General features: G+C 41.6%; 3 protein-coding genes across 5 annotated transcripts; all 3 read left to right on the forward strand.

Annotated features, from left to right (window-relative positions):
* Positions 1 to 2,694: 2,694 nt before the first annotated feature.
* On the forward strand, positions 2,695 to 127,804 carry ZNF148 (zinc finger protein 148). Of its 2 annotated transcripts, none has more exons than XM_044252143.1 (8): positions 2,695 to 2,897; positions 42,877 to 43,012; positions 52,649 to 52,997; positions 80,676 to 80,801; positions 89,801 to 89,924; positions 91,330 to 91,413; positions 120,230 to 120,348; positions 120,705 to 127,804. In XM_044252143.1, the coding sequence occupies exons 3-8, from the start codon at positions 52,665 to 52,667 to the stop codon at positions 122,301 to 122,303; spliced, it is 2,385 nt and encodes a 794-aa protein (XP_044108078.1). In that variant the 5' UTR covers positions 2,695 to 2,897; positions 42,877 to 43,012; positions 52,649 to 52,664; the 3' UTR covers positions 122,304 to 127,804. The 2 variants fall into 2 exon arrangements, with proteins under 2 accessions (XP_044108078.1, XP_044108079.1); XM_044252144.1 differs by lacking the exon at positions 2,695 to 2,897 and adding an exon at positions 3,752 to 3,771.
* A 10,520-nt stretch (positions 127,805 to 138,324) lies between these two features.
* LOC122910123 (solute carrier family 12 member 8-like) lies at positions 138,325 to 173,135 on the forward strand. The gene is made up of 5 exons (XM_044254826.1): positions 138,325 to 138,354; positions 139,605 to 139,699; positions 162,834 to 162,980; positions 167,546 to 167,737; positions 172,842 to 173,135. The coding sequence occupies exons 2-5, from the start codon at positions 139,649 to 139,651 to the stop codon at positions 173,133 to 173,135; spliced, it is 684 nt and encodes a 227-aa protein (XP_044110761.1). The 5' UTR covers positions 138,325 to 138,354; positions 139,605 to 139,648.
* A 42,225-nt stretch (positions 173,136 to 215,360) lies between these two features.
* On the forward strand, positions 215,361 to 276,514 carry SLC12A8 (solute carrier family 12 member 8). 2 transcript variants are annotated; one of them, XM_044252145.1, is made up of 9 exons: positions 215,361 to 215,460; positions 229,670 to 229,757; positions 231,239 to 231,326; positions 244,584 to 244,730; positions 251,239 to 251,884; positions 264,895 to 264,983; positions 265,555 to 265,672; positions 272,430 to 272,490; positions 276,057 to 276,514. In XM_044252145.1, the coding sequence occupies exons 2-9, from the start codon at positions 229,675 to 229,677 to the stop codon at positions 276,217 to 276,219; spliced, it is 1,395 nt and encodes a 464-aa protein (XP_044108080.1). In that variant the 5' UTR covers positions 215,361 to 215,460; positions 229,670 to 229,674; the 3' UTR covers positions 276,220 to 276,514. The 2 variants fall into 2 exon arrangements, with proteins under 2 accessions (XP_044108080.1, XP_044108081.1); XM_044252146.1 differs by lacking the exon at positions 244,584 to 244,730.
* The last annotated feature ends 11,844 nt before the right edge of the window (positions 276,515 to 288,358 follow it).

Genomic DNA, 288,358 nt, shown 5'->3' on the forward strand with positions numbered 1-288,358 from the left:
CTCATACACTGTTAGTGGGAATGTAAAATGACACAGCTACTCTGGGAACGTTTAGCAGTTTCTTAAAAAATTAAATACACACTTACCACACGAGCCATCAGTCATACTCTCAGGGCATTTATGCTGGGGAAATGAAAACTTAAGTTCACACAAAAACCTGCACACAAATGTTCATATCATTTTATTTATGATGGCAAAAAAAAAAAAATGGAAACAATCCAACTGTACCTCACCCGGGGCACAAATGAACAAACTCTGGTACATACAACAGAGTACTAGTCAGCAATTAGAAAGCAATGAAAGCTTGATACCTGCAACAATCTGGCTGGTCCTCAAGGGTATTATGTTTAGGTAAAAACATCATTTTCAAAGGTTATATGCTGTATGATTCCATTCATACAACATCCTTGAAATGACAAAACTATTGAGATGAAAAATAGATTAGTGGTCACTAGGGGACGGGGCTGAAATAGGGGAGATGGATTTGTGAACACTGGAAGATAGCATGAGGGAGTTCTTTTGCGGTGATGGAACAATTCTAGATCTTGGTTGTAGTGGTGGTTACACAAATCTATACATGGAATAAGACTGCACACACACACACACACAAACACACAAAGCTGGCTTAAAGAAATGTTAAAAACTAAGTTCTGTAATCTAGTTAAAGGTAATATACCATTGTCGATTTCCTGGTTTTAACCTGGGTGTTAGAACTTTGGAAGATATCAGTATTGGGGGAGGCTGGGTGAAAGGTAAATGTGACTCAACTATTTTTGCAACCTCTTGTGAATCTACAATTATTTCAAAACGAAATTTAAAAAAAAAAAAAGGAAAGGAAGGTATGCTGAATGCCTAGGGCTGGCATTTGGGGAGGTGAGCAAGAGGAGCACTGAGAAGCAAACTGGGACTGAGAAATATTTCCAGAAGTTTAACCTACAAAAGCCTTAACTTGGGTCTCCATCATGACTCCTGAAGTGATTACCTCTATGGTGCTGTTTAGTCAGCCATTGTTAGGCAGTGGTTTCTCTATTGTTTCTGTCATGGTACTGAGCAGAGAACTAGATCTATTCCTAATGGCAAACCCATCAATTTTAACCCACTGAGTGGGATTGCCAGGCCTTCAATTCTTTTCAGTTATTAGTTTTCCTATTACCTGACATTCAGAGACTGTTTCTTTGCTGCCAGAGGTGTTTTATATTTTAACATTTGAATTCGACATCATTGCAGATGCTAGAAGTTGCCAGAAGGCTGTCCTCCAGATAACTGTCTCTTGCTCTACCTTGTATCACGGTTTTGTTGCAATTAGCATTCAGATTATGCACTGTCATCTTATTAAAATGTATATTTTCTATTGGAGAAGGCACATGGCGAGTTGATTGTGGAACTGTGGCTTATCCATGCTCTTCTTAGTTACCTGTGTCTAAATTAAGCTAAACCTCTGGGCCTTAGCTATTTCTAAACATGCATAACGATTTACTAAGGTTAATGCCTGGGGGAACATTAACCTTGCAGACACTAATCTAATTCAGTGCCATCACAAGTGCATAATGCCAGAGTTTGGAGTTTTGCCAAAAAGCACTATTCAAATGAACATTCAGTTGGCAAAGGGTGGGAAGGTGGGCGTGGACAAGGGAAGGAGAACTCCAGAAATGGTTACACAGACACTAACGTCTTTCCTTTCCCTCTCCCCTTTCCCCTCGACGTTATGCTTAAGTATTGCAGAGAGATGCTAAATAAATCTTCAGACTATTAGGAAATCGTGATGGTGTTTCATCCCATGGTAAGTTTCTGATGCTCATCACTCAACATTCACTGAGCATCTTTTACGTTACATGGCTGACCTTGTGCTAGAATGGGGACACGAAGATGAGTAATTCTAAACCATCACCTTATGGACACCCCAAGGCACCTTATAAATGTCAGTTGACTGAAGGCACCCTTAAAAAGAGGTCACAATTTGGCTAAGGTCACTTAAAGGGCCTCCATGGTGATTCTAGCTCTGATGTATATAGATCATTCCTAAGTCTTTACCAGAAAGAGGTAGGTTTGGGCCCTAGGTGAAGCAAGAGGGAGGTATCTGTAAGACCCTGAGCAACAGGGTCCAGGACAGAGTCTTTCTTTAGACTCACATCCTGCTTCTCAGTTTGCAGACACTAACAAGGTTTGCTGGCTTCAAAAGCCCAGGAGGGCTGCTTCCGGAAGAGATGGCATTTGGGGTAATAGAGGTCAACGACTGGAGGTGATGGGGGAGAGGGCAGATAAGAGACGAGAAACGAAAAAGCCAGGAGATTCTGGTAGACAGGTCCTTCACCTAGGTCCCCGCCCCTTCCTTTTCCCCGGGCCTGAAAAGCACCCGACCCCCGAGACCTCCACTTCTCAGGGCGGGTTACTGCTGAAGGACTGACCCCCTGTCGAAGAGATTTCCTCAGGGCCCGTATTTCCCGAATTGCTTTCCCCCATGCCTACCCCGGGGGGACCCGTGGCTCGGGACCAGCTTCCCCGGCCACGCTGAGCCAGTGACACGCAAGCGCCGGAATCGAAGCCACGCTGGGTCTTCCTAGCCGGGTCTCGGGGCCAGGGAGGGCGGGCGCCGCGGAGCGCTTCCCGTGAGCGAGGCTTCCCACAATGCACCGCGCCGGCAGTGGCGGCGACCGCGGCGGCGCTCTAGCCGCGGCATGTCTGCGTCTCGACTGCTCTGGGAGGAGGAAGAGAAGGAGGAAGAGGAGGAGGAGGAGGGGGAGGAAGAGGAGAAAGGCGCAGGGGTGGGAGCTGTTGCCGAAGCCGCCACAGCAAAAGTTCTCTCCCCTCCCCCCCTTCCCCTCCTCTCAAGGCCCCTAGAAAGGTTGGAGCTGCCGCCGCTTGCAGTCAGTGACCGCGCGACTCGGCGCCCGCCCGCGGTAAAGCGCTGGGCCTGGCAGGCCCGGGCCCGGGGGAGGGCGGAGGAGGGGGTGCGGCGCGCGGGGGGAGCGCGCGGCGGTAACGGCCTGACCCCGGGGGGAGTGAGCCGTAGCGAGGCTGGGGGTAGCCCGGGGAGCGGCCGAGGCCGAGGGAAGCGCAGGAGCTGGCTGAGGGGACGGGAGGAAGCAGGGCGCGGATGGTGGGTTGGGGGTTGAGAAAGGATAATGACGGGGGTGGCGGAGGCGAGAAGGCGGCCTCCGAGGCCTGAGGCGGGTGTCAGAGGTAGGGAAGGAGGTGGGAGGTTTGCAGGGGGAGACCGGAGGGTGCTGGGTGTGGGTGTGAAAAGGCTAGGGAGACACCAGTTCTCTGTCCGTCGTGCCTGGTGCAGTGCTTTATGCACCGCAGGCCTCAGTCACTGTTGCTACCGGAGTGTGTTCTTTGGGATAAGGGAAGGGCAGGGGTTGGAGAAAAGGGAATCCTTGCGGGGAACGTAGTGGGAGTGTGTGCGGGGAGAGAGAGGCCGGAGGGAAAGATGCCGGGTAGGTGGAGGAATGCAGAGGGTGGCGGTGGAGGAGCCTTGAGGAGTCCGGGGGGCGTTCATTGTGCAGATACATTAGGTATTTCGTTATGGAAAGAACTGAAGCGTTTCTAAGGAAAGGAAAGAAGGGATACAAGCAGTTTCCGCGAATAGAAAGGATCGCGTTTGAAGCCAGAGGAAGTGCTAAATTCTAGAGACTATGAAGAGAATGCATGATAGAATAGACAGATGTAGTAGAATTAATAAATGTTGGCCCAAGGACTAAAGAGTTATTCCAGATGGGCCAGGATGGCCTAGTTCTGAACCTGTTTGGGCTCTTCTGTAGATGACATCTGGTAAGTGCGGTCCCGCAGTGGTTGGGGTCACTGAGAATTAGACCTTAGTCCGTAGTTTGTGTCTGAGACGTTTTAGACCTGCACTATTGAAGATGAGAATTTCTGAAACAGACGGTAAGAAAACGCCTGACCTACAGGGATCCCCTAAGCCATGAGTTTAGGTTTTAGCAAATTTGAAGTATTGTCATTTAGTAGAGGCCAGGTGAACACTAATGCTGGAATGGAAATTACTTGACTTGGTGCGGTTTTCTTCTCCACTGCCCAGCCTATCTGGTCCAGGAGAACTGATGCCATATTATTAACCCTGGGTTGCAGTACACAGGGTTATAAGTAATGGTGGGGGGAGTCGGTGCACGGTGGCCTTTCTTTGGAGGCTCCTTTTGGAGCCCAAATTAGTCTGATGGGATTGGTTCCTAACTCGGGAGCTGGTGGGAGATCTTTTGCTATTCATGGTTCCTGAATGTATACTCTCACTGAGGCATTGTGGTATTGAAGAAAATGCATCAGCCTGCAAAATGTGGGCCTGCAGAATGGAGGATTGAGAATATCTGTTTTGGTCTTAGGTTGGAAGGAGGTCAGGACTGGTTGGTTGTCTTGAGGTCTAGGGGAACCTGAAGAGACTGGATGATTCTAGAGCCAGATTAGAGGGAATATTAGCATTTCCATATCAGGAAATGAACCAAGGCTTGTTGGATTTGCTCAGCTCCCACCGGACAAGATTTTCAAGAGGGAAATGCAGGCTAGAACCCTACTCTTAAGATACCTGAAAATTACTCATTTTTTATTATTAAGAAAGAATATTACAGTGTACACATTACATTGTAATATAATTGAACTGAGGAGAGGATAGTATAAACAATCTTTTTATGGAAGTAGAGGGTGGAAGGATTAATGGAGAAGATGGAAAGAAATTTGGGAGAGGGATGGGAAAATTCAGTCATTCATTTGTTTAGCAAGTATATCTAAAGAAGGATGAGAATTTGGCATTAGATACGAGAGGGACTTTCATTAAAATTTTTTAATGGAAATAATCCAGGATTTTTTTTTTTAAATTTGGAAAACTCTTATGTCAGTGCACTTAGGTTTACTCTTTATTTTCTGCGGCTTCAGTATATTACATAGTAGGGTGTACCCATTTTTATTGTTATCACAGAATAAGAGAGTCTGTTTTCTTTACTCTCACCTGCACTGTATATTATCACTCAATTTCTGTAGGTTTAATGGACTTAAATATAAATATTAAATATTTATACTTAAATATTACTTAAATACATACTTAAATATAGTATGTCATTATTTTTCTTCCCTTTAAAATTGTATGAAATAACATGTGCATAATTAAAAGTAAAATTGTGGGATGCCTGGGTGGCTCAGTTGGTTAAGCAGCTGCCTTCAGCTCAGGTCATGATCCCAACGTCCTGGGATCGAGTCCCACATTAGGCTCCTTGCTCTGCAGGGAGCCTGCTTCTCCCTCTTCTTCTCCCTGCCATGCTGTCTGCCTGTGCTCACTCTCTCTCCCTCTTCTCTCTGACAAATAAATAAAATCTTTAAAAAAAAAAAAAAAAAAAAAAAAGTAAAATTGTCCTGAGGGAGCATCTAGTGAAAAGCAGTAGCCCCTGTTTCACCTGTCCATTGCAGTCCCACTTTCCAGAGGCTACTACTGTAAGCATTAAGTTTTGTAGTTCTTATCATGCTTTTCATCAGGTCTTCCAGTAATATACATGTACTGTTATTTCTTGATTGATTAAAATGACATTATGAAGGACTCAGAAGACTTCTATGAATGGGAAGGATTTGTGTCCCTGGCATTATCCCCGTTCTCCTCCTTTCAAACCTTTGGTAGTTACTATTTTAGCTTTTTTATTAGCTGTCTTTATATCTTTAATACTCCTTTTTTTTTTTTTTAATTTATTTATTTGACAGAGAGAAATCACAAGTAGATGGAGAGGCAGGCAGAGAGAGAGAGGGAAGCAGGCTGCCTGCTGAGCAGAGAGCCAGATGCGGGACTCGATCCCAGGACCCTGAGATCATGACCTGAGCCGAAGGCAGCGGCTCAACCCACTGAGCCACCCAGGCACCCTCCTTTTTTTTTTTTTTTAAGTATTTTATTTATTTATTTGATTGAGAGAGAGAGATCACAAGTAGGCAGAGAGGCTGGCAGGCAGAGAGGGAAGAAGCAGGCTCCCTGCTGAGCAGAGAGCCCTATGCGGGGCTTGATCCCAGGACCCTGAGGTCACGACCTGTGGCGAAGGCAGAGGCTTTAACCCACTGAGCCACCCAGGCGCCCTATATCTTTAATATTCTTAAAGAGAAAGCATTTAGAATTAGGCTGAATTAGACTGGGTGAGAAGGTAGAGGGAAGTTTAATGGATGGACCTGTGAGAAACACTAAGTTGTGGAAAACAACTTCTTTGCAGCATAAAGGTTGCTAGTTAGAGAGGAGTTGGTTGGCAATAATAGTTGTTCATCTTGGAATTAGTTACCAGGTCCATTGTGCAGTGTTCTTTGACAGTCTTCTGGAGAGTTTTAGAGTGGGGAATCTGGGAATGGAGTAAAAAGGACCGTTGACTCTTCTTTCCAGGCTTCTGTAGCAATTCTTAAAAGAGTTAGGAAGGAATGAATTGTTGTGGATAATATGTTTCTTTTTTGTAGAGGGAAGGACTGATAGGGAATTGTGATAAAAGGGGGAAGAAGATGAAGGTGAGGGTGTGATGGAGATGGTGGTAAATTTGTAGGAGGCTGAAGAGAGGGTAAAGAATTCTGAGGACATTTGGGTATAGTTGATGTGAAGGAGATTTAAATTTACAGTGGTGAGACAGATTTGTGGCAGTTACAAGGAAATTTGCATATTTAAGTCACTAATATCCTGGGAATGTGGTAGAAAAAAGTATGCTGCCCATATATTAGGATTGATTTGTAAAATACTGGTTTTTGAAATTGGTGTAGGAGATTTAACATCGCTAAGTCAGTAGACTGATGGGGAGAATAGAAAGAACTTGCTCCCTTTTTCAGAAGTCTTGTTTAAGTAACCTCACCTCTTGAGAATCTTTACTTTGAATAAGAAAAGCATTCACATGCAGATTATATACTGCTAAATCTTGTATTTGCTTATGGGAATTATTCTCTCTCTGTTCTGCAAAGGATGGCTTGACTGGAGCCTACTCTGGATCCAAGACTTTTCCTTAATCTCCGGGGACCTCTAAACAGTTTGATTTTTAAGTGTTTAATAAGTACCTGTTGAATGAATGATAGCAAGTAGTGTTCAATGTCAGTGATAATAGTGGGACTGTGTCAAATTGCTGAGTACCGTGGGAGTCTGTAGAAAAAAATTGTGTGTGTGTGTGTGTGTGTGTTTGAGAGAGAGTGATGGACAAAAGGGATATCGGACTGTTGAAGCCTTTGGATTTAAGGGAAGAAGACAGAATGGATTAGAATGGGATTGGAACAGTCTTGCTAAAGCATTGAAGCGGTGGGACCAAAGATTCTGTTCTAATCTGAGGCTAGTTTAAGATAAGTATATTATTGGGCACCTGGGTGGCTCAGTTGGTTGAGCAACTGCCTTCGTCTCAGGTCACAGTCCCGGAGTCCCAGGATGGAGTCCCACAACGGGCTCCCAGCTCCATGGGGAGTCTGCTTCTCCCTCTGACCTTCTCACCTCTCATGCTCTCTCTCACTGTCTCTCTCTCAAATAAATAAATAAAATCTTAAAAAAAAAAGATGAGTATATTATTATTATTGTTATTGTTATTATTACTATTTTAGAGCATGAGCATGGAAGGGATTGTGGGGGAGGAGGGACAGAGGGAAAGGGAGAGAGATAATCTTAAGCAGGCCTCATATGGGGCTTGATCTCATAACCCTGAGATCATGACTGGAGCCGAAATTAAGAGTAGGACACTTAACAGACTGAGCCATCTAGGTGCCCAAATCTGAGTAAATTTTAAGTCTGGATTTGGAGTTGGTGGCTGGTTTAATTTGCATTTTCTTACCTAAATGACTGCTTAGACATTTTTAGCTGTTTTTAAGAATCTGATTTAATTCATTTTTGGCATGATAGTAAAGTGTTAGGTGAAATTTATTTTCTCAAGGAATTTATAGTATTTATATTTTTTTAGGAGGAGAAGGACATTTATGAAGTAATTTAGTAACAGTGTAGGATTTCAGAAAGTTGATTTTGTAAAACAGGTATCAAAAATATACCTCCAAATGAGAATTTTTGTATTTTGGTAGTCATTTTCAGTAGTAGCATTCAGAACTTTTTTGGATCACCTTTTCTGAATTTCCTTCTGAGCCTCCAGCACATTCTATACAATTTTTCTATTTACTAAGTACCTATTGTGTGCTTTGGGGGGACTGGGTTGTAAACTGGTTTAAACGTGGTCACCATTCTCAGAGCTCATAGTCCCTTCAGTATGGCAGTTACGAATAGTACAAGGCATAATGTTATTCTGACTAGTCTCATTGGTGACAAAGCTTCTTAGTTTGAAAGATTTGATTTTTAGAAATGCTGAAGATCCATCAGATCCGACAAGAGCAAATAGAGTGAATAAAGAATAGTTTTGGTTTAAATTCACTTAGTCACAGAAATAGGAATGGCTTTCTTGGTTGACTTACTGACTTTGGAAAACACTCCCTGTGATGAAGTTGGAAATATGCTGAATAATGATGATAGCTTCACTTGCATGTAGTCGAACACTAAGTAAGTGCTGGTTAAGTGCATCAGATGGATGGATGGATGCAGTGAATAAATGGGTGAGTGGTAGCCTCCCAAGGTAACTATTTTAAAGAGGGCCTCGCTGATTTTAATCAACTGAGTCACGGAGGTGCCCCTAGGACCTCACAGATTTTAATATGTAAATAAATTCTAGGTATATTTGTTAACAAACACTTTAATTACTGTGAACAAGACCGTTTATGATTAAGATCGCAAATGAGTTCTATGGATAGTAAATGCTGTAGGAGTTCAGGGAGTAGAGAAATGAGTATTGGCTAAGGTGAGGGGAAAAGATTTAAGTGTACCATACTTTAGCTAGATATTTGAAAGGATTCCTTAGGGATCTCAGGAGAGGAACTAAAGTGCTCCAAATTTCTCTTGCAGCCCTAGAATGAACCTAGAGTCTGGATCTATTTTTGTCTGAATGCTTTCTGCCTATTTCATTTTAGCTACTCCTACTGGTTTGTTCTTCTTCAAATTCTCCTTTGCTGGGTAGATTCTGAGCTCCCTGGAACAAGGAAGGGGGGGTCTGTTTCCATCTATGTCTAGTGTAACTTTTAGTTTTTCCTTTTATGAGCCTGTACCCCACAAATTACTTGGTCTCTGTGAGTGAAGACCATGAGTCAACTTGGCTCTGCTATCCTGGCATTTTCCTGCATGCTTTTCTCAAAGCTGCTTTCTGAATTACAGAAGAGAATAGTCAGAGAATTGAGGGCATATGTCTAGTAGACACATGCTTGTTGAATAAATGAATGAATGAAAGTATCAGATAATTTAGAAGTTCTAAATGGTTTATATGTTTCTGATTGTTTCAGTTTATTCATAACCTGCCTTGTTTTCTGGAAAGGATTTATTGGGCTGACAAATACGTATACTGTAATATGAATTGAAATATTTGAGGAAGTCTAGTTAAAGAGAAAATGAAAGAAAATCTGTTTAAAGAATATAAAATCTATTATTATGAATGCTAGAGAACTAGGAGTAAAGTGGAAGATAACCAGATGGAGAAGGAAAGGTGTTATCCCACAGAAAGTATGATTCTGAAAGAAGAAAAAGATTATTGATACATGATAGGTTATGTTTAGCAGAAAGCAAGAAAAGATTGAAAGTTTAAAGGATTATTTGAAATGGTTATTTTGGGGAGGAAGATAGTAAGACAATTTGAAGGATAATAGTAAATCAAAGTTTAGAATGTATTAGAAATTATTTATGATGTGGATTTAAAGCAGTTTTCAGAAAATGATGGGGTGAGTTTAGGCAACAGATAATGAACATTTGTTGTATGTAAAACATTGTTAGATGTAGTTAGGAATAAATCCTTTGGGATTTATATTCTAGTAGTGAAGCTGGACTTGTGCACAAATAACTACACTATATTCAGCGTATTTTAAGAAGTACGAAATGTTACGGAAGTTAAAAGTTAGGGAAAGACATTTGACTAGAGGGAAACCTGGGACTACATTTTTAATGGCATACAAATGGCTTTTTAGCTAGTCTTTGAAGGTATGGATAGGATTCTTACTGGTAGGAATTATGGGAAAGAGAGCCTTCCAATCTGAGGGATTAGCAAAAGCAAAGACTTGAAGGTGAGAAGCCAAAGACATGTGGGGAATAGTGAGTTAGTGTTTAAATTTTTTTTTTTTTTTTTTACTGTGATCCACAGTAAGAAATATATGTCATGTCTTCAGCTACTATAGGGTTTGAATGTTTGTGTGTAAGTATAAAACAAAGTGCTTCAGTAGCCATATCCCTTACTATGTTGGATGTACTCAAAAGTTTTCCATTCTCTTCTATTTGGCCAAAAAAAGATGACTGTCACTCACAAACTGATTTCATGACTAACTAAATAATTGATCACAGCTTGTAGTTTGGTACACAGAGAGTTCATGAATAGGGCATAATGATAAAGGGTAGGAAGAGTCAGTGGGGTTGGGTGGAAAATGGATGGCCTTGAAAGCTAAGCTAAGTAGATGTAGTGTGCTTAGTAAGCAAATAGAAGCTGGGTTTTAGTCTTGGCCCTTCCGTTTTACATGTGCTGTGATTCTGGAGAGAATTGCTTCCTTTCTGAGACTCTTATATTCTCTTCAAAAAATTGATAATTATTGGGGCGCCTGGGTGGCTCAGTTTGTTAAGTGTCTGCCTTCGGCTCAGGGCATGATCCCAGGGTCCTGGGATTGAGCCCTGCATCAGGCTCCCTGCTGGGCGGGAAGCCTGCTTCTCCTCCTCTCATCTCTCTCAGCCCTCACAACATGTGTGTTCCCTCTCTCGGGCTGTCTTTCTCTGTCAAATATATAAACTCTTAAAAAAAAAAGAGATTGATAATTTATTGGGATACATGGGCGTCTCAGCCAGTTAAACCTCTGCCTTAAGCTCAGGTCATGATCCTGGGGTCCTGGGATCAAGCCCTGAATCGGGGTCTGTGCTCAACCAGGGAGCCTGCTTCTCCCTGCTTCTCTCTCTGACAAGTAAATAAAATCTTTAAAAAAAGAAGAAATTGGTAATTATTATACCTTCTGGTAAGGGCTGAAGCGAGGATTTGAGGATTAAAGTATGTTAACATAGGATTAAAGTATGTTCACACATCATAATATGTAGTTACTCAACTTTTTTGAGTAGAGAATGGAATAAAGGCCTGTATATTAAATATCTTAATCTGATGATAGCTAGCTATACTGTACAGAGTAGATTGGCACCAGTGTGGTGGTAGTTACTCTGCCACTATTGGGAGGTGACAGACCCAGTTAGGACGCTACTGGAGAAACTTAAGAACTTGAATTGGCTTGATAGCAGGATTAGAAATGAGGGGGGAGAATGCGATTGGATGGCAACAGGAGGGGAGGATGACTGGAAATTTAGAGCTGGGGTAAAATTCAAAAGGCAGCAACTGAAACTGGAATACATGTTGGGGTAGTTTAGTGGGGTACATTAGGGTAAGTAGTTGTAGTTTCTTGCAGATAGTAGGTCCTCAGTTTATTGAATGATTAAATATGTAAATTGAATGAATTGCAAGTAGAGACAGTAATGGATAGGTTTGAGAAGGAAGGGTGGGATTGAAGGGTCCTTTTGAGGGACTGCAAGCGTTTCTTCGGGGAGTATTTTTGTATACTTACTGTGTAATGTTTCATGGTAGGCAGTGTGAAGGATACATGTTTATGTATGACATAGTTCATTTTTTTTTTTAGGAGTTTATCAAGGGACAAAAATGTGTATGCATCTGTCTATGACAGAAGTACTATGGCAGATTCAACTTTGTAGAGAAGTTGGTGTGTAGCTTAGGCCTTGAAGGATGAATAGGATTATAGTAGGCAAATGGTGAGGGTTAGTATTCCAAAAAGAGGGAGTATGATATGAATGACAGAAAAATTGTGGATGTGTTTAGGGGTTGGTAGTCTAGATTAGCTGGAATTTAGGGTTCATATTTTGAATGGGGGGAAATAAGGCTGTGAAGTAGGGAAAACATCTAAAAATCTAGACTAAATGGGTTTTTACATATTGATTGATTCAACTTTACCTACATAAAGTGCTCAAATCTTAAGGTCACAGATCAGTGAATTTTTGAAGATAGACATTTTATGTAACCACCATCGAGTTCAACATTTCCAACACGCCAGGAGACTCCCTAATTGGTCACCTAATTGGTCAGTTGATGTCCCGTTCACTGAAAAGTAATTACAGTGACTCTTGAACAACATGGGTGTGAATTGCACAGAACTACTTACAAGTATAATTCTTTTTGATAATTATAGTATAGTACTATGTTTTCTTTATGATTTTCTTAATAACATTTTCCTTTCTCTAGCCTACTTTATTGTAAGAATGCAGTATATATGACATATGACATACAAAATACATGTTAATCTATAGTTTGTAATTGGTAAGCCTTCTGGTCAACAGTAGGCTATTGGTAAAGTTTCTGGGAGTCAAAAGTCATACCTCGATTTTCGACCGCTGTGGGGAGAGGTTGACTCTGCAACCTCTGCATTGTTCAAGGGTCAGCTGTACTATTCTGATCTCTGTTATGGCAGAGTAGTTTTATGTTTTTGAGTTTCTTATTAGTGGAATCATACATCTGTGTCTGGCTTCTTAAGCTCACCATGTCTGTGAGATTCATCCGTGATGCATATAGCAGTAGTTCATTCTTTTTCACTTCTCTGTGGGATTCCATTATGAATATATCACAGTGTATTTGTTCATTTCACAATTGTTGGGCTATTGGCTAGTTTCTGTTTTTTGGAAGTCTAAAGACTTTTTTTTTTTTTTTTAAGATTTTATTTTATTTATTTGAGAGAGAGAGACAGTGAGAGAGAGCATGAGCGAGGAGAAGGTCAGAGGGAGAAGCAGACTCCCCATGGAGCTGGGAGCCTGATGTGGGACTCGGTCCCGGGACTCCAGGATCACGCCCTGAGCCGGAGGCAGTCGTTTAACCAACTGTGCCACCCAGGCGTCCCAGTCTAAAGACTTTTAACTTGACTCAGTGTGTAGTGGGGAAGCCACTGATGAGTTTTGAGTGGGGAAATGAGGTGATTTAAGAATACATATGTGGTGACCTGTTTTTGTTTTGTTTTTGCAATGAAGAGAACCTAGTGACTAGGAGACAAGTCAGAAAACTATAACAAAAGTGTGAAGTACTGAGAACCCAAGTTGCTGTGGTGGTAACGGGAATAAAAGAAAGCAGATCTATAGTGGCGCCTGGGTGGCTCAGTGGGTTAGGGCCTCTGCCTTCGGCTCCGGTCATGATCCCGGAGTCCTGGGATCGAGCCCCACATGGGGCTCTCTGCTCAGCGGAGAGCCTGCTTCCTCCTGTCTCTCTGCCTGCCTCTCTGCCTACTTGTGATCTCTATCTGTCAAATAAATAAACAAAATCTTTAAAAAAAAAAAAAAGAAAGCAGATATATAGAAGAAAGAATTGAGGGATTTGATGGCAAATGGCTTTTGGGAAACTGGAGGAAAAGAGAAAAAAGGGAAACTGGGGCTTTTCTTGGGTAACTTGAGAATGGTAGTACCATTAATAAAAATTATTGGATCAGTTAGCAGAACTATTTTGGTGGGGAAGAATACTTACTTCGGTTTTAAGACACATGACCAGTGTGTGGGGCACCAGTGGAAGTAGGCAAGGGGAATTGTTTAGAGTTAGAAATACTGAATTCAGCTGAGGAAGGAGGTCTAACAGAGATTTGGGAATATGTACCTAGAGTTAATAATTGAAGCTACTAATTCTGGATTTGGTAGGGTGCTAATGGCAATGAAATTATTTGGACTGATAATTGAGGTATTAATTGAAGCAATAATTGAAGAATATAGGTGAAAATAAATCATATATTCTAGTTCCTAAGGAATAAATTAGATTGTAGCAGTGGGGGATGGTTTAAAGATTGTTTTGGGGAGCTGAGGGTAGCTGAGGAATGAAAATAACAGAAGCAGTGTTAAGGGATGAAATGCCAAAGGGGAGAGAATTAGAGAAAGACTGAACTTGGGAAAATACCCACTATTTGGGCTAAGATGAGAACCAGTACTTGTTGGAGATAGAAGCAGCAGCGAGAGAGACCACAGTAGAATCCTGTGGTAGGTACAGTGACATAAATTCTCAGTGGTAGTCAAGTGTCATTGCCAAAGAGGGGATAAGGACTTGGATGGTAGGTCATAGGATTTGGTATATAGAATTTTTTTTTGGTCTTCAGGAGAGCAGATCAGAGAGCACAGTGCATGGGAGTAAAGGACTGAGTGGGCTGGGAGAATATGGAAACATTGAATGTAGGAATTGTATTAAGTTTATTTTAAGAAGGAGGAACAGCTCTTTTTCCAAAACTGGAGGCCAGAAGTAACAGATGGATGAAAATACAGCATTCTGGAAGCTGTAAAGAGGATTTGATTACAGGTAGAGAAGGTGTGATTTGAAGGAATTTTATGGGAAAGATTGATTTTTGATGGGATTAAAGATTTAAATATGAAAATGACTAGGGTTAGTCAATGAGACAGAAAATTGTATTTAGAATAAATCAGTTGTGGCAGACTTCATAGCTTTCTGGTGGTACTTAACATCCAGTGTGTGGGTGTGAAGAAAACAGATGGTGAAGATTGTCTGTCATTGGGGAGGTGCATGGTAAATATAATGGAAGGTCATGATATTCTGGAGAGGGCAATATTAAATGGCTGATGGACAGATTTAAATTTTGCGGGGAGACTAGGGAAGCCAAAAGGAGGTAAAGAGCAGGCATAGAACAATAAAGTAGTTGTGGTTAAAAAAAAAGAAAAGAAAAAAGGAGGTCTCTGAAGTTAGAATCCTAATGGTACAGCACTTCCAATTGGTGACCTATTTTCATTATATATGTGTGGGTGGCTGAAGTGCAGCTGAAGGCTTTAGGAGTTGAGGAAGGTCAGGGTGTAGAAGGTACTTCAGCATCATTGTTGAAGTTACCGAGAATAATGGCTGACTGTGGTACAAAGTAGAATTGAAGTCTTTGGGAAGGAAGAGGGGAGGGTATTTTGGAATTTGGTGGATGTTGTAGATGGAATGGTTTAAGTGAGTAATGTAAATTGCAAAGAGATTTTTTAGTAATAGGAGTCGCCCTTTGGAGCAAGAAGCAATTGGTCCTTTTTAGCAAGCTGAAGGAGTAGGAGAATGGATAGCTAAGTCACGAGAGAATTAGGTTGTCTGAAAAGAGCCAAGCTTGAGAAAAGATGAAGGGGCAGTCACAACAATCCAGGCAAGAGATGATAGTGTCTGATTTATGGTGTGCGATGGAGATAAACAATTTTGTTACGTTTACCTGTTCTTTAAAGTTCTTTATAAGTTATACTTGCAAAATCCTAGCCATTCATATGCAAGGACAAAAAAGGTAGAGGTATACTAATATGAAAGGCAAAGGACACAGGGTATTTTGTTGACAGAAGAACGTTAATAAGCTGATAGAAGCTAGTAAAAGCGTAGAACAGAAATGAATGAAGAGGTTGGGGTTGACCTGAATAGGAATGCAAGTAAGGAGAAGAGGAGAGTCAAGGAACTTGTAGCAGAGAAAATACTGGGAAAACATAATGCTATCTAGGAAATAACTAATGCCAGGAGCCTGTTCCTTCTCTGTGCACATAAGGACAGTCCTCTCCACCCATGATGTTTATAAAAATGGTGCATCATGCAATAAGTATTGAAAAAAAATAGCATAATAGAGATACTGACATCTTCTGACCTCTACATGAGTTCCTCAAAACCACATCAGTGTGTAGTGGTAATTTATATACATTAAACAAACAAACAAACTAGCAACATACATATACATAAAGAGGTTCAAGTAAAAAGTGGGAAGAATGGGCTGGATGATAGGAGATGTCCTGAGGAATCTAAAATGGCCTCTGTAGTTTTTTCTTTTTTCTCTATAATGGCTTTTATCTCATATATTTCTTAGTGTTCTTAGGAAGCTGGTCGGTGTGTTTTCTCATTTCACTTACTACCTGTATAGAGGTAAGTCCCAGATGCACAGTTCTAAATATGCTTTCTTGTCTTGTTTTAGTTATTTATTGAATGTGTCCAAAGGAGCTGTATTGCCAGTTTCAAAAACTAAATATAGTTAAACTATTTTGTTTTGATTTTTAAAAAAATCTCAGTGCTTGAAACTATCATTGTCTTCCATTGATGATATTTAAGATCTAGACCAGGCCCTTTATTTTTTGGCTTTGTCTTTGCTCTTAAACTTTTGTTTTTCCAGTTTTGCAGTAGTAGTCTATTTTGTCAGTCTTTGTTGTCTATCAGCTTTTCCTTTGTACTATCAAAGGTTTGACTGTCAGTGCTTACCTGACTAGTTTTTGAGAGTCTCCATCAGTGCCTTGCTGTGGTCTCTGCCAAGTACAGCTTTACTTACAGAATCTAACCCCAGGCTATTCGTTACTTTCCCCTACCCCCTTCTGCATTAAGTCAGTCTTGAAATTTAATAATGAGGGACCTTTGGAGTCCCAGAGCTTTGAAAAGCCTAAGAGGGTCCAGGGAGGTCACTTTGCCAATCTCACATCTTTGCTGTAGCCTGCCTGATTTGGTCTAGAGTTGTTTCCAGGACCCGCCGGCATGCCTTATTTGAGTGGGTTGTGTGCGGTAGATGAACAGTGGATCTTATGGAAGCTGTTGGGTCTGATTGTAGTGGAAATGGAGAGAGAATGTTTTAATGATAATTATATTAATTTAAAAGATAAGTGACTTCACAAGATAGGGGTTGGATGCCTGAAAATCTTGGTTGGCATCAAGGAGTTTTCCTTTTAAATTTGATAAGAGCCAGTATCTGGGGGATTAGAATGAAATACACAACCTGATGTTTTGTAGGGTCCTGTATATGTACATTTGTCAACACATGCGCACCTGCATGTGTAGATACATTAATGATAGACATACTGTGTTAATTCCATTAAGTTCTATAATTAGAGTCTTTGGGGAAATGGGCATGGTAGTCTTAAGAGTGAGTCCAGTGAATTGGTAGAGAATGTTTTGGAAAGATCATTGTCAAGTTACTGGGGGTGTGCTTGGGAAATGGATATTTTTAGTGACTGTGATGGCCTCTCTGGAATTGGTTCACAAAATTTGAGGGCACTTTGGGGCAAATCTTTGTGTTAAGTTGGAGAGTGTTCTTTTGGAGGGAATGAGGAAACATAAAATGCAGTTTCAAAGAAAGTTGTGAGTTGATTTGGTGGGAGCTGATAGACATTCTAAAAGTTAGTTTGTGGAGAGGTTTTGAGTAGGTAAGCAGGAGATGTAATGGAAGGAAGTTATAAGGATGCATATTTGTACTAGAAAAGTAAGTTTCAAGATTGGAGAGATGGTTTAGAAAGATTATTTTGGGGGGTAAATACAGCTCTTAGGGAAGAAGCGGGAAGGTAAAGGAAGACTAAAACGAGTAAGTTAAGGTGTGGAGAATTAGTAAGCCGAAGGGTTAAGGAGAAGGTTACAGAAAAATTTTTTTACCGTGCGGAGTGCTGTGTTGGGTACTACTTTTGATGAGTGGTCAGTAAGGGAGGGGGCTTAAACGTCCCTTGGTTTGTGGGGGTGGGGATATCAGCGTAAGAGGTTTCTTGAGAAGCCAGGCAGTCGCGAGCTCCCGGCCCGCTGAGACGGCCGCACGGGCGGGCTTTCGCCGGCGCTCGGCCGGGCGGTGGGCGGAGCAGCGGCGCGGGGCTGCGCCGTGGTGGGCCCCGAGCCGCCGCCGTCGCCGCCCCCCGCGAACGCGGCGGAGCACAGCCCGGCGGGCGGTAGGCGCGGCGCTCCGCGCACGCGGGCCTCTCCGAGGGCGCTCCAGTAAGTGAGCAGGCCGCGCGGGCCGTGCGGTGGGGACCGGGAGGAGGGGCTTTTCCGAGCGCCCCCAGTGGACCTCCGCACGCGGCTCGCACGGCTTCCTTTTGTTGTGTGTGTACGTGTGTGAGAGTGCGCGCGCGTGCGTGAGTGCGCCCTTGTGCAGGGAGGCGGCGGAGGAGCGCCGAGAAGCCGGGGCTTTGCTTGCCGGGGTGCCTCGGCCCGTGGCGGGGCCTCCAGCACCCGTCTTCCGGGTCGAGGCCCGCGGCGCAGGCAGGGCCCCTGCTCGCGGCGAGATGGCAAACTTTGTGAGTGGCTTGTCCGTGGCCAACAAGTGTCTGCCTGTCAGCGGGGACCGGCGAATGTTAATTGACAGTCCCCGTCCCGTTCTTTACTAATCCTGCTTTTTTCAAATGTCCTGTTGGACCGGGTTCTGTTTACCGTCTTATGGTGTGCCGTAAGGTCAGATGGGTAATTTGGTCTACCAGACAAATAAGAGCAAAAAATGAACGCCAGGATCGTATATTGGTTGCACTAGTAAAGCCTGCATGTTTAATGGTAAGAACTGTCCTAAGGCCTCTCTGTAATTAGGCTATGGGGTAAACTTTTGCTTTGCAGACGTTCTGGAGCACATTTTACGTTGTCAGGAAAGAACTCTTGTGTACTAGACTAAAAGCTAGAGTTACTAGGAAATGCAAAAGTTAAAGCCCTTCCCACGAACTTGAATTAAAAAGAGCTTTTTTGTTTTACATAATTATCATTATATAGTTTGTATATAGTTTTGCAAAACTGGGCATGAAGTGATTTTAAAAAAGCATTTCATTACATTTATAGGGGGCAATGGTAAAGGCACCACGCAGTTTTGAAATTTCAACTATGTTAAATGTTGCTATAAATAAAATCCTATTCAGATTTTTAGATTTAATATATCTAAAAATATGTTTGCAGTTGTCCTTTGGGTGCAGGAGGAAGTCCTGGGTTTGTCGTGCTTGTTTCTGGGCAGATTTTCAGTATTGTCAGCATGATACGGGTGCAGAACCTTAACCTGAGTGAATAATTTGCTTGAGATTACCAGTCTGTTTTGCAACTGGGAATAGACTCTGGGTCTCTTATTCCCAGTCTGGTGACCTATCCAAGAATAGACTAAGGAAACTGGGTATTTTTCTGTTTGGTGGAAAATATGGCTGAGTTGATTTTGTAGTGAGTATTAAAGAGCCAAAAAGTGAATGTGTGAACGTTTAATTTTCTGTTGCAACATTTAAATGTTTCTTCTCATGGTCTTTGGCCTTTCTTTGAAAACAAAAGGGACTTTAGGATATTACTCAGTGTTAACTTTTCGTGGCATTTGTAGCACATTTATACTTGATTCAATAGATGCTGTTTTCATGTGGATATTCTCCATGGCTGGAGAATAGCAGGTAACTTGAGACTGTTTAGCCTTCTCACAAATGCAAGGGAGAAGAGGAATTATGTTAACTTCATTATCCTCTGATTTAAAAACCTTGGGCACTTTTTATTGAAAATGCTTAGAAAAGTACAGATGGAGTACATGTGGGCTTTCCTCAGCTCTCTGTACTGTTATACATATCATTACTATTACTGCATTAGCTACATACAACAATGTTTGGTTAGCCTTTAAGAAAAGATTACTTTTTCTTTTCATAGTATGTGAGTTGCAATTGAACTTTTTTGTTTTGTTCGTTCCTTAACATCTCTTATGCCTTTCCTCCTATCTGACAAAAGCAAAAATAGTCTTTTCTTTTTCCTCCTTCCCATCTCCACAAAGAACCTGGACATTTTTAATTTAATACAATAGTTCACCACTAGGGGTGATTTTTGGCAATGTCTGGAGACTTTTTTGGTTGCCACGCTGGGGGATTCTATTGGTATTTAGTGGGTAGATGCTTTTGAACCTCCTATGGTGCACATGCTAGCCCTACAACAAAGAATTATCCAGTGCAAAATGTCAGTAATGTGATGTTGAGAAACCCCAACCTCATATTATCAAGAATAACATTCTCCCAAATAATTTAAATCTATAAAAGTTATTTATAATGTGATTGAAATCTCTGTCACATTGTTATGAATCTTTTTCCAAGTTGTCATTAGAATGATCATGGGTCAAAAGTTATGAAGTGTATTTTAGATCACCACTACATGGGATTTTGGAGCTGTAGGATTAAAGGTTTAACTCTTAGTATGTAGATGGGGAAATGGAGTTTCAGAGAGATGGTGACTTACTCAAGTTCTCACAGATAATGCAGAGCTCAGGTCTCCTGTTTCTACTATAATTTACTGAATTAAAATTAATTTCAGTACTGAGGGAAACAGTATTGGTCATTTTTCCTTGGTATACAGATACATTTAAATAATTAAAAAATAATTGCATTGTGAAAATCTCAGTATTTAGTGAATTATTGTTACTTTTTCAGATGCCCATGTGTTTGTTGAATTCACCAACGTGGTTTTGTAACTTGTGTAAATTTGGCAGCATCTGCTTTTTAAAAAAGTGTTTGAAAATTTTAAAAAGACTACATTCGATTTTAAAACAAAACAATTCAAAGTTAATTATGATACATTAGGCTACATTGCAAATGCAAACCCAACTGGAACTGTTAAAACATCTTTTGGTGTTTTGAATTGTGTGATGACTGATCACTATAATGATGAGTTACTGTGCTAATAGTAAATCTGTTCTAGCAAGATCTTTTCGGTTTAACTGTAGAAAAAGATATTGTAACTTTCAGGTGAAATTAATTGGATGAAATACAAGTTGGGTATTTAGATGAAATATTTTCAAATTAAGCAGTGTATTTTCAGGAAGAAGTATCAGTAGGGTTCTTCTTTAAAATTTTTTTTCGATAGTGTTACTTTTTTTTTTTCAGTTGAGAATTATTCATTTTTATTTATTTGACACAGAGAGAGGGAGAGAGATCACAAGTAGACAGAGGCAGGCAGAGAGAGAGGGGGAGGCAGGCTCTCTGCCCAGCTGAGAGCCCATGCGGGACTCCATCCCAGGACCCTGAGATCATGACCTGAGCTGAAGGTGGAGGCTTAAACCACTGTGCCACCCAGGTGCCCATAGTGTTACATTTTTTAAGTGAGTAAAACAAAAGGGGATAGAGGATTATATGAGCAAATATTTTTTTAAAAACTTTTAAATAAAAAATTTATAGAAAATAATTTGAAATCCATATTAACAAAGAAAAAATCAACTGGAGAAGCTGCAGTTAATATGACAATATATGGCCTAACATTTTCATTAGCTTTTTTATTTTTTAAGATTTTATTTATTAATTTGACAGAACGAGATTACAAGCAGGGGCAGCTGCAGGCAGAGGGAGAGGGAGAAGCAGGCTCCCCTCCGCACATGGAGCCCTATGTGATGCGGGGCTCAATCCCAGGACCCTTGGGTCATGACCTGAGCTGAAGGCAGATGCTTATCTGACTGAGCCCACCCAGCCGCCCCTTATTAACTTTTAATTATGGGGAAAAATAATTAAATAGTATTATGACTCTCCATAAAGCTATGATTTATCTTCAATGATTAGCAATTAATGGCCATTCTTGTTTCATCTATACCTCTACCCTGTTTTTCCCCTCTCATATATTTGTTAACAAATTTTATTTTGAAATATAGATTCACAAGAAGCTGCAAAATTAGTACAGTCTTGTGTATCCTTTACCCAGCTTCCCAAATGGTGACACATTTTATAAAGCCAGGAAATTGACATTGGTACATTACTCTTGGTACATTACTCTTACTGACATTGAATTGACATTGGTACATTACTCTTAACTAAACTGCCACATTTATTCACTTTGCACCATTTGTTTAACATGAATTCATTTGTGTTTATGGTTCTTTGCAGTTTTCTCCCCTATATTAGTTCATATAACTACCACCACAATGAAGGTACTGCATTGTTCCCTCACCACAAAGAAAACCCCTCTTGCTGCTCCTTTATATTTGCATCCCACCCCAAAAGTCCTCCCTGCCTTATCGCAGTCTTATTTTCCATCTCTGTAGATTTGTCATTTCAAGAATGATATATTAATACATATTTCAGTGAATCAAAACTCATGTGTTGAAGGACTTTGGGTATATTCACTGTTGCTATTAAGAAACAAGTTGATTATGAACATTCACATACAGGATTTTGTATACAGTTGTGTATTGAGATGGATGCCCAAGAGTGAGCCTTTTAGGTTGTATGGCAAGGGCAAGTTTAGTTTTATAAGAACATTCCAAACTGTTTTTCCAGGGTGGCTATTTTGTTTTATATTCTCATCAGCTGTGTGTGAGAGATCTACTTGTTCTTCATGCTTGCCAATGTTTGTTATTGTTATTTTTTATTTTAGCTATTCTAATAGGTATGCAGTGATACTTTATTGTAGCTTTAACTTGCATTTCCCTAATGGCTAATGATATTGAACATCTTCATATGTACTTTTTTGCTTTCTATTTGTGCCTTTTTCTCATTTTCTGATCAGAATATATGTATTTTTTTAACTGTAAAGTTTTGCGAGTTCTTTATATATTCCAGATATAAGACTTTGTCAAATACATGGTTTGCAAACATTTTCTCAGTCTGCAGCTTATCTTTTCATCTTCTTCACAAGTTCTTGCACAGGGGAAATGTTTTTAATTTTGATGAAGTCTGATTACTTTTTTTTTTAAGTTTTATTTATTTATTTGACAGAGAGGGCAGGTTCACGTGCATGCACACACAAGCAGGGGGAGCGGGGAGTGGGGATCCTCAGGCAGAGGGAGAAGCAGGCTTCCTGCTGAGCAAGGAGTCACATGTGGGGCTCAGTCCCCAGACAGTGGGATCATGACCTGCGCTGAAGGCAGATGCTTAACCGACTGAGCTATCTAGGCATCCTGAAGTCTGATTTCTTTTATTGATCATGTTTTTGGTTCCAAGTCTAGGAACCCTTTTCTTTAGGTCTTGAAGGATGTCACCTGTGTTTTCACCTAAAGTTCTATAGTTTTATGTTTACATTAAATTCATGATCCACTTTGAGTTAATTGCTATATGAAGTTGTGAGGTTTAGGTCAAGACTTTTTTTTGCCTTTGGATGTCCAGGTATTCCAGCACTATTTGTTGAAAAGACAGTCTATCTCTCACTAAATTATATTTTCTCTTGGGCATATTTATGTTGGTTAGTTTTGTGTTCTCTCTTGCATTGATCTGTGTGTCTGTCCCTCTGTCACTACCCCACTGTCTTGATTAATGTAACTGTAGTTTTTTTAGTATATTCTTTTTAAAAAACATACAATGTTTATTATTTAAACATATAATGTATTATTTGCCCCAGGGGTACTGGTCTGTGAATCATCATGCTTACACATTTCACAGCACTCACCATAGCACATACCCACCCCGATGTCCATAACCCAGCCACCCTGTCCCTCCCCCCACACCCCAGCAACCCTCAGTTTGTTTCTTGAGATTAAGAGTCTATTATGGTTTGTCTGTCTCCCTGGTCCCATCTTTTTTTTTTTTTAGTATATTCTCTAGTTTTAGTATATATGATCCTGTCATCTGTAAGTAGAGGTTCAGTTTATTGCTTCCTTTCCATTGTGAATGCTTTTTATTTAAATTTCTCATCATTTTCCTTGTTAGACTGTCTAGTACAGTGTTTGAATAAAAGAAGTGCTGGTAGGGTGCCTGGGTGGCTCAGTCGGTTAAGCTTCTGCCTTTGGCTGAGGTCATGATCTCAGCACCCTGGGATGGAGTCTCACATCAGGCTCCTTGTGCAATGAGGAGTCTGGTTCTCCCTCTGCCCGCTCTGCTTGCTGCCTACCCCCGCTTGTGCTCTCTCTCTCTGTCAAATAAATAAAGTCTTAAAAAAAAAAAAGGCAAGAGTAGACAGCTTTGTTTTGTTTCTGGTTGTAGGGAGAAAGCATTCAGTATTTTACCATTCAGTATAATGTTAGATTTTTTTTGTAGATGGCCTTTTTCAGATTGAGGAAATTTTCTTATATTCCTTCTATTGCTAAGGGGTTGGATTTTGTCATGTTTTTTTTTTTTTCATCTGCTGAGATGATCTAGGAAAAAAACAGATTTTGTCCTCTACTGTGTTGATAGGGTATATTATTTATATTACTTGATTTTTGAATGTTAAACCAATTTTCCATTTATTTTTTTAAAAGAGAGTGAAAAAGTGTGAAAAAACGCACGTGTGTGGGAATTGGGGGTGTGGGAAGGCTCCTGGGAAGGGCCAGAGAGAGAAAGGGAAGGAGAGAATCTTAAGCCGGCTCTGCACCCAGCTTGGGGCCCATCCCAGTTCCCATGACCTGAGGTCATGACCTGAGCTGAAATCATATCAAAAATTGGATGTTCATCTGACTAAGCCCTCCAAGTGGTCCAGTGATAACCTTTTTAAAATCCTTATCTTGGTGATTTGTGTCTGTCTCTATTGGTTAGTCATATTAGAAACTTAGAAAAATTTGCTTTATTGATTTTCTCCATTTTCCTGTTTTTTTTTTTTTTTTAAAGATTTTATTTATTTATTTGACAGATAGAGATCACAAGCAGGCAGAGAGAGAGAGGAGGAAGCAGGCTCCCTGCCGAGCAGAGAGCCCGATGCGGGGCTCTATCCCAGGACCCTGGGATCATGACCTGAGCCGAAGGCAGAGGCTTTAACCCACTGAGCCACCCAGGCGCCCCTCCATTTTCCTGTTTCCATTCATTTCTGTTCTTTATTATTTCCTACCTACTGCTTGCTTTGAGTTTATGTTTTTCTTTTTTTAAGTTTCTTGTGGTGGTAGTTAGGTTATTGATTTGAGATCTACATTTCTTTTTTTTTAAATTAAATTATATTTATTAACATACAATGTATTATTTGCCCCAGGGGTACGGGTCTGTGAATCATCAGGTTTACACATTTCACAGCACTCACCATAGCACATACTCTCCCCAATGTCCATAACCCAACCACCCTCTCCCTAATCCCCCCCACCTCCCCACTTCCCAGCAATCCTCAGTTTGTTTTGTGAGATCAGGAGTCTCCTATGGTTGGTCTCCATCCCGATTCCATCTTGTTTCATTTTTTCCTTCCCTACCCCCCACAATCCCCCACCGTCTTTCTTCATTTCTAATGTAAGCATTTAGTGTTATAAATTTCCTTCTAACTACTGCTTCAGTGCATCTCACAGATTTTGACATGTTTTTATTTTCATTCATTCTTACGTATTTGTGTACGTTAAATTTTTCTTTGAGATTTCCTCTTTGACCCATGATCTTTTTAGAAGTGTTTTTTCCCCCCTTCCTGTGTGTTCCCTGTTGTCATTCTGTTACTGATTACTAGTTTAGGTAACCATTATGGTCACAGACTGCACTCTGTATTATTTTAATTCTTTTAAATTTGTTGAGGTTTGTTTTGTGGCTCAGGATATGGTGTATCTTGGTGAATATTCCATGGGTGCTTGAAAAGTTCTGTGGGTATATTCTGCTGTCATTGGGTGGAGTATTCTATGTACAGTTGACATTTGAACTATGCGGGTTTGAATTGCGCTTGTCCACACTTATATGTGGATTTTTTTTTTACAGTTTTACAGGAAAACTGTGTTTTCCTTATGATTTTCTCTAACATTTTCTTCTAATTTTATATAAGAATGCAGTATATAATGTAGTATATTAGAATGTGTGTTGATGGATTGTTTATATTATTGGTAAGGCTTCTGGTCAACAACTAGGCTTTAGTAGTGAAGTTTGGGGGGAGTCAAAAGTTATACACGGACTTTTTTTAAAGATTTTATTTATTTATTTGACAGACAGAGATCACAAGTAGACAGAGAGGCAGGCAGAGAGAGAGGAGGAAGCAGACTCCTTGCTGGGCAGAGAGCCGGATGCGGGGCTCCATCTGACCTGAGCCGAAGGCAGAGGCTTTAATCCACTGAGCCTCCCAAGTGCCCCTATACATGGACTTTTGACTATATGAGGGAGTTGTTCAAGGATCAGCTATGTATCAGTTAGATTCTGTTGGTTGATTGTGTTATTAATATAGCCACTTTGCTTTTCTAAAAAAAGGTATTGTTACAGCTTTTTCATTCCTTTATTTTCAACATATGTTATCAGATTTCTTGCTAGGAACATACAGTTGGGCCATTTAAAAGAATCTGCTCTGCTAGTCTTCCGATTAGTTTATTTCGGCTATTTGCATTTAAGGTAATTATTGATTGGTCACCATTCATGTCTGCTGGTTTTTGTTTTTGTTTTTGCTTTTCTCTAATTCTTGGATTTTGCTTCTCTTTTCTTGCCTTCCTGCAGATTACTGGAACATTCTTTGGCTTCCCATCTTTTATAATGTGCAGAAGATATATTTATAATGTTCTTGAGTCTCTTGGTGTAGATTTTACAGTGGTTGTTGTGGTTATTTTACAGTATGCATATACGATTTATAATGATCTGCTGGTATCAACATTTTACAACTTCAACCGAAGTGTGTTAACTTCACCTCTATTTTACCCTGTAGACCTTAACTTTTATTTTTTATTTAATATTTTAAAAAGATTTTATTTATTTATTTGAGAGAGAGAGAAGCAGAGAGAGGAGAGAATCAGTCTCCTCACTGAGCAGGGAGCCTGACGTGGGGCTTGGTCCCACGATCGCAGGAACCTGACCTGAGCTGAAGGCAGGTAACTTAACTGGCTGATCCACCCAGGAGCCCCACCTTCTCAACTTTTAAGCATAATTGTCTTGGGTATGAAATAGTGTTGTCATTTTTGTTTCAGTCATCAAGTATGATTTATAAAACTAATGGAAAGGATAATCTGTTGTGTATACCTATATTTCTTTTCTTCCTGTTTGGAATGTTTTCTTCATCCAGTCTGTGTTTTAAGTATGGCTGCTGGTGACACATTATTTTAGTTTTTCTTTTTTGGGGAATGCTTTTTAAAAATGGCCCCTTTGTTTTTTCTGTGGTCTGAATGTATTTCCCTAAAATTCATTTCTGAAATCCTGCTGGGAGTTGGGGCCTTTGGGGGGTGATGAGGTCATGAGGGAGGAGCCCTCATGAATGGAATTGGTGCTGTTACAAAAGAAGCCAGAGAGGAGCTCTCTTGCCCTTTTCTGTCCTGTGAGGATACAAAGACAAGTCTGTTACCTGGAACAGAGCCCTCACCCAACCATACCGACATCCTGATCTTGGACTTCTGGCCTCCAGAACTGTGAGAAATAAGTTTTTGTTGTGCATAAGCCACCCATTCTGTAGTATTTTGTTGTCACAGTTTAAATGCATTGTTAAATGGATGTTTAATAATTCCTGAAGAATAGTTTCATTGGATATAGAATTCTTGGTTGGCAGTATTCAGAAAGTACTGTTGCCACTTTTCTTGGCCTCTTTGATTTCAGAAATCTGGTGTCATTTGAATTGTTGTTCCATTATAAGTAGTATGTTGTTTCTGTGTGTTGCCTTCTCAGTTTTTTCTTTGTTTTAATTTTGAACATTTAATTATAGTGTATCTTGGTGTAAATTTCTTTGTGTTTATCCTGTCTTGGGTTTGCTCAGTTTTTTTTTTTTTTTGGACCTGTAAGTTTGTATTTGCCGCATTTGATCAGTTTTAAGCCATCATTGTTTCAAATACTCTTTTCAGCACCTCCCCTTTCTTTCTGTGACTCCAGTGAGATAAATGTTGGATCTTTTGTTATTGGTCTACAGTTGCCCCAGACTTAATTTGTTTGTATTGAGTTTATCTGGTGAGTTCAAATTTTTGTTACTGTATTTTTTTAGCTCTATAATTTTCTTTTGCTTTTTTTTTTTTTAAATAAATTCTGTGTCTTTGCTGAGATTTTCCATTTTCTCACTTGTTTTGGGAATATTTATAATTGATTGCTGATACAATTTTATTATGGTTTTTAAAAATCCTTGTCAGATAATTCCAGTGTCTGATTCATCTCTGCATTGGCCTTAGTTGATGATCTTTCCTCACTCATGTTGTTACTTCTTGAGTCTTTTCTGTTTTATCTCTAAGAGTCTCTGGACTCTATTTACATTTTTATTTAGTAGACCCTATTTAGATTTAGCATACAGATTTGGGCCCACTTTTGTAAGCTGTGTTTCCACTGGCAATTTAATTTTCAGAGTCTTTGTGGTCACCTTAATTTATCTGATGCTGTTGGGCTCCCATTCAGCCCTTGTTGATGCTGCCTGGGGGAGCAAAAGGGTTTTCCCCATGCTGGGCTTCTGGGTATTACAAGATGGAAGGAGTGAATTGTGGTAAGATCCTCCTACTGTTCATCCCATACCTCCCCATTTTTCTCTCCCTCCTCCAGTCTCTGGGTGAGAGAGGAGAGGCTTGGCCCAAACTGAGTTGCTTGCTCTGGTTGGGTTCCTCAGTTTTGCCTACTTGTCTCTATCTCTGGGCAGAAAACAGTCTCAGGCCAAGTGGGTAAGGAAGAATTTCTTCCCCTGGTCATTGTTATTGGCTGGACTTCCAGTTGGATTTCCCCCTTATATTGTAGAGGTACTCCAGTATAATTTGGGGGAAGAGTGTGACTTTCTGGTCTGCCTTCTGTTGTTAAGTTGGTGCTCGGGAAATGCCAATCTGGATTGCCTTTTTCTCTTGGGTATGGGGACTCAAAACACCCTGCAGTTCTTTTGTTTCTTGTCTTCTGGTCCCAGACTGGTTCACTGCCTTCTTACCATTTTCTCAGTTTCCCTCTGGTTGTCTCTTGTATTATTTCCATGGTTTATAATTGTGCTTAGTGAGGAGGACCAGAGGAAAACAGATCTGTGCCATCTTGTCTAGATAGGGAGTTCAGATTCCTTAATTTTTGTGAACCTACATAATCTCCAGTCAGGTTATATATATTAGCTTTGAAAATAATAGTATATGGATATATGCTTTGTGTAGTTTTAAGCACTATATAAATGCTTGCTTTGGTTATAAATCAGAATAACAGACACTTAAGTTTTTGGGAAATCAGCCCTAACCAGTTCAAGAAGGTGCCAGAGAATAGATACATGCTATTTTACTAGGCATCTCTCACATAAACAGAATTTTGTTATGTAGTTAATTAAAATGAGGTTATAAATTCTGAGTATTTTTTCAAAGATCTGTTTGTTTAATAAATTATTTGCACTAAGATGTTTAATAATTCCCGTAGTACATTGTAGCATTTTAATATTAATATTTTCAGAACAAAATGAAAATCTTGTAATATGCAGGCAATTTAATCTGTTTCTAATTCATGGATTGAAAAGAGCAGATAAAATGTCCTGTTCTGCCTTTACAGTTCCTGATTTTCTAATTGAGAATAAATTGGCCCAAATAAGAAAACATCATTCTACGTTAGTAGAAGCTTGTGTTTCTGAATGAGTTGACTTGCTAAATCGACTTCTCCTATTTAGAAGAACAGTCTCACAAACATACTTCATAAATTGTTTAAACTTAATATAGTTACTGCAGTTATGTTCACTAGGCTCCTTTGCAGCCACTTTTTGAGGTATTCTCTGAATGACTCTGATAGCAAATCTCAGTTTGCTAATCAGATTAAAAACCATTTGTTTTATGTGTGGGCAAACTCTACATTGTACTGGTGTCTGGTGTAACTCTGGGCATGCATGCTTTCTAGATAGGAGATAAGAATGATTGACCGTGTGATTGAATAAGATGGAAATTTCAAAAGATGAACTGGCTTTTTGTGGACCATTTGTATTGTTTTTAAATGAGAGTTAATTATATTCCATATGAGAAGTAATAATTCCAGTTTCATCTTATCTTGGTTTTTAAAATATTTTAACATTATGTTTTTGTTCACAAAGAATTGACCCTTTAAAAAATCAATGTAAATAAATGAATTTTTAAATGAGTATTATAATTTTTTAGGGTTTCCTTGGTTATTATTGGGATAATTTTTGTGTTACAAAAATTACGGTTATTTAATTTTCTTTACTTACATGATAACTGTCATAGATAGCATTTTAATTTAAAATTTTATGCTCATTGATATTATTATATTCCAAATATATAAATATATATACATATATAAATTTTTTTTTTACTCCCAGGGCATTGTTAAGAGTAGCATTAAATATATTTTTAACTTGGGAAGGACTTGTGTACTTAACCCCTTGAACCTCAGAGATAAACAATAATACCTGCCTACGTAATTGTAGGGGGTCAGGTGAAATGTGACAAGTGAAAGCAGTTTGTATACCACGAAGTACTTTATCAGAGTATGCTTGTATCATCTTTGAGGACATCATTTGAAAATTTGCTTGTGTGATCTTGATCATCATCAATTTACAAATTATTGTGTATTCAGTAAAAAGTTATGTACAATAGTAAAAGTAAAGCAGCTTTCCTTTTGAGTTTATTGGTTTACTAATCTTTTTTTTTTTTTTTAAAGATCTTATTTATTTATTTGACAGACAGAGATCACCAGCAGGCAGAGAGGCAGTCAGAGAGAGGAGGAAGCAGGCTCCCCGCTGAGCAGAGAGCCCTATGCGGGGCTTGATCCCAGGACCCTGAGATCACGACCTGAGCCAAAGGCAGAGGCTTTAACCCACTGAGCCACCCAGGCGCCCCTACTAATCCTTTTTTTAAGAGAGAGAAAGAGAATGTACATGCACATGCAGGAGGCGGAGGGGTAGAGTTGGGGAGAGAGAGAATCCCAAGCAGGCTCCACGCCCAGCATGGAACCTGACACAGTGCTGGATCTCATGATCCTGAGATCACAACCAAAGCCAAAACTGAGTTGGATGCTTAACCAGCTGAGTGTGGTTTACCAATGTTAAAAATGAATTTCTATTAGTAAATTGGGGAAGGTTTAAATAGTTGCTTGATAGTTTGTCATGGTTTTTGGGAGGTGTCTCTCCTTAACAGGTAACTTAGATTGCGAGGTTAGTCCTACCTCTTTAGTGGCTTAGAGTCTAAGGAGTTTATAAAAATGCTTGTGGTGGACAATTGGTTTCTTGTTTGACAAACGTTTGTTTTTTAGGTGATTTGAAAAGGTCAAGGGCAAATGGAAATTTTCAGTTGGTGGTTTTATTTCACTCATTTTGGTCAGTTTTCTTTTAAGAATTTGATTATTCCTTTGTAGTATTTTCATTTTCAGCTGAGTGGATTAGCTACATTAATTGAAAAGGTTGTAAGATTTTGGCCTGATTTTTGTTGAGAGTAGAAATGGCAGATAGTTCTAGAAAGACCTGGGCAGGGTAATTTCTGGGGTGGTTGGTTTGAAATTTTTGGGCTCTCATTCCTGTTTGGGAAAGATCTGGTCATGAAAAATACACTGTTGGACTGTCATTCATATAGAATTCTAATAACTTTAATTTTTACTGCAGCTAGTGTAAATTAAAGAAACAGGTATCTGTGCTTTGTTACTGTTTAGAAGTTCCAACCATATTTATAAAAATATTTTGCCTGGAACAAGCCCCCACCCCCTTTTAAACATTGAGAAAACATCATTAAATCACAAAAATAAGAACTAATGTAATCCTAGAACTTGACTCACCTTAAAATGCTATGTAGTTAAAAGATGCTAAAGGACTTTAAAAGATACTAAAGTATTTTTTTTGTTTCAGATTCTTATACCATATGTGCTATTACATATTCTTTTATTGCTTTGTGCTTTTCTTGATTACATTTAAAGAGCAAGAGGTAGTAGCCTTTTTATTTGGTAGTACTTAGGGAAGCATCAGTAGTTGAAATTTTGTAAGCATTACACATTTCAGTGAAATTAAAAATGAGGGTTTAAAAAAAATTTTTTTTAAATAAAGATTTTATTTATGTTATGAAAAAGAAAGATCACAGGTAGGCAAGGAGGCAGGCAAAAGGGGAGGGGGAAGCAGGCTCCCTGCTGAGCAGAGGGCCCAATGTGGGGCTCGATCCCAGGAGCCTGAGATCATGACCTGGGCTGAAGGTAGAGGCTTAACCCACTGAGCCACCCAGGTGCCCCTAAAAATGAGGTTTTTAAAAGAGATAATTAACCAAGAACTATGGTTTTCTTCAATTAGCTTGTCTAGAATGGTTGTATTCAGAAGTAACATTAAGCTGCGTAATATATAATAAAATACTTATGAAACAGCTAAGTTTTGATTAGATTGTCTCAGAAATTAATATAGACAGTTCTTGTGGGGGTTTCCTCTCATCTGGATTTTGATCATAAATTCATAAAACCTCATCTATTGCAATGTTACTTTTCTAGGCAGAGATGACAGTTGAAACAGTATGCTAGGCTGAAATACACCAAGCAAACAACATACAGATACACTTTGAAAATATTTAATGAGATAGAAGTTCTTAGGTTTGTAGAATTAAAGATTGAGCATGTGAAATATTTGAAAAAAACTAAAGTTTCTTCTGATCTGTTATAAAGTACATGCAGTTTTTGTAGCTTTTCTAAAGTACTTTTGAAATTCTTTATTAGCACTCTTAAAACAAAGGAAATTAGGTAGGATTAAATGGTTCTTTACATTGCTAAGAATGATTTTCTGTTTGATACAATGTTTCATAAAGCTTATAGTAAACTCAGTAGATTGAATCTATTTTTAAGACTTCTAAGACTTTTTAATAATTTTTTTAAGGTTTTATTTATTCATTTAACACAGAGGGGAGAGTACAAGCAGGGAGAGAGCAGGCAGAGTGGGAGGGAGAAGCAAGCTCTCTGGTGAGCCGGGATCCTGGGATCACGGCCTGAGCCGAAGGCAGCTGCTTAATGAACTGAGCCGCCCAGGTGTCCCCAGATCTCTAAAACTTTTTAGGGGAATTTACCAATCTGAAGGGTAATGTTGCCAAAACCTCACTAGTCTGGTTTTGGTATCAGGTTTTGCTGTTTCATTAGGTTAATGTGACTTTTCTAGATGCTTTAGTTTTGTTATCTGCGATTCCATAGTTGAGATAGTGTCGTGTGGTGTTTAAGCTTCTGAAGTTTTATTTCTCTGTTGGAGTTAAGCTTTATATAATCATTTAAAAACTATTAAATATCTACTATGGGCAAGGCACTGTTTTAGGCACTTAAGGTGTATCATTGAGCAAAATAAAATTCCTGCCCTTGTGGAGCTTATAGTTGGGAGTAGAGAAATGATAAAAGATGATGAACAGATTACATAGTATGTTGAGAGGTGGTAACTACTATGCAAAATGTGTAACAGATTAAAGTGGGATTGGGTGAGTGTATGTGGGGGCAGGTTACAATTTTAAATTGTATGGCAGGAAAATGCCCCTTAAATAAGATGATTGAGCAAAGATTTGAAGTAGGTAAAGGATTTACTTAGGAGTATCTTTGGGAGGAAGTGTACCAGGCCTAGAACAGCCAGTACAATATGCCTGGAGACAGTAGCATACTAGAAGATCTAGGGAGTTAAGGAGGTCTGGCTAGTGAGGCTCAAGTGGAGTGAGCAGGGGGAGAATATGGAAGATGAGGTCTGAAAGGTGGTGGTGCTGGTGCATGCTGGTGGTCGTGGTGGGGAGAGCATAGCACAACAGATTGTAGGGGGCCTTGCAGACCATTATAAGGACTTTGGTTTTGCCATTTACTAGTTTTATAATCTTTGGTAAGTTACTTAACCCACTCTCGGAAACTGAGTAATCATGGTTCCAATCTCCTAAATTGGTTGTTTGGATTAAGTGAGTTAATAACTACAAAGACCTAGGAAGTACATATTCATTGCAATTTTTTTTTAAAAGATTTTGTTTATTTATTTGACAGAGAAATCACAAGTAGGCAGAGAGACAGGCAGAGAGGGGGGGAAGCAGGCTACCCGCTGAGCAGAGAGTCCAATAAGGGCCTCGATCCCAGGACCCTGAGATCATGACCTGAGCTGAAGGCAGAGGCTTAGCCACTGAGCCACCCAGGCGCCCCGTTCATTGCATTTTTAAATGTGGAATCAACATTAAAAGATTACTTCTTTTTTATTTAGTAGCAAAGGGAGGATTGATTGTTCTGCTTTTTTTTTTTAAAGATTTTTAATATTTATTTATTTACTTACTTATTTAGAGAACTTGAGTGAGGAGGGGCAGAGTGAGATGGAGAGAGATTCAAGGAGACTCCATGATGAGTGTGGAGCCCAGTGCAGGGCTCGATCCCACCACCCTGAGATTATGACCTGAGCCAAAATCAAGAATTGAATGCTTAACTGACTGAGCCAACCAGCAGCCTGTGATTGTTCTATAATAAATTGCTTCAACTTCAGTTATAGCCCTTACCACATTATGTTATTATTACAGACCTTATTTGTTATGTGTGTACTTGCCATCTTTGCTAAATTATTAACCCCTATGGGCAGAGGCCATGGTATTTTATGCATGTTTTAGGAATCTTAGGTAGCATGTTGTATATGCATATCACGTGGTCAGAATGTTGACTTGTTAATGACAAAAATGTTGGCTTAATGAATCAGCCCATCTGCACACATGCGTGTGTCTATGTGTGTGTCAATATTGCCAGTCTTTCAAAACTGAATAATGAAGGACAATAGCTAATGGTCCCTGTAAAATATTTCATTTATTTTTTTTCTGTACCATAGTTATTAAAATTGGTAATGGTAGAAAATCACCTTAATTATTAAATAAGTGTGAGGGTTCATGCTATGTAAAATTACAAGTCCATATTTACATCATAGTATGGATCTAGTAACATCCGGCTATCTTTGGTTAAAGACAAATATCTTGATTTGACAGCAAAGTATAATACTCCTGCCTTAAAACACATTTTTTAGTCTTAATTTCACTGTTTACATCTGCACAAGTGGTATTATGAGGAAATATTTAGCCAGCAAAATCTTAAATCAGAGGAATTGCTAAGAAGGAGTATTCACTAACTCCTGATGTGAGGGAGTGAAGCAGGAAAAGAGGAAGATCATAACTGACCTTTAGGTGGTTGTCCAAGTAACTTGATACCTCTTTTTATACTTACAGGGTCTTAGTTTCCAACTTGGTAGGTTCTTTTCTTCTCATTTTTGGGGGAGAGAAGTGGGAGAGGAGGAGGAAAAATAGAGACTTGGAAGGAAAAGTGAAATTGGTAGATCATGTTCCATGAATTGAGGGTTCCAGAGACAGAGTCTTTGTGACAGGTGAGTTAGAGGAAATTATATGTTTCCATGGTAGAGGAAAGGTTGTGATGGAAATGATATTCCAAAATTTCTGTTTACAGATTTAGACCTTGAGGTTATATTATTCTGTGCATGCGAGTGTGCCTGTGTGTGTGCGGGGGGGGGGTGGTGGTGGTGCATGTTTCCTTTTCCTTCTTGCGTTACTGTTTTATTTTTTGTTTCATTCTTTTTAAACATGTCTAGTTATATTCTTTGATGTGTGAGAGCCTTAATTTAGAGCTTTCAATAAAAAGTGATGCAAGAAGATGAGTAGGCTTTTTGTGAAAATGTTTTCAACAGAATATTAACATTTCGAAAACATTTGTCCAGCCTGTAGATTTTACCATATTCTGTGATGGCATATGTAATAATGTCTTGATTGTGAAGTAAATATACCCAATCAACTTTGAAAAAGACTCATAATGTAATACTAAAATATATAATTTAAAGGCATTTTTATTTCCTGTATATAGACTTTGCTGTGCTTTTTCTGTTCAGTTTCCAGTATTCCTATAGCTTTAGAAATTCTAAAAGTTGAACACAGCTATGTGTTCTTCACATAGACTAGTGAATAGCAGTGTAGTGTAAGTACAGTGTTGGCTCTATTTGTTTATAATAGTTTCTAACACAGTAGTATAGTTTTATGGCAAATACATATTATTAAAAAATTGTCTACATAATTGAGAAAGTAGCATATATGCTCTTCTGAATTCTTTGAAACAAAACTCTGAGGCAGGCAATCAAGAGCTTAGCAGTTTAAAATAGAGTTTTTAGTTTGTAACTATTTTAGCAACAAAGCTACTGACTGGCTGAGGGACTAGAAAGTGCTGTAGTGTTTGTGATGCCTTGATAAAATTATATAAACAGAACTTTGAATTAATATATTGGTTATTTTCTAAAGATTTAAAGTTACTTGTTTCGTTTTTCATTTATAGCTATTTATGATATTTATTGAGCCCTAAAAATGTGTGAGGGCAGCTATATAAATGCTTTATTATTTCTGAATAAAAAATTATATTTGGCTTATTCTTTGTTCCTAATAAAATTTCAGCTTTCATTCTTCATTACCTCCATTTCATATGCCAGGAAAAAAAAATACTACAGTTACATAAATTGTATGTTTCTAATATCAATGCAGTATCAACACAGGGTATTAACTTTCCGTATTAGTCTCTGTTAAAAGGTTTAGTATAGCATAACATTTAAAAATATGTATAGTCTATTTTAGTATTATTAAATACCTTTGCCTTGAGAATTTTAAATAAATAATGTTTTTGTATTTTTAAAAAGTATATTAATGTAGTTGGACTTTGGAGTGGAGGGAAATGTTACTTTGAGGTTTCATCAGGAAATGATATTCTTTGAATGATGGAGAGAATCAACATAAGATTTTAATGAAACACATTTTGTGTTTATTTTTTATTTTTTAAAAGATTTTATTTTAGAGAGAGAAAGAGCATGCATAAGTGGGGAGGAGGGGCAAAGGAAGAGGAGAGAGGGAATCTCAGGCAGAGTTCCTGCTGAGTGCAGAGCCTGCTGCAAGTCTCAGTCCACAACCCCGAGGTCATGACCTCAGTCAAAATCAAGATTCAGACGCTTAAACCATTGAGCCACCAAGCTGCCCCTACTTTCTTTGTTTAAGTTATTTAAGATAATTCTGGGTTATTGCCAAGATTTTAAAGAAATCTTAATCCTCGACTAGAAATTAAATTAGAAGAAATCCATTTCGGGTCTCCTCATTTCCTTGGGATAGCATTTACTACTAATTTTATTTAATCCAACAGTTTCTACCATGAAGAGAATGTTGTTAGATTTGGCATATTTAGATACCACTATTTTACTTGACTTTTAAGAACATGTCTAATCCTGGTTCTTCTGAGGGATAAGCTGTATTTTTATACTCTTATAAGGTAGAGGGGAGGAATTGGGAGCTTGGAAATTGAGCCAAGAGTCTGGTGGGATGGACATTTGTTTGACAGATTTTATAGGTAATCTAGCATTGTTTTACTCAGTCTTTAATTTTTACCTGTGATAGATGTCCGTGCGCTTGGTATGAACTGCACTGATAAACTAATCACAACTGTTGGATTGTACTTTGTATCTACTGGATGATCCCTTTTCCTTTTATACCCACTTAAATATAAGCATGAATTATGTATGTATATATGGTATTGCTATATAGAGATAATGAATATCTACATTGAAAGAGTTCAAGTTATTAGTTTTATAGGATGTGGATCATTATCTTTTCTCACTTAGCTGTATTACTTGTATGTCTCTTTTAGGCCCCAGTTCCCTTATTTTAGGAAGATAGATGATTTTCTCCTTTCTTTTTGGCTTAAGTTAGTACTTATGTTAGGCCTATGCTTTTATCCTTCAAACTAGTGAAAGAAAATTAAATATTTAACAGTTTTCAGGGTATTTACATATCTGTCAATGGCACATAGTCTGGTGTCAATTGTTAATGATCATAGAAATTCTAAAGTTTTTCATAAATTTTGTTTTGAAAATTCTTTAAAAATGAAGATGTGAAAATAATATAGTGGCCATATTTTAAGATTTCCTTCTTTTTCCATATTTTCTGATAATTGTCATGTTCAGCATTTCTTATTCCTTATCCAGGTTTATTACAAGAGTATATACACTTAGGCAGTAGAGAATGTTATAAGGTTTAAAAAAAAGAAAAGGTTCTCTCCATTCCTATTTGTGGTTAACATTTGTGTGTATGTGTGTATTCTGTCAGACATTTTCTATGTATATGCAGACTTTTATAAGTAGACCTGTATTTACATATTTTTTACACAAATGAGATCACACCATACATATTATTCAGCAACATGTCTTTTTGTTGTTAACTTCTTTATTTTTGCATATCATTCCTTATTTCATTCTGTTTAGTATTCCAATATTTGGATATACCATAATTATATTAACTACTAACTTATTTATGTATATTTACATTTTTAGTTTTTTTGCTATAATAAGTGGTAATATGGTGAATAATCTTGGGCATATCTTTGCATGTATTTTAACATATTTCTGCAGTATGAGGGGCTCTTGGGTGGGTCAGTCGGGTAAGTGTCTGACTGGTTGATTCTGGCTCGGGTCATGATCTCAGGGTCATGAGATCAAACCCAGTATCAGGCTCCACATGTGGAGTCTGCTCAAGAGTCTCTCTCTCTCACTCTGCCCTTCCCCCGCCACTTCCTGTGTGTGCATGAGATCTCTCTCAAAAACAAAACAAATCTGCAGTATAAATTCCTAAGGGGAAAATTGCTTGGCCTGAGTGTGTACATTTGATAATTAAGTAGATGAATTGCCTAACTGAAAGATATCCCGGTATCGGTAGTCTAGGATAATGGGAGTCCCTATCTCTGTGACAACACTAGCGAGTGTCAAAATTTTAATATTTGTCAGTATTTTGTTGTTTAGTATTGCTTTCCAAAATTTCATTATGAGCGAGCCTGAGCATTTTCCCATCATTATTGGCCATATATATTTTTTCAGTGATCTCTTTGGTCATACGCTGAGCCCGTACCCATTATTTTCACGGAATTTTTTTTTTCTTATCCTTAGATTTTGTTTTTGCCTTTATAGAAGTTTTAATTTTTTAGGATTGAATTTGGTGATCTTTTCTTTTATGGCTGGTGGTGGAGGGTTTCTTTCTTTCTTTTTTTTTTTTTAATTTTACTTATTTATTTGACAGACAGAAATCACAAGTAGGCAGGCAGAGAGAGAGAGGAGGAAGCAGGCTCCCACCGAGCAAAGAGCCCGATGTGGGGCTCGATCCCAGAACCCTGGGATCATGACCCGAGCCGAAGGCAGAGGCTTTAATCCACTGAGCCACCCAGGTGCCCTAAGGGTTTCTGTGTAAAGTTTAAAAGCTCTTCATCCTTGGTTATAGGACTCACTTTTTTCTCTCTGTTGTCATGTCTCTGAATGACATGAATCCCTGGTTTGTCATAGTTTGACATTATTATTTTCTTCCTTAGTAACCCATAAAATAGCTGTGTATCTTAAGATTGGTAGTTTTAGATTTGGTGAACTATGGTACTTGAGAAAGAATTATACAGGTTTTCTATTACTTTTTTTGGTTTAAATTGCTGAAAATCTTGATGTATGTTGAATATATTTGGTATAAACAAGAGATATAGAGCTCTAGGTTTAGTTTTTTTTCCAGCTGGCTTGCTGGTTGTCCCCATTCCAGTTATTGAATGGTGCATTTCTTTTTTTATGTATTTGAAATGCCACATTTATCATTTACTGAATTTCCGTGTTTTTGAAGGGCATCTGTCTGAAATAATTTCTGTTCAGTTCGTCTACTTGCCTCTTTGTATACTGAGAGTGTTAAGAGAATTCAGTAATGGAACTGGTTATATAATTAATATACAAAAACAATTTTTTATACAAACAATGGCCTTAGAACTAATATTATAGAAGAAAAAGTATACATTGACAATAACAATTAAAAATATAAAATCCCTGGGAGCGAACTACTTGAAGAAAATTTTGAAACTCTACTGAGGGATAAAGAAAATTTGAATCAATTCAGATTTTTGGTAGGAAGCTGTGATACAAAGCTGTCATTTCACTATAAAAATCAAAATTGATTTTTATTGATTTAATATTTTATGATATTGCTGAACGTATTTCTTGTGACCTTGCTGAACATGCTTTATTAGTTTTCTTCCCGTCTTAGTTTGATGAGAGTTTTTATTATGAATAGGTGTTGAATTTTGTCAGATGCTTTTTTTCTGTGTCTCTTGAGACAAACATGTGGTTTTTGTCATGTATTCTCATAATATAGTGTATTACCTTATTTGATTTTCAGATGTTAGACCACCTTTGCGTTCATGGGCTATATCCTACTTGGTCATGGTGTATAGGCCTTTTTATATGTTGCTAGATTCAGTTGGCTGATATTTTGTAAGGATTTTTGTATCTCATTTTATAATTGTAGACACTGCTGAGTAGTTTTATGTGATGTCTTTGAATTTGGTTTCAGGATAACTCTGGCTTCATGGATTAAGTTGCAGAATGTACCGTCGTCTTCTGTTTTGTGAAGGAGATTGTGAAGGATTGGTATTTCTTCTTCTTTAAATATTTGATGAAATTCATTAGTGAAGCCATTTAGGCCTGTTCTTTACTTTGTGAGAAATTTAAAAATACTAATTCAGTTTCTTTATTTGTTATATTCAGATTTTTCTGTTTCTGCTATAGTCTTTTAAGGAATTTGTCCATTTTATAAAAGTTGTTAAAATATTCCTTCCTTTATAATTCTTCAAACTTTTTTGAGGTATAATTAACATAATTTTTATTAGTTTCAATTGCAGAACTCTTCATTTTTGTGGGGTCTGTGTTACTATCCCCTCACTCATTCCTGGTTTTTGGTAATTTCTCTTTTTTCTCTCTGTTCTTAGTTTGCCTAGAAGTTTGTTAATTTTGTTGATCTTTTTAAAAGAATCAAGTTTTCTCTAATTTTGTTTTGTATTTCATTAATTTCTGCTCTGATCTTATTCCCTTTTGTCTGCTTACTTTAGGGTTTGGTTTGTTCTTTTTCTATTTTGTTAAGTGGAGGCTTTTGTTATTGATTTGAGAACCATTTTCCCCCCAAATATATAAAGATATAAGCTTCCTTCTAAGTACTGTTTTAGCTGTATTTATGTTCTTTCTTTATTATTTTTTTTCAAATATTTTATTTATTTGACAGAGAGACAGCAAGAGAGGGAAAGCAGGCAGGGGCAGTGGGAGAGGGAGAAGCAGGATTCCCACTAAGCAGGGAGCCCATTGTGGGACTTGATCCCCAGGACCTTGGGATCATGACCTGAGCCAAAGGCAGGTGCCTAATGGCCAAGCCCCCCATATGCCCCCATGCTTATGTTCTTTAAAGATCTTAAGAGAAGAAATGAGAAAAATATATTTATAGAGTCCTTTAGTTTAACCCACATATTTTCTATTTCTGGTGCTCTTTTTTTTTCTTGTGTATTTGAATCTGTTGTCTTTTCCTGAAAGCTGAAAGCCTGATGGACTTCCTTTAGTATTTCTTGTTAGGCAGGTTTGCTAGCAAAAAAATTTCTAAGCCTTTTTTTTTTTTCTGAGATAACTCTTTATTATGCCTTCATTCTTGGAGGATAATTCTTTTGCCTTCTTGATTGACAAGTCCTATCTTTCAGCACTTTGAATATGTCATTCCACTGTCTTCTGGCCTCTGTTGTTTCTGATTGAAAGTCAGCTGTTAATCCTGTTGGTTCCCTGCACATGCTGAGTGATTTTTATCTTTGTGCTTGCATTATTTTCTCTTTGTGTTGCTTTCACAAGTTTGACTGTTAATGTGTCTAAGTGTGGGCCTTTTTGTATTTATTCTACTTGAGAGTCGTTGAACTCCTTAAACTGTAGATTTGATTTCTTTTTAACTAAAATAAAATATGGGAAGTTTTGGCAAGTATTTTATTAAAATTTTTTTCCCCTTGCCCTTTCTGTCCTATCCTTCTGGGACTCCAGAAGTGTTAATAAGTTTGCCTCCAAGGCTCTGTTCAATTTTCAACTTATTTTCTCTCTGTTCTTTAGATTGGATAATTTCGGTGGATAGTCCTTAAGGTCATAAGTTTTTCTGCCATTTTAAATCTGTCATTGAGACCTTCTAGTAAATATTTTGTTTTAGTTACTGTGCTCTTCAATTGCAGAGTTTCCACTGTGATTCTTTTATGTAATTTCTGTATACATTTATTGAGAATCTCGTATTGATTATTTTCATAACTAAAAAATTTAAACGTGTTCTTTTCACATATTTGTAATAAACATTTTAAAATCTTGTTTGCTTAAACCAACATCTGGGGATACTCTAGAAACTGTAGTGACTGCTATTTTTTGTTATATTTCATTTTTTTGTAATCTTATAATTTATTGTTGCAAACTAGGCCTTTATTTTAGGGAAGGAGATAGGGAGAGAGAGCACAAGTAGGAGCACAAGAGGGAGAGGGACGACCAGACTCTGCCCTAAGCATAGAGCCCAATGTGGGTCTTGATCCTATGACCTTGAGATCATGACCTGAGCTGAAATCAAGAGTCAGTGCTTAACCCGCTGAGCCACCCAGAGGCCCCAGGAATCTAATATTTTTAATGACTTATGGTAGGAAATTCCATAAACTCTTGAGTCTGTTGCTATGCTCAGAAATACTGTCAGACAGTTTGATTGTCTATAGCTAGTGTTCTTCATTTTTATTTTTTGTTTTTTTTTGGGTATGGCATACTGTCTTCCTGTGATTAATGGTTTATTATACTCATCTTACTGTCAGCTTTTCCTGTCAAAGGTGACCTGGCTGATTATGTTTCAATATCTAAGTATTTAATAGGATTTTACAACTGTAATTGTTTCTATTGTGAATAAATACATATTCTCTACATGACTAGTTCTGTTATTTGTAAGGCCTGGTATTGTGTTTGCTTCCCTCTTCAGTTCATATACATGCAAAGTAGATATGAATAGTACTGTTAAGTGGTTTGTAATCTTTACTTTCTCTTTTCTAGCTTTTTAGGTCTGTAGCTCTCTGAATTTCCCTAAGCATCACATATCTCTAAAGCTGTAGACTCCAGATTAGGCAAATTATTCTTTTTAAAAATTTTTTTAAAAAGATTTATTTGTTTAATTTTGAGAGAGCGAGTAAGCATGGGTGTGTGCGTGAGTGGTGGGAGAGGTAGAGAAGCAAACTCCTCACTGAGGGTGGAGCCTGATGCAGGGCTTAATCCCAGGACCCCAAGATCATGACCTGAGCTGAAATCAAGAATTGGCCGCTTATCCGACTGAGTGACCCTGGCATCCCTAGGCAAATTATTTTTTTAAGACCAAGGTTATTTTGCAGTTACTACTTACCACTATTTTATCTTCCTAATTTCAAACTTAAGAGCAAGTCATTGTACCGGTCATTCAGGCATGGTTTCCTATTTACAAAGAATGATCACTTCATTATTCATACCAGTTTTTCCATGTTGTATTTGTACAGTATTTTTTCCCTTCATAAGTAATGTATTTTGTTGTGTTTTTTTCTATTTCTTTCTTTCTTTCTTTCTTTCTTTTTTGTAGGACTTGGATGGCATAAGTGATTAAGGTGGTGTTGAGGGTCTCTGAAGCTTATGAAAGGTAGAAACTCAACCATGATTTCTTTTTCAACTCTACAGCATTCCCTTCCTTGAAGTCTTCATTTTTACCTTAGTCTCAGGTAATGTCAATGCTTGTTTTTCATAATCATGAATAAATTAATTTTTTTCAAATATGAAACCATTTTTGGGTGATAGAATTTCATGTTGATTTTTATACCATAGATTATGTTTTGATGTTTATATCTGTTAGAAACTTGGGATTTTAATCTTTCTCTTGAGAAAATTGTTAAGAGACAATTGAGGAGTAATGATATCAGTTTAGATTTTAAGTTTAGTTTAATGCAGAAAAATATGTGTAGCTTATTATGTAACTTAAGTGAAATTTAAGTAGGAAGATGTTTTCTCTTTTAACCCTTTTTTCAGCAGGGTATTGTATTTTTCATTCATTTGCCATTAACACATACAAACCCATGTTAAATTTTTCAGAATTTTCGTGGAAACTCTGTTTTCATACATTGGAAAACTAGTTAAACCTATTATCAAACTCAGTAGTGTTTAGCATATAATTTATAAAACACGAAAAAACATACCAGTTACTGTACATTTGTACATACTGTATGTTTGCCTAATCATTTATATTAGAAATACTAGTTAAAATATAGACTTGGCCACGGTGACAGAGGCTTTAAAGGTAGAAATATATTTATTTGAGAAGTCCATGTAAACAATTTTGAGATTTTATAGAGGCTCTAGAATCATCATGACCTGGATGTTTTTGTCTTGCTCTTCTTAATACGTGGCATCTCTCTGGTGGTCCCAGATGGTTACCATTATGTCTGTCAACAGGAAGGAAGGAAGGATATTTTCCTTCCCTTTAAGAGGAGTTTTATATACCATTTCTATTAATATTCCAGTGGTTATAACAGTGTCACATGACCACAGTCAGCTGTATAAAGAAGGCTGAGAAATGAATCTTAGCCATGTGTCTCACTTTTTTATTATTAGGCAAGAAGGAGAGAAGAGATTGGTTGCAGGGAAGAAGGGGGAATTTTTTGTGTGTTATATTATGGTTTCTTTCAGATTCACTTTTCATTAACTAGTGTGGATTAACATTAAAATATAATTTTTATTATCTAAACATTAACTCTTAACCTGGGACATACTTTGGAAATTGTGTTTACTTGCATTCTGAGACAGTTGAAGTTTTGTGACTAGTCATCATGCTTTTTTTTTTTTTTTTGGACTAAACACTGCTAGTCTTGATATCAGATGAAATAAGGTATTAAAAGTTAAAATCGCCTTGAGATAATTCCTAATATTTTTTTCACTGCCATTAGGGTGAAATGATTTGTCTGTTATTTTACACTCTAAAACAAGGGCATTGGGGTCTTGGATGGAAGGATCTTTTCAGTTACACATAGAGCTAAATGATCTGTAACTAGCTCCTTCTAATTCTAAAGAGTCTGTTACTCTAAATGTTTAACTAAGATCAGAACAACTTATCCTCAAAGACCTTATACACTTCAAATAGTTCTTTTTAGATGAAAAATACGTCATCATACATTGTATTTTATGGTTCTTGTCCTGTTGTAAATATTGTATTTGGAAACAAGTACCAAATATTATATATTATAGAATTTATTAAAGTGTTGGAAACCAGTTATCAATTTTCCACGTTATTTTATGTCAACATATTTTAACCTTGGTACCCTTTTTAAAAGACTTGCGGTAACAGTTAGTTTTGATAAATTTATGTACTTACATAGAGCATTTATAGTAGTCCTGTTGACTTAAGTTTATTCCTGAATAGGGTAAGACATTATAGTAGTGTTTTTGGTAATTGAAGGTGTAAATACATCTGTAGTTCATACTTAAAAAACAGGGTTTGTATTAAAATGAGAGCGTTTATCTAAGTTTAAAAACTGTTGATATTAATAGTTAGCACCTTGCTGTTTTGAAATAAGTTTTGGTTACTATGTAGCACATTAAAAATAACTTAGGTCTTTAATGTTCCTAGTGTACAGGGAAGTTTGTTTTAAGAAGTGTTTTTGATACTCCTTTTATTATACAAAACTATAGAAAATTCATAGTTTCTTAACAGAATAAGTGTTCTTAACATCGGTGTTTGAATTGTTGATATTGGCATAAGATGTGATGGATGAAACAACTGGATCCAGCAGAATGTAGGGTTCTGTTTTGTTTGGACCTTTTTTTAATTCCCCTTCCTCATTTTCAAGATAATTTACAGCTATTTCTTAACAGTATGAGTTGCCAAAAATTTGATGTTTTAATATTTTTAAATAGCACTATTTTCTTGTTGTTACCTTATTTTAGAAGACTTCGGTGATGAGTATTTGGAATACAGAATATGCTTAGATTCTGCTTTATTTGTCAGGGGGTGCAAGCATATAGAAATGCCTGTTAATTTTGACTTATAAATATTTACAAATTATTTTTCTGTGGTTAAGAAAGGGTCAGATTTTCCTTTGCTTGTTATATTATATAAAATGACGGATCTTAGCTTATATTTTCTCTTATTTAATGTCTTTAATTGTTTCTAGCACTGATCAAAAAGACCATTTTGTCCAGTTGCCATTATTATAAATGATGCTTCTGTTAGAATGTTTTGAACTAGTAGTTATATAAAAATCATCAAGGAGTGTAGTTTATAAGATATACTTTATAGATGCAAAATGGTAGTTATACAGAGGTGTATCTGAAGGGGTTTTTGAATGTAGAATATGCCTAGACAAGAAGTAGGCTTTGTTTTTAAATTAGAGATGAAGCATTTTTTTGCATAGATAAAACTATTCTTTTGAAAGATGAAAGAGAATAGGAAACTTCTTAAGAATGACCAGTGGCAAATTGTTAATCCATATTGATCTTGGTTTGCTTTGTCTGACTGGTTGGTCTTGAGGCTGACTGATACTTGAGTTTTCAGTGCTGGTATTTTTTAAGCTGTAATTTCTCACTAACTCATACATAGGTTGGAAATGTTAATATCCAAATTAATATAACCAGCATCCTCCAGACAGCAAGGAGTTTGCTTTGGGCAGAAGTAATTTGTAAACGTAGCTTTTCTGTTTCAGAATAGGTTCCTTTGAGTACTTTTCTTCTGCCTTTAAGTGAGGTTTATAGGTTGAATGGGTTCTGGTACAAGGCAGGGTATTGTTGATTTGGGAGAATATTTTGAGTTGGAAATTATACTTTTTATAGAAAAGAATGATGTTTAATTCCCAAGCTTGCCTACTATAATCTGTTTTGACTCATAATGTTGGAAGCTCTACATTGTTCACTAAAAGTTGGTGGAAAATAATATACAACCAAACTATCAACAGAAAAGCAGTATCTTTAAATGAGAAATATTTCTTTCATGTTTGAATGCAAGATTTAATTAATGGTGATAAAGTGGCAGGTGAATATTTGTGTACGTTCTGAGGGGGAACTAGGTGCTTCCAAAAATTTTAGAGGATTATGGCAGAAGTCTTCCAAATCTGTTTTCACCTTAAAATGTACAACCCTCTTTTCTTGGAATCAGGTGTTCTTTAGAACATCTCCTATATTTATCAGCCATACTTAGGATTATTTTGTTTGATTTCCAAGTGAAAATGGTTAGGTGAAAGAGAAAGGGAGTTTCCTGAAGTAGCTTGGTAAAAGTTTGAAGCCTGCCTCCCCCCTCTCTCTGCTTGCCACTCTGCCTACTTGCGATCTCGGTGTCAAACAAATAAGTAAAAATCTTTAAAAAGAATTAAAAAATGGTAAGATTAAGATAGTATATGTAAGCCTATGCAAAAAAGAATGACAGGAGAATTTTACTAAGGTGTGAGTGGTAGTGGGAAAATAGCAAATGTAGGAAGTGTCCATTTGCCTTCCAAAGACAAAAATGAGATTTTGTGTCACAAAGTTCTCCTGTCATACCATGTGGCGGGAATAGTCAGCTAAGGAGACTTGGATTGCTTTACTAAGCCAAGCAGTGGTGACGCAGTAGCCTCAGAGTAGGTGAGTGAGAAGAGGAGTTTTGTGAGTTCTGAATGTATTCATGTCCCTTTTCAAAGGGGAAGGTTAGTATCCTAAGGCAAAAAGTGCACTAAACCTGCTAAGCCCCTTTTGAAATGTCATTGTACCTCCTGGCTATGACTTGGTGTAAACCCCAGTTTATCTGTTAAATGGGGATATACTTTTATTGTCTTGAGTGTTACTATACGTGTTAAGTGATATAACATGTATAAATATACCCAGCACAGTGTCTTACAGCTAGCAGATCCTCAGCTTACATTAGTTGTCCTTCCTCTCTAGGTAATGATAATCTCTGAACTTTATAATGCAGACCCAAACCTATTAATAAATTCAGAAAGGACTTTCCCTTTTTAATTGCATAGAGGTCCCTTAAAAAAAATCAGTAGGTACTTTTAGTGCCTTGCAGAGTTGATTAAAAATGAGTAGTAGTGGCCAGCTTGTCCATATGTTATGCTTCTGTTAACTTGTCTTCTGAAAGCAAGCCCAAACAGTCCCCTCAGCTTAGAAGTAATTATCGCAAATGCTTTTATTAAAAGCCCATGTGTTTAATTCCTTATTGAAAACCCTGACTCAAAGCTTATTTACTTCATTTCATCTTATAAATTTATAAAGCTTACTTTTTAATTGCTTGCACACAGTTGATTAGAAGCATTAAATTAGAAGGTGGTGACAAGGAGAGTCAGCTGTCCCTTCTGGAAGACAGGAGAAAGTGATGGCTAATAATTTATGTTCTCTTTGAGTAGAGCATTGCCGTTAGGCATTAATGACTAGGGGCTACCTAATTGGCCACAATTTGAATTACTTTTACACAGCTGAACCAAACATTTTTCATTAGGAGAGGATGGTAAGGAGTGTGGGGGAGACGGATCATTGAATGGAGCAGGAAACTCTATTGTGGTGCCCTAAATGTCCCTGTTGCTGTACCTGTCAGCTTTTTTGACAGTGAGAGAGAGAGAGAAAGAGAGAGAGAGAGATGGAGATGAGGGAAGAATAAAACTTGGAAGGGAGAAAGAATGTAGTTTGAAGTAATCTGCTAAAGGGAGATTTAGGAGAAATTGGCCCGAGGTAGGCTGGCCTCTTGCTCTTCTCCTCTCTTTCGCTGTGTTCTAGTTTTTAGTGATCTCTGTTCTGGGTAACCTGAACTTCAGAAGAAAGGGCTATCCCTTTAGCTGAATTAGCCCTAGGACATCATTGTCCATCTTGTCTTGGCTCTAAACAGCTGTGACGTTTTATACTGTTTGTCAGCTGCCCATGGTCCCCTACAAAAGAATTTGTCATCACAAGGAACTCAGGGTGACTGGCTGCTTATTACTCCACCTAGCCCTTCTTTTTCCCTGGTTGGACAGAGGCTCCTGGGAACACAGATTGTTTCTTTTTTTCTTCCAGAGCAGGCTTTCATGTAAGTGACTTGATTTAAAGGAAACATTATTTCTTTTTTTCTCTCTGCTGTGTAATACCCCAACACCTACATTTCCATTAATTGTATAGATCTTTGGGTCAAAAAGCATTAGTTGACTTTTTGACATTTTAGCATTTATTGTTCACTTTTTAACATGGATTGATTATATCAGTTTCCTTTCTTTACTCCTGACTGATCCTCCTTGGAAATAACTGAAGTTCGAGAAGAAAAGTAGTCTTATGTTAACTTTTGTGCATAGGACCTTTTGTTGTATTCGGGCTGTTGAATGTGCAGTGTAGCACATGAGAGCTTTGACTGAGACCATGCAGGAGTTAGAAGGGGGAAAGTTAAAGATGGTAAGTGAATGTTAAGAGAGTTTCAGAGGCAATAGAAAATAAACTTATCATTTTTCTTTTAGCTTTGTCCTTTTTTCTTTTACTCTATGCTTGGTGAAATTAACTTTATTGTTTGAGAACCTTACCTAATTTCCTGTTCAGTGTACTCTGCCCATTTACTAGTTGAGATGTATGGTAGAAGTAGGGTTCAATTTATATGTCTATGTGTCTTCTCCTTGCTTGTTTTCACCTAATAATATCTCAGAGAACTTTTCACCTGGTACATAAAGCGGCCTCATTCCTTTTAATGACTGCGTGTGTTACATTGTATGGTTGAATCATAATTAATTGAACAAGTCTTCTTTCAGTTGATGCTTAGGTTGTTTCCAGTCTTTTCCCACTGAAGGGTTGCACCAGACTTCCTTGTACATATATCTTCGGTTAATTTTGATGAATTACTTTATATGATTATGTATATTCTTAGCAGTGAGGTTGCTGGGTCAAGGGGGCATACAGTTTTCATTTTGATATTTCCAAAGCTTGCTTTAAACCCCTGTCAGAGCAGCATTCGTTGATACTGAAATCTGTATCTTAGTATTTTCTGGTGTTTCAGGGAAGTTGTCTCAAAACAGTTTCTCAGCTAGCCAGTAACTCAAAATATATGGCTTAATTTGGGGTCACAGGAATAAGAAATCATACGTAAAAAAGGAAGAGAGATTCCTTTTTCTGTGTTTGTGGCCTGATTTCAAGCAGATTTTCGAAGAGGTCATATTTGTCTTTTATTTGGTCTTTGCCACTTCCTTTTCCATTTGCGCTCTCTATATTGAGGTGTGGTATCTTCCTGTTCCAAGTTCCTCACCCTGGCGCTTAATGTAAGCCTACCTTTTTTCCCAAATAGTCTCTGTCCCCAAAGTACTTTGACTTCCTCAGTACTTATATTTTAGCCTCATGTTAGGGATAAGGTTAGTAAAAAATTATATTTTAATGTTTATTTTCATATGTACATTTTATGTTAACAGTATTTTAGGGGTATAGTTTTAAATAATTCATATATTAGGATATGCTCAATTTTTAAAAAGTGATGAGGTGCATGATCATAAAAGGTGGAGTTGGGGACCGTTGCTTTAGGGAAGTGTAGACCTTGTGTCAGGTTGACAAGTCAGCTTCAGTTTTGGCCACTTTTTCTTTAAAGTTATAAGTTCTGTCCTAGGTCAGTTTCTTTAAGTTGACCTTTTAATGACTTCTTCTTCTACATCTACCATATTCTTTAAAAGCTCCTCTGTTTTTTGTATTTTGTTTTTAATAACAATGTGACAGCAGCTGTAGCAGCAGTGAAGAATTGCAATAAAGGGTGGCTTTGTATATACATAATTCCCTTCTAAATTAGGGACTTTCCACATTCTTTAAGGAAACAGTAAATAGATTAGAACAGTGTAATTGATTTGGTATGAACCTCCAAAGGAATGGCCAGAATAAGCAAATTTTAGCCCTGTAGGACTTCAAGTTTCACCTTCTTATGGGATAGTTTATTTTCTGAGAAACGTGATAAGTAGAATATTGGAAGAGGACAGTTACTTGGAGTTTTATTTAAAATCTTTGTCCTATAGATTTTTTGAAAGGATTTTAAATATTTGAGAGTGAGGGAGCCAAGCATGACTGGGAGGAGGGACCGGGGGAGGGGCAGAGGGAGAAGCAGACTCTACTGAGCAGGGACCCAGATGTGGAGTTTCATCCAAGTTTGCTACTTAAAGATTTTGAAAAGTAAAATCAGATTCTGGGTCCTTTGTTTTTTTGTATTCTAGACTGATAATACTGGTACCAGGGAAGATAAGTTTAGTAAGTAAGAATTATATTTTTTGTGTTTTTTAACTTGGCTGTTTATGTGTGTGTGTGTTTTTTTTTTTTTTGAGCTGTTCATTTAAGTACTAGTTTTTCAGTAAATGATAACCTTAGTAAATGAAAGTATATTTAAATTTCAGTAGTGTGTTTGAATGTACCTGATCATTTTTTTTTTTTTTTTTTTACCTCTGAAAGCTATGATCAGGGTACTAACCATTATCTACCCGATTGATTTGGGAAAGAGGTAACCAAACTGAAACATAGTTAATGCATTCACTACTTGTGGACCCTTCCCTTTGGGTAGGATATGTATGTTAACTTTACACAGTCTGACAGTAGAAAGCGATTTTGAAAAACAAACTTTGTACCAGTGCTTTCAGCCTCTTTGAGATGAAATTTCTTTGGATTTCATGATTGTTATGTTAGATCCTACAGTAACACAGTTGAATTTGAATTTACAACAACCAAAGTTAGAATGGCAGATGTAATATTGCCTGTTTTTTTTTCTAAATAATGGAGTAAATAAGGTAATGTAATTATTTGATTGTGTGTAGTTCTTATGACCTATTACATTTATTCATGTGCTTTAAGATGATATTAGTAACAAGTTTCACTTTTACTTCATTTTAATGAATTTGAAGTGTAAAAAATAAAATTTTATTATAGTAAGTTTTCAAATTAGAGATAAATACAAATATAGAAAAAACTTATGACAGTTTCACCACCCAGTGATAATGTTAATATTGTTAGCATTTTAGAAATCTCTACATTCAAACACACACACATTTCCTTTAGTATATTGGGATATTCCCTTACATTTTCAAATATATTTCAAGAATATATATTTTTTAAGATTTTATTTATTTATTTGTCAGAGAGCGAGCAGAAGCACAAAGAGCTGCAGGCAGAGCAGGCAGAGGGAGAATCAGGCTCCCGCTGAGCAAGGAACCAATGTGGGACTAGATCCCAAGACTCCGGAATCGTGACCTGAGCAAAAGGCAGACGTTTAACCAGCTGAGCCCACCAAGGTGTCCCTTTCAAGAATATTTTTATTGTATACATGCTTTTCTGAGCTTCAGCAGATGTATTGAAGTATAATAACTGACAGAAGCATGCACATATTACAGATGTACAACTTGAAGATTTTACAAACGAAGTACACCTGTGCAGTCAGCATTCAACTCAAGAAAAAATATTCCTGGCACCTAGACCTCTCCCATTTCCTACCTACTATCAGCAGCAACCCTCACAGGGTAGCCATTATTCTGATTTTATTTTTAAGAATAACTGTGAGATATAATTTATATATGATAAAATCCACCCATTTTCAGTGTTCAGTTCAGGGATTTTTAATAAATTTACTGATTCGTAAGGCCATCACTATAGTTTAAAACATATATATGAATATATTTTAACCAGTTTCATTTTGTTGAATGCATAGTTATTTCCATTTTTTTTGCTAATGTAAATAATACTGTAGTGACTTTTCCTGTATAACTTTTTACGCATTTTCTTTCATCGGGATAGGTTTCTTAAAGTATAATCACCAGTTTGAAGAAGGTGTGCATTTTTATGGCTTTTGATACATAGTACTATATTACCTTTGAAAATAATTGAGCTAACTTATTTTCTTACCGTTAGGAAATGAATGTCTTTTTTTTTTTCATCTACCTCAACATTGGACTTTTTTTTTTTTAAAGAATCACACCAATTTGGTGGATGAAATCTGGTAGCTCTGTTTTAATGCTCATTTCTTTGATTACTGCTATAAGTGACTTTTATTTTATATATATAGTGATTTGCCTAATAGTGGTTTGTCTATTTATTTATTAATGAATGCACTTTTTTATTTTTTAAGACTTTAATATGTTAAATGATATGAATCCTTTGTTATAAATACTTCCCCCAGTTTGCTTTATGTCATATTAATTTTTCATAATGAAATAGATTAAGATTTTATGCTATATTGTAAAAAATGAAAATTTGTATTCTACTCTACTAGCCTTTGGAAACTTATCTTGGTAATTTTAAAATTGGAGATGATAATGAATTACATGAATAAAATTTTTCTGTTAAAGTGTGTACCTTTCATAATTGAAATTTAAAAAGTATCAAGTAGACATATAAAACTAATTTATTATGCTTTGTTGCCAAACTTATTCTAGGCAGTTATACTTAAGCATGAACATTGACGACAAACTGGAAGGATTATTTCTTAAATGTGGCGGCATAGACGAAATGCAGTCTTCCAGGGCAATGGTTGTAATGGGTGGAGTGTCTGGCCAGTCTACCGTGTCTGGGGAACTGCAGGAGTCGGTACTTCAAGACCGGAGTATGCCTCACCAGGAGATCCTTGCTGCAGATGAAGTGTTACAAGAAAGTGAAATGAGACAACAGGATATGATATCACATGATGAACTCATGGTCCATGAGGAGACAGTAAAAAATGACGAAGAGCAGATGGAAACACATGAAAGACTTCCTCAAGGACTACAGTATGCACTTAATGTCCCTGTAAGTAATTCCTTTATAAGATTAATATAACTTATAGTTAGAAACATAATTAATTTTGTGTTCAGTAGTACTTCAAGTCATTGAGGAAATTTCAGAAAATACTTAAAGGCTTAATAGCTCAAATGGATGTTCTTGAATAGGTATGCTAAATGTTGACAGAAATCACATTTGAAAAAGCAAAAATTTTTGTATTATATACATTTTAGAAACTTAATCTTTTCCCAGGATAAAGTTTCTCTGTCAAGATTACTGTGTATTAAATTTTAAGTGCTTAAATTTTAAAGATTTTGTTTTAACTTCTGGGTTCCCTTGAAGAGGAGAAAGATTGAATCTTGAGCATAACTAGGAAAAGATCAGACACTTGAGGGTTTTTTCCCTTCATATTCTGTAAGTTGACAATTCCTGGTGTCTCTATTTTTTTTCATTACCTTTTTAAAAGGTATATGAGCTTTTTAGTTTTTGAGCTTTTTTAGTTCTATGAACTTTATTAGTTTTTCCTGTTTATCTTGGATGTCAAGTATTCTTTTGTAGGCACCCATAACTTTTTTGCCTTCTTGTGTGTGTGTATGTTTTTTTTTTAACCTGATGACCAGCAAAATCATAACCATAATGTAATCTTCAGTTCTTTTTGTAATATTAAACCTGAATTTCTTTCATTATATCTAATATACTGTGCTTTTTCTTTTCCTTCAGAACCTTCATATATCCTGCTTACAGTATTCCCTTCAGGCATACCCCCTTTCTGTTTTTTATTTTTATTTTATTTATTCATGTGACAGACAGAGATCACAAGTAGGCAGAGAGGCAGTCAAGAGAGGAAGAAACAGGTTCCCTGCTGAGCAGAGAACCCAATGTGGGGCTCAATCCCAGTACCCTGAGATCATGACTTGAGCCGAAGGCAGAGGCTTCAAGCCACTGAGCCACCCAGGCACCCCTAGATTTACTATTTCAATAGCTAAAGCCCCCTTCCTGGTTTTTTTTTTTTTTTTTTTTTAAAGATTTTATTTATTTGTCAGAGAGAGAGAGGGAGAGAGAGAGAGAGCAAGCATAGGCAGGCAGAATGGCAGGCCGGGACAGAGGGAGAAGCAGGCTCCCTGCCGAGCAAGGAGCCTGATGTGGGACTCAATCCCAGGACCCTGGGATCATGACCTAAGCTGAAGGCGCTGCTCAACCAACTGAGCTACCCAGGTGTCCCCTTTCCTGTTAATCTAGATAGTGGTTCATCATTCTCAGCCTTCCCCTTCTGTTTAGTCCAGGCTGAGTTCCTGCAATAGGGACAGTGATAAGTGTCTATCTCTCTAATAAATTGTAGGCTCTATGAGAGGATGAATTTTTTTCTTATGTTCCATTGTATCCCAGGTGTTGGCACGTTGTGTGAATGAGTGAATAACAACTTATAGTTGTGTTCTAATACATGTGCTCACCAACTTTTTCCTAGCCCATTGCAGTAACCTTATCTTTCTTTAGCCTGTTCATGTGATGGATTATATTAATTGATTTTTGAGTGGGGAACCACCCTCACATACCTGTAATACATCCCACTCAGTTGTGGTATGTAATTCTCATTATATGTTGTTGGATTCAATTTGCTAAGAAGTTGTTGAGGACTTTTGTATTTATGGTCATGATACATATTGGTCTAGTTTTCTTGTAATACCTTCATATCTGATTTTGATATTAGAGTAGTCCTGGCCTCATAGAATGATCTAGGAGTATTCCTCTGCTTCTAATTTCGGGAAGAGATTATAGAGAATTGGTATAATTTCTTACATAAATGTGTGATAGGATTCACCAGTGAGTGCATATGGCCTGTTACTTTATTTTTTGGAAAGTTACTACTTACTGACTTAATTTCTTCAACAGATGTAGACCTCTTCAGATTGTTTATTTCTTTTGTGTGAGTTTTTGCAGATTGTGTCTTTTAAGGAATTAGTTCCATTTCATCTCGATTATCACATTTATGGGCCTAGAGTTGTTCATAATATTCCTTTGTTATCCTTTTAATATCCATTGTTCAGCAGGTCTCTAGAGCTGTTTCATCTTTCAAAACTAAATCTCTATACCCTTGGGGTAATAATACATTATATGTGTTTTTTTTTAATTATTTTTTTTATTTTTTTATAAACATATATTTTTATCCCCAGGGCTACAGGTCTGTGAATCACCAGATTTACACACTTCACAGCACTCACCAAAGCACATACCCTCCCAATTTCCATAACCCCACCCCCCTTCTCCCAACCCCCTCCCCCCAGCAACCCTCAGTTTGTTTTGTGAGATTAAGAGTCACTTATGGTTTGTCTTCCTCCCAGTCCCATCTTGTTTCATTTATTCTTCTCCTACCCACTTAAGCCCCCATGATGCATCACCACTTCCTCATATCAGGGAGATCATATGATAGTTGTCTTTCTCTGCTTGACTTATTTCACTAAGCATGATACACTCTAGTTTCATCCATGTTGTCGCAAAGGGCAAGATTTCATTTCTTTTGATGGCTGCATAGTATTCCATTGTGTATATATACCACATCTTCTTTATCCTTTCATCTGTTGATGGACATCTAGGTTCTTTCCATAGTTTGGCTGTTGTGGACATTGAATACATTATATGTTAATAAAAAAAACCAAACCAAATTTCTATACCTATTAGACAAGAATTCCCTATTTTTCTCCAGACCCCAATAGAAGCTTGCTGATTTTATTGCTAGTTTAAGAGGCAGCTTTTTCATTTTCTAGTTTAAGAGGCAGCTTTTTCATTTTCTTTTCTTTTCTTTTTTTTAAAAAGATTTTATTTTTGTTTATTTGAGAGAGAGACAGATAGTGATGGAGATAGTGAGCTAGAACGCAAGCAGGGAGGAGAGGGAGAAGCAGGCTCCCGCCAAGCAGGGAGCCCTACACAGAGCTCTTTCCCAGGATCCTGGGGTCACCACTGGAGCGGAAGACAGATACTTAGCCAACTGAGCCACCCAGGCTCCCCCAGCTTTCAGTTTTCTCTGTTGATTTCTAGTTTTAAATTTCACTGATTTCTGCTCTAATTTTTATGATTTCTTCTGTTACTTTGGATTTATTTGCTTTTGTTTTCTAGTTTTCTAAGGGGAAAGATTTGATGATTGATCTTAGATCTTTTCTAATAAATGCATTTGATGCTATAAATTTCCCTCTAGGCACTGCTATTACTGCATCTCATGAATTTTGATAAATTATAGTTTTATTTTCATTTAATTCAGTATATCTTTTAATTTCTCAGATTTCTTCTTTGATCCACATATTGTTTAGAAGTGTGTTGTTTAATCTCCAAGTGTTTGGGGATTTTGCAGCTATTTTTCTGTTAATTAATTTCCAGAATAATTCTGTTGTGTTCTGAAAGCATATATTGTATAACTTCTGTTCTCTCAAAATTGGTAGGGTGTGTTTTATGGCTCTGAAAGTGGTCTGTGACTGCTCCATGTGAGCTTGAGAAGATTATGTGTTTTCTTGTTGAGGATGAAGTGGTCTGTATTGCATTAGCCTTTTTAAATAGGATTGACTGTCCTGTAAATGGTAGATTGACTTGTCCAATCTGTATTTCATATAGTTTCCATAGTGATCTTTCTGAATGGGATTTATATTTCTCACTCCTCTGGGAAAACTTCAGAGGTTCCCATTGCTAAACAGCTAAAATATAGCTTATTGCAGAGGCAGAAAGAGCCCGCATAATTGTAATCACATCTTTTCTAGCAACCCTTTAGACAGTAGTTCAGCAGCTTCTCTCATCCATTTATACTTAAGCATATCAAATTACTTTAGTTGCCTGGCTCCACTATGATTTTTTCTATTATTACTTCTGTATATGTTGTATACACTTGTATTATTCTTTGGCAATCTGCTTGTTTTTACTTCTCTGCTGAAAAGATTCCTCTTGTTTGATTTTCATTTTGAAAACTAACATTTTGCATCTCTTTGCTTACAAGACTGTAAGGTCCCTTTTCCATATCCTGCCTTCTACTTTTGTGTTCTCAATTCCTGGGCTATAGTAGGCAGTCAGATATTTTTTGAGTGAAAAAAAAGTTTATGCGTGTGTATGTGTTTGTGTGTATATTTTTTTTAAATTGAAGAGACGTTTAAGGTGAATGCTCGTAGATGCCAAGTTTAAAGTTCAAACTGCATAGACTTGTATAACCTGCAGTCCATTAAGACACAGAATATTTCTGTCATCCTAGAAGGTTTCCCTGTGTTTCTTCCTGATAAGTCCCCTTGAGAACTTTATGTAGATAGAATCATATATAACTCTTGTGTCTGGCCTCTTTTGTTCAGCACAGTGTTTTTGGTTTATCTTTGTTGGCTGAGTGTATCCATAAGTAGTTCATTTCTTTTTATTGTTGATTAGTATTCTGTTGTGTTATTGTCCTAAAATCTGTTCATTCATTTCCCCTTTTACAGTCATGTTATCTCTAGTTTTCAGCTTTTATGGATAAACTTGCTATGAGCTATGAGCATTCTTGTACAAGTCTTTTTTCACTTCTTGATATAATTAAGCCATTTCTACTTTAAGCCATTTGATTGAGCTAGAGTCTATCTTTGTATCAATAATACATTGTCTTTTTTTTTTTTTTAAAGATTTTATTTATTAATTTATTAGAGACACAGCAGAGAGGGAACACAAGCAGGAGGAATGGGAGAGGGAGAAGCAGGCTTTCTGCTGAGCAGAGAGCCCAACATGGGCCTCGATCCCAGAACCATGGGATCATGACCTGAGCCAAAGGCAAACACTTAACGACTAAGCTGTCCAGGCGCTGCAGTATTTCACTGTCTTGACTGCTGAATCTTGTATAGTAAATCTTGAAGTCAGGTAGTATGGTCTTCCAATTTTGTTATTTTTCTGGCAGGACTTTTGTGACCATTAAGGTTGTTTGTATTTTCCACATAAAATATAGACTCAGCCTTTCACTTTCTATAAAACTGGGTTTTGGGGGGATTATATTGATTCTACATATTTACTTGATAAAAAGCAACTCTAAACAATAGTGGCTTCCAATCCATGAACATGGTATATTGCTATGTTTGTGAAGGTTTTCTGTAATTTATCTTAGCCTTGTTCTTTTCAGTGTAGTTATTGGAAATATTTTGTTAAATTTATCCCTAAGTGTTTCATGTTTGGATGCAATTGTAAATGATATTTTGAAAAATTTCAATGTTTAATTGTTCATGACTAGTATATAGAAATATAGTTTATTCTTTTTATATTGACAATGTATCCTGTGACTGTTATATGTATATATAAGTTCTAGTAGTTATTTTGTTGATTCCTTAAATTTATTCACAGTCATATTGTCTGATCATATTATTCATGCATTTTACATTTTCCTGCAGTGTTTATCTCCCCTTGCTCCCACACCCCCACTCCTCCCAGTGTATATCTCTTCTTTTTCTTTTCTTACTGTATTGACTGGGGCCTTCAGTACAGTGATGAATAGAGGTGGTAAGAGTAGATATCTTTCCCTTGTTCCTGATTTTTAGGGGACTGCATTTAGTTTTTCACCTTTAAGAATTATTTTAGCTGTAGAATTTTTAATGGATGATCTTTATTACATTGAAGAAATTTTCTTTCTAGTTTCCTGAAACTTTCTAAAATAAATAAATTTGTAACTCCAAATGCTTTTTTTGGTTTTCAAATGCTTTTTCTATGTCTGTTAAGTGATCATGATTTTTTTCTTATTATCTTAATACGGTGAATGATATTGATTGATTTTCAAGTATTAGACCATTCTTGTATTCCTGGGATAAATTGCTCTTGGTCATGATGTGTCATCCTTTTTATACATTGCTAGATTCAGTTTTACTAACTTTTTAAAATAATTTTTAAGTGTACATTTATGAGAGATACAAGTATTCTTGCAGTATCTTTGTTTTGGGTGTGCTGGTCTCATAGATGGGTTAGGAAGTATTTCATACTGCATTTTCTAAAAGAGTTTGTGTAAGATATGTCCATCTCTACTTTACATATTTGATAGGCTTCTCTACTAAAGCCAATCTGGGACTGAATTTTCTTTGGAGGAGTTTTAAATTCCAAGTTCAATTTTTAGGACATATTTAAGGTTTCTCAGATTTTTAAATTTTTTTCCTGAATCCATTTTGATAAGTTGTACTTTTCAAGGAATTTGTCAATTTCTTCTTGTTTAATTGAACAGAATTTTTCATAATTTTAAAATTTCTTTTATTGTCTAAAGATCTATAATGATTTTTTCCTTCTTATTCCTCATAGTGGTAGTTTGTCCTTTTCTTGATTAGTCTGGATAGGGGCTTATCAATTTTATTGTTCTCTTCAAAGAATCAGGTTTTGGTTTTATTGATTGTTACTATTGTACATTTCAGCTTTAACATTTCCTTATTTCCTTCCTTCTGCCTACTTTGCTTTTAATTTGCTCTACTTTTTTCAGCTTTTAAAGTGGGAGGCTAGATGACCGTTTTAGGCCATTCTTCATTTTTTTTTTTTTTTAAGATTTTATTTATTTATTTGACAGAGATCACAAGTGGGCAGAGAGACAGGCAGAGAGAGAGAGGGAAGCAGGCTCCCCACTGAGCAGAGAGGCCGATGCGGGGCTTGATCCCAGGACCCTGAGATCATGACCTGAGCTGAAGGCAGAGGCTTAACCCACTGAACCATCCAGGCACCCCCATTCTTCATTTTTGATATAAGCACTTGGAGCTATAAACTTCTCTTAACTTCCTTGGTGATTTCATTTTGACCCATGAGTTAATTAGAAGTTTTTTTGCTTAACTTATAATGTTTCAAAGTTTTCCAGGTATTTTTTTGTCATTGATGTTTAATTATTGTGGTCAGAGAATATTCAGTGTATGATTTCAGTCTTTTAAAATTAATTGAGGCTTGTTTTAGGGCTTGATTAGTCTGGATAGAGATCTGGATGTATGATTAGTTGGTCAAGGTTTTATACTCTTGGATGTGTATTTTGAAACTTATTGGGTAGGTTATTTTATAAATATCAATTAGTTCAAGTTAGCCTACTTATGATCTTTGACACTTTTTTTTTTTGAAAGTTTTTATTTTAATTCCAGTTAGTTAATTAACATAGTTAATCTTAGTTTTGTTATACCGTATAGTGATCCAACAATTCATACATCACCTAGTGCTCATCAAAGTGCACTCCTAAATCCCCATCATTGATTTAACCCATTCTTCCATCCCTCTGCCCTCGGGTAACCATCTGTTTTCTTGATTTGTCTCTCCCCCCCCCCCCCCCCCGCCTTTTCTCAATTGTTTTGTTTCTTTAATTCCACATATGAGTGAAATCATACGGTTTCTTTCTCTGAGTTATTTCGCTTAGCATTATACTCTTCAGAATCATCGATGTTATTGCAGATAGCAAGATTTCATTCGTTTTTGTGGCTGAATCATATTTCATCATGTATGTATCCTATATCTTCTTTATCCATTCATCAGTTGATAGACACTTGGGCCTCTTCCATATATTGGCTGTTGTAAATAATGCTGCAACAAACATGGGGGGGCGTATATCCCTTTGAATTAGTGCTTCTATATTCTTCAGTATTGTGATTGCTGGATCATAGGATAATTCTATTTTCAACTTTTTGAGGACCCTCCATATTGTTTTCCACAGTGGCTGTATCAGTTTGCATTCCCACCACTAGTTCATGAGTGTTCCCTTTTCTCCACATCCTTGCCAACACCTGTTGTTTCTTGTGTTGTTGGTTTTAGCCATTCTGATAGGTATGAGGTGATAATATACTGTAGTTTTGATTTGCATTTCCCTTGTCGTAAGTGATGCTGACTATCTTTTCTTATGTCTTTTGGACATCTGTATGTCTTTGGAGAAATGTTTGTTCATGTCTTCTGCTTATTTTTTGATTGGATTATTTGTTTTTGGTTATTGAGTTTTATGAGTTCTTTATATATTTTGGAATGGTCTTCAACATTTATATCCTGTCCTGATCTACTTATCTTCTAACAGTTAAAGTTTACTTGTAAAAAGATCCAGTTGAAAACTACATATTGCATCAATTGACACATCTCTTTAGTTTTCTTTAGTCTGCCTTAGTTCCTCACTTTAAAGTTTTATGATCCTAATAATTGAAGGTTAATAGACCTTTTTTTTTTTTTTTTTTAAGAATGTTTTCCGTTTAGGTTTATCTGATTTTCCCTCTTAATGATACTTAAGTTACTATCTTTGGGAGGGGTTATCACAAATAGTGATGTTATATCTTCTCTGCATTGCATTCTAGTAGGTGGTAAATGATTTTTATTTGCCCCATTCTGATGGTTCACTCTGATAAGATGATTAAGGTGATGGCTGGTAGATTTTGTCACTAATCTTATTCCTCATCACACTTTTTAATTTATTTGTTTATTTGTATCAGTATGGGTTTAGGAGTTTTATTAACTGGGTTAAAGTCTATTACTATGATTGTTTTAATGCTTGATTTAAGATTTGGCCAATTGGATCCTCTTCAAGCTGACTTCTCTGTTCTTTTGACATGTCCCATCAGTCTTCTTAGCACATGCTTGCCTTCTGTTACAAGATGTTTTAGGTCTGTCTTGTGTATGTTTTCTGCTGCCTCACCCCTGGAATCAGCCATTTCTCTAAGGAGTCCTTGTTCATTTTAGTGGATGGCATTTAGAAGGCAAGATCTGGGTGCCTAACGTGCTGCTCATTGCTTTTGAGGTATAGCTGCTTCCAGGACTCAATGGACAAAGCCAGAGAGTATATGTATGTATATAATTATATACATTCATATGTATACATATACACTCACTTCTATCTATAATTATCTCCATGTCTATCAGTATTATAAAACTATGAGTCACACTGATCCCTCCAATTACAGTCTGTTACCACAGAGTATATTTTAGTTTTCTCCCTTCTGTATTTTTTAACTCCCTTCTTAGACAGTGAGAAATCTGGCTTTCTTAATCATTGGTGTATTTCCTGACTTGATCAGAACCCCCTTGCCATGTGTAAACCATTCGTCACCGCATCTTCCTGTGCAGAGGGCCTCTTTCTCTAATCCTGGTCTGTGCCTGGTCTGCTTCCTCCATGTGCTTTCACAACTTGCACTGGACCTCTTTACCATATGGAGCCTTCCTTCTGCACTGTGCTGGTCCATGTCACCCTTGGTACCTTTCTCACTCCACTGAGCTTCTGACACCTTGCTCCAGGTTACCCTTCCTCTATAACGTAGACCCTTATGCTGCTTGGGTTTTGACACCTTACCCTGAGCTGTCTTCTGTGAAGAAGCTCCTTACTCTGCTTATATCCAGACATCTTTGTGCAACAGTTGCCCACTTATCTTGTCTGGGATTTCATACCCTTTTATGCTTCAGCTTCTAGCTTTAGGAATGAATAGTTCATGGAGAACAGGTGAATAGGGGCAGGAAGAGGAAGGGAAAAGACTTATTGTCCTTTTACTTTTGTTTAAACTTAATTTTGGAATTACATAGATTCGTAGAAAGTTATAAAATTAGTAGAGAGGTCCCTTGTACCCTTCAGCCAGTTTCCTCTATTGGTTAAATCCTACATAATTATAGTACAATCTCAAAATCAGGAAATTGACATTGCTATAATATGTCCAGTGCTGTATACTTTATCACACATGTAGATGTATATAATGACCATCACATCAGGAGACATACTGAATCCATCATGACAAGATCTCTGTGGTGTGACCTCTTTGTAGTCGCACCTCTTCTCCCACCATTTCTAACTGCTGGTTGTCTTACTTTTAATTGATTTTCCACCTCTGTGTCTTTGTCATTTTGAGAATGTTTTATTAGTGGACTCATAGAGTATGTCATCTTTAGACTTGATCTTTTGACTTTTTTCAGTTAATATAATGCCTTTGAGAGCCATCTGAGTTATTGTGTAATCTGTTCCTTTTTATTACAGAGTAGTATTCCATGGTGTTGATGTACCACAGTTTAACCATTCACTTCCTAAAGGACGTTTTAGTTGTTTCTACATTTTGGATATTACAGATGTGCTATGAACATTCATGCATAGGTTTTTGTGTGAGCACTAGAAAGCTTCTTAACTCAGGAACTAAATTTATTTTAGCGAATTTTTTTATTTTGCGAATACCCTGTCATACTCTCACCACCAGGTGTACACTCCTGTAACATTTTGGTATATGTACTAATGTGCTTTTTTGATATGTATACCAGACATAGAATCATGTTGCTTTTTATAGACTGTTTTCATTTATTACCAGCATATTTTGAACTTTTCTTAACTTCTTACTCTTGTAATACTTCTTAAATGTCTGTTTCATATTCCATATGTATGAGTAATTTGTAATTGAGTCCTGCTACTCTTACTAGGTAATGATAAATTTGAGACCATTTCGAGAAAGAGTTAATGAAAAGTTTTCTCATACTATATACCAGAGGGCAGAATTTAGGATTTGTGTAACATTGCTCTATAGTGGAACACAACAGACACAAGAAATCGTAATCCCTTTTTCCTACTTAGGCATTCCCACTATGGCACATATTCCCAATATGGCACAGTGGTGAAGGGTAAGTCTTGGGATCATGAATATATATTTTTGAATTAAAGAGAGGACATTGATCTAGAACAATATGATCCAGGTCCCCAGAAGAAAACTTAAGTTACCAGGCCTTTCATCCTCTTTAGATTGTGTGCTAAAGACTTCTAAAAGTAGATTTTGAGCACATTAATGATTTTCTTCTTTTATTTGCTCATTCATTTGGAAGCCACAAAGAACTTTATTTCATATTAACTTCCTTTGTTAACTAAAAACTAAAGTTAAGTTTGGGTTTTCTTAGATTGTTAATAACAGTTAAGATTCTATAGCCTATGTAAACTCTCCAGTGTTTTGTGACAGTTGAAGTAAAAGTTCTTGATTTGTGGTAACCGCTAATTTTCACTTTATCTTAATCTTACTCTAAATCAGTCACCCAAACTCAGTGGCCCTCCATTTTCAGCAGCAGTCTGCAGACCACCTTTTGAAATGTCTACAGTTTACTTATTAGAACTTTGTTTTCTAATGTGTTAGAAACTTGAATTAAAATGAAATAAAATAAGTCTTTCAGTCTCATTAGCCACATTTTAGGTGTTCAGTAGCCACATGTGGTTGGTGGCTTCTGTTTTGGACAGCAAAGATAAAGAATATTTCTAACATTGCAGAAAGTTTTTTTGGAAACACTAGAAAGCTTCTTAACTCAGGAACTAAATTTATTTTAGAACTGTGAAAAAAGTATTTGGTTTATTCTTTTAATTCTTATATTCATTCAGTAAGAATTGAGAAATCATAACTCTCTATGGTCTTAATTTTTCCAGTTGGATGGAGTAAGCATGTTCAAGAATAAAGACCTGTTTGTGTTGACAAATTGCAGCAAATTGTAATTCATAATAATACATGCTACATTGTTTTTTAGAAAACTGTTAGATTGTATCACTTGAGCAAAAGGATTTTGAATTAAGAACTATACAAATTCATGTTCTAGTCATATAATAATAAAATCAAATGTAAAATATTTCAGGTACTTATAACTCCTGAAAAAATACATGTCAGCATTTGTGTAGAATTTTATTTTAGTCGTGAATTTCTGTGCTATAAAAAAGCATGAACAAAATTATAGGAATACTTTCATGTATTTCCTATTTATAAATATTTTGTTCAGTGGCCTAGGAAACTCAAAATATATTTGGCCATTGGTGTAAGAACTATGTTTGGTTTATTAGTTTTAAGTTTTCTTAAATCCTGTTATTAATTTAAGAAAGGCTATATAGATGTTTTCCCATATGCCTCTTGTTCTAGTCAGTAAAAATGTAACATACTGATGCCAGCAATTTGAGTATATATCTTGTAATGGGTAATTTTCCCCCTCTTATTAAAAAAAGAGAAAAGAAAAAAAAATCAATCCTAACCCATTTCAGTGGTTTTAAGTTATTTTTTTATTTTTGCCACATATTTTGTACTCTGGTGTAATTCTAGAATTGGACTGGATTTATTGGTGACAAATGTTCTTTCACAAGCATCCTGGAAGGTGAGAGATCTGTTTGCTATTATATTTATTTGCTTAAATAATAATTAGTAGGATCTGTTTCTTTTTGGCTAACTCCCCAACTTATTATCCCCATTGTGTTGTATACTTTTTTTTAAACAGTTATTTATTACCTGTAGCCAATTCTTAATTACCATTACATTTCTTTCAGAGTTCATCTGAGGGATTTAGAAGTAGTTTCGTTATGTTTATTGGCTGTTGGGGTCCTGTAATTGCATTGGTTATTATTGGAGCTCTGTGTTTTAAGAAGTGTTTTTATTCTTCCCATTCAAATACTTTTTACTTCAGCATACTCTTTGGATATCTTTTTCAGAAATAGATTCATTAATTGAGCTTATTTTAAGGAGAAGAGGTGGTAATTTATATCAACTCAAGTTTTTTGTTTTGTTAAAGATTTTATTTATTTATTTGACAGAGAGAGACAAAGTGAGAGAGGGAACACAAGCAGGGGGAGTGGGAGAGGGAAGCAGTCTTCCTACTGAGCAGGGAGCCCAACATGGGGCTCAATCCCAGGACTGTGGGACCATGCCCTGAACCGAAGGCAGATGCTTAATGACTCAACCACACAGGTGCCCAAGTTTTTGTTTTGTTTTGTTTTGTTTTGTTTTCAAAGCAGATTTTATTCACATGCTATATAGATCTTAGTGCCATGTTTGGTAGGAATCAATATATGAGCAGAAAACCTGGCATAAGTAACCGTACTTCATAGTTTGTCCTGGTGTGAATCATGCTACTGCTTATTTTTTATTTCAACTTACTTGAAAAGCAGAAGACCGAAGCTGTCCTTTTTAAGAGATTGTTTTAGGGCATCTGGGTGGTTCAGTCAGTTATGTGTCTGCTCAGATCATGATCCCAGGGTCCTGGGATTGAGTCCTGCATTGGGCTCCGTGCTCTTCTGTGAGTTTGGATCTCCCTCTCCCTTTATACCCTGCCCCCCATCCCCATGCGCGCGCGTGCGCGCTCTCTCTCTCTCTCTCTCATGTTCTCTCTCTCTCAAATAAATAAATAAAATCCTAACAAAAAAATAAGAGTTGGTTTTAGGGAGCTAATCCACAATGATCTATTTTTTATATGTATTATTTTGTCAACTTTTTAAAAGATTTTATGTATTTATTTGACATAGAGAGATCACAAGGAGCCAGAGAGGCAGGCAGAGAGAGAGGGGGAAGCAGGCTCCCTGCTGAGCAGAGAGCCCGATGTGGGGCTCGATCCCAGGACCCTGAGATCATGACCTGGGCTGAAGGCAGAGGCTTAACCCACTGAGCCACCCAGGCGCCCCTGGACATAAATTATTAATAGATTTCTTTCCAGATGACTTTAATAATATAGCCAGTCTCTAAGTTTAATACAGTTCTATCTGATCTTTGATGTTTAATCTGGAATTGTGAGACAGTGGTACTGAATGAGTGTTACACTCTCTTACTTAGGACAGTAGTACACAAATTGAAAATCATTACGGACAAGGCTATAGAGTTAGCCTATCTAGATCAGTCTCAGAGAGATCTGCTTTGGTTTTCTCATAATGGTCTTGACGAGGTTATTATGAACGATCACATAGTCATTGTAAACATTAAAATAGTTCAGAATAAAGTAAAAAGTAAAAATTGTTTCCACCACTTAACTAATTTAATTCCCAAAAGATAACTACTAATATTGACAGCCTTCTGGAAAGTTTTAATTTATTAACAAACATCCAGAGTGTGTATGTGTATTTATTTCTATATAATATGGTTTTAAAATCTGTTATGAAAACCTGCATATGTTTTGTTTTAACTAGATTAGATGATAATGTTGTTTATATGCTTTTGAAATTAGCTGTGTTTATTTAAAACACATCCTATAGAAATTTTGTAATTGCCTATGGAACTTATTTTAATAGCTGATTAAATGGTGTGCCTTATTTAAGGCAATACTGATGGATATTTATGTTACTACTAGATCTGTTTGAACAAAGTAATAATGGTGAAAGGATCATACTTTTATATATAGACATGGATGCCTATATATATGAGCATGTTTCTTGTACTTATATTTGTATGTACCTACACATTTGTAATACTCTTTCTCTAGGTGTATGTCTTTTATTGAAGTATAACATTTTATACAGAAAAGTACAGAAATTGTAAGTGAGAAATTTTCTCAAAAGTGAACATAGTTGAATAACCACTGCCCAGTTCAAGGCATAGAACATTACTAGCAGCGCAGAGGGCCTCCCCATCTTCTTAGTCACAACCATTTTTTAATTTCTGAAGTTAACCACTACCATAACACTTCTAGCGTGGCCTAGTGGTTTTACCAGATTTTGTACTGATTATAAATAGACTCATACACTCTGTAGGATCTGATTTCTTTGTTTCAGATTGTGAGATGTATTCACATTTTGCAAGTACTAGTTTATTCTTATTTCTACATAAGCATCAGTTGTGTGAATATATCAAAATTTATCCATTGTAGTATAATTGACGTATAGGTTATTTCCAGATGTGGACTATTACAAAAAGTGCTGATGTGAATATTCTTGGATGTGTCTTTTGGTGCATGTACATGCTCATTTTTGTTGGTTATGTACTTAGGATTGAATTTGCTAGGTTTGCATATGTTCAGCTTTAGTAGGTACTGGCAAAAGCTTTTTTAAGTGGATTTACCAGTTTATATTAATTGTCCATATCCTTGGTACTTGGTATTGTCAGTCCTTTTAATTTTAGCCATTATGATTGGATAGTAGTCTTGCAATGTGATTTTTAGGTTATGTTTCCCTGAAAACAAACAAAATTTAGTACTGTTTCATGCTTATTGGCAATTTGGGTATTATTTTTTGGTAAGGCACATGTCTATTTTTTGTCCATTTTTCTATTGTGTTTCTTTCTCTTACAGATTTATAGTAGTTCTTTATCTGTTTGTTGGTTATCTGTTTATCTTTGTGTATATATCTCATCTTTTTCATTCTGATTTGCCATTTTACTCTTGATAAATAGAAGCTGTTGTTAATAACATTCAATTTATAAGTCTTTTCCTTTTGGTTAGTGTTTATGTATCCTGTTTAAGAATTCTTTGCCTGCCGTAAAATCACAGAGATACTTTGTTAACTTCTGGAAGCTTTATGGTTTTTCTATCCCATTTAGATTAATAATCCATTTGGAATTGATTTTTGCTGATGATGTGCAATAGGGATCAAGATTTATTCGATAGCTTTTTTTCCCCCACTCACAATAGAAGTTTTTTCAGTCTCACTTCACTGGCTTAATGTTTTAGTTCTTAGAATAACTTAGTATGTTAAGTTAATGATAAACAGGTTTTTTTCATTGATGAGTACTAGGGATTTATACTAAGACTGGACTTAATATCTTTATAAGATTATAAAGTAATACATACTTGTTGAGGAAATGTAAAAATTCTACAACTATAAAGCAGATAGCAAAAAATCGCTAATGTCACTATAGGATGATCACTACTAACATTTGGTTGTTAGCATTTTAGTGTTTGCTTTTTGTTTGTTTTTCTGTGTATGTATTTGTGTTTGTATAAAATTTGCTGCATATGTATTTGTGTGTTTGTATAATATTGTAAAACATATTTATCCACATAATTATATATTTACTCCTCACCATGAGCATTTCATTATGTCATTAATATTATCCAAAACTAAGATTTTTTTATAACTGTATAACGTCAAATAGCAGTGTTGTAATTTACCTCAGTCCTTATTACTGGATATTTAGACTGTTTGCACTTTTGTTTTTACTACCATAAAGAATGTTGTTATGTTATATGTAGACATTGTTGTGCCATGTGAGTTTATTTCTTCAGCATAGATTTCTTAGACTTTTGATATGTCCTGGTCAATTTGTAGACCATAAAAGTTGACCAGTTATTTTTCCTCTAGTAGTGTATGAGATTTCCAACTTAATATCTTTATAAATGATCTAGAGTAGGAACTAGGAAATAGAATTTCTAGATTTGTAAATGATGTTGAGGGAAATAAAAACAACTGGACTTGGTCTTGGGTTGGCAGTGGAGAAGAAAATTAAAAGTTGCTTTTAAACAGAAGATTGAGATAATATAGCATATTGCAAGGCAGGGAATTTGGAGGGAGGTTCTTAATGTGAAATACTGATTTAGATAATAGGATGTCTAGGTGGAGATATTCTGTAGAAATTGGTAACTCATCTGTAAGTCTATGTTAATTAATAGCCATAAATATTTGTTTAGAAAATGAAAGTTTTCAAGGTGTTCTTGATGTAATCTCATTAGATTTTCTGTTGTAATCCCATTTGATTTTCTGTTGTGTATATGCTGGATATTATTACTACCATGATTAAGAGATGAAGAAATGATTATGATCATTAGTGGCATCAAGAATCTGTCTGCTATCAACTGTTATGTTTTGTAGTTGATGCTTTACATATATAATATCTTTTAACTCTGCAGAAATTCTGTGAGGATTATTTCCTCCATTGTATAGGTGAGGAAGGTTCCAAATGACTAAATTTAGTTCAGCCTTACATTGGTATTAATATATTTTGGAATTAGGTTGTATTTCCTTTAACTCCCCACCTTTGCTTTTTGTGTTTTTCCATATTTTTCCAACTAGAAGCCAGGTTCAGCCAGATAGTAATTAGAGGAGGTAGGATTGAAACTCAGGTCTTCTGCTTCACCTATATATTGATGATATTTTGTCCATTTTGTTGTTTGTTTTTTTGTTTATTTATTAAATTTATTTTTTAAAAGGTATTTGTTTGTCAGAGAGAGAGGGCATAAGCAGCAGGAGTGGCAGGCAGGGGAGGCAGAGTGAGAAGCAGGCTCCCTGCTGAGCAAGGAGCCTGTTGTGGGAATCGATCCCAGGACCTTGGGATCATGGCCAGAGTTGAGGGCAGATGCTTAACCGACTGACCCACCCAGGTGACCCTCACTTTGTTATTTTTAAAATTATTTTATCTCCCTTTTATGGTAGCCATTCTAGAACCTCTAGAAATTTTTCCACATTCTGGCAGCAAGCAAACTATAGTTCCTATTTGGAAAAATAAAATTTTCACATAAAAATTATTTTAAAAGCAGTTTTAATAATTCAGATTTATTAAGAAGCTGTTATAGTAGTGGAAATAACACTGGACTAAAAGACACAAGATCTTGGTTTAAGTCCTAATGTTGAAATATAATAGTTTGGGTAAGACACTTCCCTGAAATTTTAGTTTCCTTATTGGTAACTTGAAGGTAATAATTAATTCACCAATCACAGCTGTTAAGATTTCAGTTGCTAGATTTGGAAGACTTAGATTTCAATTTTGATTTACCCTTTTAATTAATGGGATTTTTAGACAAGTGACTTAACTTTTCTGGGCCTTAGTTTTCTTATTTTTAAGATGGAATGAAAATAATTTTACTGTGAAACTGAGATGACCTGTAATAGACTATATGAGCTAGAGAGCATGTGCCACCTGCCTCCCCCTCACCCCCTGCCCACAATCCTGTAGCCTTACACCTAGGAACCCAGAACAGTGGACAGTGCCCAGTACACAGTAAATGGTAGATGAATCTTTGTTTATCAGGCTGAGGAGGAGAAACTACAAATTTATAGAAGACCACATTACTGAGGTATAATTCACAGAAGATCTGCACAAATTTATCATATACTATATGATAAATTTGGGGTGCTAAGTATTTTTGTAGTTAGAAAAATCAAAAATTTCTTAACTTTTATTTTGTAATCGATTTAGATTCATAAAAAGGTTGTAGAAATAGTTTTGAGTGCATATAAACTCATCACACAGCTTCTTCTCATATCAAAGCTTATTCAACCATAATGCAGTTATCAAAACCAGGAACTTAATGTTGGTAAAACTAAGGGCTTATTTGAATTTTATTTGTTTACCCCTAATGCCGTTTTTCTGTTTGAGGATTCAGTATAAGATCCTATACTGCATTTAGTTTTTGCATCTTCTTCTTTTTTTAAGATTTTATTTATGTATTTGACAGAGATCACAAGTTAGGCAGAGAGGCAGGCAGAGAGAGAGGAGGAAGCAGGCTTCCTGCTGAGCAGAGAGCCCAATGTGAGGCTCCATGTGGGGCTCGATCCCAGGACCCTAGGATCATGACCTGAGCCGAAGGCAGAGGCTTTAACCCATTGAGCCACCCAGGCACCCCTTGTTTTTGCATCTTCTTAAGTCTCCTGCATTATGAGACAGTTCAGTCTCTCCTCGTCTTCTATGACCTTGACGTTTGATACTTGATGAGTATTGTCAGTTGTTTTGTAGAATATCTCTCAGTTTGGGTTTGATGTTTTCTCATGACTAGGTTGAAGCTCTGCATTTTTTTAAAAACGATTTTATTTATTTATTTGACAGAGAGAGAGAGCACGCGCACAAGCAGGCAGAGAGGCAGGCAGAGAGGGAGAGGGGGAAGCAGGCTCCCAGAGAGCCCCATGCGGGGCTCGATCCCAGGACCCTGAGATCATGACCTGAGCTGAAGGCAGAGGCTTTAACCCACTGAGCCACCCAAGTGCCCCAAAGCTCTTCATTTTTGACAACCCCAAAGAAGTGATGTTGGTACAAAATTTGGTATGCCTTACTACTGGTGATACTAACCTTGATTCTTTGTTTAGGTAGTATCTGCCAGTTTTCCCCAGTATAAGGTTGCTATTTTTTCCCTTTGTAATTAAGATATCTTTGAGTCTTGGGGCGCCTGGGTGGCTCAGTGAGTTAAAGCCTCTGCCTTCGGCTCAGGTCGTGATCCTGGGGTCCTGGGATCGAGCCCCACATCGGGCTCTCTGCTCAGCAGGGAGCCTGCTTCCCTTCCTCTCTCTCTGCCTGCCTCTCTGCCTACTTACGATCTCTGTGAAATAAATAATAAATAAAATCTTAAAAAAAAAAAAAGATATCTTTGAGTCTGTTTGAATACTTGATTTCTCCTCAGATTTCTACCTACTGGTTTTAGCATTCATTAGTGGACCCTGCCAGTTGTAGTTAATGTGGTGTTTACCTAATTGTGATTTTGTATTTTTCTCCTTCTTGCTGTATTTCTGTTAATCGTAGCTGTCTCTTCTTTATTATTTTTTCCAGTTACTTTAGTTTTTCTCAGAATGGGTATTCATTTTATTCTACGAGTTCCAATCCAGTAATGTCATTACTTTGTTGCTCAAGTTGTTCAGCTATGCTGGTTAAGAGCTCCTCCAGACTGGTTCTTGTGTCCTTCGGACACGTGTTCATCCTTTTTCTGGCTCTTTAGTTTCTGGTACCACAGGATGTTGCAAGGTCATCTTATGTTTTTCCCTGGACGAGTTCTGGAATCAGTCACTTCTCCAAGGAGCCCCAGTTCCTCTTATTTGGATAATGGTGTTTAGAACCTAAGTTCTGGGTGCTAAGAGTGTTAGATATTGTTGCTCCTTTGTAATCTCAGTAGAGTGAGCCAGGAAATATATGTATGTCTGCTAACTCATACATGCACACCCATCTGTACTCATTTCTTTATGTTGGTGGAGTCCAGGTACCTATTAAAAGAGAGTGAATGGAGAAGAGGAAGGGAACACAAAATATAGTTAAGATGTATCTAGGTCAGCAGCTCTCAAAATTTCTGGTCTTACAACCCTCTTGCTCTTAAAAAATTGTGAATGCTCCTAATAACTCTTGCTTATTTTGGTTATATGGATCATTATTTACCATTTTAGAAATTGAAAATTTTATTTATTAATTGTAAATAACAAATTGCATTGCAAGTTAACAAAGAATATACCTTTAAAAAATAATATTGGGAAATTGTCCACTAACTGGTACCCACCAATTGCAGTATTTTTCTGCCTTCTAAACGAGAGGTTTTCTTTTTTCATTTTTTTTGTTGAAGCGTAGTTGGCACACAATCTCACATTGTGTACCATTGATTCAGGTGTACAGCATAGTGATTCTCGACAGCTCTGTGTATTATGCTGTGTTTACCACAAGTGTAGCTACCATGCAATGCTGTTACAATACCACTGAGTTAAAGCCTCATATAGCTGTGCTGTATCTTCTATTCCTGTTACTAATTCATTCCATAACTGAAAACCTGTACCTCCCACTCCTCTTCACCTGTTTTGCCCCTCCCCCCTCTGCCATTTCTGCTGGCAGTCACCAGCTTGTCTCTGTATTTGTGGATCTGTTTCTTCCTTTTTTTGTGTGTGTGTGTACATTTGTTTCTTAGATTCCACACAGAATTGAAATTATATGGTATTTTTCTTTCTCTGTCTGATTTATTTCACTTAGCATAATATCCCATAGGTCTGTCTATATTGCAAATGGCACGATCTCATTCTTTCTTTATGGCTGAGTAATACTCCATTATGCGTGCATGTAGCACATCTTTATCCATTTATCCAGCCTTGGACATTTTCATATGGTTGCTTCCATATGTTGGCTATTTTAATAATGCTGCAGTAAATATAGGGGTGCATATATCTTTTCGAATTAGTGTTTTTGCTTCCTTTGGGTAAATAGCCAGGAGTGGGGCGCCTGGGTGGCTCAGTGGGTTAAGCCGCTGCCTTCGGCTCAGGTCATGATCTCAGGGTCCTGGGATCGAGTGCCGCATCGGGCTCTGCTCGGCAGGGAGCCTGCTTCCCTCTCTCTCTCTCTGCCTGCCTCTCTGCCTACTTGTGATTTCTGTCAAATAAATAAATAAAATCTTTAAAAAAAAAAAAAAAGCCAGGAGTGGAATTACTGGATTGTAGGATATTTCAGTTTTTAATTTTTTGAAGAACCTCCATACTCTTTTCCACAGTGGCTGCAGCAATTCAGATTCCACTGACACTGCATGAGGGTTTCTTTTTCTCCACATCCTGACCAACACTTGTTATTTCTTTTCTTTTGCTTCTAGCCAGTTCATTAGCTATGAGGCAATATTTCTTTTTTCTTTTTTTTTATTGTAGTTTTGATCTGCATTTTTCTGATGATTAAGGAGCACTTATTTTTGTCTTTGGAGCCTCTGTATGTCTTCATTGGAAAAACATTTATTCATGTCCTTCACCACTTTTTAATTGGATCATTTGTGGGATTTTTTGGTTTGTTTTGTTTTTGGTATTGAGTCATGTAAGTTCTTTATATACTTTGGGTGTTAGTCCCTTATCAGATATATCTTGTGTAGGTGTCTTCTCCCTTCAGTAGGGTGCCTTTTCATTTTGTTGATGATTTCTTTTTTGCTGTGCAAAAGCTTTTTATTTTGATGTAATCCTTATAGTTTACTTTTGCTTTTGTCCTCGACTGTGGAGATATATCTAGAAAAATGTTTCTCCGGCCAGCTGATGGCAAAGAGGTTACTGCCTGTGTTTTTGTTTGGAGGTTTTATAGTATTAGTTTTCACATTTAGGTCTTTAATCCATTTTGAATTTATTTTTGTGTATGGTGTAAGAAAATGATCCAGTTTCATTCTTTCACATGTAGCTGCCTAGTTTTTCCAGCACTATTTATTAGACTGTCTTTTCCCCATTGCATGTTCTTGCCTCCTTTGTCATAGATCAATTAACCATATAATTGTGGCTTTATTTCTGGAGACTCTTTTCTGTTCCATTGATCTGTGTGTCTGTTTTTGTGCCAGAACCGTACTGTTTTAATTACTGTAGCTTAGTAGTGTATCTTGAAATTTGGGATTGTGATACCGCTGGGTTTGTTCTGCTTTCTCAAGATTGCTTTTGATACATGGGCTCTTTTTGGTTCCCTACACCTTTCAGTATTATATGTTCTAGTTCTGTGAAGAATAACATATAACATTTTTAAATAAACAAAACCTTGTTTTCTAAAATGAAAAATTTAGAGAAACTTTGTTTAAAATTTTATTAATATGCGTATTACCTGGCTTATTGTAACATAACTGGATTCTCATACTTGCTAATACATTCACTCTGTGGTGACATCACATGTTAGCTTCTGAAAAATGCCACTATGTATTCATGAGAGGAGAGTGGGAAAAAAAAGTGGTATGATTATGGAAGTATTTCTGATCTCACTGACAACCCAAAAGGGTGTCAGGGAACTTCAGGAGTCCCTGGACCACACTTTGAGAACCACTGATAAAGATTTACTGAAATTCTTACAAAATGAAGATATGTATAGATATATATAGACATGTATATATATATATACACACATATACATATATCTAATATATATATCTATATGTATATATTAGAAGGATAGATTCAGAAAACTTCCATGAGGACTAGGAGAGAACTTAAGTCATGATTTTATGGAAGTTGAAAGAATGGAATGCCCATGTAGAATTGGGGGAAGTCAGCACTGTCTCAGGTAAGAAAAATTGCTTTGAGCACTTCATCTACTTGTCTTAGAGTTATCTAATTTATTAAGTTGCTAGCATTGCAGCCCAAATGCACATTTATCATAAGAAATATAGAGGAACAGACTAGAACATTTGCTGTGAACTATGGTTTCCTAAACCCTTCAAAATCAAAATATGACTTGTCAAATCCTGACAACTGTAGCTCCAGTCAAAATTTTGAATGCACTCATGGGACAGGCAGAAGGGAAGGTTATAGTTCATGAATCACACAAAGGACCATCAGTGTGCTGCTTCCTCTCCTTGCCCTATTCTGTGACTTGGCGAGTTTAGAATTAGAACTATTCCTGATGACTCGTTACATTTAACTGTTCTTGCCAAAACTATCCTGTGAACACACACATACACACACACATACTCATACACACTCATACACACTCATTAACTCACTCTCTTTCTTTTGGTCTTAACTTTCTCTATTCCAGATTCTAGGAGTATTCCTCAGTGTAGCTAACATTCTTTCTTTAGGCAGTATGTTTACAGTACAGTTAATTTGTTTTATCTTTATTTTTATATTTAAGCACTTACTATATTTACAGTCACCTTGATTTTGTTACCTGGATGCAATACTTTGAAACAATTCCCTTCTAGTGATAAACAGATCCTTTTTATATGGCTGTGTATTACTTTTACTCTCAGGAATAACCATTTCTCTAAATTTGGGGGCAGTTATTTTGTTGCTATTCTTTTTTTTTTTGTTTTAAGATTTTATTTATTTATTTGACAGAGAGAGAGAGAGAGATCACAGTAGGCAGAGAGAAGGAGAGGAGGAAGCGGGCTCCTGCTAAGCAGAGAGCCCGATGTGGGGTTTGATCCCAGGAACCTGGGATCATGACCTGAGCCGAAGGCAGAGGCTTTAACCCACTGAGCCATCCAGATGCCCCGTGTCGGTATTCTTATCATAGATTACTTGTTGTAAAAGTTTGGCCATAAGAAGAAGGAAATTGTTAGAAAAATTGTGGTTCATGAGAAATGATTTTATAGAGGAAATATAAGTGTGCTTTTAGGTAGAGAAGATGTAGCTGGTAGAATAAGGAAGATTATTTTAGAAAGGCAGTGAAACAGCAGAGCCTTGGAGATAGGAATTGAGTCAGTAGCACAGAGTACAGAGGAAATTGAAAATTGAAAGGAACATATGGCTCCAGAAATAAAGAGAGGTGGTAAGGAGAACTACTCCTGCCAAGTGACCTAGGTCTTTTCTGTAAAGTCGATCATAGAGAATCTTGAAATCTGAGCTGGAGAGAGTATAAATTGATACCAGGCAACAAGCAGCTATTGTAGATTCCTCACTGGGGAGATGACAGGAAAACCAGTTTTGTCTGTTTTTTTAAGATTTTATTTGAGAGCGGGGGAGAGAGAAGTGCACGCGTGCGTGCGCAGTGCACAGGAACAATGGGGACAGGACAGAAGGAGAGGGAGAAGCAGACTCCCCGCTGAGCAGGGATTCCCAATGCAGGACTCAATCCCAGGACCCTGAGATCATGACCTGTGTTGAAGACAGACTGAAGTACCCAGGTGCCCCCCAAAATAGTTAAATATTAATTTTTTCATGGGAGAACATATAAGGGAGATGATAATGTAAGGCAGCAAGGTTGATAAAGTTAGAGTGAAGTGGATGTTGCTGGATATGAATGTAGACTACTGAGAATGAAGAAAAGGAAGAGTCTAAAATAAACCTTCTTACCTGGGAATTATGGGTAGAGTGTAGCCTAAAATGTGTAACCCAAATGAAGTATTTATCGCACACTGTGTCTGGCAAATTTATTTTAGCACATTTCACATTTGTTATATCACTTATTAACATTATTGAGTCTGGAAGAAAGAACTTGGGAAGGGTAGTAGCAGGGTTGGAAGGCAAAAAATAAAAGGGGGATATATATAATAAACCTGCAGCTCTGGTTAAGTCTCTTATTTGGTTCATGAAGCCTTTTGTGGTTACTTCCAATCTCATTAATTTTCCTTTTGATTCCTGCCCTTATTCTCTCTGCCTAATATGTACAGTCTTGAATTGCTAGGTGGTTTTGTTGTTGTTGTTACGTGTCAGAACTCCCTGTGTACATTTTTAAGGCCTTTGAAAAGGGGACCTTATATTTAGGATGAATTCTTGGATTCTAGAATTGCGCTCTGTACATATTAGAATTTCAGTGAATATAAAGCGTTTGTTAAATTATTTTAGACTGAGTTTAGCACATTGCAGACACTTAGTAGCTGTTGCATGAATAAATGAGTAAAGCTACTATGGGAAATATCAAAGAAGAATATCTTACTTGTGGATAATCAAGATAATAAGTGCACGAAATAGTTAAATGTAAAAGTAGGATATTTTGTTTTTATTTTTGGGCCAGAACTGAAGTAAGTTTTGGAAGAGTCATTCTGGATTCTGGGCTCGAGTTACCAGTGATCATGGGAATCGAGAGGGGTATTTTTCAAGATAGAGAGGCCTCTTTATATTTAGGGTCAGGAGAATGAAGTGAAAGATTTAAAAAATGAAGAAAACGTCAAGATAATTAAGAGAATTAGCAAGAAAGAACCAGCTTGGGTTGTGGCAAGGGGTGAGGAGGTATGGCATTATAGGATTCTATCTCTTCTCAAGGTGTTGGGGAAGAAGTTTGAGGAGGAGTATGGAAGGTAGATACTATATGGCAGTCATGCTTGACAGTTTTCCCTAATCTCAAAGTGAGAGACCTAGAAGGGGCTTCAGGTTTTAGATGGAGAAGAGCCTAGGTTTAGTCAGATCTTACAAAAGAAGGATAGTTAGACTGATTGACAGTTTGATGGTATTTCTGGGTTAGTAGTGAGAACAGCATTGAAATTCAGGTCTCAAATGTATAGACAGCTCCATGCTGGCCATGGAGCCCACTTTATAAAAAACTGAAAACTTTTTTTAAGAGTGCAGTTGTCTTCTTAAAACCAAAGGATACTTAAGTTTTCTCAGACTTTTTTGCAATTCATTCTTTTTAGCTGACTTATCACCATACCTGTCTATTCTTTATGGTTTAGAGTTACCTTCATCTTTTCTAAGCACCTTAGGCTGGATCTGTGTACTTTAGTGCGTGGTTATGTTATATATAGAGGAGTTTAATTTATTCCATTTATGGGTAATAAGCTTGTTCGTGCATTCTAAAAATGTAACTTCCTGTGTGCCTGACATTCACAATGTTTTGATTCTTGATACTTCTAGGTTTGAGGCTGGGCTTTCATATGTTAAAAGTGTGCCTTATATTTGAGAATGCTAGTACAAATACTTCTTTCCAGGGGCCTGGGTGGCTCAGTCGTTAATTATCTGCCTACCCCTTGGGTCATGATCCCAAGGGTCCTGGGATTGAGTCTCACATTAGGCTCCATGCTCGGCGGGGAGCCTGCTTCTCCATCTGCCTGCCGCTCCCCCGCTTGTGTGCTCTCTCTGACAAATAAATAAATAAATCTTAAAAAAAAAAAAAAAACACCACTTTCCATATATGTGGAAATAACTGAAAGGTTTAGATACACTTGTTAATCTTTTTCAGTGTTTATACATAAAGGCTCTTCCTTGGTTTGTGAATATCTGCTAATTGCAGAATTTATTTGTGAATTTGTCTTATACTCTACTTGGCACTTTTGCTAAAAATAATTTCTCTGTTTCCTACTGCTGCATGTTACATTTTCATGGTTTCTTTGCAATTTAGAAACTGATGGAAATATTGGAACTACTTTTGGTGCCCCTGCAAAATGGGACAGAGCAATTCAGCAGCTGCTTATTACGTAGTCTGTAATCATCTCTTCTGTCTCACACCCAACCCAAATTTTGTATTTCAGTACACATCACTTCAGAGGTGGCAACATATCTGTATTCCAAAGCCTTGTTGGTAGTGATTTTACCATTTTATTTTATGTCCCAAGTAATGATACCAAAAGAAGCCATGGGAAGGTTCGCTAGTATTATTCTATAACCTGATAGAATTATTAGCCCAATAATCATTTACGTCCTGTTCTTGTGCCAAGGTTCTTCTTGATTTGTGATTCTTAAAATGTTTACACTTCAGGAAGTTATGAGAGCTTCCAGTTCCTTATTTTGCCAGCCTGAAATCCCTGCCTTATGTTCCATTTTCTTCATGAACCCTTTCTACACAGCTGTCTTCCAACTTTACACTGTGAATCTGTAAGATGTTTATAATGTTTTGCACCATTTCTTTAGTTTGTGTTTTGAAAAATGTAGCCACTTGTACATGGTACTTCCTGGATTGTTTTTAAGGAGTTATTTATTTATTTTAGCTTCTATTTATTGAACAGAGATTTGTTTCTCACAGTTCTGGAGGCTGGGAGTCTAGGGTTAGGGTGCCAGCATGGTAAGGCGAGGGCCTTCCTCTAGTTGCAGACTTCGTATGTCCTTACATGGTGGAAAGGTTGAGGATGTTTAATGTGGTTCATAGCCTATTGAGTTGAAAGGTTTTTTAATTTTAAGATTCTTGTGTTTTCATTTCAAGGAGAGATGGAAAATGTAGTATGAAAGAGCGGATGACTAAGTATGATCAATTGTGATGAGAATTGGCACTACTGTTAGTGATGTAAGAACCTTCGTGCGTTTCTATTTTTTCTTTTCTTTTTTTAGGACAAGTATCTCTCTTCTTATCTGTGAAAACAGAGAACTGAAGATAGGATAACATTTTTGTAGTTTTTATTTGTTGTGTCATTAGTATCCTGCCTTGTGCATAACAGTGGCCCAGAACCATATCCAGTTCTATAAACATCTTTATTTGGTGATGATTTGATGTATAGGCCAGGAATGTACAGGTTAAGCTAAGATACTGTCAGAGTGTTGAGTTTAAATTTTCATTGTTTGTCTTACCTTTCTTCTAATGTGTTTACCTTTGAGAATTTTGTGTTGCTTCATATTTTATAAATGGCAGCAAAGCCTACTGTGAAGTCTGAATACCCTTTATTCCCTCCAATATTTGACTGATTTTTCAAATTTAAACCTCCTTTTGTGCTTTTAACTTCAGCATCAGTTTCCTTAAATGTGGGAGTGAAATTGATCTTACTTTGTCCTGACTTCTACTTTATTCTTTGGTCTTAAAAATCCTTTCCCATGATATCTTCAATCTTCTTTTCCAGATAGATTTTTGTAAAATCTTAGTCTATCTCTTAGTTTATATACTCTTGACTCTTACTACTCTATTGCCAGTTAATGAACTCTTCCAACATACTATTGCGCACACACACACACACACACACACACACTATTATTTTGGAAGCATCTATATGTAGGTTTAGCAAAGAATTAAACATGCAGTGGCTTTGTCATAATGGACTTTTTATTTATTTCTAAAATTGGCTTTTTTGTTTTAACAGATAAGTGTAAAGCAGGAAATTACTTTTACTGATGTATCTGAGCAACTGATGAGAGACAAAAAACAAATCAGAGAGCCAGTAGACTTACAGAAAAAGAAGAAACGGAAACAACGTTCTCCTGCAAAAGTAAGAGAATATATTAAGGTGGTGGTTCCTAACCTCCTAATCCCAAACTTTTGGTTAATCTTATGGGCAGGAACCTGGCTGGACCATAAGGCAAACATTAAAAATCCCACGTGGCATAGTGAAGTTGGAATGCTGTATCAGAATCTCCAGGAGGATGGGATACATGTCTGCATGGAGGTGGTGGGCCATTGATTTTAATTTTTCCACTTTTTTTTTACCATCTCTTTTTTCTAAAAACAAACTTTTCTTTTTCCACGTGTCTCTTTTCTGCCCTTGCTTCTCATTCATATTAGTTTTACTTATTTTAATATTACGATTTCAAGAAAATTCAGCACCAGTTATTCGTCAGGGAAAGGTTGTTAGATACCTATGCTAGAATGTAAGCTCCATGAGGGCAGGGATTATGTTATTCACAGTTATATCCCAAGAGCCTGGAATGGTAGGCATAATTGGCCCTTAATAAATACTTGATGGGTGAATGAATAGATTAGTAAATAAGTGACTTAGTAAATACTAGTAGTAATTGCCTGCTTTTTTCCTCTTTGGTATAGTAATAGTTGACTGTAGGTAGCATTTTGGTATTCCTATGACATCTCTGAATTCTGAGTGGTAGGTTTACATATTTATAGTTATTTTTCATCTTTTGTTTTCCCTCATATAGTGAAGAAGAATTTTTTTTTTAGTCATAATATAACATGACCTTTTAATTTTGATGGCTCCTTATGTTTGCATTTGTGATTTAGATCATCATCATTATTTATATAATTTGTCTATTTTTGGACTCTGTGATGGGCTGGAGCCAGCTTGAATTGGCTTGCCTGAGCTTGCCAAGTTTACAGGAATTTTGCAAGCCAGTGCTAAAATCATTAGTAACTTAAAATTAGCCATAGTGAGAATATTTTCACCTTGAATATCAACAAACACTTCCCACCACCTGACTCCTTACTCTGTTGGTAAACATTAACAACATATCATAGCTTTTGGGATATATATGTATAACTACTATAGAAAAATTTGAAAAATATAGAGACTATAATAACCCGTAGTCATATTGCCAGAGATAGCTAACATAATTTTCTGCCATATTCCATTTCTGTATTCAAATTTGTGTACATAAATTGATTGATTAAATGTCCTAATTTTTTAACAGTGTGTAAGCAATTTTTACATTTAAAGTTATTAATGGTTTTTTAAAGATTTTTAGGTTTTACCAGCTGCATAATATTTTATGATGTATCACATTATATTTGGTGATGGCTGTGTTGTTGGAAGTTGTGTTATCTTTGCCTTCATTTTAAATCATGCTGCACTTAAATTGTGTGTAGAATCAGTCATCAGTCAGAGGGCATGAATTGTTCAAGTGTTGATGAAGTGGCTCCTTCCAGAAATGTTGTACCAGTTACATTGTTACTTGTAGTTGACTTGAGGTGTGGCATGTCTGTACTTTCAAGTGTGAGACTTTGTTTTTTGTAGCTTAAGAAGGACATTTCATTATAGTTTAAATTCTAATTTCTTTAGTTATAGCCATACTAAACTTTTTTTTTCCCATAATTATTGGCTTTTTATATTTCATGGTTTGTGAAAACCCTTCCTTTCTTTCTCCTTCCCTTTGTTTTCTTGGGGTTAATTTTTTTCTCAGTGACTTATGTTACTTTTTTGTTGTTGTTTTACATTGTTGAGTAAATCAAGTTTTTAGCATACAGAGCAATACACGGTTTTGAGGAAAAATTAATTTATAATATTGCAATAGTGATTGTTACTTTGGGTTCACTGCTAATCTATGGGGAATAAAGTCTTTAAAAAAAATAACTGTATGTTCTACATTTTCCATGATATTTTATTGCCATTTTTTCTCTGGTACTATTCTTGAATATAATGTATCCTAAAATTCTGACTAAAACTTAGATTATCTTCTAGTAGGGAGTTAATTGAAGTCTTTATTTGGTGCTATATTCTAGGTGTTTCTAAGTGCATATCAGATTTTTATGGGTTTAAAGCTATTTTGCTTGTCTAATTTGTAGATAAACTCGTGATGTTTATGAGTTAATTCTAATGCTTAGAATATTTTTAAGGGTATTATGTAAATTTATATCTGTAATTGCTAGATGAAAGATTTGGCATATTTTAAGTATATTATGTAAGAATGTTTTGGGAAGTTCTTTTTAGGGAATTCCTAGGAGAGTGAAATAACTAGAAATAATATATGGAAGATGAGGGGTTGAGAATAACAAAAACAATTATTTTTAAACTGCCCTGACACATTAAATGTAACAGAGAATTTTTGTGACTGTTTTCTAATACTGGTCTGCAGTGTCCAGATGAATGGTTTTGGTGTCTGGCGTATTAGAATTTGAGGCAGAACCACTGAGTTGATTTACATTTTCTCAAGTATTTTTTAAAAAAATTTACACTTCGTATTTTTCATTAAAGTAACTAGTTCTGTCTTTTTAGAAGAAGAGAAAGAAAAGCTTATCTCATTTATAAATCAATGTGTTGCTTGTTTTAAATTCCTTAAAAACAGTTCTAAGTTTCATAAAGAATTATAATTTACTATGTTTAGAGGACTCTACTCTCTCCCAAAATCTTTCCCAGACCTTGAATTTTTCCATTATGAATATTTTGGGTATGTGCCACCATTGTGTAATATTAGATTGGGGATCTGTACGGAAAATATAACTAACACGATAGACTTGTAGTTAAAATATTAGAACTTACACATCCATATATACATCCATGTGACTCCTTTCAAGAGCAGTGAGCAATACAGTGAGAAGTACTGTATTGTTATGTCATCATTAGTGGCCATGGATTTTAAGAAATAATTGCTTCCTAATAAGCCTTTATTGTATGGCAGAGGTAGATTTGAAACTTGAAAATTTCCAAAATACATTTGGCAACGTATCTGAAGAAGAGGATAGTCAAGCTAGGGGGTGTTAGCTAGGTCAAGGTATTTGGTGCTGTCATGGATTAAGCTGTTTTATGAAAGTAAATTTTTCTATATAATAAAATCTTTTTAATGTCATTTAATTTAATTTTAACAACTTTGTTGGAAATCTTTAATGTGTTGTATACTTTTTAAATATAGTGCATTTGAATGATAATGTGTAGTCTAATGTCTGTGTTGATGATGTGAACATTTTTTTAAAAATTGTATGTATTATAATGAAGCCCTTTGGAAGGACTGAGATATTAGGGCTTTCCCCGCTTCTTACCCCTGAAAACTCCTTGACTGGTAGACTTTAAATGGGGTTTTTTTTTGATGCTTATAATTGCTTCATTGTCTCATCCTTAATGACATGCTATTCTTTTTTATATTGCTGTACTTAGTTCCATTGCCCCTTTGAATCTCGTTGTATTGTGAATGAGCACTGTGGATAACTAAAGTTATCAGAAATGTGTGAAAAGTTTTAGTAAACATAATTCATTCTCCCTGCATTCATGTCAGTGCGTCTCCTCCTGGCTCTTACTAGAGTCACCTATAGGGCTTTTCCAGTTATAAATATCCAGGCCCTATCCTTGGGGATTCTTATTGAGGGGATTTCTATTTATACTTTAAAAGAGTCCAGGGCGATTGTGATTTATGTTTATGCTTGAAAATCCAAAGTCTTAATACTAGAAACTTGTGGAATAAGAAGTAAGGAATGAGCTATTACCACTTTACTTAGATACTGACTTGTTAAGTGAATTAGGAAATAAACACAGAGGTTTCCGTGAGGATTATTGAGTCAACCTCAGTGAACTCTGAGAATCGTTTTAAGAAAAATACGTACAACAACATTAATCCAGTATTGTGTACATTGTATAGGTCTTTTCAAATGTCTTAGTGACTGAATGATTAGAGCAGAGTACTTTTAATTCCTTACTTCTTATTCAGAAATATATCTTTTTTTTTCATTCCCTTAGCAAACAGTTTGGGTGCCTCTGATGTGCCAGAATCTCTCATCAGGTGCTGAAGAAAGGAGCTGTGTTTGTTTGTTTTAACATTTTAGGTGGTCAGAGTAGAAACGGATTATTCAAAGTTGTGCTGAACTCAGGAAGGATAAGAGTATTCCACAGATCAAATAGATTGTAAATTATATAGAGAACCCTTTCTTAGCAATTTATCATACACCATTTGTTCCCAGAAAAGATTTGTGATTTGATATAAAAAAGGCCTTTAATTGAATTTTTCAATGAGGAAAACTTAATTAAAGGGGACAAGAAATAGATAAACCAGGCATGTGTCATACTTTCTCTTACGCGTTGACTTGAAGAAGCGTTGACTTCAAGCTGAAGAACTGATTATAAAATTGGGGATGGAAGTACAGAATAGTACTTTACTAATGTTCATTAGTAAAAGAATGTGTTAGTATTCTACTTTTCTCTTTTAAGAATTTTATTTATGGGGTACCTGGGTGGCTCAGTGGGTTAAGCCTCTGCCTTCAACTCAGTCATGATCCTGGGGTCCTGGGATGGAGCCACTCATCAGGTTCTCTGCTCAGCAAGGAGCCTGCTACCCTCTCTCTCTGCCTGCCTCTCTGCCTACTTGTGATCTCTGTCAAATACATAAATAGAATCTTAAAAAAAAAAAAAAAAGAGCACTGCATCAGAAACAAGAAAATATGACTTCTAAAAAAAAAAAAAAAGAATTTTATTTGTCAGAGAGAGAATGCACTAGCCGAGGGGAGCAGCAGGCAGAGGGAGAGGGAGAAACAGGCTCCCTACTGAGCAAAGACCCTGGGATCATGACCTGAGCTGTCAGCATACACTTAAGCGACTGAGCCACCCAGGCATTTTATTTCTCTAATTTTCTCAGGGAGCTATGTGTTTTGAGTAAACAATTTTCTCACAAAACTGAACCCTAATTTAAAAAAATATTTTGATGTAAACCTTTCACATATTTTTTTTACCTAATATTTGGGAAACCTAGACAAAGGAAAACCTAGTCTAACTCAGTGTTACTATGCTGAGCATTATTATTGTACCATGCTTACAATATAGTGACTTTTGTGTTCTGGCACTGTCAAAAGCTTGTCATTTTAAAATGAAATTTGTAATATATAAAATCTAGTACGGAGAGGGAGTGAAAATTCTGAAGAATGAGAGTGACAATGTAAGGGTGGGATATTAGTAGTTAGGAGGGTCAAGATAGTGTGCTGGTTATTGCTATGGATATGTGTTATTTTGTTGTATGTCTTTGGGATGGCACTATTCTTTTGTTTTTAATTGGATTTGAAGAATGAAGAGAATTTTAGAAGATCTCATTCTCCACCCCTCCCACCCCCGTTGCAGTGAACTGACTCAAAAATGCAGGAGAAAGTTAAACTCTCTCCTCTACATTGTCTTTTGGGTTTTGGTGGTTTACAAGATGATTTAGGTTGATGTAGGGATATATGATAAAACCTATAATCATTACCTCAAAGTATACTTTAATAATTTTAATAGTACATAACAGAATGGAGAAGATAATTTCTGCCTTTTAAGACAGCAAAACTTTTCCTCCCTGAAGGGTATTAGATTGTTCAGTGGCAGTGACCCTTGAGGAGTGAAAAATCTCTAAATTTAATAGAGCTTTATTAGTGCCTGATGGAAATTGATGTATTATTTAAGATAACTATTATATATAGTAGCTAGCTGGAAACAGATTTGGGTCAGATCAAAAAATATATCTAATGGATCGTGAGATTAAGAAAGCAGATTAATTGAGGCGTTCCATTTGGCTTTGAAATTTTTTTACTGAAAAATTCTGTTCTGAATTTATAAACAGATAAGAAAATCAAGTATATTAAGTATTATTTAGACTACTATTAACTTCTCCACTCTTGATAAAGCCCAATTTCTTGGTCTTTATAATATACCAAATTTTTCCCAAGAGAAGCAAGACAGGAAGCAAGATAAATCATGTGCAGGTTAATATAGCAGGCATCTTAAGATTTAAACCTTGAAATTTAAAATCTTCAGTTGTAATAGTGTTCATAAATTGAGGGGGAAAAGAAAAGCAAAAATATTTTACGGTACAAGTTATAGTAGCAAGTGAGACTGCTAATCTCTTTAAGGCAGACACATTTAATTGGTAAATCACATTCCACCAAAGGATCTTGAAAGGGTGTGAACAAGAACAGAAGCCATATCTATACCAAGGAAGAAAATTTTGCTTATGGTAATATGCCATTTCTTTTCCACTAAGGGCCTTTGTTCTTTGCATAGCCATGTCACTGTGGCACTAATAACTTCAAAAAGTTGAAAGGTATCACTTCTGGCAAAAATTTTGAAAAAGAATAAAGTCGAGCCATAAGGATGTTTGGTATGGGTAGCAGACAGCCATGTTAGAAATTTATAGAGTCTCACTATGCTCCAGACACCATTTTGGGCACTGGGGTTATAGTGGTATAACTGGCAGAATCACGTGGGTATATTTAAAAGAGATTATAGGTTGGAAGAGCCACTTGCTGTTCTGAGGCAAGATGGATTTTACTTAGTGTCCTTTATACAAATATGTTTGCTATTCTGCCCCCCCAAAAAAGAGAGAGAAATAGTAAAATGTCTAAGAATTTGATTTTTCTGTCTTTGATCTTATAAATGTGCTAGATTTTTCAGTCTTCTTATTCACAAGCTAGTGTTATGCTGTTTCATGCATAAAATCCACCTTCAGTTAAAGCTTGAATCCACAGTGAAAGGCAGCATTACCTTCAGTGCCTGAAAACAATGGCCTAGAACTCCTTAACTCTTTATAAGAGGGCTTTGTACAGTCAGGGATCACATCCGTTTCCCATCAGTCAGTAACTTGGGCCGGATTCATTCCTCACAGAGACCCTCCCCCCTTGCAGTTGCTATGCCACGGAAAGCTGTTGAGTTGCCATGTGCTTGGCACTGGATCTTCTAATTTGTTATCAACATATGCGTGAAAATAAATACCTGGGGCTATCTTGTTTTTAGTTCTGTTTTATATAAAATTTTTAATATCTTTTTGTTACTTGTTTTATGATAGAAATATTTTGAATCTTCCTTGAAAAGATTTTGTGGTTTTTGTTTTGCTTTGCATAGTGTTAACTTGCATGTTATTTTGTGAGTTGGAGGGGTCAAAACATTTAGAGGGACTGGCCAGAGATGAAACTTTCTATTCTCACTGACTCTCATCAGGAAGCTGTGACACCCACTTCCATTCTTGTGCCAAATGTTTCTCTTTATGACTCTGGTGCATAGACTTTGAAGCATTGTTGACCCGCATTGGCAGTTTGCCCAGAACCCAAATATCCTGTATAATTTGCATAATAATTACCATTGATTTACATACAGTACCGACTGAGTTGTCTTCCAGAATTTAAAGTAAAAGAATGTTTTAAAAACTAAAAGCCTTTAAAAACTAAAGCCTTTTCCCCCTTACCTCTCCTGTTTTCTAGATTTGAGAAAGGGGGTTGTTGCTGTGTGTTTACAAGCCCTAATCAGTTTCACAGGCCCTTGTATTTCCCAAGATGTTTCCTAGATTTTTCTGCCTTGTGTGGGACGCGGTTTCATAGCCCCTACACTGTATGCCCCTACCTCCAGTATTGTTTCCCTCTTTTTTTTTTTTTTAAATATTATTTATTTATTTATTTATTAGAGAGAGTGAGAGAAAGAGAGCATGAGAGGGGAGAAGGTCAGAAGCAGACTCCCCATGGAGCTGGGAGCCCGATGTGGGACTCGATCCTGGAACTCCGGGATCATGACCTGAGCCGAAGGCAGTCGCTTAACCAACTGAGCCACCCAGGCGCCCAGTATTGTTTCCCTCTTACTTGCCATGCTCTAGTGATCTGATTTCCTGCTGGCTTTCTTTGCTTCTTATCTTCACATCATCTTCTGCCATTTCATTTCTAATCTCCCCTATAATGAAAAAAAAAAAAAAGATCATTTATTATTTTTACTCTGCCATGTATCTAATGAGAGAGACAGTTTAATGTTGCATGAGGAACAAATGGTTGATAAGTTGGAATACATGAAGCCCAAAGATGAGCTTCTCTCTCTGGCACTGTCCAAACCAGGCCCATAATATTCTCAACCTCAGGAAGCCCAGGACGATATGATTTTTTTATCACCTGTCTTCCTTGCCTATATCCACTCTTGATTTTTTTTATCCAATAAATGTTTTTAGGAATATGCCCAACGATGGTTTAATAACCCTAGAATAAGTAACCTTAGAGATCCTAGAGTGAACCAGACTCCAAGTTCTATGCTAAATGACTTAAAAACTTAGATTGCTTTTTCTCTTCAGCAAAAAGAAAGAAAATGTAATAGATAAGCATTTATGTGATTAAGAAGAGTATTTAAAATATATAAGTATATTTTAAAGTATAAACAATGTGGAGCCCCCCTCCCACTTTATCTCCCTTCTGCCCCAGTTCCCCAGCCATCACAACTCACTATATGTGTTCCATGTGTATCTTTCTTAAATAGTTTTTATGCATATACAAATAAATATGTATCTTGGTATGTACTTTCTTGTATACAAAATTTGCAAAATTATGTACTGCATTTAAACCTTGCATTTTTTACTTAATAAATCCTTGGGCTTTTTCCATATAGGTCTATAGCTTTCTCGTTTTATTTTACAACTACATAATATTAAGTTGCATTCATTTTCCATGATTTAACCAGTCCTATACCGATTGATACTTAAGCCATGTCTGTCTAAAACATAAAACTTTCATCTTGGTATGTGAGAATTTGAAATTGAAAATAAAGTTATACTCACCCCAGCAGAGAACACTTAGGGACTCTGTTAGACATCACCTTTGGAGAGGAGGGGAGGATAGAGTGCTGAGATCTTACCAGCTTCCGAGGTTTTATTAGTGATTTTTACCATTCTGAGTCACCTTGTACTTTCCTACAATTAATGATAACCTTATTCTTACAGCCCTTTCAAAATGAGGAAAAAACTTCTCATAATTTCTGGTGATGATTGTTTGCATTAAAAGGCATTGCCTTTTTTGTAAGTTAATAATATGTTTTTAAAACTTCATTTTTGCCTTTTTTTTTTAAACTAGATCCTTACAATAAATGAGGATGGATCACTTGGTTTGAAAACCCCTAAATCTCACGTTTGTGAGCACTGCAATGCTGCCTTTAGAACGAACTATCACTTACAGAGACATGTCTTCATTCATACAGGTATTTCTTCAATTAAAATGGACTTGTGGCCAGTAAGGTTTTTGTTGTTGCTGTTTTCACCTTGTGTGAATGTCATCTATTTCTAAGACTGTAGCTAACCTTGTATTTTATTTTATTTTTTTAACCTTGTATTTTAAATCAGAGATTTCCATAGGCCAGAATATCAGAAGGAAACCAGGGAAGAACTTTAAATGAGAAAACAATGAGCAGGGATGTGTAAAATTAGTTAGTCTTAATTGGACACTTATCGGCTTAATGTGTTCTTTTCAGCTAGAGAAACAGTTAAAGAATGTATTATTAAAAACCTATCAACATTTATTTTCCTCTGCAAGACATCCAGATAGAGTTTGAAATACAGATTTGTGAAATATGAGTTTCAGATATTAAAAAATGATAATAACATGACATTGCAGAGAGCAGACCTAAAGACTAATCACAGATCCTTGGGGAAACAGACTAGACACGTAGGTTAAATTAAAGGGTGTGGGGTGGAGAAGATAGAGTGGTAGGGTAGGTTTAATGAAGTAGGAAATAGAGTGTCCCAGAAGCTAAAAAAAGAGTTCCAGGGAGGATATGATCAGCAATGCTACAATCTTCAGAAAGGATAGAGAGGGATAGAGAACTGAGAAGAAACCACTGAAATAAATAGCAAAGAGGTCACAAGTAGTTTTTAAGAAAGCAGACTGTAAGGGTTAAAGCACAAGTGGGTTGTGGAGAATTTGAGACATGAGGTTAACTACTCTTAAGAAGGTATGGTTGAAAAGGAAGGAGAGAAAGTAATAAGGTGGGAGTGTTTTTCAGGATTTCTGGAAAGATTGTTTGCATAGAGCAGACTTCAAGAATACTTAGAAGGAAAGTTTCCAGCAGAGAAGGGAATGACTGAAGAGGTCAGATTTGGGGGGTGGTGGGGGAAGTCAGGGGGAAGATGTTTGAAAGTTCTGAAGGTTCTGGAGAAAATAATTGAAAGGGCATAAAGGGATAGTTAGCCATGGAGACGAAGGTGGGTGGATCTTCTTTCAGATAAAAGGAGAGAGGAGCTGTTTAAGACACAGATAACCAAGAGTCCTATTTAGCTTTCTGATTTTTTAAATCATTTTAAATTGTTTTCTTCCTTCTTTCCTTCCATCCTTCCTTCCTCCCTTCCTTCCTTCCTTCTTTCTTTCTTTCGGATATAGAGTGGATTTGATTTCATCTTTGTGTGGTTGTGAGAATGTGCATTTTATAATTGTGGGGGGAAATCGAGGAAATAAAATTCTTTTAGATTAATGAACAGTATAAATATATTGTGTAGATAATTTGGAATTTTCCAGAATTTGGGCTTCTAAGATTTATCTTTCCTCAGAAATAGTAACTATAAACTGTGTTTTATCCAGTAACTAATTTGTGGATGTGAAATTATTTTAAGGCGAAAAACCATTTCAATGTAGTCAATGTGACATGCGTTTCATACAGAAGTACCTGCTACAGAGACATGAGAAGATTCATACTGGTGAGTGTTGCCCCCTTCTTAGGGTTGTTAAAATTACCATTCCAAATATAGGGAAGAATTTTTAACAAGTAGCAGGAACTTGTTGCCACTGTTAATCAGTTTTGTTTCTTAAAAGTGTGTATCAAAGCTCGTATTTTTTCTTTGAATAAATCAGTCTTCTTAACTGTTAAAACTTGGCTTTAATGTCCAAGCCCAGTAAATTACTTTGAAATAGAGTTTCATAATAACTTAAAATGTATTTGAAATGGCAAAAGGAGATTTTTGTGAAATAGCTGTTTCCTAAGATGTTTAACAAGTTTAGGGTTAGGTAAAATGATCATTCTTACTCATTAGTCTGGGGAGGAAGCAAAGTGCTGCCTGAGCCCTAAGATATAGATACCATTCTTCTTTCCCTTACTGTTTCATGTATATAGCTTACTATATTAAGAGAATTGTAATCCTGATAAATTGGAGGCTTCCAGTTTTTCAGTTAAGTTGTTAATGATTTAGAAACAAGTATTTCGGAAGATCGCTTTAAAGGAACCCATACCTTAAAAAGTTAAGTCTCTTTTTAGAGCAAACATTTACTTGCTTTTATTTTATTTGTTGACAAGTGTAAAACCAAGTGTTATATGTAGCCTTGATTTAGTAGACTTTCAGCTTTTGACTTTGGTATCTGTAAGCATGGTGAAGAGTGTTTCTTTAGAACTTATTTCTAGTCTTTTGTCTTTTGTGATGGAATAAAAACAGAGTTGGTGTATTTGTATCACTTTGATTCTTACATTTAAGTAGAATTGAGAATGGTGGTGATACTGAAAATATTAAAGTTCTTCATATTTTTCTGTATTAAGTACCGAAGCAGGAACCTGCCCAGTGTTATTTAGATGTGTTCTCATAGTACCTGCAGTACACGTGAAAGGGGATCCTAGACAGTTTGCCGTATAAAAGAAGCAACTGCTGCCTAGTAATATGCCTTTCTTCGCATCTCCCAAAGAAGCATGTATGTGGCTGGTCTCCTTAAATACAACTTCAACTGTGAAGCACATCTGTGTGCTCTAAAGTTGTACTTTTCAAAGATTGTTATGCACAACAGCCATTTCAGTTTTTTAAGTAATCATGTATCATCACTTCCAGATGGAAGGGAGTGTAATAGGCACTTCAGGAGAGAGAACAACTTTATTGATTTTAGGAGACCTACAGCTAAATTTATATTTCTATACAGTAATAAAACTCGATCAGATAATGATTAAGTGGTTAAAATTTTTTGTATGTTTTTGATACCTATTAGATTTTGATGATTTACTTATTAAAATATTACTGAGCCTTTAGTATTTTTCAGGTGTTAGAAATACAGAGATAAAAAAGAAGTTTCCTTGGAATTTATATTCTAATGGGAGAGACGTACATAGAAACAAGCACAGCCTGATAAATGTTGTAGAGTTTTACAGAACATGCTCTTGTGCCCTTGAGCAAGAGCCAGCTGTGTTAGCTGTTGAAGGTTACATAGAGAAGGCAACACAGGGAAACTGCAGGAGGCTTAGTTGAGAAAAAAGACAGCATGTGCGTGTGATGAGAGAAGGAGAGAGAGAGAGAGAAAGAGAATGTGTGTGTGTGTGTATCTGACAAAAAAAGATTTTTGAAACAGTACTTCCCCTTAATTGCACTCTGTATTTTCTGTTGTTCTAGTAAATTCTTTTTTTAATGTGCTGGTCACAAATCTGTAATCTTACTGGAAAAACAATTGTGCTAGGCCAAGGGGATTCTTGGACTTTAAACAGGTTATAATTAGTAGTTAATAGTTAGAATTTAATAAGACCAGATATTTTGCTAGAGATTTAGTAAATATCTCATTTAGTTCTTACATTAATCTTGAAAGAGAGGGGCCATTACTATTCCCACTTTTTAGATAGAGAAATAATAAGCACACAAAAAGTTAAGAAACTTCTCTAAATTTATATATAAACTAGCATATATATGATGGAGCTAAGTGAGATTCCAGCCTAAGTCTGTGAGTCCAGATACACATGTGAGATCATTAACTGCAGAATGGGACTAGAAGCATGAGTTCTTTTGGCCTTTTTGAGTTTTTCTTGCTATGCCACTAAACCATAATTGGGTTTAGCAATATGTAAAAGGGATGGAGGGAAAGGCTAGTAGGCTGATGTTCTCATGATATGGAGAATACAGTTAGAAGAAAAGAAATTGAGAGGAACCAGGGCAAAACAGTCATTGTGGTTCCTTAACAGAGAAAAGTTCTTTCGAAGAGAGGCTCAGTTTTGCTACACTGCTCATACCACCTCAGTGCCCCATGTGGAACTGATATAAAGGAAATTGATTATCCTTCATTTTCTTGGTTCCTTCTGTGGACTCTTTGTGAAGATGGTAGTGTATTTTTGTCTTGTAACCAAGGGGCGTATGTATTTAGAACCGAATATATGTTCTCCAACGTTTATTACTCTGTCCCTTACTGTTCCTTCCACATTTTAAATGGCTTTCCTTTTTGGAGGGGTGGGTAGTATTCTAATGTTTACCCATTTTAAGGCTTTCTCTCTGTAGGTTCTTAGTTTAGAAGAATGCATCACAGTAGTTAGGGCTGTAAAAGAGACTTTGCGTATGTTTATCCATTTTTAAATTGTCAAGAAGGTAATGAGTCACTTATGAACCAATCCTCAAAGGTCCTATCTGTGAGAACTGCTAGTTCTTACAGGCCCCACTTTCCTTACAATCTCCCTCATTGTTTTAGGTCTTCTTATACTGTCTCCTCCAGTCTCCCCAACCCTTAAGCCTGTACTCTCCTCCATTTGCAGTGTGATTAAAAATCATTATCTGCTTGGCTACTTTTGCGACCAATCAAGAAATCTGTGACTTAAAAACCAAGAACCTAGTCTGATTTGGTTTTCAAATAGAAAATTTTAAAACTCAGCCCAGACAAGGTTATCACTTAATTATGTTTCCAAGATTTGACTTAGCCTATAAAATGTCACTTTAAGGGAGAGTACTTTTTCATTCAGAGGCTCATCCCTGAAATTCTGGTTAAAGCTTTATTTCTTTAGCCTAAGGCACTGAAAAGGCCAGATATTCTTGGGACTGATGTTTTTGGCAATTATGGGAAATTTTATCTTTTTGTGAATGTATTATAGATCTCTTATATATGGTATGTTTGGATATGGGATATGGGAGAGAAGGTGAAGACTTGAAGCCAAGGTTGAAGATAAAAATTTAATCGATCATTTTGTTTAGGGTCAGGTACATACCAAGGTTAAACAAACACTCATTGTCAGTGGCAGATTTATGATGTGATCAGGTGTTTTTATTTTATCTAAGGTGCCTCTTCCTTTGCATATTCAAATGCATGTATAGGCTACATGTTAAGATGGCATACACCCGGTTGTGTTCTTTTCTAGTCACTTTGTCACCATTTTACTCTAAGAAAGTACCAGTCTTATTGCCATGGGAGAGAAGGTTTGGGTTTGAGAAGTAAAGAAATACAATTTTCAGTATTTTATTTTAATTTTTTATTAGTTCTCTAAATTCCTGTAAATAGTAAACCACAGAATACCTCTCTTGATATTTTGTTTTAGCAAATTATGATTGTATTTTATAGTGTGGCAGTTTTCACAATTTTTTATTTTAGTAGTAAAAATGTTATGAATCATTTTTGTAAACAGGTAAGATTTTATAGAAAGATCTTGCTCCCCAAAATAAAAAGTATTTTGAAAATAAACCAAATCATTCAGAGTTAATCCATATTCATTAGTTTCTGCCCCCAGCCCTCCCCCCCTTTTTTAAAGGCTACTAAAGCCTTAAGAACTATCTTAAGAGCTTTTTTTGTTGTTTATTTTGGTTTGGTTTTTAAACATTTTTTATTTATTTGTTTGACAGACAGAGATCACAGTTAGGCAGAGAGGCAGGCAGAGAGAGAGGGAGGGAGAGAGGAAGAGAAGCAGGTTCCCTGCTGAGCAAAGAGCCCAATGCGGGGCTTAATCCCAGGACTCCGGGATCATGGCCTAAGCCAAAGGCAGAGGCTTTAATCCACTGAGCCACGCAGGTGCCCCTCTTAAGAACTATCTTAATGCATACAATTGTGTATATACAAATAAAAGAAGAAACACTGGAAAACCTATTGCCCAAGTTAGCACTCACCCCGGAAAACATGTTGATCTTCTTTTCCTCTTGACTGTGACTGTTATTCACAACCATGTTAAAAAAACTGAACAGTAGCTTTTTTTTTTTTTTAAACCAGTTGGGCTAGTGGGGTGGAGTTAAGAATGTTGATTCACCCATGACTGAGTTAGCTCAATACTGTATTTCCTTCGTTATAGTTCAGTTAAGAATAAAATGTAACAGTTTTCCTCTCATTATTTGAATCTGTAGTTTATGAACTTTAATAGAGAGGTCTTTCTGAAAGAAAATGTTCCAGACCTAGTTAGAGTGTATCTTATTTATGGAGATGAAGGGACTGAATACTGTTCCTGCTGCTGAGCATGTCACCTGCACCAGGAGCTGCTGGCATTCTGACTGCTGAGGCTGGCTAGCCCTGGCATGGCCAGACCTTGCCAGGAAAGATTAACCAGGGAACTACAGATTGCTGTGACGGACATTCTCTGGTTTAACAAAGCATTCAGGAACCACATTTTTTTTTCCTCTGCAAATCTGTTGGTAATTCACGTGAAATGATTTGATTACATATAAAATACATATAAAAGCCCAACACTGTTTAACAAAGTATCTCAGTAAAGATGTAGAAGAAATCATACACCCTCACCTATACATGTACACACACACACACACACACACACACCTGACATTATGCATTAGTACTGAAATACGGAGAACCAGAGGGTATAAGGAAAGTTGCTTGGTTTTCAGTTGTGTATATATTTTGTGTACTTGAGTAGTACCCCTTCTTCTGAAATCCATATGAAAGTTTTTTGGTAGTTCTTAGTGTCTGTAGTTAAAAAAAAAAAAAGTTTATCATTTTTTTTTAAGATTTTATTTATTTATTTGACAGACAGAGTGAGCACAAGCAGGGGGAGTGGGAGAGAAAGAAGCAGACTCCCCACTGAGCATAGGGCCTGACATGGTCCTCCGTCACAGGACCCTGGAATCATGACCTGAGCTGAAGGCAGATGCTTAACTGACTGAGCCACCCAGGCACCCCTGTCGTTTGTTTTGACAAGTCTCTAGTTTAACAAATTGGGAATGTCTTGAAGTGGATTCATTCTTACATATGTATCATTGTTGAATGAAGAACATGTGAGTGACATGACTCACAATTGGACACATTCTGTACAATAGTACAGACAACCTGCACTTTAGGTGTCCAGTTGGAATAGACCAGTGAGGATTCAGATTGGTGGCCTCATGGAAGACGTAGAACTTAAATTGTCCTGTGAGGTTCGGTTTAGACTTTGTAGTCCCTGTGTTACGTGGCGGTTAAGTGTCACCATGGAAGTATAGGTGGTAGAACAGAAGCATGATGAAGCGAGGACCAGGAGAAAAATTGGGGGTATACTGAAGTTGCGAATGTTTGGGCAAGTATAGGTAAGCAGATATGCAGCTGATAAATTCAGCAACCCAGAGAGAGTAGCTAGTTAAAAATCTGACAGGTATCAGGACCATTGCAGATGCTGGATAACAAAATAATAAGTAGTGTGTCACATATGTGAAGTTAAAAGAACCAAAAGGAGACAGATACTTTGAAGTTAGTTAAAAAAGCTAGAAATTCCTAAGAATTCAGTTTCATCAACGTAATGATACTGTCAAATAAATTTGAGTACCTTTTTGGTGCCAACCACTGAATTAAACACAGTATATAAATTATCTCACGTTATCCTTACAGTAGTCCTGTGAGGAGAGGGGATTGTTACTTCTTTTTTTTTTTTTTTTTTTTTACAGATAAGGAAACTAAAGGTCAAAATGATTAAGTACTTGCCCCAATGTGTGCATCTGGTTAATGACACAGTCCAGGTCTTCGAAGATCTCCTGCCCTAACCAGTATGCTATTGAAAGGGTAGATCAGCACCAAGAAAATTTAGAGTCGACAAAACTTTTTGTTTGTTTGTTTGTTTTAAGAGAGGGAGAGAGAGGGTGGAAGAGAGGGGCAGAGGCAGAGACAGAATCTTAAGCAGGCTTCATGCCCAGCCTGTGTCCCAATTGCAAGGCTTGATCTCAGGACCCTAAGGTCAGGAGTTGGGTGATTGACTGAGCTACCCAAGCACCCCAAAACTGTTGGTTTCAAACATGGAGGTTTTATTTTGTTCACGGAAGAGCAGAACTTCTCCCGGTCTTGGGCTTAGAGCTTGCAGGTTGCCTGGGTATGCCTTGCTTGGGTTGCAAGGGTATGCCTTGCTTGGGTATGCCTGCCTGAAATGAAATCTGTGGTTGTAGGGGTAAGAGCAGATTTCACCTGATAAGGAGTAAACAGAGACAAGATGGACAATGTGTAAATGACCATTCTGAGTAGAGCAGAAAAGGTGGGGGTGGGGGGTGTCAAGTGGAGATGAGAAGATAAGACTAGAAAGCTTGATTTTAGAATCGTATTGTCGGATTTTGATGCCAAGTTAAGACGTGCCATTTATTTATAATCCAGTAAGCATTATAAAATATCAGGGCATGTAAATGCCATATTGGAAGAATATTACTGGTTTGTGAAGAAAACTGGAAGTTTGATGAATGTGTTTCCTTTTTTTAACAATAATTAATATGAAGAATAATTCAGAAAATAGCAAGATTATTAATCAAGTTTACTTTCGGATATTAATAGAAGTTTTTTAAACAAAGCAACACCGTTAAGCTTCAAGAAATGTAATATTGGGGGGGCCTGGGTGGCTCAGTGGGTTAAACCTCTGCCCTCGGCTCAGGTCATGATCTCAGGGTCCTGGGATCGAGCCCCGCATTGGGCACTCTGCTCAGCAGGGAGCCTGCTTCCTCCTTTCTCTCTGCCTGCCTCTCTGCCTACCTGTGACCTTTGTCTGTCAAATAAATAAATAAAATCTTTTAAAAAAAAATAAATAAAATTTAAAAAAAAAAAGAAAGAAATGTAATATTGCTTCAGTTTTGACCAGTTTGTGAGAAGTAGGCAAAACTTGGAAACCACTGAGTATTAGAGTAAAAACAAAGTTAATGTTTTTTGGACTTTAGATCCTCTTCATTTTTGAATGGTATAGGATGCACTAATTTTCAGGAAAAGAGCCGAAAAGGGACTCCCCGCATTTGAGTTAACACATAGAATTTCCTGAATTTTTTAAAGTTACTTCTCGGAGCAGTTTCTCAGTTTTGTTTGTTTATTTGTTTGTTTTAAAATCATTTTCAGTTAGTTTAGAAGATGTTGTTTGTCTAGAACAAGGCAAGTTACTTTTTCACTTGTTAGTTTGTCTTCCTTAAAGTGAGTTTTTCCCTAACCACTTGTACCCCCAATTATTTCACACTTGACAGAAGATAAAGCATTAAGACAGTTGAATCTAGATCTGATGCTTTGGGGTTTTCTACAAGTTCTTTTGGAAAAATACCCAATTACTTCCTTGAATTCAAGCACGTGGAGACCTTAAAGATGCTCCAATATTTGAAGCTGTCTTTTTCACAACTACTGCTTATTATTCCAGAACCCAGTTGAGTGGATGACCAACACTTATGCCTTTCACATCTTTAATTCATTAAGTTTTCAGATATCTGGACTGGCTGACTAAATTTTTTTGTTGTTAATAAGTTTTTCATTTGACAGACTTCGAATGACACATAGTTTCAGAATTCATATATTTATTTGGGCCTTTGGTGGAAGAGTGACTGACAAAATGTACTGTCTGGGACACAGGATGAAGAAATAGGATTTAGAATATTTAAGGCAATCTAAATTTACTTATCAAGGTCATTCATTCTTATTTTTCTGAATACTTTGAAGATCCTTAGTTGTTATCTCTGAAGAGTTTCTGTTCTTCAAAAATTCTTAAATGTAATCATTTTCAATTCTGATTTGAATTTTATGGAAGTGTTTTGATGTTCTTTGAAAGCAGCCACAATAATAGTAACTGCTTCTACATATTTTATAACTTTACTCCTCTGTAGATCTTTTGGAGAGTCTAACTTCATGATACTGTTAAGCAACTGTGATAGGATTGACATCCTAATGTAGTTATTTCTCTCTAGCTTCATCTCCTCTGCTGCTTTTATGCTGTTTGTGCTACTGATTGTTGATGGAAGTACTTCCTACTCTTTATTTCTTATAGGACTCGCTATTGTCTCTTCCTCACAGCTGTATAAAGAAGTTGATAGACAAATTAACTAGAAGTTTATTGATTCCCCCTCCCCCATCTATTTTCATCTGTCTGTAATCTTTTTTTTTCTTCTGTAAATTCTTTACAGGACTTAGCTGATTCTTCCTTACCTACATTTCATTATCTGTTTTGATTTTGATTTTCTAAGGGCACGTAAAGAATAATTGCTAAGCAAGAATTTTCAGTGCACATTTTAATTATTCTAGAACATATATTCAGTTAACTCTTAATTACCTTAGGGAATTAACTTGATTATAGTTTTTTTAAAAAGATTTTATTTATTTATTTGAGAGAGAGAATGAGAGAGAGAGAAAGAGAGCATGAGACGGGGGAGGGTCAGAGAGAGAAGCAGACTCCTGGTCAAGCAGAGCAGGGAGCCCGATGCAGGACTTGATCCCAGGACTCCAGGATCATGACCTGAGCCAAAGGCAGTTGCCCAACCAACTGAGCCACCCAGGCACTCTAGATTTTTTTCTTAAAAGATTTTATTTATTTGAGAGAGTGTAAGCAAGTAGATGGGGAGAGGGATGGAAGGAGAAGGAGAAAGGAGACTCTGCTATGAGCAGGGAGCCTGATGTGGGGTTCAGTCCCAGGACCTTGGGATCATGACCTGAGCTGAGAGCAGACGCTTAATGGACTGAGCCACCCAGGTGCCCCAGATTAATTCCTTAAAATTTAAAAAGACAAATACAGTTGTGAAAAAATAAAATGAATACCAGCACAAAAAGAGCAGTTCATATTGCTGTTGTTTGAAGCTACATAGTATTCTATATATAGGCCTGTTACGCTTATATAATGGAAGAACTGTCTTCATCCTTAAAATTCAGTTAGGTATGTTCTTGTCTACCTCGCCTTTTAGTTCTAGATCATTGGATAGAGGGGGAGGGGCATGGATTCTGATTAGTGTTGACTCTGGAGTTTTGAGGTCTAACTTTTATCTCTGCAGAAAAATCTGCCTGTTTAGACGTTTTATTTTTCTAATGTCAGATTTGGGAGGAAATGGAGGATGGGCTCATGGGAGCCTGGAACTGAAAGGTATTAATTTAAAATGTTAGGATTCAGTGAAAAATACAAAGGTTTTCCTTAAGCAGAAGGAATGGGCATAAAAAATTAGCGATTAGGCAGGAGACATTTGAGGGGCTTTTATTAAGGAGATGAGATGTTAAGCAGGGATGGAGAAGAGAATGATTGTTACAGGAAGTGGGGGTAGAAGTTACCTACTGAAAACATTTTTTGATGTTCTGCTTAAATATTGAGACTTCTAGATTATTATTTAGAAGGAGAATTTGCTCAACGGCTAACTGGTGTTATATAGGTTTTTTATGATCTTAAAAAGAGTAAGATTATAGCCAAGAAATAGACAATGGTAACAGACTATTTCAGCAGAACAATAGGATTTTTGGTCATTTCTTCCCATGTATTGCATGTGATATTTTGTATTTCCAAGCTGTTATATTTACTTCACCTTTACATTTTGGATGAAAGTTCTTGAATGGTAAATATGTGCCTGAATATTGTGTATAAACCAAGTTTACATTAAAGCATTACAACGCTGAATTGGAAAGTTGAAGCTGCTGCTTCTTTTAACAGTCTGAATTTATTTGCTCAGCAGTGTTCGGGTTTTAGATTAATTAATTAGCTACTAAAGTTTCTTTTCCCCTGTAGGGAAGTAACTTCTGAAACTAATTCCAGTCTTTATTTTTTTCCTCTCTCATTGCAACAATTGCTTTTATAATGAGATTTCTTAGGAGTACCACTATCATACTCTGGCCAAAGTAATGAAAGTTGAACTTTTGAACAAGGCATTAAGACTAGAAATTGAATGAAATGGCTATGAAGGATATTTTAAGGAAGAATAAAGATAGATGAAATTTAATAGCAGTTTAAATGGCAGCAACTAACAGTGAAAGTAGTAAAGGCTAATGGTTTTTAAACTTTTATTATGGTACCCTGGTTTTCAAATGAAATCCTGCATGGAGCAACATCAGTAGTCAATTAAAAAACAAGACAAGTAATTTCAAATGGTTTCCTTGGCTCTTGATGAGTTGACAGATGTTACCAGTACTACCCAGTTGTTATTTATTCAAGGAGACAATGCCAGGTTTGAAGTGACTGAAGAATTAGCCTTTGTGGAACAACTATAGGCAAGAATATTTTCAAAATGGAGTAATACACTTAAAATGGTTGAATTGCATGGTATGTGAATTAAATCTCAATAAAGATAGTTTTATTTCCTTAAAAAGAATGCATGAGAAAACGTTATTTCAGTATGTAATCCCAAGTGGACTCCACTAAGATGTGTTAACAGCTGATGGTGGGGAAGTATGTGTAGAGCTGAAAATGTTCATTTGGACTAATTTACAAAGCTTGAGAAAATGTAAAGCATTTAAAGTTTATGGGCTATTCATTGTATTACATGAGCAGTACTTTGTGGAAAACATTTGAACTTATTATGTGTCCATGAACCAGTAGTGTCAGCAATAATCTGTTTGGTCTAATGGATTTAACCATTATTGCTCCCATGAATTTTTGTCTGATACAGAAGTGAATATCCTGACTTACCGACTGCACAGCAGTTTAATATGTTAGAATTGGTCAAGTTTCATTGGGAGTTTTTCTGAATGAGAAGAACTACTGTCAACCACTATTTTATAAAACACTGGAAAATGGCTTTGGAAATAAACTTTTACTGAAGATTTGAAAATGTTTCTTAGTTAAACCTAATACTATGAGGGGAAAGCAATGCTTATAGTTAAACTTCTATTGTAAAGTTGTTTTCACAGCTGCTAATGTTGAATCACAAAATACTGCTTTATACACTTGCTATGTTGTTAAAAGTTACAAGAAGCAAAATCTCCATTCCCACACACATGTGGGGTGGACAACGTTTTCCAACCTTGAACTTTATTTTCATCCGATTTTAGACCTTGATGTCAGTGCAAAAGAAATTTTCATATTTCGCCCCCATTAAACCGTAATTCTACCTCCTCTTCAGTAGGATATAATTAATCTGCAGTGTAATGGCATGCAAAAGGCAAATATCAAGAAAAGAATCTAATAGAATTCTAGAAATGCCTTCCAAGTGATGAATGACACTTTAATTAAAATTATATTTTTCTGGATTAATGTGAGAATTTTTGTGACAAAACAGTTTTAAAGAATATGTAAAATCTCATTACAGATCAGCATTAGCAGATAAACATTTGTAATCAACTTTGATGATAGGGAACACTAACTTTGAACCCCAATTCAGTGATATGCTATGTCCTCCCATAAAGAATAATTCCAGTCTTATCATTAGTACATCTGTGAGGCCGAAGTTATATTCTGTTATTATCATTATTACCATCATGATGTGTTGAATATCATCAGTAAGAATATGTGAAAGTTTTTTTTCTTTTTTGGTATATAAGTATGTGGGCAATATCCTTGATTTTACCTCTTTACCCACAAAGCTTAATATATTTACTATCTGGCTCTTTTTTGCTCTTTATAGACAAGTTTGCTGACTACTGTCAAAATTTATTCTTTGAACGTCCTACTCTCAGCTCTTAGACCTCTGCTTTGTTGACGATCTTGTCATTCATTCTGCTTCACACTTGGTCATACCTTAGGCTAATGGCTACCAAACCTTAATCTCCTCCTGATTTGTTTCTCATTTTCCAAGCACTGCCTCCTATCAATTCTGCTGGTGCCTTCTTGTACTTCGTTTTTAACAGCCTTTTGTCTCTACTAGGATCTATAATCCAGCGATTCTACCTCCCTTTCACTAGCATTCCGTTTTCTTATCATCTCTTTTCCTTTTCAGTTTAAATTCTGTCCTCATTTATCATAACCACTCTCTTACTTACACTCAACACTTTTTCCTCTCTCTCTCATATATAATACTCACTTGGCTAAATCACAACTTCGGGAAATTTAACTTCCTCAATCTCTGGAATAAAATAGAAAGCTATCCTGAATTAGGGTCACTTTAAATGTTAAGCAGGACCCTTAATGCCTGCTGGAAAGCGCGTAGTTCCTTAGTCATCTAGATGGGGTCCGTATTTCAGCCCAGAGGGCAGTTTCACCTGCTTCCTGTTAATTATAATTAAAATTGTATCGAAACATAGTCATGTCCATTCCTTTATGGAGTATCAGTGGCTGTTTTCTCCCAACAAGTAACAGAGTTGAGTAGTTGTAACAGAGATTATCGGACTTTGAAAGCCTAAAATATTCACTATCTGATCTTTTACCGAAAAAGCTTGACTACCTTTCTCTCAAACGAATAGTTCATACCTTCTCCTTTTCATAAACTTCCAACATTTCCTCTTGCCCTCTCACTTTCAGCTGATTGCCTGATTATTGTTTCACTGAGAAAATCAAAATAATCAAGAGAGAACTTCAGAGTTAGTTCCTAGTACCAATGTTTTCATCAGTGAGTTGGAAAGTTTTGATCTTTTGGAGGAAGATGGGCTAATAATAGTGATTTATTTTGCAAAATAGCTTGGAATTTTTCTAATGTTTTATACAGATACACATTTAGATGTTTAAATTTTCATTACCTTTTTCATCTTAAGGGAAGTATGTTTTCTTGACTTCAGACTTCTTTTTTAAATTATTTTAAACTAAGGTACAATTTACATACAATAAACTTTACTATTTTTAGTGTATCCAGTATGTATACGAATGTATAAATATATACATTTGTGTAAGCACCACCACAATCAAGCTACAGAACAGGGAGTGCCTGGCTGGCTCAGTTGGTTAAATGTCCGACTCTTGATCTCAGCTCAGGTCTTGATCTCAGGGTCATGAGTTCAAGTCCTGCGTTAGGCTCCACACTGGGCATGGAGCCTACTTAAAAAGGGTGGGGTGCCTGGGTGGCTCAGTAGGTTAAAGCATCTGACTGTTATGTTCAACTCGGGGTTTTACAATCGAGCCCCATGTTTGGCTCTGTGAGTGTTAGGCATGCTAGGCGTGGAGGCTGCTTAAGATTCTCTGCCTCCCTCTCCCTCTGCCCACCCCTCTCTTGTGCTCTTGCTCTCTAAAAAGAAAAAAAAGATACAGAACAGTTCCATCACTCCCCAAAACTCCTCCATATCTTTCTGAGGTTAACCCCTCCCCAATTCCCATTCTTTACCTGTTTCAGAATATCCTATAAACTATATAGGTGGTAACCTTTGAGTCTGACTTCTTCCACTTACCATAGTGCATTTGAAAGTCCTCCATGTTGTTAACGTATCAGTATTTCATTCTTTTTTATTTCTGAGCATTTTTCTGCTGTATGGATATACCACAGTTGGTTCATTCATTCTCCAATTGAGGTATAGTTCGGTGGTTTTCTAGTTTTTGGTGCTTATGAGTGAAGCTTCTATAAACATTTGCTATAAGAATTTGCATACAGCTGTTCAGTGAATATACTTTCACCTCACTTGGGAAACCACCCGGAAGTGGAATTGTGGGTCATATCGTTAAGTGTATGCTTAGCTTTTATAAGAAGCCACTAAACTGTTTTCCCAAGTGACTATACATTTTGCCTTCTATAGTAACTTAAGAGCCTTTCATTTCATCTGTATCCTTGACAGCACTTGTCATCATCACATTTCATTTTAGTCATTCTAACAGGCATGTACTTGTCTCTCATTGTGATTTTAACTTGCATTTCATTAAGGACCAAACATGTTGAGCATCTTTTTATGTGCTTATTTGCCATCTGCATGTAAATATATGTATTTGGAGGTGGTTAAGTGTCTCTTTGATTCTTTTGCCCATTAAAAAAGTTGGATTGTTTATTTTTATTGCGCATTTTGAGTGTTCTTTATGTACTTACTTAATATTAGATATGTGATACGTAGTTTTTTCTCCCATAAACTTGTTTTTTTGAATTAATAGAAAAATCATTGTTTTCTTGAAAGACCTCTTGGTATTTTCCAAAGCAATGTTACATTTAATTTCATTTTTATATACAGTATTAAATTTATATTTCTAAGTGTAAATATAAAAAAGTAAAATGATAATGAATCTACATTAGTTATTTTTGAAATACGCAGAAATCCAAACTAAAAATTTGATAGAAATATTAGGCTTCATTTTTTTGCCTATTAATATGAAATATAAGTTTTATTATATATTTTAAATAATATGAATACTTTTTTTCCCCCAATTTATTTATTTTCAGAAAAACAGTATTCATTATTTTTTCACCACACCCAGTGCTCCATGCAAGCCGTGCCCTCTATAATACCCATCACCTGGTACCCCAACCTCCCACCCCTCCGCCACTTCAAACCCCTCAGATTGTTTTTCAGAGTCCATAGTCTCTCATGGTTCACCACCCCTTCCAATTTACCCAAAAGCACATACCCTCCCCAATGTCCATAACCCTACCCCCCTTCTCCCAACCCCCCTCTCCCCAGCAACCCACAGTTTGTTTCGTGAGATTAAGAGTCACTTACGGTTTGTCTCCCTCCCTATCCTATCTTGTTTCATGGATTCTTCTCCTACCCACTTAAGCCCCCATGTTGCATCACTACTTCCTCATATCAGGGAGATCATATGATAGTTCTCTTTCTCCGCTTGACTTATTTCGCTAAGCATGATACACTCTAGTTCCATCCATGTTGTCGCAAATGGCAAGATTTCGTTTCTTTTGATGGCTGCATAGTATTCCATTGTGTATATATACCACATCTTCTTTATCCATTCATCTGTTGATGGACATCTAGGTTCTTTCCATAGTTTGGCTAATATGAATACTTTTTTATATTCAGTGGGTAAGATTAGTGTTCTTATGTAACCTCTATTATTTAAAAAACTGGTTAAACTGAATTTCACATCAGTGTTTAATACCAGACTGAAGCACTAAAAAAATTTAATTTACATCATAGGGAAAATAAATTTCCTTTGGAAAATATTTTTAACATGTAATTTATTTGTATTTATTCTAATAGATAGAATGTAATTTGGCAGATTCATGCTTTGCAACAATTAAAATGATGTTAACACATTATGTATTAAATAAATGGCACAATCTCAGTAAGCAATGATCCTCATTCACAGTGAATAATCTAAAAGTCCATAATGAAATTCATAGGGACTTGGTACTATTAGAACAGATAATATAAAAATTTAGAAGTACTATTGTAGAAGTATTGTAGTTGCTACTAAGTTTTAAAGCAGTCAGGCAGTTTGCTTGTCACTGGCCATTTTTTGATGGTTGACAGGAAATAGAGAAGAGAAGAAGCATTTCTTATTTTGAAAAGCCAGAATCTTGGACTTGCTATAAAATAACCCCATCTCAGACTGGCCTAATCCATTTGAGGACTTAAGTTCTCAACCCCTACATAAGTGCTCAGAAGAAAGGGTGAACCGTCTTTAAGAGACATTAATATCATCTAGAGCCTCTACAGTTTTTCATGCATAGTGTTTTGCATTCAGTGCATACCAAATAATAGGACAGAATTACAGAAAGTTAAGAGGAAAAATAGAGACAATAAAAACAGTCTCTGGCTGAGGTAGTAAGAGTAAGTTGAAAAGGGCTTCAAATTTCACTTATTTTTTTTAAGGATTTTATTTATTTATTTGACACAGAGCACAAAAAAGGGGAGTAGCAGGCAGAGGGAGGGAAAGCAGGCTAACTGCTGAGTGGGGCACCTGATGTGGGACTTGATCCCAGAAACCTGGGATCATGACCTGAGCTCAAGGCAGACACTTAACCAACTAACCCACCCAGGCACCCCAGGACTTTATATTTTAAACTGTGACTAGTAAGTTTTAAGAAAATCGTAGAAAAGTTATAGGAAGTAGGCAAAAACGTGGAGAATTTTACCAGAAAATTGCAGTCCATCAAAAAAAAAGGAAATTCTAGAACTGAAAAAATAATTGATGTACAGGCTATACCTAACATAGGCTTAATGGAAGAATAGAGATAATGAAAGAGAAGGTTAGTGAAATAGAAGCTATCAATCACAGAGGGGGAGAAAAGATGACTATAACCTTTTTCAGCTGAGATATAGAAAGTATTAGTCATGATAGAAAAAATAGACAAATTGAGTTACATTAATTTTAAGACTTTCTGTTCATTAAAGATTCCATTAAGAAAGTGAAAACTGGGGGTGCTTGGGTGGCACAGTTGGTTAATCTGCCTTCAGCTCAGGTCATGGGCCCAGGGTCCTGGGATTGAGCTCTGTATCAGGTTCCCTGCTCAGTGGTTAGCCTGCTTCTCTCTCTCCCACTCCCCCTGCTTGTGTTCCTTCTCTCACTGTGTCTCTGTCAAATAAATCTTTTTTTTTTTTTAAGATTTTATTTGTTTATTTGACAGACAGAGATCACAAGTAGACAGAAAGGCAGGCAAAGAGAGAGAGAGAGGGAAGCAGGCTCCCTGCTGAGCAGAGAGCCCGATGCGGGACTCGATCCCAGGACCCTGAGATCATGACCTGAGCCGAAGGCAGCGGCTTAACCCACTGAGCCACCCAGGCGCCCCAAATAAATCTTTAAAAAAAGAAAAGAAAAGAAAACAAATGGAGTCCGGGAAACAAATGGAGAGTTTTAGAAGGGAGCAGGGTAGGGGGATGGGTGGGTATTAAGGAGGACACGGATTGCATGCAGCACTGGGTGTTATAAGCAAACAGTGAACATTGGAACACTACATCACAGACTAATGATGTACTGCATGGTGACTAACATAACAATTTTTTTAAAAAGGAAGTGAAAACTAAGCCTGACATGTACAGAACTACTAATCTACTACTAAACTACCATGGAAAAGACAAGCTAATAGAAGAGTGGGGAGAACTCTTGAACAGTCACTTAACCCACAAAAAGGATATCCAGATGATTAGAAAACACAGGAAAGGATACTCTGTTTCATTAGCCATAAGGAAGATTACTTAAGATTGCAATCTGATACCATTTGAACACACCCCAGAATGGCTAAATTGAAAAATACACACTTTACCAAGTACTTAGAAGGATGTGGATCGCTAGGAACCCATATATACTGCTGGCAGGTATGAAAATTGGGACGTTCAATCTCTAGTATACTGTATCTGCCAAGGCTGCAAATATACAAACACTACAATTTGTTATTTTCACTCCTCGTTTTTTTTTTTAATGCTTCTATAATGTACATATATTCCCCAAGAGACAAGTACAAGAATGTTAAACAGCATCGCTCTTGATAGCCCAAAATTCCATCAAGGATTGAATCAGTAAATCCCAAGTACACTCATATGAAGGAATACTAAACATGATATTGTGGATAAATCTTAAAAGCACAACACTAAGTATACAAAGCCAGATACAAAAGAACACATACTCTCTGACTTCATTCATTTGAAATTCACAAACAAGGCTAAGTGAATTTGCACTAGGAATCAAGAGGGGGTAGAAATGCTTCTGTGCTCATTCTGTTTCTTGGATGGGATGCTATTTACACAGATTTGTTTGCCTCAAGAAAATTCATTTAAATTGCATTTATATATTTGTATACTTTTGTGTAGGTATATTCTCCTTAAATCTGTTTTTAGAATATGATAAGGATATCTTCTGAGTACTTTCTTGTATACTTTAAGATATCCATGACAGTTTATTAAAAGGGAAGACTAATCTTTGGTGTTAGGAGTCTAGGTAGGAGTTATCTTTGAGAGATTAGTGATCAGGGAGACTGCATGAGGTGCTTAGAAAATGCTAGTAATGTTCTATTTCTTGATTATGGGTGCTGGTTAAATGAGTCAGTGGACTTCGTGAAAATTCGGTGAGCTATGATTATGATTATTTTCTCTATGACTTTTGTACTCCAGTAAAAAGTTTGCTTGCTAAAAATAAGTGAAGGAAGAAAAAATAATGGGATAAATTAAATAAAATAAAATTGAGTGTTGGTAATTATTAAAGCTGAGGATGGGTACATGCATACTCTTTATATTCTTCTCTACTTTTAATGTATGTTTGAAAATACTCATAATAATAATTAACATAAACTATAGGGATTGACACCAGATACTTGGTTGCCTGAGAAGGGGGAGTGGAATGACAGAAGGGTGAGAGGAAGGGATTTTAGAGAGTAATAAGAAACTTTGTGGTTTTAGATAAATGCATCATCTTGATTGTGGTGATGCTTTCAAAGGTGTATTCTTTTGTAAAAACTTACCAGATAGCCAGATAGTATGTGTATGTGTGGGTGGGGGAGGAACAAAACAAAACAAGAAGACCTAGGTTGCAACCACTCATGTTCTTCTACTGTCGTTTCCAAACAGTGACAGACACTTAGTACTTATTAAATGAATTGATGAAAGTCTGGGATAGAACTTGCTGTATTATTGGTCCACAGTTTGGGATTGTTCTGAGATAAACCATTAGGTAGATGCATTTGTTGCTGATAAGGCTTTTCTGGACATGACACAGTGCCACCAGGGTTTGTTTTTGGGCCTGATTTATTAGTACCATGACTTTGGGCAAAAGTTTCCTAGCCTGGCAAATGTGGATAATGTACTTAATTGACAAGAATAGAGTTGATATAAGTGTAAGTGTCCAGCAAATGCTTGGCACATAGCAGGTGCTCAATAAAATGTTAAGCCTGAAGACAAAATCAGATAGGTGTTCTAGATTAGAATGTGTTTCTCACCTGCATTTTTAAGATAACACTTTAAAAAAATTAATAGAGTATTTGAGGTGGACTGCTTCATGCTCTGTTCCTAGAACTGTGATGCTTGTTTGTTGTCTTTATTTAATTGACAGCTGAACTCAGAAAAAATGTGCTGCTTGAAATTTCACTAATTCTCAGTCACACTATATCTGGGTTTTTTGCCTAAAAGTTCAGTTACGTTCCTTTCCCATGTCAGAGCACCACTGCTATATTTCTCATATGCATTGTATATGAAATTAAAGTGTAGGTTGCAGTTAATGTAAAAAGGCACATCATTTTATTGCAACAGAGTAAGAGACAATTGTAAGTGTGGGCAAAAAGCCTGATTAGGACTCAAATTAGGGAAAAAAATTTTAATGATGAAAAAAGTATGTATTTTTTAAAGATTTTTTTATTTTTAATTTTTTTAAAGATTTTATTTATTTATTTGACACAGGGGGAGAGGGAACATAGCAGGGGGAGTGGTAGAGGGAGAAGTAGGCCTCCCACAGAGTGGGGAGCCTGATGTGGGACTTCATCCCAGTTCCCTGGGATCATGACCTGAGCCAAAGCAGACAGTTAATGACTGAGCCACCCAGGTGTCCTTTTTAGAGATTTTATTTCAGAGAGAGAGTGAGAGAGTAAGAGAGCACAAGCAGGGAGAGCAGTAGACAAGGGAGAAGTAGACTCCGTGCTGAGCAAGGAGCCTCATGCGGGACTCGATTCCCGGACCCTGGGCTAATGACCTAGACTGAAGTCATATATTTAACTGACTGAGCCACCCAGGGGTCCTGAGAAAAGTATATTTTTGAGAATGGTTCCTCACCCTTTGATACTGTATTTAATTTAAAAAAAAAAAAAAGTGAAGAAAGCTGATGGGCATTTGTCCAGTCTTACATGAAGATAATGCCATAAATAAGAAAGAAAATAAGCTGATGATGGTTTCTTTCTTCTTAAGGAATGCAGTACATGTGATTCAGTGTAGAGTCAGTTGATTTGGTAATCTTTATAGGCTTAATGTAATCTTCATTATTGATCTTTTATATAGAGCACTTGTTTTCAAGAGGTAGCTGGAAAATGGAGGTTAATATTAAGTTCAAAAATCATACTAACATGTTTACAGAATAGTGTTTACTTAGCTCACTGTTGTTTAAAATCTGTTTTATGTTTTCAGATTTTTTTTAAGGATGTATTTATTTTTGAGAGAGAGAGAGCATAAGCAGGAGGGGCAGAGGGAGAGAGAATCTCAAGTGGAATCCGAGCTGAGTATGGAGGCTGACCTGGGACTCATTCCCAGGATCATGACCTGAGCTGAAACCAAGAGTCAGACACTTACCCAGCTGCACCACCCAAATGCCCCGCATTTTGAGATTCTAATTTAAATTTCCTTTTGGTGTTTAGTTTTGATTTTGTACTGCTTACATGTCATCATTGGGACAAATACTTAGTGCTAATATGCTTAGATGTTATTACAAGCTATGCATTGGATACATAATATACAACTTACAGAAAAATAAGGCGTGGAAATGGCCATAATTGTGTGGTGGTGTTTATTTTTAGAATTTGGACAGTGTTCGTTTATTTTTCTCATACGATTCCTAGACTAACTCATACTTAAATCTTTAAAATTGTGAATAGGGTCTGCTGGGATTTTGCTCTTACTGGAGGTGCTTCATTATTTTTCAGTGTTGTCTGTTTAATAAAGCAGAAGTCTAAAAACGTAAGTCAGAAAACAACTCCCCACCTGTCATTTGCTGTTTCATCTTACAGAAACTAGACCATTTAAAAAATTGCAGTGCAAATACATAATTTCATAGCTCCACAAAAGAAAAGAAGTGTAGAGGAAATGAAAGAACATTTTCCTCATTTTCTTTTGTAGGGGAAGGTGACTACCCCAACTTATTTTTTTAAGATGGGAAAATATTGCTAATGTTTCTTTCTTTATTTTTTTTTTTTAAAGAGAGAGAGTGCACACACATGGTTGGGGGTGGCGGTTGGCAGGGGCAGGCTGAGGGAGGGAGAGAACCTCAAGCAGGCTCCTGACCTGAGCTGAAATCAGCAATAGTAGGATGCGTAAGCCTAACCAGCTCAGCCACCCAGACACCTCTGCCAGTTTTGAAAGTTGAAAATGGCAAGAATTGAAGTTTCTCCCTGACCCCTATTCTAGGGAAAGAAAGCCATTCAATTCTACTGGAAAGGTTGTTTTTAAAACTTTGCTACCCAGGAAAACTACTTTTCTCATTAGTCAAATTAAGACTTCTGGTTTTTTTGTTTTGTTTTCAGTTTGATTTAACTGACATGTCTTTGTATTACTGTGGCAGCTTCACAGTTTTTATGTAATGACCTAATTTATACTTCATTGGTTAAGAGTTTAGTCTCAGATTATTTCCTCTAGAATATAGTTTCCTGCACAGTACAGGCATATCTTGCTTTATTGTGCTTCAGAGATATTGCATTTCTTTTTTTAAAGAAGGTTTGAGGCAACTCTGCTTCATGCATGTCTATTAAGTGCCATTTTTCAAATAGCATTTGCTTACTTCACTTCAGTCACATTTCAAATTTTCTCATTATTATATTTGTTACGGTGATGAGTGATTACAACTTGCTGAAAGCTTAGGTGATGGTTAGCATTTTTTAGCAGTAATATATTTTTAAATTAAGGGATGTGCTCTTTTTAGGCACAGTGTTATTGCATACTTAATAGACTATAATAGAGTATCAGTATAGCACTGGGAAATTTCAAAATTCATTCGACTCATGTCATTACAATATTTGGTTATTGTGGTAGTCTGGAACTGAATCCTGCTGTGTAGGTATGCTTGTATATGTATTCTTCTTAGATAAATGATCTGTTAAACCTCCTGGAAAGACTATATGCCAAAGATATATTTTCTAAATTCCCTAAAGTTTTAAGGAAATAACTGAGTATATATGATTACTAGCCCATGTATTTATTTCAATAATCCGCCTTATTCCCTTTTCCAAAATTTATCGTGTAAGTTAAGAATGTCCCAGCTCCATGGGGAGTCTGCTTCGCTCTCTGACCTTCTCCTTGCTCATGCTCTCTCTCACTGTCTATCTCTCAAATAAATAAATAAATAAAATATTTAAAAAAAAAAAAAAGAATGTTTTAAACATTTAGGATATATAGCCCAGCTAATGGGTTGTAACTATAATCAATATGGAAGTATAATGATAATCATTTATTAATTAACCTCTTCATTTCTATTTTTAATACCTAACAGTTATTGAGCTGTTAAGTGTACCGGGTTTCATTTTTAAATTAGTTCCCACAGGTTATCTCATTTAACATTTGGTTCTGAAGCACATTTTATTAATATTTTTACTTAACAGATAAGATTATCAAGTCCTAAGAGTTTAAGTAACATGCTCAATTTCTCACAGTTGAGAAATGCTGAGGACCAGCATTAAAACCCAGCTGGTCTGGCTGTAGAACCTGTATTTTTAAGTACTTATAATGCTTGTCACAGTAGTGCATGATTGTTTTTTGGTTAGTGTAATATTTATTGTTGTAAATTTTGTTATAGTTACCCTTTTTTATGACTTACTAAAGATGGATGATTCCTTCTGCTGTCCAGTATGTATTACTACATGTGAACTTTGCATAGGTTAGATTTTATGAAGACTTCGTTATTAAAATAATTGTGTCTTTCATCCTATTAATCAGAACAGTAGATACCATTTCTTGAGTATATAGCACTTTGCAATTCACTATCATAACAGAGAAGTGGTTTGGGGAGGAATTTTGGGGAAAATGATCCTAAAGGAAAGAAAAAACATGTTAGTGCTAGGAATTGCAAGAAGGCCACTTTGATTAGAGCTCAGAAAGTAAAGGAAGGAATTGTGAAGAACGATCAGACATGAGAGAAAGGCTCAATTTGTGCAGTATTAAAATTACTAGGGAGAAACACCACAGTGGGAAGAAATTGTGGTCTCAGCAATTAAGAGAAATCCCAGGCCTCTTGAGTATTAGAAATTACCATTAGTGGAACACCTTGTTTTTTCCTCCCCGTGTTACTGCTTTACTGAATTGTAAGTAGTATTTACAAACTTCTTGTTATATCTCAAGTATGCTTAAAATCACTCAAATGCTGTATAGGTTGTCTTTCTTTTTAGTGGAAGGGCCCTGGTCCTCAAGAGAAAAACAATAAAGGGATTTTCTTCTAAAGAACTTTCTTTGAAGTGTTTATTTTTCTTAGTGAAATATGTATCAGTCATTTTATTTTTTTGTTTTTATTCAAAAAACATACCAAAGTGCCAAGGTCAGGAATAAGACGTAGAGCACATTATCACTATTACTTTTTAATATGATGTTTGAGATAGTAGCCAGCAGAAGTACACAAAAGAAAAATATTACAGGCCAAAAAAACCATTTTTGCAACCAACATTATTTTATACTTGAAAAATTCATGAGAGTCAACTGAAATATTATTGCAAACTTATAAATTTAGTGAAGTAGAAAACCATATATTTTGTATACACCCACAGTAGAAGATATAATAGAAGAAAATACCTCATTTACAGTGTCAACAACAAGAAACGTGGGAAAATCCCGTATGAAGAAATCATTAAAACACTGTTGAAGACATGAAACCAAATTTGGTTAAATGGAAGGAGGGCATTACCCCCCCCCCCCCTACCTTTTTTTGGTGAGAAAGGTCAACATCATAAAGGATATCAGTTTTTTGTAAGTTAGTGTAAACATTTCAGGCAGCTGTCCTTTCCTCTCACCCTTAAGTACTAGACAAGATAATTCTGAAATAATATGGAAAGTAGATAAAACAAACTGGAAGAACAAGAAGGGGGATTAGCTCCACCAGATGATAAAGTATATAATGAAGCCCTAAAATGTTTTCATTCTGGATTATGTATAGTCAGACCAATGAAACAGAATAGAATTGAAGGTCTAGAAATAGACCCATGGAAATCACTAGTATACAATTTTGATAAAGAAGTGATCACAAAAAGTAGGACTTCTCAGTAAATTGTGTTGGGAAAACTGATGAACCTCACGTGAACCTCAGATGAACCAGAAATGTATCAGATGTAACCTAAAAGATGAACCTCAAATGGGTCTTGAAAATATGGGCAGGGACGCCCGGGTGGCTCAGTTGGTTAAGCGACTGCCTTCGGCTCAGGTCATGATCCTGGAGTCCTGGGATCAAGTTCCGCATCGGGCTCCCTGCTCTGCAGGGAGTCTGCTTCTTCCTCTGACCCTCCCACTTCTCATGCTCTCTCTCTCTCTCTCTCTCTCATTCTCTCTCTTTCAAACAAATAAATAAAATCTTTTAAAAAAAATATGGGCAGATTCTTTACATCCATGGTAACATTTGTGATTATCTTTTTTATTTTAACTATCTTATTGGGTGTGAAGTGGTATCTCATTGTGGTCTTGATTTGCATTACTCTAATGAGTAATAATGTTGAGCATCTTTTCATGTACTCATTGCCTATTTGCATATCTTCAGAGAAGTATCTGTTCAGACCCACTGCCTATTCTTAGATTATTTGTCTTTTTAACTGTTGAGTTGTAAGTGTTCATTTCATATACTGGTTGTATAGCCCTTGTTAGATGTATAATTTGCAAGTAATTTTTCCGCCTTCCCTGGGTTATGTTTTCACTTTAAAAAAAAAATGGAAGTTTATCATTTTAATCATGTTTAAGCATAGAATTTAGTGGCATGAGTATATTTACAGTACTGTGTGACCAAACAAAAACCTCTAACCATTAAACAGTATAACTCTCCTTTCCTCCCTCTCCCAGTCCCTGGTAACCTCTATTACTTTTGTCTGTGTGTTTTCTGCTCTGGGTACCTCATCTAAGTGGAATCATTCAATGTTTGTCCATTTCGTGTCTGGCTTCTTTCATTTAGCATAATTTCTTCAAGGTTCATCCATGAAGAATTCCATTTCTTTTTATGACTGAATAATATATCATTGTGGTATATATCACATTTTACCTATGTATTCATCTGCTGATGGACACAGTTGTTTCCATCTTTTGGCTGTTGTGAATACCGCTTCCATGAGCATTGAGGTACAAGTATCTGAGTGAGTCCCTGTTTTCTTTTGGCTATGTATATAGGAGTAGAATTGTTGGGACATACAGTAATCCTTTGTTTAACATTTTGAGGGGCTGCCAAACTATTTCCCGCAGCAGCTACCTTTCTTCCTTTTTACTTTCTTGGTAGTGTTTTTTGAAGAACAAACGTTTTTAATTTTTATGAAGTACATTGTATTTTTTGTTTGGTTGATTGGATTTTTGCTGTCATGTTTAAGAAATCATTGCCTAATCCAGGGTCAGGATATTTCTATGTTTTCTTCTAAATGTTTTACAGTTTTCTAACATTTAGGCCTCTAATCTGTTTTGGGTTAAGTTTTATATGTGATTAAGGTAGGGGTCCAACTCTGTTCTTTTTCATGTGGATAATTTGCTCCAGCATCATTGTTGAAAAGACCCTCCATTGAAGGGTATTGGCACCTTTGTTGAAAATCAGTTGACCTTAAATGTAAAGGTTTATTTCTGGACTCTGATTTCTGTTCTTTGGTATATATGTCTATCCTTATGCCATTACCACACTATCTTACTTATTACTGTAGCTTTGTACTAGGTTTTGAAATTAGGAAGTGTGAGTCTTACTTGGTTTTTGTTTTTCAAGATTGTTTTGGCTATTCTCTATCCCTTGCATTTCCAAATGAATTTTAGGATTAGGTTCTCAATTTCTGAGATTTATAGAAATTTGTAGATCTAATTGGAGAATATGAACCATCTTAAACAAAGTAAGTCTGCTAGTCCATGACTACTATGCAGAATTAATTGAATTCTGATCAGTTCACTAATTTTCTCCTCTATCCTTTCTCACTTTTGAGAAATGACTTTAACTTCTGACCTTGATAAGCTCTATCATCTACATTCTTTATTTAAAAATATGGAAGTGTTGTTTATTTTTTTCTAAAACATGACCTGTACCCTCCCTTTCCATCTTAGGTCCTCTGAGATTTAGTCGTTTGATTATTAACCATAGTATTTCAGTTTATTCTAGTATTTCGTTTCTCTTCTTCTTTGGCTCCTTCCTTTCTGGCTTCAGATAAATCAGTTTCCCCATCCTTACCAGTACATATCTCGTGAATGGATTGCCTGCCTCCTAATTTACTGCTTCTCATCTCCTTCATTTCTTTCACTTCCCAACTTTCTTAATAAGTGGTCTTCTTAAAAAAGAAAAGAAAAAAATTGTGTTCTAAACAGAAAAAAAAAAAAAAGTACTCTTCTTTCCCAGCTTCCATTACTTCATTAGTTATTCACTTGACTAACCCTTTGGCCAAGTGCCTTGACTTTTCTGAAATTCAGTATTTCCTTTTTTGTGAAATAAGTTGCTTCGATTAGTTGTGTAAAGCTCTTCTAGCCTCTGAACTCTTGGAGTCCTTACTTAAAACCCCAGTGTACAGAAGTGGAACTACTCTGTCCTAAAGTCTAGGTGGCATGCATAGAGCAATTTGCCAAACCACCATCAGCCTTTGGGGTCTCTGTGGTTCTTTCAGCCCTAAAATTCAGTAACTCCATAGCAATTACAGAAAACACATTCTTTTTTTTTTCTTTCCTTTTTTTTTTTTTTTTTAAAATGGAAATTGAATTCTTGAAAGTTTCAAGTAATCGTCACCAAATTAAATTCTTTTCTTAGGCACCATTTTTCCTGGACATTTCACAGTAACTAAATTCTTAGTTTCTCTGTTACTTTCTACTACATTTTCTTTCTTTGGCTTTAATCATATACACAGTGCTATTCATTAAAAGTGCTATTCAGGGTGCCTGGGTGGCTCAGTTGATTAAGCGACTGCCTTCAGCTCAGGTCATGATCCTGAAGTCCCGGAATCGAGTCCCACATCGGGTTCCCTGCTCAGCCGGGAGTCTGCTTCTCCCCCGACTCTCTCCCATCTCATGCTCTCTTTCTCACTCTCTCTCTCTCAAGTAAGTAAATAAAATCTTTTTAAAAAATTAAAAAAAAAAATAAAAGTGCTATTTACTAGGGCACTTGGGTGGCTCAGGTCAAGATCCCAGGGTCCTGGGATCAAGTCCCATGTCAGACTCCCTGCTCAGTGGGAAGCCTGCTTCTCCCTTTCTCAGACCCCTAGCTTGTGTTCCATCAGATAAATAAATAAATAAAGTAAAATCTTTTAAAAAAATAAAAAAGGTGCTATTAACTTTAAATTCTAAATACTTGCAAGAAGCTTTTCCAAATCATACCAGCTCAGTAACATTTTCCCCAGTAATAATCCACTGTAATAACCATTTATGTTATTCATTTGGCATTTGAAAATTGCACAAAGATGCAAAGATGTGAAGATAATTTAGACTCAGATTCAGACCAAAAAAGAAATGTGATCTGGTAGAGTAGAGATGTACAAAATAATTACTGAGATGACAGTAATAGTAATGAGAGCTATAGGAGAGGCTCAGATGAAGTTCTGTGGAAATTTAGAAAAGATAAAGATACTTTTCCCCTGGAAGAGTGGGGCAGAGAATCCCAGAGGATATGGGTTGGGACTTGAAGGAAGTGTGGCACCTTGAACACACAGAGGTGAGCATTCTTTTTAAAAAGAAATATTTTATTTATTTTAGAGAGTCGGAGCAGGGAGGGGTGGGCAGAAGGAGAGGAGAGAAAGACTCTCAAGCAGACTGCATTGAGGGTGGAGTCCTTCATGGGGCTCAGTCCACAACCCTGAGATCATGACCTGAGCCGAAATCAAGAGTTGGATTCTCAACTAAGCCACCCAGACACCCCTAGGTGGGCATTCTTGACTGAAGGAGCAGTGTGAATCTGCAGCAGAGGTAGAAAAGCGCAAGGTGATGGGTATTTTGATGGCTAGAGGAAAAGTTTTCTAAGAGGAGAGGTAGTGAGAAATAATGTTGTAAAGGTAAACTAGAGCTGGACATAGTTTATTAGTTGTCTCTCTATTATGTGTTATCTTGTTTTCCCAATAACATTTTAAGCTCTTTGAGGGCAAGTAATGGATCTTATACTTTTAATCTCCTACAGCAGGGTTATGGGTAGAGAGGGCAAGTATTCAGTAAGATTTGGTTGAATGTCTGAAACAGTGGCTTCCCAAAAAAGTATTATTCAAGATAACTTACTGTCACATCCTTCTGTTGATTGTGGTTTTATCAGTAAAAACTATTCTAGATCTTCATAGAAATGGTTCCTTACAGCTAATCAGTCCTTATGAAACTTTAAAAAAATAAAGTGGAGGGGGTGGAGGCAGGAGTTGTGTGTCTGATTAGCAGTACTCAGTTTGATTCATTCCCCAAAAGGACATGAGAAATGCTGGTTTGCGTTGAGAAAAAAGGATCAGTATAAACAACACCTTTTGAAACTTGGTCTCTAATTTAAGTTCTTTAATGTTTTAATAAATTAGAGTTTTAAGAATATTTCCTAGGATTCAGATTTCATTTAACCATAATAATTGTTGAAAAGAAATGAAGAATTGAAAAGATGTACCCAAGAGTTGAGTTGAACTATATATGGGTAACATTTTCTTTTTTCAAAGAATTTTCTAAAACATTATTTTGTATAATTGAATAAAAAAGATGTAAAGCATCAGCTACTCTACTGAAACAGTGTTCACATTGCTCTAAGTTCCTGGTACTGCTGGTCTTCATGGAAAGAGTATGTTATGTACACACATAGAAAGGTAGGGAAACTGAATATACCTGCCTTCAGTCTTTTCTTTCTAACGGCACATGCCAGTCTTTTGTTTTTATAAAGCAAAATATTTTTTACAATTACATTGGATGATATATTTAATATAGGAACAAAGTTTTTGTCATTAAAAAGAGCAAAGTATGGCAGTTTTTAAGAGCCATTTATTTAGAGATTTTTGTGGTAAAGTAATTCATTATTTTACAATATTGGTTTTGTTTTAAACTTTCTGTATTATGTACTAGGTGAAAAACCATTTCGCTGTGATGAATGTGGTATGAGATTCATACAAAAATATCACATGGAAAGACATAAGAGAACTCATAGTGGAGAAAAACCTTACCAGTGTGAATACTGTTTACAGGTAAGGGGTGGTTTGAAATGTTCATTTTCGTTGGGTGTTTTGGTTTTTTTTTTTTTTTTAATCACTTTGTTGAGGTATGATAGACATTGAAATTCTTCTGTCCTAGTTAAGATCATAAAATAAATTCTGTTAAACTAAATTAGAAAACGTTGCTACTAGAACCATGTGAAGAACTTCCCCACTGCTGCTGATCAGATTTACACTAGACAACTGGCTGAACAAATTAGTTTGGAATTTCTTATTTTATTATACTTATATCTACCTTCATATTAATTGCTTTTTTTCTTTTCTTTTCTTGCTTGATGAAAAACACAAACTAAAACAAAAAACTGACTGCCAAAATCTGAATTTGACAGTATTTTTCCAGAACAGATCGTGTATTGAAACATAAACGTATGTGCCATGAAAATCATGACAAAAAACTAAACAGATGTGCCATCAAAGGTGGCCTTCTGACTTCTGAGGAAGATTCTGGCTTTTCTACATCACCAAAAGATAACTCACTGCCAAAAAAGAAAAGGCAGAAAACTGAGAAAAAATCATCTGGGATGGACAAAGAGAGTGCTTTGGACAAGTCTGACCTGAAGAAAGACAAAAATGATTACTTGCCTCTTTATTCTTCAAGTACTAAAGTAAAAGATGAGTATATGGTAGCGGAGTATGCTGTTGAAATGCCACATTCTTCAGTTGGGGGATCGCATTTAGAAGATGCATCAGGAGAAATACATCCACCTAAGTTGGTTCTCAAAAAAATTAATAGTAAGAGAAGTCTGAAACAGCCACTGGAGCAAAATCAAACAATTTCGCCTTTATCCACATACGAAGAGAGCAAAGTTTCAAAGTATGCTTTTGAACTCGTGGATAAACAAGCTTTGCTGGATTCAGAAGGCAACGCTGACATTGATCAGGTTGATAATTTGCAAGAGGGGCCCAGTAAACCTGTGCACAGTAGCACTAATTATGATGATGCCATGCAATTTTTGAAGAAGAAGCGGTATCTTCAAGCAGCAAGTAACAATAGTAGGGAATATGCGCTGAATGTGGGTACTATAGCTTCTCAGCCTTCTGTAACACAAGCGGCTGTGGCAAGTGTCATTGACGAAAGTACTACGGCGTCCATACTAGATTCACAGGCATTGAATGTGGAGATTAAGAGTAACCATGACAAAAATGTTATTCCAGATGAGGTACTGCAGACTCTCTTGGATCATTACTCCCATAAAGCTAATGGACAGCATGAGATATCCTTCAGTGTTGCAGACACTGAGGTGACTTCTAGCATATCAATAAATTCTTCAGAAGTCCCTGAGGTCACCCAGGCAGAGAATGTTGGATCAAGCTCCCAAGCATCCTCATCAGATAAAGCCAACATGTTGCAGGAATACTCAAAGTTTTTGCAGCAGGCTTTGGACAGAACTAGCCAAAATGATGCCTATTTGAATAGCCCGAGCCTTAACTTTGTGACTGATAACCAGACCCTTCCAAATCAGCCAGCATTCTCTTCCATAGACAAGCAAGTCTATGCAGCCATGCCCATCAACAGCTTTCGATCAGGAATGAATTCTCCACTAAGAACAACTCCAGATAAGTCCCACTTTGGACTAATAGTTGGTGATTCACAGCACTCGTTTCCCTTTTCAGGTGATGAGACAAACCATGCTTCTGCCACATCAACACAGGACTTTTTGGATCAAGTGACTTCTCAGAAAAAAGCTGAGGCTCAGCCTGTCCACCAAGCTTACCAAATGAGCTCCTTTGAACAGCCCTTCCGTGCTCCATATCATGGATCTAGAGCTGGAATAGCTACTCAATTTAGCACTGCCAATGGACAGGTGAACCTTCGGGGACCAGGGACAAGTGCTGAATTTCCAGAATTTCCCTTGGTGAATGTAAATGATAATAGAGCTGGGATGACATCTTCACCTGATGCCACAACTGGCCAGACTTTTGGCTAAAAAAAAGTGTAAATAATACTGGCACTTTAGAACAGATTAATCAAGAGTGGGGTTACTCTGTGTAAAATGGAGTGCTGTACAGATTTAAGAGCAATGCGTTAAAACAAGTTAAGCTGATATGAATAGCAAGATAATCCAATAACTGCATTTTGTTTGGTTAGCATTCTTTGAACTGCCTTACATGTTGTCACCTTTATAGAAGCAATGCATTACTTGTTTTAGAACAGAAACTTGCTATTCCACCTACACCAAGTTTAAAAGGAAAAAAAAAGACTTTCGCACAATTGTTTCCTAACTGATAACATTGTACATTCTTAGGAGATTAGTAATTGTGTGAAATTTACTCATACTGTTTCTAAGTTTTTCAGCATAGTCATTGCACTTCAGCAGGGAATCTGAGTATACTTTACAGACAGAGTGAACTTAAAAGTTTAAATGTCAAGAGATTATGGCTTAAATAAATTAGCGTGTCCTGTAGGGGGAAAAAAGAAACCAAGAAAACACCTTTTAAAAAGAATGATATGCCATATACCCTTGATTTTCATTTTGCATTATATTGACATTTTTTTTTTTTTGGAGAAAAAAGGTAATAAAAATCTGATAGTCTAAGATTCCACTATTTAAAAGCCTAATTACTTTTAAAATATGCATACTTTCAGAACTTTTACCAAAATACTTAACTGTTGAAGCATTCACTTCTCTATGGAAGTATGCATATTGGTGTCAGTTTCTTTGTACAGTTGTACTTAGATATTTTTTATGATTTTTCATGTGCAGGTATCAAGGTTTTGAAGTTTTAGTAAAAAGATATTCTGTAGATTACATTCCCAAGAACATAATGCTTACACAAAATGTATATTCCACGTTTTAAAGCTTAATTGTATTTTACTTTACATATACACTTCAGTTAACATAGAGCACTTAGAATCTATTTGGTATTTTTGATTTCTCAAAGTAAAAAAAAATTAGATTTTTAGGTTTGATATGGTTGTGTCATAATCATCTCATAATTGACTATTTTAATTTTTGGCAATAAAAGGAAATTGGGTATCTTTGGAACTGTAAAACCTGGTTTAATCCTTCTCTTTCTAGAATCTTGATAGATTGGATAATTAAACAGTATCCAGAGAAACTAAAGAAATGGGCATTTTAATTGCTTATTTTATCTTGAATTACTTTTTAATGAACACTGCTCATTACAATTTTACAAACCAAAAGTGTTTACTAATTCTAGTAACTACAGTTTCTTTTTCAGCTAGATGAGTGATCGGAAACTTTTTGTTGCATTTCAAAATCTAAATAAACTACAGACTTTATCCTTATACCACGAATGTTTTTTTTTTTATACTTTGTCTTAAAATAATACAGCATGGTACAATAAATAGTGCTTTTATATAAACACGTATATATGCTTTTCTAAAGAATGACGGTTTTGAGTTACACATTGGACAGTTACAGTTTTTGGAAAATAACATTAGTTCTATTATATTATTATCCTCTTTAATTTGTTCCAGCTTTTTGTTTATTTCCAACAACTTTGTCACAATGCACATACTGATGTGTAGCACCAGTAATAATCGAAAATTAATATCCTTGGAAGGTGAAAATTTATTGTTGCTAATTTCCACTTTAACATTTATATTGGCCCTGTAGATCTGCAGTCTTTATTTCAGTATAGAATGTTGTACACTTAAATTATTTTTTCTTTTATTTAATATTATCCCAAGAGTGTTCTCATAAAGAAAGGGAACAAAGAAAATATCCACCCTTAACATCTTTTACATTATTTTGAATATTTCGGTGTTTTATGATAATGAGTATAAATTATGTTTAATGTGGTTTCGTCTGTACTTTGGTTATTAAGCTTTGCTTGAAATACTAATTTTCCTATTTGACAGCTTTCTTTGCTGCCAAATTTTTCCAGAATTTTAGACTTCTTTGAAGTAGATATTTTAAGTTCTGCCATTATTGACTTTTAAGAATGATGTGTGTTGTGTTACACATCACACAATTGCAAGAAGGCTTTGTTCAGGTGAGATGTTAAAGATGAAACTGTGCTCATCCTATATAGGCATTTGTATTTTTCTCATACTACTATTTGATAATAGGCCTTTATTTCCTGGGTTGATTTTTTATTTTGAGTCTGGTCAAAAATTTTGTCCTATTAACAACTTTGATGTGGTTCTTGGTACAATATCTAGTTTTTTGTTGATGTTTTAACATCACCAGCACAGTTTTTAGAATGTGACTCTACTGCTGAGCAGTTAGGGTAAGCTAAGGAAGGAAGGAAGGCCTTTGCAAATGGTAGTTAGGCAAGCAGAAGTGCAGGTGTTGCATTCCTGTCTTCAACACATTTCTTTAAATCTACATAATGGCAGACTTTTCTACCACATTATAAGCATTTTTGAGAAAAGCGATACTTTGGCATAACTTACTGATTCACCATTTAAGTATAGTAGTCATCCCTCTCTTAACTGTGAAATTCTAAACGCCTACCAGAGTTACCTTGTATTATCATCATATGATAAACATCTCAGCAGTCTGGGTTTCCCCACTTGGGTGTAGAAAGTTACTTCATTTCTATCTGGGCATTAATAGTAAAAGTAAGTAGCCTTTTGTGCTGCCATAGTTCAGAATATTGAGGATATGAGATACCCTTTTGCAATTTGTGTTTCTCATTTCTCTCAGTGAGCAAATTATTCTGTTAAAATATGCTCTTATACCATTGAGCTTTTGGTTGTGTGAGTGAGATATGCTTTTTCACTTAGGACCTATTCTTATGTTTGAAGATTGGAAACAGATTTGTGTTAGATGAAGGAGTATCTGTTAAACATCTTCTAAAAGCTTTCTTTTTTTTTTTTTTAACATCTTATTGTACATATTTCATTTGGTTCAGAATATTTGAGTGGCTCTTAAATCTTTTGGATCTACTTGGAGATTTTCTACTTGGTACTATAGAAACCCATCCTTTTAGCTCTGGCTGAGGACTGTCAGTGGTCAGGTAATTTTCCCTTGCTGAGAGGCAAAAGAGGTCTTGTGCTCAGGGTAGGCTTTCATTTCCACAGGAGAGAGAAACTTGCAAAGTGCCAGTTAGGTTAGATCTTTCGCCACTTCTTTCATTTTACCAATTTGAGTTTTTAAAGGGCTGTTTAAAAAAAAAAAAAAAAAAAAAGCCGGGAAACTTTAAAAGTAGGCATTACTGTAGTACTACATTTCTTAGACATAGAACATCTTAAAGTAGAACTTGTTTTTTTCACAGTATAATTACTTGAAGAAGCACTATTATAATCAATGAGAAACTTTTTGACACTGCAATTTAATTTAAACTTTTTCCGTTTCAAATTGCTTTATTTCAGGGAAAATAATTTTCCAGTTGTTTTTGCTATATTCTGCAAATAAAACCGTATGTTTCCTTTTTTTCACTTAAACTTTGGTAGGAAACAAAACTAAAGCAGACAAACATTTCTTATTGTGTTTGTTGCTTTCTTTAATCCAATGGATAAAAAAGTAAAACCCTGTAAACATTATTTTATTTTTTTATGCAATACCATGCTGTAAATACGGTTCATCAAATAAGGATGTACCTATGATTGAATCTTTAATTCTGCACAGTTAGAGTTTATATATAAACGTGTCTTGACAATCAAGGACTTTTATGTGAGTCTTCCTTTATGATGTTTATTAATGTTATGCATTCCATTTGTTTTGAAGTGAGTACCAATGTGCTAATTTGTATTGTCTGAAAGTATGTAATGTTTTTACAGCTTGTTTTTAAGAATCTGTAAATATGTACAAACAAATCACAGTACTGCTTTATGTTAGAAGGCATATGATGTTGTACTGTATGTAAGCAATAATACATAGCAGTGCTAACTTTACAAGTAGCATCAGGAAAGTTCTAAAAACATTTCAGAGTAATTATCCTTATTTCATTTAATAATGATTCTCTTTAATCAGTTTTTATAAGCAAATTCCATTGTTCCTCCTGTTGGAACATAACACTGTTTACACAGCATAATTGAAGTTGCAGGGGAGACAGGCTAAATCTGACTTCATCTGTACTCACTTTCACTAAGCATTGAATGGCCTTACCACTCTTCTGCAAGATGGAGGAAGACCGCAAAACTTAGTGCCCATCACACTGAAGGAAGGGGGTGTGTTGTTTTGTTTTGTTTTGTTTTTTTCCTGCTTCTGTACTGCTACCTAACTTTGTGGTTTGCTTTGGATTTTAATACTTGTTTCTGTTTTAGATTCAAGCCCATAAGTTTTGAGGTGACTTCAGCTCCATTGTGAAATAGTTCTCTTCATATTTCATAGCTACATTTCAATAATTCTAAACTTTCTACTTTGATTTTTAGATACTTATTTTCCAAGCTTGATTTCTCAGCTGATCAGATGAATTTATTCAACTTCAATACAAAGAAAGACAAACCTATTGTAGTTTGAATTGAGTAGATATTATACTGTACAGAACAGCTAACTATTTGAACACACACATCACTGCTTTAGAAATAAAACCGCCAATTTATAAATGTATATGACCTACATTTTATAGGAGAAATGTTTTTAAATGCTAGTCATTTATATAATAATGTGCTTTGAAGGATTTGCTAGTCCACTTCTGTCACTTTTTAGTACACTGGTATCTTTTATATGTAATGTATGCTTTTTATTATTGTAGCAAAGCATTTCAGTAGAACGAATTTTGCAACAATATGGGGGAAATTTTTCATTGTTGGATTTGAATTATACTGGATTTTATCTGTGTAGTCTTGTCTTTATTTTAATGCTGTCTGGAAGGGAACTTGGTATCCAAATAAAGCAGGTAACCTCATTTTACTTCAAGGGCATACTGTGTAGTGCTGAATTTAATCTGGAAATCTGATGATTTTGAAAAGAAAAACACGTTTATAAAAATTGTACAGAAGAAATTAAATGTGTGATGGAAATCCTGATGGTGGAGCACGTTGAATTTTCTGATATATAGTGTTATTTTCCTGGGATCCCCTATGCCTTCTTTGTATTTAAACTAATAAAGGAAAAACCCTGTCATTAAAACTGGTAGGATAATAGGATATTCTGATTATACAGTATTACTTTTCCTATCCCATTTTCTGACCTTTCTCAGTCACTGTAAATTTTTATTTTCTATTTCCTATTGATAATTAAACATGTATATAATGTAGACACTGTTGTATAAAACTGAATGAATTGGGTTGCTATGCTTGAATGGGTAACTAAATGAAAATATTGTGGATACTGAGAATTCTTAATGTCAGAACAAATTTCCAGGAGAAAGAGAGGCATCATGTGTCCTGGGAAGGTCACAACAGATGTTTCTTCAACCCCCTGGGTTATCTGTGTGAAAGAATCAATTCTAAACTCAGTATCTTATACAAGTGGGTCTTTCCTTCCCCACCTCCCCCCAAGTATATGAGCACTAAATTTCAAAATCTACTCAGGTGAAAATTGCTTTGCAATGGAACTTATCACATTGAAATTTTCACTGTTAAAGATGTTTGTGATATTTTTAAATACAAACTTTCACATCAGTAGTCAGCAGCCTGACAGTTGAAATCTGGTAAGTCAGTGTGTTTTAAAATATATTTTACCCTCCAAATAGAATTGTTTTTAAACAATTGGGAGGACTTCTGTTTGTTTAAGTGCATTTTTAAATTGTCATTGTAAAAATAAAATCTTGCTTGACCCCATATTATGACATGAATGAATTGCTGAGCCTTTATAATACAGTGGAAGCTCGTTTCATGCATAGTCATGGAACATAGATCTGTTCTTTAAACTGACCTAATCATTAAGTGGTTTAATGAGTTTTACAGCTTCTGGCATTGTCGTCATGTAGTTTACCTTGCCACTTGAGGTTTAGAATACCATTTTATGTATTGTGATACTAAAGGAAGCTGTTTTGTTTTATTTTTAATTGGATTATTAGACTAATTTATATTTGCAGATTCTGCATTTTAAATGTGGACACTTGCTGTTTGAAAAATAAAAAAAAAATACAGAATACAGTTTTTGAATAATTTCCTAGCTGAATTCTTCATAATATTCTGAACCAAATAACTAATGGCAAATATTTAAAAACTGGCACATAGATATTTATTTAAAATATAAAAAGATGTATGGAATTAACAATTTTTGCACAGATTGGGTAACAGCAGGGTCTTGACTGTGTGTAGTTTCGTGTAGAATGTATTAGGTACTTCTGAAATTCAGGAGTCAAATGTTACTGTCAACTGATATTTGAGACTTGAAATACATTTAACATGGGGATAAAAATTTTACGTTTTTTTTTTCTTTATGGGTAAGATTCTTTTAACCCATTATATGTGGGGCTTGGGTTATTTTTGGATTATTCCCCCCCCCCCCCGTTAGTGAAGATAGTTCTGTTTTTAGCCATTTACCACCTTGCTAGTCCCTGTCTAGTGACCGGTGGGACACACTGTAAGAAAGCTGTCTGCAATTAGTAGAGGAGTACAGTCCAAGTCCTTGGGACAAATTGGCCTTTGCAGAGATTAGTCCTAGGACCCTGGCTTTATTAGCATGGTGCTTTAAGTAATGATACATAATACCACTGATAGTCTACTAATCCATTTCTTAGATCTCTGTTCTTCTTAAGTGATTAGAAATGGTAGAGGGAGAGGGGCTGGGGAGATACATCTATATGATGCTTCTGCTACCTTCTCAAGGTTACAAGAAAAAACGAAATTGAAGTCACTTGAATTAATGCATTGTCACTGACTTTTAACAATTTATTATGCACAAAAGGAGTATGAAGATTTTTGTGACTGTATGTGTGGATAGAAATTTCTTTTTTTTTTTTTCAGACTGTTGGCTGGCCTGTCCCTCACCCTCACCCCCCACCCCGTGGTCCTGATAAGGTATTAGGATAAATTATATCCATTTGCTGGATAAAAATCAATGGAGCAGAAAAGTTTGAGTGAACTAAAGGTAAAATTTGGGGTCTCATAATTTTAGTTCTTTTGTCTTTTTCTAATGTCCTTAAAAGGACATTTTATGCACGCACCCATGCAGATGTGTATGCATATGTGTAAGAGCTAGGATGTGAAATGCGATACAGTAACTGAGAATGACCATTTTCAAAGTGATTTTCTACTTTGAAAACTCAAGGTAGAAAAAACTACTTGGAAAAAAAGTTTATAAAAGGACTTAAATGGTAGACTAGGGAACATTTTGAGTTTTTGCATTGTTAACCATTTATTCAGATGAACTTTTAAAATCATAACTTAATGTACCCTAGCTTCTCCCATTCTTAATGAGATTCTGAAACTGATGCTTATGTAAAGGTGGTGAAGGGAGCCAAAGAAATGTATTACCTGTGATAGTAATATGTTTCTAATGATTTGAATTCTTACTTGCTGGGGTCCAGTATTCATTGAGCATTGATCACCTGCTAAGTAACAAGACTTGTCCCGGATGCAAATAAGAGATGGTTGAGGATACTGATGTCTTCATTTGAGCATCCAAAAGGTATTTATAGTGGTCTCAGTTGCAGGGTATAGTGTTGTACTTTAGATTATGAAAACAGATACTGAGCATTAAGATGTGTTTGTTGGGTGTTGTGCTAAGTAACTTACACCTCATTCCTCATCGAATGCGTAGATAGATTACTTTAGGATAGATCTCTAGAACATACAATTTTAATAAATTATAGAAGATAGGAAATATATACAGGCCAATACAGTGGAAATAAAGAGCACTGTCAGAAATACCCCCTAACTCAGGGGGTATTTGCTAAACTCAGGATAAAATTCAAACCTGGACTGTGAAAATGAGACAGTAGCCTTTCTTCAGAAGGAACTGACTTATTACTGGAGTGGGAAATTAGCCCTCTCTAGGGAGTTATAGACCTGAGGGGTACCTACATCAAAGAAGGGAGTTGGAAATGGATGCTTAGAGGACGCCTTCCCCGGAAATAGGAGGGCCAACTAAACCAGTTCTAATTAGTCATTTGGGCACAATTGTCATGGAGTGGCATTAATACTAATTGAAATCCATTCAAGTCGTATACTACTAGTCAGTGCTCCCAGCTCTGATTATGATACCTTTATGTCAACTTCCACTAACCCCTCATTATCTGATACTCTTTTTCCTTGACTATCTCCTTCAAGGTGTTTGGTCCACAGTAAAATTTACCCTTAAAATCTCAGTATGACAGTTTTCCTCTGGTTCTTTATCAAAACTCCAGCACTGTCCTGCAACTTTTGTCATTGGCAGCATGAGGGTTAAGACTGATTGCTAGAGCACGATATTTAACGGCAGAAAGAGGATCCAACTGAGTAAACACATTCAGAACCACTCTTAGGTTCACTCACAGGAGACTTGCTGAAAGCAGTTGTCCCATGCAGTTTGCGGAGTCGGCCGTCACCATGTGAGGGCAGATAATGGTACTCAAAGGCAGTGTAGCCAGTGCTGCAAAGGACATGTTTTAATGAATGTAGTGTGATCTTGTTGAGGATGATTGTGAGACAGTAGGGTTGTAGGGTAGGGAGACTCCATACCAGCAGGTTAAGAAACAGCAAAATGAGCAACAAGAGACTTAGAATCAAGAGACTTAAGGTGTGCCTCTCCCTTCGTGTAAAGTTGTGAAGTCACCCTTCCTGAGCCTCAGTGTTTTGTCTGTAAGATGGGGATTAAAAATTCCTCTCAGAACTGCTGTCCAGATCAAAGCATTTGGAATGACTTGTAAGCTGTAAAGCGCTAAACATTTCCTAGTTCATATTTTACAAGTGGCACAAAGGGAGAATAGAGCAGAACTGGACAAGTGTTTGAAAGCCTCATTTCATGTAAAGCAGAGCATGGAATAAATTCCTGACTTTCTGATAATATCATCTTTTCAAAAAAATTGAAGTTAGGAGTGGGTTTGTCGGGATTTAATTGACCAGCAAGGGAAAACTAGTTAGTGAAGTAGAAGAGATTCATTTTCAGAGCCCTTGAAAGTGGTGCAACATTTTGGAGAACAATGTATATTGTAGTGAGTGTTAAAAATTGTCAGTAGACTTGCAGGGTCGGGGGAGGGGCAGAAACCCTGCCTTACAAAAGTCAGAATGAACCGAATCATTCCATCCCAAGCTATTGGTTAAATCAGGTACAGGAACCTGACTGCTCACGAGGCAGGCAAGAGGCACCACGGACAGTAAGGCTGAGAGGCTGCGGCCAGCCCCACCAGGCAGGAGGAGGGCATGTAGGTCTGTGTGTATGTGCTGGACCTGCTTGTTCACCTTTTTCTTTCACCATTTCTCCTTATTCTTTGGTGTCTCCTTTGTTTTCTTCCTCCTGAAAGACACTGGTATGTGCTGCAGTGTGTATGCACCAGACAGAGACAGCTGACTGATGGTACGTAATACCCAGCCTTTCATGCAAGTTAGGTTTATTTTAAGTCTTTAATATTACTATTCAGGAAAATTCAAAATTATTCATCAAGAAAAGACTGTGGGACCCCTGGATTAGTTTGTGGGCTTCTCGAGGGCATTTTGTTCACAGAATGTAGAACAATGCCTCACCCATAAGCAGAAATGAATGAATGAATGAACAATGTTACACAGTAGAAGAGGTGTTAACAGTGGAGGTGTTCAAAGTGATGGTGGAGAGTTGATGGTGTTAAGATGATGCCATGATCAGGGAGTCTGGGAATACCAGATTTCTGCGCTTGGCCACAAGCTTCTGAAGAAGATTCCTAGAGGATACGTATGCAAGGATCAATGGCTAGTGGGAAACATGGCATCTTATATGTTGCACCTCTTTCCCAAACCCTAATGTAGAAAAGGGCTGAAGGATGTGGCCAGAACTACAGGACTTCTAGAGCCATTTCCTTCCCTGTAGCTCCTTTCCATCCTCTGGCAGCAGAGAAATAAGAACATCTTCATATATGAGAAGAACAAGTAAAGAACAGGAGGCCAGAATTGCATAAATGAACAAAAGGTCCCAGCATTTTCCCCAGCCCAGTAGCATAGGAATAAAGGGGAAAAGAGGGTGGGGGCATGTCTGTATCTGTGCCCTATTGGAAGGTGACCTTGCTCACTGCTGGGGAGCTCAGTAAATGTTCTATGATGAGATCAGTTGGATGGAAAACTCATGGTGAGCTGGACTTGTGACTATTTCTCAAATCCTTTGAGCCCTCCCTCCCTTTACCCTGACCCTTTACCATGACCACAGTCCCCCTCTAGTCTTGCCTGGGTTCCTACAAGTTTCTGCATGTTGACTCTTGATGGCCTCTGGTCCTTTCTGCAGATAATGCCGAAACCCTTCAGAAGCTTCTCATTTGCTGCTTGGATAAACACTAAGCTCTTTGCCTTGGCCCTGGTGGTTGCCCAATGCCCACAGCCCCCACTGTCCCCTACAGTGAGCTTTCAACCTCTCCCATTTGGTCATGCTGCCTTCTGCCACAAAGACTGTTTACACTCTTTTCCTATTAACCCCCAACCCTGATTTCAGCCCCAGCAACATTTCCTCAGAAAAGCTTCTCCTGATCGCCCTTCTTAGGTCATAGCCACCCTCTCCCTGTGCCTCCTTCTACCCACCCATTTCAGACCCCCTCCCCTCCATACAGTTCCTTCCAGCATAGATGGCTGTTTGTCATGACCTGCTTATTAGTGTGAGAATTTGTTCTGAATTCCTGCCTGTCCAGAGCCATCCGGCTCCACATTGTCTGTCAGTGTTGGGCTCCGTGTTTCGTGGTGAGCAGATACCTGGTGAACATGGTGGAAAGAGAGCATCCAGGCCTCATGAGTCACACCCCAGGGTGCTAAGAGCTCACAGGTACGGCGGAGGAAGCACTGCCTGGGACTTTGAGGCCTTCTAGATAGAAGCTGTGGGACTGGAAAACTCATCATGTGAGTTTCAAAATGGGAGGATAGATGGATTTTGAAAACAAGGGGTGGCTGGATTTCAGTCCTCATCAGATTCTAGAATGTTTATAACATCTCTGTCAGGTAGGCTTGACAGGCTCTTATCATTAACTCCATGTTGCAAATGAGGAAGCCAAGGCTTAGACATATTAAAGACTGTGGCAGAAAAGAAGGGCTGGGACCCAAACTGGGGCATGACTTCTTTCATCTTGACCCTTGAAGGTCTGCCAGCAGGTCTTCCGTATAGCGTATTCAAGCAAGTGCTGAAGGCTAATGGCACTGTTGCCCCTGTCATTCATAAAACGGACTGGACCTGGCTCATTAAGCTTCTCTCCGCACGTCCTGTGTTCACTGCTCCCACTAGATCCTGCCTCAACCCAGATGCCACGTGGCTGCTAGAGGGAGAGTGCCTTCCTCTGGTCAGAGGGCAAACTCCCAGAATCAACAAACAGCCTAGATCCTGGAGGAGAAACAGGATCTCAGCAGGAGCTGAGGACACCTGACAGCAGGAAAGTGGCAGCCCCTCCCTCTCCACTTAGCCCTGCCCTGGAAAGCCAGGGTGGAACTCTTCTTCCTGGGGTCCTGCCCCCACCTCTCTGGGAACTGGGAGATCTCACCATGTGTGAGGGGTTTGGACTTATGTCCGGTTTGAATTTCTTGAGTTGCCCCTTCCAACTCCCAGTTAATAATGCCTGCTGTCCCTTCAGACCCGTGCCCTTCTTGCATCCACCGTCTTGAGGTGGAAACACACCTCAACCCTTTTCTGTCTAATCTATTCACCTGGATTAGAGAGGCTGTATTGTGTAGAGGAGAGAGCCTGAAACAGGAACCAGACCTTGGTTCAAATCCTGACTCTGCCCTCAGAGCCAGCTAACTTTGCTGAGTGTATGCACAATTCCTGTGATTTTTTTTTTTAAATAAACATGTTCCAGGGAGATGCATCACAATGACCAATTAAAAAATATAGATAGATTATAAGTTACTTATGCTCCTTGAGTAATAGATTTCACAACTCCCCTTTGTCATTGAAAATTTTAACTGGGTTAAGACACCACTGTGGACAGGACATATTTTAAGAGAGGGGCAAAAATTGCCCCCGCCCCCAAAACTACTGAACTAGAAATTCCATGGTTTTCAACCATGGGTGCATCTTCGAATCACCTGAGGAACTGAGCAAATACTGATGCCCCGGCTCCATCCCAAACCTGGGTACTGCTATTTTCTGAAACCATGCTCAGGTGATTATAAAGCCTGGAGAGAGGTCCATCAGACTAGCTGACACCCCTCTCATGACCCTTCTTACTCTGGTTCCAGTTCTGATTCTAGGCTATGAGGTAATTTTGTATATATACATACTTATATCACAATTTAATGTTTTCAGATTTCTATTTTGGTTGACTTTGTCCAAGCTCTGATCCTTCCTCGCGGTTCAGACTTCATGACAAATGAAGTCATTTTCCAAGACATGCTTTCTTCTCCAGCCTTCACACACAGGGCAATTCTCAGCACCAACCACTGGAAGGGAAAGAGATGAAGGAGCTTCTGTCAGCAGCTAAGCGGGGTAAGGCCCACAGAGCAACAACTTCACTCTTGTGAACTTCAACTTGAGTCGGATTTGCTACTGAATGGAAGTGAGTTTAAAAACAAGATTATGATTTTTTTATATAACAGTCAAATGAGTAAAAATACCCCCCCCTTTTTTTTAACCAAGGTTGGATGCATTATGTATTCACTATCTTGCTGGATAACAAAGTGCCCCAAAATCTTGTGGCTTAAAACAATAAATTATTATGTCTCGTGATTTCTATGGGCAGGAATTCAGACAGAGCACAGCAAGGACGGTTTGTCTTTGCTCTATAATGTCTGGGACCTCAGTTGGAAGAACCTAAAGCTGGGGACTGGAATCATCTGAAGGCTGGTCTCACATGGCTGGCAGTTGATTGCTGGCTACTGGTGGGAACACCCACATGTGGCCTCCCCATGTGGTCCAGGCTTCCTCACAGTATGGTGGCTGAGTTCCAAGCATAAGTGCTCCAAGAGCAAAGAAGCCAGATGGACTGCCTACTGCTTTTATATTCTAATCTAGGAAGTCAAGCAGTGTCATTTCTTCCATTTCTACTATGGGCGGAGGCACTCAGGTCATTCAGGCTCAAGGGTAGGGAACACAGACCCCATCTCTTTTGGAAGGAGTGTTAATGTCATATTGCAAGAAGAGCCTATGAGATGGGCTGTTAATGCAACTACCTTTGGGAAATACTGCTCTGCCCCACATTGTTTGTTTTTCGATTTTCTTACTCCTCTCTTTTTCAGATCCCAAACGTAATGTGCTTATTGTAAGAAAAAAAACCAAAACCTCATTAAAATCCAGAATTTGTCAGGATGCCTGGGTGGTTCAGTCGGTCAAGCTTTGACTTTGGCTCAGGGTCCTGGGATCACGCCCTGTGCCTGCTCCCTGCTCAGTGCGGAGTCTGCTTCTCCCTCTCCGGTTGCCCCTACCCCTGCTTGTGCTCTCTTTCTTTCAAATAAACAATCTTTTTTTTAAAAAAAAAAACAGGGCGCCTGGGTGGCTCAGTGGGTTAAGCCGCTGCCTTCGGCTCAGGTCATGATCTCAGGGTCCTGGGATCGAGGCCCGCGTCGGGTTCTCTGCTCGGCAGGGAGCCTGCTTCCTCCTCTCTCTCTGCCTGCCTCTCTGCCTGCTTGTGATCTCTCTCTGTCAAATAAATAAATAAAAACTTTAAAAAAATAAAAAAATTAAAAAAATTAAAAAAAAACAACAACCTGAATTTGTACACCAAAGTAGATTTCTCTTGCACTTTACCCACTATCTCAATCCCGCTCCCTAGAGGTAGCCACTATTAACAGGTTGGTGTGTATTTTTCCATACTAACTACATATATATATATATATATATATATATATATATACTGCTTTAAAAAAAAAACTATACACATTCTGCAACCTGCTGTTTTTCCTTATTGTGTGATGAACAGAGTTTCATATTAGTTTATATAAATACCCTAATTCTTTTAATGCTGGCTGTCATGGCATGGCTGTACCATAACTTATTTAATCAATCTTCTATTAATAGACATTTGGGATCTAACTTTTTAAACTATTACAGATTAATGAGGCAGTGAACATCCTTATGCTAGGTCAGATAGGGTAATATCTTAAAAACAGAATTGGTCTGTTCAAAGGATATGCAGGATACTATATTTCAATACAACAAAAGTGGGTTTTCCTTTAAAGTACCATTGTCATGAGATCAATCTACATTAAGCAAGATACTCCCTTTTTTTTCTTTGCAAATTTGTGGGTTTCTCTCACTTGAACATAAGAAAAACAAAAATCTGTTCTTAAGTATGAAACTGCTTAGAAGCTTTGAAGGGAACTTCTCATTTATTTAGAAGGTAATGAGTGACACAGTGTAGGTGGTTATGAGCAGTGGTGTGGATTTCTTTTTCTAATGTCTTTAATTCAGGCGGATTCGGAATCAAATGTGGATTCTTCAAAGTTCATGCAGACACTTAGAGGGCAGTTCCTCAGAAGAGGATGGCAAACAGGAAACTAGGAACCAAAAAAAAAAAAAAAAGTGTCCTGTGTGATCCCAAAGTGAAGAATACAGATGGGTCTGCTGGCCATGCAGAGTAATGCGTGGCTGTCTAGTCGATTGCCATCATCTGACAGTGTCATCCTGCCCACCCATCCATCCTTTATTTACAGCCGGGTAATGTGTAATTTATTCTGGAGTTTTTTCTCTTTCAGAGAAATGTCTTTGCCGGGAATGAAGTTCTGACACATTCTACAACATGAATGAACCTTGAGGACAGACATACTTAGTGCAATAAGCCAGACTCAGAGGGAGAAATGTTGTGTGACTCCATTTCTATGAACTATCTTGAAGAAGCAAATGCTTAGAGACAGAAAGCAGTTAAAGGTTATCACAAGCTGGGGAAGGGGGCAGTGAGGAGTTATTATTTAATGGGTGTAGTGGTTCTGTTTTGGGGTGACAAAAAAGATACCCTTGATGGTTGCACAACAAAGTGCAGGTAATTATTGTCACTGAAATGTACATTTAAAAGTGGCTAAAATGGCACATTTTATGTTATGTATCTTTCCACACCAGAAAAGAAACCTTTACTGGAGCAGGAGATGTTGGGGCTCTGTCAGCGTTCCCATGGCTTTGCCTTCCCTTTTGTTTTTAAAAGAACAACCTCTATTTTTAGGGATTTTCACACAAAGGCTCATGTGGGCGTGGGAAGTACTCCCAGCTGCCCTCCTGTTTTCAGAAGCCCACATGGAAGCCTAGCAAGTTATTTAAGGATTAGGATATATGCCAGATTGGAAATGGAGATAATTTAATCTCTCTGTATGTTAATTCAGTTTTTTTTCTGCAGGCTGGGACCCTAGAAATCTGACTTTGCTCCCTAGGGAAAGCTGAAAGCTGAGTCTTGCTGAAGGTGGGGAGGGCAAAAGAATTCCACTCTTTTCGAGGGAGGGGTTGTCACCAGGGTCGGGTAGCCAGCTGCCCTTGGGGATCCCCGGAGCGCAGTCTCCTCTCCTGGCCAGAGCCTTCTGCAGCCGCCCAGGGGGCCACGGGTCCAGCGTGGGAGTTGCGGGCTCTCCAGCTCCCCAACCTTTCTCACTCTTGTGTGCAGGGCTGGACTACTACTCTATAGACAGAACTTGCAGTGAATAGCTCGCGTCCTGTCCCATTTCCCAGGGCTGGGCACCTCAGCTGGTGGCGTTGAGTGCGCCGAGGGCTGCAGAGGCAGTGGCTGGTCTAGTGAAGTCTGGGGGCTAGTGGAGCCCCCACTCCCCCCGCCCCCACTCCCCCCGCCCCCACTCCAGTAACCCGGCCGGGGATCCAGATTCCGGTCCCCTCGTTCCAGGCCCGGCAGATCTGTCGGGGAGCTCGGAGTCCTCCTGGGCGGCGCTAGGGGTGTGGGCTCGACCCTCGCGGAGGGAAATCTCTGCAGTCCCTCCCTCTCCACCTGGCCCCGAGGCCGATGCGTGCGGGCGTGGCTGCGGTGACCGAGCCCCGGCGGACCCCGCCTCTCCCGCCCAACAGCTGGGACCCGCGCAGCGCACACCTGGTCAGCCACGTGGCGGCTGGGCGGGCACGGGGCGGGCCCAGCGCTAGGAGCTCGCAGGCCCCGGAGCAGGTGAGGGTGGATGGGGCTGCCGGGTGGGGAGTGCGCTAGGTGGTCCTGCGGAGGGTTTCTCTCTCTGGAGGAGCACTGTCCTGTAGTACGGGGGCCAGGCGTCGCCACCTGCTCAGGTAATCCCCACCTCTCCCGGGCGCGTGTGCACCTGCGCGTCTGTCGTCAGGGGCCCGGACACGCGCGCATGTGTCGCCCCGCCCGGAAGAGGGCTGCTGGGTTCTCCCCAGGGTCCCGAGAGCCGGGTGTGGGCTGCTCCATCCGGGGCTCGCCGAAGCGCAGGAGCTGACCGAGACGTGAGGGGGTCGGGGCGCCGGCTCCGGAACCTGTGCGTCCTTTTCCGCAGACCAGAAGCCGGAGCTGTGGGGGTGGTGGCATGCCCAGCGCAGCTCGGTCAGGACCCGCTGTCCGCGCGTGGGCAGGGGGCCGAGAGGCGCCGGAACCTTTCCGGCCCCCGTCGCACTCTGCTCGTCTCCGCAGCCCGCCAAATCCTTGCAGTCTCCCTGCTCCCAGCCCCCAACCCTTTTCCTTAGAATCCTCTTGGGGCGCTTTCCCTTCCTCGCCTTCGCTGGCTGCTGTCATTGGTCATGTTCTTCTCACATGGCAAACTCTGCCCCCATATCCCTCCCCTCATTCTCCCTTTCCTCCTCCTTCCAGTATGTCAAGAGCCCTGTCCCATCCCTGTGCTGGTGAAAGGGGGCACTCAGGCGGGTGCACAAGGTCCCTCCCCCAAGGAAAACTGGCTTTGATGCCAAGGGAAGACTGCTCCACTGAGGAGAACCAAGTCTTTTTCGTTACCTGCCCTCCACTCCCCTACCCTTTCTGGCCCTGCTTCAGAGGGGACCCCCAAAAGAACCTCTTAAACTCCCTTCTCCCCCTCTGCTCATGGTCCAATCTACATTCACTCACCACCTGCAACCGGTTCTAGTGAGCCAGTGATGCCCTTGCTGGGGACAGAGGGGTTCACGAGGGTGGGAAAGGAGTGTCCAACTGCATCCTCAAGGACTGGGCAGCCTGGTGGCTGGCTCCAACTGCCATAGCTGGGGATCTAGGACAGCAAGGTTTGAGCACAGGGAGCTTCTGAAGGATGTGTGGCATATATTTGAGTACCAGAGAGGAAGGGGCTATTTCCAGATGGGGTAGAAAAGGTCCCTTCCTCAGTCAGGGCTGTGTCTGGTGTATACAGGAAGGATAGAGCGTAAGGATGGAGGGAAGAGGAGCCAGCCTGACCAAGGATGGTGTTTGCCTTCTAGAGGGGTCTGCCCACCCAGACTGCCAGGACCCCATTTCCAGGAGAATGGCCCAGATGTCTCAAGTGCAGGAGCTCTTCCATGAGGCAGCCCAGCAGGTAGGCTTGCGTGGAGTGGGGGACTGAGAGGGAATGAGGGGTCACCAGACAGGAAGCTGAACGGAAACATTACAGTACCCTATTTTAAAAGTAATTATCTCAGAAGTTTATTTTGGTATTCTTACTTAATCAAGAAAATATTATGGCCAACTGTTAACCATCTGTGTACAGAAAATCTTTGGTATTCTTTGTAGTGGATTTTGAGTTCTGGGATTCCCTTCCTGCCCCATGGAAGTTTCCATGAATGGACTGAGGACTCATATAATATTAAACGCCTTTTACTATTGAATCAAACCAGTGTAAGAAGGTAACTTTATTTTCAAATAACTCATATATGCCGAAGCCAAATGTGATGTAGGAGAGATGTTAGGGTTTGAAGCCGACAGCCAAGAAAGAATTCTTGAGACATATTAAAGCACAGGGACAGGACCCGCGAACAGAAAGAGCTGCACCAGAGTCCTAAGGAGTGGCCCATTATATACTTTCAAGCTGGGAGAAGGTTAGGAATAGCGTAAGTCTCTAAGGAGTTTGGAAGCAAGGTTTCCAGAACCTTAAGGGGGCTAGCTATTGTTGGGAAAAGGTAATTTATTACCGTCTAATAAAACCTTCATCATGAAACTCTTTAGATATATATCCACTGGTGAGCCATATGCTTGGGGGATGGGGTTTGATTGCCAACATGTATCTTGGGGGGGTTAGAAATAAAGGAAATTTCTGAAACAATTTTTATATGTTAAAGTAGACTTATAGGATCCTGGGGATAGGGGTTTGGCTAGGATTGCCTTTTGCTCTTAGCAAAATATTAACATTAAGGCAGTTGAGTTCCTAGAGGACTGTCACTCTGCCAGTTTCAAGGACTTGTCAATGGGCTGTAGATGGTAACGAAATTTAACAATTTTTCTTCTGCCTTGGTTTTCCACATCAAAATGGATTTCCCAATTTTCTGATGGCTGCAAGTTATTTTTTTTCTTTTCTCCTTCCCCATTGACCATTAGTTATAGTAAATATTTAATAGCAACGGAATTGAAGTGGATTTCTGCAGAAATACAGTGAATCCCTTAAAAAGTAAAAAGCTGGGCTTCGGTGTTTATTAGGAAACTACCTGCACCGGTCTTTGCTGTTGAAGGATCACCCAACCTTGAGGTTTCCAGTGTCCCTTGGATTTCACTCATACTTTGTAGAGAAGAGCAGAAGGGTTTCTGGCATAAATGGAGGAATGAGCCTGCCGAGAGGGGAGAGCATCAATGCCAAGGCCTCACACAGTTCCCAGAGAGCAGGCTCCAGAACCTGAGAGTCCTGAGCCAAAGAGCAGAGGCTGGTGAGACAGATGGGGTTCTAAGTTGATGGGGGCATTCAAACTGGCCAGTTACCCCCTCTTCAGGTTTACAGGTACATGGGGAAAATGCAGCATGGTGGCTGGCGGGGGGCGAGTACCCAGTACAAGATACTGCCCCTCTTCTCCTGGGCAGGCCGTGGGCTGTAGCCCCTGCACCATTGTACTCCACTCCTCACACCCAGCCCTGGAAGTTTCCATGCTGCTGAGAAGTGAGGGACTGGAGACTTGGTATAGCTCCTCAAAGCTGTTTCAGAACACCTGCCCAGAGCTGTTTGTTCTTAGTGTGGCGGAGGACTTGTAGAGAGACCTTGGTTAATCAGGGGTCTTCCATTTTCTTGAACTTGACTAGCTTCTCCCCATACTATCCGCGTGTTTTCTTTGGATATGTAAGGCTGTACATGAATGTTTACACACTTAACATGTTATTTGTGGACCCCTTCCAAAATAATGGCTGCCATGATAGGCACAAAGGAGATACTCAGATGGGAAACATGAGGCTCTTGTCCCCAGGGAGTCCAAAAAAAGAGACAAGTTAAACATTCTTGGTTCCCTTTGTGAGAGGGATCTGCTGCAACCCTCTCTCCCCTGTTAAGAACCTTCAGTGGCTCCCTGTGTCCACCAGCTGGAGTTCGGCTCCTTAGCAGAGGCCCTGCCCAGGCTGATCCTGAGGGAGTTTCGAGCCTGCATCTTGTTTGTGCCCCACACTCCAGCCAGAGGTCACCATTCTCCAGGCGCTGTGCTTGTGTCTTTCTCCAGTCCTTGCCGAGACTTCTCACTCAACTGACTGGTCACTGGAACCTTCCTAGTGCTGAAGGCAGTGCCTGATATGTAAGTGGATGACGACGGTTAGCTGACTAACCAAATCTACAAACAGCGGGTAGCCAAAGGTGAATTCAATTGCCCTAAGAGGGGCTTGCTTTTAAAACTGTTGTGGCTGCAAGGCCTCTGTATCACCTGTCTCTCCAAACACTGAGGGACTGGACGGCATTCAGGGTCAAGGCCCTTGGTCTTGGGTGCATCCTCAGTGCCTGCCATTGGTGCTCAGCGTATGGGATGTGCTCAGTTAGTACTGGTTCTACTTAACCGAGCTCCCTGGGCTGCCCTTTGCATTAGGTACTGAGGTATGGTGGAAGTAGAGCATACACGTGGTGAACCTCGGAAACACGGCCCGGGCTGAGCCCTGGGCACCTACTACAGAACGAGCATTTAATGTTGCTCACTTCACCCTCAGAGCCACATATTGGAGGGAATAGAATGTTTTGGGTCGGACAGCTGAAAGAATAGAGCCATTTGGAACCAAGTTGTGCTTGTTGCCAAGGCCCCAGCTTTAATCCTGTCTGCTCTTGGCCTCCCACCCCGGTGGTAGAGCAGAGCCCCCCAGATGGTACGTCAGAGGCCTGTGTTGGGGGCAGATGGCAGGGTGGGTAGCTGACATGTGCAAATGACCTCTGGGAGTGGCTGGCCCTCCAGAAGATTCCAGTGAACCTTCTTCTACCTTTACTCTAGCCTCAGAAGTCAGGAATTCTGCTAGGAGCTTTGGAGCTTGGAGAACACAGGAATAAGAAGGCAGCCCCATGCCAAATCCTTTGGTTCAGATCTGCTCTTCTCTTGGTCACTGTGACTGGAAAGTAGCTCTCAAGAACTTCAGCCAGAGTGGGGATGTTTGTGAGTGAGGTGGAGAGGTGAATGGATGAGTTCTTGGTTCCACTTTAATTGTCTTGAGACCAGAGGGAGTAGCTCTGTGTGTGTGTGAGTGTGTGTGTGTGTGTGTGTTGATCAGTACTAACTGGGCCAGCTGAGAAGAGGCGGTAGGTCAGGTTAATTGTGTGGTGTCAAGGGTGCTGATCTAACACTTTGTGACCTTGGACAAGTTATTTAACTTAGGTAAGCCTCTGTTTCCTCACCTATAAGATGGGTGCAGTAATAAAACCTGCCCTAGGGAGTTACAAAGATGAAAAGCAATAATTCATGCTCTCTCTCTTGGATAAATAAATAAAAATAAAATCTTAAAGAAAGAGATAATTCCTGTAAATATTCAGTGTAGTGCTTGGTTCATAGTAAGAAGCCAGTAAATGTTGGTTAATACTAAAGCGAGGGGTATTTACGGCTCGCCATGTGACGGGCTCTGGGCCAGGTCCTTCCACATATGGCACAAAAGCCTGAAAATCAGGTACTGCCTCCCCATCTCACAGTTGTGGAGGCAGACGGGGAGCCCTGAATAACTGGCCTGAGGACCCAGCACACCCAGCATCACAGTCAGACTTTGGAACCCTGCCTCCGAGGTTCAAGTCCACCGCCAAACCACACCCCCCGTTAGTGAAGTGCCCGAGGACAGAGAGTCCCAAAATAAGACTAGTTCCTGCCAGAGACTCAGCTGGTTCTCAAACACACACACGCATACGCACACATGTGCGCGTGCACACACACATGCTCACACCACACACAGGCACAGACATTCTCAAGCCACTTGGACCCATCTAGGTCTAGAAAGAGTCCCATCCTCCTCAGCAGACACCAACCCAGCAAGTTGTCCTGGACAAGGTCCCACATTCCGGCTTCAGCCACCAGAATAATCCTGCATTTGGGACTTAGGTCTCTGCTGTGCTGAGTCCCGCATGAGCTCCCCCCTAAACTTTCTGATTACTTATATCATGACACTATGGAACAAATACATACTGCGTTTGCTCAGTGGCCGGATGATGCAGACCTCACGCTGCAGCCCCGCAGACTGCACTGCTTGTGAAGCATGGGCCCGGAGACCTAAGGAGCAGCCAGAGCCTGGGGGAGGGCAACGGAAGGCTAACAGCCTACGTCCTGCTCTTGTCGCCGCCAGTCCCTGGCCAGAGAGGACTGTGGTGGTGGATATGGTGAGTTGGGAAGATTAAGCTGGCAGGAGAAAACAGGTAGCCTGCAGGGAGAGATGGCAAGTCCATGTGCTGAGTGAGGTCTGATGTCCAGCAAGATCAAGTGCTTTTAGCATTGGGAAGAGTGAGGAAATTCAGCTCAGCTCACCAGGTATTTACCGAGTGCATATGATTGTCAAGATCTCCAATAATAGCTATTGCTGGGGCGCCTGGGTGGCTCAGTCGGTGAAGCATCTGCCTTGGGCTCAGGTCATGATCCCACAGTCTTGGGATCAAGCCCTGCACTGGGCTGCCTGCTCAGCGGGAAGCCTGTTTCTCCCTCTGCCTGCTTCTCCTCCTACTTGTGCTGTCTCTCTCTCTCTGTGTCAAGTAAATAAATAAAATCTTAAAAAAAAATAAATAAAATCTACTAAAAAAAATGTCCCCCCAAACCTGAAATCTCACAATTACTGTGGAATAAAGAATGCCTCCAACGAACCTGAGGTTGCCTTCCTTCTCCCAGGGTTGGATGGTCTCCAGAGAAACCTAAAGGGAAGCTGGGTTATGCAATGGGTTGTCCCCAAGTCTCCTGAAGCTGCAGATTAGCGAGTATGAGTGACTCGTACTCTTTCTTCCCCGTCCAGCCTTCCTCCAGAAACTTGGCTCCTGCAGGAGTAGTCTATGAGGACCCCTTTCTAGGAATTCTGGGTGCTCACCTCTGGCCAGCCTGACTAGTCACGCTGGAAGAGAGCCTGATGGAAGTCGGTGTGCTGGTAGAGCAGGTAGGGCCGCGGCTGCTGGCCTGAGTGTGGGGAGAGGTGTTTCCAGAGGGCGAGCATGGCTGACCTGAACAGGCCCCCAGCATTGCTGGACTTCCTTGCCCTCCTTCGCCCTTCTCTGCCCTCTCATCCTTTGCTCTCTTCCTCAGTTCAGTGGCTTCCTGAAGTTAGTTGAGGATGGTCAGAGTAAAGAGAGTCTGGTCAAGTGTGGGACACTGGGGAGCAAGGAGATAGCACCAGCAAGAGAGGCAGGGGGGCTCTGAGAAACGTCTGGCCCAGCCCCCTTGCTCGGCATGTCTAGAGACAAGGCCAGAGGTGTCCAATGACTTGTCTGAGGACACATGCACTGAGGGGCCGAGACGGGCCAGAACCACAGGTGCTGACCGGTGACACAGCTCTGGATTGAGCTTAATGCATCCTGTCTCTAGGTTATGATAGTATTTTGAGCACTGGTGTCAGGCTTCATTGCAAAAGCTTTGCCCTTGCCTTCTGCACCTGCATCACCCCATGTACAGTTAAGAACTGACAGCCATGCATTTGTCAGGCCTAGTTTGGAATCTTTTAAAAGCCCCCCTCAAAAAAAAGCTAATGTGCAAGATGAGCCTTGGTGGCCACATGGGAGGTTATAGGGTATTGCTTTATTAGTATGTGGAGAAATAAATAGAGCTGAGGAGAGGGGGAAAAGGGAACTTCAGACAAAACCACCCTGGGGTGCCTGGGTCGCTTAGTTGGTTAAGTATCTGTGTTTGGGTCAGGTCATGATTCTGGGGTCCTGGGATGGAGCCCCACATCTTTGGGCTCCCTGCTCAGCGGGGAGTCTCCTTGTCCCTCTCCCCCCGCAATTGCCCTTGCCCCCCCCAACTTGTGTGTGCTTTCTCTCAAATAAATAAAAAATAAGACCTTAAAAAAAAATTTAAAAAGACCACCCTACTCCAGGTTCACCCTGCCCTAGGTGTGTGGGATGGGTGATTTTAGGATAATCATCTGTGACTAACAAAGAATAACAGCCCCTACGTGTTATCAACAGAAATGTTGAAAGGATTTGAGTTTCCTGGTTAGCTTTCTATAAAAGACCAACCCTAGAGGCCCTCATTGGCAACCCCTTTCACTCTTGAGAGCTTTTTCTGCATCTTCACTTAATAAACTTCAACTGCGGGGCGCCTGGGTGGCTCAGTGGGTTAAAGCCTCTGCCTTCGGCTCAGGGTCCTGGGATTTCAGGGTCCTGGGATCGTGCCCCACATCGGGCTCTCTGCCCGGTGGGGAGCCTGCTTCCTCTTCTCTCTCCGCCTGCCTCTCTGCCTACTTGTAATCTCTGTCTGTTAAATAAATAAAATCTTTAAGAAAAAAAAAAAAACACTTCTATTGCTTTACTCAAAAAAAGAAAGAAAAGAAAAGAAAAAAGACAAAACCACCCGGTTGGCCCCTCCTTTTACAGATAAGGAAACTGAGGCCCAGATGTTTGGATGGAAGAGAAGGACTCACATCAGGGATCCCTGGACCATGAGCCCCCTCATCCTCCCAGTTTTCGTAGGGTGTTAAACTTGTCTGATTTTAGAGATTGTCTTTAGCTGAAAGATACAAATTACAAATACAGAATTAGGTCTAACCTTTGGAAGGGACTCCATGCAAGTGACAGGTCATGAAGCTTCAGCTGGTTGGGAGCTTCCCTGCCAAGCCACCAATGGTACCTGGACAGAAGCCCTTGTGGAGATGGCAGAAGAGAAGAGGCTTATGGTCTTGGAATCTGGGAGAGAAGAAGGGACACACTGGTTCTCAGGGTTGAGTCTGAGGGTTGAGTCTGTGGACACCATCACCCTTCCTGCTCTCCCCTTTGTTATTCCTCCTTTCCATTTTCTAGCCCTGTTTGCAACTGCCCAAATGACAGTTGAGCCAAAAATGCTGCCTATTTGTAAAAAGGGGAATGGAGACATTTTATGAATGAAGGTGCCCTAGAAACTGGAATGGAAGTGATTCTTCACTGAAGTGACTGAAGTGGGATCCTGTCTCATTTGTACCCAGAGGTTCTTCACTTATGGAGGAGATTGATGACATGAAGAGACAAGTGACCTTGAAGGAATTTACTACCTTCATTTCCCAAAAGAAGGGGGCCGTGTGCCTGGCTGGCTCAGTGGGGTTAAAGCCTCTGCCTTCAGCTCGTGTCATGATCTCAGGGTCCTGGGATCGAGCCCTGCATCAGGCTTTCTGCTCAGTTCCCTTCCTCTCTCTCTGCCTGCCTCTCTGCCTACTTGTGATCTCTGTCTGTCAAATGAATAAATAAAATCTTTAAAAAAAAAAAAAAAGAGGGGTGGGGATCCCATGCTATACATGACCACAGGGGAAGCCTCAGGTTCTGGTCAGAAGGCAGGAGTAGGAGTGAGGGGACAGCCTGAGCCACAGCCTTCATTAGGTTTTCTGTGGGGAAAACAGGGCAAGGGAGTTTAGGATTGGCTCGTTGGAATAGTTCTGGTGGGCTTCGGCCTATAGGGGTGTTCTCTAGTTGCCTAGTGCCTGGCTCTGGGACAGTTTAGACAAGGGAAACATTAGCTTGGTGTGTGAGGGTTAGATAAAAAAGGGTGATTTGGGGGACAGACTCAGAATTAGTTGGTTTGGATATGAAAGGCATGCTCCTGGCCAGCCCTCTGCTATCTCTAAGAACTGGTTAGCGATGGGGGTGGGGGATGGTCCATCTTTCTTCAGCCCACAAGGTTTTTAGGATGTTATAATATCATAAGATATAGAAAAGAAAAAAACACGATTAATACATTCTGCCTAGCCATGAATGGATTGACTAGACTTTAAAACTTCTTACTGCCTTAGGAGCCCTTTAATCTGTGGCCGATACAGAAAAAAATCCAGTCCTTGCTCTCTTTTAGTAGATCAGGCCTTGCAAGGAAAATCCTACCACTGCTGAAGCACTATTCTTGTAATTTGAGGAAGGTGCCACTAGGTGGTGCTTACACTCTGGTCTGGCCTGATAGAACCCCTAAACTCCTATGGGGTAGATATTTTTCCATTCATTTAATCCTTTCTCTGGCCAAAATGTATCTCATCAGGATCACAGTTTAAACACTAGATACTTCTATAGTCACAGAACAATATTAAATAATTGTAGTATGATTTAAAGAAATATATATCCCTGAATATAATTCATTATATTTTTGCTCTTCAGTCATTACCAAGTATAAGTGAATCTGATTCTTAAAATATATATTTTATTCTTTCTGAGTTTGAATACCTAATCAAAGGGCTATGGTGAGTGTAGTGATGGTGGTGTGCTTTAGAATAGTTTGGCAAAAGTCTTCAATAGGTAATACCTATGCAGGCTTTGCTGCCCTTCCAAGAAGATAATGTTTCCATCTCTCAGGAGAAAGCATCCTATTTACCTTTCCTTTGTTTTTATTTTGGTGTGTGAATGTTTTCTTCTTCACAGGCATAAAGACAGAGGAAAAAGATAGTGGTGTAAAAACCTCTCGTCTGTATATAAAAAAAAATCTCCTGTGTTCTCTTCCTAAACAGTCCCTGGAAACAGTTAGAGGACTTGAGTGCTTTCGAAGAACTGGAAGGTGCTGGTGGCCTAGCAGCCCTCACTAGTCATGTCTGAAGCAGATGAGAAATGTGATCTAACATGAATCCCAGTGCTTAGAGACTTTAACTTGAAGCAGGAAGCCATGACTTGGTCACTTTCCCTGTTTATTTTAGGCAGTGATCTTTCAAGAGCAAAACAAAGAGAAACCAAATTTCTCTTTAAAAAGATGCAGATTATCTGAGGGGTTTGAAGTGGTGGGGGGTGGGGGTGGGGGGTGGGGGGTAGGAGGTTGGGGTACCAGGTGGTGGGTATTATAGAGGGCATGGCTTGCATGGAGCACTAGGTGTGGTGAAAAAAAATAATGAATAATGTTTTTCTTTTTCTTTTTTTCTTTCTTTTTTTTTTTTTTTAAAGATTTTATTTATTTGACAGGCAGAGATCACAAGCAGGCAGAGAAGCAGGCAGAGAGAGAGAGAGGAAGGGAAGCAGGCTCCCTGCTGAGCAGAGAGCCTGATGTGGGGCTCGATCCCAGGACCCTGAGACCATGACCTGAGCTGAAGGCAGAGGCTTAACCCACTGAGCCACCCAGGCGCCCCTGAATAATGTTTTTCTGAAAATAAATAAATTAAAAAAAAAAAAAAGATGCAGATTGAGGGGCACCTGGGTGGTTCAGTCGGTTAAGTGTCTGCCTTTGGCTCAGGTCATGATCCCTGGGTCGTGGGATCGAGCCCCACACACGGCTCCCTGCTCAACCTGCTTCTCCCCCTCCCACTCCCCCTGCTTGTGTTCCCTCTCTCACTGTGTGTCTCTCTCTGTCAAATAAATGAAAATATCTTAAAAAAAAAAAAAAAACCAGATTGTAAGAAGAGACATTAATTTTACAAAAGACTTCACTCTATTTAAGTATCCCATCCATCCAACACTTGCAAACTGATTGAAACCACAGGCTTCTCTGGACATTGCAAAAAATGAAGTTGAGTTAAAAACAGGAGGACTGACTCTAGGTCAGCATGAAACCCCATTCTATTTTAACAATATTTCTAATAATGTGTTAATTGTTTATTTACATTTTTAAAAAGTTAATATTTTTATCACTGAAGTACTCCATGCATGCAGTAAAAAACAATTCAAACGACCAAGAATGGTATAAAATTAAAAGCCTTCACCCACACTTTCCAGAGATACTTACTGCTTCTGCTTCTCATTTCTGATTTTCATTTCCTTTAAGTCTTTGTACCTTAATTTCTTGACCAATTTATCCATGTGTTAATTATTTACTTATCGCTTCCTGAGCTGAAAAAAAGAAGATATTGGCACATTTACTCTCCCATCTATTTCCCTCATCTTGTTTCTCAGTTTTTATTGGTTGGATTATTATTTTTACATTGTCGAGGTTTATAAAATTTGTATCTTTTTCTGTGATTATAATGAACATTTCCACATTATAAAAATTTAAAACCTAGAAATAGCATTTATAACAGTGAGGTGTGTGTGTTTAACTGAATCACCAAGTGATGTTATTGGAGAAGAAAATGTCGTATTAAGTTATTAAAGCTTTGCTGCTCTGAGCAACAGGGTCTTCATTTCTTTCACAGTTCCTTTCTTCTGGCTCCTGTGTGGCTATAGCCCTTTCTTTCTCTCTTTCCTTTTTTTTAAAGATTTTATTTATTTATTTGAGAGAGAGAGAGAGAGGAGAGAGTGCATGAGAGGGTGCAGAAGGAGAGGGGGAAGCAGACTCCCCGCTGAGCAGGAGCTCCAAGGACTCAGGGCTTGATCCCAGGACGCTGAGAACATGTCCCGAGTCAAAGGCGGATGCTTAACTGACTGAACCACCCAGGCTCCCTGACTATATAACTGTTTCTTAAGTTGCATGTCACCCTGTTTTGTGATTCTCATCTTTTGGGTGACAATAATTTTTTTTCACACGCGGACTGGTGGTAGTCAATCACCCTTGCCATCTAACTGTAGAACTATGGGAGGCCAAACTTTTGTCATGTATTTCAAAAAGAATACTTCACAACAGATTGAATGCAGAAGTAGCTAGGCAGGTCCAGCTGTCTTCTATGGGACCAGACATTAGAATGATCCGCAAAATGTCTGACAAGGCCTCTTTTTATTAAGTGGTCTTGTTTTGGACAGTAGTTATTCTTCATGAGAATGGGGCATTTATTTGAACAGATAATGAGGTTATTACTGTGATTTTTAAATGATTAATACTGTAAAATATCTCCTTTTAAATTTCTGACATGGTAAATATTGGTAGATACAACACACATAAACAAAAGCTCTTTGGATCCTCAATGATGTGGGAAACAAAGGCAAAAGAAAAAATTAAATTTCCTTACTGCATACAGTCCACTGACAGGTACTTGAAACAGACAGAGTGACCTTCCTCTAGGAACTCAACTGCCTCAATGTTAATACTTCACTAAGGGTAGAAGGCAATCTCAGCTTGACATGATCCTGACCTCCAGGATCCTGTAAATCTACTTTAATCTACAAAAATTCCTTTGTAAACTAACTTTATCTTTACTCCTCAAGATATAGGTTAACAGTCATCCTCCAAGCACATGGCCTACTGATACACATCTGAAGGGTTTCATGACTCACGTTTTACTAGATAGTAATAAATGACTTTTCCTTTTTTTAAAAAAAGATTTTATTTATTTGAGAGAGAAAGAGAGAGAGTGAGTGAAAGAGAGCACATACAAGCAAGGAGAGTGGGGAGAGGGACAGAGAGAAGCAGGCTCTCTACTGAGCAAGGAGCCTGATACCAGGCTCAATCCCAGGACCCTGATATCATGACCTGAGCTGAAGGCAGATGCTTAACCGACTGAGCCACCCAGGTGCCCCAATAAATGACTTTTCCTAACAGTAGCTAACCCCTCAAGGTCCTAGAAACCTTACTTCCAAATTCCTTAGATACTTAACACTACCCCAGCCCCCTCTCACCTTGAATGTATATAATTACCACCCCTCACAACTCCAGTGCAGCTCTTTCTGTCCATGGGTCCTGTCCCTATGCTTTAATAAAACCACCTTTTTGCACTGAAGACGTCTCAAGAATTTTTTAAAAATATTTATTTATTTGTTTGTTTGTTTATTTTTGTCTCAAGAATTCTTGACATTGGCTTCCAAATCCCAACACTTCCCCATTGCTCAATAATTTTTAAGAATGTCAAGGGACCCGGAGAAAGGAAAGTTCAAGAACAGCTGCCCCAGGGACTAAGTGCACATGTCAAACTTTCACGATTCGGAGTTACTAATACTGTACCACTTCAGCGTGAACTGAGCAACCACAGAGGCCTGTTTACTACCCGCCTCTCTGGTGCGGTAAGTGTCCAGATGTCACTTCCACACGCATGAAAGAGCCTTCAAGATCACCTTACGTCCAGTGGATGCCCCACCCAGGTCCATGCCCTGTATTAGCTAGCAAGCTCTGAACTTGGAGCGTCTCAGGCTCCTTGGAAGACAGCTTTCTCTTGGCCACGCTGCTTCTCCCTCCTTTGCTTTTTCTTCCCTTTTCCAAGTCCATCTGTAGGAATTTCCTCAAATGTCTGATCTGCTGGTGGCACTTGTTCTTTTTTCTCTTCCAGTTATAAGCACAGTTTTATACTAAAAAACAACAACAACACATCTTTTCTGTCATTTTATGGTAATTTAGAAGGCACAGAAGTGCTTTTTCTGCCCTCTAAAAGAGGTGCCTAATGTCACTTTCTAAAGCACATTTCATTCATTCATTCCGCTAGCTCACATTTGGTAAAAATCAGTGTCATGTTGGGCACAAGACTGTACAAGCAATTTTTTAAAATAAGTTTCTGGGCTCCTTGCATAACATATAGTTTTTGTTGAACTTACTATTTCTTTATTTTTTAAGTTTTAACATGTTGATAAAATTTTGCAACCATAGGAAGTTACAATGGTATGAAGAATGCCTATATATATATATATTTTTTTTTTTTAAGATTTTATTTATTTATTAGAGAGAGAGAATGAAAGTGAGTGCACAAGTGTGGGGAGGGATGCAAGCAGACTCCCCACAGAGCACGGAGCCCCTGTGCATGGTGGGGCTCGATCCCAGGATCCTGAGATCATGACCTGAGCCAAAGTCAGAGGCTTACCTGACTGAGCCACCCAGGGACCCCAAGAATGCCCATATATTCTTGACTCAGATTTACCATTTGTTGACATTTCGCCCTTTGTCTTCATCGTTAGTATGCTCTCTCTCTCTGTTTCTATTCCATTTGTGTATATATTTGTCTATATATTCTAATATATGTTCTGTACTTTTCCTCTAAGCCATCTGAAGGTAATTTGTACACATCAAGTACCCCTATCCATGAATTCTTCAGTGTGTGTTTCCTGAGAACAAGAATTTTCTTTTACCGAACCACAGTATATTTATTGAGATCAGGAAATGGGGCATTGCTACATCCTATTATCTGGTCCTCAGTCCCACATTCCAGTTTTTTCAGTTATCCCCCTCACATCCTATAGCATTTTTCCACGGGGCCCAGGGTCCGGTCCAGGGTGACACTTTGCACTTGGTTGTCCTATTTCTACTCTTCTTTAATCTGCAACTGTCACTTAGCCTTTTATGGTCTTTCATGACATTCTTTAAAAAACACCGGCCAGTTGTTTTGCAGAACACCCCTCAGTCTGGGACATGACCCCTCACGGTTAGATTTAGCTTTTGTGTTTTTGGCAGGAATACCCTAGAAGTGATAGTTGTGTTCTTCTCTAGAAGGTACAGGATGTCCCTTTGTCCCATTATTGGTGATCCTAACTTCGGTTACTTATTTAAGGTGGTGCCCATTAAATTAATGCACTCTAAAGTCATTGACCTTCCCTTTGTAGTTAATAAAGAGTTTGCTGAGGATACTTTGAGACTACGGAAAATCTTGTTCCCTCATCGGTCTTTAACTCAGTGGCATTAAGCACCCATGGATGGTGATTCTGGACAGAATTGGTTATGACTCTGATGGTTGCAAAATGGTGATTCTTCTGACACCATCGCTCCTTCCACAGACGTTAGTTGGTGTTCTTCTGTAAAAAAGGACTTTCCCTTCTCCTCATTTTAATCTATTCATTTATTTACATCTGTATGGACTCAGATTCTTATTTTATTACTTAAACATTCTATTGCTATTATTATTGTGATGCTCAGATTAGCCCAGAATTGGCCAGTGGGAGCCCCTTCAAGTTGGCTCCTATGTCCTTTAGTCACATTCTCACCTCTTTCTTTCTAGCACTTTCTTACTTTTTGGCACAAAATGTGCCAGGCTCATTTTGTACTTTCTTTTCCCCAGCCCTGAATCGGCCATTTCTCCAAAGGGTCTTGGTTCCTTAAGGTGAGGAATGGTATTTAAAGACTGAGAGCTGGGGGCTCGGTATGTCGATGGCTACAGGGGTGTCTTTGCTTTAGAACCTTCAGGTGGACAGGGAGAAGGAATGTAAACACACGCGCAGACCCAGTTTTGTATTTTTCTACCTGTATTAAAAACCACAAATTGGAACTGATACTTCTCATTTCAACCCACCACCCCAGGGGTCATTCTTTCCCTCATCCCTCTTCTTTAGTTGTAACTCCCTTCTCCGACAGTGAGAAACTTAACTTTCGTCTACATTTACTTCTTTGCTCAATCCTACAGTTCACAGAAAGTAGATTTGGAACTGGTAATTCCTACCCTGTAAAACAAACTCCCCCCCCACAATGAAACCCCCAAACCTTTCTATCTAGAATTGAATAGTTGTAGTTAATTTTTCTCTCATCCTTGTTGATTTGATTTGATTCTTGAGTATGCCAAACATTAATGTAATTCCAGAAGTCAGAACTACTCGGCCCGTAACAGTTCTTAAACAGGTATAATATTGGCTGATGGACTGATGCACCCAGAAGAATAAGCCTTTTGCAGGTGATTTTTAGCTGGTTTGCCTGTTCCTAGGGTCCATGTTGCTCCTTGTGAACGTTAAAGCCAAGTGGACTTTCCAGGGTCAGCCTGAGTCCTGCCGGGAAGGCTCTGCCCATTTGCCAAGGAGGCTGGGGAGGGCAGGGGACGCTCTTGTTTAGGCGGCCGTGGCATTGCTGGGATGGGTTCCTGCCATCTGTAGGACGGTAGCATGTGTCTAGACCACTGTGTCTCCGGGCTCTGAGTCCCGCAGGTGGAAGTGGCTGTACTGGGGAAGGATCTGCTGTGGGGTCCTAGGAGCCAGAACCACAGGCAGTCAGTGTTTGCACGGTGTCTGAGAGGCTCACCACTGCCGGGGCTCTGCAAGGGGTCTGACCTGGTTGTGCCTTGGGCAAAGATTAGGGTGCGCAGGCATGGAGAAACCAGAGAGCAAGCATGCAGAAACTACTGTATGGAGACTGTGGCTTTTGAACTATATGGCAGAGGAGACCCACATTGCCACGAAAGTCTCACATTTCTAGTGACACTTAAATCAATATTGACCGAAGGTGCTGCCCAGATTCAAATCCGGGGAAGTCAGACTTTGACCACTCCACAAGGGACCTTCCCTCCTCTGCGGCGGGACCATTTCCATTCCTCGTGTGGGTCTGGGTGACAGACCCCTCACCGGCTGTCGGCTGTCGGTGCCAGAAGGGGCTGGCTCTTGTGGCACTGGCCCAGGCCAGGTCTTGGGAGGGTGGCCTTCAGGCCTGAGCCACAGAGGAAGGATTTCCCTGAAACTTGATGATGAGTTAGGTGGTAAAGAGAGGAAATGCACCGTCCAGAAGCCCTCCTTTCTTACTTTGTCCCCCGACTTCCCTGCGGGGACCTTCACTCACATTTAAAATTGTCTGTTGTATTTCTTGCTTCCAAAACGCTTTCACAGTTCTCATCTCATCTGAGCTGTGCGGAGACTCACGGGGCGGGTATAGGGCGGTCAGCTCCTGACTGCCCGCAGGCGCGCTCGGGCCCATGGAGCCCCCTGACCCCAGCTCCTGCCCCCACCCCCACCCATCCAGAGCCAGAGGGGATGAAGGTGGCGCCCACCTGGCCTACCACATCACTGTTCTGCAACAGCTTGGCATCCTCTCTGATGTATAATTAATAAATAATCAACTTTCAGAAAGCAAACTGCTGGCTCGTGTGTGTGTGTATCCCAGGCAGAAAGAGTCTGTGCGGATGTGCTTTGTCTGCAGGGAAGGGACAGGCCTTTTCTTGCTCTGCCCCTCTCCTGACCTGTGTGGGCAGAAGCAGTTTCTCACCTGGTTTCTTTTCCTCCCGCTGCCAGAAGAAAGAAAAGGCATCATCTCATGTGTCACATGTATTCCTGAAGGCCTGGCGGGTGGCCTGCTGGAGGCAGTTGCAGAAGGCTTCTGGGCAGGGGCTTGGCTCCCTGCCTAGGGCAGACCTTTTCCTCTCCCCCTGCTCCCCTGCTCCCCCACTCAGTGCCCTGGGTACAGGAAGCTGAGTGTTTCCTCCTCTGGGCACATCTCAGGGACAGTTTCCCTACCTCTCTAGATGCCTGCTCAAGTGTAGAGATTCTCTGGTCAGAGGAGAAAGATGTCTCTCTCTGACTGTGGCAGCCAGCAGGCAGCTGTGGTGTGGCCCATGTGCGGTGCGGGCCCCCGGGCTCGGAGGGCAAGGCCTGGCTTCTTCCCAGTCCTGGGAGCCGCGGAAGGGAAAACTGTTGCCGTGAGCGGCATGAAGGTGGGTGTGCCCCGGGACCCTGCCAGGCTGGGGGCCTTGGGAGAGCTAGGCACTGATCCCCACTCTGAGGGGTTCTGTTTCTTACTCTTCTTTGTCTTCTTAGTCTCCACCTCTGCTTCCTAGTCGACTCCATGTCAGGCCCGGCCCCTTCTCTTCCGTCAGCCTCTTACATCCATGTCAGAGAATGTTGTTATTCTGGCATTGATGTCTAGGGCCCAGATCTGAGGACGGGGAGATTCTAAATAAGTTTTCAGTTGCTGGGGCCAGACCTCTCCCCTGGGGCTTAACTGGAGAGCCCAGAATGGAAGCGGCTAGCCAATGGGCCAGGCAGGCCTGGCCAGCACCACACACCTTGGCCCAACCCAGCCAGAGCAGCTTGCTATCTCAGGTGGTGGGCAGGAGCTAGGCTGTTACCTGAGTCACTTACGGAGGAAGAGATAAGGAAGATAGCTGTTTGGCTGCCTAGAGCTATACAGACTGAGTGGAATTCCCAGATGTTCTTTTCCTCTATTTCCAAGGAGACATGAGCAGCATGGAGAATGAACACTTCTCCATAGCTCTGAGCCAGGCAAGGAGCCCCCAGGGATCGAGCCCCTTGAGACGGAGTGAAGATGTGATTCTGAGAAATGATAGTGATACGCCTCCAAATCAGTGGCAGTTTCTCTTCTCTGGGGACAAAGCCATGGACAGAGCATCTTTTACGTAGGGTACCACCCCCTGCAGCTTGGACGGGCCTGGTCCTGTGGCTATGGATCAGTACCCAGTGTCCCAGGCAGGGAGCCCCTCCAGCCTGTCTGGTGAGCCGTGGGATTGCCCCACCCAGCTTCCCAGAGCCTGGCCGTGCTCACACCTGCTCCACAAGGCGTGTGGTCCCAGACTCATGGGAAAGACAAGCCCTTCCCAAGTCTCCTCCAGGAGGACAGATTACCTGGCTCACCCTCAGGAATCTGGAGTGTGGGAGGGACTGCAGCTCTGCCCAGATCTCTGGAAGCATGTGGTTCATCTTCAATCTGCCTCCCAGCTCTGCCCGCCTTAAGGAAATTGTCTCCCCCAGACTGTGGGCCTGCTAGTGCCCGTCTCGCAAGTGAAAAAAGCCAGTCCCCACAGAGAAGAAATCTGTGCTTTTATGGAACTTCAGTTTCAAGAAGAGAATTTCTATTTTTCTAAACTTGCTCCTGGTTTATTTTTTTCTTTTTCTTTTTCTTTTTTTTTTAAGATTTTATTTATTTATTTGACAGACAGAGATCACAAGCAGGCAGAGAGGCAGGCAGAGAGAGAGGAAGCAGACTCCTGACTGAGCAGAGAGCCCGACTCTTGGAGCTTGATCCCAGGACCCTAGGATGATGACCTGAGCCGGAGGCAGAGGCCTTAACCCTGAGCCAGCCAGGTGCCCCATAAACCTGCTCCTGGTTTTCTACTGTGAATCAAGACGGTCTAGAGGTGGCACTGCTCTTTTCGCTTTTTGCCATCAAAGAGGACCATGTCAGGAACAAAGTTCTCTTCTCCTGTAAATTGTGCATTTCCCTTCTGTGGCCCCTGTGGCCCATGTCACAATCTCTCAAGCTAAGTGAATCCCCAGCATTTGGAATGGTTAAAACTGCAATTCAGGGCTGGGAACCACAGAGGCCCACGTGCTTGTTCATTTTACCCTGCCGGTACCTACTGTCCTCCCACTTAGGAATCACAGCCCTCTTATCCTCTACCCGCAGAGTCTTTTAAACCAAGACTAACCACATGGTATCCTATGGGGTTGTCTCACTTTGCCAACTGGGTGGAGACACCAGGAAGAGCCCGAAGCTTCCCAGCCTTACCCAGATGGCAGTCAACTTCACATCTGCCTCTACCAAGAGCAAAATGAAAGTGTGGTGGGCAAGACCCATTGAGAAAGGGTTGAGGCTGGGCATTCCTCGCATCTTCGAAGTCTGGAAGGAAGCTGAAAGTCTTAGAAGTCCCTCACAAATGAAACACTGTCACTTGGAAAAGAAAAAAAAATATTTTTAAAGGTTTTATTCATTCATTTGTGGGAAAGAGAGAGAGCATGAGCAGGCAGAGCGGTAGAGGGAGAAGCAGACTCCCTGCTGAGCCAGGAGCCGGAGATCATGACCTGAGCCGAAGGCAGACGATTAACCATCTGAGCCACGCAGGTGCCCCCCGTCACTTGGAAATTTTGATGCCTCGGTTCTAAAAAATAAGTGATTCCAGATGCAATTGCTGAGAAATTCATGAACTAACTTAGTGGAAACTGCCCCATCCTAAGCTGGGCCTCGAGTAAGCTCTGTGTCGAGAGCATTTCTGAGCTGCACAAGTTTCTGTCTGCCTCACTCTGAGGATGAGAACTCTGGCATCTGACACTCCACAGATGTTCATCTGGACTTTGGCAACACCTTACAGACTTCCACAGGGGCCCAGCTGGCTTCTACAAACAATGTAACCTTTCCTGTAGCCATCTGAATCTGACCTGACATCTGGGAACTCTGAGCTTTTTATTTTTTCTGGCCCAGAGCTGTTGGGGCCACCCATGTGGGTCCCCATAGCATCTCAGGCAAATTGGAGATGAAAGACAAGACTTGGTCCCTGACATGGAGGAGAACCTTCCTGAAAATGGTTCAGGGAAAATGATAAATTTCTCCAAATCATCCATTTCTCCAGTCTGGGAGATACCTCGTCCAGCCCGAGCTTGGCACTTAAAGGTGGGGTAAACTCAGAGGCTCTCGCTGTCCGTGTTGCCCGTCACAGCACCCCATTTGCACCTGTGTAATAGAGGCTGAATAATGAGACTATTTTGGGGAGTTAAAAAAAAAAAAGAGGGTTGCTGGGAGGAGAGGGAGTATGGAGAGGGTGGCTGGGGTTATGGACATTGGGGAGGGCATGTGCTATGGTGAGTGCTGTGAAATGCATAAGCCTGATGATTCACAGACCTGTACCCCTGGGGAAAAAATACATTCTATGTTAATAAAAATAATTAATAAACAATAAATTTTTTAAAAGTACCTAGAGAAAAGGAAAAAAAAAGGTAGCTCAGAGCTGGTCCAGTTGTCACCTGCCATAAGCCTGGCTGTTCGACTCCTTCCTTCCCTCGGGGCTAGAAAGGACTGGGTAGAGGGGCAGAGGGAGAGTCTGAGAGTCATGGCCTTTGTGGTAGGACCTGTCTGAGACGGGAGGGGATTCTTTACCCTCCCACAAAGGAGGGAGTTGAGTGTGAGGTTCCAGAGTATGGGGGAGAAGCTGATATTCTGTGTTCCTGGGAGATGTCTGCTCAGGTGGCAGACCCCTGGCTCTGCCCTCAGCCTGTCTGAGCAGCACCACAGGGGGACTGGGAAACACTGGCAGGGCAGACAGAGAGCAGGGCTGTGGAGTAGCCAGTTGGGATATTGTGATTTATAGGAAGAAATATGTATTTGGCTTTAATACCCATTCCTGGCATAAAGCTCCCCAAACTGTTGGAATTTCCTGAGAGATAAGAGTGATAAGGGTATCTGGTCATTCATAACCATCTCCTCTCACCCACAGCTGGGTTCATGTCAGTAAGGTGGCTTTTGGAAAGCACGTAAGGGAGGGGTCTTGGTTCCCTTGCCAGGGAACCAACCATGATTAGAGGGCTGGAACTTTCAGGGGAGACGTGGGGACTAGAGATGGAGTCAGTTGCCAATGGCTAATGATTTCATCAATTATGCCAACGTAATAAAGCCTCCATAAAACCCCAAAAGAACGAGGTTCGAAGAGCTTCCAGGCTAGTGGACCCATGGAGATTTGGAGAGGGTGATGGGCCTGGAGAGAGCATGGAAGCGACGCGCTTTCCACCCTTGGGTCTTCCCCTGGCTGTTCCCAGGTTATATGCTTTTGAAACACAGCGGTAATCTAGGAAATCAAGTGTTTCTTTGAATTCTGAGAGACGTTCTACCAATTAATGGAAGCCGGGAGGGTGTCACGGGAACCTCCGACCTATAGCCAGTTGCTCAGAAGCACAGCTGAACAGCCTGGCCTGGTGACTGGCATCTGAATGGGGGGTGGGGTTGAGCAGCGTTGGGGCATCTGACAGTCTCCAGACAGATCGTATCCAGACTGAGTCAGACGAGAGGACACCAGCCACTGCTGGAGAAGAGCTGGGTGTGGCGGGGACAGCCTCCCCTTAGGGAGGTTTCAGGATTGTACCAGCCGTGAGCCAAGCAGTCATTCGGCAAGGTGGCTGGTTTGAGTTGTCTGGACAGTAGTCTCCGCCATGGGGCTGGAGCCCAGGCTGGGGGCAGGGGTGGGGACACACTTCAGTGGAGCCGTGGCAGGATGTGGGGAAGGGAGAGGCGTGAAGGGTGGGCACTCGAGCTGTGGTCATGTTGATGTCCGGGGTACAGCACACCAGTGTGGGGAGCCTGTGAAAGATCCCCGGGGTGTCTCTGTGGTACCTACTTCACAGTTTCTTCTAGGGTTCCCTGTCTCATCTGCGTTCCTTTTCTCTGTGCTTTTCTTTCTTCTCCCTTCTCTCTCTCTCAACCTGGGCTTTTGCTGGTCTCTCTTGAAGAATATCAGGGTTGCAACATTGGGGTCAAACGCAGGCTCTTCCAACTGGTCTCTGATGAGCACTTGGCCTCTGGGGAAGACTGAGTCACATTCTCTTGTCACTTGGTTAAAAAAAAAAAAAAAGTAAGAAAAAAAGAAAGGAGGAACATTCTCCTAAGCCTCCTGAGATAAGATATCATGGCCTGGCCACCAAACTCATTTTAGACCACTGACACTTTCATTCTCAGGGTGCCGAGCCTCCTAAAGTTTCTGCCTCCTTTGGGAACCCCCTTTAAGGCTGAGGCGTTAGTCCAGTGGGATCCTGGGAGTGAAAGCTTCTCGTATGCAGTTGGGTAAGCAGACACGGACACAAAGCAGTCTTCAAGGGGGACAGGAGAAGCTGAGATGGAAGAGGAATGCGGTTTCTAACCACACGGTGGGAAACCTCTGGGGAGGGCTGACACCTGCGTCGTGAAGCAAAATTCAGGGCGTTAGAAACGGGAACCTAAAGAATTGACTTATAGGAAAGCAAAGGGCAAATCACCGGAGGTCAGGGCCAAGCTCAGATTTTCTAGTCAGGCGTGGGGGATTCAAACCCAGCCGTGCACTCCTGGCAGTCCTGCCCCTCCTCCCGGCCTCCCTCCTCCGCTCCGCACAGGGCCCTCTCCCTGCCTGCTTCCCAGGGGTGTTAGGAGGACCAAAGGAGAAGATGGCTGTGGAAGGTGAAAGCGTTCTCTAAATTATTACTCCTTGCTGTCAAGAGCTGCCGTTGTCACTGCTGTTTCTAATAAAGAAAGCTGTGGTGGGAAACAATGCAAGGAGAGACGGGAAGCTGGGCCATGTCCCGAGTCTGGACGTTAGGATTCACCAAACAGGTCTCAGGGTACCATTTGTTCAAGGACAAGCATAGGTCGGCACGGTCTTGCTGTGAGCCCCAGTCACTGTTCTCACATTTACTGATCGTCAGGGGATCCCGTATTTGTGGCTTGTGAAACACAGAGGGACAGGAAAACACACAGATGAAAGGCGCTCCGGCTGGCGTCGGGGACTGGCAGGAGATGCCAAGGGGTCTGAAGTCTTCACTGATGGTCCTAATGATTTTTTGAGGCCCTTTCTTGATCTGTGAGTGCATAATACAAAGAGAGAGGAGGGGATGGGCTTCTCTCCTTTTGTTCGGACCTTGGCCAATGGGCCTCAGGCTTTGGTGCTAGGTCCTGGACATGTCCATTGCTCTCCGCCATTCAGGAGTCAGGACCCTGTGACTCTGAGTAGATATTCTTTCCCATTCTCTTGATCTCTTTGCCTTCTCAGCATGTCTGTAGATCACCCACAGGCTCGGTTAGACTCCCTGTGCACACTGCTTCCTAGCTGCCGCCTCCCCCCACCCCTGCGAGGTGACAGTCCTCCGTCGCTGCTGTGGCCTGAGGTACTGGAGGGTGACCGATGTGTGCACACACACTACCAGGCCTACGCAAGAGGGTTCATAACACCGGCTGCTACCGGTGGTCTTTAAGCCACTTGAGTATCTCTGCAAGTTTTAGGTTCTTCAGCAAAGAGCTTCCATTTGAGCATTTGTTAAATCGCCTTTGTTATTTTTGAACTGGAATTGTAAGGAAGGCATGCGTTTAGCCACTTATAAACCTCTGATTCTAAACAACTGCCAAAGGACACCTTAGGGTCCTGGGGGGTGGGACGGAGGGGGCATGGAGGTCGCTGGGACAGCAGGGTCTGGTCAGGAAAGCAGCCACTGCTTCAGGTGTTTTAAACAGCAGGAACTCAATAGCAGAATTCATCACAGGGGTGTTCGGGATGGAGGAGCAGAAAGTATAAAGTCAGTCTACCTGAAGGTTAGTGACTTCTGGAAGCTGCTCCCGCACCGGGACGGGAGGACTGACAGGAAACATGTTACACGCAACTAATGAATCATGGAATGTTAAATATATGATGTGCTCTATGTTGGCTAATTGAATTAAAAATGAAAGAAACAAAGAGAAAGAGAGAGAAAAAAGAGAGGGAGAGAGAAAGAAAGAAAGAAAGAAAGAGGAAGAAAGAAAGGGAAGAAAGAGTGAAAAGGAAAGGAGGAAAGAGGTCTTACCCTGTGCTCATGACCACTGCCTGAGCTGGGGTCTAGGATCCCATGCTCACTAGAATTGCCCCCACCTACCTTCCAGAAGCCAGAACTCAGTCACCTGGCCATAGCCATCTGCAAAGAGGCTAGGAGGTGTAGTCTACTGATCAGCGGGAAGGAAAGGGAACCGACACGCTGGCCAGCTTGCCTCTGCCCACGTGGATACAGGAGTCACTGTCAGGAGAGAACAGTGACCCTTTGGCAGAAACAGCCTCCAAGACCCCGTGTATGCATGTACACGCCTGCCCTGCACGGTCAGGTGGGCGGACCGGCAAGCTGAGCTCTGCTAGCCCCCTCCCTTCCTACTCCCCTCCCCGTCCCTCCCTGGCCCTCTGCAGTGCTGCTAGCTGAGTTCCGTGTGCTCTGTTTCCAGGGGGAGCTGGCCCAGCGCCAGCCCTGGTGGAAGAGCCAGCTGTTCGTGTGGGAGCCAGTGCTGTTCGGGACCTGGGATGGTGTGTTCACGTCCTGCATGATCAACATTTTTGGGGTCGTCCTCTTCCTGAGGACTGGCTGGCTGGTGGTGAGTGGACGATCTGGTGACCCTGCAGTTTCTTGGGGGCCCGTGATCCGGCAGGCTCTGTGCTCTCGGGCACTCCGCAGCTCAGGCGACAGACCCCGAAGCACGGGTGGCCCAGAGCTCGAGATATGAAGCAGGCACACCACCTAGCTAACACTGCTGTTTCAGCAAGAATCCTGAGAACCGAGACCTCAGACAAAGGCTCCGAGGGAGGCCTCACCACGAATTTAAGTTATACGACCTCACAGATACGAGGAATAGGAGCACGGAAGTCAGGGCACATCGTGGGTGGATCAGAGAAAGCAGACTGATGGCAACTTCGCCTCCAGCTGGTGACCCTCTCCAGCTTTCTTGGCACTCTCCCACTTCACGTGTGCCCTCCTGGTGGCACCAGCTTCTTCACCCACATGGTTCCCTCCCCCGGCGACCCGCTGACCTCATGGGTAAGGCTGCACACGGCCGTGCTGGGTCAGAGGCGCGTGAGATGGTGGAGGCAGTTTGCTTCTTCCGTACGGAGAACAAAGGGCCCTGCTTTGTACCTTCCGTGAACCCTCTTGGGACCTTCCAAGCAGATGCGTGTCCTGAGCGGGGGTCTGAGCCCCACACACAGGGCCTTTTCCCTGGGACTTCCATAAACTAAACAGGCTGCTTGACATAAAAGGGTAGACTGTCAGGAAGCATGGACGAACCCCTACTGTGTTCCAGGACTATTGTGTGCCAACGGGATTGCAGAATAGAAGGCCCCATTCCTCCCCCAGGGTGAGCCAAGCAGCCCTCCCTGCTGGGTCCATTTCACATCAGGTTCCCAAGTGAGGTCTCAAGATAGCGTGAACTCCCTCAGGAGTGGAACAGGCCCCGAGTGTCTGGTTGCTATGGGATCCAGGAAAGTGGAGTTCTGGGGAAGGCATGGTTCCGCCAGGCTCCGAGAGGTGAACAGGACTGCCGGGTTGAAAGACAGAGCAGGCCATTCAAGGTGTGGACTGTACCAGTCAGCATTCTTCAGAGAAACAGAGCCAATACTAACAGGAGCTACCTATCTATAAGACATCTAGGACATCCTGTATATTTATGACTGTGGGGTCTGGCGAGTCTAAGTGAGACTCAGGTAAGCATTGAGGTTGCAGGCTTGAGGCTGAAGGCTGGGAACACAGAACTTCTATGTCACAGTCTGGCAACAGAATTCTTTCTTCTCTAGGAAACTTTGGTCTTTCCTGTTAAGACCTTCAACAGTCCGGAGGAGGCCTACCAGCAGTAGGGAGGGTCTCCTCTTTTGTCTAAAGCCTACTGACTGTAAATGTTTAATCATAGCTTAAAACAAACACGGTAACATCTAGATTGCTATTTGACTAAACCAGTGGTCACCATAGCTAATCCAAGTTGACACAAAATTAATCATCACGTGGGCAAATTCTGGGGGAGTAAAGGTGCACTGTGGTGAGGTGTCGGGGGGGGGGGGCTCTTAGCCCCTCAGGAGGCCTGGCGAGGCCGGACCTTCCTGAGCTCTTGCTCCACTCCATACACAGGTCCTTAGCTCAGGGTTCAGCCTTAGTCATGGCCTCGAGGGGTCTGAATTTTTTTTTTTTTTAATTAACACATGGAGAGCTTAGAGTAGGGTCAGCAGCCTCCCTAGCGTGGATGCTAAGAATTCATGCCTCTTACATTCCTCCCAAACTTAGAGAGACTGCTGCTTACAAAAACCCAATGCCTCTAGCTCAGACTCCTTGTCCTGCCCCCAGATTTAGGCATCTGGAATCCACCTCTGTTTTTGCCCCTTCCTAAAGGCCACCTCAATGCCCAGCACCTCTCCATCCTGTGTCCGAGGGAGGCCCATCAGACCAACTGCTGTGGCAGAGGAAGGCCTGGCCAGTGACCGCTGGGCCCCCAGGCTTGGCTTCATGCATTGGGTAGTTTGTCCTACCAGAAGGAGAAAAAGGTAAGCTCTCTCTCTCTCTTTTTTCAAATAGGCTCTGCACCCCACATGAAGCTCAAACTCACAGCCCCTAGATCAAGAGTTGCATGCTCTACCGACTGAGTCCGCCAGGCACCCCTAAGTGCTCTCTCTATTTTGACTCTTAAGTCTTTAAGGGCCTCTTCTTAACTCTCCCACTGGGCTCTTTTTTTTTTGGAGAAATGGCTGGGCAGAAGCGTCTGTTCCATCTCCAAAGTGAAGGTACAAGTCAAGTCGTGTTATGTTTTCCACAGCGGCAGAACGCAGGACTCCAGTACCTAGCAGCCTAAGGCACAAACCTATATTATCTCAGAGGTGTTGGGGTTCAGGGAGCCAGCTGCAGCGTAGCCGGGTGCCTCTGACTCAGGATCTCTGCTGGGGATGCCCTCAGCCTGCCGGCCGGGGCCGCCATCCCATCCGAAGGCTCTACCAGCCGAAGATCACCAGTGTGGTGGCCGGCCAGCCTTGTCACAAGAGGCCTCTTCCTAGGGCCCCCTCTCCACGTGCCGCGGACTTCCCTAGGATGAGCAATCTCAGAGAGAGAGAGGGAGAGCAAGAGAAAGCGTGCGCACCCAAGATGAGAATCACGGTCTTTTTATATCCTCATCTCAGAAGTGATATCCCTTTACTTCTGCAGTGTTCCGTTCATTAAAAGTGAGTCACCAGGTTCAACCCCAGCTCGAGGGGAGGAGATGACACAGGGCACGTGCGCCGGGGGCTGGGGGTCCTGGGAGCTGCCTTGGAGGCTGCCTACTACACCAATACACCCTTTTGCCCTGACATGATGTGAGCTCTGAGATTTGTTTTACCTGAAAAGCCATATTTGATCATGGAAAAAAAGGCAAACGTGAAATGGCAAAAATAAGATAGAACTACGAGGAGGTGACATAAAACTCAAGTCAGAAGTCATGCCAGATGATTTTCAAATAGACTATATGAACTCTAAAAATTAATTTGGCAGCACACTTATGACTTGGAAGATGTTAAAGTGGCAGTTTGGATATGAAAAGTCAAAGATCAGTGGATATCTTTTTTTTTTTTTTTAAGATTTTATTTATTTATTTGAGAGTGAGAGAGAGAACACAAGCTGAGGGGAGAGGCAGAGGGAGAGGGAGAAGCAGGCTTCCCACAGAGCAGGAAGCCTGATGTGATGCAGGGCTTGTTCCTAGGACCCTGAGATAATGACCTGAGCTGAAGACAGATGACTAACCCACTGAGCCACCCAAGCGCCCACACAGGATATCTTTTTTTTTTTTTTTTTAAGATTTTATTTATTTGACAGACAGAGATCACAGGTAGCAGAGAGGCAGGCAGAGAGAGAGGAAGGGAAGCAGGCTTCCCTCTGAGCAGAGAGCCCAATGCGGGGCTCCATCCTAGGACCCTGGGATCATGACCTGAGCCGAAGGCAGAGGCTTTAACCCACGAGCCACTCAGGTGCCCCCGCCACCAGGATATCTTATTATCACATGCAAACAGTTTGAAAGCATGAACAAAGGAAGAAAATAGTAGTTCTATAATTTCATTAAAATTATGAAATCAGAAAAAAAAAAATTATGAAATCAGGGCACCTGGGTGGCTCAGTTGGCTAGATGTCTGCGTTTGGCTCAGGTCATGATCCCAGGGTCCTGGCATCAAGTATCATGTCAGGCTCTCTGCTCAGCAGGAAGCCTGCTTCTCCCTCTCCCTCTGCCTGCTGCTCTACCTACTTGCGCTCTCTCTCCCTCTGTCAAGTAAGTAAATAAAATCTTTAAAGAAAATATATAAAATCAGCAAAATAAGAAAATGTATGAATAAAGTCTAACTGAATAAAGCACATTCCGCTCTCTTGGTACTCCCAGCCCAGAGGTCAAGATGGACTTGGAAGCAGACCATTTTTAAGTACTTTAAGTACTATAAGACCCACAGATAAGTACTGTGGTACTTTTAAGTACCTGGGTACTTATAAGAGTACTGTAGGAGCTGGAGGAAGGTTCCAGGGACAGCGTCCCGCAGGAGGAAGCCCCTAACCACTGAGTCTTAAGTGAAGCTGTCCAGAAGGTGGAGTGAGCAGGAAAGGCGTTGCGCAGGGGGGTTGGGGGAAGAGCGTGGGCCTTTCTTTTCTTTTCTTTTTTTTTTTTTTAAAAGATTTTACTTATTTATTTGACAGACAGTCATCACAAGAAGGCAGAGAGGCAGGCAGAGAGAGAGAAAGGAGGAAGCAGGCTCCCTCCTGAGCAGAGAGCCCGATGTGGGGCTCAATCCCAGGACTCTGGGATCATGACCCGAGCCGAAGGCAGAGGCTTTAAACCACTAAGCCACCCAGGTGCCCAAGCATGGGCCTTTCTGCCAGGGCATGGGGATGAGGACTTGGGGGGTGGAGAGGGGCGGATTAGGAGGGGCCACAGGAGCACCCTGCCGGTCCTTGAAGAGCTTGAAGCAAGGACCTTGCCCTTCATTTGGAATTCTTTCCAGGCCTTCCTCTTGTGCACTGTCTCTGTCCTTTTCCTGGTGCCTCACCTCTGCTCAGCTCTTCCTCCCCACCCCTGTGACAGCCCTAGGGGGCATGGGGGAAGGTGGTCAGTGCTCCTGGGAGGAACCCCCGTCCTAACCCCTGCCCTTGCCCCTTGCTGTTGTGTTGCAGGGAAACACGGGAGTACTCATGGGCATGTTCCTGGTGTCCTTTGTCATCCTGGTGGCCCTTGTCACTGTGCTGTCCGGCATCGGAGTCGGGGAGCATTGTGGTGTCGGCAGTGGGGGTGTCTACTCGATGATCTCCTCGGTCCTCGGCGGGCAGACCGGAGGCACTATCGGGCTGCTCTATGTGTTCGGACAGGTGAGCCTGGGTGGCTGGGGGTGGGGAGCTGTGCCTGGAGGCCCTCGGTTGTCCCCATTTGATAGATGGGCAGCCGGGAACTTGGAGAGGGAGAGGGACTTGGAGAGCCCAGCCCTCCATCCAGGGCCCTGACCCAGAGTCCAGTGCTCCTTCCTCTCCATCTCTCGTGCCTCCCGGCGGCCTGATTTGCCCTGGAAGCCAGGGCCTGGGCTGGGGCTATTCTTGCAGCCCGCTCTAGGGAGGGAGTGCAGGACAGTGGCCAGAGCCTAGGTGGTGGCTGGGTGGCCCCATCCCTGGGGCACTTTGGTGCTGAAAGGGGGGCACACTTCACCTTCCTGGACTTTCTGGGAAGCAGGCCCTTCTCCGATGAGCAGGAGCTCGGGGCTCATTGACTGCTTGCTGGCCTTGCGGGGGAGGCTGGGAGGCCCTGTCACCCTGTCTGAGGAGGGGGTCCTCACAGGGAGGTGGTGTGGCAGGGACACAGGCTCTCACAACACCAGTGGGCAGGGAAGTGTGCGGGGGCTTATGTAGCGGAGACACAGGGCTGGGGGCCTGACGCTGAGGACACACAGCTCCCGCGTTAAGAAGCGGCTCTTGTGAGCACTTCTTGGCTCAGAAAAGGCTTTTATGATCGTTCAAAGGGTGGTGGGTGGTTGAAAAAGCAGTTTGAAGGAGGGAATTTGTTTAAGTAAGAGTACAGGAGTCTCCTCAAAGAAAGCGCAGGTATTCTTTCTTTTCTTTTTCAGCAACAGGAACAGATATTTTAGCATAAGTACATCTTCAACAGCATAAAGGCGTGTGTGTGTGTGCGCGCGCGTGCGCGTGCGACACATGGAAGGGAGAGAGATTGTCACCGTGCTCTTAAAGACCACTCACCTCTAGCAGAGGAAGAGCTTTATGCATTTTAGTTTGGGAGACGAGTGAGAAATGCTCCATTTATTTTATTACCTTGGTTATTTGTCTGTAGGACTTTTATGTCTGTGCGGTCTCATAGACAGGCAGGTAGCAGCCCCACTCTCTGGCTGCCGGTGGCAGCCGCTTCTCAGACCAGGGGCCAGCCGGAAGGGATGAGGGGAGGGGAGGACGCTGGGGAGGGGAGGACGCTGGGATGTTGAGTCTCGGGTGTGTGTGCTGCTTAGAAGGAAGCAGAGAAAGTGTTTTCTGCGCGCAGGTCAGAAACACTGGGCCCCTCTGCTCAGAGTCCCCAGCACACCTCTCCTTTGCCTGTCTCTGACCGGGCTGGGCTCTCTGATCAGGGCAGCGTGCCACGCGGAATCCTTTTTGTATACTATTGAATTCCGTTTGCTAGGCTTTTGTTGAGGAAGTTTCCACATGTATCAGTGAGGGATATTGGCCTACAGTTTTCTTGTGATAGCTTTGCCTCGTTTTGCTCTCATGATAAAGCTAGCACAATAGAATGACTTGCAAGGTGTTCCCTCCTCTTTTATTTTTTGGGAAGAGTTTCTAAAGGATTGGTGTTAATCCTTCTTTAAATGTTTGATAAAATTGAGTGGTGAAACCATCTGGTCCCAGGCTTTGCTTTGTAGGAAGCTTTTTTCCTTTTCCTTTTTTTAAGAAGAGTTATTTATTTATCGGAGAGAGTACCGCGTGCGAGTGTGTGTGTGTGTGTGTGCGCGTGCCTAAGCGTAGGAGAGGGACTGAGCGAGAGGGGGAGAGAGACTCTCAAGCAGATGCCCCGCTGAGTGGACAACCCGATGAAGCAGGGCTCGATCCCTTGACTCTGAGATCGAGACCTGAGCCGAAATCAAGAGTCAGCCCGCTTAACCAGCTGAGCCACCCAGGCGCCCGGTAGGAAGTTTTTGATAACTAAATTGATCTCTTCACTCACATAGGCATATTCCGATTTCTGTGTCTCCTTAAGTCAGTTTTGGAAGTTTGTGTCTTTCTGGGAATGTGTCCATTTCATCTCAGTTGTATAATTTATTGGCACATGATTGTTCATAGATTCCTTATAATCCTTTTACTTTCTATAAGGTTGGTAGTGTGTCTTTCATTCCCGATTTTGGTCATCAGAGACTTCGTTCCCTTGTTTAAGTCAGGCTTAATAGTTAAAAGCTTGACTGCAAAGAAGCAATTTTTGGTTTTGTTGATTTTCTTATTGTTTTTCTGGTCTCCAATTTATTTCTGCTCACGTCTTTTATTATTTCCTTCCTCCTGCTTCCTTTGGGTTTACTTTGCTTTTCTTTCTCCAGTTTCTGAAGGCAGAAGGTTAGGTCATTGATTCAAGACCCTTCTTCCAGGGTGTGGTTGGGGAGTCTCTGAGGGTCCCTATTTGTGGTTCTTACTGACCTCTAACCTCATCATTCCAGGGCATGAATACATTCTTTTTATTTATTTCTTTTTATTATTGTTACATTCCTTTCTAGAACAGTAGTCAGTGAACTCCTACTATGAGGGGCCATATAGTGAACATGTTAGTTTTTAGGAGTCCTACAGCTCTGTCACGACTGTTCTGTTCTGCTATTGTGGTTGTAGGCTTAGACAGTATGAAAAACTGGGCACAGCTGTGTTCCAGGAATACTTTATTCCCAAAACAGGCAGTAAGAAGGATTTTTCCAGCAGGTTCAAGTTTGCTAATAGCCCTTATTTCAGGCATAACAAGTTAGAATATATAGGGTCACCTGGCTAGCTCAGTCAGTAGAGCACATGGCTCTTAATCTCAGGGTTGTGGGTTAGAGCCCCATGTATGGTGTGGAGATTACTTAAAAATAAAAACTTTTGGGGCGCCTGGGTGGCTCAGAGGGTTAATCCTCTGCCTTTGGCTCAGATCATGATCTCAGGGTCCTGGGATTGAACCCCATGTCAGGCTCTCTGCTCAGGAGGGAGCCTGCTTTCCCCCTGCTGCCTGCCTCTCTGCCTGCTTGTGAACTCTCTCTCTGTCAAATAAATAAATAAAAATCTAAAAAATAAAAAATAAATAAAAACCTTTTCAAAACTTTAGAAGATACAAATCCTTAAAATCATTATTTTTAAAGCTTGCAGAATCATTTCATTGCCCTGTATTCTCCCAAATCTTCTCCCTCATCTCTCTGAGGTGTTGGTGGCTGGCCGGCCAGCTGTGAGGCCAGAGCTCTGCATGTTCGAGACATCGGACACTGGGGAAGAGATGATCGTCACTGGACTATTATCATTTGGTTTTTCAACTCTGATACACCTGAGCACAAGGGTCCTGTTGACCTGACCACATACTCATGGCATAGTAGCATTGTTATCTCCAGCTCGCTCTTGGTATTTAGTCAAAGGAAAGTTTGAGTCATGAGGGGAAGGCAGGAAAACATCCATGTCTCTCTTTCATCTCCTTCTCAGAGATGACTGTCTTTCTCTGACATTTATTGGGTCCCCCCCCCCATATATAGATAGAAATGCCTCCTGTAAGCTGGGGGGAACACAGATGATCATGTGTCTAGTTGCAAAACAAGCTGATCTTGTTGAAGAATGGGGCCTCTTTGTGAGCTTCTCTGCAGTATGGGCACTATATCGCCCTTCCAGTCTTTACCTAAAAGAGCTGGAAATTAATGGTGCCAGCTTCCCAGAACGCTTTTCATACAGTCAGCCCATTACAAAGTTTTTATTGAACACTTGTAGTAACTTGGTTAGCAAATGCCGGGGCTTTGAAGAAGTGCAATCAGCATAGAAATTTTTGTTTTTTACAATTTTTGCATTCTTGGTGGCTTGGGATAGGGGACAGACTTCTATGCATGAAATAAGAATAGATTATGGAACCAGATAATTAATCCCATGGTACTGGCAGTAAGCATAATATTTATTCAGAAAAGGGGGATGAGGAAAGGCTTCCTGAAGAAGGAGGAACATGACAGAGGCCAGAGTGGACTTTGTTCCCTGAGAGAACAATGGGGACAGAGCACAGTGAAGATGGTGACCCGCTGGCCTGGGGGGATGCGGGAGGAGTGAACCTGATGGAGAGAAGGGGGCTGAGAATTACGGAGGATGAGGTTGGTGTTATTTTCAAAGACTTATTTGAAGTTGAGTTTTAAATATTTTTTTTAAAAAGGTAAAATCATGGCTTTCAGGCAAATATAAAATATACATGTGCCAAAGAGTTTGTTTAACTCATTAATTGAGGAGCCAGTCAGATGTTAAAGAGCAGTTGAGAAGCTACGTATTGATTATCTAGTTCCTGGTTAAACAATTTCATAAATAAGTTTCAGGATCGGATTGCCGAACAAAAGTGGTTAATGTCTTACCGGATAACAAAACTGAGTCTTCCGGGTTATCTGTTACACCGGACAGAAGTTATTTGCATCTTTGCTGGAAAGAATCTATAAACTGACAGTAACTTCACAAAGTCTGGGACATTTACCACATTTAATCGATAGTAAACAATGAGTAGAACTAAGCACATACACCTAGATAGTCCTTGGGTAGCCTTTGTTCCAGATGACATTGAAAAGATGTGCTGCCCACTTTTTTTTCTTATTTTAAGATTTAGGTAATTTTTTTTTTAAATAATAATGACCTATAAAAAAATGGAGAAAAAAAACTGGGGTTTGCTTCAGTGCCTTTCTAAGACCCTGAGATGGGACCCCCTGTGAGCTTCTGTTCTCTGTTCTCTCTTTTTTTTTTTTTTTTTAAAGATTTTATTTATTCGTTTGAGAGACAAAGTGCGTGAAAGGGGAAGGGACAGAGGGCTAAGCGACTCCCCACTGAGCAGGGAGCCTGGGGCTCTATCCCTCTATCCTGGGACCCCAGGATCACAACCTGAGCTGAAGGCTGACGCTTAACGACCAACCGAGCCACCCAGGCGCCCCTCTGTTTAGCTCTTGAATAACTCAGAGAAGTTCCAAGTGTTTTTTGGCCCAGGGTCCCATCTCCTTCCTCCTGTGATCTTCTCACCATAGTCACCACTGACTGGCGTTCACACTCTCCTCAGGGGGATGGTAGAGACTAGATGAGAAGAAATGGGGCCCAAGGCCGGGGTCACAGGCGAGAAGGGCTCACTGAGCCCCCGTGGTGGTTCCCAGGTGCTGAGCCCTGACAGCGTGGGCGGGGCTTCCCAGCCTGGCGGCTCTGGCCTGTGGCTTCCAGGTGCTCTGTTCTCCTGCCCACTCGGCTGCTCTGTCAGTGTGTCGCAGGTGCCATGTACATCACCGGCTTTGCTGAGTCCATCTCCGATTTGCTGAGCATCAGGAGGATCTGGGCGGTGCGAGGAATTTCCGTCGCGGTGCTTCTGGCCTTGCTGGGCATTAACCTAGCGGGCGTCAAGTGGATAATCCGGCTACAGCTGCTGCTGCTGCTCCTGCTGGCCGTGTCCACGCTGGACTTCGTGGTGGGCTCCTTCACGCATCTGGACCCAGGTGAGCCTTCTGGAGTCTGTCAGACGGCCTTCTCGGGCTCTGCAGGGCTTTCCGGAGGTTAACGGGTGTGAGTTTGCAAGGCTCCGTGCTCAGAAGCGTTACCTATGGTGAGGGCGTTATCCGTAGAGCAGGTGAATGGGCGCCTTCTGGCTGCAAAGGTCTCCCTCCGCACACAGGCTTTTTCACGTAACACGTTGTCCAACTTCCTTTTAATTTTCTTTCTGTTTAAAAACAAAAACAAACCAGGACCAAACATTTAGCTCAAACAAAGAATAAAGTAGAACTGGACTAGATAAAGATGAAATTCCCAACAGTGACTGGGAGTGTGGTAGGAAATAGATCTAGAAGTAGAGAAGAAAACCGATTTTAATTTTGTGCATCAATATTTTGTTTCTTTTTTTTTAAAGGACGCAGGTATAACAAATGTTAATAATTGTCATTTGTGGAAGATGGGGACAGATACAGGTTGATTACCTATAGTGTTTTAGAGCAAAAATTTTTTTCAAAATAAAATAAGAACAAGAAAAGAATTAAATTAAATTTAAACTTAAATTAAAAAGAAAAAAATAAAAATGTTTTCCAAAATAAAAATAAGAATCCATAATCCAATAAGCGTAATATTCCATTGTATAGAGGCAGGAGGAATGACAGGTGCACTCTGCACCATTTGGAAACGGTGTTTTATGTTGGTAACAAATGGACCCCTGTTTAACCCTGAGTTTTCCTGGGCTTGGACGGTGGTGCTCGCTAAGTCTAAGCCTAAATCCTTGCCCTTTGATTGGGATGCTGTTATCCAGAGCGTCTATAACTTTGTAGCCTTGTGATCTGGGTTGGTTTGGCGTCTGAAGTCTTTGTTCTCTCCAGAGTACAGGGCTGTTTGTAGGTCGCAGGAGAATAAAGGGAACTGCATGATCCTTCCCTCGTCGGGGGCTCTGGCTTTTTATGGCATCTATACTGGAATCTGGACAGGGAAAGAAAAATGGGGCCATCCTCTGTGTTAGAAAAGGAAAGAAGACCCGCAGCACAAGCATCCATAATGGTGCAAGTGCTGCCTTTGCACCATGCCTTGTGCTGAGCCCTGCACATGGCTTACCTCCTGTCATCCATGAGAGAAGAGCAGAGGTTCCCATTTTGCAGGTGAGGAAACTGGGGCTTATGCCGTTTGTGGTGATGAAGGGCAGAGCTGAGAATGAAGCAGGATCTATTCGACTCTACAGCTGTGCTGTTTCCGAGGTGGGAAGCTGTGCCTATCTTCATACTCCCAGCTGTCTTTTTGGGACCTAGCTCTGCTTTCCCCCAGGAAGGCTGTCCCTGACATGTGTTCTAAACACCCTCGTCTTTCATGAAAAACACTGGTTGGGGGCACCTGGGTGGCTCAGTGGGTTAAGCCTCTACCTTTTGCTCAGATCATGACCTCAGGGTCCTGGGATTGAGCCCCGCATCCAGATCTCTGCTCAGTGGGGAGACTGCTCCTCTCTCCCCTTCTGCCTGCTTCTCTGCCTACTTGTGATCTCTCTCTTCTGTCAAATAAATAAATAAAATCTTAAAAACAAACAAACAAACAAACAATGGTTGCTGGACATTCAGGGATCAGTTGGTACACGCTACTCTGGCCTTACTAGTTTTTTGTAGGTTAAAATTCTTCCGTTGGACACCCATCACTCCCCTGAGCTCCCTGGGTGCCCCCGACACTCTGGCATCCTGAGCCCTCTCCTAGAACCTCCCGAATGCCCAGGTTGTAGGGTCTTCGGGGTTAAGGCCTGTGCAGGAGGGATGCCCCCAGGATCCACTCCCATGCTAAGGGCCAGTCAGTACAGTGTCCAGACCATCCTTTGGTGCCTGGGCCTCGAAGCTAACCATTTGGAGCATCTCCATTGGAGGAGAGGAGTGATTTGTTTCCTGGCCTTGCACCAACCATAGAGACAAGCCCGCATCCGGAGGGAGACCTGCTGGCTGCTTGGCTGTCTAACTAGCTGTCAGTGGAGACAAGGGAGTCTACCCAGGTCTCCCGTTTCCAAGTGCTTTCTCCCTCCATCCGCGTGGTTGCTGAAAGAACGTAACTCATTAAATTGCAGGGTGTACTCCTGGACTCTTTGAGACCTTGCTAGGCTGATGTGTTTTCCTTCTTCTCAAACAGAAGCTGTCTTGGCTGCTCTCTTGCTACTCCAAGTAGTTCTCCTTCTTTCTGGTCAGTACATTAGCAGGGTGTAGTGTGAAGTGAAATTTATTTTCAATCATTTCCATGGCAACTGGCCCCTCTTGGATCTGTTTTTGGTATCACTGATGTTTTCTATGTGTTACTTTCTTTGCAGTTAGAAATCCAAACTAAAACTAGACCATAAACCTTCCGAATGGATTTAGCAGCCTGATTGCAGCTCTTTGGGAAAATGACAGGCACACAGACATTTGAAAAAAGACTGGAAAAAGGACTGGAAGGAACTATGCCTAAGCGTCAGCAGTGACTGACTGTCTGCTGAGATTATGGGTGCCTGTATTATTTTATTTCTACTCTTCTGTCAGTTGATTCATGCTGCGTAAAAAATGAATAGACTGTATTTTGTAAAGCAGTCTTAGGTTCGTAGAAAATTGAGCAGATGGTCCAGAGGTTCCCGTCTTTCCCCGCTCGTATTAATGTCTCTGTCCTGTGGCATGTTTGTTACAAGTCGGGAACCGATGCTGATAGGATATTGCCCGAAGCCTGTGGTTTAGGTTAGGATTTACCATTCCTGTTGTGCAGTTCTGTGAGCTCTTGCAAATCATAAAGATGTGTATCCACCATCACAGTATCATACAGAATAGTTTAATGTGCCAGAAATTCCTGTGCCCCAGTTATTCACACCTCCTCCCCCGCCTACCCCTCCCCCTGAACTCTTGACAACCACTGATCTTCTTGCTCTCTCTCTTGTTTTGCCTTTTCTAGAACATCGTATTTGGAATCACACAGTATATAGGCTTTTTAGACTCACCTCTTTCACTAAGCAATATGCATTCAAGGTTTCTCTGCGCCTTTTGGTGACATGATAGCTCTTCTTTTCTTATTTTATTTTATTTTATTTTATTTTGCATCTGGCTTCTTTTATTTAGTATAATGTTTTTTGTGTTTTTGTTTTTAAATTTTATTTTCTTATTTATTTATTTAAATTCAATTCATTAACATATTATGTATTATTGCTTTCAGAGATACAGGTCTGTGATTCATCACTTTTATACAATACCCGGTGCTCATTAAAACACATACACTTCTTAATGTCCATCACCCAGTTTCCCCATTCCTCCATGGCTCTTCCCTCCAACAACCCTCCATTTCCTATGATTAAGAATCTCTTATGGTTTGCCTCTCTCTCTGGTTTCATTTTATTTTTTCCTCTCTTCCCCTATGATCCTCTGTTTTGTTTCTTAAATTCCACATATCAGTGAGATCATATGGTAATTGTTTACCTCCGATTGACTTATTACACTTGGCATAATATCCTCTAGTTCCATCCACATGGTTGCAAATGGCAAGATTTCATTTTTAATGGCTGTGTAATATTCCATTGTATATCTATGCCTCATCTTCTTTGTCCATTCGTCTGTTGATGGACATCTGGGCTCTTTCCATAGTTTGGCTCTTGTGGACATTGCTGCTATAAACATTGGGGTGTACTTTCCCCTTCGGATCACTACATTTGTATCTTTAGGGTAAATACCCACTGGTGTAATTGCTGGGTTATAGAGTAGCTCTATTTTTAACTTTCTGAGAAACCTCCATGCTGTTTTCCAGAGTGGCTGTACCAGCTTGCAGTCCCACCAACAGTAAAGGAGGGTTCCCTTTTCTCTGCATCCTCACCAGTACCTAATGTTTCCTGACTAGTTAATTTTAGCCATACTGACCAGTATGAGGTAGTATCTCATTGTACTTTTGATTTGTAGGTCCCTGATGGTGAGTGATATTGAGCATTTTTTCATGTGTCTGTTGGCCATTTGGACATCTTCTTTGGAGAAATGTCTGTTCATGTCTTTTGCCCATCTCTTGATTGGATTATTTGTTCTTTGGGTGTTGAGTTTGATAAGCTCTTTATAGATTTTGGATACTAGCCCTTTATCCAACATGTCATTTGCAAATATTTTCTCCCATTCTGTCAGTTGTCTTTTGGTTTTGTCAACTGTTTCCTTTGATGTGCAAAACCTTTTTATCTTGATGAAGTTCTAATAGTTCATTTTTGCCTTTGTTTTCCTTGTCTTTGGAGATCTATCTAGCAAGAAGTTGCTGCCGCCCAGGTTGAAGAGGTTGCTGCCTGTGTTCTCCTCTAGGATTATGATGGATTCCTGTCTTACATTTAGGTCTTTCATCCATTTTGAGTCTATTTTTGTGTGTGGTGTAAGGAAATGATTCAGTTTCATTCTTCTGCATGTGACTGTCCAACTTTCCCAACACCATTTGTTGAAGACACTGTCTTTTTTCCATTGGACATTCTTTCCAGCTTTGTCAAAGATTAGTTGACCATAGAGTTGAGCGTCCATTTCTGGGCACTCTGTTCTGTTACATTGATCTGTGTGTCTGTTTCTGTGCTAGTACCACACTGTCTTGATGATTACAGCTTTGTTATAGAGCTTGAAGTCCAGAATTGTGATGCTACCAACTTTGGTTTTCTTTTTCAACATTCCTTTAGCTATTTAGGATCTTTTTTGGCTCCATACAAATTTTAGGATTATTTGTTCCAGCTCTGTGAAAAAAAAGTTGTTGGTATTTTGATAGTGATTGCATTGAATGTATAGATTGCTCTAGGTAGCATAGACATTCTTACAATATTTGTTCTTTCAATCCATGGGCAAGGAATATTTCCCATTTCTTTGTGTGTTCCTCTTTTTTCTTTCATGAGTACTTTATAGTTTTCTGAGTACAAATTCTTTGCCTCTTTGGTTAGGTTTATTCTTAGGTATCTTATGGTTTGGGTGGCAACTGTAAATGAGATCAACTCCTTAATTTATTTTTTTCTGTTTCATTGTCAGTGTATAGAAATGCAACTGATTTCTGTACATTGATTTTATATCCTGCCATTTTCCTGAATTCCTATATAAGTTCTAGCAATTTTGGTTTGGAGTCTTTTGGGTTTTCCACATAAAGTATCATGTCGTCTGCAAAGAGTGAGAGTTTGACTCCTTCTTTGTTGATGCGGATGCCTTTTGTTTCTTTTTGTTGTCTGATTGCCAAGGCTAGGACTTCTAGTACTATGTTGAATTGCAGTGGTGATAGTGGACATCTGTGGCACATTCCTGCCTTAGGGGAAAAGCTCTCAGTTTTTCCCCCTTGAGAATGATATTTGCTGTGGGTTTTTCATAGACAGCTTTTATGATATTGAGTCATGTTTCCTCTGTCCCTACACTGTGAAGAGTTTTAATCAAGAAAGGATGCTGTACTTTGTCAAATGCTTCTTCTGCATCTATTGAGAGGATCATATGGCTCTTGTCCTTTCTTTTTTTTTATATATTGTATCACATTGATTTGTGGGTGTTGAACCTTGCAGCCCAGGAATAAATCCCACTTGGTCATGATGAATAATCCTTTTTAATGTACTGTTAGATCCTATTGGCTACTGTTTAGGTGAAAATTTTTGCATTCATGTTCATCAGGGATATTGGTCTGTAATTCTTACCTTTTGGTGGGGTTTTTGTCTGGTTTTGGGGTCAAGGTAATGCTGGCCTCACAGAAGGAGTTTGGAAGTTTCCAGGTTATTTCTTCTTATCACTGAATAATATTTTATTGTGTAATGTAACTCAGGTTTTTAAAATTCATTCACCTAATTAAAGGACATTTTGGTCACTTTCAGTTTTTGGCAATTATGAATAAAACTTTTGTGAGCATTTGTGAGCATTTGTGAGCAGGTTTTGTGAAGATATGACTTTTTAACCCATTTGAATAAATACCTTTCTAAGAAACAGCCCAACTGCCTTTCAAAGCAGCTGTGCCATGTTGTATTCCCACCAGCAACTAATGAGAGTTCCTGTTGCTTCACATCCTCACCAGTATTGGCTGGTATCAATTTCTTGCCTGCTAGCCACTCTGATGTGTATCCCTAAGACTAGCATCTCAGTTGTTTAAATTTTCAATTCAGTAATCACATATTATAGTCAGCATCTTTTCATATGTTTGTATGATATCTGTAGGTCATTCTAGTGAGGTGTCTGTTCAGATCTGTTGCCCATTTTTAAATCTGGTTGTCTTCTTATTGCTGAGTTTTAAGAATTCTTTGTATATTTTGGACACAAGCCCTTTATCACATATAGGTCTTGCAAATATCGTCTCCCAGCCCATGGCTTGTCTTTTTATTCTTTTAACAGCATCTTTTGCAGAGCAGAAGCTTTTAATTGTTATGAAATATAACACCAATATTGTTCTTTCACAGATCATGCTTTTGGTGTTGTACCTTAAAAACTCAGTATTAAACCAAAGGTCATGTAGATTTTCTCCTATGTTATCTTCTAGGTATTTTATGGTTTTGTGTTTTACACTGAAGTCTATGATCCATTTCAAGTCCATTTTATTGGAGGATGTAAGGTCAGTGTCTAGATTTATTTTTACATGTGGTTGTCCTGATGTTGCATCATTTGTTGAACAGAATGCATTCATTGCCTTTGTTCCTTTGTCAAAAGCTCTGTGGACTACACTTGTGTGAGTCTATTTCCGTTCTGTTCTAGGGTTCTGTTTGTCTTGGTTATTACTGCTTTCTAATGGGTGCTGAGGTTGTGTGGTGTCGGGCCTGCAACTTTGTCCTTTCCCATTAGTGTTCCTTTTAAAATCCAGGGAAGAATGTTTTAAAAATACATTTATGCCTCACTTTATTTCTGTCCCTTTATTTAAATATAAAAGACTAAAAAAAAAAATCTAAACAGGCCTGGAATATAGAAAGTAAAAATGTGGAAAGTAAGAAAACAAAGTTTCCTCCTTCGCTTCATTTTCACACTTCTACCCTGGTATGGTACAGGCGTTAGTTATTTACTGCTATTGAGCAAATCACCCCAAAATGTGGTAGCCTGAAACAACCATGAACATGTATTATTTCTTGCCTTTGTTTGTGGGCCAGGAATGTAGGTACAGCCTGGCTGGTGGTCGTGGTGCTGGGTGTCTCATGAGGCTCAGTGAGACGTCAGCAGGAGCTATAGCCTTCTGAGGGCTGGACAGCAGCTGGAGGAGCTGGCTGGTGAGTCAGGGGTGTTTGTTGGCAGGAAGTCTCCATCCCTCTCCATGTGGTTCTTTCCTGAGAGCTGCTTATACGTCCCCAGGTCCTGCAGTAGTCAGCTTCTCTGGGAGCAAATAATCAGAGAGCACGCACTCTGTCCTTCACATGATCTGGCTTCTGAAGTCATATAGCCATGCTTCCATCATGGTCTCTTTGTTAGAAGTGAGTCACTTAGTCTGGTCCTCATTCAGAGACTTTGAAGACACATTTTAAGCCACAATGGTTAACTTTAAAATCAGAAAGAAAAAAACATCTCTTAAATGAAATTACATTTCCCCTTTATTTCAGAGACAAAATGTTTTATATTATAAGAATTTTTAAAATGCTGAAATATAAAATAGAAAGTAAAAGTGCCCTCCCTTACTCTATTCTCCTGCTCCTACTTCCCAGAGGGAGATTCGTAAATATTTTTCCAGTCTATTTTCTACTCACATTCAAGTATGTATGCATATACATAAAACACACACAACATCGTTCTTTGTAAAAATGTGATTAGATTCTATTGTTTTGCTCTTCCTCTCCCACACAATAACCTATCATGGGCATCCTGTGATGTCAGTACATTTAGGATTCCCTCATTCTCTTTTGACACCTACATAATATTCCATATTACAAACCTAAAATACTTTATACTTAAACTTATTTAACTGGGGCACCTGGGTGGCTCAGTGGGTTAAAGCCTCTGCCTTCAGCTTGGGTCATGATCCCAGGGTCCTGGGATTGAGCCTTGCATCAAGCTCTCTGCTCAGCAGGGAGCCTGCTTCCTCCTCTCTCTCTCTCTGCCTGCTTCTCTGCCTACTTGTGATCTCTGTCTGTCAAATAAATAAATAAATTTTTTTAAAAAAACTCATTTAACTTACTGATGGCTATGTAAGTTTTTTTCCAGTTTGTTACTATTAAAGTATTGCTGACATGCTTATCCTTGTGCAAAATTTAAAGCTTATTCCTATAGGATCGAGACTTATAAACAGAATTAATAGGACAAAGGCCCAGCACATTTGAAATTTTGTTAGGTTCTGCCAAACTGCCTTCTGATAAAGTTGTTCCATTCTGAACTCCCACTGATAGTATATAAGAGTTATTGGTTTCCCGTACCCTGTACAATATTGGGCATATTCCGTCTTGTAAATTTCTGCCAAGTGATAGGCAAAAATTGTACTTCTTTAAAAAAATTATTTTTCTTAAATCATTAATGCGAATTATTTTATTCATATTTTTGCCACTTATATTTGTTTTTCTTCAAATTATTTATAATCTTTCTCTATTTTTCCTTTGTGCTATCTTCCTTTTTAGTGATCTATAGCACTCCCACCTTAACAATTAATTCAGAATAAAACAAATACTTGTTTAGATTTTAGTAGTGTTTATTGTATATGTTGAGCAATTTTTTCTAATACGTCACTTTTTCTTTTAAAATTAGTTTTTACGTATTATTGAAGCCATACATGTACATAAAGATACTTGTTTTGGAGCCACATTGCACACTCTGGTTACCTTTTTTTGGTATATCTTTCAGTTTTTCCTGAAATTAAGCTTACTCTGCGTATTAGTTTCCAAGGGCTGCCTTAACACATCACCACAACCTGGGGGGCTTGAAACAATAGGAGCATGTCAGCTCACAGTTCAGGAGACCAGCAGTGGAAAAGCCAGGTGTTGGCAGGGTCCTGCTCATTCCCAAGGCTCTCGAGAAGAAGCCTTCCTTGTCTCCTACAGCTTCTGGGGCTCCAGACATTCCCTGGCTCATGGCCAAATTGTTCCCTTCTCTGCCTCTGTGAGCACATGGCCTTTTCCTCCTCTTCCCTCTCTTCCATGAGTGAGTGCCTCATGAGGACAGCTTGTCATTGGAAATAGGTCCAATTTGAAAAATCTGGGATGATTCCATCTTGAGATCCTTCACTGAATTATATCTGCAAAGACCTTTTTTCCACACTCACAGTTTTCGAGGGTTTGTGTGTGGACATGCCTTTTTGGGGCCCACCATTCAATCCACTGCACTCTGTTGCTTTTTCTTTTTTTTCCATTTGCTTTATTTTCTAGTTTATAAAATTCACCATTAAAAAATATCCATAAAGCTTTTAAATATGTACAGGCATTTTTCCCAGTTCTCCCTTGTGTCACGTTTTCTCTTGGAGATGGACCTCCCTTCTAGATGGACGAGCTCAGGCCAGGCCCACAGTGGTCATGCTGGTACTTGCCCTCCCCGCTCCCAGATGTTGTCCCTGCTGTCCAAGTCCCAGATAATCCTCTTCTGTGTGTGTGATTAGTAGGAGATATAAAAATCTAGGCTGAACATAGTTTCCCTTAGAATTTTGAAGTCACTGCTCTGCCTTCTGACATTCAGCAGAATCCGGGAGTTTGGTGCTATTTGTATTTCTGCTCTGGCTAAGTGACCTCTTTCTCTTCTTCAAGTGCTGTAGGATCTTCCCTTTTCCCTTGAGGTTCTTACATTGCATAATGAAAATTGCTATTCATTGACTTGGGGCCGTTTGAATCTGGAATTTTCAGTTATTTCTTTGACAATTTCTTCCCCTTTGTTTTCTCTTTTTTAATTTCTATTTTTTTCCCCTTGAATTCTGATTACTTGGATGTTAGAACTCCTCGCTTGAAGCTCCTGTTATTATTATTATTTTAATCTTCTCTCTTCTCTAGCTTATCCCTTTTTCCCATCCCTACTTTATGGGAATGTTCCTCAACTTTATTTCCGAGGTACGGAGTTTCTCGTTTTGACTAGCCTTAGTTTCTAAGAGTTCGCTCTTGTTCTCCTATTGTCAGTTTCAAAATCACAGCCTGTTCTTGTTTCATGAATATAATATCTCCTTTTGATTCTTTCTGGCTATAAATTACAGGAATTGATTTTCTTGCAAAATTTTCTTCTGCTCTCTACCTCGTTTTTTCTGTGCTTCTTTGTTTCTGTTACCTTGTTTTGCTCTTTGCAGTAGTTGCTGCAAGCCTTTTTGCTTCAATACCTCGTAGTCCTTGGCTGTCTGTTCATGTTTAATGCGGGTGTGCTGGTGGGCCTATAGAAGTTCTGTGTGCAGTGGAGGGGTTGGCTGTGGTGGGAGGCATCTCTGTGGGATAATCACGTGGCACACTGGGCTCTTTCCCCCGAGACTCCCCACTGCCAGTTTCTGGAGGTCTTTCCTCTGGTGCAGGTAATGTCCTCCAGAGAACTCTCCAGTCTCCTGCCATGGGCATGCCTGACTCCCAACAGTGTTGAGAACAGGGTGGGGGTGGGGGTGGGGCGGATGGAGGAAGGGCCTGGGGGAGTCTCACAGACAGGGTGCAGACTCATTTAGTCTGATATCTTTCCCCGGGCACATCCTTCCCTCCACTCAAACCCCCAAATCACATCACATCCTTCCAACCCAAGCCACTATGTTGTGTCTCTCATTTCATCTCCAAACTGCCTATGACAGCGGCTCTTCTCCTCACTTCCATTTCCTGACCTCTCGTGTCCCCGGCCCACACACAGGCCACATGGGCCCCTCTTCCTCTCCAGCTCCCATCCTGTCTCTTCCAAAACAGCATCATCGCACAGGGCTCCTTGGAGACACAGCCACATTACTGTGAAAAGCTAAATAGCACAGCAACTTAATTTAAACAAGGCCCTCTCAAACATTTGTTTGGCTTAAAGCTCCTAAAATGCCATTTTGTTGGATTATATTTTCATTTATGTAAGATGTGTGTCATGCCAAAATGATTTTATTGCCATAGAAGTCGGGCAAATATAGATAAAATACATTTTAGAAAATAAAGTGACATGTGGCACATTTTAATTCTATGTTCTGCATTTAAAAATGAAATTATGCATCTCCAAGCTTCACTTTTTCGTTCTCTAGGAAGACTCGGGCTTCGGGTGGGTTTGTGGTCTCTGGTCGGCACCCTGCATGCTCTGCTCTGGCGTCTGCCCTTTGCCCTCTGCAGGGCGAGGCTCTTGCGTTGTACCCAGCAGGGGCAGGCCCAGGTCCTGCTCGGCCAAGTCTAGCATGAGGGATCTGGTTTTGCCTCGGGCTGGCTGTAGGAAAGCCAGCTCACTGTTCAGGAGCTCTAAAAAGACCAAGGGTCCAGCGTGCCTGCCTCTGCTGTCTGCTGAAATTGCCATACCTGAGGTCCCCCCGACTTTTCAGAGCCAGAACCTTTGCTCATTTCTTATTCTTGACCCCCTTTGCGCCACTGACCACTGTCTCAGTCCATGCAGGCTGCTGTAGCAAAACACCCGAGCCTGGGGGGTCCTCTAAACAACAGACATTTATTCCTCACGGGTCCGGAGGCTGAAGTCTGAGATAAAGTGCAGGCCCATCAGTGTCTGGCAAGGGCCCGCTTCCTGGACTGCTGCTCAGGTGGCTCTCGTCTGCTTCTCCAGCTCTCGGACTTAGCGCCCATGTCACCAGCTGCCACTCGGTCTCTCCCTGGGTGTGTGAGCATCATCTTGAACTAAAGATAAGCGGAGCTAAAGTCCTGTGTTTCTTCCTCCTCAATTTATTTACCTTCACCTCCTCAACCCCCCTCCTAACCCCAGCCAAAAAAACAAAAACAAAACCAGAAAAAACTCAATAAGCAGATAACTAGTTTATCTTCCAAATGTCTACACCATTTCTCTAAGTCTGGAAAGTTTGGAGTGAACTTTCATTGCTCTGTGTAGCTTAAGCTCTCTTATCATTTTCAACCCCCCAGCTCTCGCCTTAGATGCATTTATTATGTGAGGCCCTTAGATGATTTCCAAATCTGAATTTATCCTTCCAGGAGCTTCCCTTTGGTTGACCCTACCCATTCCATATAGGATGGCAACCCACCCTCCTATACAGTGAAAACAGATTACTTTTCCTAAAACAGTGCTTTGCTTATGTTACTCTCTAGCAGCTTTCTTTTTAAAAATTTTTAATCTTATTTATTTATTTGACAGAGATAAAGAGAGAGCACAAGCAGGGGGAGCAGCAGGCAGAGGGAGAGGGAGAAATAGGCTCACCGTTGAGCAAGGAGCCTGATGTGGGGCTTGATCCCAGGAACCTTGGATCATGACTAAGGCAGGTGCTTAACCGACTGAGCCACCCAGGCACCCCTCTCCAGCAGCTTTCTACTGTCTGTAGGACAGAGTCTAACTAAACCCAGTAGGTTTGCATTCATTAAGTTTCACAGACTAGCCTCAAATTACTTGTTTGGTTGCATCTCCAACTGCACCTTCCTGAGCCCTCTTCTTCCCAGAAATGTATCCAGTCACTGGGTCATAAATACATATGAATGCACCCCTGCTCCTACTTCTGGAATTCTCTCTACCACGCTCTGTTTGACCTAAGTGCTCTCTCTTGGATGAATTAGGAACCGTACATGAACCTTTGTCTGAAATCTGGAAGCTTCTGGTGATCTTGAGCAGGGATGTATATTCTGAACGTCCGTTTTCTCCTCAGTGAAAGTGAGGATAGATGTGTTTACAACCCCAGGTTGCATTTCTGTTTGTGCAATGTGCCCACCAGGCCGATGGAGGTTGGGTGGGGTTGGCAGCCGCAGCAGGGTGCTCAGACCCCCGGGGATGTTAACAAGGGCATTGTAGACTCTGCGTCCTCATTAAAAGTTTAAAAAAAAATGCGCTGATGAAGTATTTCAAATATATACGAAATAATATAACAGATTCTCACCTCTCCATCCTCCAAATTTAATGGGTGGTATTTTGCCGGTTTTGCTTCAGAACTCCCTTAAAAATAAAAATGTATAAAGCATTACAGGGACAGTTTAAGCCGTACTTTTTTCTCTGTTCTCTATTCTCCCTCAGGGGACGACCAGCCTGGGGCTGATATCTGTCCTTCCCATGTGTTCTGATTTTTCTGAACATGTTTAGATACCATATGATCTCTATTATTGCTCATCTCTATTATTGTTTAGTGTTTGAAAGTTTTTTTTGTTTTGTTTTGTTTGTTTGTTTTGTTAGAAAGACTTATTTATTTATTTTGGAGGGTATCGGTTAGTGGGGCAGAGAGAGAGGGAGAGAGACTCCCAAGCAGAGTCTGTGCCGAGCATGGAGCCCGAAATGGGGCTTGAGCTCGCAACCCTGAGACCATGACCTGAGCCAAGATCCAGAGTGAGACGCTTAACTGACTGAGCCACCCAGGTGCTCCTAGCGTCTGAAAGTTCTACTTACATTTTGCCATACTGCCTGGACCCTTTCACTTGGTAAATACTTACTAGTGGATGAATGACTGATTTTGCAATTTGATTTTATCACGCACCATATTTTTGAGCTTTGTTCAGGCCGTGCCACAGTGTGTCTTTCATCTCAGCTGCTTACAATGTCATGGGAGACCCAGACAAGGAAACAGTCACCAGGCAGTGACATGTCCTGCAATAGGGTCTCCAGGAGGACTCCCAGTCCAGCCTGAGAAAGGAAAGGTTTTCCCGAGCAGATAACCTCCAAACTTTGGGTGCTAAGGGAGTCTGAGATCTAGCCAGAGGAAGAAGAGAAGGAAGCCCATCTCGCAGCTGATGACCCTGCTGTGCCTGGGAAGACAAGGGAGAGCCCTGATGTGAGGCGGGCCGGGGGTGAGGGGGCAGGGAGCAGGTGCGGGCAGCTCCTGAAAGCCTGGGCCCCCACCCCGCAGGGCTTGGGCTTCACCTGAGGGCTGTGGGAAACATGACATCAGTTTTAGATTTTAGAAAAATTGCTCTGGCCACAGGGTGGACAAAACTGTGGCTTGAGATAGAGATGAAGCATGGAGGTGGGATCTTATTTGAGAGGCTGTTTGGGTGACTCAGGAAAGCAGTGATGCTGCAGGGCTCTGAGGACAGGAAAGAGGGGGCTGATTAAAGACAGATGAAAGGGCACCCTGGGATGTGCGCACGGGACAGAAGGAAGGGACAGGGCTGACCTGAGGCTGGCTGGCCGGTGGCAGCGGGCGCTGGGATCTGGGAGGAATCTGGCTGCAGGAACCAACGTAGGGGTGAGGGAGAGGTCAGCGTCAGAGTTCAAGCAAGGTCCCAGTGGGGCTGATGAGGAGGGGCACGACGGAGCATGATGGCCCAGGGCCCCAGGAAGCGGTCAGGCCCAGAGGGGGCGTCATGAGTGGTGTGGGAGTGGGGAGGCGCTGGCAGAGGTTGGGGCCGTCGGGGGCAGCGCGCCGACTTCAAAGCCCACAGTACCATGCTTACTAAGATGGGATTTAATTCACCAGAAGAGGCATTTTTTACTGGTCTGTATTTAAACAACAACAACAACAACAACAAACCTCTCCTCTGACAGAATCCCTAACATACAAAGCAGCTAACCTAAACTTAATATTCTTTACCCAAGAACACACCCCAGAACCTCTTCTCCTGTTTCCTGTTCCATTCAGGATAAAACGAACACATGAATGTTTGGGCTGCCCCTCTGGAACTCATAGTCAGCCTGCCCTCGTGGGGACTGAGGGCAAGGCGTGGGGTCTCCCTGGGAGGCAGGGGGCCTGGCATATAGCACGTGGTCGGTGAATATTTGTGCAAGCATGCGCATGCCGGGGGAAAGATAGCCATGCGAGACTGACCTCCTGAGCCCCAGCCGGCGGAGACGGCCCATCCGCAGATGCCTCCGAGAGGAAGACAGGGGTCCAGCTACCACCATGACCCTATAGAATCATTTTCCCAGCCACGGGGCTTCCAGAGCCTTCCTTGTGGGCTCCCTTCCCCCTGTGGTGGGAGGGCCTCTCTGCAGAGCTTTGTCTGGAAGGGTTTTCCAGGCCCGTGAGCAAGGCCAGCCTGAAGGCCTTGCAGTGCCCAGGGTGGCCTCTGTGTGGAGTCTTGATTCCAACTGTTTGTTTTCTGGCCTCTGAGGGCTAGGGAGCTTCGTCCCAGGACAGCTGGCTCCGTGTTTCCTCTCTGCCCACAGAAGTGCTAGGAGGAAGCACAGCTCCTTAGCATAGAATGGTCTGTGGTATCCTGGCACTGGCATTTTACTGAGGGGGTGAAACTTGCACACCTGGCACCTTGCATGACCCTCACAGATGACCCTGTCTGGGAGGCTGGGCAGGGCTCTCTTCTCCATCTCAGAGAGGCAGGAACTGCGGCCCAGGGAGGAGGTAACTTCCAAGAACCCAGGCCTTGGTTCCCAGTCCTCCCTGGGCCTGCAGAGAGGAGCTGCGTCTTCTTAGAAGAGCCAATGAGACCCCTGCCTTGATCCCGGCCTCTGTCTTGGGGCTCCTCAGCCCTGCCTGTACAGCCAAGCCAGTCAGCACCCCTGGGGGGTACAGACTGGTCTGTATGTTCTAGCTCTCCTTCCAGGTGATTCCACTGTGCACCCAGGGTCGAGGACTCCTGTCCACACAGCTTCCGTTTTGCTGTCTAACGGACTCAGCGGACTAAGGGCTGAACAATGGTGAGGCCGCAGGCTAGACTGCTCAAGCTGCAGTATCCTGGAACTAAGACCAGAGAACTCAGTGCCCTGAGAACAGGGTGTCTATCAGGACAGGACCTGGAGCTCCTCGGGGGCCCGCAGGCCCCACCCCACTTCCTGGAGAGGGCAGGGCTGAGGCCAAACTGGGAGCTGGGCTGCTCAGCCCTCAGCCCTCCATCTTCTTGGCCTCTGGGCGCACTTTCTCAGGAAACGCCTTGGAAAGTTGTGCTAATTCAGAAAGGACCAGGACCACAGGATCCCTAGGGGGGCCAGCGGACCAGCTGCTAGAATTTGTGGCCATGGTAAAAGGGATGGGAAGCAGCCGTCTAGTAGACTTCTAATCTTGTCCCTCTCTCCCTGTCCCTTTCCCCCCCCGCCTCCCTCATTTCTTCATTTCCTCCTTTGATCTTCCTTCTTTCCCTCCACATCTATTCATAAGTGGGTCCTTTGAATGAGCTACTCTATTGGGGTTTCTGGCCCTGCCCAGGGTCCTCATTACTGCCCTAATCCCCCTTTGCAGAGCACAGATCTTGCCATGATGAATAGAAGTGAGTTACCATCCAGTTAGAGACTTGATCCATTGTAGATGTAATGAGCAGGCTTTTGGAGGCTTTTTGCAGAATCGGGCAGCGTTGATGATTTTAGGCTTGACAAGTTTACATACGCACTAGATCACAGCCCAACAGATATGCCAATTAGCGTGGCCAACCTTCCACATCAGTTGCAACAAGATGTGTTCTTGGGACCAGAAAGCGAACCCAGATCCAGAAGCCCTTGCTGGCGCTCTGGGAGAAGTGAGCCTCAGGGCTGCATGATCTACTGCCCACACCTTTACCCAAGCCCTCCCTTGCCCTGCTTGTCATGATGTTATCTTAGGGACTCTGCTGCTTGGGCCAGGGTGGGAGTGTAGGGAGGTAGTTTCCCTGGGGGCTCCAGAGGAGTGTCCCCCCCAACCTCACCAAGTGGCCCTATTGCAACACACAGGTACCCCTGGAGACAGGGATGCATCTCAGTCCCCTTTTGTCCCCAACTCCAGAACAGGGCTCTATATTAGCAGGTGCTAAATATGTTTGTTGAATGACTAAATGAAGAATGAACCCAACAGATTGAGTGTACACGGGAAAGGCTCTGGAATGTGACACGGGAAAGGCTCTGGAATATGAGTGGAGGTGTGGAAAGCCTTGGCCCCTTCATCTCTTATCTGCCCTCACCTAGGAGACGGCTACTCCCCAGGCCCCTGCACTGAGAGGCGCCAACCTTCCTGTTTTGGCCACAGTTCTCAGGTATTCTGTCTACTAGGCAGGCAGGGGCTGGTAGGAGGAATGACAATGCCTGCACAGCCCGGCCCAGGGTGGGGTCTGCTTGCAAGTTCGGTGGGACGTCTTGGAAAGGAGGAAGGAAGGAAGGGTTGCCGCTGAGAAGAAACTGGCTTTGAAAGTTTTCCTTCCGGATTTTTTTTTTGTTGTTTGCAAGGAGTGGAGATGCTTGGGGAGGCATTCAGGACTTGACCAAAGAGCGAGCTGCATCCCTGGTGTGGTTGTGGTGCAGGTCTCACCCGCAGCCGGTGAGCCGGGATAGTTTTGTCTGGGAATGCCTGCACGCTGGAAGGATGCCACGGACTCTGCTACTGACACCTCTGTAGCCCTTAGAAAAAGACAAAAGATAGACTTTTTTTTTTTTTTCGAGAAAGCACATGTGTTTCATATTATGCATATCCACAGAGCACTTGTGTCCAGATGGCTGGGACAGGAGTCTCCTGACCCATTCTTTCCGACTGTGCAGTTGGGGAGAAAGACCAGGGATCTGGCAAGGTTGGCCAGAAATTCCTATAGGTCAGCTGGAATCCGGTTGGGGACTTGCTGGTGTGAAACATGCACAGACAGTCAAATGAGTCAAAGAGCAAAGCCAACTTGACCTTGCACAAGATCTTCCTTTGCTCCTGAACTACACACCGAGCATGGCAAATGAGGGGGTATGGGAATACAGATTCCTACTTATTAAAAAAGAGACAATTGCTTTTCATTAGGCTTTTCCAGTTACAGTGCATAGGATTGCAGTGACCTCATTTTTGACCATTGGCCAATGCATTCAACTGTCTGGTGGATTAATCTGTTAACTGGGCACCTGCCAGCTGTCTGCAATAGGAACTAGTTTAAGCATATGTTTTAAAAAGTGATAACATTGTTACAGGCTCTGCCTAGACATGGGGATGGAAGCCCAAGCAGGCCAGCATCAGCGCTGAAGTCAGTTTTGGATGACGGACTGTGTTTTTAGAAGCCTTGCTGTCCCACGACTGACCTCCCTCCTGCCCATGCCCACCCCCACCAACGCCGAATCCCGGAATGAATTCGATAGTATTTAAGGGCAAACCGACATGCGCTTAGATTCCCTGAACTTGGGTATGTCGAATCTGGGTGATGTGCCTGATTCTATGGGTGAGGAACAGAGACGTCGGGTGCCTTTGCTGGGTCACATGGAGCCGCAGTTGGAAGCCACTTCTCCCAGTGTCCCGTCCAGTACTGTTTGGCCCATGCCCTGGTGCAGCCTGGAGTCCCACATGCAGCCTGTGTTTAGAGGGAGCTGTGGCTCACACCTGTGTGCTGACTCAGCTGCAGGGAGGACCCTGAGGATGCTGGTTGGGGAGGGGGGCAACCTTGCTGTTCCACAGCCCAACTGCAAGCCACACTTGCCATGTTTAGGGAACCACGTCTCAGTCCTGGGTGTGAAAAGGCTTAGACAATTTGTTCCAAATACCACTTGCTTCATCCCACCTGGTGTCTTCAAGCAGTGGCTGGTTGGACGATGGTGGTTGTTGTGGAGCACCAGGAGGCCGTGGAGGAAAAGGAGTCCTCGCATCCCTGGACTCTTTGCTGGAGATAACTTCTTTTGTAGACAGATCGCTATCACTCAGAGTAAGACAGTTGCTTATCTATATAATTGTAATAATGATAACCAACATTTATTGAGCACTCAGTATATACATCAGGTATTGTTTCGTGTACTGGACATGTATTAGCGTGTTTAGTTCTTAGCACGAGAGGTAGGCACTACGGTTATTCTATTTTATAAGTGGGGAAGCTGAGGCTGTGTATGGTGAGCACCTGCCTATGGTTGTCTTATTGGTAGAGGTGGGAAACAAACCCAGAGCGTCCAGCACCAGAGCCCAAACTCTCAATCCCTACACTTGGTGCCTCCTAAGACTCTCGGGACTCCAGACTCAGGCTGAAGGCCTGGTGAAGGACGGTTGACTTCTGGTTCTTGACTTGACTTCACCTGGTCTTCACTTCCCTTTTCAAGAGGTGATATCATTTATTCCTGAAACTTTGGAAATGCAAAGGAGGTTCTCCAAAGTTTTTGCGGAAGGTGTCCCCACATCTTGCAACATGGATCTCTAACTTCATAAAGATAATTGTGTTTTTCTCTGTAAAACGCAGTGCAGCACTTCTCAGAGAAAGAACATGGAAAGGGAAATCTCTAAACGGGAGGGAGAACATTAATGCTTCCAATATTTGCATTAGAATTCCTTGCTTAAAAGTTATTTTATTCTAAAACATAATGCGTATTGAAGAGGGTATAACACATACATGCTGGTTAAAGAACAGCGAATGTCACTAGTGCCCAGGTTAGGATGCAGAAGTTTGCTAGTCATGAAAGCTCCAGGCAGCTCCTCCCCCAGTGCCTCTGCTTCCATCCTCACCACAAGAAATCACTGACTTTTGGTTCTTCGGGTCCCTATCTTTCTGAGGGTTGTGATATGTGGCAGGTGCTAAACATCCAGAGGGATGTGCTGGGGAATAGAACCGCTCTCTGTTTCTGTGCCTGAGCTCCTTATGGTCATCCTTAGCCCTTGACAGTAGGTCAAAGAGAACAGTTCCATGAGGTGACACAGTAGGTCATGGTCAAGTTCATGGTCAGGATGAACCAAACACATGACTCTGAGATAGGCTCATCCCAGTGTTCTAACCTCAGGTTAAAAATTAGGTGCGGTGGCTCCAGGGAGATTGGTGATGAGGGCCCTCAACATGTAGTCACATGACTTCCGTCTAGGTAGTCACCCTGTACTCATGTGCAGAGCTGTTGGCCCAGGATCTCCATTCACCCTCCTTTATCTTTCTTCTCTGTTGGATCTCCTGTTTCTGAATCCTGTGTTATTCTGATCTGCTATCTCATTTTAATGGAGGTTGTCTTCTAGTAGCTTCTTCTTTCTTTCTTTCTTTCTTTTTTTTTTTTTTAAGAGAGAGAAAGTATGAGTGGGGATGGGGGGCAGAGGAAGAGAAATCTTAAGCAAGCTCCACACCCAGCGAGAGCCCAATCTCACAACCCTGAGATCATGACCTGAGCCAAAATCAAGGGTCAGATGCTTAACTGACTGAACCAGCCAAGTGCCCCATCTTCCAGTAACTTCTTGAGAAAGAGCACATGGGAGATAGATAAATGGTTCGAGACTTTCTGTGTCTGAAAATTCTTTTTTCTGTAGTCACACTCGACTCATAGTTTGGCTGGATATCAAATTCCAGGTTGGAAACGATTTTGTTTTAAACTTCTGATTGCTTGTCTCCTGGCATCCAGTATTGCTTTTGAACAGTCCATTCTGATTCATAACCCGCTACATAATCTATAAACTTGTAGGAAGTTCTTTTTGTTTTCTGAAATTTTAAAATGATAGCCTCATAGGAGGTTCTGTTTATATTATGCTGGGCATTGGGTGGGCCATTTCTGGTCTAGTAATGTATCTTTCAGTTCTGGGAAATCGTCTTAAATTATTTCAATGGTGATATTTTTCTACAGTTTCGTTCTCTCTTTCTGGTACTTTTCTTATTTGGATATTGGTTTTTTATCCCCTTATTTTTATCTTTACTTTCTAAGAGATTCCCTTTGCTCAATTGTCCATTCCTTCAATCAATTTTCTTATTTTGCTGAACTGTTTTTATTTTTTTTTAAAGATTTTATTTATTTATTTATTTGACAGAGTGAGATATCACAAGTAGGCAGAGAGGCAGGCAGAGAGAGTGGGGGAAGCAGGCTCCCTGCTGAGCAGAGAGCCCCTTGTGGGGCTCGATCCCAGGACTCTGGGGTCATGACCCGAGCCGAAGGCAGAGGCTTTAACCCACTGAGCCACCCAGGCACCCTGCTGAACTGTTTTTAATAATCAAGACCCTTTTCTTAGTTTTTTGAATGTTACATTTCATTTTATTGTTTTAATAGCATCCTTTTGTGGGGGGGGGGTTGTTTCACGGATACAATCCTTTTCTCTTAGCACTCCGAGGATTTGTTGATCTGTTTTTCAAAGATCTATCTTTACATAGTTTGTTTCCCCTGAGCTGCCTTTTTCCTTTTGCTTGGGTCTTTATTGTCCATATCAGAGTCCAGAGTGCTGACCATTACACCATGGGGCCCACCTTGTATTGTCCATATCAGAGGATTTATCAGATATCTGGTCCTTCTTGGCTTCCTGCTCCTGGTTAGAAAAGGCTGATTGGAAATACTGAGTGCACAGCTGGTTCTGGTCAGTTTTAAGCTGGGTAAGATAGTCGGGGAGGACTGGGTGTTGGGGACCCTCTTCCAGGACCCTCTTCTAGGTTCTTCGTGAATTGTTTTACTTTATCCAGAGGTCTCTTCCGATCTTCTTTTTTTTTTTTTTTTTTAAAGATTTTATTTATTTATTTGACAGAGCGAGATCACAAGCAGGCAGAGAGGCAGGCAGAGAGAGAGGGGGAAGCAGGCTCCCCGCTGAGCAGAGAGCCCAATGCGGGCCTCGATCCCAGGACCCTGAGATCATGACCTGAGCCGAAGGCAGCGGCTTAACCCACTGAGCCACCCAGGCGCCCTCTCTTCCGATCTTCTTGAAGGATGAGTTGGGCCACTTTTGTTGTGGGAGTTGAGCTAGGGGAAAGGATTAGATATTCTGGATTCAGTAGACATTACCTTGATTTTCCTCAGCTGGGCCTAACGCTGCCAGTCTAGGTCGTTGGTTCACCATCTCTGGAGAATAAATCGCAGGCATGTGCTGGCCAGGAGCACCTGGTGCTTGGGAACATGGGTAACTTCCCAGAGAGTCCACCCAGTCTTCCTGGTTTTAACCCACCTCTTCTCTCTCCAAAGGCCAGACACCTGGGACTGCCATTAGAGACCTTAGAGAATTTTGTGGGGCAAATGAGGGTGGTTTTTAGCTTCCCTTTGCTGACTTAAGATTCCATTGTCTTACATTTGATCTCAGCACCACTGGACCATCCACTGTGTTTTAGCTTCCAAAATGTTGTTGCCATTTTCCCTACACATAGGGACTGATATCGTTTTAAAAGCCTCTTTACTATATATTAGCAGGATTTGGGGAGCGATCAAAAAAAGGTACACGTGTTCAGTCTGCTATTTTACCCCAGGTCTAGTGTTAAGATTTTTAAATGACAAACCAAATACATTTAAACATTTTTTAAAATTGCACTTTTTTTTTTTTTTTAAACTTTTTCTCTCTAAAAATGAGCCCTTTTCATCTGTAAAGGAAGTATATCTTTTTACGAGAGGTCCTTATCCCTCCAGCTCCGGCACCCTCTGAAATTGTGTCTTTCCGGCTGCAGTCACTGGCTGGATGATACCTCCGATTTGGGGAACTGTTTGTGGAAACCTTAATGGTGCTTTTTAGACATAATGTTTCTGAGTGTTTCTGAAGTTGCTTGGGCTGATATTGTAGGAGAGATATGAAGAAGGTGTTTCCTCTTGGTGGATTGCTACGATGTGATTTGTGACCTAGGGTCACAATAAATGTTTGTGAATACTTGTTACCTCCAGTAGGTGTGACCTTCTCTGTTGATACTTCATCATCCCAGGCAGAAACTGTGAATTAGCATTGCGGAAACACTCCCAGGGGACTGTAAAAGCTTTCCTCCCCCACTTTTGAGGGTTCACAGGCTGTAGGGAAAGGAGTATTAGGTATTATTCTGAGGAAACAGTGAGTCTGTGCTTGAAATATGTGGGAATAGTATCTAAAGATAAAAGCTTAAATTGTCTAAAGAGGGTTTTATAATGGGCATCAGGGCTCAAAAGGACAGAAAATAAACAGAAAAAATAGCTTACCCAGAAATGAAACCTTAGCTCGAAATGGGAAAATGCATTTATTCCTGAAGAGATTTCTCATTGTGCCTTTTAAAGTTGTGTCTTGCTGACGCCCGCCTTCATTTGCCACCTTGTCCTTCCTTTGCCTTTTGTCTCTTTATCTGTTTCTCATCATCCCACCCCAGTTTTATTTCCCCGTCTGTAATCAATTAGTTATTATAGAAATTAATCAAAAACCTTCCCTGAGCACTGCTGTGTTCACCTTTTGGTGGTTATATATTATAAAGGAAAACACACTGGTGGAGGATGGCGGAAGAGCTTGACCTTGGAGTGTCAGTGAGGTCTTCAAGGAGAAGGCGACATTTGAACGGACGTTGGAGGTTATGTGGCAGCTCCTCTGGTGGTAAACTGGGAACAGTGGTCTCAAGGAAAGGGGACAGTTTATGTGAAGACACAGAGATGAGAAATGCGTGGAGAATTTTAGGATGTGGAAGAAGTTAGGTGTGCTGGAACTTAGCATGCTGGGGCCCCGGGGCCTGGGAGCAGCTAGAAGGAAATAAGGCTCCTTCAAGTTCAAGGAAAAACCATGTCCTGAGGTGACTGTGGCAGAATGTGAGGAGATGGAGGGAAGCTCAGGAAACTCAGGGCTGTTGTGTCATCTCTGTGAATCCCAGGCTGTATGACGGGCCCTGGTAAGCAACAGAACATCAGCTTGTCCCTGCTGAGATTCTGGTGGTCACCGACACCTGCCATTCCCTGCTGCCTTCTCTCAGGCTCTACCCCTTCATTCCTGCCGACACAAACACCTGGTTGGGCAGGATGTCCTGGGGAATCTCTTGGACAGTGGACTCCTTCAGGACTAGCCTGTTTGGTCACCTTTGGCTCAAACTCCATCTCTCGTGCTGAGATTGTGTCCAGGGAATCAGGGCCATAGGATCCAAGGAGATGTTGGTGCAGAAATACATACTCATGCGCCATATTCTCCAAAGATGTAAGCATGGCAGGTGTCAAGGGTGTCCTGGATAGTCTAGTACAGAGAGGCCAGGTTTCACCCATGGGCTAAAAGGAGCTAGCCAATTTGAAAACTGTGGCTTAAGCATCAGAAATGAGTTTTCTCACAGTTCTAGAGACCGGAAGTCCAAGATTAAGGTTCCAGCTGATTTGGTTCCTGATGAACAATGTCTTCCTGGCTTGTAAAGGTCACCTTCTCTCTGTATCATCACATGGCCTTTCTTCAGCGTGTGTGTGTGTATGTGTGTGTGTGTGTGTGTGTGTGTGTGTGTGTGCATGCATGTGTGTGAATGCAGTTTGGAGGGGGAGAGAGGAAGTGAGAGAGGGGTAGGGAGTTTGGGAAAGTGTGTGCTACTCACTAGCTCTCTCATGTCTCTTTTGATAAGGACACTAATCGGGTCTGATCAGGTCCCCACCCTTATGACCTTAATAACCCTAATTACTTCCTTAGAGATCTGGTCTCCAAATATAGCCACACTAGAGATTAGGGCTTCAACATATGGATTTGGGGACATAGGTGGGGATATAAACATTCAATCTATAACGGATCATAAATACTCAATTATAATGCTAATTTACTTTTTATGAAGAATAACATATTTGATTTTAAAATACGGAGTATCAAGGTCATCACAGTCTTTTTTTCTATCCCCTTTTTTCTTAAATAATTGGGCTCACACCATATATGGTATTTTTAAAAGTTAAGATTAACGTAGCAACATTCAGAAGTCCCAGATGGAATGCAATATAAACATAGGCTTGATGACATGTCTTCTCTGGAGGATTTTCTTAGTCTTTCTAGTTAGAAAAGCAAACAGATAAACAAAATAACTAGGAATAACTTTAGAACCCCACAGGAGTTTTAAAGAGACAGAAATCATAAACACTAAGTAAGGTCAGTGGGGTTTTCTTTTGAGTGGGAAAGTGGCAGGCTCAGAGTGGCTCTTTGAGGACCCTGCCTGGGGTGGGTATGGGTGCAAAGGGAGGGAGCTTAAGGGTGGGGGCGGCCATTGGTGAGGGTCTGCCAGTCAGTCAGGGGCGGCCTCTGCAGTCCAGGCCACCACAAGCGCAGCCTGCAATGACGGGTGTGGGGTGGGGGCCTAGAGACCAAGACCAGATGCAATTTGAGAAAACAGTTTTGTGACATCATTCTCTTGTTTCTAAATACCACTTTATTTTTCCCCTTTCCTCCCTGCACACCCCACCTGCCGGTCTGTCTACATTCCACCACCACCAGCATCAGGAGCAGACACTCCTGAAAGACAAGCAAGTAAGATTTGTTTTAACCAGGAGACCCTCAATTGGCTTTTTCTCTTATTAGTCAGTGATTCCAAATAATAAGCAAAGTTCCCAAGACGCTGCCATAAATATTGGGGCCCACATAACAGCCCACGCAGGGGCGCGCACACCATGCTCCTGGCCTGGGGGTGCTCTGTAGACCGCGCCCAGTGCCATGCCTGCCACATGAACCCGAACACTTCACTTCCCCGAGTAAACAAACGCTGGCCGGCCCCATCCAGGATTCAGTGATTGAAGCCTTCTCCCTCCGAACTGGGCTCATTTGCATGGTTGCACGCATGTGGGGTTTTTAGTCTCTCTGGCACACATCCTCTCCTGGTGGCCAGTGGGCTCCCTGATCAGGCACTGGGAGAGACACCGGGGCGGGGCTGGGGTCTCGGCCCCCCACCCCCCACCCCCGGCCTGCACCGGCGCCCGCGGGTGTCATCCCGTAGCGCGGGAAGAGAAGGTCTGCCTCACAAGTCTCTCTCACCCCAAACACAGGGGCTAGAGATAGGGAGGGAGAGACTTCCAGTGATATTTCAAGAATTTATGTCTTTTTCCTTCAAAAGTGAAAATATTGGGTTAGGAAGGTTTTTTTTTGTTTTGATTTAGTTTCTTTTTTATTTGTTTTTTGTTTTTTGCAAGAGACAGCCTAGTGATAAAGAAAAGTGGTTCGTAAACTTACCTGCTCTCATTACTCTCCAACTTATTTCTTAGAGGCCACGAGAATTTCAGGTCACGTGTCTACATCTGTTGGGGCATTAGAAATCTTGTACCCTGGCCGCACTTTCTTTACCAAATGGCCCAGATACAACAAATACTTTTTGAAATACCAAGTATATTTCTGCTTATAAGTAGAGAAAGAAATAAAGTGAAATGATTTACTCGGAAGAGAAAAAATGTGGTGGGTCCACCCACATTGCTATGGATTTCTTGACTACAAGATCTGAAGACAGCATAGTGACCGAGCAAGGAAATGGTGGCCGAGGTTTATCCTGAGTGCTCCCTCCAGCCCAGGCACTGTGCTGAGCATCTTACCTCTCCCTTTCTCCTTCTGGTACCCGGAGGTTGATGTGCTGTTATGGTCTGCACCATAAAGATGAGAAAAGTGCGGGCCAGAGAGGTCATCTTGCTCTCACAGGTCACACAGCTAGTAAGTCATGGAGCCGGTGTTGGACCTCAGGCTCCGTGTCCTCCTTAACCATCCAGCTCACACTGCTCCTAGCCATGCTGTTGGCTGAATTCTGACACAAGCAGTACACACAGGGCGTGAGGCATCTGAGAAGTTGTTTAGTAGTAGAAAGGGGACTACGGTTGCAGCGTTTGGCACTGGGAGATGTGAGGCCGGGGTCCTCTCAACCACTGCCTACATCAGTTGCCTCCTAAGAGAACTTGATTTTAGATTCATCATTTGTTAGAAATCAGTGGGCTCTGGTCCCTTCCTGACCTCATTCCTCCTCTGTTGGAGCACAGAGCTGGTGTCATGGAAGGACACTGACTGAGGGCGGCAGGTGCCCCCAGCAACTCAGGGAGGGGCTGTACCTTCCATTTCCTCATCTATAAGACAAAGAGGCTTCTTCTGCTCCTGACACTGGTTCTTCCTGTCATATCCATCTCACAATTCAGCAGAACTTCCTAGGATGCTGCCAGTCTGAATCCTTTACCTTTTCTGTGCCCGCCAGCATGTGGAACACAGCCCTAAGTGAAAAAGTACAAGAATACCCCAAAAGGTAGCAAGTAGAATTGCAATTGGACCTTCCTTTGATGTTTGTGAAAATAACACAAAGCATCAGAAATAGCAGAAGTGCTGGTGGAGGCCAAGAGAGCTTGGCAGGCAGCTTCAAAGTCCCCTGCGTTGGGTTCTGAGGGCCGCGGAGCTCAGTAGGGAGTCCGGAGGTCATTGTGTCCGGCTGTAAGAGCCCCAAGGACAGGGATAGCACCTGACTGCGTTTTCTGTCTAGCATCTTAGGAAATACCTGGCCCATGGCTGGCACTCCGTTACACTTGGCTGAGTGACTGGGAAAGAACCAGAATAGATCAGGCTTCAGTATGGAGATGGACATAGTTCTAGAAAGGACAAATCAGAGTAGCCGGCGGAAGTGTGGTAGCTGTTGTAGGAGAACGAAGCCGATCAGATTGTCAGAGCACAGTCTCCAGACAAGCAGAATGGAGGGGTGGAAGGAGCTCCTGCTTGAAGGGCCGCGTGCTGCACTCTTACCAGTCCAGCTTCCCTCTGTCTTCCTTCCATCTACCCACTAGGCGGTTAGCTCTTAAAGCCCACCGGGTGCTGGGAGTCAGGCTCCAACATGCAGGGGAGAATAAAATAGAGATGGTCTCTGTCCTCATGAACCATGGAGATGATCAGGGAAGGTCATTGCTAATGGCAATATGTGATTTTATTTATTTTTTTTTTTAAAGATTTTATTTATTTGACACAGAGAGAGAGAGAGAGACAGAGAGCGAGCACACAAGCAGGGGGGAAGGGCAGAAGCAGAGGGAGAATCAGACTCCCCGCTGAGCAGGGAACCAGACATGGGGCTGGACCCCAGGACCCCGGGATCATGACCTGAGCCAAAGGCAGATGCTTAACTGACTGAGCCACCCAGGTGCCCCAATATGTGCTCTTATGAGTAGTGCTCCCAGACCCAGGCTCCTTACTAGCTTTGTGACAGTGGGTAACACCGGGACCCTCTGAGTGTGCTCATTTGAAAAATGGAAATAAATGCCTCCGGGGAGGGGGGGGCATTTTTAAGGATTCGCAATGATATTATGTGTCAATAGTGGCTGTGTTTTTCTTTGAGCTTGTGTGTGTGTGTGTGTGTGTGTTATGTGTGTGTGGGGGGGGTTCTCTCCCCTCATCCCACTCCCACTTTTACTGCTTTCAAGGAAATGAGCATTTTCTGAATATTATGGAGAGCAACTTTTTGGTTTTATTATTTTGATGATGATTTCTTCTGTTAACTTCTTCCTGCTCCTCATAAGCTAGCAGAAAATGCTAGATTTCTTAAGGTACAACACCTTAAAATCCTGATTGCAAGAAGTCATGAGAAACATTCCAAAGTAGGGGCGCCTGGGGAGCCCAGTCGGTTATTGTCTGACTCTTGATTTCAGTTCAGGTCATGATCTCAGGGTCCTGGGATTGAGCCCTGTGTCTGCCTCTGTGCTCAGCGTGGAGTCTGCTTGAGACTCTCTCTTCCTCTCTCTCTGCCCCTCCCGTCCCCGCCCCCCTCTTTTTCTCTCTAGCTCTCAAATAAGTAAATGGTTTTGTTTTTTTGGGTTTTTTTTAGATTTTTATTTATTTGACAGAGAGACATGGAGCGAGAGAGGGAACACAAGCTGAGAGAGTAGAAGAAGGGGAAGTTGGCTTCCTGCTGAGCAGGGAGCCCGGTGCTGAGCTCGATCCCAGGACGCTGGGATCATGACCCCAGCCAAAGGCAGATGCTTAACCACTAAACTACCCAGGCACCCCAGTAAATGTTTTTTAAAAAGATTCAAAAGTCAATAAAACAGTAAATTTAAGCAGATCTGTCATTGTCATCGAAATGAAGACCATTTTGAAATTAAACATGCCAAATGTGATCATTATAGGAATAGTTCCGCATGACACTGTCCTAAATTCCTGATGTCATAAGGGAACTTCAGTTATGGCCTAACATAAACATTAGCAACCAAACAAACCCTATCTATTTTTCCGGTTTTTTTTCTCAAATTTCTATTTGAAGTCAGAAGAAAATCACTTTTTTGCTTTCTTGTGCCGCAGGAACTCAGGCGGGAGCCACTTTTCAGACCCTTCTCTCTTGGCAATGACGCCAAATCCACAGTTCCCACAGTGTAGGTGAAGGTGCTCAGCGAGTGTTGGGAAGGGGACCCTGCAAGATGGGGTTCCAGCCCTGGGCCTGTCACACTCTCACTCTGTGACCTTGGGCAAGTCACCTGTCTGTGTTTCTGGAAAAAAGAGGATAATGATACCCGCCCCAAGGCACGCTTTAGGGTTGCACAAAGTGATAAACCTTATTTCCTCCCTATCAAAACACCATCCATTTTGAGACACACCACCTTTTCAGGTGGGAAAAATCCATCCCAATAAGTCTACCTGTTGATTGTAGGACATCCAAGTTTCAGGAGCTCAAAATGAAAAAAAAAAAAAAAATCATAATCACATGGAGGAAATACAGTAGAAAGGCATGCCTTACCATTAGGGGGATTCTAGACATGCATAAGGCAGTCTTACCATTGTGGATGTGCCTTCTGAGGTGGGGAGTGGCCACGTCCCTGGGGAAGCTCCCCGTCCCTGTCCCTCTGTCCAGCAGTCTCAGATGTGGCTGACTTTTCAGCCTTTCTTCTGGTGCCCTCGTCCCCCCACTCCCAGTCAGATGCCAGGCCCTATGTGGATCAACTCAAGCACATAGTGGCTTCCTTCCTATGTGGAAATTCCACCTTGCAGACACTCAGAAAATATTTCGGCATTCTCTTCTGGACCCAGCCAGCGGTCTCCCCCTGCTGTATGAGCTTCTCTGACACTGACCGGGTGCCTCCCAGCCATTTCCATGTCACTACACAGCCAGAAAATGATAATATTTGTCTAGTACTCCTGGGTAAGGGGAGGGGCAGTCAGGCCAAGAAGCCAAAATCTTCCCCATCTGGAACCCATTCGGGGCCTTCCAGCGTGGCTCACCTTCTCTAGTTAGTTTCCACCATGAAAAAGAAGGCAGAGGAGGAGGAGGGAAAGAAAAAGAGAGAAGGAAACCCTGGTAATGTTCATTTCTTTTGCTGGAGGATTTTTAAGGGCACTTTCATTTTTCAAAGCATTTTTACAATAATCGTCTTGTAAAGGTCTTGTATCTTGTCTCTTGATCCACATCCCCTGGAGCCTGTGGGTACCATGAGCAAACAAGTTTCCACAGCCCCTTGTGTGTCAGAGCAACTAGGGAAACTTGTTATTGGTACAAATGTATATTTCCTAGTGGCCTGAGGCCTGGGAATCTGATTGGTAAGAAGTACTCCCGGTGATTGTTTTATGCCAACAGATCTAGGAACCTCTGCCTTAAGGCCCTTGGGGAGATGATGGCAAAGATACCTTTTATATGCTGCATTGCTTATATCCTTTCTTACCCTGTGATCCTGCATTGTTTACATCCTTTCTGCTGCAGTGATCCAAACCTAGTCACACAGTCTATGCCCTTGTACATAGGCCTAGTCCTAACCTAAGTGTGAGGAGGACCCTACAATGAGCAGGGAAACTGTTTATCTGTTGGCCCAGAAGCTCTGCCTCCCAGGGTTGCAAACTTCTACAAGAACAATGTGTCTCAGAGTTTGGTTAGGGACTGCCTGCTTCAGAATCACCTAGAAAATCCTTAGAAGAGCATTCTGAATCAGACTATCAAATTTTGGACCTGTATTCAGTATTTTAAACCAGCACAATGGTTATCTGTAATGCACATTCAGACTTAGGATCTACTGCACATGGGCAAATTAATATAATCCTAGTGATCTGTAAAGGGTTAATTTCTAGGTCAGTGCAGACCTTGTTACCTGGGTCAAAGGCAGGCTTTTTACTGCATTAATAACTAGCCAGACACACAGCTCGCCCCTGAAAGCAGCCAGCCTTGCTTCTGGGGCCACTATCGGGCTAGTAACCAGGGAAGGATGTTGAGGTCCATAACAGCCTGATGTGATGGCTCGCACGCACGTGAGATTCAGCCCAGCCTGCCGCGGCTGGAGCTTTGCCTGGCAGCTGGGCTGTGCTCGCTCTGGCCATGGTGGGCCTCCCAATCACAATGGAACTTTCAGAGGAGGCGGGTTGTAACTTAGAACCCACGAGCCCATGAAGCTACATGCAAAAAATCAGACGGAAAAGAGTGTATTTTTCTAGGAGAGGGTCCAGAAATATTGCCAGATTCTCAAAGGCATAGTCAGCCCAGAAGGGGGGAAGACTAAGGATTCAAACAGAGGAATTTTTTAAAGATTAGGACTGTGGAGAATTGTAAACAAAGGCTCAGGTCCTGGGAAGGATTTCTGAAGTCCAGCCCTCAGAGCCAACAGCAGATCGTGACCTCCAGCATTCCTTACCTGGCTTCTCTCCTCTTCCCTTCCTGCCTGATTTCTCCTTTTAGGTTTGTCTCTCTCTGGTTTTTCTCCCCACCTTGAACTCGCTGCCCCATCTGGGACTTGGTACCATCCCTCCCCCCATCCGGTCCTTACCCCTCCTCTCCCTTGGTGCCCTAATCAGGAAGCAGAGCCCATTCTTCCATTTGTTCTACCTATGGAGTAACAGTGCATGTTGGTGGTTGCTGTTTTTCAAATTAGGTGAGTTTGAACACTGAGGATTTCTCTGGGAGAGGGAGAAGACCATACCTTAGGAGCTCTGAATTCCTGCTCTTTGGATCTAACCCTTGATATAAGGTTTTCTGTGGGCAGAGGTCCTCACTCATCCTTGGCAGGAGGAAGGGCAGGAGCAGGCACGCCCCAGGCCTTCTTCTTGTTCTGAGTTTGACTGTGATGAAGAAAGAGTGACTGGCCAGAATCCTAGGCACTCCCTCCCCCTAGCCCCCAGCTCCAAGGCCCTCCTGCTAGCTTGGATTATTTTTATTTGCTGGCTTTGGCTGTGGAAGGCAGAGAAGCAACCCTTAGGCTGAGGAGGCTGTGGGGACGCAGTCAAGGCTGCAGAAGGAAGTGAGAGCTAACACTGTCCAGTTCTACCCCTGTGTCTGCTCCAGCTCTGTGAGCAGGAGGGGGTTTGGGCTGCTGGGCTCCCTGGCCAGCGTTCTGGAGATAAATGCCAGAAGCATGATATCACTGGCTTGGGAGGGCCCTTTCGCACTGCTGAGCCTGCCTGCCTCAGCCTTGAACAGCTGGGAGTTCCAAGAAAGTAGATGGAGACACCCTGAGAGATGGGATACGTATCTCCTGCCTGTGCCCCTGCTCCTCTCCCTGCACACGGAAGGAGTCCTCTGGCTGTGGGGAGTGGGCAGACCACCTTCTTTGGTTCTGTAGGAAGGCTGATCATGGCACTTCCCGGCCCAAGCATTTTGGAGGCACCTACTTCTTTGAGAGGCATGGCAGTCTGTGAGAGACATGAAGTCAGGGCGATGTACCCTCAAGTCACCCACATTTGGGTGGGGAATGAGGTGAAACACCTACAGACACAGAACCGGATGGACAGTCCCAGGCTGAGGGTGGGTGGTGCAGAGAGGACCAGCCGAAACCCCGGCTCCCTGAACTAGGCCTGCCTCTGTGGCCCTAGAAGCCCCTGGATGCTACCCGGAGGGGAGCGTGGCATTCGTTTCTGGAGCAGTTGGCAGGAGAGTGTTGCCTCCTGTGGGCTGGCAGGAGAGGAAGCCCCACATCAGACCTTTGGAGGTTATAGACTGGGAACCTGAGTGAGCCTCCCCTTTTACCCTCACTCTGGCCTGGGGGATATCAGTGCTAGAAGTTTCTGAGCTTGTGGCAGAAGTGGCCCCAGGCCTGCTAACCCTCTAACTGATGTGTCACTCTGGCACTTAATGCTCACTGGGGGCCGAACCATGCCCCTTCGTCTTCAGGGACCGTTTCTGAAGAAATAGTTAGCCCTCCGCCCCCTCGGTAGCCCAGCCCCCGTGCACAGGTGTTTGGGCCAGCATGGGCAGTGGGGCAGCCCCTAAAATACCCACGCAGGGATCTCACTTGCCAGCGATTTTCTAGGCCCTGTAAAGTGGACGAGTGAAACACTTAGATCTCTTGTCAGAGCCAGGGCTCTGGAACCGGATTCCAGCTGGCCTGTAACTGTGGCTCTGACTTCCCGACTGTGCACCTCATTTCTGAAGAGCAGGTAATAAGGCCTCCCTTGCCGACTTGTCCCAGCATAAAATACAATCATGCACAAGTGTCGTAGCTGTCACCAAGTGGGTGCTCAGTACATTATTACTACTGTTACCATCATTTATCCTGGAAGCATAGGTCCCTGGGGACCCCTGGGTTCTATACTTCAAGACTCCAAGCTTCTCAAGCTTCAAGATCTGGGAATCTTGTTAAAATGAAGATTCTGGGGGTGCCTGGGTGGATCAGTGGGTTAAGCCTCTGCCTTTGGCTCAGGTTGTGATCTCAGGGTCCTAGGATGAAGCCCTGCATCAGGCTCTTTGCTCAGCAGGGAACCTGCTCCCCCTATGCCCCACTGCCTGCCTCTCTGCTTACTTGTGATCTCTCTCTCTCTCTCTCTGTGTCAAATAAGTTAAAAAATCTTAAAAAAATAAAAATGAAGATTCTGATTCTGCAGCTATGGCGGTGGGGAGGGGAGAAGAGAGAGCTGAGATTCAGAGTTTCTTTCTTTTTTTTTTTCCAAGGATTTCATTTATTTGACAGACAGTGAGAGAGGGAACACAAGCAGGGGGAGTAGGGGAGAGGGAGAAGCAGGCTTCCCGCTGAGCAGGGAGCCCGATGCGGGGCTCGAACCCAGGACCCCAAGATCATGACCTGAGCCAAAGTCAGTGCCTAACCAACTGAGCCATCCAGGGGTGCCTCTCCATTGTAAATTATTAGTATTTTACAGTTCTTGTATATTCCCTAGGTCCAGACAATGGAGACACATCAGGAAATAAGATAGTGTGGTTCTTGTTCCCGCTTGGCAGGGACAACAGAGAGATGCGGGCCATTACAGGACTGGGGAGGGGGATACCTACAGGACACGCTGGATGGGGGCTTGGCCACACTGGGTTCTGTCTTGCCTGACCAGCTGCCAACTGTGTGGGGTTCTCCTTCTGCAGGTCTCGGCCTTCCCATCTGTGAAATGGATTGGAGGCTAAAGACCCTTATGGCACTAGGATGCTGAATCTTCTATAGAATTCTAAGAGACCATCTGCTCCATTTCTTTCTTGGGTAGGGCTTGTGTTGGGGAAGAGGTGCCCATGGCTGTTGAAGTGGGGACAGGAAAAAGGGTGTCTGGGAATTTGGGTATTTCCAGCATAGTGCCTGGCAGGAGGGGGACCCTTGCTTACATGACTGTGATTATCTTGCTGTCTGTCCCCTGCAGGGGACCACTTAACATTCTACCCCCTCCTCTGCTGCCTGCCTGGAGAGGGTGTCCAGGCCAAGACTAGGGAAGGGGAGTGACTCCTAGGTCAGACCTCCTGACTATCACAGAGGGCTAGAGGTGCATAGCGGCAGCCCACGGCGGGGGGGGGGGGGGGGGGGGGCGGGGGCGGCACCAGCTGAGTTAGGATTATTTGGGGGTCTGGGGGTCTGGAGTTTAAGTAGGCTGGGAGTTGGGATGCCAGAGGCCTGGACAGAAGGGGTGGTGGTGGTAAGTTGTGGCTGGGTGGAACCCACAGCCAGGGTGGAGATTTCCTGTCAAAACAGCCACTTATCCTGGCCCCAGAGCGCATTCCTTTACCCTAGGAGATAAGAAGGCCCTATTTTCCTCTCAGGGTTCCTTTGAGCCACCCGCTGCTTTGGGCAGGCTGTTGGAGGCTCTGTGAGCTGGGCTCACTAGGGCCTCTGTACCCGCCCTGGGTAGGGCCCCTGCGGAGGCAGCTCAGGCTCCTGGCTCCCCTCCCAGACTCCCTGCATCCCTGAGCGAGCTCCCACCCCAGCAGCAGTCACCAAGGGTTGAATCCTGTTGGGTCTCCTCTGCGCTTTGCTTTCTTTACCTGGAGAATGCAGCTGTTTTGTACAGCTGTTGTGAGCTAATACTACCTGACAGGCTTGGAACAGTGACGGACACAAAGACCAGCTCCGTGTGTGTGGCAGTTCTTCCTATGATCCCAAGCTACCTCTTTGTTTCCTGGGCTCAGGGTAGCCTGAGTTCCGACTGGAGTCAGGCCCTTTCCTGTTCTGGGGCATCTGACAGTTCTTTTTTCTGTAGGCATCTCCAGGCAAAAATCTCCTATCTCAACTTACTGACCCCAAGGCCATTATAAGAAAAGTTTCATTAAGCATTTAAAGTAGAGCTCTGTCAGCAGCTGGAACAGTTTCTTGGGTATTAGACATCATTCTTCGTCAATAAAAGGCTTGTCCTCACTTTCACAAGGGAGGAACCCTTTGCTCAGAAAGAACCTCTGAACTGTCCATCCTAGATTGTAGGGGTTGGCCGAAGCCTCTCTGGTTACGGGAAACTTCCAGCCACCCCCTTCCAAGGGGGCCACCCTGACCGCCACCCCAACACACTCAGGCCCTTCATCCACCCGGGTTACCAAGTCTTGCGAGCTTTCCAGCTGTTCCAGTCAGCCTTTGTCTCTGAGGGCGGAGGCCTTCCCCAGGGGCCTGGAGGCTCCGGGCTGCTCCTCCCTGTGCCCTCTGGGCAGGCACAGCCCCACTTCAGACTTCCCTTCTGGCCATTGCTGGAATGCCCAGCCCACCCTCTGTGTATTTTCTCTCTGGGTGGGGGCCTGGGAGCTGGAAGCCCTGCTCACATCCTCTCCCCACCCTCTCTTTGGGGGACCAAACCTCCAAAGAGTCTGGAGCCAGAGAGGAGGTTGTGGTGCAGGGCAGGCCACCAGCTGGCCGCCCAGAGCTCCTGTGGGGAAGGAAAACTGGGCCATGGGTGGGTGCCTCGGGAGTATCTTCCAAACCTATCATCATTTCCCTTCCGTCTTCCAGTCCATGGTCAGTACAGTCTAGCTCAATACTGCCTGACTGAGTTCGGGTTCAACACACTTCTATGGAGTCCCTATAATAGACCCAGATTGTGGTGACCCCATCTGGTGGGATAGCCCTGCAGACTGGGCTCGGTCCTCCGTGGGCTCCAGGCCAGACTCCGAGCTCCTGGTGGCTCAGTTGTTAAAAAGGATCAGTGCCTTCGACCTTGAAGATTCATTATCGGCTTGAATGGAGGGCACCCGACACTGTAAAAACAGAAGACCTAGTGGCAGGCCTTGTAATTCATAATTTCTTGGTCACAGCATGTTAAGAAATGTGGCAGCGAGCTCATTTCCCAGTTCACGTGTTGTGTCACAGCCACGGGGAAGGGAAGGGGTAGCAGCCAGAGTGGGGGGGTGGGGGGCTGGGGTGGTGCTGACATGTTCCAGAAGCCAGTCTGGGATTTTATGTCTGCCGCTGGAAATCAGTGGTGTCATTGGAGGCTGAGTGATGAATGTTAAGAACAGGCTTCTGGCTGGGCCACTTTCAGAATTAGAAGGGCTCTAAAACATCACCAGGTCCCCTGCACCTGCCTCATTACCTGGGGGCTCAGTAGGGATGAAGAACCTGGGGCTCACCCCAGATTGACAGTCAGAATTTGCATTTCAAAAGGAAAAGGGACTCACCTTCAGTCCCCCTAGGAACCAGGGCACCCACCCCTGTGCCTGGCCTCTTGTTCCTGACAACACCCTTCCTTTTTTCCCCAGAGATCTTTAGGATGCTCATGCCAGGAAGGGGCCCCATTCTCCACCCAAGGCAGGAGGACAAGAGCCTGGCTTCTCCCAAATCCATGCTCTCTGGGCCCAGGTCCACTGCCCCCATCCCCACGCCCCTTCTCAGCTCCCAGGAGCTAAGCGCACAGCCCAGAGGAGGAAAAACTCCGCTGGCCAGTGCAAACAGTCAGAAGTGGGATGAGCTGCCCATCTTTGTCTGCCTTAGACCATCTGTGGTTAAGCAGTGTGTGAGTAATTGGTGGGGGCGCTGCTTGGGCAGGAGCTCCATGGAGGACTTAGTGACAGGATGGACCCTGGACACTCTCCTCCTTCTCCTTCACAGTGACCTCTCTTGGTTAGGCCGTTTCAGACCTGTTCCTCCCTCAAGCTGCAGATCTCTGTCCCCAAGCCACAACATCCCAGAGTGGTTACAGCAGGGTAGACCCTCATGGCACTGCCCACCGGGGAGGACCCAAGGTGGGGCATGTGTGCTACACCATGTTTTGCCCCTGGGAGAGGCACCACATTCGTGATTCCCTTACTGCCCACCCGACTGTACTTCCTCTTCCTCTGGGGAGCCTCAGCTCACTTCTCTCCTCTTGGCCTCATCCCCCCATCCCTCCCCCACTGCGTTGTTTTGATGTGTGTCCCTTCCCAGAACCTCGGCCTCTCCTTTCCTTTTCCTTGCAGAGCTGCTCTTCCTGTGATCCCTCAGGCCCCAGTCCGCCCTCTGGGGCCCTCCCTGCCTTCCTCTCTCCCAGGCCCTTCCTCTGCTCTTTCTATTCCTGGTTGGACCAGCCTCTCCCATTGTCCATTCCCAGGAAAGGGCTGTCTCGCTGGTCCAGGGGTGAGGGACCCGAGCCAAGAAGAAAGCCAGCGCCGGAAGCCCCTGCCTGCCCTGGAGCTTGGCTCCCAGCAAGGTGCCCCCACCCCAACCCTACTGCCAGTGTCATTTTTAGAAATCTCACTTTCTAAGTTAGTCAGCAGTAGCAATCTGACACCCACATGTGGGGGCTGATGACTTCCCAACTGCCTTTGTGACTTTGGCAGACCCCAGAGGTGGGGGCGGTGGGGGCGGGGAGCCACAGGTGCCACAGAGAGATAACCGGCAGCGACCTGACGGGAGGGTTTGTCACAGCTGCTGACCAGAGCTGATTCCCTTTGGCCAGGGCAAGGTGGGTGGGGTCCTGTGAGGACTCGCTGGGAGTGGACGGTGGACCCTATGGCATCAGAGCCCACCCGGGGGCACCCGGAGGTGCCATGTTACCTGGATTTGGGAAAGGAAGCCCAGGCCTTTCTGCAGACAGACCTTCAAGTATCTTACCTCTGCCTCTTCTTGCCTGGCTTTTGTCTTGATTTGTTTTCTCTCTCTTATGTCCCCCCACTCCACCCTCCAGTCTGTGTTGTTTTTCCTAAAAGCACGTAGTTCAAATGGGGCTGAAGTATTTTTGGTAAATACAGAACCAGATGTTCGGGTCAAACCCAGATGTTCACATGTAGCGTGTGCAGGCATGGGACCTCCCAGGCCTTTCGGGTTTGGAAGATGTCAGCTAAGAAGGCCTGGACTGGCTCCCTGTTGTACCAGCAGAGGGACTGAATGGTTCACAGGGGCCGAGACACAAGCGTTAGGGACCTCTGGGGAAACAGCTGGGGATGAGTTACAGACAGACAGCATGGTGGGAGGAAAACTTTGAATTCAGACAGACATGGAGGCCAGACGAGGCTCTGCCTGCTCTGAGCTCTGCAAGCCTCCACCGGGCATACACCCCTAGATGCGCATGGCATTCCCTAGTGAGGGGGGTCCCCTGTCAGCCTCCTGCAGAAGGAGGGCAGGGATGCTGTGAGCTCTGCGGATGTCTGCTGGGCTTGGTGAGGACCTGTGTTGCATGCCTTGGCACCCCCCAGCCCCCCAGCTCCCCACCCCAGGGATGTCCCCAGAAGGGTTTGTTCCATAGGCCACAGGCCTGCCCAGGACCAAGGCCAGCCTCCTGTGTGGGAAGGGCAGGGCCAGGGACCAGGGGACGGTCTCCTGGAAGAGAGGCGGTGGCTGTAGCACAGGCAAGTCTGGCTGTGTACCTTGAACAAGATTCTTTACCTTCCTGAGCCTGCTGTCCTTCCCTCTGATCTTGCGGGGTAGATCTGAGGATCAAGAGACTAAGTGCTTGGGGACAGGTGCAAAGGAGGTGCTCAGTAAGGGGCCGCTGGTCATTGTGTTCAGAAGAGAGGTTGCCCTATGATGGCCTGTGCACAGAGAGACCCCCCCGTTGCCTGGCAGGGACAGCAGTGTCATGCATTGTCATGGGCCGTCTGTCCACTGTGAGGCTGGGCACGGGGGCAGGCGGGACAGGGGACGCCATCAGTGTGTGTGGGGCTGGCACAAGTCTCGGCTGCAGGACAGCCCCTGGAGTGGGAGTCCTGACCCTCAGGTTATATGCCCCTTGGAGACGCTTCAGAGGCCTGGAACCCCCAAATGATGTGCAAAGTGTGCTGTCGGTGGGGACAGCCTTCATCGGATTCTCCAATGGGGCCATAACCATAAAACTTAAGAACCTTTGTCCTGGATGTCAGCATGTCCGGCCTGAAGACCCACTGTGAGAGGCTATGGCAGGTGCCCTGGGTGCGTGCAGCTGAGCTCAACTCGTGCCTCAGCTAGCAAGTCCAAGCTGGTCAGGGACATCAGTGGGTGACGTGGGCATCCACCCTACCGTAAGCTCAAGGGTTGGCTGGGCCCGGTTTGGGTTTTGGGGAGAGATCAGAGCCCTGGAAGCTGGGGTGAGGACCAGTAAGTCCAAGCCTCACTGGGGGCTGGCTGAGGCCCGGGGACCTGAGGTGGTGGGGTTTTTAGGGAGTGGAAGTCATCAGGGCCTGGGAAGGTAAGGGCAGAGGAAATAAGGAAGTCCACCATGCCGGCCTCCAGAGCTCCTTCTCATCCACTGGAAAGTGGCACACAGGAGGGGTGGGCCCTGAGGTCTGTCCCTGACTGAGCAGGCTGGCCAAAAAGCCATCAGATGATCTCTGTAGGCCTTGAATTCTAGTAGGAGGGTGATCGTTGCAAGGTCTTACCTCACAGCTTCATGCAGAGACCTCAGGCTGTGTCTCATGGAGACATGGCTGTGGGGGCTTGTTCTCCCTCCATTTCTTTTTTTCTTTTTCTTTTGGTTCTTATTTTATCTGCCCTATCTTACTTATGTTTTTCTCATAAATCACTTAAATCATTTTGAGAAGCAGGTAGAATATAGATGGAAAGAAAAATATAAATAAAAGAAACTTCTTTACAGAAAAGTGATCTAGAAAAGGTAGGCTTTCAGTCCTGGGATATTCTGTTTGTTTTTCGAAAAGATGTTATTTTGTGTTGGTGAGTGAATTTTGCTTGTGAAAGACAATGTGGAAAATTTGTAAAAGAGAAAAAAGGAGAAATTGCTCATAATTGCATTATATAGACCTCCATAGTTAGTATTTTAGTATGTTTCCTTCTTTCCTTGCATGCATAAATTAAAACTTTTTTGGTATTTGTACTACAAACGATGTCCAGTTTTCTTGCTTCAGGTGTATCATACATAACGTGGACAATTTTCTGTGGTACTAAAAACCCTTTCTAAATATTTAAAATACTTCAGTCCCCCAGAGTTAGAAATGTAGACTTCCCATTTTACATCACTATAAATAAAGTACTGACAATGTTTTTGCCCATAAAGTTCTTTTCAAAGTTGAGGTGATTTCCTTGAGAAGGATTCAGAAGCACCCCAGAAGGAGAGGGCTGGCTCGGCAGCACGTCAGTGTGAGCGTGTGCTGGGCAATGTGTGGAGCTGCATTTGCAGAGAGAGAGGGGAGGAGGCAGGCCTCCTCTCAGTCCCCCGTGAGAGCCAAGTGACTTAGGCTATCAGTCTGTGGATCCTGTTGGTGGGGTGGACGGAGAGAGAAGTCTTCCCAGGAACTCTTCCATGGGACCTGGGTAAAGCCCCCGGGGCCTGGTGACCAAACACCCACCTCTGTCAGAGCTGCCGTGGGGGCCACTGAGGTCAGTGGGGCCCAGCGAAGCCTCCTCAGCAAGCCCACAGCCCTGTGAGCCCATAGCCCTGCATTCAGATGTGCTCTCAGACCCACACATCATCCCAACTTGGCCGAACTCTGCTCCAAGGCAGGCTGGGCTGGGTTTTCACCTCAGAAAGGCTAGTCAGTGGGGTCAGCCAGGGGATAAACTAAAGTTAACTCAGCCATTATTGCTTTTTTGTTAATGAGGGGAAGACCAGCTGCGAAGATGCCAAACCATTCAGAAATGTTGCCCAGGACTTGGAATTGAAGGTCTTAGGGCAAATTCCGTGTTCGGGCAGAAGAAAGCAATTGACAGTGATTTTAAGTCCTGACCGGACTCCCCAGGGCCCCTTGTGCTTCACTGAGCTTTCACTTTATTATTTTTTTACAAAATATTTTTCCTATTAAGTTATGAATCTTGGAAGCTGCAAAAGGCACTGGCAGTCTCCTTGGACTCAGGAGCAAGCAGGAGCTCTTTTGTGGATGGAAGCTCAGGGGGAAGCTAAGCCCCAAGGTAGGTGGAGGACAGTTGGGCAGGAAATACTGTCACCACAACTCTAGGGGTTGGCTGGAGTGATGGCCAAATGCCCATCCTATGTGGTTGTGGGGTTTTCGGGAAAGGGAGCAGGGTTGGCTTCTCTTAGACCATAGTTAACAGGAATAAACCAACTCCTTCTCAGAGATGAGATTCAAAAGCAGAGGCTGGATATCCTATCCTCGGTGTTCCCAAGCCTAAGAACACTTGACTTGGATCTTCAACTTCCATAGCCCACTAACATGTCCACAGATGCTGTTCAAAGTGACCTCCTTTGACAAAGAAGCAAAGTAGGCTTGAAACTACATGAAACATTTTATTGAAGTCAGGGTACAAATGTTTAAAACACTTTGAAGAAATCAGATCTGAGGTGTTCCTGCTATAAAGTACCCTATGAACAAGTCAAACGGAAAGCCTGGGTGCAGGATGGGAAAGCATAGCCAAGATCTAAGAGAAAGATTCTTCTTAATGTGACCCGTATTAGCAACCAACCTCTTATGTGCCAGGCACAGCACTTGACTCTGGGGGACAGAGCTGCGTAAGGCTGGATTTCTTGCCCTGAGAAGTCTAGCTGGGGAGAGATCGAATATGGCCACAGTAATGAGAGCCCTTGGAAGGGATTGATCATGATTTAGGAGTTGAGGTAAAACCCAAAGCAAGTAGCATTTGAGATGGGCTTGGAAAGTGAGCATGGCATTGATGCTAAACACGTGGGAGAAAGGTCCGGAGGGCGGGAGGCACAGGGAGGGGCATTACTGATGTTCTCAGGGAGCATCATCTGCGTGACTACTGGGTAGAGGAGAGCAAAGATGAACAGGAAGCAGCGGGCACGGTGCCCCTTGTCACGGGCTTTGATTCTCATCTTCAGGAATTTGGACTCTGTTCTGCAACTAAGAGGGACCCATGGAAAGGTTTTTGAACAGGGAAAGTTAGTTTAGTTTTTTAAATTAAAGGAAAATACATAAATACATGCTCAATGAAAGATTTCAGCTATACCGAAATCTATCAAAAAGAAAGGAGAAAAGAAAGAAAAACAGAAAAAAAAAAAAAAAAAGAATGTTACCCTGCCCAGAGCTAACTACTGTTTTCCTTCAAGTCATTTCATCTACGTGTCTCTAGAGGAACAGGCCCATGAAGTCAAGCCTGAGAGTGGTAATGACGATTCTGTCAGACTTCCTCCTCTGTCTCTTTCATCTCTCTCTCACACACGTAGCTCTATGTTAGAACGTTTAAATTTACATAAGATGAGACCATCTAGTCCAGGGAAGCCCGCATGCTCTATCTTATCCCTCCGCTCATTTTTTTAAAACTTTTTTTTTTAGATTGTATTTATTTATTTTGAGAGACAGAGTTCTTACACACGTGCAGACTCCCCGCTGAGCAGGGAGCCTGATGCGGGGCTCGATCCCAGGACCCCGCCATCACCACACAATCACTTGGCTCATTGGGCTCTGCTTTGTGTCATTTCAGAGCACGGTTTTGTGGGCTATTCCCCGGAACTGCTGTGGAACAACACTCTGCCAGATTACAGCCCTGGGGAATCTTTCTTCAGTGTCTTCGGGGTGTTCTTCCCAGCGGCTACAGGTACAGTAATTTGGGTTCTTTCCCACTCCCACATGAGGGTACAGACGCTTGGTTCCTGAAGCTCAGTGTTATAAGTGGCCTGCATGTGCTTCTCAGATGGGTATCTATGTCTGACTTTAGAGATGGCCTTTGCTTTCACTAAAAACCTCTTAACAGAATTTCCTTGTTCACAATTCCAGAAGGCCTCCCTCATTATTTCATCCTTTTTATGCTCCATACCTATGTACTGAAACCTGTAGGCCTAGTTAATAGAGACATATTTCTCTCAGGGCTGAACAGGATATATTCCTCAGTAGGACAAGCTCCCCCTTTTACCCTAGACTGAGAGCACATTTGTCCCCAAAACTCCCCTTGTCTCTACCCCAACCCATGTGTCTTCTCCCAGGGGACAGAGAAATGCTGTTGCCTTCTCACTACACTGGGTGTGGGTGAAACCAAGGTCCCGTGGGCAATGAATGAATCTCCTTACCCCATCGGCCCCATTTTCTCACTCTCCAGCAGCCAGGGAGGAGCATTTCAAAACTGAGGTCCCTCTAGGACTTTTGTCTTGGGCTCTGGACCCTGGCCTAGAGGTTAGTGAACTAACATGTTGACCAGATGATTGATGAGGAATCACCATTTGTGAGTGGCTTGGCTTGTCCCAGAGCATAGACTCAGACAAGCATTTTACTCTTGATCAGGTGGTGTTGATACCCTGGAGTGTGGCTGATTTTATCTCCTTTTCTGCCTCCCCTCCTGCCTCTGCCTGCCTACCTGTGGCTATTTCCTTGCTCATTATCCTCTCCTTTAGTGGGATAGGGATAGACAAAGAGGAGAAGCTACTAGAATGTTGAAAATTTTAAAGGCTGTCTGTGCTGAGTGTGAGCAAGACATGGAGGAACTGGAACTCTTGTATGCTACTGGCAGGAATGTAAAATGGTACGACCATGTTGGAAAACAGTGGGATGATTTCTTATATTGAAATTGAACAGCCTATGGCCATACCACCCTAAATGTGTCTGTTCTTGGAAGCTAAGTAGGGCCTTGCCAGATTAGTCTTTGGATGGGCGCCACCTAGGAATACGAGGTGCAGTAGACTTAAAAGAAAAAAAATTAAACACATGCACAGCCATTCCACCCCATGTTATCTACCGCAGAGAAATAAAAACACGTGTTCGTATAGACTTGTGCATGAATGCTCAAAGCAGCTTACTCTGTAATAGTCTCAAACTGGAAACAACTCAACTATTTGTCAACAGGCAAATAGATAAATTATGACATAGCCGTGCCATATAGAACTACTCAGAAATAAAAAGGAATGAGCCATTGATCCTACAACAATACAGATGGTCATAAAATAATGGTATTTCATGAAAGACGTCAGACAAAAGGAAAGAACCTTTTTTAAAAGATAAAACTATGTAAAACTCCAGTTATATAAAATTCTAGAAAACGCAAACTCTGGTAACAGAAAGCAGATTTGTGGATGGGGAACTAGGGAAGAGGGGGCAGGCGGGAGGGACAAGGTAATTTTGGGGCAGGAAACTCTATTCCTGATGATGGTGATGGGTTCACAGGTATATTCATATGTGAAAACTTTCCAGATTCTTACAGTTGAAAAACAGGTGCCGCTTATCGCCTGACGGTTGCACCTCAGTAAGGCTGTGCAAATAAGAAGATGAACAATGTCAGTCGCCTTTGATCACCTTTCCCGAATCCTGCCTCTAGCCGTGACGCATTTTCACTCCTCTTCACTGCCAAACCCTAGGGCTTTGTGCTCCTGTCTCCATTTTCTGTCTCCTGTTCAGCTTGTCCACTCTCTTCTTTTGGAGTTCCAAACCTGCCTCACCACTGAGATGGCCCTGTCCAGTCTTCGGTGGCTGCCACGCTACTCGGTTCAGTGAGCATCTCTAACTTCTCCGTGTCTTCAGATGGGCAACTTCCACTTCCTCCTTCTTTTCTCGAGCCTTCCATGATGCAGCACCCTCCTTGTCCGCCTCCTGGCCATCTGACTTGCCTTCATAGATACATCCTCTTCCTTCCGCCCAGTAAATGTGGGATTTTTCAGTCTATGCCCCTGCCCTCTTCTCTTCTTTCTCGCCTGTTTTCCTTAGACTCCCACCCATGCCTACTGTCCAATGGCCATTCACAAGGCTCATGACTCCCAGACTCGCACCCAGCCCAGACTCCTCTAAGCTTCATACCATATCCTCAGTTGCTTCCATGACATACTGTCTTGGGCATCTCAGACCCAACATGTTCAGAACCAAGCCCGTCCCACCCATCCTCCAATGGGTTCTTCCCCATTACTCCTGATCTCAGGACAATTTGCTCCAGACAGTTGCTCCTGCCAGTAATGGAGACTTATTCATGATAACGTCCTCTCTCTTACCAGTACCCTCCAAGCCCTGTCAATTTTTCCCCCTAACGGAGGTTCTTTACTTCCTGCTCTTCTCCACCTCTGCTGCTGACCACTCGGGTCCAAACATTCTCTCTCGCCAGCCACAGAGGTGAGTTTGGAGCCAGGTCTCAGGTCCAGCAGGTCCAATCTTGGTCCACAAATACAGATATGCCAGGAGCAGCGCTTCCCTTTCATTCTTCTGAAATACAAAGTGTCAGTCTCGGATTCTAAGCCTTCATTCTGCCAGGATGACTGAAAACTGAGGTCAGTCATTCATCATGCCTCCACCAGGCCCTGCCATTTTGTTCCTGGGTCTCAGGGCCTTACCAAGTTCCAACGCATGTCTGGCTTTTCAGCATTGTACCGGGAGCCAGACCCTCTTGCTGTCCTGTCTGCACATCCCTTCAGGTACATGCTCTGTGCAGCTTCTAAGCCATTTTTGAGAACCAGAAATCTGAACCTGGAAGCCCTGTGCTTAGAGCTTATGCGTTTGGGACGCCTGGGTGGCTCAGTTGGTTGGACGACTGCCTTCAGCTCAGGGCGTGATCCTGGAGTCCCGGGATCGAGTCCCACATCAGGCTCCCAGCTCCATGGGGAGTCTGCTTCGCTCTCTGACCTTCTCCTCGCTCATGCTCTCTCTCACTGTCTCTCTCTCTCTCAAATAAATAAATAAAATCTTTAAAAAAAAAAAAAAAAAAAGAGCTTATGCGTTTCCCAGGCCCTCCTTTCTAGGGTCTTGCAGGGTCCCCACTAGTGCTGGCAAGGAGTGGGCCCCAGGTCCACACTGCTCTAGATCCTCTGCTCTCTCCCTGCCTCCAGCTCCAGGGACAATCTTCTCTTACAATATGGCAGACACTCCCGTCCAGGGCCAGCATTATGGGCACAAGCCTATGCATTCACGCTGGGTCCCAAGCTCAGGCGGGCCCCACGCTTGGTTTAATGGTTTGTGGTTGCTAAAATTCTTAGTTATTTTTGAACAAGGGGTCTTGTATTTTTATTTGCACCGGACCCAGCAAACTATGTACCAAAGTCTATTCTTGTCCCCCCGCCCCCATGCTTTCCCCACCCGTTTTGCGGCTTCTTTTCTACCTCCTCGATTCTCTCAAATCTCCCAAGGGCTCTGGCTTTTGAGAAACAGACCCTAAAACAGAGCACTGGCAAATTCGGCTTCCTCCTGCCACATATCTCTCTCAAGGCAATACAGTGTAGGTCATCTCCTCTTGAACGGACAGAAAAGGCAAGGGGGAAAACAAATACAGGGAACTTTTTAAAAAGTTAACATTTGAAAATATTGTCCTGCCCTCCCTCCCCCAACACAGGCAGAACACACATTCAAGAGGCTTCCCGGCTGAGCGTTTCCTTGGACCTGGCCATGAGTCCAAAGGCCAGGTCAAGAAACTCCGGGCCCAGAGGCCAGCGGGCAGTCACACCTGAGGGGGGCCGTAGGCCTTCTTGGCTGGCAGCACCCCAGGGGGCACTCCAGGGAGGTTGTGTGAGTAATGTGACCGTGCTGGGCTCCCTCCACACTGCTTCACAGTGCCCTCCTTGGCCTCTCCAAGCCCTGTGTCTTAGAGAGAGAGGGGATGCCTGGTTTGAGAGAGGGCAGAGAATGGCAGGCCCTGCTTCAGTATTTTTCCCTCCAGCAAGAAATGAGCAGCCTGAGATTTGAAGAGCCATACAATAGCCCCGAGTCTGAGCAGGACTAACATCTGAGAGAAGTTTGTTCAGCAAACTTTTTGTCTTTTTCACCTGTATTCATTTTTCGTCATGATACTAAAACCTACATCACCTGCACTAGAAATGCTGCTATGCTCCCCGGACCAGAGAAGGGTGTGTTTGTCCTTCCTTGGAGACAGATTGCTACTTAAGACTATCAGTCAAGTTTTATATTCTGTAGCTTAAATTATGAAAATCTTATTTTGTAAAATTCCAAATATAAAATTATAATATTGAAGAAACTATCTACACAAGCTTTATTTTTTTTTTTAGCCCCACCCTTCTTAGGAGATATGCTTCCCCGTCCTCCCACTGCCCCTTGGCCCAGCCAGGCTGAGAATCACCGATCCAACAAGGAAAGGAAGAGCACAGAGAGACTTATGAAGGATTGCTAAAGGTCACCCAGCTAATTAGTGCCCGGGGTTGGGCCACCATTCTGCTATGGAGCATTGCCTCCCTGACTCTCTCTCTTTGTTTGTCAGGGGCCCCAGTGTAAACACAGTAGGCAGGACGAACAATTTGTACCACTTGGCTTTCCCCTGGCAGATGTTCTGTTAAGCGATAAAAAGCATGGATGATTGGCAGTTTCCATGGTGATGGATTTGCCAAGGATTAACTCTGAGTGAGTCATGGCTGGGGCTCCCTCCAACGCCGTCCTCTTCTGGAACAAGAGAACGTCCAGGCTGTGGAGAGGGGAGCGGAGTTCGGAAGAACAAACACAAATGCCCCCCCCCACTCTGTGTCCCTATCTCCAGTCAGACATATGACTTAGTTACTTCAGATATTTTATCTCAAGGGTAGGACACTTCCTGTAAGGAGCAGCTGAAAACTAGGTTTCAGTGGCTTCTTTGGATTTATGAGTCCTGTCCTTCTGTCCTTCTGTCCTTCTCCCTCCAGTCCACCACACCCTGGGGCCTTGGAGTAGATTCTGCATTTGCTTTGTTTCTTAAAGTACTTTTCCTTCTCCAAGCTACGCTTCCCTGAAACAGCCCAACTTGCCTGAAAAAGCAACATCCATGCCCATAGGATTCTCTCTCTCCCTCTCTGTTTCTCTGTCTGTCTCTGTCTCTCTCTCTCTCTCTCTCACACACACACACACACACACATACACACACACACAGCCACTACAGGGATCAGGGACCACAATACGGTAAAGAACTAGGAGAAGGAAATTCATTGAGAATGGGGTCTCCAGGTTTAAGGAAGAGAGAACCTCAGGTAGGGGCAAGCTGAAGTTGGGGCTCATCCCATGGCATTCTCATGAGCATGAACAAGAGAAAAGAATGCGTTATGATTATTACACGCATTTATTTTTATAGTTCTAGTTATAGAATTAACTTAGAATTTTATCAAAATTATTATGAGTATCTATACTAATAATTAACATTACAACAGTCTGCTAGGCCTGGCGCTGTGGTGAGTGCTTTGAGCTCTGTCCCTCACGTAGCCCTCACCGCTCAGCCCCACTGCTCCCATTAGGGGCAGACTTAGCATAACAGCTGTGAAGCCCAGGCTTCGGGGTCCCTCCCTTGCATGAGCTCCTGTTAAGGCCCTGTTCTTAATTTCATATTCATAAGTCTATATTGTTTTTAAAGTGTCAGACCCTAGAGAACCTGGATCCTTCCATGGGTTCGAATATTATTCCATTTTATAGATGAGGGGACAACAACACAGAGAGGTCAGCAGGCCAGGAAGTGCTGGACCCCACTGCTTCTCACCTCCTTCGGAGTGGATGCTGGAGGGGAGAATGCCCATGTGTGTGGAGCTGCACCCCCCGCCCCCAACCCTGAAGCTGGCAAGTCTTGCTTGAGTCCTGGTGTTTAAGTGTTCCATTATATGACAGCGAGTGTCTCAGCAGAGTCTCTAAGGCATGAGGGCGGTGGCGGGGTGCACTGACAAGTTCTGCCTCCAAGAATAGAGCCAAGAGGAGATGAAAGATTCCTGCAGGAACAGTTTAACAGACCAGCCCATCAGCCAGGTGTGTGGAAGGAGTGGGTTTGGGAATCAGATGGAAGATAAGAGGGACGGCCAGCCTCCTTAAGGAACCCAAGGGATTTCCGAATGAGGAGGGGAGCCCGTCTCTCCCAAGTGGACATTTATTTAGCACCTACTAGGTGCGGGGCACTGTTCATCCCAACTTCACAACAGTCCTGCCAGGTAGAGAGTACGATCCCCGTTTGCAGACAAGGAGCCCGAGGCTCAGGGCCGCGCCACCTCCAAACCGCAGCTGACCGCTCCCTTCGGCACAAAAGGCAGCGGACAGGTTTTGGGAACTTGGGAGCAGGGATAGTCTGCCTTCATGACAAAAAGAAAGCATAAACTCAGGAACTTCAAAGAAGAAGGAGAATAGACAGCAGAGAAACAATTAAGCTAGAGCTGGAGGAGAAAATTAAAGGTTTCTAAGGACTCAGATGTAAATTTAAAAACTCTCAGGACGAAGCTTGGGAGCTCCTTGAGAAAGAGTGAGGAAGTAGTCCTTTAATGAACAACTAACAGAGACCAGAAAAGGCTAGGAAAACTATTAGGCTTTTTTACCCCCTCACTAATTCTCAGTTTCAGCAACAAAGAAGAGTACAGGGTAGGAAGTGGGGTTGTGATGATAGGCAGCAAGTGAAGGCTTTGATCTGTGAGCGCCGGAGGGGGCTAGGGGCAGAAGGACATGGCCGCAGTCTCGCAAATGTTGTAAGCAAGCTTATTTGACGTTTATACGGGTTCTTAACCGCGGGCGTATTGTTGAGACGTAGAGGAGATGAGTTTCTCTCTTGGCCGTCTATGCCCTTTGTTAGGTCAGACCTTGGCGACGCAGCACAGAGCCCAAGCCCAAGCCCCTTCTTCACCTGGTGGCCCCTACCCAAACCAGAGGCACAGTGTCAGTGCCCAGGAGACTATGGGTGTCGCCGGAAGTTTGGCCTCGTAAACCCGAGCTGGCAAGGTGACGGCCAGCACCATGTTACACATTTGTAAAAGCTGAGACAGTAAGCGCATGCTGAAAGGCAGCAGAACTAGGCTGGAAGACCAAGTCAGAAGACTTAACCATATGAAGGACGCTGTGAAGTCACGTAGTAACAAAGCACAGACTATATAGTTATCCTGATGCAGAGAGAAATGTGGTTTCAGGTAAAGCAATTAACTGCTTCCCGGAATGGGCAGTTTAAGACCTATGAGGAGGGGAAATACCCTGGACAGGCACAGACTAGTGAGTGGTTTGGAACTGGTGATGAGAGAACCCGTGGGTAAACCAGTGGGTAGTGCTGATCAAAACTGAAAAATTCAACCTTCTCGGGGTGAGGGGCAGGGAGGTAACCCCAAATGAATCATACAGCTACTCTGTTATAAAAAGGAAATCCAAGAAATGTATGGGTGGTAGAAACCAGGAGACTCTGTGATGTAGCGGAAAAAACACCGATTTGAGATCAGGGGACTTGAAGATAGCGCTGCCATTGGTGTAAAACTTGGGCAAAATCCCATCTTTTGGGGGCCTCGTTTTCCACATCTGTGAAATAAGAGGTAGGAGTAGATGACTCTAAGACACCTACCAGCTTTAAGAATTGTTATTCTAAGTAGCCATTTTAAGCAGTTTTAGGAAGCCTCCCAAGAAAAGCATAAAGACTAATAGTAATTATAAAATGGACACAGAGATTCCCACACTGTGTTCCCTTGAATACTAGTAATGAATAAATTTTTCCTTTAAAAAAAAGTGTAATATTGTTAAATAAGTTTTGGGAACCGCTGTGTGTTACATTTCTTAGAGGTGAACATTGAAATTAGCATATCGTAGGTACTGATAAGTCCAGCAGAAAAGACCTCTCTACTCTTGTTTAATCAAGATTTTTCCCAAGCTTTTTTTTTTTTTTTTAAATATCCATGAAACATCCGGATATTAGTGTTCTGGTAAATAGTATTTGTTCTGCTACACCCACCCGAAATCCAGCTCTAACATTAATGATAACATCTTAAAATGGCGCCAGAAGCAGATGGAAAGCCAAACCCGAGAATCTCCGTAATACTTGACAAGTGTATCTAAAAAACTACTAAATCAAAATAATTTTTCTGGATCCAACTGACAAGCAAGAAATTTCTAATTCACCAAAACTGGAGATCATCTGCTCAGGAATCGTGTAATCACACACAGGCGAAATTCTGAAAGCGACAGCCTCAGTGTGCGAGCCAATCTAACAGGTGTGCCCAGATCGCCCACGTCAGCCGGCCCACGGTAGCCTAGCAGGAACGACCCGCCTAGTGGGCATTTCCCTGGCTTTGGTGCATTGTGTTGGCGTACCAACTACCTACCTTCTGGCTTCTCTGTTTTATCAGAGAACAGAGCCAACAGAGCCAGCTTCCTGGCTGTTTGGGTTTGGCCCATTCCACGTGTGTCGTCTCTGCTCCCACTGACCAGGAGCCCTGTGTGCCCCACACCAGGCGAGCTAGCAGGCCCTGTAATTCAAGGTTGGGTCTCTGATTGTGTGATTCGTGGGAGAAGAAAGGGCTTTTGTTACGAATGCAGAACCTGTTTGGAAGCAGGAAGCAGTTAGGATTAATCAATCACTTTCCTAGACAGAGCGTGTATATATACCAGGGGAGCTCTTGGGGGACTTTGTAAATAATCTGATGGAAGGTACACAAATGATGTGACAAACTATAGGACATACCTAAAATGGTAAAGAGTCATTAGCAAGTATGTAATCTCATGATGCTGAATGGAATGGGCATAAAATCGCTAGGGGCAAGGGTGGGGGGTGGTATCTGTGGGCAGAAGGAGGCTGCTGTCGATGGTGGGAAGGAATGTGACCAGTCATGTGAGGTACCAGTAAATATGATGACAGGTGGGAACCTTTGCAGGGGGTCAGAATTCAGGAGGTCCAGTAAGGGCTGCTGTTAGTGGATGAAGTTAGTGGAGTCTGGGAGTCAGGTGAGTGTGGAGATTTGGCCAGGGATACCCTTGGCATCAGATTGCTCTGGGAGCGAGCGGTGAAGCCCTAGCCTTTGAAAAGAGCCTCAGTGACAGGATCCAGTCCCAGGAACACTGGTCAGAGTGAGGCAGGTCCTGGGCATCCTTTTGTGATTTAAATAAGATCTGCATCTGACAAAAAAGAAAATCCTTCAGAAGTGCTTATGATAAAAAGCGGTGGTCTCCCACCCCACCCATCACCACCCCCAATACCCTTCCATCCAGGCAACCGCTTTTAATCATTTTCAGCACTTTGGGAGCTAGCTGTGTATTACCAAGCAGGAAGCTTGAACCTGTAACTTGTTTAATGAAAGACATAAACTATTGACTGCATGTTAGGAAATAAAGTTCGCCTTACTTACATGCTCCTCTATCCATTTCCTAATTTTTGATAATTACATTGCTTTTTGTTGTTGTTGTTACCCTTTTAATTTTAAATAATGTTCTTTTGTTTTTTTTAAAGATTTTATTTATTTATTTGACAGACAGAGATCACAAGCAGGCAGAGAGAGAGGAGGAAGCAGGCTCCCTGCTGAGCAGAGAGCCCGATGTAGGCCTCTATCCCAGGACACTGGGATCATGACCTGAGCTGAAGGCAGAGGCTTTAACCCACTGAGCCACCCAGGTGCCCCAAATTTTAAATAATATTCTTAAATCTCTGTTATTTTGTCAGTTTTGGGCTACATCCCTTCACTCTTATTGGTGTGGAAAATTGAAATTCAGTGTTGTGTTATGAGATTAATGTATTAGACTCATTTTATGTGTAAAATATTTTTACAGGGAATACTTCAGTTATCTTAAGGGAATCCCTAATTGGAGGTAATCTACATGATCCTATTATATTTGCATTTTTAGAACAATATCAGGGAAGCCATAACAAGTTGACAATTAGCAGGTGAGTAGGCAAAATCCCATAAAAACTGTAGTCTACAACTTTAAGTGAACAAACACAGTTTCTCTCTCTTTCTCTCTCTCTCTCTCTCACACACACACACACACACACACTCAAATGTATTAAAGTTTTTTAAGTTTATAAGTTAACAATCTTTGTAACTTCAAAGACAAACTGCTCAATATTCTTGGAAATTTCTTTCCTCTTTCTAGCAAACACTTCAATATTCTCCTTTACAATAATAAGATACAGAATAAGTTTAGAATTACCTTAAAATTTATTGCAACTAGTATATATTCACTAGCCTTTCCTTTATCTACCTCCCAAATGTAATGGCTAGCTTGAAAGGCATTATTAGAATCATCTTTCAAGTTTTCTTCTTAAACTAATTGGAGCTTGTAACAGCCAACCCAGACCTGAGTGCAAGAGCATGGGACTAATATTTTTATTTTTCAGCACTACTACAATGAAGATATTAGTGCTTTCTACATTCCTTCTACTTCTAATTCTTCTTCTTCTTTTATGATTTTTGGGGGGGGGTATTGGTTCCTAGTATCAGTTTAGCTATACCTTGACCTCTATGTTGTTGAGGTAGAAAATATTCATATTCTATTTTGTAACTAAAATTATGTCCTCTGTGCTTTGTCTATAAGTCAATTTTTAGAAGTTAAAAAAATACAGTAAACATATACACAATTATGACGGGTAGCTGTCGTTCAATGAAGAGTGAAATAGTAGCTAGAATTCTGTTTCTTTTGCTGTGATTCTGATGTGGTCCTTGTGGCATTATGGGAGAATATTTCTAATATCATGGCCAAATGGGTTACTTTTTCTTATATTCCATTAGTTATGTAAAATCATGCCATGACATTTTAGTTTGAGTCATATTTAGACATTGACTTTCTTGCTCATTTTTCCTGGAGTTTCAAGAAACTTTGTTTTCTCTTGTTGCCAAAATACACAGTTTAGCGTGTTCTTAAAAATCATTCAGTTTGTTAATCATACTGTTCATTGGGTTGAATCCAATTCCTATCCAGAGATATGCCTCCTGGGGCCTCCAGCCTTCTGCCTTAGTCCCTGCTGGTTTCTACACAGTAACAATGGTGGTTCGGGAACTTTACTTCATCCCTGAGTCACCACCACTCTCACGTTTTCCTCCCTCATTTTCCTGGAGTGCATGCTTTAGTATCTTCCTCAGAAATTATATGTGGGAGGTAAATTTTTTGAGCCCTTGTCTGCGTAACTTTGCTTTCACTTACTTGGTAATCCGGCTTAAATTCTAGTTTCAAAATAATTTTTTCTCAGAGTTTTAAAATTGGCACTCCATCTTAGCATTCACTTTTGCCAAAAACAAATCTAATTTTTGTTCTGTTTTGTGCTCAGTTTTTTACCTTTGGACATATTTAGGATTTTTCCTGAAATTGCACAATGTTACATTTAGGTATGGACATCTTAAATTTTGTTCTTTGTGCTGTCTGTTCTTTGGAATATTTCAACCTGAAGACTTGTGTCTTCAATGTCTTCAGTTTGGAGACATTTATTTCTGATTATTTATTATTTATTTCTGGTTTATTTATCTGGTTATTTCCTTTGTTTTCTCTCTTCTCTCTTTTTGGATCTCCTATTAGTTGGATATTGTAACTCTAAGATAGGTCCTCTGTTTCTCCTAGTCTTTGCTCAAGTTTTTTGTTTGTTTGTTTGTTTTAAGATTTTATTTATTTATTTGACAGACAGAGATTACAAGTAGACAGACAAGCAGAGAAGGGAAAGGAAGCAGGCTCCCTGCTGAGCAGAGAGCCCAATGCAGGGCTCGATCCCAGGACCCTGGGATCATGACCTGAGCCGAAGGCAGAGGCTTTAACCCACTGAGCCACCCAGGTGCCCCTTTGCTCAAGTTTTGTACCCCTTTATCTTTCTGTTCTCAATTCCAGGGTACTTAACTTTATCTTTCAGATCCTCTATTGCATTCTTAATATTAGTGATTGTGTTTGTAATCTCTAAAAGTTCTTTTTTTGCTCTTGGATTATTTTTTGTTTTCCTTGCACTGTGCTTTATAGAGATAATATCCTTCTCAGAATATGATTTTCTTCAAAAATAGAATATTATTTTCTTCAAAACTCTCCTCTGTGCCCTGATTTATTTGTTCCTTCCAGCCCAGGTTGTTCTATTTTTATCACACTTGTATCTGCTGCTGGTTTTCATCACACCCCTGGCAATCTTGGGCTGCTGGCGTGGATTCCTGGCTGGGGAGTGTGTAGGTTTGTGTCCCTGAAGGGGACTTGACTGTGGCTCATTTATGAGTACGGCCAGCCCTTGAGGAGGGCTTCCCTGGGGAGCAAACATCCACATGGCCAGTCCTCGTTTTCCTTGGGTTTACTCAGATACTCTGGAGAAGTTTTCTAACCCTTTCACCCTGGGTCATTTTCTCCATTCTCTACGCGCCAGACATCTGGAGCAACCTTTCTTCTACTCACAGCTCTCCATCCCAACCCTCTTTGCTTATAGGCATGGATCCATTTTCTCCCTTCCTACCCTCAAATAGGATCTTGGGAAGAAGGAAACAAGAGGAAAGAGAAGGTGCCTCATGTGGCACTTTAAACAACCTTTTAAGAAACCTCCATTTCAAAACGATCACTGTAGAAAGCTGTGACGATGTATATAGGCAATAAAATGAAAAATGATCTGTTTTTCCATGTTTAGCATTTTAAAATATGTCCCGGTTCCTTTTTTTTCTACCCTATGCTACATTGATCTGTTGTCTTTTTTTTTTTTTTTTTACAACAATGGGCTCATACCGTATGTTCTGTTTTATAATATGCATCTGAAAATGAAACAAGAGCTTTTTAAATATCTTTCCACATCATAACATATCTCTGACAACACAGAGCCCCGGTATTTATTGAATGATAAATCAATCACTTATTTAACCATTCCCCTATTTGTAAATACTAGGTTGTTTCTCATTCTCACTAGTATAGACAAGAATTTGTAGACATTTCTGGCTACATCTTCACTCATATTCTTGACTATTTACTGAGGAGGAAGTTCCAGTAGTGGTATTGCTGGTCAATGCGTGTGCAGGTCCCAGTGCGGGTCCCCCATTTAGGGCACCCTTGGAAATAGGCCCTCATTAACTGTCTGCCTCCCTGTCTTCACTTCACCCCATTCCACCTGCGCTCTTGCAAGCATTATAGCAGGGGTGGTAAGAACGTAATTTTCAGAGTCAGACGGGTTGAATCCTAGCTTTCCCACTTAATTAATGTGTGACCCTAGGCTACTTTAACCTCTCTGAGCACTAGTTTCCTTTTCTATAAAATGGGGGAAATAATTCTACTTTTGTGATGTGGTTGTTGTAAGGATTGAGCAAGATTAAAAAAAAAAAAAAATGCATGGAAAACATTAGCCCAGGCACTGTCAGGCTGGAAGTGTTCAATCCCTAATGATAGGATCAGGCCTATATCTCTCCCTAAGCCTATGCAAATCTTCCCACAAGACCACATTTGAGATGCACCCACCCCTCTCTGAGACCTTCCTGATTAAGACTTGTAGAGCACTTGTGGGCTGGACCCACTTTTGTTGTTCAGAACACATAGTCTTACTGGTCTCTTGTGTGGGTGAATGTGGACAGACGTGATGATCCCTCCTCACGGTCCCACATGATGTCCTCCTTCCCCATCATGACTAATTACGACTTTTCACAAATGTTGGGGGATAGAGGCAATGAGGAGAAGGAGCTTGGGACTCAGTTGATATGGTAGCATCACAATAGTTCTTTGGAACTTGTTTAGAGCCCTTTGGTCTCTGGCTCTGGCTGTTGGATGGGACGTGCTCCTAGGATACCTGAACCCCAGTGTAGTCAGTGGGCAGCAGAGGCAAGTAGCTCAGCTGGGAAGGGGGCACCAGGTGCTTTGCTAAGGCTGAGCTTCCCCAGGGATTTGGGGGGGTGTGCAGCAGAGCTCAGTATGTGGCCACAGGACCTTTGTGCAGCCTGCCAGATGTCTCACTCACCCTCATTACTTAGCCCTGGGCCATAAGATGCTTTTGTAGCCAGCAAGGCTTTCCTCCCAAGCATCATCCAACCCACAAAGGTCCCTTTCATGCCCCATGGATGCCTCCCCAGTTGCCAAGGGAGATGGAGAAGCTCAGTTGCCAGAACTGCAGATGGGAGGGCTTGCCATGGGATAGCTTCCAGGAGAGGGCCCTGACGAGGGGAAGGCAATTCATGGAGTGGTGTACACTGTTCACCCATCTCCCCTGTCTGGGTGTCTTTCAGGAGTCATGGCCGGTTTCAACATGGGGGGTGACCTCCGGGAGCCCGCTGCCAGCATCCCCCTGGGCTCCCTAGCAGCTGTTGGCATCTCGTAAGTAAGTTCCCCTGGTGGCCCTCAGCTGGAGAGAAGGAGAGAAAACCCCAGGCAAAAGAGGGTTTGCTCCTTTTGTTCTGAGAGTGCCCCAACTGTGGCCAATCTATTTCATATTCCAATTCTCCTTTTAACACTCAGCCAGCTGGAAAATTCACGTCTGGTGGGTTCAGAAGCCTGCCCTTTCAGACCCCCTGCCTGGGAATGCAGGAGGAGGAGGATGGATCCTTTCTTTTCTTTCTCCTCAGCCTCCTGCCCCTCCTCCTCCCCCACTTCCATTTTGAACTTGGGGATTTTTTAACCATTGACTTTCCGGGATCGTTGGGAGGAATAGAACAGTGAAGAGTTTTGCCCTCAGGTTGGGATTCCTATTCCAGCTCTGCTCTTGGGTGGCTGGGTGACCTTGAACGATGTACTTAGCTTCTCTGAGCCTCTGTTTTCCTTTCTCATAAAATGGGGTTGAGAATATATTTGCCCCAGCGACCGTGGAGTGGCTTCTGTGTGTGAAGGCTCTCTTCCTTCCCCCAGCTCTCTCCCCACCACTCCAAGGCTCTCGGGGTTTCAGTTCCCACTGCGCCACCCCCATGAGCAGACTGAGTGGCCTTGGGTCTGTTTGAGCTTCCAGAGTCTTCTGTGGTGCTCTCCGTACCACAGGAAGAAGCTTCTCTGCCTTCACTGGGGGGGATGTGAGAGGCATAGACGTGACGGTGACGTGCCTGTGTTACTTTAACCGTGGTACTTTAAAAATACAAATGTGTGTTTCACAAAGTTGAATTTGCTCTTAGCTTATGAGAGTGGCCCCTGGCATCCGGTACACAACACCAGACCGACGTGTGCCGAGAACGGCGGCGTGCCAGCCAGAGGATGAAGGCCGCAGAGATCGCTTGGGTGTTGGGAAGAAGAGAGAAGGAAAAAAACCCTGCCTCATTTTGGGGTCAGAGTTGGGAGGTCCCAGGAGGGAGACCCTTGGCCCATCCTCTCACTGCCCAGATGGGAAGGAGTCTGTGGGGTATCATGTGACTTATTCAAGGTCACCGGGTGTCTAGGGGCAGGGCCGGGTCTTGGCTGCCCGTTCCACATTTGACCCGGCTCTCTGTCATCTGGGATCCAAGGAACAGCAGCCTAAGAAACCTGAAAGACCATCTGCGTGTTCTTCAGGGGTGTGAAGGGGGGCTGTGGGGTTGCCGGTCAACCCTGCCTGAGTCCCGGCCACCTGGAGGCCGGGGGTCTCCTGCTCCCCACTCCCAGCACCCTCAAGGCATCTCTCTCTTTAAAGTAAGAAAGACAAAACAATGATACATTCTTTGGCAAGAGATAGGCTAGAGGGGAAGTAGTGCTGGAAGTCCCCTCAGACAAGGAGGGAGGCTTCATGACTGGCCTTTGTCTTTTCCTTCCAACCCAGGGGCTGAGTGAAGTGGGCTGGCATGGGCTTGGCGCACATTGGGGGTGTAAGCTCTGTTCCACTCTTGGGGTTTTTGCAGGTGGTTTCTGTACCTCGTATTCGTCTTCCTGCTGGGCGCTGCCTGCACCCGAGAGGCCCTTCGCTATGACTTCCTGATAGCGGAAAAGGTGGGTGAGTCTGCACTGCCGACCGGCTCCGTCTGATGGGTCTTTCACTGGCTCCCATCTGCAAATGGCTGCCTCCCCCTTGCAGTCCTGCCTGGGGATCCCGAGAGGCCTGGGCCCAGGACTAAAGTTTGTGGGGGAAAGGGAGGGGGTGCTCAAAAACACGGAAAAGGTACAGGTTTTTCTTACGGAGCAGGGACTAAGTAAGAGGAACACAAGCATCTCTTTGTGTCAAAACTCGGGACAGAAACAAAGGGTGCCATCAGCGAAAACCCCTAGCTCAACCAGCCCTTCATTTCTGCCACTTGACTCACCTTCCACCATGAGCAGAAAAGGGCTGCTCCCTGGAGGCTGAGGGGTGGGGAGGAGGCAGCAAAGTGGAGGGAGTTGGAGGAGGCCCAGCGCCCTCCTCCAAGAGGGCAGCCTACCCTGCCCTCTGCAGACCTTGGCTCCAGAGGCTTTCCCCAGGGGTGGGCTGGGGTTGATCTGGCTGTAACACCCTTGTTTCTAGAACAGTAGACCCTGCCAGAAGGAGATTAGCAAATTCCTCACATTCCACAGCTGCCCCTTAACAGGGCTGGAGGTCAGGTCACAATCAAGGACACTCATTTGACATCTCTAGAACCTAGGAGAATAAGATTCCCAGATGCTTTTCTGGAAATCCCCCAAAATTCCTACCTTCCCTTAAGTTCTTGGAGGAAAAGTGGACCTTGAGATTCCTGTCATTTGTCAGAGAAATGCAGAAGGCTAGGAAGGTTTTCTTAGTTAACTCCTAAGTGTTTCTCCTCCAATTTTGGGAGAAAGTACCACTTTCTCTTGGTGTGAGGCTTTGCAAAACCACCTTGCTGATGTTCACACAGGGCCACTGACTGGGAGTGGGGGGGCAGCCCAGGGCAGGAAACTGAACTCTTTTTAGAGCTGTACTTGGGCTTGGTTTCCACATTCACATGAGTTTCTTTTTAAGATGTAGGTGGTAGATTAAAAATGATCTGTATTTTCAGGGGTCTTGACTCTGAAAGCAGGTTTCGAAAGGGGGAGCAGCTCAGGTAGTGAGGGCACTCGCACCTCCCCCTTCCAGGGACCAAGGTCTTAGACCCCCAGCAAGACACTTGCTCTCAGGGAAGGAATCTGCAGCCCTAATTTATACCCACAGGCGAGCTTCCGTCTTGAGTTTCATCTCCCATGGGCCTTTTCTCTAATCTCGGAATGAAAAGCTTGGCTGCATCAGAGGAATTAAAGGCCTCTGGGAATAGCTGATTCTTTGACCAGGGGGCTCTGCTGGCCGCTGTCTGCAACTTGCCAGTGTCTGGCTAACTAGCTAGCTGGCTCTCCCCGCCTCCAAAGTGGGTTCCTTTCCAGTAGATTCCCTCACGGAGGTCCCTTCAACCATCCGAGGCTCTGATCTGGATGGAACAAGCCAAATTATCCTCTGGTCTGGGGCTCCTGTCTCCCCTCTTTCCCCTCTTTTGCAGGGAGAACTAAGAACAGGGATATGGGAGGATAGGCAGCCTGTATCCGAGGAAGGCCGCAACAGGAGAGTAAAAACATCTCCGCAGACAGCTCAGTAAAGCTTTTGTGGGTGGAAATTCCACCACTAGAACAAGAGGGAAGCTTGTTTGGCGTGCCACCTGTCCTAGGCGTTGAAACAGGGAGGTGAGCATTTTGCCAGCAGGGCACCCACGGAACCATGCTTGGCCATAATGTATGGGAAAACCGTTGTGGGCAAGCCAGGGTGAGAGGTGGAAGGTTTGGTTCCTGGAGAATAGACCATTTCCTGGAAGAGGTGGTTGTAAAGTCTGTAAAATCAGGAAAGGTACTGTTCTTGGTTCCCAGTAGCAAACGGGAGCTGGCACAACAAGTAAGTGGACAGTCACAGAACCCACCAGGGCAACTCCAGAACGGGGGCACTGGGCTGCGCTGCTGTCCCCCAGGCCCTCCCCTACAAAGGGGACCACACAGAATATTCCCACCCACCCAAAGCCTCCAACCTTGGCTTTCCCCCTTTTTCACTGTCTGGTGTCCCTCCTTGGTACTGACTTGGCTGTAGTAGCCGGTCTGAACTCAGCAGTGAGCTGGGCCATGGCCAGTTTTCCTAGCAGTGCCTGGAGAACTGGTGTGTGTGTGTGTGTGTGTGTGTGTGTGTGTGTGTGTGCGCACGCGCGCCACCTGCACAGGTCAGAAGGTACAAATGCATAGTTTCCTCCATGGTCCCCCCACATGGCTTACCACTCTGACGTACCACCCTGACATGGTTTTAGTAAACTGTTCATCTCAGCTGCTCATCGTAGCTGTGGCCTGAGTTCTGAGCCAGCCCATCTCTGAGCTCACCTGGGCCCTGAGGAAGCAAGGCCTCCTCAGTCTGGTCTGTGTGCCCTGAGGGTCTCACCCTCGGGCAGAGACCAGGCAGGCCTCCAGGATGCTCCTCCCACTTGGTGATGGCTCTCAGGAAGCCCCTCAGTGTACTTCTCGGGCTTTCTGTCGGCTGCCTTCTGCCAGAACACTTATCTTCAGTGGCTGCCAGCTGCCCTGGACTCCTTTCCACTGACCAGCAGCTGGTCATTTCGTCTATTTCTTTTGGGGTTTCCTGTAGTTTCTCCAATCTATTTCTAATTATTTGGCTTCCCAGCCTACGGTTTCTCTAAGAAGTTTCTTTTTTGCTTTATATCCCTACCCCACAGAAACTTTTGCCTGGCTCTTGGGGGTCAGTCTCCATAGTGTTATGCTTTTTTTTTTTTTTTTTCTTAAGCAGGCTCCATGCCCAACATGGGGCTTGAATTCACAACCTCATGGTCAAGAGTTGCCTGCTCTAACAGAGCCAACCAGCCACCCCATAGTGTTATGCTCTTTCAGAAGTCTTTAGCACATTGTGGTGCCTCTGAGGTAATCTATGTAAAGCACAATACTTGGTATAAAGTTGGTCTTATTAAATATTGACTCCTCTGAACACTTCTTAACAGGGATAACCTTATAGGTAGGACATATTTTTTTCTTACAAATCTACTGTATTTAACTGGATAGGCAAAAAAAGAGTCCATCCCAATATTACTCAGTTATGAAGAGAGGAATTATATAAAGAATAGGTATTAGCAGAGGTAAAACTAAATAGATTAAATAAATAATTGTTTTGGAATAAACTTGTGTATAGTCCAGGAAGAAAAAAAGTTTATTAAACATCAAAAAGACCAAGTACTTTAGGAAGCCAGGAGCTTGCCAACCAGCAAAATAAGAACAAATAAGAAGGAAAAGCACCCCAGAAGCATCTTTGTTAAAAGGGAGGTGTCCTGGGGCGCCTGGGTGGCTCAGTGGGTTAAGGCCTCTGCCTTTGGCTCAGGTCATGATCTCAGGGTCTTGGGATGGAGCCCCGTATCGGGCCTCTGCTCAGCGGGGAGCCTGCTTCCTCCTCTCTCTCTGCCTGCTTGTGATTTGTCTGTCAAATAAATAAATAAAATCTTTTTTAAAAAAGGGGGGGTATCCTGCAGAGTAATCTCTTATCATTCTTAGATTTGACAGTCATGGTTTCATGTGTTCAAGAGGGACCTTGAGCGCCCACATCAGAGGGCGGCTGGTGTAGGAGGCCAGCCAGCTCCTCAGTGTCCCCCATCCTCCCCGTGCTGGCTGTCCTCTGCTCTCCATTAGGGACACAGAGCTGTCTCTCAGGAACTAAAGCCAACTTTACTTCCTTCTGGAAAATGGCTATCAAGTGAGAAAACTTGACCGAACGTGTAGGTATCGGTCCTTTTGTGGAGTAGAGACAGTGTGAGGAAACTCATGTCTGTGGAGATCTGATGCAGGAGAAAACTAGGGGACTGTGAGACAATTTGGGATTGTGTGAGGTCAGGATATACTCCTCGCTAATGTCAAGGGGCCATAGGAATCGGATGTGGCAGGATGAGCACCTTGCAAATGACTTGGAGTTCGGCCCTTCACGAGACGGGAACAGCGGTGGACAGGTGGGATTTCTCAAGGGTTTAAGCTCTGATGGTAGCCAGCATAAAATATGAAAAGCAAGGAGATGGAATGATAATTTTCATCAGGAGTTACTGAAGGGAGAAATTAGGGTAGTTCACACCTCAGATAATTTTGGAAAGATAGCTTTTTTTGTGATGGTTCAAACAGCTGTATGACAGAAGAGTGCTCCCCCTGCAAAGAACCGTTGACACACGTCTGCTCAAGCTCACTTCATCTCCATTGTCACAGTTCACAAGCTCACAGTTCCGTATAAAGAGAGAAAGTGAGGAAATTCTCCGAGGGCTGGGAGCAAAGCTGTGTAGTTCCCTGTTTTAACTGTAATGTCTGCCTCGTGCTGGGCCAGTTATGTCCCCCGTCCTCAGCGAATGCTCCCGTGGGTGGATGGATGACAGATAGGAAGGGAGGGACAGGCTACATGTGGGAGAGAGCTAGAATGGAGTCTTTATCATTGATCCAGATACAACCACCAACATCTCATTTATTTTTCAGAAAATTGACAGAGTAGTAGTTTTATATAAAAGATAGTCGAGGGAACAGCCCATTATAAACACAGTTGCCATGTTGGACACAAACAAGTCGCTATGCCTGGATGGTCCCCTCTCCAGGCACCAGCCCAAAGGTTCTGCAGGAGTCCCAGGGAGTGACTGTAGGAAGGCTGGCCAGTCCTTGGTGTCACTGTAGTCCCTGGTACTAGAGACCCCGGTTTCCTGGGTCAGCCCTACACAAGGAGGAAGCCAGACTGGGCCATCTCATTTCCAATCTGAGTAAATGGACAGGCTTTCAATGAAAACAAAAAAATTTTTAACACAAATATATACAACCTTTTGGATAAGAAGCAAAATTTCTGCAAGGAGACACCATGCCTGAGTCTTCTGGAGAATTCTCTGAAGGGACAGTGGGGTGGGCACACTGCGTCTCGTCCAGCAATTCTCTACCCTGGCTGTGCATTAGAATGGCCTGGAGGGTTTTTGAAAAATCAGCGATGTCAGTGCCCACCCAACACTGATAAAGCCAGAACTCTGGAGGGATTCTTAGGTATAGCCAGGGTAGGTAACTCCTAGTTACATTTTCTAGACACTTTTGATAAAATTTCATCACAGAGTCTACATATTTTTTTCCCAGTGGAATCTCTACTCACAGTGTGAGGCTCAAACTCATGACCCCGAGATCAGGAGTTGAGTATTCCACCGACTTGAGCCAGCCAGGCACCTGAGTCCATGTATTTAAAACAAAAAACAAAAAACCAGTGAATATAGGATGTGTTTGGTCAAGAAGACAGAAACAAAGATTAGAGGTAAAGGAGTGCATACCAGAAATGGATTGGGGGTTGATCATAGAAGCATTTATCTAATGATTTTTTTTTTTAAGATTGTATTTATTTATTTGACAGAGAGGGGCGGGGAGAGAGAGGGAACACAAGCAGGGCAAGAGGGAGAGGGAGAAGCAGGTGCCCCGCAGAACCGGGAGCCTGATATAGGACTCGATTCCAGGACCCTGGGTCATGACCTGAGCAGAAGGCAGATGCTTAACGACTGAGCCACCCAGGCATCCCCATCTAACAATTTTGTGAGGCATCCAGGGCATGAGTCTCAAAGCCTCATGAATTTCATGGGCACGTGTGGAGCCCATCTGCCAGACTATTTGGAGTGATGGGGTGAGGGCAGGGGGCACGAGACGCAGGGGCTTATGCTGCCCTGCAGGAGAACCCTCGCATGTCATGGACTACAACACAGGTGGGGAGTATGCTGGTGACATTGAAGAAAACAGCGACATTCACTGGTGTTCGATGTAGCGTGGTGCCACTGACCCAGTGATGGCTAAAGCAGGAACATAAAAAGTGAGGTGGAGAAGCTTCATCATGAAGGGTGTGACCGGACCATGCAAATTAGGGCAAACCCATCTGTGATAGTTGGACAAATGAGCCCTTGGAACATACAGTTCTGGCCACCATGCCTACAGTCAAGTAGAATGGAGAAGGGGACCTCAAATAACCAGAAAGCAGGGAGACGTCCCGGTGGGTACAGAGGAAGGCCAGCTCAGGAGAGCAGGGCAGGTTCCAGACCCATAGCTTCTGGCCCAGCTGCGTGGCCAGCCATGCTGACCTTTGCAAGTTGACACCAAGCAGAACAACTGCATCCCCTCTTACTCTATCTGTTAGTGACCTGTGGGCCATGTGGATCATGGAGCCCATTCCTTCATCCGTTCAACATTTATGGCTCTGTGTTGGCACCAAATATACCAGGATGAACAAGATGGGAGCCCTGCAGAGATGAGGCCTCTGGGGCCACTAAAGGACACGGTGTGCTGAGTGTCCCCCAGCCTCGGGCTAAGGTGCTGCAGGCCCTAAGGAGCAGCCCCTGCTGTGAGGGGCTGGGGGAGGATCTCATGTAGGAGGAGAGGACCGGGCTGAGTCTTGAAGCTCACCTGGATGTAAGAGACAGACAATGAGGAGATAAGGTGTGGACAGAGGGTGGCCTTAGGCAGGGAAATGTGCTGACAGAGAGTATGAGTGTGGAGGCTCTGGGGCTACAGAGGTCACAGACCAGGAAGGGCTGAAGATGCCAGAGTCGTGGGGAGCCATTGATATATCTTTTCTTTGCATTTTTAAAAATTAACATATAATGTATTATTTGTCCTCAGGGTACAGGTCTGCGAAACTTCAGGTTTACACACTTCAGAGCACTTACAATAGCACATACCCTCCCCAGTGTCCATAACCCAACCACCCTATCCGTAACCCCCCCAGCCCACAGCAACCCTCAGTTTGTTTCGTAAGATTAAGAGTCTCTTATGGTTTGTCTCCCTCCCAATCCCATCTTGTTTCATTTTTTCCCTCCCTACCCCTCACAACCCCCTGCCCTACCTCTCAAATTCCATTTGATCAGAGATATCATATGATAATTGTCTTTCTTTGATTGACTTACTTCACTTAGCATAATATCCTCTATGTTCCATCCACATCATTGCAAATGGCAAGATTTCATTTCTATTGATGGCTGCATAGTATTCCATTGTGTGTGTGTGTGTGTGTGTGTGTGTGTGTATCTCACATCTTCTTTATCCATTCCTCTGTTGATGGACATCTAGGTCCTTTCCATAGTTTGGCTATTGTGGACATTGCTGCTATAAACATTCGGGTGCACATGCCCCTTCGGATCACTACATTTGTATCTTTAGGGTAAATACCCAGTAGTGCAATTGCTGGGTTGTAGGGTAGCTCTATTTTCGACTTTTTGAGACACCTCCATACTGTTTTCCAGAGTGGCTGCACCAGCTTGTATTCGCAGCAACAGTGTAGGGAGGGTTCCCCTTTCTCCATATCCTTGCCAACATCTGTCGTTTCCTGACTTGTTGATTTTAGCCATTCTGACTGGTATGAGGTGGTATCTCATTGTGGTTTTGATTTGTATTTCCCTGATGCCGAGTGATGTGGAACACTTTTTCATGTGTCTGTTGGCCATCTGGATGTCTTCTTTGCAGAAATGTCTGTTCATGTCCTCTGCCCATGTCTTGATTGGATTATTTTTTTCTTTGGGTGTTGAATTTGCTAAGTTCTTTATAGATTTTGGATACTAACCCTTTATCTGATATGTCATTTGTGAATATCTTCTCCCATTCTGTCAGTTGTCTTTCGGTTTTGTTGACTGTTTCCTTCGCTGTGCAAAAGCTTTTGGTCTTGATCAAATCCCAATAGTTCATTTTTGCCCTTGCTTCCCTTGCCTTTGGCGATGTTTCTAGGAAGAAGTTGCTGTGGCTGAGGTGGAAGAGGTCACTGCCTGTGTTTTCCTCAAGGATTTTGATGTATTTCTGTCTCATATTGAGGTCTTTCATCCATTTGCAGTCTGTTTTTTGTGTGTGTGTGGTGTTAGGAAATGGTTCAGTTTCATTCTTCTGCATGTGGCTGTCCAATTTTCCCAACACCATTTGTTGAAGACACTGTCTTTTTTCCATTGGACATTCTTTTCTGCTTTGTTGAAGATTAGTTTACCATAGAGTTGAGGGTCCATTTCTGGGCTCTGTATTCTGTTCCATTGATTTGTGTCTGTTTCTGTGCCAGTACCATACTGTCTTGTTGATTACAGCTTTGTAATAGAGCTTAAAGTCCAGAATTGTGATGCTACCAACTTTGGTTTTCTTTTTCAACATTCCTCTGGCTATTTGGGGTCTTTTCTGGTTCTACATAAATTTTAAGATTATTTGTTCCATTTGATAGTATTTTAATAGGGATTGCATTAAATGTGTAGATTGCTTTAGGTAGCATAGACCTTTTCACAATATTTATTCTTCCGATCTGTGAGCGTGGAACATTTTTCCATTTCTTTGTGTGTTCCTCAATTTCTTTCATGAGTACTTTATAGTTTTCTGAGTACAGATTCTTTCCCTCATTGGTTAGGTTTATTCTTAGCTATCTTATGGTTTGGGGTGCAATTGTAAATGATATTGACTCCTTAATTTCTTTTTCTTCTGTCTTGTATATAGAAATGCAACTGAGTTCTGTGCACTGATTGTATATCCTGACACTTTATTGAATTTCTGTATGAGTTCTAGCAGTTTTGGAGTGGAGTCTTTTGGGTTTTCCACATAAAGTATCATATCATCTGTGAAGAGTGGTAGTTTACTTCTTCTTTGCTGATTTGGATGCCTTTTGTTTCTTTTGTCTGATTGCTGAAGCTAGGACTCCTAGTACTATGTTGAATAGCAGTGGTGTTAGTGGACGTCCCTGCTGTGTTCCTGACCTTAGGGGAAAAGCTCTGTTTTTCCCCATTAAGAATAATATTCACTGTGGGTTTTTCGTGGATGGCTTTGATGATATTGAGGTATGTACTCTCTATCCTTACACTGTGAAGAGTTTTGATCAAGAAAGGATGCTGTACTTTGTCAAATGCTTTTTCAGTATCTATTGAGAGTATCATATGGTTCTTATTCTTTTTTTTATTAATGTATTGTATCACATTGATTGATTTGCAGCTGTTGAACCACCCTTGCAGCCCAGGAATAAATCCCACTTGTGATGAATAGTCCTTTTAATGTACTGTTGGATCCTATTGGCTAGTATTTTGGTGAGAATTTTTGTATCCATGTTCATCAAGGATATTGGTTTGTAATTCTCCCTTTTGATGGGGTCTTTAGTTTTGGGATCAAGGTAATGCTGGCCTCATAAAATGAGTTTGGAAGTTTTCCTTCCATTTCTATTTTTTTGAAACAGTTTCAGGAGAATAGGAATTAATTCTTCTTTAAATGTTTGGTAGAATTCCCCTGGGAAGCCCTCTGGCCCTGGGCTCTTGTTTGTTGGGAGATTTTTGATGACTGCTTTATTCTCCTTACTGGTTATGGGTCTGTTCAGGTTTTCTATTTCTTCCTGGTTCAGTGTTGGTAGTTTATTTGTCTCCAGGAATGCATTCACTTCTTCCAGATTGTCAAATTTTCTGGTATACAGTTGCTCATAATATGTTCTTATAATTGTTTGTATTTCTTTGGTGTTGGTTATGATCGCTCCTCTTTCATTCATGATTTTATTTATTTGGGTCCTTTCTCTTTTCTTTTTGATAAGTCTGGCCAGGGGTTTATCAGTCTTATTAATTCTTTCAAAGAATCAGCTCCTAGATTCATTCATTTGTTCTACTGTTCTTTTGGTTTCTATTTCATTGATTTCTGCTCTTTATTATTTCTCTTCTCCTGCTGGGTTTAGGCTTTCTTTGCTGTTCTTTCTCCAGCTCCTTTAGGTGTAGGGTTAGGCTGTGTACTTGAGACCTTTCTTGTTTCTTGAGAAAGGCTTGTATTGCTATATACTTTCCTCTCAGGACCACCTTTGCTGCATCCCAAAGATTTTGAACTGTTGTGTTTTCATTTTCATTTGTTTCCATGAATTTTTAAAATTCTTCTTTAATTTCCTGGTTGACCCATTCATTCTTTAGTAGGATGTTCTTTAACCTCTGTGTATTCAAGTTCTTTCCAACTTTCCTCTTATAATTGAGTTCTAGTTTCAAAGCATTGTTGTCTGAAAATATGCAGGGAATGATCCCAGTCTTTTGGTACTGGTTGAGATCTAATTTGTGACCCAAGATGTGATCTATTCTGGAGAATGTTCCATGTGCACTAGAGAATATGTATTCTGTTGTTTGGGATGGAATATTCTAAATATATCTGTGATGTCTAAATATATCTGTGATGTCCATCTGGTCCAGTGTGTCATTTAAAGCCTTTATTTCCTTGTTGATCTCTTGCTTAGTGATCTGTCCATTTCAGTGAAGGGTGTCTCCTACTATTATTGCATTATTGTCAATGCATTTCTTTGATTTTGTTATTAATTGGCTTATATAATTGGCTGCTCCTATGTTAGGGGCAGAGATATTTGTTGGACAGACAGAGATGTCCTTTCTCATCTCTTATTGTAGTCTTTGGTTTAAAATCTAATTTATCTGTTATAAGGATTGCCACCCCAGCTTTCTTTTGATGTCCATTAGCATGGTAAATTGTTTTTTACCCCCTCACTTTAAATCTAGAGGTGTCTTTGGGTCTAAAATGAATTTCTTGTAGACAGCATATCAATGGGTCTTGTTTTTTTTAATCCATTCTGATACCCTGTGTCTTTTGATTGGGGCATTTAGCCCATTTACATTCACAGTAACTATTGAAAGATATGAATTTAGTGCCATTGTATTGCCTGTAAGGTGACTGTTACTGTATATTGTCTCTGTTCCTTTCTGGTCAGTTACTTTTAGGCTCTCTCTTTGCTTAGAGGACTCCTTTCAATATTTCCTGAAGGGCTGGCTTGGTGTTTACAAATTCTTTTAATTTTTGTTTGTCCTGGAAGCTTTTTATTTCTCCTTCTATTTTTGGTGACAGCCTAGCTGGATATATTATTCTTGGCTCCATACTTTTCTCATTTAGTGCTCTGAATATATCATACCAGTCCTTTCTGGCCTGCCAGGTCTCTGTGGATAGGTCTGCTGCTGATCTAATATTTTCTACCATTGTATGTTACAGACCTCTTGTCCCAAGCTGCTTTCAGGATTTTCTCTTTGCCACTGAGACTTGTAAGTTTTACTATTAGATGACAGGGTGTGGACCTATTTTTATTGATTTTGAGGGGGGGTTCTCTGCGCCTCCTGTTTTTTTTGTTTTTTGTTTTTTGTTTTGCCTCCTGGTTTTTGATGCTTGTTCCTTCTGTTAAATTAGGGAAATTCTCTGCTATACTTTGCTCCAATATACCTTCTACCTCCTCTCTCTTTCTTCTTCTGGGATCGCAATTGTTCTAATACTGTTTTGTCTTATGGTATCACTTATTGCTTGACTTCTCCCCTCATGGTCCAGTAGTTGTTTGACTCTCTTTTGCTCAGATTCTTTATTTTCTATCATTGGTCTTCTATATCACTAATTCTCTCTTCTGCATCATTTAGCCTAGCAGTAAGAGCCTCCACTTTTTATTGTACCTCATTAATAGCTTTTTAAAATTTCAACCTGGTTAGATTTTAGTTCTTTTATTTCTCCAGAAAGGGATTCTCTAATATCTTCTATGCTTTTTTCAAGCCCAGCTAGCACCTTGATAATCAACATTCTGAACTCTAGTTCTGACATATTACTAATGTCTGTATTGATATACCCCTAGCCATTGGTACTGCCTCTTTTCTTTTCTTTCTTTCTTTCTTTTTTTTTTTTTTTTTTTTTTTTTGTGGTGAGTTTTCCCACCTTGTCATTTTACCCAGATAAGAATAGATGAATGAGAGAACAAAATACTAAAAGGGTAGTAAATACCCCAGAAAAATATACACTAACCAAATCAGAAGAGACCCAAAACTGGGGGGAGCCGAAGGGGGGGAAAAAAGAAAAAATATATATACATATATATATATATATTAGACTGGTGAATAGAACAGAGGCACACACTTGATTTTGGGTATATTTTGGTCTGTTAGAAAAAAACTGCCTCCCAAAATGTTAAAGAAAGAAAAACTTATATATATACAAAAATAAGGGTAAACATAAAATAAAATAAGGGACGGAATATGACCGTTAAGATGAAAAATTCCTAAAACAGGAATTGATAAGATAGGAAGTTGGTTGAAAAAAGGGGGAAAAAGAGGAAAGAATGTGATTAGGCTGGAGATCACCCAGCCTGTGACCAAGCATTTCTGTCTCTCACGCATGGCCCCGTTTGGAGTCTCCAAACCCAGCAGATTCCTGCCATGCATTCCTGTGCCACTCCTCCTGGAGGAGGAACGGGGTTTGGTGTGCCAAAGATCTGCCACTTGTGGGGTCCCTGCTTGAAGAGCAGTGGTCCAACTGTGCATCGGATCATGGTTTTAGGTAACCCTGAGCTGAGAATCCCCTCTTTGGCTCTGTCTCTGTAGCTGGATTCCCTGCTCTGATACCTGGGAGTTCTGCCACACTTAGACACCCCTGGTCTTTTTGTGTTCCTGCAGGTCCTGAGACCACACTGTCCCTGTGGAGGCTCCACCACACCCCTTATCCCCCCTCACCCCCTGCTTAACCTCTGGAGTGACATCCCTCAGTGGAGCAGACTTCTAAAGTTTGTATTTTGTGCTCCATTGCTCTCTCACTTGCTGGGAGCCGGCCCCTTCCCCACCGTGGTCAATCTTCCTGTGGCTTCAGATTCACTTCTCTGCACGTCCTACCTTCTGGAAAGTGGTCGATTTTCTGTTCCTAGAATTACTGCTGCTCTTCTCTTTTATCTCCTGTTGAGTTTGTAGGTGTTCAGAATGGTTTGATAACTGTCAACTCCCAGGACCTGATGATATCTCAGTCTCCTACTCCTCTACCATCTTGCTCCTTTCATTTTGGCAGTGACATGATGAACAGGTTTGAGTTTGGAGAGCTCAATCTGGCCAAAGCTTCAGGATAATTCAGAATGGGTGGAGCTTGGAGGCGGGAGGCCAATTCCCATTGCAGTTGTCCTCAAAGTGTGCTCCCCAGACTCTCCATGCAGCATCAACTGGGAGCTTGTTGGAAATCCAAATACTTGGGCCCTTCCCTAGATCTGCTTAATCAGAAACTCTGAGGCGGGGACCAGAAATCTGTACTTTAACAAGCCCTCTAGATGAGTCTGGTGTGTACTCAATTTGAGACCCTCTGTGTCGCCCACACAAGTGGGCTGAATTGGTACAGCGGTGGTATGAATGCAGTGGGCTGGGGCTGGGGTTGTTGGAAACCTACCTGGGAGGTTGACTTTAGAGGACTAGTGATCGATGGGGTGCAGATGGGTGGGGGCCGGGGGAATGGAAAGGGACAGAGGATTCTGGCATTGGGTAATGAACCTGCTTCCTCACACAGGTGTCCCTGGTGGGTTTCCTGTTTCTTTTGGGCTTATATATCTCATCCCTGGCCTCCTGTATGGGAGGCCTCTATGGAGCTCCCCGGATCCTGCAGTGCATTGCCCAGGAGAAAGTGATTCCTGCACTCACCTGTCTGGGGCAAGGGGTGAGTGACCCTTTTTTCAAGAAATGTACAAACATACATTTGTACTTTTGATTGTCATTTGGTGTACATGATACTACATTTGCTGTATATGATACAGCCAATACATTGCTTCAGTCTCTCCAATTAGAGCCAGTGGTCAAGTTCTCCAGAGTGGGAAAAATGAGAATGCAAAGGTCATTCTCTCACCCCTGTCTTCTGGCCGCCTGAGCCTGGGGCCAGGTGGACAAAGCACGTCAATGTCACAGCCACAAGGACCCCTTAGTCCTGGGTTGGCTAACTGTCATCCTGATATCTGGGACCCTGAGCAGCAGGGAAAGGGAGTGTCACATGCTTTAATAAAAACAAATTCAGGATCCTTTAAGTTCAGAATAGGAGAAAAAAATCTCTTGGGGAGGAGGGGAGTTGGACCTTGCAGCTCTAACTCTGCCCTTGAGATTTGCCTTCCCTTTGGGGTTGCTGTATGATGATTTCCCACACTTTGGGCCTCTGGGCCCCCATCGGTCCTCATGACCTGAACTCCCAAGTGTAGCTTGATTGAGTCATGGGGTGATTGAATAAGACATTCCTAAAACCTAACATGAAAAAAGAGAAATAGAGAACCCCACTTCCCAATAATGCAGTTTATGAGAAATAGTTCATCTCTATCTTGTTGGAGCACCACAAAGGCCCTCCCCACCCCCCTTCCACCCCAGATCCCTCTTTGTTAGGGCCACCAGTCCTCTCTTACCACCCTCCCCTTACTTGTCGGTCAGCCTCGGCTAGGTTGGAGCTCTGACTGTCATGTCTTTACCTTCTGTGTATATGCCTTTCCTTAAATTTCATGTATTTTTATTAGGTAGTATATACACAGGGCTTAGAATGTGTATATACTATATAGTATAAAATATATACTATATAGATATAAATATATAGTATATATTTATATAGTTTATCTGTAAACTATATAAATATATACTATATAAATATAAAAGGTATACATTGAGAATTTTTGCTCCTTTCATAAGTCTTTTATTACCTCTCTCTTCACCTGTACCCATACACTATCAGCAGCTGTTTTTATTATTTTTTTTCACACAAAGATACTATTCTATTTTTTACACAAAGATAGTATTCTAACACATTGTTCTATACCTTGCTTTTCTTCATTTAATAGAGCTTGGGAATCATCTTTCCATATGAATGTTGAGAGAACTTTTTCATTCTTTTTTCATTGTGTGTGATTTATTGTAGTTTATTTAACCTGTTCCTATAGATCGACCCTTGTGTGGCTTCCACTAAACAATATTGCAAGGAATAATTTTGTATGTGTAATTATTTAATATGAAGATAAATCTGCAGGATAAAGTTTCATAAGTGGATTTGCTGTGGCAAAGGCAAAACACATTTTTAATTTTAATAGATATTGCCAAAACACCTCTCATAAGATTTGTGTCATTTTGTGCTTCTACCAGCAATGTATAATTGTTCCTGTGTCCTGACAGCCAGCATCACTCTTAGACACAGGCCCAAACACCCTGTTTTCTAGGACTCTGTTCTTGTCATTGGGATAAGAAGTTCATGAGAACAAGGGGACAGGTCCACCCAGATCCCATGCCCCACTTCTGGATGGTCTAGGTGTGCTGACCTGGATCATTTACACTTTTGCTCAGAATACTCTGCCCAGATGTTCCGCAACCCACGTCCAGGGTCTGCAAGGGCCTCTTCCCTGGGCCTGTCCTTTCTAGGACCAGGGAATAGGCCACAGTCCCCATGTGGGTGTGAGGCCCCCATGGTATGGTCTGAGAAGGATGGGAGGAGGGCTGTGAGTGGCCCTCTTCCAGTGAGGAATTCTGAGGAATGTAAGGATTCTAACCTTGGACCTGGCCTTCTCTGTTGTCCTGAAGCTCTGTTTGCCAAGGAAGGAGGATAGAATACCTTTGCTTTAACAGTTTGTTAGCTTGGTTTGTAATTGTGAATATTCAGACATAGGGTGTGTAGACCAGCATTTGCCCTGGGTCCCACATTACTAGCAATTAGGGTTCATTGTCAGATGTGAATTTTTGCCAGTTGTGTAGTGGGAGATGGCATCTCAGGATCCTTGTGGTTTGCATTACTCTTATAGGAACAAGTTTGGACATTGTTTTTTCTTAGAGTCATTTATATTTGTATATTTTTAAAGTTTTTTAATTAAAAATTTTTTTTCTGGGGTGCCTGGTTGGCTCAGTGGGTTAAGCCTCTGCCTTCAGCTCAGGTCATGATCCCACGGTCTTGGGATCGAGCCCCGAGTCCTGGGGTTGAGCCCCGCATTGGGCTCTCTGCTCAGCCAGGAGCCTGCTTCCTCCTCTCTCTCTCTGCCTGCCTCTCTTCCTACTTGTGATCTCTCTGTCAAATAAATAAAAAGTCTTTAAAAAAAGAATTTTTTTTCTGTGATCGTTGGTCTTTTTCTTCTCAAATGCTAGGAGCTCTTCTTTTGTTAGGGAGGACAACTTTTGTGATATGTGTTACAAATGTTTTCTCTAGTTTGTCACTTGCCTTTTAACTTTGAAATTTTTTTTCTCTGCAAAGCTCCTTTACACATGATTAGATTTTATTAGCACATTTTCTTTTTTAATGGGAGAGACAATAAACTTTCAAATTTTTTTTGAGAGAGGGGCACTTGTATGGCTCAGTCAGGTAAATGTTTGAGTCTTTTTTTTTTTTTTAAGATTTTTAAAATTTATTATTTATTTGACAGAGAGAGACACAACACAGGCAGGGGGCAGGGGGAGAGGGAAGAGGGAGAAGCAGGCTCCCGCAGAGCAGGGAGCCCGATGTGGGGCTCGATCCCAGGACCATGGGATCATGACCTGAGCCGAAGTCAGACACTTAATGACTGAGCCACCCAGGTGCCTCAGCATTTGACTCTTGATCTCACCTTAGGCCTTGAGCTCAGGATCCTGAGTTCAAACCCCAATTTAAGCTTCACAGTGGGCATGGAAACTACAAGATTTTATTTACTTATTTGGGAGTGAGAGAGAGAGAAGGAGTGAGAGAGAACAGGAGCAGGGACAAGGCAGAGAGAGAAGCAAGCTAAGCAGGGAGCCCTATGATGACTTGATCCCAGGACACTGAGATCATGACCTGAGCCAAAGGCAGACGCTTAACCAACTGAGCCACCCAGGCATCTCCCATAGCACCCCCAATTTTGGGGGGGCATTCAGCATACAGAAAAGAGCATAGAGGCAATGTGAACACTTCAAGGAATAACTGAAGTGAAACTCCCAGCCCCTGGTTGCCACTTCCACATGCCCTCTCTGGTCTGAGCCCTGTCCCTACTCCTGTGGTAGCTGTTGCCATTGACCCGACTTCTGTGATCATAACTGCCTTACTTTCTTTATGACTTTCCTCAGGAGTGGGCAAAATTTTTCTGGAAAGGTCCAAACAGTAAGTATTTTAGACTTTGCAGGTCCTGTGGTCTCTGTCCCAACCCTTCAGCTCTGCAATTATTTCTCAGAAGTCATCACAGACACAGACACACCTGTTGGGGTAGGTGGAGCTGTGTTCCAGTCGAACTTTTCTATGGATACCAAAATTTGAATTTCATGTAATTTGCGTGTGTCTTAAAATATTCCTCTTCTTTTGATTTTTTTTTCCCCCAACTGTTTGAAAATGTAAAGCCATTCCGAGCCCGTGGGCATGGGTAGACAGATGGTGGCCAGATGGCCCCAGAGCCATAGTTTGCTGACCCCTGGTTGGACTCCTCCATATGCATTGTGAAACAGAATTGTTTAATTTTGCCTGTTTTTAAACTTTATATAAATGCAGCACGCCTCTTTCACTCAACGTTATGAGATTCATCCACATTTTCACTTGTAGCAGCAGCTTGTCTATTATCATCCCTATATAGCTTTTCCTCATTTGCTAGAATTTATTTATCCCTTCTGCTCTTGTTGGACATTCCAATTTGGGGCTGCTACAGACAAGACAGTACAGCGAACATTCTTGTACTAGTGGACAGGTTCGCAGGTAGAGGTCTTCCAGACCATATACCCATTACTGGAATTGCTAAGCCATAAGGTACATATATTTCCACTTACTAGATAATACCAAACTCTTTTTCCAAAGTACTTGTACTAATTCCCAGCACTATCAGCAGTGGATAAGCATGCCTAGCCCTCTGTGTTTGTGCCAGCGCTCGATATTATCATACTTTTTAATTCTTGCTGATCTGGTGGGGTTTAATGGAATCTCCCTGTGGTTTTAATTTGCATTTTCTTGATTACTTAAGGAGCTTGGGTACCTCTCATATGTTTCATAGACATTCTTCTGCTCGCTTTTTTTAGTGGGTTCTCTCTCTTCTTCTAATTATTTTGTAAAGATTCCTCCATATTCTGGGTTACCCTTTGTCAGTTAGTTATATGTGTTGCAAATATCTTTTCCCCTTCTGTGGCTTATTCTTACATTCTTCATGATGTCTTTGGGTCACAGAAGTTCAGGTCTGACCATTATTAATACTTCACAACCTGCCCTTGTCAATGTCTTGGCATGGATCATTAGCATTTCCTTCAGCTTACCTAACACCATCATTTTAAATTCTCTGCAGTTTCTGAGGATTTACTTTATTCTTAGTAGTTTTATTGTTAGAGTGTGTTTAACAGCTGTAGCAAATATACCCAAAAAATGTAATCCTCAAAGTCAGTCAAAGTGTATTTTTACTTCTTATTTTTTCCTCCCAGAATTTTACTCTGAAACTCTTGGGCAGGCGTTTCAGGTCAGCAGGGCCTCTGACCCTTGAAGACTCAGGCTGATGACTCTGCCATCTTCATCCTGTGACTTTAAAGGCTGCTCTTTATTCTGATGGTCAGGAAGGGGAAATGCACCTGGAGGAACACATGTGGGGGGTTTACAGGTTGGATCTGGAAGAGGCTTCCAGGTCTGCCCCTCTTCCCCTTGCAGACTGTTGACTGTGAAGGAGATGGGAGCAGTGGTTAGATCCAGCGTATATCGGAGGGTAAAGCTAACAGTATTTGCTGATGGAGATTGAGACAATGAGGAAAGGCATCAAGAACTTTGCTTGCCTGAGCAGCTGGAAGGATGGAATTGCCGTTTTCTGACACAGAGATTATAGAAGTAGATTTGATGGGTGGGAGATTGGGGGGGAGGGGGGAGCAGTTTGGTTTGGAACATTTGAGATCCTGTTAGACATCAACTGGAAATGTTAAGTAGACAGTTGAATATTTAAATCTAGACTTCAGGAGAACATTTCAGGCTGAAATTCCAGTGTGGGAGTTAAGAGCATAAAGCTGGTGTTTAAAGTCAGGGGCCTGGTTGAGATCACCTAGGAATGGAATATAGAGAGAGCATAGAGAGGGCCTGAGGATGGAGACTGGGACTACTTTTTTCTTTTTTTCTGGTAGAGAGAGCCTGAGTAGGAGTGGGAGTAGTGGGGCTGGCAGGGGCAGAGGGAGAGAGAGAATCCTAACCAGGCTCCTTAAGCGGAGCCCGTGAGATCATGAACTGAGCCATCCAGGTGCCCCGCCCTGGGCTACTTTATTTAATTATTTATTTTAAAATTCAATCCATTAATGTGTAGTGTATTAACATATAGTGTAGAGATAGAGTTCAGTGATTCATTTGTATATAACACCCCGTGCTCATTACATCACGTGCTCCCCTTAATACCCATCACTCTGTGACCCCCATCTCCCTCCTGTCCTGCCCTGGGCTACTTTCAGTGTAGATTTCAGAGCTGTGGAGAAGACAGGCCTGGAAACTAAGAAAGAGTGGATAATGAGGAGGGAGGCAAATCAGGCAGAGAAGGTCAAAGAAGGTCCTTTCAAAGACCAGTGGGCAATCAGCTGGGGTAAATTTGGTTCTTAGGTCAAGGAAGATGAGGACCCAGAAGTGATCATTGTTTTGGGCCCAAGAACCACGTGAGGGACTGTGATCAGTAGTTGCTGTGGAGCGACAGAGTCTATGGAGTTACTGCATGGTTTCCACTCCTGTTCTCCTGCAGGCCTCCGTACCCACCTCCATTAATAACAGATGTGTGTAAGTGTGTGGGGGGGAGCATGTGTGTGTTTAGTTTCACAATTTCCCCACCACAACTGCCAGAGCTTCTGTCCCATCTTTCAGGCTCTGCCATTCCCCTTCAGGTCCTTTTCTCCGTTATACCTGGGAACTTTGCACCACTTTGACTTCCAAGACTGGTGCTAAAACACAGTGTAAGACAAAAGGAGAACTATTTGGGAAGTCTGAGTTCTATATGTTAGTGCCCCATATTAATAGTTATGAATATAGCCAATATCCGTGGTGTGTTGATGCCAACTGTGTGTCAGTGCTGTGTCAAGCATTTAATGTTCATTAGCTCTGATCTCACAATAACCCCATGAGTTGAATATTATTATCCCAAGTTTGTAGGCAATCAGTTATTAACTGATTGGTAGAATCCTAGTAGAAGTGGTTAAGCCATCATGAGTTGTATTTCTATCACGTAATGTGATTTTCTTCTGAAATTTCATGGTCGTGCATGTTATTTTTGTTTCTGCAGAAAGGGCCAAATAAAACCCCTGTAGCTGCCATCTTCTTGACCAGCTTAGTGACCATGGCCTTTGTCCTTGTGGGCCAGGTGAATGTACTAGCTCCCATCGTCACCATCAATTTCATGCTGACGTACATTGCAGTGGACTATTCCTACTTCTCTCTGTCCATGGCTGTCGGCAGCCTGCCCCCGGTGCCTGAGTCAGTGCCCAGGGAGGGCACAGGAGCTCTCCCCTGCTCTAAGCACCTGCTCTTGGAGAAGGCTCCCAGCTATGGCTCTGAGGACACGGGCAGAAGCTTCCCTGAGGGCACTCTGCTAGAGTTCACTAAAGACATGGATCAGCTCCTCCAGCTAACCCGGAAGCTTGAGAATAGCCAGCCGAGCCAAGGAGACCGTGACAGGATCCCACAAAGGAGGAAGGGGAAACGCAGGAAGGCCACCAAGCAAACCCTACAAGATAGCTTCCTTTTGGACCTTGAGTCCCCAGCTTCCTTCCCTGCTGAGGGCTCCGATAGATTGCCTGCTGCCTCCTGGGAGGGCCAGGAGACCTCCTGGAGCAAGCAGAATGCCAGGAGTGAAGGGGTTCTGCCTGCAGGAGCACGTGCTGAACAACTTGTCCCTGAGCCAAGTGACCAGCCTATCTCAGCTGGAGAAGGTGAGTGCCTTGAAATCCCGTCAGGGTCTCCTCCTTCGGGGTGACCTCACCTGCCTGGTCATTACAACTCCTTTCCATGCCCTTAGCCAATTCACTCGATAGCTGAGTGTAAAATCCTTGTTTATTTTGTGTGATATTTATTTTTTAAATAAAGTTTAAAGATATTTATTTTTTAAAGTTATATTAAAACAGGAGCTGAATTTGTAATTCTACTCCGTTACAGTTGATTTTTTTTTTTTAAAGATTTTATTTATTTATTTGACAGACAGAGATCACAAGTAGGCAGAGAGGCAGACAGAGAGAGAGAGGAGGAAGCAGGCTTCCCGCTGAGCAGAGAGCCCGATGCGGGACTCGATCCCAGGACCCTGAGATCATGACCTGAGCCAAAGGCAGCGGCTTAACCCACTGAGCCACCCAGGCGCCCTACAGTTGATTTTAAACAGACATTTCTGTCTACTGTTACATGGTAGAGCTGGGAGCTATGGCTGATAATGGAAGATTTATATCATTTTAATCAAAAATCATCTGCGACACAGTATCAACACAAGTGAGACCAATGTTTCCCTTCAAGAGAAGGGGAAATGTAACAACCCTGTCTGCCTTAGTGGGTTTTTGTCTGTGGAAGATGAATCTCCCAAACCAGGCAAGAAGGGATGGAGAAAAAATGGCTAAAGAACACAGCTTCGCTTTGCTTTCTCAGATCTACAAACATGGAGGCACACAGAAAGACTCTCAAAGAGAGGCTTACAGGGCATGAGAAATTCTGAGAGAAAGAATTCATAATTTTGAGTCTTCCACATTCTGGGTGCCTTACCTATTTTATTTATTTCATGTACTGTGATATATATGACATTTTTCCATTCTACAAATGAAGACGCTGAGGCCCAGGGAGGTCACAGAGAAGTTTCCAAGCTCTGACTTTGCACAGTGGGATATCATACCCAGGTCTGCCTAAATTTGAAGCTCATTATTTCTCTCTCTGTTGCCCTGCCCCATGAGATCTATATTCACGAGTGTGAGCAGAGAAGGGGAGACAGAGGGACATAGAAAGACATGTCTAAAAACAAATGCTTTATATTCTCCCATACACTTGCTTTTCCTTCTTTGCCTCCAAATTTGTGGGAGGTTTTTAATGATAGGCGCATTATTTAAAATTTTTAATTTTATTTTTATCAAAGTAAAATAAACTTTTATCAAAGTTTAATAAGCCAAGTGGAATTAAAAGTAACCTAATTGGGGTAGCTGGGTAGCTCAGTCGATTGAGCATCCAACTCTTGATTTTGGCTCAGCTCATGATCTCAGGGTCTTGGGATCAAGCCCCACTTTGGGTTTTGTGCATGCATGGATTCTCTCTCCCTCTGACCCTCTCCCAGCTCATGTGCCTGTGTGTGCGCACACACACACAAACACACATATACCCTCTCTCTAAAATAGTCTATTAAAAAAATAAAATAAAATAAATAAATAAAAATAAAATAAAATAAAATAAAAGTCTTTAAAGTAACATAATCAGAAATAATAGTCCTCACTCTTCTATACCATTCCTTGTACCCTTCTCTGCTCCCTGGTCCCACTCCCAGAAAATCCACCCCCCCTTTTTTAAAGATTTTATTCACTTATTTGTTAGAGAGAGTGAGAAAGAACAAGCAGGGGAAGGAGCAGAGAGAGGGAGAAGCAGGCTCCCTTCCGAGCAGGGAGCCCAATGAGGGACTTGATCTCAGGACCCTGGGATCATGACCTAAGCCAAAGACAGATGCTTAACCAGCTGAGTCACCCCGATGCCCAATCCCCCTTTTAACTGAAAAGTTGCGTCTTCTTTTAACCTTCATGTTACTAAAAAATATATTTGCATTATCATCTTTTGACTTCCCATTACAATAGATGAAGTTTTAACTTATTTATGCTACTCTGACTTCTCATTCAGTGTCCGAGTGTATTTATATCACAGTTTTTTTAATTAACTTCATAGCTAATATTCATATTATCATGATTAAGTATTGCTTATCTCTGAACCATATGCTATACCATATTACATTCTTTTTTGTTCAACCTTTTCTATTTCCTGAAGTTAATAATTGCCTTGTTCTTTATTTGCTTAGTTTTCTATAAAATCATTTTTCTCTAAATGCTTGGGCATATATATCAAATGCCTCTTAGTATTATTTTCCAAGTGCTCAAATTCTTCAGAAATTTAACATACTCATTTCTTCTTTTCCCTTTGTCCGACGGCACTCATACTGTTCCAGTCTAGACTATGAGTTCTCTAAGCCTGCTATAAAACTATTATCTTGAAATTTCTCTCTTTATCACACTTCTATGTCAGATCCAGGGAATAAGAGATTTTTTGGATACAATATTATACTAGATTTTTTTTTTCCAACTCAGCATTGAATAACCTCCCTATGTTTGAAGAATTTCCAGTGTTATAAGTCTTGAGGAGAGGCAAAACAAGGCTCTCACACTCAAAACTGAAGATGTCAGATGCTCAGTTTTCCAGCCTCTCTGACAGCTCAGAGTTCAGCATGAGGCCAAAGCTTTGCTAATCAAATGAGCCCCTTATACCTGGAATTGGAACTGAAAATCTGAGTAAATGGGGACTTCGAGGAACTCTCTAAAAGCCTGATGGTAGCTGCAGGATGGCTGCATTCCTGGCTCCAGGGTCCAGGGCTTTCAGAATCAGAATCAGGTTCAGAATCAGCAGACTTCAGTGTCTAGACCTTGGTGCCTGCCATAGTAGTGGCCCGCAACTGCTCTGACTATAATTTTTTTTTTTATAAACATATAATGTACTTTTATCCCCAGGGGTATAGGTCTGTGAATCACCAGGTTTACACACTTCACAGCACTCACCAAAGCACATACCCTCCCCAATGTCCATAACCCCACCCCCCTCCCCCAAACCCCCTACCCCAGCAACCCTCAGTTTGTTTTGTGAGATTAAGAGTCACTTATGGTTTGTCTCCCTCCCAATCCCATCTTGTTTCATTCATTCTTCTCCTACCCACTTAACCCCCCTTGTTGTATCTCCACTTCCTCATATCAGGGAGATCATATGATAGTTGTCTTTCTCCAATTGACTTATTTCGCTAAGCATGATACCCTCTAGTTCCATCCACGTCTGACTATAATTTTGAGTGTTGTTCTGGCTGTATAGCCCTGAACTTACTTTGCTAGTCTTTCCAACTATTCTCAGAGGGAAAGCTAGGAAATATGTTTTTACCTACTCATTTTACTCCTTCATGTGAAATTGTGCGGGGTTTTTTTTCCCTAAGGAAGAAGGAGAGATTGAGTAGCAACAGTCTATACCACAATTACCATGGTTTTAATTTCTAAGAGCTTTTGGTTTAACTTGATTCGTCCTTGTGCTTTTTTTTGGTTTTTAGATTTATTTATTTGAGAGAGAGAGAGAGAGAGCATGAGCAGGGGAAGGGGTCATGAGAGAGAACCTCCAGCAGACTCCCCACTGAATGTGGAGCCCAATGTGGGGCTTGGTTCCAAAGACCCTGAGATCATGACCTGAGCTGAAATGAAGAGCCAGATGCTTAACTGACTGAGTCACCAGGCGCCCCACCCGCCATCATTTTAAAAATTTGAACATCATCTCATTCTTATTTTATGAGTACAATGGCTTGTATTATCTCTCTGGTAATAGTCCTTATTCTCCCTCCAGTCTTTTCCTGCTCTTTTTACTGACCTTTGTTCTCTAGATCCTTTATTCTTTGGCTTGGTCTTTCTCTCTCTCTCATGTTGGAGGCTTTACTAAAATGTCTGTTGATCTTTCTATTTCTTTTCCTACTTAGAAATTAAGTACTAAAAAGCTGTTTAGAAGACCCACATACTGGTCAGGGCTTGCTGATTGGGGCACCTCACTGTAGAGTGATTAGGGAGTAAGCTGGCTTTTTCATAGGAGGACCCCCAAAGGTGGCTCTCTAGAGTTTTTCCTCTGGATTCTTTAGTTGCTACAGAGGAGGGTCCTTTAATCTCTTGCCTCACCCAGATGGCTGCTTTCGCTCAGGGAGCAGGGGGAGGTAGGGGACTTAGGGACACCTTACTGTGTAGGATACAGACTTTCTTTTAATTCCCTAGTTTCTAGCTCCATTCGCCCACTCTTTGCCATGCCTGGTGTCCAAGTCCTGGCACTCACTGGTTTGATTTCTTCAGAGAAAAGGGTCAGGTAAAGAAGGAGTTGTTACCTAGCTATGTGGGCAGAAGAAAAGCTCTGTTGTCCAGCTGTTTCAGATATGGGCTCACAGCCAAACCTCTGCACCTTACCACTTCCCAGGGACACAGCTCTGCCTGGTCTTGAACTTTGCTGGGGTCTACCAGGGTGCCTTGGGCTGCTCCTTGCCAGTATCCTCTCTTTAGTTCCTAGAGTTCATTCTCTTCTACTCTGCTCACTCTTACCATTCCTCTATCACCTTTCCATTTTCTAAGTCTTGTTTTTATGTTTTCTTGTTCTCCTCATGTTTGTGGGTTTGTGCCTTTTTAATTCATTTTCTGTCTTCTTAGTGGGTTTTCAGGAGAGACATGTGGTCAGTTTGCAATGTTTAGTCAATGAAGTGCTCACTGCCCAGTTGCCCAACTGTAGAAATGTCATAGCTGCTGACAACTCCCTCTCTTCCATCCTCACTGTCTGTACCTTGGTGCAGACCCTTCCCATCCATGACCTAGACTCTTATTAAATCTGCAAACCAGACTCTTGCCTCCCGATTCTCCCATTGTCCACTCAATGGTCTTTCTAAAATAAAACCCTCATCATATCTCTCTTACTTAAAAACCTTCAGTAAAATCTAATCTCTTCCATCTAAAGTCCAAGATCTGTGGTGTGATTTGCAAGGTTTGTCTCCCTCCCAATCCCATCTTGTTTCATTCATTCTTCTCCTATCCCCTTAACCCCCCTTGTTGTATCTCCACTTCCTCATATCAGGGAGATCATATGATAGTTGTCTTTCTCCAATTGACAATCCTTTTCAATCCTGCCCTATATTACCTTTTTGGCCATTTTTCTCATGATAGCCCATGCTCTGTATTTCCAGTTACACTTAGATTAGTGCCCTAAACACATCTTGTTCTTTATTCCTTCCTGCCTTTGCATATGCTGTTCTGTCTTCACAGTTGCCTCACCTCCTGCTTCTACATCTGGAAAGCTCCCACTTATAGTTGGAAATTTCCAACTTATAGTTGGAAATCCATCTGACTTTTTATACCCATTTATACCCCTCGACAAGGCTTTCCTGATTTCCTCTCCTGTGCAAGCATAACATTTGATCCATGCTAATAGTATAAATAATTAACACGTTGTTTTATACATTTAGATCAAATTTGTTTACACATTTGTTGTCAAGCCTACATGGCTGTCTGTCTTAAAGAAAAGAAATACTAGTTTTGGGGCACCTGGGTGGCTCAGGGGTTAAGCCTCTGCCTTTGGCTCAGGTCATGATCCAGGGTCCTGGGATCGAGCCCCACATCAGGCTCACTGCTTGGTAGGGAGCCTGCTTCCTCCTCTCTCTCTGCCTGCCTCTCTGCCTACATGTAATGTCTGTCTATCAAATAAATAAACAAAATCTTAAAAAAAAAAAAGAAATACTAGTTTCATTCCTTTACCCCTAGACTATGGCCTTTCTTTAGTCATAAGCCATGCCTTTCCACCTTTTATTCATCACAGTATTTCTACAAAGTACACAGCATGCAACAAACACTCAGAAAAGGCTAAATTGATGTGCAATTGAGAAAATATTAGCTTAAGAATATGAAACACGGATCAATAAAGTACAATAGAGTTACACTATTTATTATAAGAACCTAATCTGTGACAAACCAGATGTCATAGAATAATAAGAATCAAATCACTATTGAGTAAACATTGTTGAAGTCAAATGGACCAAAAAGATTAACTAGGGATATATTTTATACCTTAGATAGCCATGAATTCCTTATTTATAACAGCTGTACAAGAGAGGCATTTCTGACTATTGAAGGCATCACCAAAGACAAAGAGGATCTGATTAAATAGAAATAAAAAACATTTGTACAACACAGTGTCACAGAAGGAAACAATTATTCTGACAAGCACAGCTGATAAAAGCATACCTTCCAGTGCATATTATTTTTAAAAATAGGAAGGTCAAAATCCAGATTCTACTAAAGGGAAGTGTGCAGATGAATATGCAGTTTACACTTGAAAAATCAATGCCCAGACTCATTCATTCTTCATTCAACAAACTTTTATTGTTAAGTGTCAGATATTGTTGGTAGTTTAAAATAGCCAGTATTTTTCGAGCACGTTCCATGTTCTTGGCACTGAGATAAGCACTTAACAGATTATCTCATCTAAACTCAGAATTTAGTCATTGTTACTATCTTTTAACAGAGGTTTGGAGATGTTAAACATTTGCTCAGGATATGAGACACCAGGATTTAAAACCAGGTCAAATTCACTTTAGATTCTGTGCTCTTAACCACTACACAAAGTGTATGCTGCTTGCTGATAGTATCTGCTATAAACTAGAACATCACATTAATTCAAAGAAATCATTGCACATCTCTCTCTCTCTTTTTTTTTTTTTTTAAGATTTTATTTATTTACTTGTCATGGGTAGAAGGAGAGCGAGTGAGCACTGGCAGACAGAGAGGCAGGCAGAGGCAGAGGGAGAAGCAGGCTCCCTGCAGAGCAAGGAGCCTGATGTGGGACTCGATCCCAGGACACTGGGATCATGACCTGAGCCGAAGGCAGCCGCCCAACCAACTGAGCCACCCAGGCGCCCCTCATTGCACATCTCTTAAGCTATCAAAAATGTAAATAAAAAACAGTAGATCTGTGGTAATCAGGTATATGCACACATTGCTGGAAGCATGTCCAGTGGATTCATTCCCTCTGGATCTGTTGATTAAAGTTTTTCATCAAATTTGGGGACCATTTTTTCTGCAAATATTTTTTCTGCTCTTCTCTTTCTCTCCCATCTCTGTGGACTCCAATTGAACATTAACTGGTATACTTTACATTGTCCCCCAGATCTCTGAAGCTGTTACTTTTTCTTCCACCTTTTCCTCTCTGTTCTTCAGTCTGGATAATTTCTACTGATCTATCTTCAAGATCACCGATATTTTCTTCTGCCATCTCAAATCTGCCGTTGAGCTCATATGGTAAAGTTTTGTTTCTGTTGTTGGATGTTCTAACTGTGGAGTTTTCATTTGCTTTTTTTTTTTTTAGATTTATTTATTTATGAGAGAGAGAGAGTATAAGTGTGTGCATGAGAGTGAGGGAGGGGCAGAAAGGGAGGAAGAAAGACAAGCAGACTCCACGCTAAGCATGGAACTTGACTCAGGGCTGGATCTCACAACCCTGAGATCATGACCTGAGCCAAAATTAGGAGTCCAATGCTCAGCCGACTGAGCCACTCAGGTGCCTGTCATTTTTTTTTTAAACGTTTGTATGTCTCTGTTGGTATCCCCTATTTTAAAAGTCATTGCCATCACTTTTTCCTTAAAATTTTATTTGAGAGAGAGAGAGAAAGAGAAAGAATGAGAGAGAGAGAGAGAAAGTGAGTGCACATGAGTTGGGGGAGGGGCAGAGGGACAGGCAGACTCCCCAGTGAGTGGGGAACCCAACATGGCACTTGATCCCAGGATCCTAAGATTGACCTGAGCTGAAGTCAGACACTTAACCGACTCTGCCACCCCAGGAGCCCCTGACAATGTATTTTTATTTATTCTTTGAACATATTTATGATACTAGCTACTTTGGAGTCGTCTGCTAAGCCCAACATGCAGGCCCACTCAGTCAGATTCTTTTGATTGCTTTTTCTCCAGAGCAGGGTCAATTTTCCATTTCTTGCATGTCTTGTAATTTTTGGTTGAATAACAGAAAATTTAAGTAATACAGTGAGGCAACTCCTGATTCTGATATATATGTCCAAGTTTTTTAAATTTTTTTTTTAAAGATTTTATTTATTTATTTGACAGAGAGAGATCACAAGTAGGCAGAGAGGCAGGCAGAGAGAGAGAGGAGGAAGCAGGTAAATTTCCTGGATTTGAACTATGGAATCTCTTCTGTGGTGTGTGGATTCTGATGTTCTTACTTGGTTTTTTTATTCTTGTTTTTAATTTTCAGCCTGGCTTCCTGGGGGTTGCCCTTGAGTTTACATGGCCCACAAGGCTCCACCCTCTGCCAGTGGATCTGTGTAGGTTGGGAAGCAGTCAAAGTTGCAGCTAGTTCTCCAGTCTCCCCTGGATTTTACTTTTTGCCAGTCTCTCTGGTCCCTCAGGAAGGAGCATAGTTTTCCAGTCAGCCAGGGAAATACAGGGAGATATAGTCTTTCTGTGGCTCTCTCATTTCTAGATCTTTCCATCAAATTTCTGGTTGGCCCACTGCTTGCCCTAGGTGGGTCCTCAACCTCAGGCTAGCAAAGCGAGGGCTTTCCCCTCTCAATTTTCTACTGTACTCACCACATTTAGCTTATAAAGGCACAACTCAGGTTTGCTCCCTCTGGAAGCAAAACTGCTGATTTCTGACTAGCTCCACGCTGGTAAGAACTGGGATAGGGACAGGAGGCCAAGCCATAGGCTCTCACTGTTCTCACCTTCAGTCCCAGCAGTTTTTGAAAAAGAAATATTTCTTAATTATTTGTCTCCATTTGGTAAATTGTGGAGCCCTGAGTGATTGGTTTTTGTTATTTTGTCCGGTTGTATACTTACTTCTTGTGAAGAGGATCACTGACCTCTTCACATTACCTTAGCTAGCAGTCCCTCTGGTTCCTCCTCTTCCTCTCCACCTCCTTCTTCTTCTTTTTTAATTTTTGATTTTTATTATTGCTTTTTGATTGATATAATATCTCTGGTTCTTTCTCTCTGGAGAATGATCTTTTATGATACAACAAGAAATATAAAACTATTTAACTGCCCTGACTGTAAATCTATTTGGAGGAATTGCATATCAAAGAAACAAAACCAAACAACAAACCATCAGATGTGTTCCAGATTGTCATAGCTACATTGTTTGTGTTAATAAAAATTTAGAAATAAATGTGCAACATTTGGAAAGTGGTTAGAATAATTATATTATCAATTAATACCACAACTAAAAAAATACCACATGAACTTGAAACATGATCCTTTGTGGGCTATAGAAATGCACATTCTTGTGCATTTCTATAGTCCACATACCTGAAGTATGTGTTTATTTATTCTGATAAAGATATGGAGTACATTTGCAGAATGTTTACTATTTATTTTAAGTCACTTCTATAAAATTACTTAATTTTTTATTTTAAAAATAGACATAATTATGTTTATTATATTTGATATTTTTAACATGCCTGATGTGTGGTTTTGTTTACCTGTTTGTCTTGCAAGAAAGGTGTGATAAAGTAAAGTTGCTTTCTTGGTTATTATTCTAGAATTTATAACACGAGAAACTGTCTCCTCCCACACTAGTCTGTAACACTTGCTTCTTTCAGCAAAATCCTTGACAGGAGAAAAAAAATTCTCTTAGTCACTATCCAAGGGTTTTGCAACCATAGTTGTTCAGAATTCTGAATAACTGCCTGCCTGCTTCGTTGTGCTTATTCACAGTAGTTGAGCATCGTTGCAGGAGTTCACTCTCACATTGCTGATGTATAAAACTTCATTGTGCTTGCCTGGAGGGCACACCCCTTCCTTCTGTTTCCCCCCTAGGTTCCTCAGAAAATATACACACCCATATGGTTTCCTTAGGCACAGGATAGTTGAGGTTGTGTGAGATTAAGATTAACTGCGAAAAGGTGAGCTTAACATTTCACACATCTCAGAAAGGCAAAAATCTAAGTCCTTAACCAATGCTGTTCCTTCTTAAAAACCAAGGGGGCAACTGTATTTCACTAAGCCTATAACTGAAAAAAAAGAATCATGCCTTGGGCATGTTAAAATTGTACAATTTAATGAATGGTAATGAACAGTATTCCTACTTTTTAAAAAAAGTAATAAAGCCATTAATTCAAATCAATCATAAACTTTGGCAGTTTATAGTAATCCACAATTGAAGAAATACTTCCTCATCATTTCCTATACACAAACTTCTAAATGCCAAATCTTGGCATTTACTATGTACAGTTAAGATGTAAAAGATAGTCATTGCCCTCAAGATATGGAAGTACAAAAGATAAGTATAATAGTTGGAAGCCTGTGATGAAGGCAGATGTTGAAAGGATAGAGACTACTTTGGGGGCTAGGGCGGGTTCTTTATTCATTTGGCCACATATGCAGAGCATTTACTACATTTCAAACACTGTTGCAGGTGTGAGGGAACATTCTGAATAGACATAGAAGGTCTCAGCTGACCTTGAGATTGCATTGTAGTAGGGGAAGACACATATTAAACAAACAAACAAATATATACCATAATGTCAGTAAGTGATAACTACTATGATGAAAGGTAAAGCAGGGTAACAGAATAGAGAGAGACGACGGTGGGGAGAAAGGGTACTGTTTCAGACAGGTTTGTCAGAAAAGATATCTCTGAAAAGAGGATTTTTTTTAAAGATTTTATTTATATATTTGACAGACAGAGATCACAAGTAGGCAGAGAGGTAGGCAGAGAGAGAGAGGAGGAAGCAGGCTCCCCGGTGAGCAGAGAACCCAGTGCGGGACTCGATCCCAGGATCCTGAGATTACGACCTGAGCCAAAGGCAGAGGCCTAACCCACTGAGCCACCCAGGTGCCCCAGAGAAGAGGATGTTTTAATGGAGACTCTAATTATAAAGTAGTTAGCCATTCAGAGATGTGGGGGAAGAGTTCCAGGCAGAAGAAATAACATGTATAAAAGTACAGGTGAGCATAGGATTGGCAAGTTCCAAGAACAGCAGAAGTCCAGCAGTAACTTGAGAGGAGTAGGCCAGGGGAGAGAGGTAAGGAGGCGAGTACCTGAGGAAAGTGAAGGTCAGTGCCCTGTAGGACCATGTAGGTCAGGGTTGTGATATGATCATTTTCAGCCTTCAGAAAGGTCACTTAAAAGAAAAAAAAAAAAATCACTAGCTTTGTGAGGAATGTATTGTATGGAGAGAGGTAAGAGAAGGAGCCAAAGCCTGTTGGAGATATACTAAGGCAGAGTAAACTATTATAATAATAATAATAATAAATAAAGTGGCTCAAACACAATGGAAATTTATTTCTCACTTTCACTAATAGTCTAGGAATGCTCTCCTCCCTGCACTGATTCTGGGACTCAGGCTCCTTCCATTCTTTTGGCTTTATTATCACTTAGTACCTTGTCATATAAAGTCAAGACTCAGTCACAATGTTCAGGTTTCAGGCACAGAGAAGTATACCTGTTCTCTCAAAGACCTTGATGCTGAAGTGGTACTCACCACTTTTGTTTGTATTCCACTGGTGAGAACTTAGTCATGTGACCACATGCAAGAGATCCTGAGAAATGTACTATGACTGTAGTCTCTACTGTAGGAACACACTACAGTAAATCAGATGAAAGATGAAAATGGCTTGGACTAGGATGAAAGCAATGGGAGTGGTAAGGAGTGGTCATATTTTGGATATATTTTGGTGGTAGAATCAACAGTAAGTACAGATGGAATAGATTTATGTGTGAGGAAAGAGGGTTAAGGATAAATCTTGGAGAGTTGAGTGAATTGTGGTATCATTTATTCAGATGAAGAAAACTTGGGGAGAATAGATTTCTGCTTTAGCCAGGTTAAGGTGCTTGTTAGGTAAGGGGAGATATTAAGAAGACAACTAAGTACCCAAAACTTCAGTTCAAGGGAGAGATCGATGATGTTGTAAACTTGGAACATCAGCATTTGGGACTAGATGAAATCTCCTAGGAGTGAATATATTTGGAAATAAGAAGAGTGCCAGGGATAAATAAATGCTGAGATACTCCAATATTTGGGAGTTGGAAGGGGTGGTAAGCCAGCAAAGGAGACTGAGAAGGAGTGGCCAGTGAGATAGGAGGAAAACCAGGGAAGTAACGTATCCTAGAAACCAAAAGAAGAAAGTGTTTCAATAAGAAGAAAGAGATCACATATGTCAGATGCTGTCTGAAAGGTCCAGTAGAATGAGGAATGTAAGTGGACCATTTAATTTGAGAAGTTTCAAGTCACTGACAACCTTAGGAAGAGTAGTTTTAGTGGAATGTTATATACAATCTTAAGAGTGAGCTGAGGAAATAATGGGAGGTAGAGACTGTCTAGACAATTCTTGTGAGGAGTTTTGCTATAAAGAAGATAAAGAAATAGAGCAGTAACTAAGGAGTGGATTAGGAAGTATTTGTTCAAGTGGGAGAAATTACAGTATATTTGCCTTTGATGGGGACGATTGAGTAAAGAATGGAGAAATTGATGAGCAAAGGAAAAACCCTTGAACAGGGCACAAGTGGAGGGGTGTGCCTCAGGTAAGGGGTGCCTTAGTAAGTCCTTAAGGACTCTTCATCCACTGTAAAAAGAAGAAAGGCAGAAGAGAGGGTACAGATGCAAGTAGATTGGTAGATTTGGTGATGAGAGATTATAAAATTTCTGTTTGAGAGGAGAAGCTGTAAATTTGTTACATCAGAGAGTAGGAGAATGAGTTTGTTAGGTATAAGACTGCTGGGGAATGCCAAAGTGTGGAAGCAGGTGAGGTAAGCAAGGGAATGCTGTTGGTCTTGGACCATAGAATCTTAGCTAGGTAAGAGGGTAGTGAAAAGAGGAGGTAGGTGATAGAAAGCAAAAACATAGTAGGACAAATTGACTGAAGATCCCTTTGTAGGCTATGAATAGTTGGGGTGAGAGACAGCAGAGAAATAAGGGGGAAAAAAAGAGGTGATAAGCAGAGGTAGATAGATTGAGATCATGATTTAGAAGTGTAAAGTTACTAGTAAAGCAAACCTTAAGTGTGGTCGAGGGAGTTAATGGCTAAGGTGAATAGAAATTATTTTTAAGCTGAGTTACAAAATTGGAGAAGAATTCATAGGTATTTGCTCATAAAAATAGAAAAGGGTTTGGTAACAAATTGGTAACCAAATATTTGGCTCATTTATTTTTTAGATTTTTTCCTGAAGTCTCCGCTCCAAGATATCCAGAGACCAACTTCTTTCTATACCCACTTGTGCAACCCCTGGGTCTCCCTGTTAGGGGTGAGTAACTTCATTTTTGTCTCAATTGTCCTTGAGAAGAGAATTCCGATAGAAATGTCAATCAAGGGGGCTGCACAGGGGAGAGGAGAAAGGAGAGTCTTAACTAGGAGCAATGTGATTTAAGTGTGTTACATTAGAATTTAGATGAGTCTACAAATGGCAAGATTATATTTAATGAACTAGTTATTTTAATCAATGGTTTACTTTAAAAATAATTAATCATCTATAATAACCTCTGGGTCTCTAAATTTTTAGGTATACCAAATTAGCATAATTTCACTCTAATTTGTTTCTTCTAGGCAGGAGTAGGACAAGGAGCTAGGGTAGAATATCTATTTATTGATAGTTTAGATTATAGGGTGCTTTCAGGTCGGTGTCTTCTCAAATATTTGCTTAAGTGAGGTTATGAATTATGAATTATAAGAATTATATGTGAACTTCAACTATTCAGAATTTATAGTGATCAGAGGTTGATGAGAGGGACTATTGTTTCTTATGGCCCTGGCCTTGTGGCTTGCTCACCATGTGATAAACCGTTAGATGATTTGCCCTTCCTACTTTGTTTCCACAGGCTTTTGTGTCTCTTCTTATCATGTTTGTGATCCAGTGGGTCTACACCCTCATTAACATAGGTGTTGCTGCCGTTGTGTATTTCTACATTGGTCGGGCCAGTCCAGGGCTTCACCTTGGTAAGCAGCAGAGCCTTTTTGCTACCATCTCCCTTCTTCTCTTTCAGCATTCATTGAAAAATGTATTTTGAGCACCTGTTAAATGCTGACACTGACTCAGATCTCAATCCCATTTTCAAGTAGCTTATAGTCTAGGAGGAATAATATAACATGCACACAGATGGTAACAAATAAAAAATAATAACAACTTGTTGGTTGCCAGAAGACATATGGCAATAAAATTGTTAATAACAATTTTATTGTTGGAAGAAAGAAATGGAAATATGCTGTTTCAGCTTTCTGATACTAATGTGAAATACTATAATATCACTTAAAGGTAGACTATAATAACTTAAAAAGGTATACTACAAACCCTAACGCAACCATTAAAATACAACAAAAAAGTATAGCTAAAAAGCCAATAAAGAAGATAAAATTGAATTTACAAAGTACTCAAATTGAAATAAAACAGGAAAAAATAAAATGATAATAAAGGACATATGAGACAAAAAACAAATAGCAAGGTGGCTTATATAAATCTTGCCATATGAATAAGCACACTAAATATAAATGGTCTAAACATTCCCAGTTAAATGGTTAAACCCTGAGATTGACAGATTGAATAAAAAAATTGTGATCCAACTATATGCTGTCTACAAGAAATCTACTTTAAATAGAAAGGTCAAATATATTAAGAGCAAAAGGGAGGGAAAAGATAATACCACGATTACATGAATCAAAACAAAAGTGAAGTAATTGTATTAACACCAGACAAAATAGATTTCAGAGAACAGAATATTGCCAGAGATAAAGAGGGTCATTTCAGAAAAGTAAAGGGGAAAATTCATCAAGAGGATAAAACAAACCTTAACACTTACGTACTTAGAAACAGAGCTTTAATAACATGATGTAAAACCTGACAGAACTTCAAAAAGAAATAGAAAAGTTCATAATTATAGTCAAGATTCCAATACCTCTCTCTCAATAATTGCTGAAATAAGTAGGCATAACATCATAAGGCTTTAGAGGACTTGAAGAACATTGACAGCAAACCTGACCAAACTGACATTTATAGAGTATTCCACCCAACAATAACAGAATATACATTTCTTTCAAGTATACATGAAACAGCAGTGCCTGGGTGGCTCAGTGGGTTAAAGCCTCTGCCTTTGGCTCAGGTCATGATCCTGGGTCCTGGGATCAAGCCCCACATCGGGCTCTCTGCACAGTGGGGAGCCTGCTTCCTCCTCTCTCTCTCTCTGCCTGCATCTCTGCCTACTTGTGGTCACTGTCAAATAAATAAATAAAATCTTTTAAAAAAAGTATACATGAAACATTTACCAGGATAGACCATAGTCTAGTATTTTAGAATGTTTAATAAATTTTTTTTTTAATTTATTTGAGAGAGAGTAAGAGTAAGAGAGAACATGAGAGGATGAGAGGGGAGAGGGTCAGATGGAGAAGCAGACTCCCTACTGAGCTGGGAGCCCAATGCAGGACTGGATCCCTGAACTCTGGGATCATGACCTGAGCCGAAGGCTGTCACCCAACCACTCAAGTCATCCAGGAGTCCCAATTGTTAAAAGTTTTTAAAAAGATTAAATAAATTTAAAAACATTCAAACAAATTCAAGAACACAGTATGTTCTTTGACTAAGGGGAAGGTAAATTAGAAATAAGTAATAGAATGATATCCCAGTTATCAAAATGTTTAGAAACTAAAGAACCTAAAATGACTAAGAACTCTAAATAAACTCAATAAACTAAATAACTGATGGCCCAAAGAAAATATAATAAGTGAAATTACAAAGTATTTTGAACTGAACAAAAGTGAAAATGTAACATTTTGAAATTATGGGATGGAGCTAATTCCATAGTTAGAAGGAAATTTATACACATCGAATGCATATATTAGAAAAGATATATTATATATATTATTATATATTAGAAACCAATATTGCACAGTATGTTAACTACTGAAAATTTAAAAAAAAAAGAAAAAGAAAAGAAATTTCTGAAATCAATGACCCCAATTTCCAACTTAAGAAACTAAGGAAGAGCAGATTAAACCCAAATAAGAATAAAAAAGGAAAAAATAAAGATCAAAATAGAAATCAATAAAAATTTTATATAGAGAGAACACAATGAGACAAAAATCTGGTTATGCAAGATCAATAAAATTGACAAACCTCCAGCTAGACTGATCAGTATAAAAGGAGAAAAGGCACAAAACTACCAATATCAGGAATGGGAGAGATGATATTACTAGCATCTGCAGGTATTAAAAGTAAAACAAAGAAATATTATAAACAGCTATATGCCAATAAATTTGGCAACTGAGATAAACTGAACAAATTCCTTGAAAGACAGAAATATCAAGGCTCACTCTAGAATATAGGGCTATTTAGATAGTCTAAATACCTTGTCACTGAAAACCTGCCCACAGGGGCACCTGGGTGACTCCATCGGTTAAGCCTTCAGCCTAGGTCACGACCCCAGGATCCTGGGATTGAGCCTCCGGTCAGGCTCTCTGATCAGTGGGGAGCTGCTTCTCCCTCTCCCTCTGCCTGCCCTTCTGCCTGCTTGAGCGCATTCTCTCTCTCTCTCTCTGTCAAACAAATAAATAAAATCTTTAAAATAAATGATTAAATAAAAATAAATAAAAACCTGCCCACAGAGAAAACTCTAGGCCCAGATGGCTTCACTAATGCAAAGTGCCAGATATTTAAGGAAGGAAGAAAATTAATTCTATAGAAACTCTTTGGGAAGTTCTACACCAATATCCCTCATGAATGTAGATGCAGAAAGTCCTAACAAAATTTTAACAAGTTGAATATAAAGATGTATAAAAAGGATAATACATCATAACAAAATGATGTGCCCAGAATTCAAGGTTGGTTTAACATTCTAAATTAATTAGTGTAATATTCACAAACTACAAGAGAAAAAACTACAAACATTTCTGAGAAGAAATTAGAGAGGAAATTAAAGAAATAAATGAACTGTATTTTTGAATTGGAAGATTCAATATTCTTAATGTCAGTTCTCCCCAGATTGTTCTATGGATTCAACACAATCCCAGTCAAAATCTCAGCTGCCTTTTGTGGAGCAAATGGCAAGCAGATTCCAAAATATTTACACGGAAATGCAAAAAACCCTATAGTAGTCCACACAGCTTTGTACAAGAACAGAGTTGAACTTACATTACCTGATTTCGAGACTGATTATACGCTAAAGCAATTGAGATATCATGGTATTGGCATCAAGATAGACAAATCAGCGGACAAAACAGAAAGTCTAAGAAACGGTACCAAGACAGTTCAGTGGAAGAAAATTCTATTTACCATATGATGCTAGAAAAATTGGAAATCCATATTCAAAAAATAAGCTGCAATTGCATATATCGTACACTATAAAAGTAACTCAAAATAGATCAATAAGCTGCAATTGCATATATCATACACTATAAAAGTAACTCAAAATAGATGATAGAATTAAACGTAAAACCTAAAATTATAAAATTTCTAAAATAAAATATAAGAAACTGTGGCTGAATGAGACAGATTTCTTAGATACAACACTCAACACAGGAAAAGATTTGATAAATTGGACTTCATCAAAATTAAGAACTCTGATCTTCCAAACATACTAGTAAAGAAATGCAAAGTTTGGGGCACCTGGGTGGCTTAGTTGGTTAAGCATCTGCTTTCAGCTCAGGTCATAATCCCAGGGTCCTGGGATCAGGTCCCTTTTGGCTTCTTTTCCCACTCCCCCTCCTTGTGCTTTTTCTCTCTCTGTCAAATAAATAAATAAATAAAATCTTAAAAAAAAAAAAAAAAGAAATGCAAAGGCAAGCCAAGACTGTGGGAAAATATTAGCAATTCACATACCCAATAAAGGACTTGTATCTAGAATACATAAAAACTCTCAAAATTCAATAATAAGGAAATGACAACAAAAACAGGCAGAGATTTTAAATGGATCTCATCAAAGAACATTAATGGATGGCAAATAAGCACCTGAAAAGATGCACAACATGCATGTTCATTAAGAAATGCAATTAAAATCACAACATACTACTATACACCTATTAATATGACTAAAATTAAAAGTACTGACGATAAAAAAAAATACTGACCATGCCACCCGTCATTGAAGATATGGAGCAACTAGAACTATCGTATACTGCTGGTGGGAATGTAAATGATACGATCACTTCGTAAAACAGTGAGGCAGTTTATTAACAAGTTAAACAGGGAGGTGGGGTGATGGGTAAAATAGGTGACGGGGATGAAGGAGTGAACTGGTGATGAGCTCCCAGTGATGTAGGGAATTATTGATCACTATAATGTACATCGGGAACTAATATAACACTGTATGTTAGCAATATTAGAATTAAAATTTAATAAATAAATTGATAGATAAGTACATAAGTAAGTAGGTAAGTAAAGTTAAACATACACCTGCTATATGAACTAGCTACAGGGTCCTAGTTATTTACCCAAGAGAAATGAAAGCACATGGCCATAAAAAAAATGCACATGAATATTGAGATCAGCTTAATTTGTAAGGAGCCACAAACTGAAAACAATTCAAATGTCCACCAAGAGGTGACTCTATAAATGAATTGTAGCATAGCCATACAATGGAATATTACTCAGCAATACAAAGGATGAACTTTTTTTTTAAGAATGGGCATTGAGGCTCATGGGTGGCTCAGTTGTTAAGCATCTGCCTTTGGCTCAGGTCATGGTCCTAGGGTCCTGGGGTGCAGTCCCATGTCAGGCTCCTTGCTAAATGGGGAGGCTGCCTCTTTCCCTCTGCCTTCTTCTCCCTCTGCCTGCCACTCACCCTCTTGTGTTCTCTATCTCCCTGAAAAATAAATAAATAAAATCTTAAAAAAAAAAAAAAAGTATGGACTGTTGATCCATGCAGTGACATGAATGAATCTCAAGATAGAGATGCTGAGTCAAAGAAACCAGACTGAAAGAGTACATAGTATATTTCATGTGTATAATTAATATATTTTATATATAATTTATATATAAACCAGACAAAAAGAATGCATAGTATACTTTTCTGCATATATATAATTACTGAAAATGCAAACTAATCTATAATGACAGCAGATCTGTGGTTGCCTTTGGATGGGGTTCGTGGGTGGGGGGATGCATGGGAGGGAGGTCTTATGAAGCAGCTTGAGGAAGCTATTGGAGGTGATGGATATGTTCATTATCTTGTTTGTGGTGATGACTTCACAGTACATACATGGGTCAACACTTTCCAGATTTTACACTTTAAAATACATGTAGTTTGTTCTAAAAATGTACTAATTTGTTTTAATTAGTAAGATTAAACACAGGCACAGAAATGGTAAGATACACACACAGAAAAATGATAGTCACAAAGGAAGAAGTTTATACCGACAGATCCCTAGAAACAGGAGGCAGGGCAACAACTCAGGGCCTAAAGGGGAAGGAGCAGGGTTGGTCAGGAGGAAGAGAGGAGAACTTGACCCAGAGCCATTATTGGAGTTTTAATAGGAAGGGATGGGCGAGGCAGGGAGGTAGCTGGACATGTTTAGGATTGGATAGTTTGAATAATTTTGGTGGGCTCTGGGGTATAAGAGTGGTCACCAGCTATCAAGTACCTGGCCCTGGGGTGATTCAGGGCAGGGGAGTATTGGCTTGGTGTATGGGAGTTTAACAAAGAAGGTGATTGGCGGTGAGGGCTCCAGATTGGTTGGTTTGTGTATCCCATAATGCTAACGTCCTGATTATACACTGAATACTATCTTATCAACCAGTTTTAAACCAGCCATTTAGATAGACAGACAGACAGATACAAAATTTGGAGAAGCATTTTCTGAAACTACATTTGATTTGATTTCCTGAAGTTTCATCTTATTTATTATATGAGATTATTTTTTAAAAACCCACATTAAAGGAGGGGTGGATTAAAAAAAAAAGGTGCTAAATTCTATATGAATCAGTATGTTCTATGTCAGTATACTTGGCCAGTATCACAGTAATCTCACTTCAAGCTTCAGCTCTGATGTGGCTGTATACTGAGCTAAGTGATTCACTTAACGCCTATAGAAATGTCCCTGGAGCCAGATCCTATGGGCATTGTACTGTGAGGTTCCAAGATGAAAAAAACGTCCTTTCTATGCTTAAAGGGTGAATGGTCTAGTAGGGGATTTTATAGCATGTATTTAACATATTATCAATTTGAATAACAGAAAAAAAATTATCAGAAAATTTTAGATTCCTAAAACTGAAGTTGGCAGATCCTCTGCTTTTTCCTCTGTAGCACTGTCTTTAGTTTCTTTCTTGGGATTTTGGATTTTAGAAATTTTTGCAAGAAATTTTTGAACACTATATATGGGAACAAAGTCCTTAGTAGGTTGCTGTCAGAGTCTTACAATAAATGAGGTTTGGTTAAACTGAAAAAGGAAAGAAAGATTTTGTGCTAATTCTGTGTGTGGGTCAGAGAGTTTCACTATTAAAACTGGGCTTCTGCAGGCGCCTGGGTGGCTCAGTGGGTTAAAGCCTCTGCCCTTGGCTCAGGTCATGATCCCATCGTCCTGGGATCGAGCTCTGCATCGGGCTCTCTGCTCATCAGGGAGCCTGCTTCTCCATCTCTCTCTGCCTGCCTCTCTGCTTACTTGTGATTGCTGTCTGTCAAATAAAAAGCAAAACAACAACAACAAAAAAAAAAAAACTGGGCTTCTGGATGTAGAGCCTTTATTAATACTTATGTATATGTTTTCCCTACAGGATCAGCTTCCAGCTTCAGCTTCTTCAGGTGGATGAAGTCCCTTGTGACCATCTCCTGCAGGTCTGTGCTAATAGGAGGTACTTGGGGTGTCCCGTCCCTGGCTAGGTTTAAGTGAAACATGTGTGGGAACCTGACATCTGACAACCTCAATGATGCTCAGATTCTGTTCCTCCTTGCCTTCGGCCACCCAGCCACCCCAGCCTCCCCACGCCCAACCCCCCCATCCCCACCCCTGGCCTCAGCTCAGCAGAAGCTTCCTCTGGCTCAAGTCTTGCCTTCATACCCTCAGGAATCATGAGCAGAAGGTTTATCTAGAATCAGATTGCTGTGTGCTGAGTCAGCAAGTTCCCAGTCTAAGACATACCAGTTTCAATACACTATCATACACAAGACTAAGGCCTCAAGGCCACCCCTTCTGCCATCTCAAATCAGGGGTGGTTGATGTGATTGTATTGGCGAACAAGCAGAGATCAAGTACAGAAACATAGCAGAGATTCTAGAGGATTTCTGTGGCCCCTCCATATTCAAATACACAGGGAAAGGGAGAAGCAGGAAGAGGCCTCATGGAGAAGGTACGATTTCAGGAGTGCCCTCATCTCTTTCCTGTTCCTCCTCCACCCTTCCGGTACAATGCTTCCTCAACTTTGAAGGCCCCAGGACTCTGGAAAATCACTTCCCTCCCCTTTCGATACCAGTGAGGAGCCAGGGCTGCGGGCTGGGAAAATCCAGGCAGGACCCAACCAAGTGTTCATTTGGTTTCATTTTGTTGGTTTGTTTCTGAAACTAGAGATGTCTAGGTTGCCCTTACCGATATTGCCACCTTCTGTGCCCTGATGTTGCTAATGGATGAGCGGAGCCTTTCCCATTGATCCCACATGTAAATTCAGAATCCTTTTTTTTTCTTTCCATTTTTTAAAAATTGTGGTAAAACAGACATGTCATAGACCTTATCATCTTAAACAATTTTTTTTTTTAAGTAGGCTCCACGCTGGGCTTGAACTCACGACCCTGAGATCAAGACCTGAGCAGAGATCAAGAGTCAGATGCTTACCTGAGGCACCCAGTGCCCCCCATCTTAACCATTTTTATGTGTATGATTCAGTGGCATTAAGTTCATTCACACCATTGTGCAGTCATCACCACCATCCATCTCCAGAACTCTCCATCTTGCAAAACAGAAAGTCTATGCTGACTAAACAGTAACTCCCCATTCCTCCCTCCTAAGAATCCTTTTAAAGGCAACCTTTGTAAGCCCTCTAGTTCAAGTTGACAGAAGAAAGGAAATGTTGGTGCTAGAGCCTAGGATGATGAACCAAAAGGAGCAGGGCTCGGGGAACCACCAGGGAGAGGACTGGGAGGAGCTGGTGTGTGGGGGCAGCCCCTGTCCTCTGCCAGGGAGATGGCTGTTGTCCTTTGTGCAGTAATTGGAGGTGGCAGGTTGCCCCTCCCCCCACTGCTGGCCTCTCTTCCAGTCTGGGGCACCAGGTTGAGTGACTTGATCTCTTTCCCCTACCGCCTCGTCCTGACAGAAAGTAGAGGCTGAGTGAACACAGGTTCTGTGTAGAAGCTGCCTGCAGAATTGAGCTGCAAGAGGTGTGTGGTTGAGAGTACTTGGCCTTATCTGATTCACAGGAATATTTTTAGGCATATTTCTGGTTTTAAAGCCTATAAATGACCCTGGGAGGTCACTCCTTCTTAAGTTGCACTTGAATTCCAGGAATGTCACCTCTGAGGTCACTGTAGTACTACTTAGGAAAAAACAATGTCTTCGGAGGAGATTATTCTTAGAGAAGGATAGTGCGTTGGTTGGAAGGGAAACCAGTACACACTGTTCATAGCTCTGTGGGCTTGTGAAGTGGGTGGTGAAGGTCTCCACTCCGTCTCAACACCACGTTTGCTGCCTCACGTGGCTCCTGGGTGAGGTCCTGTGGTGGTCATCCAAGAGGGTGAAAGAACCAAGAAAGGATGATTCGCTTAAAGGTAGAAATGGCTGTTTGGTAGTTTTGAAGGGTTTATTTCCTTTTCTCCTAACTATAGTCCCAGATGCTTTTCAAAACCGAAGAATAATATTATAGAATGTGTTTGGGCAAAGGAACTTGGCTATGTGCTTCCATTACACATACAATTCCCAGAATTATGTGAAATGAAGCCTGACCTTGAGAAGGTTTTCTTTTCAGAAGTCCTAGCAATTGCCCAGGTGAGAATTCTCAGGCTATTCTAGTCTAAAAGGGAAACAGTGTTTCCCTGAACTCAGAAGAATACAATGGTTTCACCTTAAGGAAAAAAAAAAGCCATTAACAAAAATAATTGATTGGCAAAAACACCTGTATGTTGACTGAATGTTACCTCTTGACCTTACATCTTATAGATTCGACCTTTATAGAAGTTCTCTCATTTCTCAGAAAAATCTCCCTCTATCTAATTTAGGGATGTTCTCAGCAAGTGGCTTCAAGCCTTAGTCCTGTGATCTAAACTTCTATAACAGCACATTTTGCCAGAAGCAACTAGAGCTTTCTACTGAGGTTCCACAAGTTTAGAATATTAGATTGCTACCTTTTTAAGATAATTGTCAAATATATTCTTTAAAGAACTGAACATTAGTACTTACAGAGTGGATGATTCTTTCTGAGTAAAATTTTGAGGAGGCAATCCATGCCTCAGGTAGGATTTCTTGGGCACCTGGCTGGCTCAGTGGGTTAAGCCTCAGCCTTCTGCTCAGGTCATGATCTCTCTGCTCAGCGGGGAGCCTGCTTCCCCCTCTCTCTCTGCCTGCCTCTCTGCCTACTTGTGATCTCTCTCTCTGTTAAATAAATAAATAAAATCTTTGGGAAAGAAAAAAAAAAAAAAAAGGACCTACCACAGACTGAGGAAACTGAAGGGGACCAGGAAAGATAAGAAAAGAAGGCAGGGGAGGTGATTGAAGAGCTGGCCTGGGGCGATGAGGCTGATGAGTGGCAGGGAGGTGACTCTCTTTCCTTACTGCATTCTGCCTGTAGCACTTTCCTCTTGTCTACCAGACATTTTTCTTTATGGTTTATTCTAACTTCAACTGTATGGAGACACTTCAGTGACCATGGAATCCACATCAGGATATACTTTTTGTCTTCAGGCCAATTTAGTGTCAAAAGCCTTTGCAGCTCCCCTCATAGCAGTTTCCTCTGTAAACCTCAGCCCTGGAGATCATTCTTCGTTCAAGGTTCTTTCCAACGAACCAAAGAGAAAGCATCTCTTTCTGCTCTTCTCAGTTTTCCAGCCTCTCCGTTCCATTATTTCATTTGACAGGAAAGCGAAGAAAAGCCATAGAACCCCAACATTATACCGTGTGGAAGGTTATCTTGTGGGTTGTCTCACATTGGGTGGGTATATTTTCTTATGTTTCCACTAAAGAGAGGTAAATATCACTCTCCTTATTTTATTTCATCCTTATTTTTTATAGTTTGGGTTCATAAACTATTACACAAATAGTATTCCGCAGTTATCTTATTTAAATGCATGTTAAATAAATGCAAAATAATAAGCACAACGCCCCTCGTGCGAAGCACTGCTCTCTCCCAGAGCAGACCCAGCTCCACCGATTAGCGCTCTGTCTTTGGTTCTGACCGCCTCTGTGTTTCCTCTCACCAAAGGAGCTTGAGATCGCCCCAAGAGCAGATAATTTTGGCGCCGTCCCTGGCAAGGGTTGACATGGAGATGACTCAGCTCACCCAGGAGAACGCGGACTTCGCCACTCGGGACCGCTATCACCAGTCCTCCCTTGTGAGTCGGGAACAGCTGCTGTCTCAGTACTAAGGGACTGAGTACTCATTAGCAGGCAGCCTGAGGACCCTCCTGCCTTGGAGCTGGCCAGGGCGCAATGGATCCAGATCCCAGAGCCTTCATGATGCTGGTTCTCCTCCGTAAGAATTTCAGAGATGTTCTCCCCTGCTGGTTTGAACGATGGAAATCTGCAGTCTGGTCTGGAGCACCCATCTCCTCTGGGGAACCACCTGAAAGCCTGTGGCCTCTGCAACATGCACCCAGTTTGGAGAGCCCCACACAGACGTCAAGACGTGCAGGTGTGGAGAATCATACCAGGTTGCTTGCTCTGGAGGCCACAATAAATGACTATTTTAAATTTTATTGTATTATTTATTTTTTGAATAAATAATACACTCACATGGTTCTAAAACCCAAAGGATAATCCTATATCATAATGTGCAAGCTTCCCCTCCCATCCTTGTTCCTCCTAAGTTCATCCCCTGCCCCAGAGGCAACTACTGTTCTTAGATATACTTCCAGCATTTCTTTATGAATATACAAGTAAAGAGGAATGTGGATTCCTATTACTCCCTTTCTATCCACAAAACATAGTATATTATACATGTGTTCTGCACCTTGCTTTTCCCCTTGGAGACACTTCCATACCAATACCTATACAGTTTCCTCATTATTTTCCATTGTATCAAAGTGGTATAATTTATTTCATCAGTTCCACAATGATGACATTTGGATCATTTCCCATGTTTCTCTATTACAATCAGTTCTGCAGTGAATAATCTTGTGCATACATACAAGCATAGAGTCTATCCGTAGGATAAATTCACAGAAGTGGAATTGCGACATCAAAGGGCACATGCACTTGCAAGCTATTATTGTTTAGGGAAAGTCTTTTTAATTAAAAAGTTAAATTACCGTGAGATATGTAATGGTGACTCATGTTCTCAGAAGCCTTTGTGGGCCCCAGCTCTGTGGACACCTTTGCAGCTGTTTCACGGTAGGAGCGGGCGAAGGGACAAGAGTGTTTGGGTTCCTTGATGAGCTCAGGGTGGCATTCATCACAAGCAAGCCGTCCTGGGGGCAAGGGCAGCAGCTTCCCCCTGGTGAGTTCAGCACCTAGCTCAGGGGTGGGAGTTTTCCTGCTGAGCCACAGGGAAGTACCCCTGGGTCCATCATGACTCCTTTCTTCTGTAGTAGACACTCCTAAGCCGGTGTATAGAGACTTGCTCAAGTCTGGGAGGCTTGTTAAAAGTGCAAATTTCTGCACCTCATCCATAGGTTTTGTTTGTTTGTTTTTGTTTTGTTTTGTTTTGTTTTTTTCAGTAGGTTTGGGGCAGAGTCCTGGACTTGAATTTTTTTTTTTAAGATTTTATATATTTATTTGAGAGAGAGTGCAAGCAAGAGAGAGCACAAGGCAGGGGCAGGGAGAGGGAGAAGCAGGCTCCCCGTTCAGCAGGGATTGATGCTCTCAATCCCAGGACCCTGACATCATGACCTGAGCCAAAGGCAGACACTTACCTGACTGACCCACTGCAGGTGGCCTTGGACTTGACATTTTTAATGAGTGCTTCAGCAATTCCACACAAGCCATCCTCGGGCCCCATGCTGAAGAGTGCTGGTCTGCTGGATGGAAGAGCTTAAAGCCAGTGCAAGGGTAAGGTCATGATGAGAGGACAGTTGGATCTCATTCTCTCCTGGAAAATGAGGTCAAGTTTACAATTACTGCCTATGCACCATTTGAGTCAAACATCAGACTTCCAAACATTATAACAAACAACTTCAACCAACTCAGTAGGCATGTGGGAAATAGTAGCAACATAAAGTGACTGTATTCATGAGGGCCAGGGTTGGTGATCTCTGAAGACCCTTTTCAAGAAGAAACTGCTCTGAGTTTCTGAAATGTATCCTCACAGTTCTGGAGGCCAGACATCCAAAATCAGTGTCACAGCAGCACTGTGCTCCCTCCAGGGGCTCTGACCACTGGGGAGAATTCTATCCTTGCCTTCTCCATCTTCTGATGGCTGTGGGCAGTCTTTGCCCTGTGGTCACATCACTCCCATCTTCATGGCCAGCACCTTCAAGTCTCTCTGCTCCATGGTCACACCCCCTCTCCTATGGGTATGTGATGTCAGCCTCTACCTCACTCATAAGAATGCGTGTGATGGCCTTTAGGGTCCACACACACCATCCAGGATACCCATCCCAAGAGCCTTAAGGATTGGGATGTGGCTATCGTTTGGGGTACCACTTTTCAGCCTACCAGAGAAGGCTCTAATGATACGGCATTTAGTTCTTTTGAATTTTGCGTAACAGGCTGAAATAAAGCAACCCCTCCAAAAACGAGGGTACTGAGTTTGAAAACTATCTACAGCAGAAGATTCAAGTATCCAGATAAGAACTTTGCCAATATGATTAATGCCACAGAAAAGAGTAAGAGGAGAGTGGGGTGAAGAATTCTGGCTTCCACTCAGTGTTGGGGACACCTAAACAAACAGCTCACAGTCTAGCATGGGATATAGATACTAAATACATTGAATCATCTAAATATGTCCAAAAAATCTTGTGCTTAACCAAATGATATTGCTTAAATAATAATAGTAACCAGTACAGTGGTCATCAGATCTTAGGCTGGGATCCCCAGAAAGCAGAAGTTTATGTGCTACTGCTTTCCTGAGGGTACAGCCAGGGAAGCAGGAGCGAGAGAAAATGGGAGTGATGCAGGGAGGGAGACTTGGCATTGACTTAGTAACCATTTAGTATCGGGGGCAGCTGAACGCTTCATCTCAAAGGACCCTTCTGAGAGCCCGTAGAGACACCTGCATCTCAAGACCTTCTTGCAGAGGAAGGAAAGGATGAGAATTTATCCACTGGTTTTTGTTTCCCATGGTCAAAGGTTAGCTATGAGACATAACCCAGGCTGACTCCTGCCCACATTTGTGATTGGCACTCTGGGAAGACCTACTAAGTTCTGCAGCAAGCAGCAAACCCGTGTACATGAAACTGACTAGAGCCCAGCAGGGGTGGCTGAGAGGGAACAGGTGGCCTTGGCCCCAGAGACAGGTGCGACAGAAGGGATCTGGGTGACACTTAAGAGATGTATACAACTTGTGTAGGGACAAAGGTCAGTAGCAATACAGTTGTCAGAAGAATGAGACGTAGATGTCACTGATCATTCTGACAGAATTTACTCACCTAAAGGATATTTAAAACTGTCAGTACAGCCAGGATATATGGCAGTGAGACTAGGAACGTTTTCTAAAACAGAGGGAAAGATTCTGGCCTAAAGATTTTACTGAGGGGTACACAGTTGTAGGTAAGAATGTGTGAATGAGTGAGGGTCATATCAGACCTTCTAGAAGCATGAATGTCTCCCGTCAGGCCATATGGTCTATTGATTAATCTATCCAATGAACTGTCATTCCCCCATCCACCTATCTACCTACCCCCTCACCTGTTGATCTAGACAATTATCTGTCCACCCACCCACCCACTGATCTACCCATCCATGGTTGGAGCTGTATACATGGCCAAGACCACCTCACCTGAGCCAGATACACCTCACCAATCTCAGAGCTGCTTTCCAACAGAAATGAACTCAGCCCCCACCCTCAAACTTTCAGGGTGAAATCAGACCAATTCTAGAGCCGCCTCGAGTTCAGGGCTAGGAACCAGAATAGGGGTCATTTCTCAGAAGTCTCAGGAGTCATGCTAACAAGTCCTCTGACTTACACAATAGAGTATATCCTGCGCAAACGTTATAAATCAACGTGGAAGTTTGAGGTTCAAGATTCCTTCTTCCTTCCTTCCCCCACCCCCAGGTTTCTGACTGAGGGAGTATATCTAAGGATGGGAAATAATGTGCCAATTTATGTATTAAACCCGGACAAGGGTGTAGGAGCTATAGTGGGGAAGGCAGCTGAGGTTACAAGGTCAGCGTTTGGGGTAATTCAAGGTGTCAGAAACATAGGAGTGAGGCAGTGGGAGGCAAGAGAATTATGCAAGGACCAGGTCCTGAAGGGGTTTGCAGCCCACTTTGTGTGCTGTGAGAATGGAAGGCTGAGAAATGATCATAAAAATCCATCTCAACATTTTATGGGCTTTATCAGAAGAACCTTGTGAGAATTATGTGAGCACGATCCAGGAACCACACAACTCTACGCCTCCCCTGACACATCTTGCTGTTCTGCCCTTCCATACTGGAGACGGGGAGAGTGGGGTGTCCCACCCCTGAGGTCAGAGCCTGACGTCAGAGCCAGTGAGGGGAGGGGCCGTGGATGCTGCCGTGAACTCTGCGGGGCGCAGGGACCTGCTGCTTGAGGCCCCCGTAGCGGGTGGGTGTGGGCGGTCAGGGTGGGAGGGGGCAGGGTTCACAACAGAAGGAACAGAGCGCTCTTCCGGCGCTGCTGTAGCAAGGACCACAGATTCCGTGGCTTAGAACAGCACACATGTATCTCTTCGTAAACTCAGGAGGCTGGCCGCAAGGGTTCTCGCTGGGGTAAACGCAGGGCATCGGCAGGGCTGTGTTCCTTCCCGGAGGATCAAAAGGAGACTATTTCCTGCTTCTTCCAGCTTGTAGAGGCCGCCGGCAGGCCCGGGTGCTGGGCCCGTCCATCTTCAAGCCCGCAGTCCGCCATCGCCTTCACTTTGGCGTCTGCTTCTGTCACCGCGCCTTCTCCAACTCCGCCCTTTCCTTCCCCCACTTCTGAGGACCCGTGTGGGATGACTTTGGGCCCCTTGGATGATTCCGCGTGTTCTCCCCGTCTCCAGATCCTTAGCCGAACTCCATCTGCAAAGCTCCTTTGGCCACGTAAGAAACTAGTCAAAAGTTCTGGACCATCCGTGGAGGCCGGGGAGGCTGGGGAGGTGCGCAGGGGGACAGCTGAGGCTCGGCGACAGAGCCTGCAGCATCCCGCCGCACGACTCACTGCAAGTCACCTCACGCGTGCTGAGGAGATGTGGAGGGAGGAAGACATCCAGGGTTCTTCTTGGGGAAGCTTTTTTTTTTTTTTTTTTAAATAAACATATAATGTATTACTAGCCCCAGGGGGTACAGGTCTGTGAATCGCCAGGTTTACACACTTCACAGCACTCTCCACAGCACATACCCTCCCCTATGTCCGTAATGCAACCACCCTCTCCCTAACCTCCTCCCGCCCTCAGTTTGTTTTGTGACATTAAGAGTCTCTTATGGTTGGGGCGCCAGGGTGGATCAGTGGGTTGAGGCCTCTACCTTCGGCTCAGGTCATAATCTCAGGGTCCTGGGATCCAGCACCTCATGGGGGGTGGGGGGGTCTCTGCTCAGCGGGGAGCCTGCTTCCACCTCTCTGCCCATTTGTGATCTCTGTCTGTCAAATAAATAAATTTAAAAAAAAAAAAGAAAAGAGTCTCTTATGGTTTGTCTCCCTCCTGGTCTCATCTCGTTTCATTTATTCTTTTCCGACCCCCCAAACCCTCCACATTGCATTCCACTTTCTCATATCAGGGAGATCATATGAAATTGTCTTTCTCCAATTGACTTATTTTGCTAAGAATAATACCCTCTAGTTCCATCAACGTTGTCGCAGATGGCAAGATTTCATTTCTTCTGATAGTTGCATAGTATTCCGTTGTGTATATATACCACATCTTCTTGATCCATTCATCTGTTGATGGACATCTAGGTTCTTTCCATAGTTTGGCTGTTGTGGACATTGCTGCTATAAACATTCAGGTGCATGTGCCCCTTCAGATCACTGTGTTTGTATCTTTAGGGTAAATACCCCATAGTGCAAATGCTGGGTTGTAGGGTAGCTCTATTTTCAACTTTTTGAGGAAACTCCATGCTGTTTTCCAGAATGGTTACACCAGCTTGCATTCTTGGGGAAGCTTTTGAACCAGATTGGGCAGAGGACATGGAAAGCTTGTGAACCAACAGAATAATGTTCGAAGACAGATGAGACAGAAGGAGCAAAGCAAGAGAAGGCAGGTCTCACCTCCAGCCCCACCACGCTTCTTCCTTCCTTTGCCTTTTAACTGGACTCACCTGGAAGGAGTTTGGTGCAGTTGCAAATTTGTGGGATTCGGGGAGGCCCACCTTGGTGTGAATCCTGGCTGTACCCCTTGCTAGCTCTGCGACCTCAGGCAACCTTCTGAACCTCTCCGATCCTCAATTTCCTTCTCTGTGGAATGGGAATTCTAATTTTGCCTGCATCCGAGTGGTGTTGCAGGCTCCAAATTAAGATAAGGTGTGCCTTATTTGGGAGGAAATGAAGACGGAGGAGGCGGCGTAAGAATGTTTTACCGCCCCTGCTGATGCCACGTCACTCGCCTTGGGGAACACAGAAAGGAAGAAACAAGTCTACGAATCGCTGCAGTGATTCTTGGCATCTCCGAGCCTGAAACTTCAGAGCAGACTGGAGCCCCACAGCTTCAGCAGGCCACACTGGATCTTGTCTGCCACAGATGTAGCGAGACACCCTCCCCAGCCAGCAGTAGGAACTCTGCTCCAGCACAAGAGCCAGGAGAGCTGGCATCCCACCAGTTCATGCCTCTTCCCCCACAACCCCTCTGCTTCTCAGACTCTTTGGCCACATTCCTACACCACTTCTCCTCTCGGGCTTCTCCCTTCCCTTCCCAGAGCGTTGGGAATTTCTCTTAAACATCAAAACCCTACTCACTTTCCTTTCTTTTGAACCAGGGCTTCGCTCTAGAGCAAATAACCCACTTTCCTGCTGGGTCTTATCCCCTCAGGGTCCACACAGAGCCCAAGAGGAGAGGATCAGATATGGTGATTACATGGGTGTGTGGATGTGGGGGTGGCAGTGGGAATTCTGGACTGTTTGCTCTTCTCCGCAGATGGGGAATGCAGAAGTCTGTACTCACCACACCTTCCTCAGCATCCCCACATCTGGAAGATGTGCCTGGGTTTCTTGAAGAGAGCTCATGAGCAGAAATAGATGCCCGTTTGTGCGTTTGAGGCAGTGAGTGGAGGCGTAAGCCCCAGACTCTTGTCAAGGTCCTCTTCTTGGGGAGAAGGTCACATTCAAGTAAGAGGCAAAGCAGATGGCAAGAAAGGCTCCCCAGCATCAGGGGGTCCCCAGTTGGCTGTGTTCCTGGGCAGGCAGCCCATCGGGGCTGGTGCTCTTTCTCTGTCGCCTAATCTGATGGGCTGGGAGTGAGTGGAGGACAGATAGCAGTCGGCTCCTCACTGCCATTCCCTGAGGTGAGGGCGGCCACAGCCTCCTTCTAAAAGGCAGAAGCAGTTCTATACAGGGGAGTCTGTAATGGAGAGCCTGGGTTTTTGTTTTTTGTTTTTTGTTTCCCTAAAGAAGCTGGACTCACCAAATGTGAAACCTCATTTACAACAGGGTCCACGTGGTCCACATCAGGTTCACTTTGGGAAGCCTGGACGGTGAGTGACATTTCAAAGGATTAGCAGCCGCATCCCAGCAGCAGCAAGCGGGCTCGATGAACGCTGATCTTTGCAATATGACATGCAGCCTATGTGGTAAGGGGCTGAATGAAGATGGGAGAAAACAGTCCTGATTTCATATATGAACCGCAAACTGAAAGTCACAAGGACAGATGCTCCAAATGGCAGTGTCAGTTTTGAATTGGGCTGCTTGTCAGATGGGGTATTCTGTGTAACTCTGTGTGTATTAGTTGGGCTTGATTTGCTGCTGTAACAAGCAGCCCCCAGACTGCATTCACCTGACACTTCAGAGATTTATTTCTGGCTCATGTTCCAGTCTGATGCCAATCCGAAGGGGGTGGGAGCCCTCTTCCCCATCATTCAGGGACCTAGCCTCCTTCTGTTTAGTAGCTGGGCATTGTCTAGGCAGGCAGAGTCTTCCCCTTGAATTCTCAACATCCAGCTGGCAGGTGGAAGAAAGGGACCTGGGAAGGGGGCCCTAGAAGTTTTAGGGCCCAGGGATAAACGAGCTCATGTCACTTCCTCTTGTTTTCTATTGGCCAGCACTAAACATACAGACAGTCTAAATGAAAGACTGCTGGGAAATACAGAACAGCTGTGGGTTCAGGAAGAAGAGGAACCAGGTTTGGTGGGCTCTGGTCCACTCTCTGCAACTCCCTACCACTGTACTGGGGACAGGAACAGCTGTGATGAGTTTCTTATTGATCGCAAATGAGTGCTGTCTCCCGATCTGTTTGTGCTGGTTTCTCAAACTTAAGCCAATGATTCTGTCATTCCTTAAACTGTGTGTAGAATTCCATTTTCAGTGTCCTCTTCGGAGCCCTTGAATACTCTAATGAGATGGCAAGCCTTTGTCCCCTGAGGGTTCATTTGGGTTTCTGGAAGCATCTAAAATCACTAAGAACCTGATCTGGGAATAAGGGGAGCAGTTAAGCTACATTTTCTTCTTTGGGTCAAAAATGAATTGTGGCCACAAAGTCAACTGACTCTTGAGGCCATTTCCAAAGTTGGGATCCCAACATAACAGATTTTGAGGACTGACAAGACCTCTCAAAGTGCTGACCTGATAGCATTTACTTAGATAAATTGTGTGGGTGTGTGTACACGTGTGCGTGAGTGTGCATGCATGTGTGTGTGGTGAGGGACAGTGGCTATGCTTCATACACTGTCTTCTATTCATGATCTGTGCTGGTCTTTTTTGCCCGACCAGATTGAAAGACCTTCAGGAATACAGGTGTATCTTCACTTACAAATCATCCCAATTTGGGGTTTTAAATATTTTTCCTCTGCTCTGTCAACCCATGCAACCTATCATGGATTTGTTCAGTCGCTCGCTTAGTAAGTGTTTATTGAATGTCTGTGTGTGCAAAGCCCTTAAAAAAAAAAATCGGACACTGTGAAACCAGATGACAGCCGTTACTTCTGCAGCTCAGTCCATAGGTGCTGGAAGAAGAATGTTCTGGGATGAAGAAGCAGGAATTGGGCACACTTCTAGGATGGCCAGGAAGGGAGGAACTGGGCTTGGAACAGACTACACTTGGATGTTTCAACCAAAGTGCTCTGGGAAGAGTAATTACCGGCAAGATTTTTATTAGACTGAAGAGACTAGATTAGCTCTTCTCTGGACTCACGTTTTATTTTTCAGGTTAAACTCCATGCCCTAGAAAATCTTCATGTCTGTTTTAGAATTAGTCATGTTACCCCAAGACACCAGACCTGAGCTTACCTTTTCCTTATGAGCAGTAGGAAGAAGCACAAGACACAGGGGTGGGCCATGTTCTATGGCTGCAGTTCCAGGAACGAATTTGGGGAGTCCATTGTGCCATCATATAGCTGCATTCAGGGGTGAGGGGGTAAAGCCTCATTTCTGAAAGCGTGGTTCTCAGCTCACGAATATAAGAAATCACCTGGGATTTTTTTTTTTTTTTTTGCCGAATGCAGATTCCCGGGCCCTTCCCAGGCCTCCTAAATCAGCCAAGGAACATACATTTTTAAGCAACCTCCCCTCCCACCTCCAGGTGGGGCTCGAAAGTTTGAGCAGCCCAGGTGGAAAGGCTTTGGGCTAACGTGAATCTGGGACTAGCTGTCTTTATGAGCTCCAGGCTGTGTGGTGGGCAGTAGCCCTCCCAGGCCAGGGCTTCATGTGATGTCTGCTGGGGAGGTGTGCTGGTCCATGTTGGGGTCCCATAACCCACACTGTGGGGAGCCCCTTCCCCATGGGCTGCACTGATTAGCCAGGACAAAACGCCTCAGAATCTTGTCCCACTAAGAACAGTGGAGTTGGGTTACATCGCCTCGTGTGCACACGTCCGCGCACAGGGCTGTGTGTTTGCAGCTGTGGTTCTGTTTCTCTCTAGAATTGGATATACACATTTTGTTGTTGTTACCGTTAGTGGGTACAATCCTCCCCTTACCTTCCACCTCTGCCCGCACATCCTCCCTTCCTTCCAGTCCCATCTCTCAGGATTCTAGGGCTCTGCGGTGGTGGTGTTCATCTGCAGCTGGGGTCCTGCAATTCATGGTCAATCCTTAAAAATTAAATAAGAAAATCTTTCCTGAGCTGGGCATTCATTTATTATTCATTATTCATTATTATTACATGTCTATTCATACAGACACCCATATTCATTGTCACGTATGATACTCAGAACAGCCCAGTGAGGTAGGCACTATTTTCCCCATTTTACAAAGGAAGAAACTGAGGCTCAGGAAAGTATTCTACTCAAGATCCCATAGCTAGGCAGTAGCCGGTCTGGATTTGAACTCAGATCATCCCTCGGTCACTGTCCACAGTCCCCGTGGAGGACAGTCCAGATCCGATCTCTCTGGAAGCTGCCAGCTGCTCACCCTTTACTTCTAGAGCAGGCAGCACTGGCAGACCGTAGCCCCATGAGTCAAATCAAGGCCAGAGCTTGTTGTTTTTAACTGAGGTGAAATTCATGTAAAATGAAATTAACCATTTTAACCACCACCTGTTTTCAAATAAAGTTTTATTTAGCTTTAAATAAAAGTAATGTGACCCCCTGGGCAAAGTCGTGCCCAGGGGGTCACATATGGTCTACGGCTGTTTTTGCACTATAGTTGTGGAGTTGAGCACCTGTGGCAGACACCATGTATCCCACAAAGCCTCAAATACTGACCATCCGGCCCTTTCCAGAAAAAGTTTCCCAACCCCTGCTTTTGAGAGTTTTGACCTGGATCCAAGCCCTTGGGAATGAGTTCTCTCAGACATCTGTCTCTCCGTGAAGAAGTGTCCTTCCTTCCTAAAGGTCAACTCTCCCTCTCTGTTGTAAGCCATCCTTCTGTACCTCACGGACCTAGCTCCTTTTCCTTTTCCTCCTTATTCCTCTTGTTTCCACCACCCACAGGTCAGCCCTGGCTAATACACACCTGTGTCTGGTCTGTGGCGTGCCACACCCTTTTTCTTTTGGGCCAAATAATTGGTATAGATGTTTACACCTGGACATCTCACCTTCTCTCCCCGTACTTTCCCTCTTTGCCTTCCACCGTCCAGCTCCCGGCTTCTGCCCTTTGGTTGGCCTTTTAAACATATCTCCGTGTGGATGTCTCAGAGTTCCAGGAAATTCATATAATCTTACCTGATATCCCATCTGTCCTAAGGCCATGTTCTCCTGTTATTCTGCTGTCTCAGATTAGTTTGTTTCTCTCTCTCTCTCTCTTTCTCCTTACATCTGTTCTGTTACCAAACCCTGCTACCTTCTTGGGTTGCTCTCTTCTTCATTCCCACCATTAATTCTTTGGTCCAGCCTTACATCACTCTGGATCACTACAGAAACTCCTAACTGGTGTCCCTCCTTCCCCCTTCTCTGTTCGATTTTCCAAATAGCGGGAGCTCATGTGGAATCAGATGCTTGGTGTTTGCCTCCACCATTCTTTCCAAAGTCCTCCTCCACACTCCCTGTGTCATACTGAACATGGGGTCTCTGTGGCGCTCAGCACCTGTCATACTCCTTCTTCCACTTAGAACATTCTCTTCTGTTTGCTTTGCTTGGCAAACTCCCTCAGGAAAGAATTCTGATGTCACCTCTCTAAGAAAGCTTTCTCCAGCAAATCCTCAATGTTCTTAGAGGACTTGCTTCAGACTTTTGTAAAATGGCATGGTATACTTATTTGTGGATCTGTATTTTCTTCTAATCTGCTGGCTAGACAAGGGCAGGGACTATACGGATTGTCCTGTGTACAGATATACGGATATCTGTGTACCCAGAGCCCGGTATGGTGCCTGCTGGTACCAAGTAGGTGCTCAATAAATACTTCTCAAGACATTTTTTTTTTTTAAGTGAGAGCAAATTTACTGAAGCTCTAGAGAGAGCAGATACAGATGAAGGGACTGAGAAACTCAGAAAGGAAAAGAGCATGAGTATTGTCTTTATTTGGGGTCTGGGGATTTTTTAAGGATCATGCTGTGGTGTATGTATCCTCTCAGGCATCCAGGAACTGGGGAGAATGAAGATGAGACCCAGGTGTTATTCCTTGGAGCCAGGGTGTCTTGGTGTAGAGATGTCTACCACTGGTAGTGCATAATTACCATTTCTGGTGCTCCTGATTCCTGTGTGTATTATGGAGTTCCATCTCACACTTTTTTACTAGAGGACTTCTTTTTAAGATTTTTGTAGTTCTGGTATTCTGGTGATGAATTATTTCAGCTTTTCAGTGTCACAGAAAGTTTGGGGTTGTTTTGTTTTGTTTTTATTTTTTTGCATTTTTGTTGCATTTTGTTATGCATTTATATAACAAAAT

This window comes from Neovison vison, chromosome 6, assembly GCF_020171115.1.
Source record: "Neovison vison isolate M4711 chromosome 6, ASM_NN_V1, whole genome shotgun sequence".
NCBI classification, from domain to species: domain Eukaryota; kingdom Metazoa; phylum Chordata; class Mammalia; order Carnivora; family Mustelidae; genus Neogale; species Neogale vison.

Coding starts and splice junctions, on each gene's coding strand:
- ZNF148 (XM_044252143.1), top strand. CDS start 52,665: ATGAACATTGACGACAAACTGGAAGGATTATTTCTTAAATGTGGCGGC. Junction 80,802..89,800: donor AACAACGTTCTCCTGCAAAA/GTAAGAGAATAT, acceptor TTTTTAAACTAG/ATCCTTACAATAAATGAGGA. Junction 89,925..91,329: donor ACATGTCTTCATTCATACAG/GTATTTCTTCAA, acceptor AATTATTTTAAG/GCGAAAAACCATTTCAATGT.
- LOC122910123 (XM_044254826.1), top strand. CDS start 139,649: ATGGCCCAGATGTCTCAAGTGCAGGAGCTCTTCCATGAGGCAGCCCAG. Junction 162,981..167,545: donor TGAGGACTGGCTGGCTGGTG/GTGAGTGGACGA, acceptor GTTGTGTTGCAG/GGAAACACGGGAGTACTCAT. Junction 167,738..172,841: donor TGCTCTATGTGTTCGGACAG/GTGAGCCTGGGT, acceptor CTGCTCTGTCAG/TGTGTCGCAGGTGCCATGTA.
- SLC12A8 (XM_044252145.1), top strand. CDS start 229,675: ATGGCCGGTTTCAACATGGGGGGTGACCTCCGGGAGCCCGCTGCCAGC. Junction 229,758..231,238: donor CTAGCAGCTGTTGGCATCTC/GTAAGTAAGTTC, acceptor GGGTTTTTGCAG/GTGGTTTCTGTACCTCGTAT. Junction 272,491..276,056: donor CTTGTGACCATCTCCTGCAG/GTCTGTGCTAAT, acceptor CTCTCACCAAAG/GAGCTTGAGATCGCCCCAAG.